At 37.5% G+C, this 288,358-nt stretch overlaps 3 protein-coding genes across 7 annotated transcripts in view; 1 reads left to right on the forward strand and 2 right to left on the reverse strand.

Moving 5' to 3' along the window:
- The window catches only part of LOC127434648 (carbonic anhydrase 2-like), an 8,742-nt gene extending 6,042 nt beyond the window's left edge, over positions 1-2,700 (reverse strand). Inside the window, exons 1-4 of one of the 2 annotated variants that reach the window (XM_051687541.1) lie at positions 2,521-2,700; positions 1,614-1,811; positions 735-853; positions 545-637 (exon numbers count right to left, since the gene is read on the reverse strand). In XM_051687541.1, coding sequence (XP_051543501.1) covers positions 545-637; positions 735-853; positions 1,614-1,811; positions 2,521-2,554 — 444 coding nt within the window. In that variant the 5' untranslated portion in view covers positions 2,555-2,700. Of the gene's footprint in view, positions 1-544; positions 638-734; positions 854-1,602; positions 1,812-2,520 lie in introns of those variants that run through there. The other variant, XM_051687542.1, reaches the window with a different exon arrangement.
- Positions 2,701-12,124: 9,424 nt separating this feature from the next.
- On the forward strand, positions 12,125-17,714 carry LOC127434652 (ribosomal biogenesis factor-like). Its single transcript, XM_051687546.1, has 3 exons — positions 12,125-12,493; positions 12,585-12,701; positions 17,517-17,714. Exons 1-3 carry the CDS (start codon positions 12,383-12,385, stop codon positions 17,583-17,585), a joined length of 297 nt encoding a protein of 98 aa, XP_051543506.1. The 5' UTR covers positions 12,125-12,382; the 3' UTR covers positions 17,586-17,714.
- Positions 17,715-46,383: 28,669 nt separating this feature from the next.
- On the reverse strand, positions 46,384-208,446 carry LOC127434646 (RNA-binding Raly-like protein). Of its 4 annotated transcripts, none has more exons than XM_051687536.1 (9): positions 208,244-208,446; positions 115,412-115,674; positions 66,244-66,319; positions 62,385-62,432; positions 58,898-59,079; positions 51,590-51,703; positions 48,909-49,078; positions 47,458-47,492; positions 46,384-47,263 (listed from the first exon to the last, which is right to left on the reverse strand). In XM_051687536.1, exons 2-8 carry the CDS (start codon positions 115,665-115,667, stop codon positions 47,460-47,462), a joined length of 879 nt encoding a protein of 292 aa, XP_051543496.1. In that variant the 5' UTR covers positions 115,668-115,674; positions 208,244-208,446; the 3' UTR covers positions 46,384-47,263; positions 47,458-47,459. The 4 variants fall into 4 exon arrangements, with proteins under 4 accessions (XP_051543496.1, XP_051543495.1, XP_051543498.1 ...); XM_051687535.1 differs by having other exon boundaries at positions 207,529-208,441; XM_051687538.1 differs by lacking the exon at positions 62,385-62,432 and having other exon boundaries at positions 207,529-208,441.
- Between the last annotated feature and the right edge of the window lie 79,912 nt (positions 208,447-288,358).

Consider the following 288,358-nt stretch of genomic DNA (forward strand, 5'->3'; position numbering starts at 1 on the left):
AAATTTAAATTAAATAATAATAATAATAATAATAAATAAATAAAAAGCCAGAATAGGTAACAGGGTTGCAAATAAAATGATGTTGGAATGATGTTACTTCTTGGGTGTCTTGTTAAGAAATGTTGTAATAGGGAAATTTTGGTTGCAATTTTGTGAAATAGAGAGAAAACCATGCAGTAACCGGAACAAACTGTGGGATACAGCTAAATAACTAAATACTTGGTTATTGAAATTAGTTTGAAAATATTTTTTCAAGTTATGGCATTTTGTCATATTATGTCAAAATTATGACACTGTTGTATGATTTTAATAGTTGGATACAGCTGGGAAGGTCATGAACTCTGAGGTGGAACAGGTACAAACATTTGATGTGTTTAAAATGAGCTACTTTTCATGATAGGTTAATTTTATGTTAGATAATACAGTAGTTTATCTAACATTAATAATAGACTTCACAAAAAATTGTGGTTTGTGCATCTGATACTATAAAAAATGTAATGGGACACCAAATTTAACCCAATTGATGGAATGGCCGCACACAGACCTCTAGAAAGACTCCAACTACAGCGAGACCATCAGGCTTATTGACTGCTTCCCCGAAGCTCGGATATTTTGTGTTCCAGTGGACTAGATGGAGCTGAAAATAAAATGATTAAAGTCATTGATACCTTGCATTTCCATAAATGCATATTTATGGAATAAATGTGGCATATCCATAAATGTCATAATCATACCTCAGCTGGATAGCACTTCCCATTCACTGTGTGTTCGGAGCCCATGTCGTCACTTACGCCCCAGTGGAAGTGAAACTGTTTGAGCCTGTAGGTTCCCGAAATTGGCCCCTCTCTCAGAGCTGCCAGACCAAACAAACATTAAACAAAAGATACATGTGATGTTACAATATGGGTTACAAAATTAAACAGGTCAAAGGCGGGTAAACTGGTTCCATCTGCTCTTTCTGTCAAAGTTCACGCCAAGGATACCTACAACAAACCATTCACTGCTAAGCAATTTAAATACATTTTTCATATTTTTTTTTTATTTTTTTTTTGTGGACACGTGTGATTTCCCACAGTTCTGTTCTAAAGTGACTGTGTAAATGGAAACAGAGATATCAGAGGGTTCAGAGGGGTGTTGCACTGAATTTTCCCACTTGATTTCATTTTTGCCTTTATACTTGCTTAGAAATGCACTAAAATAAATTCTAATCTATAAATAAACATGCAATCTATTTATCTGGAGACGGCACACTCTAGTATGTCATTGTATTGTAAATTAATGTTTAACTATGCAGTAAGAGCAAAAGCCAAATGAAAACTTTCGAAATGCTTTCCAATGACTTGCCTTAATGGCTACATATTCAGTAGCGCAATGTTCAGCAATAACATTTAGATTTGTGTCAAACATACTGAATATACATATAACATCACTATTTACTAATAACCTCATTATTACATAATCTTTTCCATTAAATATGATCTATCCGATGTTAACGCCACAGTTGTTTCAGGAAACCCTGTGACTAAGTTAAGCTAATGATTAATAATAGAACAGTCTGATAGTTAACATAGCATATTAAGTAGTTTGTTATCAAAAATTAACAAAAAGGTCACTTGAGCTATCTTTATCATCGGCGAAGGTCACTTGGAAGGAATGTCCATTGTTGAGGATGTCCAGTGAAGTGGAGGGGTCATAGTTCAATTTTAGAGGCTTGAGTGAAGAATCATAAGAAGCACCATGCGGGTTAATGTCTATTGGAGACTGGCGAGGTCCATTGGCAATGGGGAAGCTTTCAAACCATTTGTGGGGTCCTGCATTGGTAGGGAACACTGAGGTTAAATTGTGGTATTTAATGCATTTAAGTCAAAAAGCAAATTTATGTGTACTGACAGTATGCACACTACTGTGTGTGTGTGTGTGTGTGTGTGTGTGCGCGTGTGTGTGTGTGTATTCATTGAGAACAAGTCTTAATATCTCATGCAATGTGCTTCTGATGTAAATGTATCTTTAAATTTAAAAACCAAGACAACAATTAAGATGAAGATTTATGTTCTTGAGACAAAATACAGTATATACATTTATGTGCAGCAACCAAATCATATGCAATTTAGAAAAAGTCTCATTTATATGCATTTATGTGAAAATACAATGTATGCTTATGCAACAAAAAAAAGTTTATATGTATTGATGTGAAAGTAATATGCACTTAAAAAACGCGGATTTGTGTTCAAAAACATGCATTTGAAGGAAGAATAATAAAAAAAAACCAATGTCATACTTTCGGAAAAATAAACTATATGTAACTGAGACAAAAATCGGTACATGTTGTACTTGTCACACATAGCTGCCTGCGCAATGTCCAAGGTGAATATGTCTTGGTTGCAAAATGGACCAATATAAGTCATGACACGACAAGAGACAAAAATGTTTGATTTATCAGTGCATGGCAACCACTGTTTCATTCACATAAAATGTAATCAAGATATATTATAATAATCAGAATTACAAGGGGGGTCTTACCGTTATGATCCGCGTATCCCCATTCGTGAGACATGATGATAGTATAACAGTTCAGCTGTAATCCTTTCAAGTGCCTTAAAGTGTGCTGTCCTGACCCAGTGTTCCCAAATAGATGAGCTTGCAGGTTTATATAAGGGCTCTCCAAACGCAGCTCTTCTCACGGTTTGTCTACATGACTGTAAATTAAGTGTGATCAGCAGGAGGAGCTACGCAAGCATAGATGATGGTTTTACTGCTGCTCCTGCGACATTAGCCAAGCTTTTATCCATTTTACACACAATATGAGGCATCTAAAGGGGGCAATCAGCCCTTCAGAAATGAATTTCAGGCCCTGATATAATACATAGTTTAAGTGTTTCATATGATTTCAGTCGTATTACTGAGGGAAATGGTAGTCAAGTGAGCTAATTTCTTTTGAAATTCCTCTGCCAGTTTGCCAGCAAGCAACCTAGTAGCCTATTTTAGGAAAGTGCCAGGAAAAGGTGAAGGAAAAGACTGAATTTTTGAAGAGAATTAAAAGAGTAATGACCAAGGGTAGGACCCCTGTGCTGTGGATTTAGCTGCAATAGTTCCTATATTCAGTCATTGTTTATATATGTTTGTTTAGTTCACTTTTATCATGCCACAATGTCATCTACAGTGTAGAAAAGAATAAAGCCATTTGTAACAGAAGACAATTAAAAATGATCAACTTTACCTCCGTATCAGAATTTCATTGAGACATATTCAACAGAGTATGATATAGGCTACCATAATTCACATTACTACATTCACCATGGTCAAAATACATAGGCCTAACATCCGAATTGTCCCCCTTTTTTTAATTAATAGATAAGTAACCTGTGAAATTCCAATGACATATTTACCACTGAACTAGAAATGTCCCTTTTTTTAATTTCAGAAATCTGGTCACCTTAGTATAGACTATACATAATACCTAGTATGCCTACGTATATGAATTCATATAAAGTTGACTCACCATCCAATAATTTAATTTTGGGTAGTTTATAGGCATATATTTAAATAATAGCCTACACCTCTGTTACAATGTGTGCAGTCTCTAAAGTAACATAGCCTACTCACAGGAAGAGGGATAGGCTATAATAATAATAATAATAATAATAATAATAATAATAATAATACAAAAAATGTGAAAATAGTATGTAATTTGTGTAAATAACCAAACTAACCATTTTTGTTTTTACTTTTTATCATTATTTTAATTTATACGCTATATTGGTGTATGTAGCCTATAGGCTACTGTATATTTAATGTTAAAGCTTTGGCCATGGGCATCGCTAGGGGAAAACATTTGGGACTCGAGTTATTATGTAAATATTGGTTATTGTTTCTCGCTTTCATAAAGACAGGTTGTTGACTGGGTACTGTTAAAATATATTCTGTCGCCCGAAGCCTGTTTAGAAGCAGAACTAGCGATGCCCGATTCGCGAATCACTCTTTGGAGTCGGTTCTTCTAAATGAATTGCTCAAACGGATTGGCGGTTCGCAAATCACTCGGAATCATTCGGACGGCTCCCACACGGGCTGGATCATTTGGAGCGGTTTCTGGCATCGTAAAACAAGATACTTTACAACACAGACAACTGGATATACAATCCTTTGAAACAAAGACCGCAAATGCATCATCTCGTTTGCCGGCACAAATGGCAATGTACATCAGTTTGTATAATGCCAAAAAGCGTGACTCTAAATCCACAATCCGAAGTGATAGATTGCCATCTCGTGGTTGAGCGTAGATATGCCTAAACTTCTAACATGTGAACGAACAAAAATACAGTACACAGATTGCATGACTGTGTGAATTCACGAATGGAATAATGAAAGGTTGAAGGAACTAATATATTATCTTTTGCATACTTCACAAAACCATGTTTATTTTCTATGTCAAGTCAGGTTTTCGTGCACTCCACATCACTAGGAGGCGATAATGAGCCTGTGTAACAGGGGCAATAAGAGTAAATACAAATGTGAGGGAAAAGAGAGAAGATGATATGACAGCTGTTGATGTGGATATTTCAGTGTCGGAACTTAAAATAACATGGCAAGACACCGGTTATTCAGCCCCATTACAAGATCAGTTAAATGATGCCATGTTTAGACAGATGCCTGTGGAATCTTTGAAGATTATACAGAGACTCTTTAATAAAATATGGAGGGAAGGAGTTATACCTAGCATGTGGAAAGAGGCGATAATATTACCATTCAACAAACCAGGGAAAGATCCTGCTAATCCGGTAAATTACAGGCCCATAGCTTTGACCTCACACTTATGTAAATGGATGGAAAAAATAATAGTAAGTAGATTAACATATGTTCTGGAACAGAGAGGATTATTATGTAAGTATCAGTTTGGATTTAGAAAAGGAAGATCCACAACTGACGCTCTTGTTCGAGTAAGTAATGAAGTGGAAAAGGCTATGAAAATTAAAGAGTTAATGGCAATAGTCTGTTTTGACGTTGAAAAGGCATATGATTCCATGTGGAGGGAAGGGTTGCTCATTAAATTAAGTAATATGGGTATGGGAGGGATATTATATAATTGGATACTAGACTTTTTATCAGACAGGAAAATTAAAGTCAAGGTTGGGGAGGAAGTTACTAAGGACATTGAAATTGATAATGGTATCCCACAGTGTAGTGTAATCAGTCCTACACTGTTTAATATCATGATAAATGACATTTTCTCAGATCTTGAAGGATGTATCAAATCTGCATTATATGCAGATGATGGGGCTATACGGATAAGGGGAAGAAATGTGAAATATGTAATAGGAAAATTAAGAGAAGCAATAAAGAAAGTGGGAAAATGGTCATATAAATGGGGGTTTAAGCTGTCAGCGAGTAAGTCCTGCTATATGATATTTACAAATAAGCAAAAGATTGATGTTGAGAAGCTGACACAATATGGGAAGCCAATGGAGAAGGTGTCTGAGTTTAAGTATTTAGGATTATGGCTAGATGATAAATACACATGGAAAGTGCATATTAAACATTTAGAATCAAAATGCAAGAAAGTAATACATTTACTAAGAGCAGTGGCTGGATATGATTGGGGGGGGCCGATAAGCAGTCACTAATTGATATATACAGAGCTATTATGAGATCAACAATTGATTATGGATGTATAGTCTATGTAGCAGCAGCTAAAACAATACTACTAAATATAGACAGATTACAGTATACAGCTCTACGGCTATGTATAGGAGCCATAAAGTCAACCCCCATTAATGCTGTCCTAATAGAAGCAGGTGAAATAGCATTGGAGCTCAGAAGAGAAAAATGATCCCTTACATACTGGATTAGGTTAAAAGGATGTGGAGAGGAAAACCCCACAAAAATAACAATTCAGAATTGTTGGGATTATGACAAATTTAAGAGAAGTGGATTTGGATGGACATTGAAAGGAAGAGCTAGTGAATATTGCTTGGAGGCTATAGAGTTCACTAGGACTACCCCAATTAGTAATATTCCACCATGGCTTTATCCAGCAACAGAAGTAGATATTAATATATAAGAGAAGAAAAGAGAATGGCAAATGAATGAAGTGGGTAACAAAGCAAGTTTATATGTAAGAAATAAGTATTTCAGTTACCTTAAAATTTACACAGATGGTTCAAAGAATAAGCAAGGGAGTGTGGGAATTGATGTATACATCCCTGAATTTAAAATAACCATAGCTAAAAGACTTTCTGATTATTTATCAGTGTATAAAGGAGAATTAGTGGCAGTCATAATAGGGTTACAATGGTTTGAAGAGGTTAAACCGGATAGGGTGGTTATATGCACTGATTCAATCACTGTTTTGGGAAGCATCCAATCGAGGAAAAGTGATAGAGAAAATCTTACCATAGAACTATTTCAAAATTTGTATAGGATCCGTAGAGATTGTATTGATGTGCAGTTTGGTTGGGTGCCAGCTCATGAGGGACTGAAAGGAAATGAGGGTGCTGATTGCCAGTGGCGATTTTAGGGGGTGGCCTGTGGTGGCCTGGGCCACCCCTGAAATCTCATTGGCCACCCTGTGGCCACCCCAGAACTGATTGGTAGTTCATCATGTTCATCAACACAAGAACGAAGAACCAATAGAAACACCTGTCAATCAAAGATGACATCTCAGGTCATTTGTTGATTTAGAGCCAAACTGACCCAGGGTCAGTTTTATATTTCTGACCATTATAGTAGTGGTGGGACTGAAGCTGTGTGAGCTGATCTTTGATCAGTGGGGGGAGGGGCAAGCCGCGGTTGGCCAGGCAGGTGCCACAGGTCACGGGCAGCGGGCGCCATGTCTGGAGTATAATGGTCGGTCAGAAGCACGAAGCTGACACGAGCTAGCGTCTACCTCCAACTTCCAATGAGTTGACGACGTCGATTTGTGGTTAGAAAGAAAGCTGTTATTTGAGATGTATGTTCATCTAATCTAACATTTAATTCATCCTGAATTTCCATGTGAATGTGAAAACATTTTTTCATTGTTACAGTAGCTAGATTAAAGAGTAAGCTAGACCCTACACCACATTCAGCATGTTATCTTTATATTGACATGGAATATGAAATGCCATGTTTTCTGATTTAATGACGGAGGTGTGTAAAGCATTTTACAGACGTATATGTTCAATAGCTAAAGTTATATATATATATATGGCTAACCTGTGTGTGAAATGGAAGGGTTTGTGCTGTGACTGTACTTTAAATCTTTACATGAGTTATTTATGAGCTCTTTATGTGTATTATTGGTCAGTCAGACCAATAAAATCTTCAAAGTTTTTATACCTTATTTGATATTTTAAATATGCAGAGGCAGGGCAAATTGCACTTAAATGCCGCAAATGATTTGACTAACTATTTTATTTGGTAATATTCAAAGTAATTGAAGCTATCAGAACATGTGGAAAATAAACCTGAGTAGACACTGTAAACAGAGTTTTGTTTTTTACTGTATTCAGAGCTCAATCTGCAATTTTGGGGTTTCCAGACAGACACCTATAAGCCCTCGTAGCCAATTTCACACACTGATTTGTACCCAATTTAACAATATTTCTGCTGGACAGTGCAGTTATAGCTAATAAATGAATGAATAATTGATTGAATGATTGATTGAATTGCGCCTCAATCAGTTATCACCTGTACTTGTATCTTTTTATGATTATACACTATACCTGATGTTACACGCAGATTAATTCTCTACAATGAGAATAGCTCTTAAAAATGTGTAACTGACTTTTCCTAAACAATTACTGATTTAAAAATGGATGTTATGTTAAAATAACCAGAGATTCCCAGAAACTGTAATAGGTTGAAATAGAACAGCAATAGAAAATTGTCAAATGTCAAAATAACAGTCTGATATTGAATACAAACAATTCAGTGAATGCTAACATGAGTTTAAGAATTCATTTATTCAACATGTGTAGATGTTGAAGCAAAGCAATGCGATATTTACACATTTTGATCAAGTGCCATTCATAAAGGTTCTCCCGGTATCGCCACCCCACACTAGGTCTGTGCCCCATCTTGGCCACCCCCGTAAAAATGTCCTGGATACGCCACTGCTGATTGCTTGCAAAAAAAGCTTTACAAAAGGAAATCTCAGTATCAATTACATTAGGAAAAGGAGAAGGGAAAGCCCTGATTAAGAATAAAGAAATGGAGATTTGGCAGAAAAAGTGGGATAAAGATCTGAAAGGAAGGTGATATTATAAAATTCAAAAATCAGTTAAAATTAAGATATAAAAAGAACAGAAGAGAGGAAACAATAATAACAAGACTCAGATTAGATCACACAAGATTAAATAGTACGTTGGCTGTTCTAGGGAAAAGAAATAGTAATAAGTGTGCTAACTGTGGAGATAAAGAAAATGTAGACCATGTCATTATGCATTGTACCTTATATGAATCTGATATAAGGAACTTACATGACAAAGTAAGAGAAACAGGATGGGCGTGGGATCTAAAAGGGGTATTGGGAACAGAAGGGGAGAAAGAAGGGATATGAGAGATCAGGAGGGCACTTTTTACCTTTTTAAAATGCACAAGATTGAATATTTGAACTCAAGATGATGCTGAGTATGGCTGCTGCGTTGCGAGCTCCGACACAACATTGCAGTTTTTTGTTTGTTTTGTTTACAGTTCTTATGTTTTTTGTCTTGGATGTTGTCTACCTTATTGTATATGATAGACAAACACTTTTGGACATTGGTTCTGCAATTGCACACCGAAAACCGGACTTCCAATTCCTCAATGCCGACCCGCTGTTTACAAACACGCCAGCGGAGCCCTTTGTCTGGGCTGCCCGGCCGCGGAAAGGCAGAAGGAAAAGGGGAACTAGAGCCGGCGTTCTCATCAGAGTAAGACGTTGTGCAAATCGACCCCCACTATCCAGTATTCTACAGGCAAATATTCAGTCTCTGGACAACAAGCTCTGCAAGCTGAGAGCACGGATCTCTTTCCAACGAGAGACGAGGGACTGCTGCATTATCTGCATAACAGAAACTTGGATGTCTGCTGAGATTCCAGATTCAGCCATCGAACCCACAGGGTTCTCCTTGCACCGAGCGAACAGAGTGAAAGACCTCTCAGGTAAAAGCAGAGGTGGTGGTGTATGTTTTATGGTCAACAAATCCTGGTGTGATCAGAGGAACGTACATTCTATCAAGTCTTTCTGCTCTCCTGATCTGGAATTTCTCATGCTTCTGTGTCGACCATTCTGACTACCGAGGGAATTCACAGCGGTCATTATCACTGCTGTGTACATCCTGCCACAAGCCGACACAGACCGGGCACTCAATGAACTGTATGGGAGTATAAGTGAGCAGGAAACCGCACACCCTGAGGCAGCGTTCATTGTGACCGGGGACTTTAACAAAGCCAATCTCAAATCATTCGCACCAAAATACCACCAACATATCAGTTTCTACACACGAGGGGACCGGGTTTTTGGACCATTGTTACTCTCCCTTCCGGGATGGCTACAGATCCCTCCCCCGCCCACCACTCTTCCGTTCTCCTTCTGCCCACTTAAAGGCAGAAACTTAAACAGGAAGCACCCACCCTCAGAATGATCCAGTGCTGGTCGGACCAATCAGATTCTGTGCCACAAGACTGTTTTGATCATTCGGACTGGGAGATGTTCCGGTCCTCCTCTGATGACGACATCGAGGTTTACGCTGATAGCGTAATGTGTTTCATCAGAAAGTGCATAGAGGATGTTGTTCCGACTAAAACAATACGGATCTACCCCAACCAGAAACCATGGATTAATAGCGATGTTCATGTGGCACTTAATGCGCAGACATCCACTTTTAATTCCGGGAATGTGGAGGAGCGTAAACAAGCTAGTTATGCCCTCCGCAAAACTATCAGAGCAGCAAAACGCCAGTACAGGGACAAGACTGAAGGACAGTTCAACACCATCGACTCTAGAAGCATGTGGCAGGGAATTAATATCATCATGGACTACAGAGGGAATAAAAACTCCGCCGTGAACACCGCTGCCTCTCTCCCGGATGAGCTAAATACTTTTTATGCTTGTTCCGAGGGAAATAACACCACCCTTGCGGAGAGAGCTCTCACGGCCGAAGCTACAGTGGTTAGTTCACTCTCCGTCTCTGTAGCAGATGTAACCCAATCCTTTCGATGGGTGAATATCCATAAATCTGCGGGTCCAGATGGCATTCCGGGCCACGTCATCAGAGCGTGCGTGAACCAACTGGCTGGTATTTTTACGGACATTTTCAACCTTTCCCTCTCCTTGTCTGTAGTCCACACATGCTTTAAAACGTCCACCATTGTGCCTGTACCAAAGCAATCCAAAATCACTTGCTTAAATGACTGGCGTCCTGTTGCTCTGACCCCCATCATCAGCAAATGCTTTGAGAGGCTAATCAGAGATTACATCTGCTCTGTGCTGCCTTCCTCACTGGACCCATTGCAGTTTGCTTACCGCAACTACCGCTCCATTGATGATGCCATTGCATCCACACTACACACTGCTCTCTCCCACCTGGAAAAAAAGTACACTTATGTGAGAATGCTTTTTGTAGACTACAGCTCAGCATTCAACATCATAGTGCCCTCCAAGCTTTATATGAAACTCTGGGCTCTGGGCTTAAACAGCTGGATCCTGTACTTCCTGTCAAGCAGATGCCAGGTGGTTAGAATGGGCAGCAAAATCTCCTCATCACTGACCCTCAACACTAGAGCCCCGCAGGGCTGTGTTCTCAGCCCACTCTTGTATTCCATGTACACACATGACTGTGTGGCAACATACAGCTCCAATGCCATCATTAAGTTTGCTGATGATATGACGGTGGTAGGTCTGACCACTGACAATGATGAAACAGCCTACAGAGAGGAGGTGCACACTCTGATATGCTGGTGTCAGGAGCACAATCTCTCCCTCAACGTCAGCAAGACCAAGGAGCTTGTGGTGGACTTCAGGAGAAAAGTCAGAGAACACAGCCCCATCACCATCAATGGAGCACTGGTGGAGAGCAGCTTCAAATTCCTCTGTGTCCACATCACAGAGGAACTCACATGGTCCGTCCACACTGAGGCTGTTGTGAAGAAGGCTCATCAGTGCCACTTCTTCCTGAGACGGCTGAGGAAGTTTGGAATGAACCAACTCATCCTCACACGGTTCTACACCAGCACTGTAGAGAGCATCCTGACTGGCTGCATCACCACCTGGTATGGCAATAACACCACCCACAACCGCAAAGCCCTGCAAAGGGTGGTGCGAACTGCCAGACACATCATCGGAGGTGAGCTTCCCTCCCTCCAAGACATATATACCAGGCGGTGTGTGAAAAAAGCACAGAGGATCATCAGAGACTCCAGCCACCCGAGCCATGGGCTGCTCTCACTGCTACCATCAGGCAGGCAGTACCGCAGCATCAGGACCCACACCAGCCGACTCCATGACAGCTTCTCCCTCCAAGCAATCAGACTTTTGAACTCTTGATCTCTCACGATCAATATACATCAGCACTGCACTTTATTAATCTTATTATCTCACACCGGACTGTCATAAATTATACTCTCTCTTAACAGCACACTGGCAACTGACTATCAACTGACTATCAACCGACAGCCTGAATGTCAATACAGTACAATACAATCTACTGTATATTTTATATATACTATTTTTTATTATATGTGTATGCTATATTATGTGTATTCTATATTTATATACTATTTTTTATTGTATGTGTATGCTATATTATGTGTATTCTATATTGTGTGTATTGTATACTGTACATTGTATATTATTATTGTGTTGTGTAATTATGTGTATATTAGATATGTAAATTGTATTGTGTAAATCTGATGTTTACTGTAAATTGGTATATGTCTCATCACTGTCATGACTGCTATGTTGCTCGGAACTGCATCCAGGATTTTCACCCACTGTTGCACTTGTGCATATGGTTGTGTGACAATAAAAGTGATTTGATTGTACAGTAGGTGGCAGTATGCACCTTTAAAAGTTGTTTGCAACCCGCCAAAAAAACGAAGAGAAGAAGAAGAGCCTGTGTAACCTGAAGGAAATGTGCTGGAGTCACAGTACACACGTGGAGCTGGGGAAGGGCTATTGATGCTTGAAACCGCGTGTAATGTAGTTAATGCAGTAGAAACAGAATTTCTTTTATTTTCGTTGTAAAAGTTTTGTTGGACATATATATTTTAAGAGAGTCATCAAAGTGTGATCTAGGCATAGGTTGGTTTACTTCTGTGGTCATTTAGAGTTGTCAGATTTAAACTTCGTGTCAGATGTTGAGATTGCAGAGTCTTTGCTCTCTGTGAATTGATCTCAATAGAAAGTCTTCCGGACTACAGGGCAGTCATGGCAAAAAATAAACAGAAAGGCAAAAAGCAGCAAAATGTCTTTCAGATTGCGAACAGACAGTCAAAACCTAAAAGCAAAGCGAAACCTGTGAATACCTCACTGAAACACGTAAATGTTTTGTTTACATCAGTAATGGTCTATTAGAACTGGAAATTGCTTTGAGGATTTAGGGATTCATATGTTGACATCTTTTCCACAGATAAACACTTTGAAAAATGCAAAAGTGGAGAAATTGAATCAGATATTCACAGAGGTACAGAGGGAAGTAAAAAGTATATCAAAATCCACATTCATTGAACCCAAAAAAGGACAAAAGGTGAGAGACCTTTTCCTTGTATTTTCCTTATTTGTAGCCATAATGCTGTTATAATGCATAACGTGGCTTCAAAAAGTATTTGGACACTTAAGTCACACTTAAAAAGTAAGAATGAATGCCATTGCATTAGATACAATATATCAAACCAGATGATGACATTTGTAAACAAATGATGCTAGACATTTTCTCAAAACTAATGTAACTTTTCCAAACAACTTTTTTTGTAAGTACTTTAAACCAAATGGCCTCGAAGTAATTTTTTTTAGTGGATGTATGAAGTCACTGACCCTCGGGATTACCCAGGTGTCCTAGCGGAATTACATCTGGTGTAATTCAGCACTTTATCTATGAACATGTTCCAATTGTTTTGTGTTCATTTTGATAACACATCTATTGTTTTAAGTGTAACAAAGTTATTTTTATGAAATATTTTGCTTGTGCTATTTTTCCAGGGTTCCCACGGATCCTTAAAAATCTTAAATTCAGTTTTCCAAAATTGAAAGACATAAAATGTCTTAAATATCTTAAAGGGGTCATGAACTGAGAAATAAAAATTCCTTTGATCTTTTGACATAAAAGAGGTCATTATATGTCAATATAATATGTACTATAAAAACATCCTGTAAGTTTCAGAACTCAAAACTTTCTCGTTAGTCTAAAATCAGCTTATATTGAAGCCAATCTGCCAAAACGACAGGATGTGGAATGTGCCACTTTATTACGTAATAGTGTGGCTAAACACCACCTCCATAGAAGAAGATCAACGCCTGCTTCTACATCACTGCCTGTTTAGCCCCGCCCACCAATTGACGCATGTAGTAGGTAAATAACGAGAGAGGCAAACGCAGGTCTAAGCAGAAACCAAACGATAAAGATGGCTCCGAAGACAACAAGACGCTGTGCATTGCCAAGTTGTGGAAAAACACAGTCTTTGCATTGCCTTCCTTCTGATCCAACATTAGGAAAGAGTGGATGAACTTTATTTTTAATGAAGTTCCAGACCGTGTAAGTAAGAACTTGGTCCTTTGTTCACTTCATTTTACCGCAGATTTGTTTACAAACAAGGCACAATTCGACGCAGGATTTTCAGAAAGATTGAAACTAAAAGATGATGCTGTACCGACTATATTGGATCAGACAGTAATGTCGCACCACACAAGTGTGAGTAACTGTTTTTATTACGTGGTCACTATTGCTTTGTCTGTTATTACAGATCGTTTGATATGTACTGAGTATTTATGCGTTTTTAACATAAATCATAGAAGCGTCCATCTATGAAGAACGTAGGCTGTCAAACATACATGCAGAAGTTTACACCGGTGGGCACACAGCTGTCCTTTGGAACTTTGGGACCTAATAATAGAAGCAAATGTTTTTTAAAATATGCAAAACTGTTAGCTAATCATACCAGTGGGCGTTTACTTCTGAGTCTACAATCCGCCACGCCTATTCAAACGGTGTGTTACGATGAGGGGGGTCAAAACAGGACAGAAAATAGCCTATTCTAAATTATGATGTTTTTTGATGTAAAAATCTTGATAACATTATAAGTGGACCTCAGAGAACAGTACAAAATACAAAAAGGCAGTTCCTTTAAATGATACAACAAAAGTCTTAATTTTTATTTAGAGAGGTCTTAAATTTTGGGGAGGAAAGACAGGAATTGTGATATGACCTAATGTGATTATCAAACGTCAGAAGAATAATTTAATTAAATAAATGGATAAAATGAATACCTACACTGGCTAAGAATTATTTTGCAGTTTTCTTATTCTATTATTTCTGAACATCTGGGTTTATTAAATTTTAATTTATTTATATTTACACTCTGTTGACAACTTCCCCCTGTGGTGCATTTGTAAATTTTTCTTGCACACCTTTGTTTCCTATAAAGAAACCTCTCTAACCAGGTTGCCTTGCATTCTAATATAGAACATACAATTTGAAAGTACATTTAAAAGTTGAAAAAAAATAAAATCTTGAATTGTCCATAAATTTGATAAAAATTGAGATTTGATTTTTTTTGCCATATCACCCAGTCTTACCTGTAGATTATTGTAGGAGTGCACGTTTTATAGCCATTATTTGTTTGAATGGGCGGCTAGAGGCAGTGAAACGCAAGCATATCAAAATAAGAGTCCCTGGTGTATTTCAAAGTTAAAGTGCCTTTAAAGTTAAAGGTTCCACGGTATGAATCAAATCACTGACACATTACATAAAAACATTACATCGTACCGGGAGACTCTGAGAAGTGGTGGTACACAAGAAAAACTGCCGGTGCTCTGTTGACTAAATTAGAGAAGTGCAGGTACTGCATACCAGTGAGTACCCGCCCACTTCATGCACTGAGCACAATCCAGTATCGGTCGACCTCTAATTTGTATCTATTTATATAATGGTACATAAACCAATATTAATGTGATATACACTGGTGGCCAAAAGTTTGGAATAATGTACAGATTTTGCTCTTATGGAAAGAAATTGGTACTTTTATTCACCAAAGTGGCATTCAACTGATCACAATGTATAGTCAGGACATTAATAACATGAAAAATTGCTATTACAATTTGAAAAAAAAAAATATTCTGAACTTCTTAAACTACTTCAAAGAGTTCTCATCAAAAAATCCTCCATGTGCAGCAATGACAGCTTTGCAGATCCTTGGCATTCTAGCTGTCAGTTTGTCCAGATACTCAGGTGGCATTTCACCCCACACTTCCTGTAGCACTTGCCATAGATGTGGCTGTCTTGTTGGGCACTTCTCACGCACCTTACAGTCTAGCTGATCCCACAAAAGCTCAATGGGGTTAAGATCCATAACACTCTTTTCCAATTATCTGTTGTCCAATGTCTGTGTTTCTTTGCCCACTCTAACCTTTTCTTTTTGATTTTCTGTTTCAAAAGTGGCTTTTTCTTTGCAATTCTTCCCATAAGGCCTGCACCCCTGAGTCTTATCTTTACTGTTGTACATGAAACTGGTGTTGAGCGGGTAGAATTCAATGAAGCTGTCAGCTGAGGACATGTAAGGCGTCTATTTCTCAAACTAGAGACTCTGATGTACTTATCCTCTTGTTTAGTTGTACATCTGGCTTTCCACATCTCTTTCTGTCCTTGTTAGAGCCAGTTGACCTTTGTCTTTGAAGACTGTAGTGTACACCTTTGTGTGAAATCTTCAGTTTTTTGGCAATTTCAAGCATTGTATAGCCTTCATTCCTCAAAACAATGATTGACTGACGAGTTTCTAGAGAAAGCTGTTTCTTTTTTGCCATTTTTGACCTAAAATTGACCTTAAGACATGCCAGTCTATTGCATACTGTGGCAACTCGAAGACAATGTTAAGCTTCATTTAATGAACCAAATAGCTTTCAACTGTGTTTGATATAATGGCAAGTGATTTTCTAGTACCAAATTAGCAATTTAGTATGATTACTCAAGGATAAGGTGTCGGAGTGATGGCTGCTGGAAATGGGGCCTGTCTAGATTTGATCAAAAATGACTTTTTGCAAATAGTGACGGTGCTGTTTTTTTACATCAGTAATGTCCTGACTATATTTTGTGATCAGTTGAATGCCACTTTGGTGAATTCAAGTACCAATTTCCTTCTGAAACAGCACAATCTGTACATTATTCCAAATTTTTGGCCACCAGTGTATATGTGGAAAACATGTCTTGAGTATTTTAAACTTGCATATAGCCTACCCTGTTTTACTGATAAGCAATGTTAAGACCATGTTGAATGTGTGCCCCTGCCTGTTTAAGTAAGAGTCTATGATACATGATTTATTTTGAGATTGTGTTGGTTTGTTTTGGTGTGGGGAAACAGTATTAATTTGATTTGTTCAGGTCTTGAAAAAGATCTTAAAAAATCTTAAATTTGATTTTAAAAACTCTGCAGCAAAACTCTTTCTTTAAAATAGTAAGTTATATAAAAATAAGTTTGTTATCTAATGCAATTTTTGTTATCTAATGTGGCTTAAAGGAATGGTTCACCCAAAAATGAAAATTCTCTCATTGTTTACTCACCCTCATGCCATCCCAGATGTGTATGACTTTCTTTTTTCAGCAGAACACAGATGAAGATTTTTAGAAGAATATCTCAGCTCTGTAGGTCCATACAATGCAAGTGGATGGTGACCAAAATTTTGAAGCTCTAAAAAGCACATAAAGGCAGCATAAAGTTAATCCATAAGACTCAAGTGGTAAAATCCATATCTTCAGAAGCAATCCAATCGGTTTTGGGTGAGAACAGACCAAAATATAACTCCCTTTTTAAATCTTGCTATTGCAGTCTCTAGATCTCTAGGCATGATCATGATTTCTAGCTCGATTACATGTCCTAGTGCTTGATGCATGCGCAGGGGGCTAGATGGCACTAGGAAGTGTAATTGAGCTTGAAATCATGATCGTCGAGGAGACTGCTGATTTCAAGGTTTATAGTGAAAAAATTGTTATTTTTGAGCAGTTCTCATCCAAAATGGATCGGATCGCTTCAGAAGACATGGATTAAACCACTGAAGTCTTCTGAATTACTTTTATGCTGCCTTTATGTGCTTTTTGGAGCATCAAAGTTCTGATCACCATTCACTTGCATTGTATGGACCTACAGACCTGAGATATTCTTCTAAAAATCTTAATTTGTGTTCTGCAGAAGAAAGAAAGTCATACACATCTGGGATGGCATAAGTGTGAGTAAATTATGAGAGAATTTTAATTTATGGGTGAACTATCCCCTTTAATGTCAATACTCTGGAGCCACTGTGTAGTATGTATACTATTTTGTTTAGATTGTCATGTCTCACATACTGCATGTTACAGGTGGTCAGAGAAGCTCCACGGGAACCGGTCAATGTGGATAATGCTGCGCAGCTTTTCTCGCAACTGTAGAAGATCATAATTTCAAATACAGGAAGCAAAAAGAAAATGGACTCTGGACTAAATGCGCTTCTCAAGCTTACTGGAATAAACTTAATTCCCAAAAGTAAAAAAAAAAAAAAAAAAAAAAAAAAAAAAAAACATCATGCAAGCTGATCATCTTTATAAATTATTATACGCTTATGTCTGCAATAATATTGACTGTGGCTTTTAACTGCATCATTTGTCTTGCCTTCTCAACTGCTGAGAAGTGCATTTTGTAAATGCATTCTGGAGTAGCAGTGGAGACTATTTTTGCATAGCCTAAATTAATGTCAGTACATTAGCAGCTTTCCCTTGTGGATAAAATATTTAGAAATGTGAAAATTGTGTTTGCTGAAGCATGCGTAGTCATTAAAGTCTGATTTATATTAGAGCTGTTTGGAATTACTGTTTCTCCTGTAACAGGCCTTATATTTTCTTCAGATCAAGGTCTGAACTTGTGAGCCACAGAATTTGAGAGATGTGCTCTCGAGATGTTGACTTTCATATCATCAGCTGGTGTTTTATTTTTATCAGCAAAATGCCCAATGGACTTTTACTGTAAAGATGTCTTTTCTGTTGTACACAACATCCAGAGCACTTAAAGGATCTCAGCTACACCCCTTTATCCTTTGTTTTTGAAAGAGTCTGTTTAAAGCCTGTAAGCTAAATTTCTATCATTTTTCTTTGAGACATTTGCGTTACTGTCTTCTGACCTTAGGAAACATGAGAATAAGAACAAGTGACAGATGAGACTTTTATGCCTGTGAATGATACATAGTTTGACAAAATACCATTTCCAAGACTAATTTTTTGTTTTGTACTTTATTGACATATTCTTTGTGCAACATTAGTAAATTCTTTCCATTAGGCTGAGTGACTCCCTAATATGTTGTGATGACTGCTCAGGACCACTAGAGGGCACACATTTATAATAACAGTTAGCCGACCTGTCACCTGAAATGTGAACATATTTAGATCTCATTAAAAATAAAACCTAAGTATATAAAGTACATAATTATTTCTCAAAAGAGAGATGGATAGATGTGTTTTGACCAAAAATGCATGCGGTGTTCAAATACAAGATAAATAAATTAATATTTTTGAAACATTTGTATAAAATCATGACTTCTCACATGAGATGAAGACTCATCAGTAATATCAATGTCTTTATAAAAGCTGTTTAAATCTATATGGAAAGGGGACCCTCATGGGGGCTGCCATGTTGAGATCACATGACCTGTCTAATACTACTTGCTTATCTCAGTAACCTGTTGCACTTTCACTTGTGGATTAAATTAATAATTTACCTTTAAAATCCTCATAGTAATGCACAATAGCTTTCTCTTATACTTTTTTTGTTTCCTCATAAAGGGTGTATGATCAAAAACACCCTGTTGGCAATAGCAGATTAATGCAATTTTACCAGTCAATACAATATATGTCTCATACATCACTGTGGAGAATTGAGAGAATGCAGTGAAATTGCTTTATGCCATTAATTTGCTTCAGTTGAATCCATATTTTGTGGCTGGTTTTTTAGAAAAATGCTAGAAAGACTCTTAATGAAATTTTCTGATGCTCTTTAGAACAGGAACTCTTTCATCAGGCAGCGAAAATGACACTGCCTAGCCAAAAAAAAAAAAAAAAAAAACAACGAAAAAATGTCGGCGTTTAAACTTAAATAAGCAGATACTTAAGAGCCTATGATTGCATCATTATTGCAGTGATTAATATGTTTCAGCTTGTAATAATTCTTTCAACCCTAACTGATGCAGTGTGTAGCTTCTCATTTCTTAAACAACCATGTTGGAAGATGTATCCTGTGGTCTTGGAAAAGATGTTACTGTGTTTCAGAAGGGGCAAATTACTGGCATGCATCAAGCAAAGACAACAACTAGGAGATTGCTGAAATCACTGGAATTGGGTTAAGAACTGTCCACCGCATTATTAAAACTTCGAAGGATAGTGGTGAACTGTCAACTTCGTGGAAGAAATGTGGTCGGAAAAAAATCTTGAATGATCGTGATCGGAGATCACTAAAACGCTTGGTGAAGTCAAATCGTAAAAAATCGACTGTAGAACTCATGGCTATGTTTAATAGTGAAAATAAGAGCATTTCCACACCCAAAATGCATCGAGAATTTACAGGATTGGGATTAAACAGCTGCATAAAGCATAAAGGGAGCATAAAGATTGGACTGTGGAGCAATGGAAAAAGGTCATGTGGTGATGAGTCCAGATTTGCCCTATTCCAAAGCGATGGGTGCATCAGGGTAAGAAGAGAGGGGCTTGAAGCCATGCACCCATCATGCATAATGCCCACTGTACAAGCCTCTGGAGGCAGTGTTACGATCTGGGGTTGCTTCAGTTGGTCAGGTTTAGACTCAGCAACGTTATGAAGCAGTAAAATGATGTCAGCTGACTACCTGAATGTACTGAATTAACAGGTTATCCCATCAATGGATTTTTTCTTCCCTGACGGCACGGGCATATTCCAGGATGACAATGCCAAGATTCACTGGGCTCAAATTGTGAAAAAGTGGTTCCAGGATCATGAGGAATCTTTTTCACACATGAATTGGCCACCACAGAGTCTATAGATTTAGATAGATAGATAGATAGATAGATAGAGAGCATTCACAAAGCACTCAGACCCCTTCATTTTTTTTTCTTCACATTTTGTTATGTTGCAGCCTTATGCTAAAATGCTTTAAATTATACTTTTTTTTCACACCGAGCTACACTCCGTACACCATAATGACTGGATTTTTTTTATAAATTTGCAAATTTATTAAAAAGAAAAAAACTGAAATATCACATTGAAAAGTATTCAGACCATTTGCTATGACACTCGAAATTTAGCTCAGGTGCATCCTATTTCTCTGGATTATCTTTGAGATATTTCTACACTTTGATTGATTTCTACACTTTGATTTGATGTCAAAGGAACAACCTGCAGAGTTCAGAGACAGGATTGTTTCAAGGCACAGATCTGGGGTCTCTGGCTGCATTGAAGGTTCCCAAGAGCAAAGTGGCCTCCATAATTCTTAAATGGAAGAAGTTTGGAACAACCAGGACTCTTCCTAGGGCTGGCAGCCCGGCCAAACTGAGCAATCGGGGGAGAAGGGCCTTGGTAAGAGAGGTGACCAAGAACCTGATGGCTACTCTGGTTGAGCTCCAGAAATCATGTGTGGAGATGGGAGAAACTTGCAGAAGGACATCCATCACTGCAACACTCCACCAATCTGGGTTTTGTGGCAGAGTGGCCAGACAGAGGCCTCTCCTTAGTGCAAGACACATGAAAGCCCACTTGGAATTTGCAAAAAAGCACCTGAAAGACTCTCAGACTGTGAGGAACAAGATTCTCTGGTCTGATGAAAAGAAGATTGAACTGTTTGGCCTCAATTCCAAGTGTCATGACTGGAGGAAACCAAGTACCGCTCATCACCTGCAAAATACCATCCCAATGGTGAAGCATGGTGGTGGTTGCAAGATGCTGTGGGGGTGTTTTTCAACGGCACAGACTGGGGGACTGGTCAGGGTTGAAGAAAAGTTGAATGCAGCAAAGTACAGAGATATCCCTAATGAAAAACTGGTCCAGAGTGCTCAGGACCTCAAACTGGGCCAAAGGTTCACCTTCCAACAGGACAATGACCCTAAGCACACAGCCAACACAACACAAAAGTGGCTTAGGGACAACTCTGTGAATGTCCTTGAGTGGCCCAGGCAGAGCCTGGACTTGAACCCAATTGAACATCTCTGGAGGGACCTGAAAATGGCTGTCCACCGACGGTCAGCATTTAACCTGATAGAGCTTGAGAAGATCTGCAGAGAAGAATGGCTGAAAATCCCCAAATTTGAACCCAATCGAATAGCTCTGGAGAGACCTGAAAATGGCTGTCCACCAACTGTCCCCATCTAACCTGATAGAGCTTGAGAGGATCTGCAGAGAAGAATGGCTGAAAATTCCCAAATTTGAACCCAATCGAACATCTCTGGAGAGACCTGAAAATGGCTGTCCACCAACGGTCCCCATCTAACCTGATAGAGCTTGAGAGGATCTGCAGAGAAGAATGGCTGAAAATCCCCAAATCCAGGTGTGCAAAGCTTGTCACATCATACCCAAAAAGGCTTGAGGCTGTAATCGCTGCCAAAGGTGCTTCAACTAAGTACTGAGTTAAGGGTCTGAATACTTATGTCAGTGTGACTTTTCAGTTTTTTTCTATTTAATACATTTGCAAAGTTATCAGAAATCTGGGTTTTGCTTTGCCATTATGGGGTATGGAGTGTAGATTGATGTGAAAACATATATATATATATATATATATATATATATATATATATATATATATATATAGATAGATAGATAGATAGATATAGATATATTATTAATTACAGTATATTATTAATTTAAAGCATTTTCTCATAAGGCTGCAACAAAATGTGAAGAAAATGAAGGGGTCTGAATGCTTTATGAATGCACTGTATATTACACCAATTATACATGATTATATACATTTACCTATACAAATATTACATGCAGAAATTTAAATTGTTATCTATTCTGTTTTTGCTTCCTCCTCAAAACAATGTTTTTTTTTTAACACTGTGCCAACCAACCCCACAACCTGTTTGGGTTGGTTGGCACATGTGTGTAATTTTAGTCACGAATTAACAAAAACTGTGCCAGCCTTCCTTAGTCTCCTCTAAATAAGCATTTTCTGTACAGCTGTCAAGTCTGCTTTGCCTGATCTGCCTAATGCCTATTGGCAGTGAGATTTTGAGCCCTGCACATCTTGCACAGCATAAAACTTTCTAACACCCTCATTCACACATCTTGTCAGGACTAATGTGCCCAGCTACATCTCTCTAGATTGTTTTTGGCTCTGCCACACTTTCAGTTGTCACATCCAAATTATCAATATAATTTCTTGTCCCCATCACCTGTTTATGTGTCCTTTTCCTTTCTGTAAGTGGATCTTTAAAGTTGCCATTTGTAACTGCAGGTAGCTGTCAGCAAATTGGCTTTGCATTAGTGTGTTGAAGCTAAGCATCATCTGGGCCCCTCTGGTAATATTAGCATTACAGATATTGGAAAGCACTTAGAATTCCAAACACACTGCATTTGTTGTTCTCTGCAAAGCCTCCTAAGGTGATTAGAAACAGGTGAGATCAGCCATAAACAGTGAAGTAGAGCTGGTATTGACTCAATCCCCTAGAAGCCATAGCTGGATAAAGAGTCAATCAATGTTAATTCCTCAGCAGCACTTTGCAGTACCTCACATTGGCTTTCTGGAAACAAGATATACATTGAGGACTACATTCGGGTGGTGTGCCAATGTGAAAATATCTGATAGAGAGGCTTGTATTTACTGTATATTATCCCAGATTAGTTGTACCCTACGCTTAGACACAAGGCAGCAACGGAAGGTGGTAATTTTGACTATTGGCATAAGTCTGGTCCACTTTGCAGTCCTCAAGTTATTCAAAGTTGCATACTTAAAGGCAAATTCAGTGAATAGTTTGTCTTTAAACAGACTGATTACACTGTGAATTCAGCACTGTATGTTGAAAGTTTTCTAGCTGATTTAGGTCTTTACTTATCTAAATCTAATCACTGCCCCCAGTGACCAAAGCTGGAAGTGGTGTTTAACATGTGAGCTCTAGTAAAATGTCCACAGAGTGGCGCCAAATGTGAGTTGTATTTTTACTCCACAGAGTGGTGGCAAAAGCGAATTGTAACAGTCAACATGAATGCATATTTTATTAACTTTACTTCCTTACCCAAACCCCAACCATAAACCTAATTGTCATTGGAGTAAAAATGACATTTTAGAGCGATAATGCAACCTCTAAATCGCTCCCACCATTGTTTATGCAAACAAGATTACTTCCTGATTTCCCCAACACCAGAACACATGTCTCAGCAGTTGCTTGCACGACGCAATATCAGTTGTTCAATTTGAAAATATGAACGCATTTGAAATGATGTCTGATGGGGGATGGTCAGTACTTTGGTTGAATGGGATTGATTTCAGGGTACATGACCTTTCGGAAGCAACACGTTTCTGTGTGATCATGTTGACACAAAAGTGCTCATAATATCAACCCAGTAGGCCTACAGTGGACTGGTAAAAACCTGTGAACACTAACTCCATGAAGTTATGTGGCATTCGGTCAGTCTTATTGAACTTGAAAAGTGCTTACAAGTGCGGACTGAGGGCAGTCTGTGGGCGTGCCCTGAAGGTGAAAGTAGGGTTTCCTCAATTTCATCCCCTGTGACATTGCACTGTGCCTCAGATTGCAGTACAAAGACAGACATGGTCTTTCCTTCACTTTCCAGTACAAATTTTACAAACTTACACATCAAGAACACTGAGACTTGATTAAACCTCCAATTAGAGATTGTTTGAAAAGTCTCAAATTTGGCACAACTCCATGTGTGTTCATATCCAGCGCTTAAAGGTCTGAGCAAAGCTCGTTTCACACACCAATGACTCACTGCTTGCAGCAGACATTCATAATTATAGACAATCTGGTGATTAACCCTTCGTCCTCACATCACATCTCCTTAGGCCCGAATGGCACTAAGATGAAAAAAACAAATGGTCTGTTGTTCTTCACATAAAGACTCAAATTGATTTAGCTGCTTCAGAGCCTGTAAAGAAAAGCGTCATTAATCTAGACCACAGCTGACATTCAGAGAGTGAAAACTACATGTTTTTCATTTTCTGAGGTTGTCATTTACCTACAGCACCACTCAAGCACACAAACTGTACTGGACACAAATTTATTTTTGGACTCTCAAAGAACATTCAATGATATTTGATGAGGATGCTCTTAGATATTACAAACATACCACCAATTAGGTTAAATGTGTTACAGTCCTACTTAGAAAGAATGCAGCTCAAAGATTCAATACACTACAATTAAAACACATTAAAGTAGTCATAAATTATACATAAATATAAATATATTGACAGATACAGTATATACAGGGAATAAATATCATAAAAAATTACAAAAATAGTTTTGGTATAATTAAACTCACTTCTTGACATTCATTTTGTGGAAATTGGAATGAGAGATGGCCAAAGACTGGATCTGACACTTGACATTCAATGAATTGCTGCAGACTGTTAGGTTTTATGCAAAGAGGGGACAAAAGTCTCGCAATGAACTAACCTCTTACTGTAGGTCTGTGTACTTTCAGATAATTAGTTTTCTCGTTTCTGTCTTAAAGGAGTAGTTCACCTAAAAAATTATTCTCTTTTCATTTACACACCCTTATGTCATCTCAAACTTGTATAACTTTTTTTCTTCTGCAGAGCACAAATGAAGATTTTTCAAGGATATATGATATGTTTATATCAATACAGTGCAAGTCAATTGGGTCCAAAACTTTCAAGCTCCAAAAAGGACATGAAGGCAGCATAAAGGCAAGCCATATGACTAGAGTGGTTTAATCCATGTCTTCTGAAGTGATATGATCAGTTTTGGGTGATATACTGATAAAAATAGATAATATAACTTCTTCACTATAAACACATCATATTTTTGGGTGAACTATTCCTTTAAAACAGAATAACCAATAAACTGACCATGAATTTTTAACATTTAGAAAGAAAACAGGCAAAACTGAAAAAAGTAAAAAAAAAAAAAAAAAAAAAATATATATATATATATATATATATATATATATATATATATATATATATATATATAATTATTGTTTTATTTATTTTTTCGTTTTGTATAGGAAAAAATATGAATACAGCTCGATTTGATTACTGCAGCTATGTGATAGACTGACTGAAACACAATTTAAATTGTGTAATGCAGTCATGCTGAACTTGAAAAACTTTTGAGCTTTATTTATTATATCTTTTTAGTTTTAAATTGGTCTGGGTATCACAAGACTTAGACTTGCTGAATAACTGTTGTGGAGGGGCACCAAGAACACCAGTACTGCCAGCAGGAATGTTCAAGCTTGCAAGGTGAGCCGCAAGAAGAGATTACCTTCAACCCACAGACAAGACAGGGAAGACATGACAATGAGAAGAAACCAGGGAGAAGGAGGCTAATCAAGTGGCCGAGATCTAATGATAAGGATGCATGGAGCAGACTAGACGAGGACCTGTGCTCCACCTTAGAGAATGCCCTTAATGGAAGGGTGGAGGCCAAGCTTAATATGCTTTATTTTATTCTGTTTTAAATATTTAATAATTTAGCAATATTGTGTATGAAGAATGTATAGGTAGATTTGGTGAAACAGTAGTAAGGAAGAGTGGTCCCAGAGTGATGGGTCAGAGAGAGAAGGAGATACTTCAGCTTCTGAAAGAGTGGAGGCAGCTTCGTAAGGCTTGGAGGAAGGCAGAGGAGCAGGAGAAGGAGGGCTTGAAGACATTGTGGGATGGCATAAGGGCTAGATTAGCGGTCTTGAGGAGGGCAGAGAGAATCTGACAGTGGAGAAGAAAGAAGGAGCATGAAAGGCCAAAATTCATCAAGGATCCTTTTAAGTTTACCAGAATCCTGCTGGAAGAAAAGAGGAGTGGGAAGCTGGTGATCGCAAAAGAGGAACAAGAAGACCACATGGAACAGCAACTTAGTAACCTGTATTGGCTGCTCTTCATTGGCTTCCTGTCAAAGCTAGAATTGATTTTAAAATTCTTGTCTATGTGTACAAGGCCCTGTCTGGTCTTGCTCCTCAATATATATTGACCTTCTGCACCCATATTCGCCTCCTAGAATACTTAGATCTTGTAAGCAACTTCTTTTACCAGTTCCCCACTGTCGTTGCAAGTCTAAGGGAGATTGAGCCTTCTCTGTTGTTGCCCCCAAACTCTGGAACAGTCTCCCTTTACACATAAGGTCTGCCCCATCTTTAGCCATTTTTAAATCTTCTCTTAAAACCTATCTTTACTCTGTATCTTTTAATACTATTTAAGGTCAAGTTTGCATGTTGTTTATTGGTGTTTAGTTCTGTTTGATTTTATATTGTTTGATTATTTTCTATATATTTGTGTACTCTATTACACTTTTGTATCTAATTGTACAGCACTTTGGTTCAAATTTTGTTGTTTTTAAATGTGCTTTATAAATAAAATTGACTTGACTTGACTTGGTGACCTCTACAAAGAAAACCCACTTGGCTCCCCTGGATATGACCCACAGCCAGTAGAGCCAGTAGTGGAATTTGACATAGATCTGCCTAAGCTGGGTGAGGTGAGGCAGGTGGTAGAAAAAGACAGGGCAACTTCAGCCTCAGGCCTGAATGGGATACCATACAAGCCTCATGGTTCTTAAAATGTTGTGGAAACTGTTGAGGGTTGCCTGGAAGAAGCAGTGCATACCCGTGGAGTGGCGAAGGGCAGTGGCCATCTTCATACCCAAAGAGCAGGGATCCACCAACATTAGTCAGTTTAGGAGCATTGCTCTATTGAATATGGAGTGAAAGCTTTTCTTTTCAGTGGTAGCATGGAGGATGTCTGACTACCTCTACACAATACATAGTCACATAGACGATACATAGGCACAAGCTGCCAGAAGGCAGGTGTACCAGGTTTTCCTGGGTGCGTGGAACATACATTAGTAATATGGGAGCAGATCCAGTCTGCCAAGAGAGATAAGAAAGACACCCACGTAGTCTGGCTGGACTTGGAAAAAGCCTATGGATCAGTTCCACACCAGTTTGTTAGCTATGCACTGGAGTTTTTCCATGTACTAGAGTGCATAATGAGCTTGGTAGACAGCTACTATGGGGACCTGAAGATATGTCATGTAACTCAGGACTACACAATGCGATGGCAGCAACTGGAAAAAGGAATAGTGATGGGATGTTCAATCTCTCCCATCCTGTTCATGGCTGTGTTCGAGATCATCCTAATTGGTGCAAGACAAATGGTCTGAGGAATCCAATATACGGATGATGTCACAAGCATCCTCCAGACTGCTGCATGTATAAACCGGCTCTTGAAAAGGCTGGAAGAGCTATTGGCATGGGCCAGAATGAAGATTAAGCCAACAAAATCACATAGTCTTTCTATTAGAAAGGGAGTGAGGGACGATCTGATTTTGTTTGGGGTGGAGGGGGAAAGAATCCCAGTTGTGGCAGAGCAGCCTATTCGAAGTTTAGGGAGAGAATACAAAGAAGATCTTTCAGACAAACACATGGGAGAGTTGGTCCTGAAGCAACTGAAAGAGGGCCTGAATAAGATAGACAGTTGTCATCTCCCAGGCAAATTCAAGGTTTGGTGTTACTATTTTACACTCTAACATCACCTGATGTGGCCGCAAAAAATGTGTGATTTCTGCAGCGGCAGTGGCAAGGATGGACACGAAGGCCAACTGTTATAGCAGGAAGTGGCTAGGCCTGCCAAGTTGTCTCTCAGATGTAGGACTGTTTGGAAGGAATGCTTTACAACTGCCTCTAAAATCACTCACTCTGGGCTACAAGCAGGAAAAGACCCGGCTTGTTTTGGAGCTACAGGAATCAACAGACCAGACAGTGAGGGCAGGTCAAGTCCAAGTCCAAACAGGCAGAACTTGTAAGGCAGAGGAACATCAAGAGATTGTTGGAAAAACAAAGTCAGGTAGAACAGGCCTTGGATGGGGGGTGGCTCCCAAACTGTGGTCAGCAGCCTCCCAAAAACAGAGGAAAGCAATGGTAGTTACGGAAGTATCTAGGATGGAAGAGGAATGGTATAAGTTTAGGGAAGTCAGCCAGCAGCAGCAAGGGCGCTGGACCATATGGGAGGGGACATCTGATAGAGTGTTAGGATGGGCTTACCTGTGGAAGCTACCCCAGGCCAGGCTAAGTTTTCTAATAAGATCCACCTGCGATACCCTACCAAACTCTGGGAATTTGTCTCTGTGGTATGGCAAAGAGGAGAGTTGCCCCCTCTGTGAGGCCCCAAGAGCAAACTTCCAGCACATATTGGTCGGGCGCAAGACTGTCCTGGCACAAGGATGGTACAGGTGGTGGCATGATCAGGTCCTGCAGAAGCTGGCAGAGATCCTAGAGGTGCAGAGAGTAAAGGCAAACAAAGGCAACCATGCTCCCCAGAGGCAGGGTGTTCATTTAGTTAAAAAGGGAGGTGCAGCACAAGGCACAGCACAGAGGGAAGACAGATCAATCTTGGCACCTGGAAGTGATTGGCCAATATTGGGCGACCTTGGCCAGCAACTAAAATTTCCTACCGAGGTTGCCATTACCTCCTTGAGGCTGGATGTAGTGTTGTGGTCAACTTCAGCTAGGAAAATAGTAATGATTGAGCTAACTGTTCCATGGGTAGAGGGTCTGGACACAAAAATATGCTGATTTGGCCACAGAGTGCCACCTACCCTGTGGAATTTGGGTGCCGAGGATTTATGGGAACATCAATGCAGCACCTATTTAGAGGTATTGGCATCATAGGAGCAGCTTTAAAAAAGTATTTGAAGGAATTGGCAGAGGAAGCTGAGAAAGGGAGTTTCTGGCTATGGTTAAGAAGGTAGGACAAAAAGTGGGGGGTTCAAAAGTAGGAAACTGAGGAATAGGGAACCTGGGTAATATGTGGTGAGGGCTTGTGCTGAGGTAGTATGCCATGCAGAACCAGTGGCACTAAGTTATCGAGAGATACGGTGCCAGTGCCAGCTGGGCACTGAGTACGCATCTCGGTGCCAGTTGGCCAACAGGCTCGCACATATAGTCATGTTGAGGTATTATGACATATACAACCCTGGTTGCAAGTAATTTGTGAAGGAAGGATGTCTGGATGGGAAGGCAAGGATGAGAGGTGTTAGAGGGGATCCGGTGTCCAGTTGAGGGGGGTGGCAGGGAGACATCCCTGACTGCTGCCCCACCACCAGGTGGGGTGAAACATTGAAGAAAAGTGGCTCCCGGCTGATGACCCCACAGCTGGGCTGAAGGCATTTGTGGAGGTGCAGCAGGCAATAATGCCCAGCAGGTTATTACAGCTACCTGTGCATCTGTTTATTTAGTTATCCACATGTAATGTTTGGCCAAGAACTGGTTGTGTATCACCAGGACTGGAAAGGTTCCTACTTAATGTCAACATAAAACAGTGTGTGCAGACCATTTTCCTTCTGTTACCTGATGTAATTCCGAGTGAAATAAGGAATTCATATTTGATTCCATCGATCAAGAATTTATTGGATCATGAATAGTGGGAGTTATGTACCAGAAAGTAGTCAGGTGGTCGATGAATCATGCACAATAAGACCAGGAACGTGTACTGAGAAAGGACATATTTTGAAAAGTCCATTTTGATTCCATGTTGACTAATTTTGACATATTTCTTGGAAAATACCATGAATGTTGCATAACAAATGCCAGTGAAACACAGACAGGCAGCATTTTATCCGGTCAATGTGCACAGCTTGACATAAAATTGATATTTCAAAGGTAGATGTAGATTTTTGCTGGAAGGAGGCTCTTAGATGCTGATTTGACCAAGAATCAGAGATGTAATCAATGAGGACCAAGACAGCAGGAAGCATTTCTGTGTGCCTTGATACAAGTCTTGTAAAAAGAGAAATCAAAGAGACATGGGCTGCCCATAGACAGTCAATTTCTCTCTGGCAGTATTGATTACATAAAGACCCTTTGATTACATAAAGACACTTGAGAAGTCTTCCTGCTGGGAGTCGGGTGCACGACCTGAATAGAATAGAATAGAATAGAATAGAATGCCTTTACTGTCATTGCACATTTGATGTATGAAATTTGCTGTGCAGCTCCTACAATGGGTCATCTAATGATCCACACATGTGCACACACACACACACACACACACACACACACACACACACACATAGTCATGTTGGTGCAGCTATCATTATGAGGACTCTCCATAGACAAAAATGATTTTTATACTGTACAAACTATATATTCTATCCCCTAACCCTAACCCTACCCCTAAACCTAACCCTCACAGAAACCTTTTTGCATTTTTACATTTTCAATAAAACATCGTTTAGTATGTTTTTTTAAGCGATTTGAATTATGGGGACACTAGAAATGTCCTCATAAACCACATTTATAGCATAATACCCTTGTAATTACCAGTTTGTAACCTAAAAAAATGTCCTCATAAACCACTTAAACCTGCCCACACACACACACACACACACACACACTCATAAATACATAAAAATCAAATGTAATAAAAATAGATTTACATATCTGAAGCTACTATTACACATTTGTACCAAGTGCTATTGCACCTTATAAAAATATTATTGCACGTTATATACAGATATTTACAAATGTTAGTCCATATTTCCTCTTTGTATGGAATTACTATTCCAGTTGTCAGTCCGATGGTGTGGAGTATTATGATAATGTTGCGGGGGTGTTGGTAGGGGGACAGTGTTTTATGGAGTTCAGTTCAGTAATGGCTCTGGGGTAGAAAGTCAAGTCAAGTCATTTTTATTTTTGTAGCACTTTTCACAACACACATAGTTTCAAAGCAGCTTGACAGAAAATCATGCATTAACAGAAAATGAAACTGTAATATCTATAAAGTCTTAAGAGTCATAATTGTGTAGTTTAATTAAATATGATTGTAAATTGTGTATAAAAATAAATAATGACATAATTAAATAATAATTGTTTTTGGAACTCCAGTGAGCAAGCTGAAGGTAACTGTGGCAAGGAACACAAAACTCCATAAGATGTTGGTTAATGGTGAAAAATAACCTTGGGAGAAACCAGGCTCACTGTGGGAGCCAGTTCCCCTCTGGCTAAACAGCATGAATGTAATGCCAGTATTAGTTATTTATATGCAGTGCTGTTGTAGGCTTTTGTTGGCAAATTAATTGATAGTCTATTTATTACATTTTAAGAGTGTAGTCCATCATTAGACCAAGGTGTTTCAGGCAGAGATCAGTGAGGTGCATCGCAGTTCAACCGGCAGTACATTTCAGTGTAGTCTATCCTAAGTCCAAGGTTCAGGCAGTGGGATATGATGTATCCCATGTTTTATGGTTGGAGTTGGGATCAGTTCATCCCCTGAAGTCCATCTTAATAGACTAAAGTGATGTCTGGCTGGCACTGGCTGCATTTAGTCATCATCACTCAGAGACACGTAGCAGTGGAGTCCGACACCAAAGCAGGAACGGAGCTGGATCTGGTCACCTCAGGATATGAATCCAGAGGTTGAGACAGGGAAACAAATAGAATAATATTAGTATAGATGCCATAAATTTTTTGCAGAGTTATAGATCATGATAAATGTTTCTTGTTCTGGCAGACCTAACTAAAGCAGCCTAATTGTGAGTAGATGGATAAATTAGGTGTATGCCTGACTGAATATATGAGTATTTAGTCTAGATTTAAACTGAGAGAGTGTGTCTGTGTCCCGAACAGTGTTAGTGAGACTATTCCATAGTTTAGGAGCCATATAGGAAAAGGATCTACAGTACCTCCTTTTGTGGATTTTGATATTCTAGGAACTATTAACAGGCCAGAATTTGCAATTGTAATGAACGTGATGGAATATAGCGTGGTAGAAGGTCACTTAAGTACTGCAGAGCTAGACCATTCAAAACTTTGTATGTAGTTAACAAAATGTTAAAAATAATACGAAATTTAACAGTTGGCCAATGTAACGATGAAAAATGGGACTAATATGATCATATTTCTTGGTCCTAATCAGCACTCTGGCTGTTTATTTTGAACCAATTGAAGTTTATTTATTGAACATTAATTCGTTTTTCGGCTTCAGAAACAGAGACCATGCAAATATAACACCTAAGTTCTTTGCTGTAGAAGACGTGTAACAGTACATCCATCAAAAGTCAAATTATATTTTAGCGGCTTATTTTTAGAGGTTTTTGTTCCAATAATTAGTAGCACTGTTTTGTCGGAATTCAGAAGAAAGAAATTCCTGGCCATCCAATCTTTGATTTAATTGATACACTCAATGAAAAAATTGTGAGAATTGTGAAAGTTCGTCGGGTTTTGAAGTATATAAAGTTGGGTATCGTTGGCATTACAATGGAAACCTATTGCATGATTCCTGATAATATCTCCCAGAGGAAGCATATATATGGAGAAATGCAGAGGCCCTAAAACTGATCCCTGTGGCACTACATACTTAGCTTTTGTTTGATTTGACAATTCCTCGTTTACGCAGACAAAGTGGTAGCAGTCTGCTAAATAGGACCTAAAACATGCTAATGCAAGTCCACAAATGCCAATATAATTCTCAAGCCTATCCAAGAGAATGTCTTGATCTATGGTGTCGAAGGCAGCACTAAGATCTAAAATCACTAGAAGAGAAATGCAGCCACGATCAGATGATAAGACCAAGTCATTTGTAACTCTGATAAGTGCAGTCTCTGTACTGTGATGGGGCATAAATCCTGACTGAAATTGTCCTTATATACTATTTCTTTGTAGAAATGAACATAGTTGGGAGGACACTACCTTTTCTAGTATTTTCGACATAAATGGGACATTTAAAATCGGTCTATAATTAGCCAATTCTCCAGGATCAAGCTGTGGCTTCTTAATAAGCGGTTTGATAACTGCCATTTTAAAGTTTCTTGGAACATGTCCTAAGGATAGCGAGTAGTTAATAATATTAAGAAAAGGTTCTGAGATTTCAGGGAATATCTCTTTTAAGAGCTTAGTTGGTATTAGATCTAACATACATGTTGTGGCTTTTGATGTTTCGATCAGTTTTGTTAGCTCTTCATGACATATGATAGCGAAGGATTAAAGTTGCTCATGAGGAAAATTATGGAACACTGTTTTCTGAGGTGCTGTGTCAGACGATTGCATAATTCCAATTTTATTTCAGATGATTTCAATTTTATTAGTCGAGGCTTTATGCCAAACCAATTTAGCCACAGTACTGAATAAACACCTAGGACTGTTGTGGTTATTTTCTATGAGTTTGATAAAATATGCTGACCTGGCAGCTTTTAGTGCCTGTGTGTAGCTACAGACACTATCCTTCCATGCACCGCAAAATACCTCTAATTTTGTATTCTTCCACTTGCGCTCCATTTTCCGAGCTGCTCTAGAGCATGAGTGTGATCATTGTACCATGGTGCGGGGCTTTTTCTTTAATTTTCTTTAATCGAAGGGGGGTGACACTATCAAGAGTCTTAGAGATCACTGTATTTATAATTTCTGTTATTACATCAAGTTCTTCTAGACTTTTTAGCTTACTGAGTATATGAGATACACTGGTGGCCAAAAGTTTGGAATAATGTACAGATTTTGCTGTTTTGGAAGGAAATTGGTACTTTAATTCACCAAAGTGGCATTCAACTGATCACAAAGTATAGTCAGGACATTACTGATGTAAAAAACAGCACCATCACTATTTGAAAAAAGTAAATTTTGATCAAATCTAGACAGGCCCCATTTCCAGCAGCCATCAGTCCAACAACTTATCCTTGAGTAATCATGCTAAATTGCTAATTTGGTACTGAAAATCACTTGCCATTATATCAAACACAGCTGAAAGCTTTTTCATTCATTAAATGAAGCTTAACATTGTCTTTGTTTTTGAGTTGCCACAGTATGCAAAAGACTAACATGTCTTAAGGTCAATATTAGGTCAAAAATGGCAAAAAAGAAACAGCTTTCTCTAGAAACTCATCAGTCAATCATTGTTTTGAGGATTGAAGGCTATACAATGTTTGAAATTGCAAAAAAAGATTTCATATAAAGGTGTACACTACAGTCTACAAAGGACAATTGGCTCTAACAAGGACAGAAAGAGATGTGGAAGGCCAAGATGTACAACTAAACAAGAGGATAAGTACATCAGAGTCTCTAGTTTGATAAATAGACACCTCACATGTCCTCAGATGACAGCTTAATTGAATTCTACCCGCTCAACACCAGTTTCATGTACAACAGTAAAGAGAAGACTCAGGGGTGCAGGCCTTATGGGAAGAATTGCAAAGAAAAAGCTACTTTTGAAACAGAAAAACAAATAGAAAAGGTTAGAGTGGACAAAGAAACACAGACATTGGAAAACAGATAATTGAAAAAGAGTGTTATGGATCTTAACCCCATTGAGCTTTTGTGGGATCAGCTAGACTGTAAGGTGCGTGAGAAGTGCCCAACAAGACAGCCGCATCTATGACAAGTGCTACAGGAAGCGTGGGGTTGAAATGTCACCTGAGTATCTGAACAAACTGACAGCTAGAATTTTCACGTTATTAATGTCTTGACTATACATTGTGATCAGTTGAATGCCACTTTTGTGAATAAAAGTACCAATTTATTTCCATAAGAGCAATTTATTTCCATAAGACTTTTGGCTGGCAGTGTAAATCTGGAAGATTATTAGTGAAGCTATCTTTAGTGGTCGAAAGAATAGTTCTACCTGAACAATAGCGCTGTGTAGATTGAGGAATATTAGCTGATTGCAGTATACAAGAGACGAGGCAGTGATCTGAGATGTCATTGCTCTGCGGCAGAATTTCTATAGTATCAACATCAACTCCATATGACAGAATTAAATCTAGCATATGATTATGGTGATGAGATGGTCCTGTCACATTTTGTCTCAACTCCAAGAGAGTTGAGAATATTGATAAATACTAATCTCAGTGTGTCATTTTCATTATCTATGTGAATGTTGAAGTCACCAACAATTAATGCTCTATCCATAGTAACTACTAGATATGATAGAAAATGTGCAAATTCACCAAGGAAATCAGAATATGGCCCGGGTGATCTATATACTGTAGCCAGGGCAAAAGACAACAGAAATGTTTTATTTGTATCTGATGGTGTCACATTAAGCATTATTAGTTCAAGAGACTTAAAGTTAAATCCTGTCCTCTGAGTAACACCAAAAGCTTCACTGTAAATTGCAGCAACATCTCCTCCTCGACCCTTCAGACGAGGCTCATGTTTATAACAATAAGATTCATTTAAACTAATATATTCATCCGGTTAAAGCCAGGTTTCAGTCAAACAGAGCGCATCCAAACTATGACCTGTAATAATTTCATTTACAATTAGTGCTTTGGTTGAAAGAGATCTAATTGTAATGACCACCCCCTTTTATTAGTTTTTGTTTTACATCTCCACAAGAAGGCGTAAGGTACGTAAGAGTATTTTTTGTAACACAGAAGAGAGTTCACGTGTGTTACACAAGCTCACACAAAGAAGCTCTAAATATAATAAAAAATGTGAATATTTTGTTTTTTGTTTTAGTAACCCTTTGGAAAGCGGTTAATAACATATGTTTCTTATGCTGTGAACGCTTAATTTCATATTGTGAATATGTATTTGCATTTGTTTATTCTTTATTTGTCTTTCTGTGTAGTTTTACGGTGCTTTGAGATGCTTTGAAGTGCTTTACGATGTTTTGAGGAGATTTGAAGTGCTGTGATATGATATACGACTAATCACTGTGTTCAATATAGTGCTGCAGAGGAATGCGATGCATGAAAATGATTGAATTCAAACAAAAGCATTCTTGAACGTTAAAGTTTATTGCAACCGAAGCAAAATAAACAAAGGCACCCGAAGGAAATTCTCTGCCTCCTCCTTTCAATGCCAAAGAGCCGCTATAGTAAAACTCGACGCTTGAGGAAAACTCGTCACTTGAGCAAGACTCGACGCTTGAGTAAACTAATCGCTGCTGTTACATCGCTTGAATGGGACTCAACCCTGCATCTGAAGCTTTCACTGCAACGCTGTTGTTTTCATCGCGTGAGCAAGAGACTGATTCCCCACGAGGATTGTGACATCAGACAGTCAACTTGGAAAGCGAGCTCTCATGAAAGACCAGAAGGTGACAGCAAATTAACCTACTGTTGTTAGGCAGAGTTAAACTTCAGCTACAAGGAAAGATAAGTGAATCAAGATCACAAATAGAGCTTCATTTCCCTGGACTGTGTGAGTTGAAATTTTCATAATTAAAGAGAAGGAAGGAAGTTTGAAATGAAAGTTATGCAAGATTTGATCACCAAAGATTGAAAGTATTGACTTGGTGCATTTGATTTGCAAGGTACAGACTATAATAGATGTCAGTGCTGGGATGTATTCACTGTATTTATTTAGTATAAATCTTACAAAGAGAAATGGTTTGAATGTCAATTTTATGGTGTTATTACATATAAGATTTGCCTAAATCCTGTTTGCTAAATATTTGAGTGTCAAAATTATAGATGTCTGATACGATTAGGTCACTGCTCTTTAAGCCTGAAGACAGACAAATGGAAGACACAATTATGCAAATGGCAGTACAAGCTAGTCAAATGTCAGCCCCTGCAGAGAAATCGAGCATTCCCTCAGGAACGCAACAAATCAGATCAAGTTCACGAAAAGGAAATCTAACAGAGAAAGGCCTAGAGATGCATAACCAGGAAGCAAAGAAGCATGAGAAAGCCTTTAACAAAGCTTACGACTCCTGGAAGCAGATAGCTAAGGAAACTAGGTCCAAATTGAAAACTTTCTGCTCATGTGAAGATCTTGACCAAATCCAAAGAGACATTCAAAGCAGACAAGATATAGTTAGTCAGTGTTACGCCCCTTTGCGGCACAATCATACTACAAGTGAGAGTGAGACAAGTACTAAACAAAGACGAGTACGAATCTATCTTTGGTGGTACAAACACGGACACAGTCATGTCAGAGTCATCCCAAAGTACAGAAAATAAGTCAAAGACCTCCTCCAAGGCTTCCAGTAAGCGAGCTGATGCAGAAGCAGACTTGCAGCCAAAGTAGAGCAAGCAAAGGCCATGCGAGAAATCTATGATCAGCAAGCAAGACTATGCAAGATGGAGACTGACTGGAAGCTGAATGAAGCAAGAATGCTAGCAGAAATGAAACAGAGAGAAACAGAGATGTGCGTAAGACTTGAGGAGGAGAGAACAAAGCTGCAGATGCTACAAGGAGATAAGGAAGTCAAAGTAGCCACAGCTCGTGTGAAGGCATACAACTATTTTGAGGGCAATCTTGAAGATCATGAGGAGGGAGGTGAAAAATGCAATTGAGTTCGGTGCAAAGGAGGTTGACAACAGATTCCAGCTAAATCCTGAGGCAGAGTCATTCCATCCCCAGCAAGCATCTCCAGAGGTGCAGACGACTCAAGAGACTGAGAGCTTAGCTCAAGCATTAGTAAATTCCTTAAGTATAAGTCGACTGCCTGTCCCAGAACCAACGACTTTCACTGGTGATCCTCTAAAGTTCATTGACTGGAAAATGTCCTTCACAGCACTTATTGATCACAAATTAATTCCAGCAAGCGAGAAGATGTTCTACTTGAAAAAAAATCTTGCTGGGGAAGCTCGAAAGGCTGTGGAAGGATTCTTTTATAAAGACTCTGAAGATGCATGTCAGGGCGCCTGGAAGGTCCTTGAAGAAAGATATGGAAATTTGTTTATTGTTCAGAGAGCCTTTCGTGAAAAACGTACGAAGTGGCCTAAAGTCGGAGCAAATGATCCTCTGTCCTTGTGAGGTTTTACAGATTTTCTACAAGGCTGTGGGAGGAGTGGAAGAGTAGTCTCCAGGAGCTGAAAGACTTCAGCATTCCAAGATGCTACCACCCTCAGTCTTTCGGTGACATAGTCAGGATGGAACTGCACCACTTCTCGGATGCAAGCAATCTAGGTTATGGTGCATGATCTTATCTAAGGTTCAAAAATGACAAAGATGAAATACACTGCAGTCTTGTGATGGCCAAGGCTAGAGTTACACCCACGAAGATCAAAAGTATTCCACGATTGGAACTAACTGCAGCTGTAGTTTCTGCAAAAATGAGTGCTATGTTAAAGGCTGAGCTGGAGATGAAGATCAATCAGGAGTTCTTCTGGACTGATTCTCAGGTTGTGTTGGCATATGTCAATAACGAAGCAAGAAGGTTTCATGTGTTTGTCGCAAATCGTGTTCAGCTGATAAGAGAACTCACAGATACAAGCCAGTGGTATTATGTAAGCACATGTGAAAATCCTGCTGATCATGCCTCAAGAGGTCTTTATGCCTCAGACATAACCTCAACAACCTGGATATCAGGACCCAAATTCCTGTGGGAACCAGAAGTGTGTCCAACACTTAACCCTTCAAATAACCTACTTGTGGGTGACCCTGAAGTCAGATCAGCTCAAGCCCTTGTAACCAAAGGTAATGATAATCTGGACTTTCTTAGCCGATTCAGTCGCTTTTCTTCTTGGAGAGCACTCCTTAAGGTGATTGCTCGAATAAAACGGCTGACTTCAAAACAAGAATGTCCCAATGACATTGTGACTGTGGAAGAATACAAAAGGGCTTCTGAGTGTGTGAATAAGCTCCTCCAACAGCAAGTTTTCTCCCAAGAGATAAACTTGATTCAAGGAGGAAATGTTCTTCAGAACTCGAGTACACTATTTCACCTTGATCCCATCTTGAAAGGTGATTTCCTTAGTGTTGGAGGAAGGTTGAAGCAATCATCTCTCAGTGAAGAGTTAAAGCACCCAGTAATTTTGCCTAAAGACAGCCACATCACCAGACTTATTTTGGCCCACTACCATGCCAAAGCTTGCCATCAAGGGAGGTATCAAACACTAATGGAGCTCAGAGCAAATGGATTTTGGATCCTCGGTGGCAGTAAATCAGTTGCTAAATTGATACACAGATGTGTACAATGCAGAAAGCTCAGACGGCCAACAGAGGAACAGCATATGGCTGAGCTTCCTAAAGAGCGTGTTGAAGTCTCTGACTCTTTTTCCTATTCTGGTATGGACTGCTTTAGCCCATTTGTCATAAAGAGAGGTCGGAAAGAGAACAAGAGGTATGGACTCTTCTTCACTTGCCTCTCTTCTCGAGCTGTTCACATTGAAATGCTTGAAGATCTGTCAACAGACACATTTATCAATGCCCTGAGATGTTTCATTAGTCTTCGCAGAGCCATTCGTCAACTCCACTGTGACCATGGCACCAATTTTGTGGGAGCTAGAAATGAGCTCAAAGAAGCTCTCAAGGAATGTGATGTCAAGGCACTGGAAGTTTCCTCATTGAAAAACAATGTGAATTCATCTTTAATGCCCCCTTAGCAAGTCACACTGGCGGTGTCTGGGAATGCCAGATCAGGACTGTGCGAAATGTGCTGAATGCTACACTTTCTCAGTGTCCAGGCAGACTTGATGATTCCTCTCTTAGAACCTTGTTCTATGAAGCGATGGCTATTGTCAACAGTCGTCCATTAACTGTAGATGGTATTTATGACGCCAAGTCACTGGAAACCTTGACACCTAACCATCTCATTCTGATGAAGTCAAAGATTGTTCTTCCTCCGCCTGGCAAATTTTTGAAAGAAGACATGTATGCAATGAAAAGGTGGCGCAGAGTCCAGTACCTGATTGAACAGTTCTGGAGTCGTTGGAAAAGAGAATATCTCATGAACATTGCTATACGGCAGAAGTGGCATGTGCCCCGATGCAATCTCAAAGTAAATGACATAGTCATCATCAAAGAAGACATGCTGCCAAGAAACCAGTGGCAGTTAGGTCGAGTTGTTGAAATCATTCAGGGGAGTGATGGCTTAGTTTGAAGAGTAAAAGTTCAAAAAAGTGAGCGAAAATCAAAGAGTAAGCAAGAGCATTCCAAGCCTACAATCATTGAGTGACCAATTCAGAAGTTAGTGGTCCTACTTGAGAGTGAGTGATTGACTGGCATAGGTGACACATTTGTATCAGACAATTAGTTTTCTAACAAGTGATTTGTCAATGCATATACTTAAATCAGAATTTATGAGCGGTCATCAAAGTTTGAAATCATGTATGATTTATTCTATTTTCATGTGTTTGTTCATCATAACATGATTGATGGGAGTGTAATGACTGCTCCCTTTTATTCATTTTTGTTTTACGTCTCTACTAGAGGGCGTAAGGTACGTAAGGGGATTTTTTTGTAACAGAAGAGAGTTCACATGTGTTACACAAGCTCACACAAAGAAGCTCTAAATATAATTAAAAATGTGAATATTTTGTTTTTTGTTTTTTGTTTTAGTAACCCTTTGGAAAGCGGAGTGAGGTATGTTATGTTTTGTGTGCATTTCATGATAATTTCATAGTTATTTGATTTCTTATTTCAAGCATAATATTTGTAATTAAACTCCGGCTAATAACATATGTTTCTTATGCTGTGAACGCTTAATTTCATATTGTGAATATGTATTTACATTTGTTTAACATTGTTGGCTGTTGTTGTGGAGGTTCCTTATCAGTAGATGTTTGAGATTGATGCAATAATCCGTGTAAAACACAGAGAAAACAAATGCAAGCAGTCGAAATGCGAGAATTAGACAAGCGGAAAAAAGAAAAGAAAACGGATGCCCTCTGTAATACACACGCAGTTGAAACAGTAGAAATGCGGGGGAAAAGATTAAGCACACATTAAAATGGCAAATAATAAAACAATGAACGTAGAGGAATAAGCAATGCTAAGTAGGCTAGAAGCTACAAACAAACAGACTCCTGCAGCGTGCCGGCAGCAACCGGAACAGGAAACAGGAATTGTGAGAGAGAGCTGAACAAATATATAAATAAATTAGAAACTGTTTTTAAGCCTGGAAGTGTGGGTCTTTAAGGTCCTGTAATGCCTTCCAGATGGCAGCAGAGAGAAGAGATGATGAAGAGATGTTGCTTGTTTGGTTTGTATACTTTTGACTGTACAGCACTTTGGTCAACCTTGGTTGTTTTTAAATGTGCTACATAAATAAATATTGATTGATTGATTGATGATAGGGGTGAGTTTCATTCTTCAGAATGCTGCTGGTTCTGCGGAAGCAGCATGATCTGAAGGTGTCTTCCAGTGAGGGCAGGAGGAGTCCAATTATTTTCTGGGCTGTGTTTATGACTCTCTGGAGAGCTCTCCTGTCTGCTGCTGAACAGTTGCCATACCATGCTGTAATACAGTATGCTAGTACACTCTCTATAGAGCAGTGGTAGAAGGACACAAGCAACTTCACAGACAGGTTGGTTTTCCTAAGTGTCCTTAAAAAATAGAGCCGCTGTTGAGCCTTCCTGACCAGGGCAGTGGAGTTTATTGTCCATGTGAGGTCGTCTGTGATATGCGTTCCTAGAAACTTGAAGCTGGAAACCCTCTCCTCTTCTTCTCATCTGATAGCAAATCACGCTCTCAGATGATAGTTATTGACCACCACTGGCCCGTAAGCTCTTCGAGTCATTGCCCATCAGAACCAGTTCAGTCCGTTCAATCAAAACTAGAGGAACATCAGTCTAAGGAGAGATGTGGACCCCAAACATCATAGTGACTGATGAGGACATAGAAGCCTTTCCAACTCTTAACAATGTTGTAGGAAATCAATATGTAATTTTCTCCCTGAATCTGCACTGGATCCTGAAAAATCCATTTTCCATTTTTTTTTTTTTTTCACCTGAGCTTCCGAAACAGCTGGGCCAACAGCTTCTGTTCCAGAGATGATAGCAATTAAACTGATCAGCCTGAAGACTCTTAGTGGCATTAATACATCTAACTAAATTAAGATTTAACTGGTGAGTGATAGGGCTTCAAAATAAAAGAGAATGGAATCAGTATGGCTTAACAGGAAGTGTTAAGCCTTAACACTGTCCAAAAAGCTGAGGTGTGTAATTTCAACATACAGAACTGCAAAAATAATGTCTATGTTCAGAATGAAATACTAGCTTAATACTTATTGAACACTGAGCAATGCACATTGTATACTGCCAACTATTTTTTTTTTCATAGTAATTGTTTAATAAATAGTACTATAAAAAAAAATACAAAAAAATTGGTAAAATTGTTTAAAATTTCTTTCTTCTGCTCTAGCTTGTACTACTTTAGCTACTAATGGAACCTGGCAGTGTGATACTGCAGATATTGTTGGCTTTTGTATGACAAATTGCTTGTTACTGATAAAAGCATCTGCTAAATGACTAAATGTAAAAATGAATAATGAAAAAGTAAAAATAGTGCATTGCTTTGTTCGCATACTGTCAAACTACTCTTTCTATAATAGATTTGGCAGAAATTGTATGAGCAATATAGAAGTAGGCCTATGCTATTCCAAACATAGCAAGTGAAACATTAGGCATACAGTAACTGTATAAAACTTTTCAAACAGTAGTATTCTACATTTTCTTTTAATTAAGCGAGCTGCATCAGGTTATCATCTTGAAAATCAAGCTTTATAAAAATGATCAATATCTTATTCTTAACATTTGGCAGTCCGATCAAATAATGAGTCAAAATAGATGTAACAATGTGGCTGTCAGGATGCTCAAACAAACAGCAATGTTTTATAGCGTCACAAAACCACAGTGTTTTCGCTTTTTTGGGGAAAATACCTGCAAATTTCTTACTTATAATTCATAGTTGTGTGTGCAAATTAAGATGGGATAGGTGTTTTTAAAATTGGAAAAATGACACACTTCAGCTTTAAAGTGAAGAAATTCACTTTAAAGGCAAAAATGTAATAGGGAAGAGGATGCTCACTTATGCACTCACTATGTATGACTACAACGTCATTTACTGGCCTGCCTGAAGATTTCCTGAAGAGTATAGAAATGAACTGAGCCAGCTAGACTTATCAGGCTGCAATTACCCACAGTTAGCCATCAAACATTTCTGTCCAAGCCCTTGGGACTCCATATTGTTAAGCTATTTTACTGAGAGTGTTACTGACCATGCAACCAAGGTCTTTGTAACCAACACTTTATTCAATGGCTCTTTGTGTAGTCTATTGTCAAACGTAATATTCAGTATGGCAAAAAGTGTGTGGACACTAAAACCACACCCAAATGATTGTTAAGCATTACATTTCAAAACCACAGACATTAATAGAGTTTGGCCATATACAGTGTTTATTTAAACACTCTTTATCATAGATGTGAACAATGTACACATTTTAAGTAATGACCTGTCGGAAAATATTTAAATATGTTATTATGCTGGATATGTGAATATTTATATTTAGTAATTGTATAAAATGTAAAATTACATATGTAGCTTTCCTTAATTGTGTGAAATGCTATATGATGTGTTACTACCCAGTTTTATTCCAATGACAACTCTAGGTGACCTACATTGTAAAATATTTATGTAATTTTAACAGTAAAAGACTGTAAAAATGCAACAGAAAAAAAAAAACATTAATTGATTAACGAGTGTTAACTGTAAAATATACAGTACATTTTTTATATATATATTTTAAAAGACAATACAGTAGTTTTTACAATAAAATGTTGTAACAATTAAATTTTTTAGATGTAAAAAGTATGATTTTCCTGTATAATTAATGGTAAAAATGTACATTATGTTTAACAAGAGAGTACATGTACGTTTTACAGTAAATTATTGTTAAAATTACAGTAAAAAAAAAACAATAATTGGGCGTTCCCACAATTCCCTGCATGACCCATCATATTTCATTATATTTTATGGGAATAGTTATGTTTCTTCTTATTTTTAATATCAGTTATGTACATTGGGGTGTTCTGTGTTATATCTGATGTAGTTTAGTTAATGTTTTCTGCATTATTTAAATATCACGTGTTATCCTGATGATGTTTAGTGTTTGTGTGAGTGACATTGAGCACTGTCTCTACATGTTTATTGGTCATTGCTCCTGGAAGAGCCACTATCGGTGAACTTTATGTCATCATGTGCTCTTCTATAATTTTTATGGTGATTAACAAATTACCTTATAAAGTAAAAAGCAGATTTTTACAGTTTCAGAAGGTTAATATGAAGTTTATGATTTTTTATTTTTATATTTATTTTTATTTTTTTACAGTGCCAGCATGGTCATGGAAATTACAACAGTTTGAAACTGTAAAATTTACAGGTTGTTCTGTAAAGTTGTTTACATTTTTACTGTATTTTTTACATAATTATTCTGGCAACCACAGCTGTCAGTTTTTTTATTTTATTTTAGTTTTTTTGTAAAAACAACAGTATTTTTTTTTACAGTGTGAGAAACTACCCCAAAATATCCTTTGCATTGTTTGTACAGCTGTGTGAGTCATTAGAAAGCTTCTCACAGATTATTGTCATAGCACCCGACTTCATTTTAATATTTTTCAAATAAGACCTGGAAAAAAATGCATATCCAGCCCTGAGCTAATATAATATAAATGTTAATGAAGATTTGTGCAGTGAGCTGGGAGATGAATATTTGAAATGCTGCAAAAACCACTTTATCTTTTGGATATGAAATTGTATATTGCATTCCAAGTTCTTATTTCTCAGAGTAATAGAGTAACCCAGTAAAAATAAATTAGGCCAAGACTGAGTAATTGAAAAATGTGACTAGCTGGTGAATTCTTATCAAATTTAAAACCTGTATAATTGTTCTCAGCCTTATTCAGGAATGTTAATGTAGTTGGAATCCATCCAAAGGCAGTTTTTTTTTTTTTTCTCATTCATAATCTACCCTTGTGGAAAATCATGATAACTGGATTTTAAAAAGCATTTTGTAAACAACAAATGTCATGTGATGTCGTTGTGATTTTGTTTATGATGTGAATGTTTCATTATCTTATGGTTAAAGTGCTCAAGTACTACGAGACTGAAACCTATTTTTATCTTTCTGTATTGCATATAGAAATGGTTTATTTTTATTTTTTTTTACACAAAAAAATCTAGGATATGATGCAGATATGGGTGTCAAATAGGGATAAGTCAGTATAGAGATGTAATGGTTTTTCAGTCATTTTCCATTATAAAGCAAAGCTGAATTCCATTTATATTAATATCATTAATCAAATTAGTGCTTTCTAAACAACTTCCTTAGTTCCAGTGTTAATTGTCTCATGCATATTGCAGAAATGAGATCCAAACAATGTTAATACACTGAACGGATACCATGTGAAGTGGCCAGTGGCCCTAATTAACCCAGACATTTGCTTTTGATGTTGATAAATTGAGTGTGTTTGAGTTGCCATCTGCTGAAGCTGTACTCAGGTGCATTCAAAACTACATCAGGTGCTGTGGTCCCTCCCCCACCAAACCCACATACACAGAAATGATCTGTGACAAGCATTTTCCCCTCTTACTTTGCATTTAATATATTGCACAGACTTACTATTACTCACTACCGGCAATTAAGGAATGTTAAGCAATGGTACTTGAATGCTGTGAGAAAACTTCTGGAGTCTATAAGGCTCATTTGCAAAAAATAAAATAAAAATACAGCCAAGTTCTTTAAAATTAATTCTGTTACATAACTTATTAGGTATGTGACCATCATTATAAGTTAATATTTTATTCTTATGTTGGACTGTATGTGTAGCTGAATTTAAAAATTATATTCTGTTCTATTTCATAATAAATCTAGGAAAAAGGATTCATTTTCAACATTTTTATATAGTGATTGTAAGGGAAGTCTTATACCACAAAGCCTACAGCCAGACAACAAATGAAACAACTGAAAATGCATTAAAATAATAAACATGCTAATCATAAAAATATATTTACAAATAGTTTACATTTCTATACAATGTGAAGTTATTCAGTTATAATACCAGGCTTCTCAGCCGAGCAGTTATGATACTATTGACCAAGACTGTATCGGTTTTCTCGAACAAGACACTGATTTGAAAATATAAAAGAATTGTCACATTTTTCCAATGATCCATTACTTTTTTTTTCTTTTTTTTTCTATACACATGTATTTAAACAAATTAAATATGTACAGTAGCAGAATGAAAATGTCAGCAGAACAAATTGGAATATTCTGAAGATGTTTCTGTAAATCTGCCTTACAAAAATAGAGTTCATTATGCCATATTCTATACTGAATGACATCATAAAGAACAGAAACAGTGTGACAACTACATGTGATTCTGATTTAAACAGCTATGCATGAAAAAAAAAAAAAAAAAAAAAAAGCAATACAAGTACAAGACAAGTACAACATCATCTTAACAGTATCATTACAAATTATGAAATATTAAGAGAAAATTCATCTTTAAAGTTGGTCTGACAATATTTCTTAGGGGACTGATCTACAACTCTTTGGTTAGTCTTGGACTAAACTGAGTATTGGACTAAATATTGTAAATATTCTTTTACTTGATTCAGTCTGAGAATTAAAACCACATTTTGATCCATGGAGCACAACTGTACAACAATAATTCTAAACACTTTTAGAAAAAACAAAATAGAGTGTGTGAGGAAAAAAATACAACATGGTGATACAAATATACAATATGAGAAATAAATAAATAAAAAAGAAAGAAAGAAAAAAACAAGCAGAAACAAAAAGGTTTTGCTGACAGTCTCATGAAACATTTTCATTGTTCAACTTCAATACAGACCTTTTAAAATCTCTTATAATTTATAATTATTTAAAACAAAAAACTTCCTGTTAATACTGAGGGTTTAAAAAAATGAGAAGTTATTTTTTTTTCCTCTGGCATTTAAGGCTCATTTTGCACACATATTGTTGCAAATAAGTGATATTTGTGTGAAGTTTAAAATTGACATGAACTTATTTTACCTTTCATCATGTGTAAATCAAAATATGACTGAATATGACAAATGCTATTAAATGAAAAATAGCAATAGTGACTGATGCTAAATGGTGTCAAAATATTTGCTCTTCGTCTAATCACTGCCAATAGAGAGAGTTCACTGCCTCTTTAAGAGGAGATGTCAGTCTTTGCAGAATTTCTTGTCTTCTGTTCAAAGCAGAGTTGATTTCCTCTGTGGATGAAGACCTCTAAAGACAAGACAATGTATTGCACAGCTTTCGGTTATTATTAAGATCCATTTAACCAATATAAAATGATCACATTTATTGATTCAGTAAATAAATGCATTGCAGAAACACTATAAAAGCAGAGGACATCTGTAAAAGCATTTACACACAATATTTTCTTTTTTTTTTATGTATAAATAAAAGAATCGACTTACCTTCAATTGTCAATATCAGACACATGATTTTCCATCTAAAACAGGAATAAAGATTATTTGAGTTCAGGTATAAAAGGTGATTTGAGTTCAGAAATAGATATTGATTCAGTTCAAGAATTCAGATGAATTCAGTTCAGGAATACAGATTAATTCTGCTCAGGAACTGAGATGAATTCAGGTCACAAACTCAGATGAATTAATTTCATGAACTGAGATTAATTCAGTTCAGGGATATAGATGGATTCAGTTCATGAATTCAGATTAATTCAGTTCTGGGATATAGATGAATTCAGTACATTAATTCAGATTAATTAGGTTCAGGAATACATATTAATTTGGTTCAAGAACACAGGTTAGTTATGTTCATAAACACATAATAAGAAAGTTCAGGAAATTGGATTCATTCAGTTCAGCAATTCAAACTGATTCCGTTCAGGAATACAGATTGATTCAGTTTAGGAATTCACATTAGCTCTGAAAAATTTGACTTCAACGTCAGTTCTGCAGGACTTGAATTAATAGTTTTGAACAAGTTTTGTAACAGAGAATTAATCGCAATTTTGTAAAATCGCAAAATTTTCAAAGTTAAACTACTCTTTACTTGACATGGCATCTTAAAAAAGGAAGTGCTCATGACGAGAGACACTGAAAAAACAGTGTGAAGCGACAGCCAAAGTTGTCCATCTAACACATGTGATGCGTGTGAACTAGAGAAATAAAATACACACCTCACTGTATGCAGTAATGCTAATGCCCTAGATGCCTATATCCCCTTGGTCTCAACCTGGATGCATGGTATCAGATAAGCAGATGTACAGTATTCTGAAAGTCCAGTCATTAATGTACTGAGTGATAGCAAACGCTCAGAATCTCACAAGACCTTGATATTTAAGCACGCAATACTTCAAATTCATTATATCTACAAAAATAAACAATATCGTAACCTTAGTTTCCCTTTAATTTTCATAATACCAAAGTTATGGTTTTAAACCACTTCACTAGAGCTGCTTATAAAAGTCTAGTCAAGTAGTTCTGCTTAAAGTATCTACTAAATAGAGTTGATGGTGGTCATGCCTTGGACCTAAAATGTGGGTAACAAGCTGTTGGGAATGTTTCCTGCGGGAGTTCGGTGGGACAATTCCCCCTCGTTTCCATAGTTTCAGTGATAAAGGAGCTCATTAAAATACAGTCTGCCTGTCCAGTCCCAGCAGGAAGTTCATGCTAAATCATAATTTGACTTTGCTGTTGGTCCCGGTGCTGCCGGACTCGGGCACCTCCAGAGGTTCTGGAGAGGTTTAATTACTGTGTGTGACAGGTAAGGGGTAAGAGAGCAGAAAGCAGCCCAGTGGAACCCCATCAGCTGACACACTCTAACCCAAACCTCTCTCAAGCCCGCAACTATAAATATATCTGCAGAATTAGCTTCATAAGTCCTCATAGGGGCAAAGTACCAGATCAGTGCTGCCCTCTTCGTCATTGTCATCATCACCACCATCCGTCATTTCTCCCGCCTCCGCATCAAGAGGCTCCTCCCCTCCCTCCTCTCCGGAATTCTCAGCTGTCTCCGATATCGACTCCTCGTGCAACGAATCGCAGTTATCCTCATATTTCCTATGAGGTTCTGAAACAAAGAAAGAGAGAATATGTGAAGACTTTGTAGTGGTGTGTTTCTTCAGTTAAAGGGAACATTAGATTTGTATTAAAATAAAAAGATTCATTTTTTAATATTTATTGTGTGAAAATTATTAATATTTATTTTTACACAAATTACAACTGGTCCTCAGTTGTGGCATCATTTCCACGATGAGTAACAATTTTGCCACTTGCCACTAAAAGTTAGTGTTCTTGGTTGCCAAGGAAATAACAAAGTCAGTGCAAAGCATGCTTGAGACGAAATATGAAACACGATCAAGGTAAATATTCCCTGTGTAAAAAATAAAATAAAAATAGGAATAAAATTAGATGACATTTAAAAATAAATATTTATTAAAAAGTATATATAAAATATTGTCATTTCCAACCAGTCTGTAATTTTGACAAATTATGCAAGATTAAAATTGTTTAATCGTGTCTATTTATTTAGGATACATAAAATGGTAGCTATAAATTTAGCCTTAACAAGACAAGGGAGTCTTAAAGTGCCTTTTCCACCACAGACTGCTATCAAAGACATATTTAAAGAGGTCATGATATGAGGAATCAAATTTTCCTTGATCTTTTGACATATACGAGGTCATTGTGCTATTAAAACATGTTGTAAGTTTCAGAACTCAAAACCTTCTTACTGCAATAAGACAATTTGTTGAAACCAACTTCCTCCACATGGTGATGTCACACTGTGGTACACATTTGCATCTGACCGTCTCCACAACAACACATCAAAGCCTACATTACCTTATCACTTCTGTAGCCCCGCCCAGTAGTGGGGAGCAGTGAGATGGCAAGGAGCAACAGTGGGTGTTACTGTCAAGTCTTAAAGGAGAAGCAGCACCAAAACCGAGCGTTTCTGACAGAGGCTCAGAATGAGTGAAAAATTATCATGTTTTAAAAATATATGAAACTTATAAAAACATTACTAATTTTATAAGTGAACCTCAAGGAACATGTAAAAATAAAATTAAAAAAAAGGCATGCCATGACCCCTTTAAACAATTTAACTAGATCTGTCAATCAATTAAACATTTTCATTGAATAAATTACATGCTATGCTGATTAATGGATCTAATTATTCAAAATTAATCACATCTATAAATATTTGCTGAGAAAGTCCTTTAAATAACAATAATTCAATACATAATGATTAAATAATTATAAATAAAATATAATGTACACTGTATATTATAAAAAAACAATAATTCAGATAATTAAATTCAGATAAATGAATTACAATATTGTGGCAGAGGAGTTAAGCGTTGATACGACAATACAAAAATTGGCTTTAGAATCCAGTATATTGTTTGTTCCCATATTACCGAACATAAGCCAATCATTGGCCTACAGTTCATAATCCATTTTGCAATTAAGTTTGTCAATCTGTCCGAGATATATTTATTATAAGGGCTTGTCTAAGGATGCGTCAGTGTACACATGCATCAAACGGATGCTTTTGGAGCATCTCACTTTGGTTGTGTCACGTCATAAACATACCATTTTTAGGTTGCTGTGCCAAGTTTAATATAGTTTGAAACTAAGAAAAACACTTCTTGAGATCCCTGCGCTCATATTTGCACTCCATTAATCTGTGTTTGAATGCAAAAAATGTGTTCCCATCTTGTGCTGTCTGCTGTGGGTCAGTGTGGCTGGTTTGTTCTTTTGTTGCCTAAACAGCTAAAGTTTCGCTTAATGCCCCCTGGAGAAAACAGGTGGTACTTCAAGCTTGAATTGCTCCGATGGTAGGAATATTCCTTATTACTTTCCAGGGACATGATTAATTGCGTATATTTTTTAACGCATTATTTGTTTATATAATCACACTAAATTACAGTGTTAAATTGTAGGCCCTAAATGTAATCAAACAACACATATTTATAATTTCAAATGTAGTGAAAATGAAATGCCTGACGAAGGTCAGATGACTGAAACGTTTCAATAAAATTCAGACTCTTTTTGCAAGCTATGGTAGTATGCAGGATTTTTCCTTTTTCCTTCATAATACTTGATGTCTTACACACCTACCAGTAACTTTTAATGAGTGTGAGGTTTATTCATTTAACAGACAAAAATGTATTTTGCTGTGATATACAGTATAAAAATGTGTTTTTGGCAGACTATTTTCTAAAAGTCCACAGGACGAAAAGTGCCCATATTTGAAGAAACATCAGACACACACACATGGCCAAAAGTTCGAGTCTAGAACGCGAGACTATAGTACTTATGTTCCTCTGTGTGTCTACTGGATGAAAATAGGACTCTCATTAACTGGTGCACAGACCGATATGGGATGTTCTAAAGTAAAACAGTGCGAGATTGCCTTTATAACAGTTATGACAAATTGGCTGCTGTCTCCCTGCCTGTCACAGAGATGGATAGCATGTATGCACTCTTAATATTCTTCACTGTACAGACGATGTTTCCCCCCCATCCCACTGGATTGGATTTTATTTCTGCTCTGCTATAGCTCTTTCATACTCACCGCACTCGGCTCTCTGCTGTTTCTCGATCTTCTCCAGGCGGCCCAGAAGTGAGTCGATTTTCATCTTGATTTGAGTCAGTTCACGTTTGATAGTCTGGAGTTGATTTGACTTTACTGCAAGTGATGAAAAAGCAATAAACACACACAGAACAAGGCAAGATTTGAGGAGATGTAAGTGGCAGTGTTCATGCATTGTAGCCCACCACGAATAATTAATATCTCAGACTTACTCATCCAGGCCTGCTGGACCTAATCGAGGATTTCAAAGAATTTTCTTCCCTGCTGTTTGTAATTTAGTTTCATCCCTAATCTCATATCACCCGTGCTGGTTAATATCAGCCAACACAAGACCACAATTCTCTGCTTGTTTTCATGGCAACTGCTATTTATCAGCTAATAAATCCTAAATAAGACTAACATTTGTTTTTGAACTCATAGAACTACAATTCTGTATTCCTGTTAATTGACTTGCCAAAATAAGGGCTCTAATACTTATTGCATTCTGCAAATTATACACTGTATACAGCATACAATTTTTTTTTTTTTTTGTAGTATGTAAAACGGTATGTACCATACAATGATAAGCCTCCCAAATAGTAGTATTCTATATTGTTGTTATATGACCTCCATATGCTGCATGTTTAAATCAGCGAGTGCTATCCAGTTATAACCTTATAAATTCTGCATTTGTAATAACTTTTGTGAAGAAAAAGTGCAACATTTTTGGAGTGCGATCAAGTAATGAGCCGAGAAACAGATAATACAAATCAAAGTTGTTATTGCTTTAGGTTCATTCATTACACTGGAAATGGAAAGTAAAGTTGAGTGGATTGCCTTGTGGAATACAGTGGCTCTTTTTGACCAATGAATTTCCATGAATTTTCCAAGACCTTTCCAGTCGTTTGTGATTACTGGAAAGTGAAAAATCATTTTGATTCAGACTGATTGGCTAACAGACCCATTTCACAAACCTGTTATGACGCGTTTCTGCCTTATTTAACAGCGTAAATGTAGTAAACTATTTTATATTAACAACTGTAAAAATACTTAGTGTACATTTTTAACATTGTACTTTGTATTATATTACCCTGGAATAAGTAAAAAAAACGAGTTACCACAGCTGCGATGGGGCGTCTAACACAACCGTTGAGGGAGTGATAGAAAACTGCCTATTTCTCTCTTCTTACTGCAGTTATCCAGCGCTCTCTATTTTTATCTTGTTTTTCAAAGCTGTGAAAGCGTAATCATTGATTTTTCTTTTGATGTTGGAGCAAACGGGTTAGCAAAAATGGAATTTGCTGTGTCTACCATTCACCGCCATTCACGTTTACCCTGTGTCTATCTGTGTGAGAAGGGTCCATTAATTATTTAGACCAATTTGTGGAGTTGGGGGAGGGAGAGAGATTAAATAAAGTATTTGCTCTCAAATCGGACATGGCTTAAAATATTTTAGAGCTGAGCAAAACTAAAAAAATATATACAGTATATATTCACTATGTTTAATTAATATCACTATTATTCTATTCACTTTCCATTACTTTTTCATGACCGTGGGAACACTCAATGTATTATTCTGAAATGATACTCCATGCATTGTGCTCTGGCTCTACATTACACATTTTGGCAAATGCAGCAAATAATTTGGGTATTCTATGTATAATGCATACAAAAAAGTATGTATGCTATGCACATTATGCATTCTGCATATTGCAAAAGCAGTATGAGTAGTATAGTATGACATTCTGAATGTACCCAAATTTTTCATTGAAAGTTCTGTTAAAAAATTATTTTGTGATGGTGGTAGCATACTGGCTAAAAACGTTCTTCTCTAACTTTTAAGGGCCATTCACATGAACACTTATTTGTGTAATTTTTGCCGCTCTTTTTCCTTTTTTATGCAAACATAGACCATTGCGGAACGTTCAGTTGTTTTTCAGCATCTTGCGAAGGAGCATGCATTTTTTAGATGCTGTATCAGATCAAAAAAAAAAAAAAAAAAAAGAATGGCAACTTTTAAAAACATGTCTCGAGACACTTGCGTTCTGTTATATGCACTGCGTCTAGTTTTATTTAGCACTATAACACGTTTGGTTTGAACGGCCCTAGTTTGTAGGTTTAGTCGCAAAGAGGGGCGACTCCAGAACTAGACAGATTACAATCCTGAATTATCACCATTGTGCTCTTGAGTAAGACACTTGACCCCTGGTCACTCCGAGAGATTGTCCCTGCAATTAATGTGCTGCATTTTACATCGAATATAAAGTCTCTGCTAAATACCTGCTAGCTTATTTCATGCTGCTAATTCCTGTAAATATTCAGTGGTTTAAACGCTGCTTTTTTGCACCTGACAGCTGTCAGATAAATCTCTCTCAGATGTCTACACCATTGAACACACACTGAATCTTGAAACGAGCTTTGGTAATAAACACTTAAATCATGCAGCCTCTCTTGGCAGACGGGAATGACCTTGGTGGTAAGTGAAAGCCCAGAGAAGTTAGAAAAAGGGGCAGCAGATGGTATCCGACATAGGAAAATATGGAAATGGCCCTTGACATCTTTCAGAAATAGTTAGTGTCAAGTCTGACACATGTAAGTGGAGTGTTCTGCATACTTTTGCAATGAAAGTTCTGGACCATAGTGCAGGTTAAAAAGCGCAGTCGGGTTCAGGAAGTAAAAATGCCATTCATTTTTTCCAGAGGCAAACTGATTTTTAATGATAATTATAAATCTTGAAAGACAGACCTACCGTGAGCTCTGAGATACAAGTTGAAGCCATCAGTCTGCATTATTTGAACTTTCTTTTTTTATATACTTTAACCCCTCCTTGGTCTTAACGATCAAGTCCCTATGTTGTCCTTAAGGGTCAAATGGACCCTTTTTTAATGTTGAATTTCAAAAGCTTGTAATAAAGGCTCTATTTGCTCTATCTCTCTATTTTAGGTCTTAAATCGTTCATCTAGGTGCCAGCTAACACTAGAAAAAAACTATTTCTCCATCACCTTCTATCACAATATACAGGGGAAAAGGCAGGGGGAGCCCCAACTCCACCCATGGACATCCAGTCTTTTTTGAGAAGCCTCACCATAAAATTGTTGAAAAAGTTAAAATGTTATTATAAGAACACTCATACTTTAAATTTCACACACACACACACACACACACACACACACACACACACACACACACACACACACCCCTCCATACACATACACAACACAAATGTACATACACAGACACCCACAAACACTCACTGACAACAGACAAGATGCAAACACAAGATTTTATTTTTATAAATATTAATTTGTTCAAAAGTTATTTTACTGTTAATTCAGTGTTCATTATATGTTTATTAAATGTTCAACATGTACAAATGAAATATAATAAACAAATAAAAACATTACAAAAAGAGAACAAATCCTAATTAATGTTATTAGTTATTGGATTGTTTTGTTCAAATAAGCATCAAAAGAGTGTCAAAGTGAATAAAAAAAATCTCATGTCTACTCCAATCACTACTTCTGTAAACCCCAAATAGCTACAAACTCTATATCAGCTCTTACCTTGGGTAAGTTTCAACAAAATGAGTCTATTTTTACTTGTATCTCAGCTTGTCTGGGTAAATAATCCACTGTTATGTCTCAAATGTCCAGAAAAAAATACAGTTCAGCAAAAAAGTATTATAAACAAATCATCGTTTGAATATGTTCCTGAATAATGATGATAAAATACGTTATACGTCATTGCAAACCTGAGGCTCTTAGCTTTCAACTGACACCAAGATCATGTGTAGTCCATTCAGAGGCCAAGATATTCCACAAAACATGGGAAAAGGGTGGGGCTTCCCAAAAAAGACTGGAGGCACAATCCATGTTGGGGTGCCCCCTGCTTTTCAGATCTGAATGTTGTGATAGAAAAAAATAATAATTTCTAAAAGTAGGGAGATTGAGCAAACAGAGCATTTATTACAAGCTTTTCAAGCTTTTTTAACAAGATTTTAGAAGCTGCGTTAGGGCGTCCACTGCCTTACAGAACTGTATATTGGAATAGTAGATGATAGAAAAAATTTCTTTTTTGAAGTATTAGCTGGCACCTCGATGAACGATTTAAGACCAAAAGTAGAGAGATAGAGCAAACAGAGCCTGTATTATAAGCTTTTGAAATTGAACATAAAAAATTTGACCCTTAAGGACAACGTAGGGACATGGAATTTAAAAATTGCCAGGTTCAGATCACCTTTGTGGAGGATGCCATGAAGTTTCAGGCATAAACTTAGTTAAGCTGATGTTAATCAGTGTTAAAAATTAAAAAGGGTCAAATTGACCCATAAGACCAAGGAAGGGTTAAAGCAATATATTTTAAATATAATGATTTTATATAAAAATTAACAACTTTCCTTAAAATGTCTAAATAGTTCTAGATGCAGACTGTTAAAAAAAAAAAAAAAAAAGCATCACAGCTCAATAAATCATAGCACATGCACTAACCAACGAGCCATGGCTCCAATGCATTTAGATTTTCACATTAGCAAACATAATCAATGAGATAAGAAAAATGCTTCTGGAAAATACAATGTGGGTTGAGTGCACACTGAGTGAAAACTTCTGAGGAACATCTTGACCTGTTGACTTGTTTCTTCATCATAATTGTACATCTAAGATATATATGAATGGCTTTTTGGAAAATTCATTAGCCTCTATTTTCAAAGCAATTTTTCAAGCTCTTCCTCTCCTCAAGAAAGCCAGAACTTGTCGTTCCGCTGTCACTGCCTTCAGCACTGATAACAGTGTGACCCAGTACTGCTTTCACACTGCTGCCAGCTTTTCTACTACCTCACAAAATGGTGTCACCTGCCATCAGCCGCCTGAGGCAGTGGGCTCCGTGTGTGTAGCTGTTTAGTTGACAGAGCACTGTATCTACTGCAAATTCAATGAATGTGTTCGTAAGAGTGTGTGTGGAATTGAATTTCTCCAAAAAGTACAACATACAATTCACTTTCATTGCATCTTTTTTCCATACAATGACAGTGAATGGTAACTGAGGCTGCCTCACATTCTGTCTAACATCTGCTTTTATGTTCCACGGAAGAATGAAAGTCCTATGGGTTTGGTTTGCTATTCATGTCCCTTTCTTGTTTATGGGGGATCTCTATTTGGGACTAAATTGGCTGTTGTTATGTTTAGCAAATCTTTAACCATTAGAATTCTTCTGCTTCCGTTCAGTAGAAGAAAAAAAAAAAAAAAAACACAAAAAAAACACCTTAAATACGAGATGAACAGAAATGTCTGCATTTTTAATCAGCATTTCAAAGTAGGAAGTTGTTTTGAGCTGAAGTGTACTAAACCGAACTTTTTGAAACAAATTAAACGTTATTTTGGTGTCCTATAAAACTAATCTGCAGTTTGTGCTGCATAGCAGAGGGAGAACTCCACTGAGATGCAGATTTAGGTAAACAGTTGCGCTTTTGTGTACATGCCGTGGATATTTCTGATAGTGAATTGCGCTGATATAGTTAAAGCCCACGGAGAGACCACAGTACTACGGCTAAGAGCATTAGTGTCATGCACCACAGCTAATCTCTGTTTCTAAGCACCATGTTTAGAGGAGAAAGTGGGATGCTGACAGTTTCTATGAAAGCTGCTACATATGGGTTAGAGATCAAATCTGAATTAGTGCTATGAATTCTAATTTACAAACACGACTGCATGACATTCCGTCTTTCTGTTTGGCTCAAATCCAGTGTTGCCATATCACAATAAAAGTTTGATATTGATTCATAAGGGTACAGTTCAGTTATAATTCCCACTTTTCTTTGAAATATATTCTCTCCAAAATAATGCTGTTAATTATACAGGGGACCTTCTAACTTGGTACATTATGAAAATATACATTTTACTAATTATATTGTAATAGTTTTACAATATATTGTAACAAATCCATGTATTCCATCAATTTAATATGATATTACATTGCATATATTATATTTTGTTACATATTTATTGTTACATACAAAATTTGTACCGTTTACATTGATTTGTTGAACATGTACTAAAACCGGTACTGTCTCTTTAAAAAAAAATGGCTGTTATTTAAAGAGTATCTGTAAACGAGTGCATATTAACCAGAGAGGACTCGAATGGCATTATCTCATCTGTGCTATGCGTGATTAGAATTAAATGTTTCGTTTTTGTTGTTTTTGAACAGAAAGGGTATTAAAAGAGAGATTATTTGTTGACAAAAGGGTTGTGTGGATCTCGTCTTTGGACAGGCACACGGAACGGTTCAAACCAAACTTTTACTCTCAACATGGTGCTGAATTTATCCCCACTATACTACACAATCACTGGTGAATGGAATCGGAACATGTACAAGCCAGTGGCTAATCACAGACATTTTAGTCGCATAGCGCAAAATTTGGTTGCGAATGTGAGTGATTTTCTTTCATTGTAGTTGTGGGTCGCGCACAGAGTAAAAGATCGATCTTGGGATTTAAGAATCGATATCGAGAATTTTTAAATGAAGGTTGCGATGCATTAGAAAATCAATATTTTTACCTAGTCCTTATAAAGTGTGACTAACTACTAATCATAGCTGTCAAATATCCCAATCCAAAATTGCAATTTAGACTTGCTTCATCTTGTGTAATATATGTTTCTGTTTTCAATGCTGATCAATAAAATTAAGTAGGGATGCACTAATAGAAAATTTGTGTGCCAACAACCAATATTTTTTATTACAACATCTGCCGATACCGATAGTTTGGTGGTCCTGCTTTTTTAATGTTCCCTTGTTTCAAATCATTGAGAATTAATTCTACAACGTCTAAAGAAATTAAAACAATAACTTTTTTCTCTATGTCTTTCAATATCTTCCATGTTTCAGATTAACTGGTCTCAAATATAAAACAAAACACTGAAAAAAACTTTTTGAATGTTCTTAACTCACATTAACTGAATTCTGATTGATAAAGCTTGTCCCATTTTTAGCTGAAGAAGCCTACGCTTTAGCTTTAACAAACTCGTCATATTGCTTTCTGTGTCAAGCTTTAAGGTGAGTTATCAAATCAGTTTAACGGTAATCTCTTTTTGCTCGTTTTTGACAGGAAACGATCAGCCCTGACCATCAGCTGTTTGTAAACACTTGGCTGATGTCCGATAGTACAGATAATTGCTTTTATCGGCCGATACCAATGTTTGGCAAATGCATCTGTGCATCTCTTACATTTTCTAAAAAGCAATTTTAAGTAATATTGATAGTGATGCTTGCATTGGCAAATTATTATGGAAAAACTCATTAGAAGATAAATCTTACATTTCAGCCCAGAGGAGAAGGATGATGACGATGATGATGGGGGTCTGGAGGAAGAAGAGGAAGTGGTTTTAATAGGAAAGGAACTCTTCCCGCGCCGAGTGGATGGAAGAACCACCCGTGAACGCTTCAGAGGGATCACAGCCCTCGGAGGAGGGGCCACCCTTCCGTGATAGTCAAAGAGCCTAACCAGACAAAAGAACCAAAGAAGATTCATATGCATAGTTTAAAACAGTGATTCTCAACTGGTTTTGCTTCAAGACACAGATTTACAATGGACTTCAAGTGGTGAGCCATCAAAGTACCAAAATTGTTGTCATACAAACAGTGCCGGTCAACCCATTAGGTGACATAGGCGACCGCCTAGGGAGGCATTGCATTGGGGGCAGGGATCTACTGAGCCAATTTCAGCATTTGCCCAATCTGTGTCAAACAAAATGCGCCCTGTGCATTCCGAGAACGTGTTGTGGCACCCCCCAGGGAACATACACCGATCAGCCACAACATTAAAACCACCTGCCTAATATTGTGTAGGTCCCACTTGTGCCACCAAAACAGTGCCAACCCGCATCTCAGAATAGCATTCTCAGATAATATTCTTCTCCCCACAATTGCACAAAGCAGTTATCTGAGTTACCGTAGACTTTGTCAGTTCAAACCAGTCTGGCCATTCTCTGTTGGCCACTCTCATCGACAAGGCATTTCGTTCTGTGGATGAAAACACCTTGTTGATGAGAGCGGTCAATGAGAGAGGCCAACAGAGAATGGCCAGACTCGTTTGAACTGACAAAGATGCGGGTTGGCGCTGTTTTGGTGGCACGAGGGGGACCTATACAATATTAGGCAGGTATAGGTTAATGTTGTGGCTGATCGGTGTATTATAGACCATGTACTGAATGCCTTACTACCATACTATTCTTGCTGTTTCTGTTATGTCTGTGTTTGGCAAAAACAGTAAGAGAAGTAGCGAGGCTCGTGATTCGGAGAGATGACCGATGCGTAAAATAATCTCTCTTTTGTGTCGGTTCTTCTCAATGAATTTGTCTAACGTGCAGGCTGAATAGTTTGAAGTGCTCTGTCATGCAATAAAACAGTAACGGGACACTAGAAGACAGAGAACAAATACAACGCTGAATAAAGTGGATATTTACTTACAATTCATTTAAACAAAACCTGCAGCTGTATTCAATCGTTTGCCAGTGATGAAGGTCATGTGTGAGTGCATGTGCAGCCTGTGAGCGATTGTCTATTGCAGGTAAAGACATTTTCTAAATAAATGTGTATCAAAATACTAACATTACATGAAAGCACTTAAAAGTACCAAACATTAGCAAGCCAATACCATGTTTATTGGACATGTTCCTTGCAGTAGCCTACCATAAAATACCATGATATATTATAAAAAATACCAAGGTTTTACCATATTGTACCATCACTGTACCATGATACTGCCACAGCAGGCTCTTGAGAAAGATAACTTTGATAAACTTCATCTTGTGCTGTGTCCTAATGTGAAAAGGTGACCGTGTCAATATGTTTTTAGTACATAACCTACTAATGAAAATGTTCAAATGATGCTCCTTAAATCACCAGAAATTAATGCTTTGGTGCTGTTTTTGCAAAAATAATAAAATAAATAAATAAATAAAATCTCACAGAGGAGCATGCCCCCAGACCCCCCTACAACATCATGGTACAATAGATTGTGAACTTGATGGGCCCCAGACTCCCTAGTAATGATTAAAGCCTACAAATGCCCCTGCTGTGAAACATACCATACAATGCGTATAGATATTTAGGGCAGTGCACCTTTGCTTTTTTCTCTTTCTTTCTTTCTTTCTTTCTTTCTTTTTCTTACTTACATCTTAGACAACTTGGTTTGGTTTACATGCACTTTACATTAAGTTTATTTCTATTTTATGGTGATACCCATTTAGGATAGCCTATTTAATAAGCCATAACTTGCACTTCCAAACATTGTTTTAATTAATGTTTTGCTAGATTGAGTTTATACCCATTTGTGATGTATTTAATTATGTTTTAATTTGTGTAAAAATGAATACATAACTCGGGGGGTTGCGTTTACTCGAGGGTCTTGCCTAGGGTGCCATATGTGGTAGGACCGGCACTGCGTACAAAGGCAACAAAAATGTCCTTAATGCTGAAGTGTGTAATATTTATTATATTGATAATTATTGAGTCAATTACAATTAAGCCATTTGTGGGTTGATTTCACCTAAAAACACTGCTCTGTTTGTTTGAGTGGACCATTCAGCCAGACACAGCAACATTGGCTTAACCAATGGTGTGAGTTTGGGGCGGGACCATCTGTTTGTACAACTAATGGAAGATTTAGAGGGGAGGGGGTCAAGGGTACCTGAAATCTGTTTGAAAACTGTGATTATTTTTGCAATTCCACTAGTGCCTCATAAATGACACAATTCAGCTTTAAAATCAAACATTTTACTTGCTTACTACTACCAAAAATTGCATACAGAATGGACCAACGATATGCAAAATTATTACCCTGACATAGCCTGAATAGGAAAATGGATAATTTGTAAATGCACAATAGCAGAAGTGTGATTTAACAGATTAATTTGCACCAAAATACTGATTGAATGCATGGCATTTAACATGAACAACAAAAGATACAGAAAGCTTTTTCTCCTTCCTTTAAAAGTTGAATTTATTCTGCTATCATAACTATGCACCATTATATGGTTAGTTGCGTTTTATTATTTGCATTAAGCATTGTTTTTCCCTGATGTCCAAGACCCAGAGACCTGCGGTCCATTTTTGGATTGAGAACCCCTGGTTTACAACAGACATTTCAACATCATTGAAACTCCAAGTCAAGCTTTTGATTCAGAGTTATGGCATATTTGAAAGACTTTTCTGTGTAAATGTCTCATATTTCCACCACTAAAAACATTTTCACTCCTTGTTCCTGGTATCCCTACAATCAGCGGAGCTACTTTTGAAATTCGCCAACAAGGCAGTCAAAATCTTCAAAAGAATTTTGGGCACATGCCCTTGCTTTCATTTAATCTCTCGTGGATATTCACCGCTCTGCACCCTGCTGACATTTAGTAAATGTCTTTCTATGCTAATAAAAGACGGGATCCCAAGCAGGAATTAATTTAAATAAAACATGCCTTCTAAGACATGTAAGAAGAGCTTCATTTATTGATTTAATTCATTTAATTATTTTCAAAGACAAACTGTAGGTGTTTAAGATAAAGTCACAGATTTTTCTGTGAATGTCATGTTTAATTACTTTCATAGCTTTGTATGTATCTTTTCATCTTTTTTCAATCTTGAAAAACTATACTGTGACATTTGACGGGGCTTAAAAAAACATGTGGCATTTCGAACCATGAAGGATTCATAAACAACTGCTGAAGGACTCAAGTGTTTAAAACTGCTACCTGGAATAACATTAAAAAATTTCAAATGTTTCAATAACTTTAAATAAGTGCATACATACCGACTGTAGAAGTCATCCCTGTAGTAATCATAATCAAATTCATAACCACTGAAAAGAAGACAAAGGAGGTTCAGTATAAATATGGTGACTTGAAAATTGAAACAGCAGTGAGTTTCAACGTAAGTGTAATGGTACATTCATGTCATTAACAAATTAACGTAATTACGAGATTACGACATGTAAAAAGTATTCACGTTTTCAGAGAACACATAATTACAAGTTGTAAACTTGTACGTCATGTGAAACTATTTTTGATAACAAAAAAGGACAAAATAACTGGCCATATTTGCCTCAAAAGTAAGTTACTTGCATCTTGTTTATAGAAGTGTTAATATATAAAAGCAATATCACTTGCAATCGTGCTGTTGTAGTCAATACCAGCAAGGCTTTGATTCCCTGCAGCCTCGTACAACAGCAGTCTTGCTCACGTGATAATGCAATGAAAAGAAACTGACACTCCAATTATCACCGATCTGATACATCTGCAGAAGTCACACCCCGCTTGGTTGTACACTTTGAAAGCGAATCAGTTTATAACTGAAATTTACATTTAGCGAAACTAATAAAGCTCTCAGTCAATTAATCTGACAACATCTACAACAATCCCGTCCATCTTCTCTCTACTTAAAAATCCTGCTGACAGACAAATCAATAATATCTTCCATCTGAGAGCAGCAGAGCTCTCATAAACACAGTTGGTTGTCAGTAACGGCAGTGATCAAAGTGACTTACAGTTTACTAATAGCAAAAAGAAACACCCTGGAGAAAGCTTTGATGCATTGTTTTAGGGCCCGACAGCCCAAGTGTAACTCTCCAGTTCGTGGGTGACCCCTACCTGGGATTCAACTGGTAAACTTTGCGTGAACCCTCAGAGTAGCTACTAACACCACCAAACATCTCTTCAGAAGATTTATCATTTCAACTGACAAAGGCAGGCGAGCAACAGTGCAACAGAAATGAATCTGCAGTCAACAACGAAGGTATTTTTAAAGAAATGTCATGGGTTTTATTCAAGTTAAACACATTCAACAGCCTCCTTGCATGCACAAATATTCTTTAAAATTCTTTTCTTTAAAAAGAGCAAAAATTGAGGTTACAGTGAGGCACTTAAAATGGAAGTTAATGGGGGCCAAGTTTTGGAGGGGTTAAAGGCAGAAATGTGAAACTTATAATTGTATAAAAACACTTACATTAATTCTTTTGTTAAACTTGTGTATTATTTGAGCTGTACAGTTTCTTACATCGATATTTACTTGGATTACAGGGATTACGACATTATGTCAGCAGAAGTTGTAAAATTGGGTATAACCTTACGCTGAAAAGGTTAGCAATCGATTTTATCACACTAAAATCATGCTAACATTCATATTGTTTATGTCTTGTGGCTATACTTTTGAAACAGTGAGTATTTTGACATTTACAGGTTGACCCCATTCACTTCAATTGTAAGTACCTCACTGTCACCCAGATTTTTGCTGTCTGTACAAAATAATAATCCAATCTTTCAACTCATGTAAGGACCATGTAAAGTCAGTAAAGCATTTAAATTTTGCATAATATGCCAGAAAGGGACATGACGTAACTATCTTTAAACTAAGGTTACACGGAGCAAACTCCATCCATGGAAATTACATCCAATGTTCCAATGTTAAATGGATGATTTTGTCAACTTTCTGCACAAATAACACACACACACAAAAAAAAAAAACTCTCCGTGATGTCTTACCCGATCGACTTTTATTATAAGTGCGTTACGGTAAACATGATTTTTATTTGTTTTTACAAATTATGGGTGGGTCGCAATTATCCTTCTGTGGAAATCAGGCATGCCAGAGATGCTGTCGATAGAGCCTAACTTACATGAAACCTAGAATATCCCTTTAAAACAACTGGGTACATACACAATGTGTATCTTAACTTTTATTCAATTTAAATGTGGCTTTAGATATTGTAAGTCCAAGAGGAATGGCTGTTCTCTTATTGGACAAGGGACATGTCATGCAGAGGGTGCTGTAGTCATAGTAACTGGAGTGATTATGATTTCTGGTCACACAGCTTATGTCACAAATACAACTTCATTGTATTCCATTATGCACAACTCTCATTTCCTTTGACTTTTTCATTGCAAACTAATTAACATTCAAAGCTATTCTTTGTTGGTTTTCTGCTGTTCTGCACTCCTAATTACCACCGGTTACATTATAGTTGTGTAGCATGAGTTGGTTTGAAATGCAAATCAAGTCTTAATGAATTTCAAAAATACACTGAGAGAAAGAAATAAAGAATTAAAAACACCAAATCAGTTAAAGTCAAATAACACAAGAGTGAAACAAAGCTATAATTATAATAAAACTATAAGGCTTAGCAATAAAATGTTTCAGGCCCATGAGTAATAGAATTGTCAGAAATCCATGAATGAATGTTTATTAATGTCTTTGTTATTTGCAAATAAAAATTATTATTATTATTATTATTATTTTTCCATTTTCATTTATGGAGATGAACAGAAACAATGGAACTGCAGTAAAAGCATCACAGTCCAGTCACAATTTACAGTATTTAGCACTGGTTAGTATATACTCTAATTTCTTTATTAGCTCTTAAATCAAATAGTTCATGCTTAATACCTTCCCAATAATTAATTTTTCACTAATTTGCTGCTTGGTTAGTTTTCATTGACAGTGCCTGGAGTGCTTTCGTCTTCCTGTAAGAGTTTAACAATCTAACCGAACCTGCATGACACAACTGCAGCTTCAGCAACTGAACGGATGTGCTGATAATCACAGACCAGGGTCCGCTCTGTTATCTAAACCAGATAATATGACAAATGTGCTGACGGCTTCATTCAGCCACACGACCAGACTTTAATCTGTTCTACCATGGCTCTCCTAACAAGAGAATTGATGTTTACTGAGCTTGTGAGAACAGCGATAGGTTTTCCATTTACACAGCAGTTTGTTATCTTAAGTAAAATGCAGAATGGCAGCAGCTACAGTAACAGTACAAATGGAGGTTTTATGAAGCAATCAGCAAATATGGAGTACTGTAGCTCTCACCAACACCTGATAAATGTCATGTTTTTGCAGCATACACATTCACATAGTAAAAAGGCAGTAAAATGCTTTTCATTTGAAGTCAGCTTCACTGTGCACTGTAAAGTTTAGACTAGACTTTTACATTTGAAGAAAATGTGTGTTGTTGTCCATTGCTATGTGGTTGCTAGTGTGTTCTAATAAAATGTAAAGCCTCATTAAAAGCTAAAATTCTTGAGAAAATATATTTTTGGCATAAGAAGTAACTTTTTATTATTATTTCTTTAGAAAATAATCAATGAACATTTTTTGTTTAAAATAGTGTTAATATAAAATAAAAATAAAACATTTGTCCACCCAATCAAATTCAGGTAGTGAAACCAACATTGCAGTTAACAATTGTTTAAGCATACTTTGTTTAGATCAATCCGAGTAACCCTAAAAAAACATTTTTGACATTGTTGACTAAAATGATTGATACTTGTAAATTTGAGAAAAAAATACATATACTTTTGAAAGTATTTTAATACCTTTAACCTGATGGTTCCACCATTTGAAAAATTGAAAGTCATTATTTTGAATTTTTTTAAGGAATTGCTATACATCTTTTCATAAATTTACATGGACACAAAGATTGCATTTCTTCAAACTTGACACGTGTTTTAAACTAAATTTTTACAAGACTTCTCATTTGTATCACCTCATTTGTATCATATGACCTGCATATCCACATTTGTATAGTGCAAATAATCAATGTTCAAGTATGTGAAGTTTCCTTAACTGCAACTTGTATAGCAGCAATGTAAAATTAAATAGGAAATACTCACCCGTAGACAGCAGCAAGGGGTCGTTTGGATCCTGCTTTAGGCCTGTAGGGTTTGGGCTCACCGGCCATGTTAATATCTGCAGAAACACAGAAGAATTCCAACGGAATCAAACACCTCTGGTTATAAGTTCTCTCTCTGGGTGAAATATATCCATGCAACCTTTCTCTGAATTAGCTATGGTGGTTTATGCTCCAGTAAAACAATGTGTTACCTGTTTGATGTTCAGCAAATAATTTGGTACCCTGGGATTGTGGAAAAAAGGTAATCTTGCGTTCTAAAAATACAGCATAATGCCGTAAGCAGCAGAGCTCATCTTATCTAACCTCAAATAAACTGCAATATATAAGGAATTCAGCGGGCAAACTCTGCCATAGAGAAACTTTAAGATGAACAAAGTATGTTTATGTTCACATCCATCCTGTACTATCTATCTGTCTGTCTGTCTGTCTGTCTATCCATCCATCCATCCATCCATCTATCTATCTATGCCAGCCCACCTGCCTTCATGCCTATTATGTTTGCCTCATACTATTATTTAAAACCTGTATGTGGAACGGTATGCAATAAAAAAATGTTTAAAATTCAAACAGTACAGTATACTTTCATATTATATAAAAAATAATAATAATAAAAAAAAAATAATAATAATTCAATGAAAATAAATCGTGACTCTGCCTAACATCTCCTTGTGTGCTCCACCGAAGAAAGTCATACAGGTTTGGAACAACATGAGGGGGTAAATGATGACAGAATTTTTTGCTTGCCTGAACTATCCCTTTAAGTAGTGACCCAGCTTTCAATAAGTTAACTTTTAATAACGCCCGACTGTGCAGTGAGTGTGCAAGGATATCTGTCGAATAAGGAAAAGTGAGCGGGAGAAAGAGAGATGTGAATGAGAGTAACAATCTATTTCAAATTTTTTTAGCTGATTGATGGTAAGTATGTAGGGGTCAAATGTATGGTAACGAGATAATTTTTTCATTCATCTGCATCTGCTTGCTGGACTTCTAATGGTTGCCTGGGAACAGGCTGAGGTGAGTGTAGCTCTCCATGGTCCTGAACTCTGGGTTAGCTGAAGGGGGTGTAGCTCTTTTTTAGCTGTTCAGATTGGAGCATCATGAAAGCTTTCCATTGAGATATGCACTCACTAAGAGACATCCACAGCATCTGAAACAAGCACTATTCTCAATGGAGATATTCAAAACCAAGTCCATATACAGACATTTTATGAGAGTGCCCACTGAAAGTACTTGGACATTTAAACCACTCAAAAATGTATGAATGTCACTGCATTAGATACAAAATGCCAAACCAAGTGGCATTTATTTTACAGAAAGATAGCACAAACACAATTTTCAAGCAAAGAATTTCACAAAAAGGCTTAAAATTATTAAACAACATTCTAAATTTAGACTATCAGTATTTGGACACCTTCTGGCTGTCAAACATAAGTGGTTCATGTCCATAGTTAATGTGATGAACTACATCTCTGGTTCCTCTGCTGGGACACCTGTGTGAATTTGAGGACAACTGACTTACATCCACTAAACATCACATTGAGATCAGTTGGATAAAAAAAAAAAAAAAAGAAAAAAAGTTAGTTCTGAAAAGATTACATCTAGTGCCATTTGTTTGAAGATGCTACTAGGCTTGATAAAATAAAACAAAAAACAGACTATGTCATGTTAATATTTTTAAATATTGCTGTGACTATGCAGTTCATGGTAATATTAATACATTCTAAGTTTTTGTTACTTTTGTACGATAAAATTGGGAGCTGTGTATTGGGTTGCCAATGTAATATCTGGGTTATGAAGCAAAATCAGTTCAGAACTGCTGTGTTGAGAGATGTAATAATTTCTGATATTCAAACTGCATGGACTGACTGTTTTTTACAAAAGATAAAGAGCCGATCAGTGCATTAGAACTCCATGCAGAATGAAGCTATTTTAATTACAATGACACTTTTACACAGCTTTTATTCTATTCTAAACAGCTATATAATGGTGTGTAGCTAAAGGAAATCTAGTGGTGATCGGCAGTTCCACAAACACATACATACATACACCCAGCTGTATTTTGAATTGCTCTCAGTTGCCATCTGTTTTAATGCTTGCTAAATAAAAGAGCAGGCAGACTGCCGCTTACAGCCAAAGCTTAATTTTTACCCACTTAACACACTGACACATCAGAAAGTCTGAATGACTGTACGGTATCTGCACACACCTTAATATAGCACATCCACACAAAAACTCATCACGTCTCCATGGGGAAGCTACATGTATTTAAAACCTAATATTCAGTAGGAGGGATACTGACCATACGTTGATGCACTGTGTGACATGTTCATCCACGTTCACCTGTTTTAGTGTTCTAACAGAATGCAGCACCTCCAGCAAGATATCTCACCCTCATCTGCTCAAATCAGGTTCCTATGCTGAATAATATTAGGGGGATTGTGGCATTGGTGAGATATAAAAAACAAAGTCTTCCTCCAGACTCCATCACATTAATGTGCCAAATAAAAGGAAAGCATCAATCTTTGACCTATCTTCTTCAAATGCCCTCAAAAAGAAACATCTTTATTGGAGTGGAGAGGCATTTCACCAAACTTGTTTATTTGGCCAATTCAATCCATTGAAGATGGCAAACTACAAGGATGGTCACTACGATGATCCTGATCTAAAGAAACTAACAGTTAACTCATTCCATGAACAGCCCCCATGGGTTACGCTCCTTGCTCAATGGACCTTACTCAGGGTAGACATCCTGGGTGTCGCTAGGGGTGGGCTTGTGGGGCTTAAGCTACGAATGTTTTCCATATAGCCCCAAATGTTTTTTTCATCTTGTAGTGATATCAGAACTACCAGTGTTTCGTATCAAGTTGGTTAAAACATTATATTTTAACAAACTAGTAGAATATTAAGTAACATATAAATTAATGATACCTTTCTTTACTGTATCGATAACACCAAAGACAAATTTCAGTACATACAGCTTCTTTTTTGCAGCTGCTTTCCAGCAGCACTCATGCGTGTGTGCGTGCATGCAAGAGTGCTCGCAAGCACATTTTAGTGGTAAAAACACGTAATTTCTGATCTTTGAGCGTGTCTGAAGAAGCTGAGACAAATGTTTTTCAGACCTTTTAGTTTTAGTTTCAGTAATATTAAAAGATTTACTATAAATGATACCTTACAGATGTAACATTTAAACTTGTATTGTATAACGCATTATATTACGATATTTCATCAAAGGATCGTCAAAGGAAACCAGAATGTAATTGCATTTTATCGCATTAATAGATTCCTGTTCCCTGTATTATATCAATTTCAACTTAATACAACTCGCTTTTGGCGCCACTCTGTGGACAATAGACTGAATTACTTTTAGCACAGACCGATTTCAACCGAACATTTGACCTACAGCTGCCGAATTCACTGTAGCTAAATTCAGAATCGTATACTACCATACTACTCTATTTCTGCCATACCTATATTTAATGGCAGAAATAGTATGAGTACTGTAGTATGGTAATTAGGGGTGGGTAAAAATATTGCTTTTTCTGATTAACTTCATTTGAACAAACTCGATATCGATTCTTAAATCCCAAGATCGATCTTTCACTCAATGCGCATCCCTCTACTACAATGAGAGGAAATCACTTGCATTTGCAACCAAACTTCGTGCTATGTGACTAAAGTGAATATATTTGACAGCTGGCTGGTAAATGTTTACATTTCACTCACCAGTAATTGTGTAGTTTAGTCATGAATTGTTCAGCAGCGAGATTCTTTCACAGCATGTTGAGAGTAAAAGTTGTTCTGTGTCCAAGACGAGATCCACAGCAACACATTTCTCATTGAAAACTGTCTCCTTTAATACCCTTTCTGTTCTTTACAGTTGTTGATCAAAAACAACATAAACGAAACATTTAATTCTAATCATGCTTCGCAAAATGAGGTAAAGCCATTTGAGTCCTCTCTAGTTAACATGCGCTCATTTGAAGGTGCTGTTTACAGAAATGCACTTTTTTGTTAAAGAGAGTGCAACAAATCAATGTAAATACTTGTAAATAGTACAAATTATGCAATTTAATATATGAAATATATTACTGCATCTTATTTGAATACATTTATTTTTTCATTCTTAAAAAGCCAAAATGTGACCAAAATGATGAAAAAGTAATAAAATATAATTAGTAAAATTAATATTTTCCTAATGTACCTAGTTAAAAGCTCCCCTGTATAATTAACAGCATTAGCTGAGAAATAATTTATTTTCACATTTAAGCAAAAGGGACATTATAACTTAAATAAACCCATATGAATCTAAATCGAATCGAGAGCTTGTGAATCGGAATCGAATTGAATCGTGATTCTGGACCCAGCCAGTGAGATCAGTCTGCAGAAAACATGGGTTGTGAAAAGTAGATGCGTCCTAGGACTTTTAAGACATTACAACCTGTTGAATGGACTGTATTTCTATCCCTCTCTGCCTTTTTTTCATTTGCATATTAAGTTAAATATGGCATCTACCCTGTCTAAGGTCCATGGAATTGGATTTTCTCTGCAACTTTCTTTCTTACACAAGTCACTCATATCCTTGGGATCAATCCAATGATGTTTGCTCTCCCATAACCATGTAGCTACATCCACCCAAAACGACCTACTTTCTAAGCAACCTTCATTAGCATACTTTACTATCCAACACTCCAAAGAGGCTTTTCATGAAGAACTGAAAGAACTGAACAACTACACCAAAGTCTTCCCAGTATGAAAGGGAAGTATATATAGAGCATAATGCAGAGACAGAGTGAGTTATTTACTTAAAGGAATAGTTCACCCAAAAATAAAAATCATTGGCTTGTTAACTCACCCTCGTATTGTTTCATACCCACATGAAATTTGTACTGACCTAAATAAATGTCTCATATCCAATAAGAATCATTGACTTTCCTTACATCTTGAAGTCGTTGAGTTGTGTCTACATGAGATGGTCAGTCTGCACACCACATTGTAGTTTATTAGACAGCCCTAAATCTCAGCCCGCAGGGATCTCCGTAAGCAGACTGGCCTCATCACGTCCTCATATGAACCCTTAACTATGCTGCAGACAATACCATGGTGCAAGGAAAAGCCAAGACATCATGTGCAAACTCTGCTTTAAATGAGTAAATAATGCAGTACTGCAGAAGCCCGAGGGATCGAGGCATTAACGGGCTTATAGCCGGTGATAAGACACATGCAGTGAAACGTGAACGGCTAAAGCAAACATAAACATCTCCAGTGTGGGTTCGCTTCGGTAATCCTGCCGTATGAAATGATGATGATGCCTCTGGCGGAGGAATCTTTCTTTGGAACAAATGAGTTACAGCAAAACAAGCGTCCTTTGTGCCACAGATCAGCAAGAGATTACACAAGCTTAAAACAATTGGAAATCAGTAATGTTTTTCCTATTACAGCCAGGATTTAAAGACTTTGAAGTTATGATGGTGATTTTAGAGTAGTTGTGGTTATGTTTTGTACGGAAAAATTAAAGTTGACTCAAAAGAAAGGAAGAGATATGAGTTTGGAACAACATGAGGGACATGTGCAACCGTTTTTCCTTTTTCTCCTGTCCAATTTGATATAGCACCAGTTAGACATCTGCCATATACCTAGCAGGGATTTAATTGTACCAACAGGTAGAACATCTGGGCTCAGTGAATTTACAAGATCAGAGCAGGAAGCCACGAATTAAGCAATTACGTGATGTTGAGACAACTACTATGATTCAGTTTGTTCAGATGCAGCTCTGTGCTTAGTCGAAACAAAACCAATGTTAGTAACTTACAACTTCGTTATGTATGTAATGTAGTAACAAATTATTTTTTGTTTTACTACAGAGTCACAGGCATTAAATAGCCTGGAGTAATTATGCCATTTCCATCAGAACTGTGTTTTTAAGTATAATCAGTGTAAGATGATTCATGTTAATGCGCTCATTGACATAAAACTTCACACGATGCCTTTAATGATGGCATATCTGATTTGAAAGCTAGAACGGAGTGCAAGATTTTCAGTGAATAATGACTTAAATTTGGTCTGTTCATCACACAAAGCTATCCAAAGGCTTCAGAAGACTTATAGTGCACATGTTGAATGGACTACTTTTTTGGTGCTTTAATGGTGCTTTTTGTCCTTTTTTTTTTAAGTGTGTGAACTGTGGTCACTTTGAACTGTCTTTGTATGGAAAATAGCTATCTTAAGATTCTTCAAATTAGTGTTATCAGTGTTTCCCATTAATTTACCTAGACTGTGGCGGCCCGCCACAGTTTCATAATGAACCAAAAATATTTTTACACTTCATATTAACATAAAAGATCTCTAACGTTTTGTTTTGCGCCATTGCTTCGGCGCAAAGCATCTCTCACTCCCAGTCAGCCAGTTAACTTATAATTAAATTATTACTAGAGCACAAAATTAGATCAAGCCTCTTAATTTTGCTCTCAAAGTGCACCAAACTTTAAAATGTAAAAAAATATTCTAATGGGGGAGCAAGCCCCACAGTCCACCCACCACAGTCTCATAAAATCCTGTGGGAAACACTGGCCTAAACGGACTTCTTAAGTCAACACATCCTTACCTAATACATACTCAAACCTTCCCACACTTAGCCTCAGACCCTCTTTTCGGTTTGTGAAGCACAGTCAATGTGGCTGATCATTACAAATTGAACAGCTTTTTTCACACATAGCTATAAAACTGAACTTTTCTGGTATGTTACAACTTCTTATTCTGGTAAATTTCCAAGGCGATTTACTGGTATTTCCCAACTATACCCTGTTCAGAATTAACCTCTAAACTAAAAAATTATGTTTACTTTACAGAAAAGGTTGTATATGTGAAAGCGACTAATGTTGCAATTTCAGGCTGGTCGGAATGCTCATACAATATATGAGTCCGACATATCTGTAAAGCACTTACGGTATATGGGGCTACATAAGCGTAATGCTGTAATTTACAGCTATCTTGCAAATTGTACATGTGATCCAATTTTGGAGGAAATTGTCTTAAAACCGTAACATATATAAAACAAACATTTAGCTTTGGACACATTTTTTAAAGTCATTAGTATAAAAACAACTAATTTTATTTTGTTCTTCATTTTGGCAAGGCAAGTATAAACTAACCCACTGGTCTGAATGGGGCAGTAGAAAAAATCCTTAGCATTGAGCCCTGCATTGTTTACATTTTTAAGGTAAATGAACCTACGAATGATCATTTTAGTTGTCTCAGCATAATAAACTAGGATAGGAGCCAGTAATTTTAACATATAAATAATTACATCACCTTTATTTTTTGTCTGACTGTGTATTTTTAGTGCAAGACATCTGTGGGATATCTGTCTGAAACAGAGGAATTCTTTTATTTATACAGAAATGTATTCAGTGGTTGGGACCAAGTCCACACTCATCACCGTCACAGTCACAGCCCCAATTCCTCACGGCCCAGTGGGAAGACCAGGTCAAATCCATCAGATGTGCACTGTTGCTCTGAGATCTATAAATCTGCACTGACAGGGTTATCACACAGTAGACGGCAGGCCCAGAGAGGACAGTTACTGTATTATTATTAAGGCAGAGAGGTTTCATAAAGAATATATTATAAAAATTAAATAAATGGTGCTTTAATGGTGTTTTTTATTTATTTATTTATTTTAAGTGTGTCAGCTGTGGTCACAATGAACTGTCTTTGTATGGAAAAGAACTATGTGAAGATTCTTCAAAAAAGTGTTATAAATCATGTGCCACTATGATGCAGTTCATTTTTGAAGTGTAATGGCTTATCTGCACAGATCTGTCATGATAATGATGATTATAATAGTGAAGGAGGAGGGTGAAGATGATGAGGAGGAGGAGGAGGAAGAAGAGGAGAGTGGTCATGAAAGTGCCATTAAGGGAAATTTGCTTCTAGGGCTGAAACGATTAGTCGACATTATCAACAACGTCGACAATAAAAAATTGTCTACAAAAATTTTCGTTGTCGAACAGTCATTTGATCTCATTTAACATAACATGAGATCACATTTAACTCTAATGATGACACGCAAGAGCAGCACTGCAGCACGCGCATGACTGAGGAGAGGAAGAATTACATAGCTCACAGTCCAGATGCACTCTAAACTTTCCAAACAGCTTCAGGTGATGTAGATTGCAAAGTATGAGGGAATTATAATGCACAAATACAAAATAAGTAAATACAGAAGCACTCTCGTTGTGGAATAAGTGGAGCTGTAGCTGACGCTCCGCTAAAGCAAAACTTGTGTATCGAGCGTCTTTAAAGGAAACACCCCGGCGTTACATCTTTAATGCAGTTATATTTAATGCATTATAGCTTTATTAAAGTTCAAATAATATGGAAGCAGATCATGTAAATAACTATAAACTCTGAAACTGGCATTTCTCTGTGCGGTCAGCGCCTCTTATATGAGTTGCGCGAATGTCCCGATGTAAGGGGGAAAGATTGAAACGGTATCCGGCTGATGCACACTCTGTCGCGGGGACGCTCGTCCCTCGAGCGTGCGCGCTTAATGCAGCTAGATTATAACGTGATGGCTCGCGACTTATTGAATCATAATAAATGTCACTGTGCATTTCTTATCATGAAGAAAATTGGCAATACGCAGCTCTATTAATAAGAGAGTTTGTTTTTTGTGAGTTAAAGATGGATTGAAGTGAACAGAAAGGTGAGAGAGGGTAATCTTCGCCCCATTATTCACTGCAACAAAATACGTTTTTGATTTGATTTTGTTCTGGCTTGTATTCTAGTATAAATATCTAAAACTCCTTTAAAACAACATACATTTTCTGGTCACACTTTATATTAGGTGTCTTTTACTTACATTAAATACATACAATATTATGTATTTACTGTGTAACTACATTTTGCTCTGCAAAATTCTCACAAGTTTCACATCTGCTGCTACTGAGGTTAAGGTACCGGTAGGTTAAGGAGTATAGGGTTAGGGGTTTGAGTTAGGTTTTAGGATACAGGTTGGGTTATGATTAGGGGTAAGGTTAACAGTGTAATTACAAATGTAATTAAATGAGGGTACTTTAAATGTAATTATAATACAACAACTAATTTGTACATAATAAGTACATTCTAGCACATGCTTAAGTACATAGTAGCTAAGGACACCTAATATAAAGTGGGACCCATTTTCTTTAGCAGCTATACTGCAGAAGCAAAAAATTTTATCTGAGAATGTTGAATATAATATTAAAAGATACAAATATGTTAAAATATCTAAAAATCCTTTCAAAAAAGATGTATTCAACTGAGAAGCAGCATATAAGGTATTAGATTTGCTTTTAAAGAATAGATCTTGAATATAAGTATATTTTGTCTTTACTGCACTCGCAGATGTATAACCAAGTGAAAAAATACACTTATATACAAAATACACTTATATTTAAGATACACTCTCTTAAAGCAAGTCTAAATATCTTATATGTTGCTTCTCAAGTAAATGTATCTTGTTTTAAGGATTTTTAGACTATTTTAAATGGAAAACAAGACAAAACCACTTGATAAAAATAGGATTTTTTTGCAGTGAATTTCTTTACTGAATTAAACTTAATAAAAAGTATTTTTCCCCCTTTAATTCAGTGAATGTCATTTAGAGGTATTTTTAAAAGATGATTTTGCCCTCTTTATTGTTAGTAAGCATGTTCAATACAACCTTTTAAGTCAGGGCACAAGCTGAATAATCTGTTAAGAGCTAATGATTAATCGTTACAATAATCACCGAATAGTCGAATAATCGTTCTAATAATTGTTAGATTAATCGATTATCAAAATAATCGTTAGCTGCAGCCCTATTTGCTTCTGATGGAACTTAAAGCTACACTATGTAACATTTAAAAAATGTTAACCGGCCCTCAAGCGGTTAAAAAATATAACTGCATGTGTCTTGCGGAAGAACATTTTTTGGTAATGACGTAAGACGTGGTTCGGCTCTGCTTCTCTGCGCGGATGAATGTGGTTCGAGGCACCAGTGTACACAAGGATACAGGACATCTTATCAGAGCGAATGGACGAATAAATAATGAAAGAAAGGAAACGACGGATATCCGAAAATATGTCATCTGAGCAGTGCTGTTTTTTTGATTTGTTGGAAACATTGATGTTTGAAATAAATGACGTTACAAATGTTAGGCAACGTTCGTTACCATTAGACATAACGATTGCTAGTCTGATAAGGTCAAAAGATGTAAAGTTTTTATAACTACAGGATATTCTGGCCAAATAGACCACGGTTGTAACTAAGTAACTAACATCATTTCAAGTCTCACATGTCCTTGGCAAGCCTAGGACAGCTAACGACCCTGCATCAGTGTGGAGTGGCATGAAACAACTTACGAATTACAGGACTCCTATCCCCAACCCTGTGGTGGACCAACAACTGACTAACGACCTGAATGTGTTCTACTGTAGATTTGAAATTTCACACCCCACACTCACACTGACCTTCACTTCACACAAACACCAACACCTCCTGCAACCCCCCTCCTCCCCCCTTCTGCTCCTCAACCTGCACTTAAGATCTGTGAAGATGATGTGAGCCGCGTCTTTCGAAAACAAAGGATAAGGAAAGCACGGGGCACAGATGGTGTTTCACCTGCATGTCTTAGATCCTGTGCTAACCAGCTGGCCCTCATCTTCACACAGATCTTCAACAGATCACTGGAGCAGTGCGAAGTCCCATGCTGCTTCAAACGTTCCACTATCATCCCCATCCCAAAGAAACCAAAAATCACAGGACTTAATGACTACAGGCCTGTCGCCCTGACATCTGTGGTCATAAAGTCATTTGAGAGACTGGTGTTGGCCTACCTGAAGGACATCACTGGACCCTTTTTAGATCCCCTTCAATTTGCTTATCAAGCAAACAGGTCTGTGGATGATGCAGTCAACATGGGATTGCATCATATCCTGCAACATCTGGACAGACCAGGGACATATGCAAGGATCCTTTTTGTGGACTTCAGTTCGGCTTTCAACACCATCATCCCAGCTATTCTCCAGACTAAATTACACCAACTCTCTGTTCCCACGTCTATCTGTCAGTGGATTACCAGCTTTCTGACAGACAGGCAGCAGCTTATGAAACAGGGTAAATTAACTTCCAGCACCTGTACAATCAGCACTGGTGCTCCCCAGGGATGTGTGCTCTCCCCACTACTCTTCTCCCTCTACACCAATGACTGCATCACCAAGGACCCCTCTGTCAAGCTCCTGAAGTTTGCAGACGACACCACTGTCATCGGCCTCATCCGAGATGGCGATGAGTCTGCATACAGAAGGGAGGTTAAACAGCTGGCTGTCTGGTGCAGTCAAAACAACCTTGAGCTGAACAAACAGTGGAACATGATTGTGGACTTTAGGAGGAACCCCCCAACACTGTCCCCCCTCACCATTCTAAACAGCACTGTGGCAGCAGTGGAGTCATTCAGGTTCCTGGGCACTACCATCTCACAGCACCTGAAGTGGGAGACCCACATTGACTCCATTGTGAAAAAAGCCCAGCAGAGGTTGTACTTCCTTCGCCAGCTGAGGAAGTTCAACCTGCCACAGGCGCTGCTGATACAGTTCTACTCAGCAGTCATTGAGTCTTTCCTCCGCACTTCAATAACTGTCTGGTTTGGTTCAGCTACGAAATCAGACATCAGAAGACTACAAAGGTCAGTTCGGACTGCTGAGAGGATTATTGGTTGCCCCCTGCCCCCCCCCACCTTTTTGAACTTTTTGACACTTCAAAGCTCTGAGCACCAGACCATCAGGCACAGGAACAGCTTTTTCCCCCAGGCTATCCATCTCATGAACTGTTAATACTGCCCCTTTGAGCAATAATTAATGTGCAATACACAGCTTAGTCTTTTTATATTATCCAACACATCCTACCTCTTCTGCCATTACATTCCCTTGCACTGTACATAACCGATTTGTATTTAGATTTGCACTACGTATGTGTATGTGTGTGTGTATGTATGTATGTATATATATTAATATATGTGTATATGTATATGTATGTGTGTGTATGTATGTATATATATATATATATATATATATATATATATATATATATATATATATATATATATATATGTATGTATGTACGTACTATGTATATATATATATATATATATATATATATATATATATATATTGTCTATTGTGTATTCTATATATACTTTTTTTTTTTCAATATTTATCTATTTTTTTTTCTATTTTAATTATTTTTTAAAAGTCTTGTTGCTGTTTTTTGTATTGTTGTGTACTGGAAGCTCCTGTCACCAAGACAAATTCCTTGTATGTGTAAGCATACTTGGCAATAAAGCTCATTCTAATTCTAATTCTAATTTACTTATATAAATGATTGCCGTCATAAAGAACAATACACACGTGTGCTAGCAACTGAAACGTTCTGCACCGATTACAGTATAATTATTGTATTTCACTACTCACACAGACGTGTGTGTGTGTGTGTGTGATTACACAATTATACATAATCCATATTAATAAAATATCTTACCTGTTGAGTAAGAAAAAAGCCATCTCTGGGTCGCTTTTAAATCCTTTCAGATCTCAGAGTTGTACACATCTGAAAAGCCAAGCCAATGTTGATTCGGATTTTACTACGGACTCTGTCGCTTTCCCTTTTTGCTTGTAGACTCTGCTCTTTTCGGGGTTTCTTTGTTTTTACAACCGGTGATTCTCTGGAGGTTTGCCGTTTTGAATGATCCATGGTCAATTTTTCTCGTTCATTGTGACAACAAACATTCAGCTTCACACTACTCCCACACCATACACAAGCTACAGTAGCCGGATCTTATTTTCTCTGTGTTTGGATGTGACGTCAACACGCACAGGCGAATGACGTATGTATGCAATTTCCCGCAAAATCCGTCCCGACAACTCTAAAATATAAATAATTATAATAGGTTTATCAAAGTGTATTTGGGTAAAGACATGGTTTGGAAGATGGACTTTTCTTGCATTCTCTCATTAATAACATGTTGTTGTTTTCTTAACAAAAAAAGTTACATAGTGTAGCTTTAAGTAACTTGACGTATTCCAGCTACAACATTAGAAGAGAACACTGTCACAGTCCATTCCCTCAAGCAGGATTATTTCAGCTCCTGCATAGCTAATGAAAACGATCAAAACACGACCATTATCTTACATAGTGGAGTTGTCAAGGGATTTAAAAGATGGTACCTTACCAACAAAATCAGACAGCAGTGGCATGGATTCTATAATAAAATCTGTATCGTGTAAAGTGCATTCTGAGGATGTGTCTGTCGTAACTTGCTGTGATACTGTACTGTATGTCAGCCATCTGTAAACGTGTATCACTACTCACACCAGCATGACTGAGAATTGCCGAAATGCAACTGAGCAGGACAAGTCTTTTCATAGAAGCAGTACAACTGACAGAAAGTACATGTGATATCATGACAATGACAACAGCAAGGCATAAAGTCACTATTTTAAACAGCCCATTATACCTTTCAGCCAAATTTTAACAGCAACATAATTGTGAAACACAAAACACTTCATGGCAAGTATGTTATAGGTCAAACCATTGCTTGGCTAAATTTATAGCATTTAAAACACATTTGTGAAATCTTTCCCCAATAAAAATTGTAAATCTCACATTTATGAAAGTACCTTTGTCCTGAGAACACAGTTTAGCCTTTCTACCATCATTATACAGTTGACTTTTGCCTGAATGTCATGTCAGTGTGGTTTTATTGTGTGCACTTGTTTACCCAACAGCTATGGCAAAAAAAAAAAAATATGATGTAGGATTTTTAAACTGGAAGATAAAACTCACAAAACCATTCAAATTTAAGAGGGTTTTGAACTAGGCGTTTCGAACCAACATAAAAACCACTGCAAGAGAAAACGCATTGCACTTTTGACTCAAAACCTTATTTATGGAGGTGTGACAACTTCCCCGTGTGACAACTAGCCCCGGTCTCCCCTATTCTGTAAATGTCATTATTCAGCATAATTACTATGAAAATAATTGCGTTTTAATAGACGCAGGTCACGATATAGACACATTTAATGCAAAGCAACACATATTCTCAAAGTTACTGGTCAAAGAAACTCACACCGGTGATTTCGACGTTTCCCTTTAAACATTGTCATTCTGTACGGGTCCAGTTTGGCGGCTTAACAATCCTGCTCGTGCTGAGAAAAAAAGAGACCGAACCTTCGAACCTCTGATGAGCTTTTTTTAGAAACAGATCCGCTTTTTACCTAAGGTGGAGATCCGGAGAAAGATCCACTTTCATGGAAAAGACGATACCATTAGCTTGGCCCAGAAAGGGGTGCTTTACACTACATCTGGCTCCCCTGAGGGTCTCTAGAAAAGCAAGTTTACAAATCCACTACGGCGAAGGAATTGTGATTAATATTCATGAGCCCATCCTTTGGAATTGGACGTCGACTACGCAACGTCCTCATTACATTTTTACTATTCGTATTCCAAGTGATCGTCATTGGAAGGTTACCAAGGAACGTTAGCATGAGCTAATTAATATGCATAAGCCATGCCGTCGCCATAGTTGGATTTGCAATTTAACGTTGAATTTTGTTCAATTTTGTTGAAGCAACACTGAATCTGGATCTAATCAATTCATATTAGACAAGGTATTTACAATTTTCAATATAAAAACAGTGCCTAATAATAATTGCATGCATGTCTATTTCAAAATATAGGATGTTCAAGAGGAAAACAGGAACAATCCCTTGAAATCCATTATTATTATTATTATTATTATTAGACACTATAATTATTTAATGTATGCAATATGTACGTCTATTTCAATAAAATAGGATGTTCAAAAGGAAAAATGTAACAATCCCTGGAAATCCATTATTATTATTATTATTACAATATTTATTATCATCATTATTAGACATTATAATTATTTAATGTATGCAATATATACGTCTATTTCAATAAAATAGGATGTTCAAAAGGAAAACAGGAACAATCCCTGGAAATCCATTATTATTATTATTATTATTAGACACTATAATTATTTAATGTATGCAATATGTACGTCTATTTCAATAAAATAGGATGTTCAAAAGGAAAAATGTAACAATCCCTGGAAATCCATTATTATTATTATTATTACAATATTTATTATCATCATTATTAGACATTATAATTATTTAATGTATGCAATATATACGTCTATTTCAATAAAATAGGATGTTCAAAAGGAAAAATGTAACAATCCCTGGAAATCCATTATTATTATTATTATTACAATATTTATTATCATCATTATTAGACATTATAATTATTTAATGTATGCAATATATACGTCTATTTCAATAAAATAGGATGTTCAAAAGGAAAACAGGAACAATCCCTGGAAATCCATTATTATTATTATTATTATTAGACACTATAATTATTTAATGTATGCAATATGTACGTCTATTTCAATAAAATAGCATGTTCAAAAGGAAAAAAGTAACAATCCCTGGAAATCCATTATTATTATTATTGTTATTATTATTATTATTATTATTATTATTATTACTATTATTATTATTATTATCATCATTATTAGACACTATAATTATTTAATGTATGCAATATATACATCTATTTCAATAAAATAGGATGTTCAAAAGGAAAAAAGGAACAATCCCTGGAAATCCATTATTATTATTATTATTATTATTATTATTAGACACTATAATTATTTAATGTATGCAATATATACGTCTATTTCAATCAAATAGAATGTTCAAAAGGAAAAAAGTAACAATCCCTGGAAATCTATTATTATTATTATTATTATTATTATCATCATCATTATTAGACATGATAATTATTTGATGTATCCAATATATACGTCTTTTTCAATCAAATAGGATGTTCAAAAGAAAAAAAAAAGAACAATCACTGGCAGAATAAAAAAATAAAAATAATAATAATTAATAATACTTATTATTAGACAATATAATTATGTAATTTATGCAATATAGTAATACTGCCTAATATTCGCAATTATGTCTATTCAGATATATAATAGGCTGCACATATATTCTAAGCAAAAAACAACAAACCCCTGCACCCTGGCAAAAATCTGATATGAGTTTCTAACTCAGAAGATGGACAGAAAAACAGATTGGCATTACAGATCGGCATCACTTTCTTCTCACATTCAGGATCATGAAATGGGATCCAAACTTCAATTTCATTTCAATCTTACAGCCAGGGTTTAGGCGCAAATCCTAAATGTAGCTTTTGTGAATCTGAGAGTTGAAAAAACCATCAAGTGCTGGGAGCAAATGCATTAAAATCATCCATGTTTTCCCCCTAAATACACCACACAAAGCATTTAAACCATAAATGTATGTTCATATTACCATGTTTTATACTGTAAAAGACTGTTGTTAAGGATACATCAGGTACAAAAGTGCTTAAGATCTACTGTAGATTGTGATAGCATTGCCATGTTTTACACCACTGCAGAATGTGTTGTTAAGGGAACAGTGAATGTATAGTCCCATCCTTCTAATAATGTGCAATTTACTCAGCTGTTACACAGGCTATCAGTGTGTGGGTTGTTTTCGCCCAAAATAGCTGTGAGAATATACTTTTCAAGATCCAGCAGCAATGAGCAAGATACCAGCTACAAATCTGATAATGTCTGCAGCATCTAGCATACCGGTACTTTAAACATGACAAATTATCTTTTTTTTTTTTTTTTTTTCTAAAGGCAGGAGCAATGAAAGATTTTGTATAACACCATAAAAATGTCAAACATATCTCCTGTAGTTTGCAAGTGAAAATACGGATAATATTTTATATTATTTTTGAGAAATATAAAGATAAAAATAAGCAGTTGTTTGTTTAGGGTGATCTGTTCATACATAGGTATATAGACATCTATTTGCACTCATGCTTAGACAAATTCTGCAATATTGAAATGGCACTTTGGCAAAACAACATCGCCATCTTGTGGATAATGTAGAGTAGCCACTTTTTATAAATTCTTAAGAACATTAAAAACTCACATGGCATTCTTCAGAATCCAAATTCCATTGCAATTGTTTGGAAATATAAATGTCACAGTTCATATTAAATATCTGAATTTGACCTGAGAATGATATTAGAGTGAGTTAATGATGACACAATTTACCTTTTGGGAGAAATTATTCCTTTAAGAGTTTATCTAAACTTGTAGATCCTTTGCAACAAGGGTTAGCAAGGGACCCTCAAAGTTGTAGCAGTTAGATCTAAACTGCAGCCTTTTAAATACTTTTACAAAAAAAAAAAAAAAAAAAAAAAAAGCAGTGCTGTAATGCTCAACATTTATAATCATGGCGATAACATGATATGACTGTCTCCAGAAATTGCCTGGATAAAGATTCCTTGTTTATTTATATGTGAGAACTAGACTCATTAAAGAGCAGCCTAAATCAAGCTAATGATTGTAAATTAATAAATTGGTGATATATTGACGATAAAACATTTTAATGGGGAAAAAGATCGAAAGCGTGAGTGCAAGGAATCACATTATGAGAACACAGAACTGCTATTTAAACAGTCATTTGGGTCTGACTGATCTAATGGAGTCTCGTATTGCTTGCAGAGTCAGTCATCTGACCGCACACACAGACACACACAAATATCCCAACAAATAATGGCTCTGAAAAATAGTGAAAGCATCAAGCATGGAATCCTATTTGATGAGACAAAGGAGTTGCAGAGAGCCTTTTTATTTCTCTTTAGGGGTCTCCCTCGATAACCTCCATTCTATTCCACCCAACCGAGATGCTTCCCTCAAATAAAAGAACTTATAATGAAGACAATATTGTTCCCTATTGCTCAGTTCAGTGGAGCTGATATCCAGCATGATGGCAGACGGTCTTGGATTAATCGAGTGTGCTTGATGGATGGTACATCATGGCACCATAGTACAGTGACTGACAGTTTCACAGCAACGCAGAAGGACTGAAGATGAAATGAAAGGTAGAGATTTAGACTACAGGCATCAGGTTTTAAAGGAATAGTCCAACCAATTTAAAATCTCATTTGTGTGCATATTTAACTTGCATCAAGCATTGCTCTAGTTTTGGCTTTGGTCTCGTAACCAAATGTTAAGTTTAAATCTATGCAGAAGTGCGAATGAGATTTGAGTGCTGCAGCAGAGGGGAATATTATCAGTGAACGATCACTTAAATTTCACTGTATGGCAGGCTTCAGTAGCCTCGGAATGTAGCGCATGAGTCAAATGGACCGTTATGGTGTTTTTATGGCTCTTTTTTTATTTGACAGGCCCTGATAAATATATGCATCCATAGTATATAAAAGAAACAGCATAAACATTATTTTAAGTCAGTAGAATTATTATTATCATCACTATTTTAAGTCAGTAGAATTAAGTAGAATGAAACTCATATTGGTTTGTGTTTTTTAATGAACATTAGATTTCAAATACAAAATTGAATTTGTGTCTGTCAAGTGTGAGCACATCAGTTTATCATTGCTGTCAAATATATCTTGATATTCATGGATGGTAGCTTTTACTTCATTTGCGCTTTTGTCAGTTTTTTATTTATTTTTTTATTTTTTTATGTAAAATGTTATTCAGTAAGACAGACAGTAGCATGTGACCTTTAAATACAAAAAAAACACAAATCATCATAAGACTGGAACAGGATTACAAAAAGGTCACGGTAAGATAGACAGGCACTCCTGGAGAAAAAGAGAAGGACACATATGGGTAAAACAAGGGAAATGGTGAATCTCACAAAACCAAGGCCTTAATTCACTCGCAAAATGAAAATAATTAAATTATTTACTGCTTAAATAAAAAGAAGCCTATTTTTTAGGACCATTCAGATCTGTAACAAGATTTGTCATATAAAAATAATGCTATTTCAGCTACTTAAATTGTAAACAGATATCATGTAGTGTTTATTGTACTACCAGTGATCATGAAATTAATAATAATAATAATAATAATAATAATAGTATTACAGAAATGTTTTAATGTATTTCTCCTGAGGTTACCTGTGGGTTTTTCTTTGTATCCCGAACAATTCTTCTGGCAGTTGTGGCTGAAATCTTTCTTGGTCTACCTGACCTTGGCTTGGTATCAAGAGATCCCCGAATTTTCCACTTCTTAATAAGTGATTGAACAGTACTGACTGTCATTTTCAAGGCTTTGGATATCTTTTTATATCCTTTTCCATCTTTATAAAGTTCCATTACCTTGTTACGCAGGTCTTATGGCAGTTCTTTTCTGCTCCCCATGGCTCAGTATCTAGCCTGCTCAGTGCATCCATGTGAGAGCTAACAAACTCATTGACTATTTATACACAGACACTAATTGCAATTTAAAAAGCCACAGGTGTGGGAAATTAACCTTTAATTGCCATTTAAACCTGTATGTGTCACCTTGTGTGTCTGTAACAAGGCCAAACATTCAAGGGTATGTAAACTTTTGATCAGGGCCATTTGGGTGATTTCTGTTATCATTATGATTTAAAAAGGAGCCAAACAACTATGTGATAATAAATGGCTTCATATGATCACTATTCTTAAATAAAAGATTGCATGATCAGTCCTATTTTCAAAATCAATGCCAAAATTTCACAAGTTCATAAAGGGTATGCAAACTTTTGAGCACAACTGTATATATATAAACATTCTGCAAGAATCTAATCAGAACAAAAACAAAACACAAAAGTGAAACATCCAGATATATTACTGCAAAAGAACAAGAATATGCTATTATGTTTCCATGACATTTGAAAAGTTTTTTGTTTTTTTACCTTTTTTAAAAAAAACTATTTTCAAATTTTTCTTTATATATATATATATATATATATATATATATATATATATATATATATATATATATATATATATATATATATATATAAAGGTTAGCTTTCAGTTCGCTTCTTAGATTTTACCCGCTAAATTAAGGCAGAAAAAATCTCATCGTCTCTGAAAAAAGTCCACTGACTGATCTAAAGCCTGTCATAAATTAGCTGTGGTCTTCCTCCGCTGAGTGAGTCCAGCTGGGAAACGGGATGGTGCTTTTGAAGATAAAAGGGATTAAAAATTGTGGGAATGGTTTTACAGTTTTCATTCAGAACGTTAATCTCAAGGAGATTACTCGGAAAATTGTGAGAGGTTTTACCCTTTTCTGATAGATATGAATCCAGTTCATGCACTCGGCTCGGTAAGCTCACATTCATAATAAGCGTTGTGAGCTTATATATGTAAGCAAAGCCCTTGTTGAAGAGCTGTACAAGCAGGGTCAAGACACCGCAACTGCAGACTCTCATTTCAGAGCCAATTTTGGTTCTTTACTTCCAGAATCAACCACTGTGTGGAGCTCTAAGATCACTATGAATCAATCCCTGCAAAATAAGTTCAGGTCTGAAAACATTTCAGATGTCTGACACTGGCTACAACACAATTTCACACAGAAATTATTAGTTAATGCAATCTGATTTAGTCCAGTTCAAGACTGCGGTAAAGTTGGTTGCATATTCACATATTCGGATTTCTTCTCTCAATAGCTTTCTAATGGTGGGTGCAAAAAGGTAAATTATTAATATTGGCAAAAATGGCAATGAGCTACGACGCTTTTTTTCTCAAGGTCGAATTTTTTAAAAAGCAGACAAAAGCATTGATCTCTATGGTGCAAAGATCTCTAAGGGACCATCTACAAGTTACAGATTACATTTTACATCAACCAGGCACGGCTTCTGAACTGAACATCTCTGCTTGACTTGGTCTGTTAAGGTTCCAAAACAATTTTTAGTTATATATAAATTAAATAAATAATAATAAAAAATAAAAAAAATCTCTTGATGTAAATGTAACTTTTGCTCTGCATATATTTGTCCTTGTCAATCATTATTGAGCAAATGAAAGCCACATCTGAATGATTGTCCAAATTCATGTAATACACACTGGAAAATATTCTGGACATACTAGCTGGCCTTATACAGCTTTGATTTTTGTAATTAAAATATATTTGATTTAAGTCCAAACTTTACCTCTCAGTTTGTGCAGTTGTGCTTTTTAATAAGAAAGGTTTAAGAGTTTTTTTGTTGTTGTCATAATTCATGTGGATAACAGCTATTTTATGGTTGACAAGATTACTCTTAAACAAGTTGGAAAACCTAATCTATTCCCCACAGGACATATTAAAGCTTGCAGCTTTCCAATCTTGGCAGGTTTTGGTTTTCCACCTTGGTTAATTTTTGGTCATGTTTATTTTCCATTAAAAACATAAATAAATTACCACTATTTTAACTGATTGGTCAAACGTTGGTAAGTGTTGGTAAACGTTACATGGCGTGTCCTCTTGCACCAACTTTTTGTATGGCAACTTTCACCTAAAAATTTCTATACTTTTTCTGTGCTTGAACAGATCACCCCAAAACAACTTCAACATTATCAAGCACCCTTTCAAGTACATACTACACCTCAAAATCTGGCTTTTGTCAAATCCATTCTGTTCCTTTGACTTTCTAATGTGGCTACATATAGAGCTCAACAGATTCTACAAGGTAGAACAGATTGTTCTAAAACAAGCTGTAAATCCTATACTACAACTAAACTTTTTAAAGTTTCACCAGAGCTTCATAGTGATGTTCATTTTAATCAAGACATATATTCACTGTCCTTGTGCATGGTGCTGAATGCACACATTTCTGCACATTTCTCATTTCTTTTTTTTTTTTCTTTTTTTTTTTTTTTTTTAACTTTTGGATGAAATAACACACCAGTTTCAATAGGTTTTCAGTGGATAAATTAATTGCTTAATTTTTTTTTTAAAAATATGCTACAGTTTCACCTTACAATTTCAATACCTTTTTAGTGGTTGAACAGATTGCCCAAACAACTTTGACAATTTAAAGCACCCTCTAAAAGACATACTAGACATCATGGTTTGGGTATTGTCATATGTACTGAGTTCTGTTGACTTTGTAATGCAGCAACATATAGAGCTCAATAGATTTTACATGGTGGAACAGATGGTTCCAGTATAAGTAGGATTCATTTATGTTAACCCTACTGAACACGCTACACACACATTTCATCTCAGCTGAATTTTGGTGTTGTTCCTATTTATAAAGAGATGTCTGCACAGATGCAGCACCTCTAAATTTCAGTACTATTTCATTGGTTGCACACATTGCCCCAGAATATCATTAACACTATCAAAAACACTCTTAGGGACACACATCATATCATATTTTGGGTATTGTCATATCTACTGAGTTCACTTGACTTTGTAATGCGGTAACATACTGAGCTCAATAGATTTTACATGGTGGAACAGATAGTTTGCTGGAATGTATTACTTGTACCCAAATGCATTTACTACAGCTAAATGTTCCACCATAGCTAAATGTTAGCGATGTTAAATTGTATAAAAACATGTGCGTGGTGCTGAAAGTGGATGATTTTGCTGCACGCCTGCGCACTGTAATAATGAAAGTATTTTGACTTTTAATGTGATGACATTTAGGATTCAGTAGTTTTTGAATGTAGAGTAAATTTCTCTAAAAATGACTTGACAAGCCTTATGTGAAATTTACAGGACATGTAACATGTCTAGTTGCATCACTCTCACCTCCAAATTTCAGTACCTTTTTAAGTGGTGCAAAGATTGCTCCAAAACAGCATTAACATTACTAAGCACCCTCTTAAAATCATACTACACCTTACAGTTTGTCCATTGTCAACTGTACCAATTTCTGTTTTCTTCCTATTGCGGCAACATAAAGAGCTCAATAAATTCTACATGGTGGCACAGATTACTCTAAAGCAAGCTGGAAATCCATACATGAACCCTACTGAATATGCTACACTTTAAAAAACTTTAAGATTTCACATGAGCTTAATATTATTGATGTTCATTTTAATCAAGACATGTATCCACTGTCCATGTGTGTGGTGCTGAATGTACACATTTCTACCATGTGCCAGTGCATGGTTATTCTGCTCAATTGTTTGGACTTTCGGATGAAATAACATACAAGATTCAATAGGTTTTGAGTCAATGAACAAATTGCTTTGAAACAGATTGGAAAAACTTTTATGCAAAAGTTAGGTAGCACTGTCGCCTCACAGTAAGAAGGTCCTGGGTTCAAGTTCCGGCTTTTCTGTGCTCTCTGTTCCCCGTATTCATGTGGGTTTCCTCCGGATAAGTGAATTGGAGACTCTAAATTGCCTGTGAGTGTAAATGTGTTTGTCTGTATGTGTTAGCCCTGTGATGGACTGGCCACCTGTCCAGGGTGTTTCCCTGCCTTCAGCCCGAAACAGCTGGTATAGGCTCTAGCACTACCCACTACCCTGCATAGGACAAGCGGCTATAAATAATGGATTGATGGATGGATTGTGGGCATTCTACAGTTTCACATTTCAACTTTAATAACTTTTTAGTAGTTGCACAGATTGCCCCAAAACAACTTTGACATTATCATACACCTTCTAAAGGATATACTACACATCATAGTTGAGCCATTGTAATACCTGCTAAAGTCTTTTGACATTTTATTAAGGCAAGATACAGATCTCGATAGTTTTTGAATGAATGATCAGATTGTTCCAAAAACACATGGGAAAATCCTTTGGGCAACCTGCAACACATGCTACATGCTGCCTCAGATTTTCAATGTCTAGAAGCATTGTGTAGTGCTGACTTCCTTAAAAACACTAAATAAACAGATTTTGAAAGGAGGAACATATTTCTCCAAAACAAGTTTGAAAACCTTAAGTTTACCCCAAGGGTAATTTCTACAGTTCAGGTTTATTCAAATTTCACCTGGCCTGAATTTAAAATAAAACTGAAAACTTTTCAGCAGTAATTACATTTCTCACAATTTAGCAATACAGTTACCTGCATTACTAAGGGTTGTAGTCTGTCCTTCAGAGGGTGCTTGATAATGTTAAAGCTGTTTTAGAATTATCCCTCGCACCATTTTAAAGTTATTGAACTTTAGAGCACTGTAATTACTGCTGAATTACTACTGAAAAGTTTTCAGTTTTGTTTTAAACTCAAGTGATAGTAAAATTTGAATAACCCTGAGCTGTAGTATTATCCTTGGGGTAGAGCAGTCTGTCCCTCCTTTCACCAACTACTGAACTGTATCTAGTGCCATTAAAGAAGTCAACACAACACAGTACTTCTAAACATTGAATATTTGAACCAAATATTGTGTACGAAGAGATAGCATGTCCTTTAGGTTACTTAGAGGGTTTTCCAGCTTGTTTTAGAGTAATTGGTTGGTTGTAATTGGACCAATACCCGATCCGTCTAAAAGCTTCAGTATCGGAGCCGATACCGATCCAGGAATCAGATCATCTCTACTTTAAAGGGTGTTTCATAACGTATTCAGTCTTGTTCAACACTGTCCAACGACTTAAAAAGAATTGAAATTATAATTATACAAAAGTATGTTTAAATATACAAACATTTTGAGGAGTATAATGAGGTGAAATGTTTTTAAATATTAGTATTAGTAGCTATTAGTACCAATTAACCTGTAAAGCAATGGTGAAGCTACTCACTTTTTATTTATTAAAATCAAAAATCAATAAAGGTTTATATTTGTAAAGCAGACCAATCTGTGTGAGGTATTCACCCTTCAACATCCACGTATTCAATATTCAACATCCACTCAACTAGTAATACAACAGTTGAAATAAAGGAAATGTGCATTAAGGTTGGATGAAACACAGGTTTTAATCAAAACATTATATGTTACAAGAATAGAAATGTACCGATTGTCAGTACAATCGGTACATTTCTTACGATAAAGAAATAATAGAGCACGATGATCAATGTCCGTAATCAAACGAAGGTGGTTTCATCACATGCTTGTCGCAAACAAATAAAAAAATTTATAGACGGTCTCTAACTTTTCCGACACACGTTCGGTGCAGATTCAGAGAAAATATGACATAAAATCGATGATCGCGTATTTTGTTTGATTAAATTAGTTGTAGCTGATTGTCATAATCATGCTGTGCATGTAAACGTGCTATTTCTCCAAAAATTCCTTAGGAAACCTAAAAATTAGAAACATATCCACAGTTTTCCTGACCCATCACTGGGCGGCGCTATGATGATTCTGATTGCCACTGAACTGTTTTCTAGTTGCAGTCTCAATAAGATGCAATGTATAAAATTACCGAAACGAGTGATCCAGATGGAGAACATTTAGTGTTAGTTGGAGTAAAAATGAGTTCAAGCTTAACTTGTGCAGTTGTTGGCTGTCATAACTCGATTAAGTTAATTATATCAGCGTAACTATCCACAGGCCTTTGCTTCATGTCATCTACCCAGTCCTTAAACTTTGCAAGTTGGTATAGCTGCAGGCCAGAGACCTCCAAATGGGGGTGGAATCTCCAAAAGAGGGTGGAGTAACTCCAGAAGGGGCGGGTTTATTCCAGAAGGGGGTTGGGCCAGCTACAAAAAGGGACTCCACTTCCACACATGATTAGGTTAGGGGGTCTGTATATCTTTGCTGGTGTTTTGGAGTTCAACCTGCAGCCATATCCTTCTCAAACTTTGACGAGTGAGGAACTGTTAAAAGACGGTGTAAAGTTTCGGCAATATGGAGCAACGCGTTTTTTTATTTGCCAATTTAATATACTAAACATCACATTGTCCGCTAAAACATACACCAATGTGAGTGAAAACACTGGAGACTAGAAAACGAAAACAGGCTTCTGTTACAAATCATGGAACATGTTCAGGAAAAAGGTGGATTTTCAAGATCAATGAAATTATTGAGGAAATAATTTGGTCTTGGAAGAAGATGATGAGAAATGTTTGAGTTCATATTGAAATCTCAGACCCGACTTTGATATCTTGGCAAATCTATGCACAGTTTGTTGAGAGCTCTTCCGAAACTCTAGAGGAAACATATATGGGATAACTTTAGTCTTCTTCACCGGAGAAAAAGCAGAGCACGTCCTCAAAATTCTCCATTTGCTCCCCATTTAATCTTGTTGCTGTCGAGGTGAAACAATTGAGATAGATCTCATTAGTACCTGTCCTTTCCTAACCTCCAAATCACTACTGTAACTACAGGTAAAGACTCCTGGAGCAACCTTGGGTTAAGTGTTTTGCTCAGAGGCACTGTGGTGACAGGGCAGCAATGAGATTTAAGTAACACTCCGTTTCCTGGGTCACAACCACTTGAGATTGAACCTTCAACCCGAGGCAAGTTACATTCCTCTATTTAACTGCATTTGAAGCAACTGGAAGGTTGGACGAATCGTTCATTTGGCATTAGATATGTGCAGTAAACTTCCCTGTTCTTGTCTCCCTCCGGCTTCTCCTATATCCTCCTCCATTACTTTTTTTCCCTTTTTAACTGGAACATCTTTTGTAGTTCCTCCAGGCATCAGCAGGAGATCAAAGTGGTTTATGGCAGCCACACGTCAGATTGCAGCATAAACATTGTTGATGCAGTGCTGATGGGCGTCAGGGCCACGACAGTCATGACTCAGTGTCTTGTTCCACACTTCCTGCGAACGAATGCACTTAAAAATCTATTTTTTCCCGTTAAATATATTTATAATTAGTGGGATGGCGCATTTCTGCTCTTAGATGATATCCATCAGATTTCCTCTGATGTGACATGCGAATGGTGGAGGAAGGAGCCCAAGCCCATTCCTCTGCAATACTGAGAGGGTAAGCATCATTACAGCCAGTGCACTTATTAAAGCCCTGTGTGATCAGCAGGGTTGTGTGCCATCCAGGATTTAATTTTAAAGGAATTAGTTCACCTAAATTTAAATTCTGTCACTATTTACTCACTTTTGTTCATTTATTACCCTAATGCCATTCCAAACCCATATGACTTTCTTTCTTTTGCGGAACACACAGGGATATTTCTAAGATTGTCACGATTTGTGATTTCCATACGATATCAGTGGATAGCTCCTCACTTTAAAGCTTAAAATAATCACCCCAAAGTGTCATAAAAGTCATCCATGCAACATTACGTCTTTCGAAAAATTTATGATGCCTTTTTTATGATGACCAGATCATAATTTAAGTTGTTATTAACTCACAAATTAGATAAAATCATTGATCATCTCATGTATGCAACTATTGCAACACGTCAATAACAATAAGCCTCAATGGCTCTTGTGTCATGAGGTCATGACATTTGGTTACAAGACCTGCAAGATTAGCCAGTATGGTTTGATGTTATTGATGTGTTGCCATATTTGATTTGGGCACTGTATACACGAGTACATCAATCATTTCATTTGATTTGAGAGTGAATAACAACTTAATTTTCTGTCTGTTCATCATATAAAGTGATCCTGTCCCTTTAGAAGACACTTTTTTTTTTTTTAGAATGGACACTTTTATGACCAAATTGAATTTTAATTGAGGTAGTAAACAGGATGCAGAAGGAAATAGAATACAGATATGTAAGTATGTACTCTACTGTAAATGTAGTTGTTTTGTGATGCATTTCATTTTCAATATGAATTATACTGAAGCATGTTTTACCCATAAACATGGGGAATTGGCAGAAACATTAGATGACATTAATAATCAGTGCAACAGTCAAAGACGTCTGTCTAGCGCATGTTTACAAGGAAATCCAAAACAGGATCCAAAACAGCTCAGACGCAAAAATGCATTCGCTGTGAACGATCCCTTAGTCTACAGAAAAATGTTTCCAGCAACATGAATTAGGGTGTGTTTCATTCAGAAGTGATCATGCATAAGCCCTATTCCTTTGAAAGTCTTTACCATCCGCTGTAAGAGCTTTGGAGGGCTGAAAAGTGTGGGGCTCAACAATAATGATCTTTTGGAACTCACTTTTTAAGCTATTTTTATTCCAAAGGCATCATTTATGTCTTTTGGAAGGCCTGTCAACCACAACCTCTCTCCAAAATCCCACCTTCAAAAGACACCCGATGTCAACAAACCCAAACATGCGAAAGGCAGAAAGCGTTTTGCGATTGACTATAAAAGCGCGGGACTCCTTTTTGCTGTTTGCAGAGCCTTGGGCTAACACAAAGACAGGTGTGAATTTCAAGGACAACTGCTGTATTTCTGTAATATCTGTCAGATAATAGCTGTGCGTCAGATAGTGGCATTTTATGCGTGGATTAAAAAACTAACTTGCAGCACCTTTAATGAGAGAATGCACAGATGAATAGATGTGTATTCAAGTGTGATGATGATGATAATGAAGATCAGAGTGTAGGAATGTGGGTTTGAAAATGGGAATGTGTGAAGTGAGGTTTTGAATCCCAGTAAGAGGCATTCTGTCATCACTAAATCAGACTGATTTAAAACCTACATCCTCCCCCTATCGAGCCAGTCAGATCTCTGATTCATGTTTGCATTAAAGGCACTTTGAAGTGTGTTTGACACAAACTGCATTGAATTTTAATGGATTCTTTTAAACTGCATTCACTTGCTGGACTTACGGCACCTCCATGCTGCAGCTTTGACTGACAGTAAAAGCAAAAAGAGCAACGTTGCATCAATCAAACTTAAACTAGACTTAAAGTGTGAGAGCAACTGTGAAATAGAGAGCTAAAACATTACAACCAGCAATAATTAAAGACAGACAGAAGCAAACACACAAGCCTAATTAATTTACGATCGTCAGCTCTTGTAGAGTAGCTTTCTCTACTGGTTTTGCTTCAGGACTAAGATTTTACATTGGACATCAAGTGGCGACCCGACACGGTACCAAAATTGCTTGTCGTACAAAAGTAAACAAAACTGATCTATTAATCGTCTTTTTTCGTGTTTTCAAGGATGAGGGCATATCTATATAGTATGGGCATCTACCTAAGGGGCCGTTCACACAGGACGTGTTCTTCCTTTCTTCTAATGATATTTTATAATTGTTGGTCAGTTGGTCTATGTAAATGTGCTATTCTAATGGTTTTTTACAGATGCAATGTGCCTTGTATAATGAGCGCTGTGTTTTTAAGATATCATGTCCAATTAAAATTGGTTCAACTTTTAAAAATGTGTTTTAAGGACCCTGAATTCTATTCCATGCTCAGCCAGACAGCCAGTCATGTCACCAACAAAACATGCTGTAAGCATTTTCTCCTCCCTTTTAAAATTCGACAAACCTATTTATATTGGTATTCAAACTACAGTATGCTTGATTAAATGGTTGGTTGCATTTTTCATTATTTGCATTAAGCATTGTTTTTTCAGCTGTCAGAACAGAGTTGTGACCCATTTTTGGGTCGCGACCCACCAGTTGACGTCCTGAGTTATCATAAAAGCCTGAGGTTTAAGTTTTCATGGTAAATTATCTTCATTACTTCAGATCACAATGAACATTGCTATAAATAAAGCCAAGGTCGATGATTTTCACACAGCATCTGAAATAGCTGTATGAATATACAAAGTTGGCCATGAATTCATGCCGAAACGCTATATCGTTCTTGGGACACCCTGTGAGGTTTATGCGTAATCATCCGTTGCATTGAGATATGTCTGAATATACGCCAACGATTATGTCATAATAATGCCAGTTGTCATCTGTTCTGCCTCTTTTCTTCTTTTACAGATATTATTATCAATAAATGAGCATATTTTTTGTACTATTGTGAGCCTTGCCTTTGGAAGATAACTGCCACATTGTATCTGGCACAAACACATTTTATTATCTACTTTCAGACTGGAGCGGTGGGAATGAAACCCTCACCTTTCTTTATCACACACACACACACACACACACACACACACACACACACACACACACACACACACACACTGATATTTACCCATGGATTTTCTGGCTCTGAGAAAGCTTGGCCAGTCTCTGTCGGGAAAAACGTGCAGCATAAAAACAAACAGAGGCCTCATGCTGATTCATTTTAATAGAAATGAAAAACCCTGGATCCAAAATCACCCTCTGTGTACAAACACACTGTGTTTGTTTTCACTAAACCCAACACTTAGGAATTCTGTTGTTTTCCTATTATTGCATGGCACAGGGACATTGTTCAATGGATAATGCAAAACACACACACACGCACTTTTACTTGGCTAATGGGGACATACCTTAGACTTCTATGGACTTTCAAACCTGTATGACTTTATTTTTTGACTATTGCTGTCCGTCTCTTCTTGTGTAGCGCTAAAGACAATGCAAGTTCTTGTGTGAATGTGTGTGCCACCGTGAACAAGCTTCTTTCATGTGCTCAAGAATGCATTAGATTGCACTGAAAAAATGACTTAAATTTCGAGTCATACGTCTTCAGAAGTCTTGGAATGTGATGTACGTGTTGCATAGACTACTTTTATAATACTTTTGGCTCATTTTGAGTCCTTTAGCTTTGTTTCAGTTGTGTTTCACCTTTTTTTTTTTTACTTTATCTTGTTTATATTAAAGAGTAGAGATGGGAAAATGAAGCTTTCTGAAGCAATGGGGCTTTCATTACAAATGTATTGAAAATGGTATCATTACTGAAAGCTTCTGTACAAGGTTAAATTTATTGCCATCTGTGGTAAAAAATAAATAAAAATAATTAAGTGCACAGTAAGCCACTGTGGCTGGCAAAGTTTTGAAGTAATCACATTTATTATCAACTCTGTTATGTCGTTTTTGTATTTTGTTCACTAAAGTAAGTGTTATAATAAGCAACAGAAGGCTCAAGCCTCAATGACTTTACGTATCAGTTAAGAAGTTACTTTGTTATGTAAAATAAAATACAAATATATATATATATATATATATAAATGAGACTAAATTAATGACTGATTATTAACATGTACATTGTATGTATAAATATGTATGAGGGCTGGCTATTACAATTTTACTAACAGTGGAGTGAAATGTGCTTAGAAACTGGGTTCAAACTTGTTCCGGGATTTGCACTTCTTTTGAATCAGATACTGAAGCAGTCAAGCGCACAAGCTGAATGAAGCTTTTACGTCACAGATCATGTGGTTTTCCCAGAACTAATCAAGCTCCGATACCATGCTTCATTACGAAATGTGTCTTTTTTCACACAAGCTTAGAAGCTAATAAAGAGATCTGCACTTGGGTTCTAAAACTTCTACTTGCCGGACCCTCATCATTACAATCCTAACCATCATGGAACCCCATAAAGGGATTCATTTGGAACATTCTTCATATGCAGTAACAGTGGCACACAAATATCACTCCTCACATGAAGAGCACCTGAGACTTGATTCTCAATTGATTCCAATATTCAAAATAGCCTAGCAAGCATTTAAAAAATGCTACACACAAATATTGGGTAGTCCATTGTTATTATAGTGCATTCTTCATTTATATCAATACTTTCAGTATTAGAGTTCAGAGTAGTAGAAATATACAGTTAACATATCTCTTGATTTGTTCGCCATCCTGGGTGGTTTTATTTTATTTTTTTCACTGAGCTTGCAATAACTTTTGGATTGCCTTGTATGGAAAGAATACATGTGGTGCTACCTTAGAATTTTTGCCAAAACAAGGTACTTAGAAGGCATCATAAAATTGCCTTTGCAGACAGTCTTTGTGTCTGGAGTGTGCCTATGATGACTAGTAAGGCAGCTTACTAGCTTTTGGAACAGAGCACTTGTGTTCAAATCAGGTTGGCATCTGCGACTATTGGGCATGTGAAACCTGTCAGTTTGTTCTGTTTGATTTGGATAATTCTTCAGACATTGCTGTCCAGCAAAAACCCAGGAGAAAATCTCAGAAGGGGGACTGCGTGCCAAATTCTGCTCATTACGCACTGGGCCAGAGCTTCGGCGTGGGCAAAATGAAATGGATTATCTGAGCGTACTGTTAGGACAAACAGCTCTAATTCTTTGATTACAAATTAGGGTTCATGGACGCCTTTGTAAATCAAAGCTGTGAATGAAAAAGGGCCTGTCTGGTGTTTCATTTGAAAGAGAAATCTGCATACGGGTGCTGCATCTCACGAAACCAGATCACATTTCACCCAAAAAGAAAAAAAGAAAAAAAAGAAAAAGAAAAATTAATTATATTTTGCTTAAAGAAAATGAAGCCTATTTTATTATTATTATTATTATTATTATTATTAATTTTTTTTTTTTTTTTTTTTTTGGACAATTACAATTATTTTGCATTGTAACATTTATTTATTTATTTTTTTCATTCCAGTCCAACCCAAGGGCAGTCTGTAAAGAGGAAAGAGGACAAATATCTCTAATCATTTATTGCCTCGGTACAGATTTCATACTCTGGGTAACATCGTTCTCTCCTATCTGAAGTCTATCTTCAGCGAAAGACACTTAGCTATGACAATCATCCAGACGTCTAGCTGTCTTCACCACTCATTGACCTTGTGAGCGATCGCAATGCATTCCGAATGATTGAGTGTGTCTGGGTGTGTTTGTTTGTGAGCTCATTATAAGCAGACTTGGAGGCACTGAGGGGACTGCTGAACAAACAGTGTCCTCATCTCTGACATCCCATTGGTCTTGATTTGTGTTTGGGGTCTGCTAGTCTCAACTGCACACTGCCCACAGCCTGTTCACTGAGCATCTCATTCATATTGTACCATATTGCACACAAAACGGAAAGCACTTTCTCGATTCAGCAAGCTCTAATCTGATTGGCTGGCTTTTTTGCAACTTTAGGCTTTTTAATCAGTCCGTCTGGAAACCAAGTTGTGTTTAAAAGGTACCGGTTTATACAAAGAGCATTTTTGAGGAAGAACTAATTACTGACTTTATTATTAAGTTTGACTCAAATCTTAAAATAAATAAATAAATAAATTAGGCACTTAGTAGAACTGCATATTCTGCTATGTTTTTAGTGAGTGATGTTTGTGAAATAATCAGTGGCCTATTTATTACTGTTGGACAGACATAAATTCTGATCACACAAGTCTACACACATTTTATGCTGTTTTTTTCGGTGTTTTCTGTATAAACGTTTCTGAGATTGCAACAGCATTATTTGATTCGATTATGATATATTTCAGATAAATCAGCCCCAAAATGGCACCTGTAAACAAAATAAACTCTTGTCAGACCTTTCTCATGTCAGTCAGACTGTTATTGGCAAGAATAAACTGAAATGTGGACCAGATTTAGTCAAAAGTCTGTTATAAGGCCTGAAACATACTTAAGGCAAATATGCAAATGAAACTGTGAGCATCTGGCCAACACGTTGCCATCGCGTGGTCCGGCTGAACATGCATAATGTGGCGGTAACAAACCTCAGTCCAGTAAAATTAGGGGGCGAAAGAGTTTCCTTCAAAAGTCTGTGCCAACAAACTGTTAACTTATTAATCAGGGGAGTTGCTATAAATATATTGACTTTAACTTACTTGCTCAGCAATACTGTCTTCAGACGGTTGTTCCCGCCATGACAGTAGTTTACTTGAATAAAAAAACTCACTGTGAAGCAGACAGTTCACACTAATATCCTCTATAGTGCCCCTTGTGGCAATGTTGTGTTATGAATTGCGGTCTGAAACAATTTGGAATGCAGAAAGGTACAAAATCGAGCTCGCGTAACTATAAGTGCCTGTGTACATGTAGAGTTTGTTTCGGCCATAAAGCTCTGTTATCGGACAGTCATGCAATGATCAAGATGAAAACCAGATGTATGTTTTCTTTTGAATTTGGTATTTATGTTGTCTGATTACACAAGGTCACACAGACCTGCTTCATAAACATTAAATTACTCCAGGGATGAGAATGTGATTGAAATTCAGCTTGAATCGTGTTCATATGTCGGATTGTTCATCTCATTCACAGGAAAGGTTGTTATCTCATTCATATGCAGGATATTAATCTTTAATGCACTCTCTTGCTTAGGTGTAAAGACACCATGTATGTAGACACACATACACATGCAAGGCATGGGAAAATTGAATTTGTCAGTAGACATAAGCATTCAAGGTCCCTGGTATTATTTGTACAGATGAATCTTACAAAATCTGAGAGACTGGAAATGATGGCGAGCATTTGGAGATTGAAAAAGTTATATTTTTTATCAATAAATAATCAAGGAGGACTTTATTTACAAATCACAGCTAATTAACTGATTTTTAAAGAGGGAATAGAAAATAAACAAAAGCACTGTGTATAGATGGATGGATGGACAGACAGACAGACATGGAGAGATTGATTCTTCTTTTGGCTCCATGTGTCTGGTCTTTGTAGTTGCACGTTTGCTATGGTGATTTTTTTGCAGTGTGTTATTGTACCATTCCTGTGTTCCTCATCCTCCCAATAATGACTGAGTGCTGCATTTCTGCCACTGTAATGGCTTTAACATGGATTTTTTCATCTGATTCGTGGACTTCAATCTGTCCAATAGCATTTGGAGAAAACTCAACAGCGATCCATCTCCTGTAACCCTTCAGTCTAAGTTTTACTAATGAAGGTGTCCTGTCTCAACGATGAGCCTGTATATCTTGCCAGCCAACATGATGTTATTAGTATTCTAAGATATTTGTAGGTAAAGTGTGGTTCTAGGAAACATTCAGTCTTCTTTGTACAATTGGATGGATAATGAAATACATAATCCATGCATTAACAGCATCTAAAATGTTAACCTTTTAAGAATTTGTAATAAATTAGATTAAGATTTGATGAAACGGTATACTGTAAGTTTCTTTCTGTTCTGCATAAATTCTTACGATTTCGCCATATTGTACAAATGAATACGTCTTGTCTTGAGACCGGGTAGGTATAGACACTGACATGTACAATATCAACATATTACCAACATCTGAAATGATGAAATAGGAAAAAAAATAAACTAACCAACAAAGGATTTTATGATGTCCTTTCCTAAGTGTAACCCCTAACCCCAAGGACAGATTAAGAACTGAGAGGCCCATGGGCTGGTACACCATGGAGGCCCCCCATGATGTGTCACGTGACAATGTTCACTTTTATGCGCTACAGGACGCTTGCCAGATTTGGTTGGATTTTTCAAATTGATGGAAGAAAAGTTTGGAGCAATGTCTTACATGGCCAGTTATACATACTTTTTAATTACGAACCGATCCAAAATCATGTGTTATTAATAGGGATGTGCATGGTATTCAAATACCAAAATCACTATTCGGTTATTCTGCACGTTTAGAGGTCTTCAACCTGATCTGGGTCTGAAGGTACCCAACAAACCTACAGGTTTTGGGCCAGGTTCAGGTCAGCTTTTCAAATAGGCTATAGGGCACGTAACGGACTGTTCACACGTGTTTCGAGGCCATGTAAACACGAACTGGACGGACGTCTTTGATCATTGTGCCACAACTCACTGTAAAGTTTAAAAGAACTTTAATATTTATAAACGCATCTCAAGACACATGCGTTCTGTTTTACAAATTGTTGTGCATGACGGTCGCTTTTTTTTAGACACTGTTAACTTAAAAATAATTTCAATATTTATTAACGCATCTCGAGGCACCTGCATTCTGTTTCACCATTTGTTGCGCTGCATCAAGCTTTTTCAGCGCTGGTGTCACAAATCTACATTCTGATGATATTCAGGTTTCAAAGTGGACTTAATGTGACTGTTACACATGATTCCAGATTGTTTTTCACCTGGCAAAGTTTCAGCACCTGATAAATGGTGAGCCAATGTTTTTTCCCCTTTTGCTCTGGTGTGCAGATAATAATCACACAAGTTAAATGCTGAATCATTTAAAAATCAAAGCACCCCAAGGAAGTCCTATGAGTATGAGTGGTATGGACAATTTTTATCAACCTGGTCTCATAGTAAAAACGTGACTCTATATGCATTTTTGCAAAACTTGTTAAACGTGTCTCCAGGTATAATTCCCTGCAATTTCCAGGTGAAATGAACACTAGAGGCGCTACAACAACTGTGTGTTTTATTCACTTTCACTCAAATCATGGCTGATAATGACTTTATAAATACTTATTTTTCTCTCTATTACTCAGACCCTGCTATTTTATGATATAGACACACTTTTACTCTAACATTAGAGTAGCTCACCTGATAGAGAGTCAGAGGACTGCGGATCAAGTCCAGCCATGAACTCAAACTACGACAGAGTCATAGAAGCATCACAAAATGATGTAGTTGCTTCAGAAAATGTGATTTTTCATTTAGCTTCTGCATTTTAAAACACTATTTGTTAAGTTTAGGCATTGACTAAGGATGTTTTTTTGTTGTTGTTTTTTTTACATCTCATTTATATTTTAAAACACTAATGGTTAGGTTTAGGTGTTGATTTGGTAAGGATGTCTTTTTTAACTTTTCATTTAATTTTGAAACACTAATGGTTAGGTTTAGGCGTTGATTTGGTAAGGATGTCTTTTTAAAATTTTCATAAAACACTAATGGTTAGGTTTAGGCATCGATTAGGTAAGGATACCTTTTTTAACGTCTCATACAGTATATATTTTAAAACACTAATGGTTAAGTTTAGGCGTTGATTTGGTAAGGATGTATTTTTTAAACATCTCATTTATATTTTAAAACACTACTGGTTAGGCCATTATGGTTTTTTGACCTAGTGACATTATTTTCATGACATTTAGGCACATTTTACCCCCCCCCCCCCCCCATATATAAAAAAAAAGAAAAAGAAAAAAATATGGTCATTATGACACTCATAACTGTAAGATAAAAAAAAAAAAAAAAAAAAAAAAAAACAAGATTACTTAAATTGTAAAGTATTTATACATTATAGTAATACTCCTTTGGTACTGCCTTTCCTTTTTGCTGATTTTAATTAAATAAAAATCAGTGTATGACAGATTTTTTTATTTTTATTTTTATTTTAATACAGTAAAAAACTGTTACAGTAATGAGAATGATCATTAAAAACAATGGGAACAGTAAATTAAAACATCTGGTCGCATAACATTTATAAGAATCTGTCTGTAAATTGTGCTTGTGTCCTGAAAATAATGTCACAATGCAAAGTATCTTAATGGTTCTAAATGTAGGCTTCAGTTTCTTTATGCAAAATATACTTTCATACGTTTTTGTATTGATTTGGGGTCGAATACGACCAGGACATTTTCTTGACAGGTTTCATGGGAATCATTCTTCTATTTTCATTAAACAATGCATCAGTTTTATAAAAATGAATGAGGTTTAAGGCGCAGAGTTCTGTATGGCATACACTGGCACATTTGAGTCAAACATACGTGTGAACGAACATGGCACTGAGCCGACACACAGAGATCTGCTCTGTAGCTCACTTTAGCATATTCACACATAGAGAGAGACTGAACTGAAGGACCCTGCGGGCAATATTGTGAGGGACATACGGAAGCAGCCCACCGACAGGATGGCCTGCACACGCCTGGGGAGAGAGCAGCACTCCACCTGGGGGAAACACATGCTACTGACAGATACACCAGAGCTAACATGCAGATTTAAGCCCTAGTTCATTCACAGCCTTCATATTGAAGCATTAAATTAAGTCAAATAAATACAGTGCGGTCCAAAGGTCTGAAAAAACACATGAATATGCTTCTATTTTGCATTTCAAAATTTGCTTATATGTCTTTGTGTTACATATTTTGAAATCTTAAAACCTTCCTTTTTTTTCCAGGTTTCAATAAGATTTTGAATCCCAGATATTCCATGTGGTCTCAGACTTTTGGACCCCATTTCATTTTGGACAGGCTATTGAACTGCTATTAAATTTTGAAGAAAAGACTTAAGACAATTTATATTGATTGAGCCAGTGTAGCTGAAGGTCAAACTATGTGGCCGACTGTGCACTTTAATCAGTACCCATCCTCATTAGGAGAATCTTTCACAGACAGGTGTAAATAAAGTTTGGGAGGAACAATTTATGAATCATGTCCCATTTAGAATTTTCTTCAAATCATCAGCAATGTATTTTTAATCAAGCAATAACCCATGTAAGGCTGTGTGTTTACCATGTGAGTGTACCATTGTTAAGGAACGTTAAGGGATGTGATTTTACTATGGAAAAAAGATGCATAGTAAATGGTGACTGAGGCTAACATTCTCTTAACATCTCCTTATGTATTCCACAGAAGAAATAAAATCACATGTGTTTGGAACAACATAAGGATGAGTAAATAATGACAGAATTTTAACAATAGTAAACAATCCAAGTAACAGTTCATTAGCCTTAATGCAGTCTGTTTGAACACAATTCATCAGATTTTAGATCCAGAACTATCTGTCTCATAATCTAAGTTTAATAAGACACTGTCACAGTATTTCCGGTATCAGATAATTCTGTACATTTCTATGCTAAAGGGAGAGCCTGCGGTTGGTTTCTGTTATAAACCATGGATTAGTGTCATGCGCAAAGGCTGAGTATTAGAACCACAATCAATACTTATGTTTCCACGGCTGGTACTAAATGGCTGGAGGGGAAAACTCTTGGAAAAACTCAGACAAGAGATAAATATATAATAAAACAAGGATGCTGTTGGTTTTCTGGTGCTGTCTAACCCTTCAGATATAGCTGGAACACAGGATGCTCGAGGTGTTCAAAGACAAACCCAGTACATTGAAGTTCTTTGTTGGCTGTAGGAAGTAAACAGCAGACTCACAGTAATATATCTAGTCTTAAATATCTAGTCTTAGAGCCAGAAATCAGAGAAGTCAGCCACTATGTAAAACAAGGCTGCAGGATTATGCAGATATGTCATATAAAGTGTGTTTTGTTTGATCTGTTCATTATTTTTGGGTGTTATTTTGAATGACTTCATATTAACATCTCAAGGTAACACTTTACAATAAGGTTCAATACATGCACACACAAAAGCGCACACACACACACACACACACACACACACACACACACACACACACACACACACACAACCTTGTTACTCCAATTCTGAAAAGTAGCGCATCCTCCATTACTAGTTCTAAAGTGATGTTTTGGAACTAGCAACGAAGGCTTGGGCTGTACCTGTAACACTGTGTGTCTTGAGTCTTTAATTTTGCAAGGACTTTTATTTTGAAGTATATGCTGTGGTCTTGTTTTTTTTTTTTTTTCATTGAGTTCCCCTTGATTGCTCCCAGGTGTGGTCTGTTTACCATGTTACTCTTGGTGTATTTAAAGCCCTTGTGTTCTGCCTGTCTTTCTCTAGCATTGTTTGAGTTTGATGTTTCGGTGAGTTCTTGTTTGTTTTTGCTCTTCTTAGTTTCAGTCATTGTAAATAAAGTTTTGCACTTGGGTTCCACATCTACAACTTGCCAAACCATTTTTACAGTACCAAAGCTAGACGCTGAATCTGTGGCGGAAGAAAGTAGTTCCACTCACGAGCATTTTATGGCTGAAAACCAGAAATTGTCTGATATAAAACATCGAACGATTGTTAAGGTGTGGTAACCAGGGCTGTAACCATATTATAATTTGAGGGGGACAAGTCTGAACATAATGGTTTAAAAAAAATTTTTTTTTAGCATGCTCAGTAGTCTAACACGCTCGTCAGTATCATATGAATTAGGCGGGACTCAAGTTTAAGATGATAAACGGGAACCTTGTGGATTATTCCAGCGCCGCGCATAGGCAAGCAGTTCAAGTTAAGAGTGTTTGTGTCATATGAGATGTAAGTATCTAACTAAACATGCAATATTTGATCACTGTTTTATGATTGAAATGTTGTACAGACCAACAGTTATTTCCAGTGGTGCAACCTATTCACCATTTGGCAAAATTCGTCATTTTGAATAAAAAAAATGTTATGTTATGTATAGTACATGATTCGAATGTCATTGATAATTTTGAATGTGAAAACATTAATGGAGCCGTTTTCAGCATATCAGGCTTAAGACAAAGAGCGAATGTGTGTATATTGTAAAGGAACTGAATGAATGTGGTAATCTGGCAGGCTTTTGAAATAGCTTTTTAGAAAATTATCTTGACATTATTTAAGATAACTAGCTATAAAAAAAAAAAACACAAAGTATTTTCACCCTCAGATAAAAACTTGAACATGGTAGACTTGTGACTTCTATTGTGCTTTAAGGTTTTGCCAAGGACAGTGTCATTATATTATTAATGCAAATATTAGGTAATAATTTAAAATCAATTTAAGATTTTCTAAATAATTTATTTGTCTTTAATTAATTCTGAATTTTGTACAGCATCTCCTGAGAGTCTTATTTTAAAAGAACCCATTTTATTTTGAGTAAGTCCTTGTCAGGTCTGTGCTCAAAAAATAAGCCACCAGTTAAAGTAGTTCACCTAAAAATGGAAAATGTACTTTTACTCACTCATTTACTCACCCACATGTTGTTCAAAACCCATATGCCGGGGTTTTTCTTGGAACATAAAAATAGATATTTTAAGCAGCTCTATTCCATAGAATAACAGTTTATAGTGAGCAGGAGCTATCGAGCTTCAAAAAGGACAAATACTAAAAAGCACTACTAAAAGGTTCAGTATAAAGACATCAGTTGTCCATATGACTTGTGCATTATATTCCAAGCTTTCTGGGGCCATACAACAGCTGTGTAGTATGGACTACTTTTATGGTATTTTTATGATTTTTTATTTAATTTTTTTCTCTTTGGACCTTGACAGCAGTGGTCAATATGAACTTTTTTTTTTTTATTGATTTTTTTATTGATTTTTTTTATGGAAAAGAGCAGCGTTAGGATTCTTGAAGAAAATATTGTGTTAAGATTCTACTGGGAGGAAAAAAACAAGGAGGGACAACTTGAGGGCAGTAATTAATTTAGTGTATTTTCTTTTTGCTAGCCAGCTGACACAGTCATGTCATTTTACAGATACATCAATGATGAAAAGAAATTCAAATTATATTCTTTTTTTTTTTTTTTTTGCTTATCAAAGAAAAGACAAGACAACTGAAACTACATACATAAATAAAAAATACATGTATATTTTAAAACCAATAATTATAAAATGTTGGTCCTTTATCGCATTTCAAGCCTTTCTTCAGAAAAGTATTACTTTCAGCACCTTTCCTATACTAAATGTCCAAAGAGGACCATTATATTTGTGACCTCAACACCTGTGAGTTCAAGACATGGTTACGGCCTTGGTGGTAACCGTGGTATAATCAGAATAATTGGCGACGGACCGTTGAATTGTTGATAAATTATTAAAAAACTTGCATTACCACCTTGCATTATTTTTTCAATAATTCAACAGTCTGTCGTCAATTATTCCTTATATATAAAATCTACCTATCTCAAACAGCAAAGCTATTTTTTAAAGCTATTATTTAAAGCTGAAGTGTGTAATTTATATGCCACTGAAAAGAATTTCAAAAATAAACATTGTTTTCAAGCAGTTTTCCTTATAAATAGATAGTCCTGCCCCCTACCTCATGCCATTGGTTGAATTATGTTTTTGTGTCGGGCTGGACGGGCAGCTCTAAACAAACATGAATTTTTGTAGTGCCACAGAAACACGGTGTTTACAGTTTTCAAGAAAATTTACATTTGAATGGCTAGCTTATTGTTGTCTGCATATCAAGATGGGATAGGAGGTATTTTAACACTGGAAAAGTAACACACTTCAGCTTTAAAGGTTTTTAGATTTGATACAGCTGTCTGTGTGGATGCAGCATCAGTTGTTGTCAGTGTGCTATTGTAAACGAGCATTGAAAAGTCTAAGAGTGCACAACATTATAGACAGAGTGCCATTGAATATACCTTTAACTGCTGTAAAATTAACGACTGAGCTATTCTGAAATTTCTACATATGGACTGTCCTGTTGTTGGCCTTTAAAATAGAGCATTGTGGGAAGGCACCATGTAAGAAAATGGATAATTACACTTCTCTGTGGTTGCCATGGTTTTGATCTCTGTTCATTCATTGTGTCAGTTTCGAAACCCTTAAGAGTGTGAAAATTTGCTAGATGATGCTTCCAATAACTCTATTACAGTATAAAAGCCATAAAACAGCTATACCTGGAATGAGGCAACCGATCTTTTCTTAGAATCAGGGTGAACAACAGAAGCTCTGATGTAAATGTACATCTGAAAATTTCTGATCAAAGTGAAATTTGCCCTCCAGCTGTAGATATTCCCTAAACACAACTGTTGTTGTTAAGGCTTTTATGCTGAATTATTTTCTGTTATAGTTCTCTTGGCCAACTTAGTGAAAAGGAACCGAATTAAATAAAAACAAAATCCCCAGGATTAAGAACAATCCCGCCTCTAAACACACTCCTCATAAGACTGAGCCAGCCTGAAACTATGCACAAATGGAGTTGTTACTACAGGGTGTAAATTTTTAAAAGAATAATTAATGAAATTAAGCTTCAGTAATAATTTGATCAAAACATACATGCAATGAAACTACTGTTGTGTTATCACAGTGTATTAAAATGTTACAGGAATGTAATAACCATTGTTCTGCGTGTTGGCTGTTTATGCATAATTATGTGTTCCTTATGTTTATTCTTGTCTTCTTGGTCATGTCTCAGAGGGGAATAGTGACATGAGTCAGCTTCAGGGAGAGAACAAAGCCAGCATTTCAAATGTGGTCTTATAAACTTCCATTTATAATTAATCAGGATGTGAAACAAGAACTTTTATCTCCCAGAGAGCAAAATAAGGAATGAACAAGAATTTTGGGATGTGTTTGTGGATCTCTGCTCTGTCTCTCTTAAGGAATATCTCAAATTCACATGGAATATCACAAATGCACATTCTTCCAGCCAAAAGAGAGCGAGAGAGAACAGACAAAGCTTGGCAGAGCATGAAACGTGTTTCTAACATTTCTAAACCTAGATTCTGTGCAGCAGCACATGCCTGACACTCCTGTGGTAAGGGATTGTAAAGTTTTCTGCTTATTCCCTCATCTAAAGTAGCACCGCAACAATATACACACACACACACACACACACACACACACACACACACACACACACACACACACACACACACACACAGGTGGCCAAAAGATTGGAATAATGTAAAGATTTTGCTGTTTCAGAAGGAAATTGGTATTTTAATTCACCAAAGTGGCATTCAACTGATCACAAAGTATAGTCAGGACATTACTGATGTAAAAAACAGCACCATCACTGTTTGAAAAAAGTCATTTTTGATCAAATCTAGGCCCCATTTCCAGCAGCCATCACTCCAACACCTTATCCTTGAGTAATCATGCTAAATTGCTAATTTGATACTAGAAAATCACTTGCCATTATGTCAAACACAGCTGAAAGCTATTTGGTTCATTAAATGAAGCTTAATATTGTCTTTGTGTTTGTTTTTGAGTTGCCACAGTATGCAATGGACTGGCAGGTCTTAAGGTCAAAATTAAGTCAAAAATGGCAAAAAAGAAACAGCTTTCTCTAGAAACTCATCAGTCAATCATTGTTTTGAGGAATGAAAGCTATACAATGCTTGAAATTGCCAAAAAAAAGATTTCATACAAAAGTGTACACTACAGTCTTCAAAGACAAAGGACAACTGGCACTAACAAGGACAGAAAGAGATGTGGAAGGCCAAATGTACAACTAAACAAGAGGATAAGTACATCAGAGTCTCTAGTTTGAGAAATAGACACCTCACATGTCCTCAGCTGACAGCTTCATTGAATTCTACCCGCTCAACACCAGTTTCATGTACAACAGTAAAGAGAAAACTCAGGGGTGCAGGCCTTATGGGAAGAACTGCAAAGAAAAAGCCACTTTTGAAACAGAAAAACAAAAAGAAAATGTTAGAGTGGACAAAGAAACACAGACATTGGACAACAGATAATTGGAAAAGAGTGTTATGGATCTTAACCCCATTGAGCTTTTGTGGGATCAGCTAGACTGTAAGGTGCGTGAGAAGTGCCCAACAAGACAGCCACATCTATGGCAAGTGCTACAGGAAATGTGGGGTGAAATGCCACCTGAGTATCTGGACAAACTGACAGCTAGAATGCCAAGGATCTGCAAAGCTGTCATTGCTGCACGTGGAGGATTTTTTGATGAGAACTCTTTGAAGTAATTTAAGTGTAATTTTCTGACATTTTTTTATTTTATTTTTTTATTGTAATAGTAATTTTCACGTTATTAATGTCCTGACTATACACTGTGATCAGTTGAATGCCACTTTGGTGAATAAAAGTACCAATTTCTTTCCTTAAGAGCAAAATCTGTACATTATTCCAAACTTTTGGCCGCCAGTATATATGCAATTAATTTAAAATATATAACGTGTTAATATTTTCTTAATCACGATTAAGGCATGTATTGATTTGATATTAGATTCTGACATTTTATTCAGCTCTGTGTGAGTTCTGAACACTTGTTAGAGGGCGAACCCCTTGCGATGTGTCCAACGGGGACATCACACTCAGTCACACACTACAACATTTAACATTGAATCCATGCTGGAGAAAGGACCTCTTATAAAACAAATGCTGATGGGACTTGTGACAAAAGTTCTTTGCGTCTTTTGTAAGTCAGCATTTTACCAAATGGAGGGTCTATTGACGCTCCTCTCAAATTGAACATAATTTCAACTTTGTACCCGTTGCTGCAGAGCGGAAAATTTTTCAGAATCTCTGGCTCATGCCCAGCAGCCTCAGTTGAAATCACAGCAGGTCTCAGCATGCTAATAAAAGATGTCAGTTCAGTAAGATGAGACCGAGTGTGGATTTAATTGGCAATCAGGAATTTATTTTCCCCTCCGAGTTGTGATTTGCTCATCATCTTATAATAATGGAAGAAATAGCTTTCAGAAATACTGACCTTTATGTGGCCTTTAGAGTGATGAAATATTTTCGATTCCTTACTCTATTGTGGCTGTAAATGCACAGATGGAGTCTCACGTGTGAGAAGGCATGATGTTCTGTCTGGCTTTCTATTTCTATCTTACGCACCCACATACACATATGTCCTGTTGAGTGATTAATTAACATAGACCAAAGTTAACACTCATTAAGTGCCAAACATGACGCAAGTATAAAATAGTTTTTATCCTGTAAATAAAACTGAGTTACAAGCAACTGGTAACTTTATTTGCACTGCAATATGTATTAGAAATGTTATATGATTTAAAGAGTCACTCGCTCTCTCCAGGTATATTAGAAATCCTTGGAAGGAAACAGCTCAATACAAATATTTTTTTTAATGAAAAAAAAAAAGACAAAATACAGTTACATGGCTGTTAAGAAAATAAAAAATATGCCTGCACATTTTTTTTTCAATTTACCTGCCATTGGCACGTGTGGCAAAAATGTAATTTAGGATCCTGCTTATCACATACTGTAATTTCATACAGCACTTAATCAAAACACAAAATTCCTAGAGTGCTAATGAGGTCAAGACCTACTCAGGCTTTGCATCTTTTAATACACCTTTTCACACACCTCTCTTCAACACTGACTTTCACAACAATTCAGTCAATGGCTGGTTTAAAAAAAAAAAAGAGAATTCAAGACTTTTTGTCCTGGACATAATGCCAAAAATTGTTGGAGCCCACTGCATTGTAAAGATATTGGTGTGTATGAATGTATGTGTTTGACTGTGAGTGTATACCTGTGTATTTTCTCACTGCTTATCAGTACGAAGTGCTGGGTAACATTAATATGTAACATCCAGCTGGGCTCTCTCTGATGCCGTTGTGACTCCTGAAGGAGAGTGAGCTGCATGTTATCGCAGCCGAGCAGAGTGATGGTATCTGCAACGTTTGACTAGTTTCCATTAGGCTATTGCCAGGTCAGGAGGGGGTGGGGGTGTAGAGCAGACCTGCGGTAATGAAGGAATTCGCCTTCGTTGTTCGGCCAGAGGTGTATATCAGCATTTACACATTAGTCCACATGCTGGGCCTGCACTACGAGCAGATTAGGAACGAGACCAGGATCGTACATCAGAGTCAGTGTGTCAATGACAGAACCGGGAGATAGAACCAAGAACAATCACTGCAAAGAGGCTTTCAGAGCAGGAGACATTTTGCATAGAAATGAGACTACTCTATTTCGTCAAGACAACACACTAAAAAAGAAGAAAATGCAGTTTAATATGTGTACAAATGATCTATATAAATTACATATTACTCATTTGCGATTCAATATTTTAGTGAATAGAATTGAAAAATGCCACACATCACAATTACGCTGTTCCTTCAAGTAACGCAATCCACTTTTTCTACGTAAATCTGTCCATAGAAGTCAGTGGACACACGGCCCATAAAACCCCATTGAATCTGTGCTTTAAAGGAATAGTTCGCCCAAAAATTTAAATTCTCTCATCATTTACTCAACCTCATGCCATCCCAGATGTGTATGACTTTCTTTCTTCTGTAGAACAAAAAATGTATAAGATGTTTAGATAATATTTCAGCTCTGTTGGTCCATACATTGCAAGGGAATGGGTGCCAAAATTTTGAAGCTCCAAAAAATACATGAAGGCAGCATACATGTAATCCATAAGACTCCAGTGGTCTACAAAAGCAACATGATAGGTGTGGGTGAGAAACAGATCAATGCGTTACTCAAATCTCCTGTCTGGAACATTTTCTTTTTGCATTCAATTACAACAGCTATGGTCAAAAACATTTACAAAACAGGCACTGTTTGCAGACATCACTTGACGCGAGTGCCGTATACTGGTAATACAATGATATATAATTAATAATTTATGCCGACATCACTCAGGGAAAGATAGCTCGCACAGTGCCGCAGGTGAGGCCGAAACTGCACACATTCCCTTCCATTTTTAAGTAGATGCTCAGTGCTAATTCAAACATGAAACAATAACTAAAGCGCTTGGGGTGCTCATTGCCAAGGTTATTTTGCCTTTTTCCGGTAATAAGGATGTGGGATTTTCACGTATGATTAAAACACTCGAGCCGCCTTACGACATCCCTTCTCGTATCCATTTTAATAGCAAGGTTGTTCCTTCAATGGTGATGTACAGCTTCTGAGTGTTGAATACAGTATGTGTTTTTTTGTTTTTTTTATCCCCTTTTCTCCCAATTTGGAATGACCAATTCCCACTACTTAGTAGGTCATCAGGGTGGTGCGGTTACTCACCTCAATCCGGGTGGTGGAGGACAAGTCTCAGTTGCCTCCACTTCTGAGACCGTCCAGCCATGCATCTTATCACGTGGCTCGTTGTGCATGACACCGCGGAGACTCTGCATGTGGAGGCTCATGCTACGCTACCACATGCCCCATTGAGAGCGAGAACCCCTAATCGCGACCACGAGGAGGTTACTCCATGTGACTCTACCCTCCCTAGCAACCGGGCCAATTTGGTTGCTTAGGAGATCTAGCTGGAGTCACTCAGCACACCCTGGATTCGAACTCGCGACTCCAGGGGTGGTAGTCAGCATCAATACTCGCTGAGCTACCCAGGCCCCTGAATACAGTATGTGTTGAGTTGAGTTTGAAATGCACTTTATGTTGATACATGTAGCGTAATGATGCAGGTAGTAAGTTAAAATATTGATTTAAAAATAAGAGAAAAGTTTTTTTTTTTTTTGGGGGGGGGGGGGGGGGGGGGGTCCTTAACAAAAATTAACCATAGTTTTACTATAGTAATAATGTAGTAACCATGATTGTAATAACCATGACTGCTGTCACCATGGTCTTCTTAGCAGAAATCATGGTTTTGATACAATCAACCTTGGTTTTACAACAGTAGCCTAATACTGTAGTTTCCATATAGTAACCATGACAGTAACCATGTTGATTTTGTGGTTACTATGATTTTACTTCATATACCATGATCAAACTTTGGTTACTGTAGTAAAACCATGATTATTATTAAAGGCAAACCTGTTAAGTGTTTACCACATAGTGTATTCTTACTTTGGATTTGGCAGTAATATTTTTTTCTGAACATTGCAAATACTGAACTGTACCGAAACCATGACCCTAAAACCATGATACAAACCGAACTGTGCTATTTGAACCGTTACATCCCTACAACACGTGTATAAAACAAAAGACCACAGCTCAGATGGTGTGAAGTTTAATATAATTTAACTTTTGTTACACATCAATGCATCAATATTAGTTCTAAAACAATGGACAAATCAGAAGAGCCTGGGGGCGGGAAAAAGAAAAGCCAAAGTTAATATACTTTGATGCAAGGTTAAAACACATTTTATTTTCTTGCAATAAGGTGCATGAATCATGCACAATAAAACCAGGAACATGCATTAAGGATGTAAGAGGGTCAATTTTGATTTCAGGTTGACTAACTTTTAATTAAAAAACCCTCGTTTAGCAGAAATCCTGGCCTGTGGAGCACTAGCACTTGTTTATAGCCTGGCCTCCAGCAAAATCATATCTCAGCCAGCCCTCTGTGGCCATTCCTAATGAGGCTCCCCTGGCTGTATTTTGCATTATGTATAAAATGTTTTCCATTGCAAACAGAAAACAGTGTTTTTAAAGCAGGTCAATGGGATAATGAGGATGGAGAGAAGGATAAGTAATGTGTTAGGCCTCCTGTTTTAATACAGCTGGTCTCATGAGGTTACAGATATGTGAGTTTTAAAACAGAATTTTACAACCATTTTACAATTTGATTCAACTGGCTGTTCACACACACACACACACACATACACACACACACACACACACACACACACACACCTGTACACACAAACACACAATTTAACACACATTTAAAATAAAAAAGTCTCTCTAGAATGAAAACCTGCCCTCCCCATAATACATCCTGATACTGACTAGCAAGTAGTTTATCATGGTTCACGGTTGTGATGTAAACTAAAGTGCAACTCTCTGTTTCAATAGGAAATATGTCAATACAAAAAAAAACAAAAAAGCAAAACAAAGAAAATGCTCTTTAAAGCAATAACCATTAATGGAAGTGCTGTTTCTGTGCTGAGAATTAACTAATTTAATTATGTTCCCTGTTGAATTCCTGGGTCCACTGCAGTTTCATTCAAGTGTTTTTACAGTAAACCCCCCCCCCCCCCCCCCCCCAAAAAAAAAAGCAATGACACTATTACACCACAACAACGACATGGAGCGCAAGCAACACATGTCTTTCCCACAAACTGAAAACACAGAAAAACAATTTGCATGTCCGAGAATCACAAGCAGAATCAAAAGCGCTCTGGATCCGCCTCTGGCAATGCAGGCCCCTGTCAGTGTCTGTCAGTCCAGAACTGAACAAAAAGCAGTTTGTTGAGCACGGGACAGCTTTAGTAAAACGAAAGAGACTCACCGAGCGGCTGTCCTGCGATAATCCTGGCGTTCTCGCCTGCTACGGCCGCTCGTGCATTCCGTTCGCTAATGTATTGGACGAAGGCGTAACCCTTGTGCACCGAGCAGCCCACGATCTTGCCGTACTTGGCAAAGATGACCTCGATGTCGGCCTTTTTCACAATGCCGGTGTTGAGGTTGCCGATAAAGACCCGTGAGTTGAGGGAGCGTGGGTCGTTCTTGTTTGTGACATTGCTGGTTTGAGTCTTCCCCGTCATTCTTCTCCTGCGGAACAGAGACATGAGCGAGGACGAAATCAACCACACAGACCACATTTACCTTCTTAAACATCCATTAGATGCTCTCAGAGACAAAATATAAATAGGTTAGTGAATATCTGGTTGTTGATAACACACAGCAGTTAGTACCTGCTTCAGAGCAGAAATAATCATTTATGGTAATAATTACATTAATGTCCAGTGATTTGCTGTGAGCAAGAGCAATCTTTGCATTGTGACATGTGAATTGAGGCTTGCATTTATCGAATTTGAGCTATAATACCAAATATATCCGACAATATTAAAAGTATTACTGATTTCGATGTTAAAATACTTTCTGTTATTCCAGCTGAACATGCAGAGACAACTATGTAAGGGATAATATACAGTCAGTTCGTCACTATCCGCTATGCGTCAGGGTCTTGTTTCACCCTGCCAGGGTTTATTTTGCGATAATGACCGTCTGACTGAACATTATACTGCTTATTACCGGATACTTACCAAATAAATAAAAAAATGGACATGACATTTTTATTTTTATTTTAATTAAACTTGTTTATGTAAGAAGAGATAGCTGTGTGAAACAAGAAACATGAAACTACCACAGTGTAGAAAATTGTGTGTCAGTTATGCAATTTAGATGTCATTATAAAAAAAAATATATACAGTATATTTGACAGCAGAATGCAGCAACTTCCCAATCAGAATTAAGTATTCCAGAGAGCCATGTAATAAAAGTCATTTATAGGATCTTTCAATATTACTGTTTGTTTGAGAGGCCCAACATGTCGACTTCTTACAACCTGATTGGGTTTACCATGGAAGACAGTGGAAATAGTATACAACCTGTTTGAAAAACAATCAGTATTTTTTGCCACATATATTACACACTTCAATGTTGAGCAACTCATTACAGTGTTATAACAGATGATCATAATGCTATTATGACTGAAGTCAAAATAATTCAATAAAATTCAAATTTTATGTTCCTGGTCGTATTGTGATCTAATTAAGCTGTGCATGTCTGCTAAATAAACAAAAAAAATAAAAAATAAATCTGTAATCTTAAACAAAAATAACTTTATACGTTATTTTACATAATAACTTGCTCTTCTTCTTCCTTGCTCTTCCTTTCCCACCGATGAAAAACCGACCACTGTAGAAAGGTGCCTGGGTTTGTTCCCGGCAGGCAGCAGATGCCCTAACCCCACCCCTACCCCTACTCCTAACCATGGGTGAGTTTCCCAAAAGCATCATTAGCCAACTATGGTCACAAGTTCCATCGTTACCAACATAGTTCAACGATTTGGTGTTTCCCGAAACCGTAGTTCCAACGAACATTCACAAACAGAATTGTACAATGATGTGGTTACAACTACAGCTCTTTACCTGTTGTTAGAAGCATAGTTCCTTGTAAGTTTGCTGTGTGGACATCATTTGACATCGCTGAGGCTTCTATCTCTTTCATTCTATATATATATTTCATTCTATCAAGACTCTGACCACGTTTAGATGTATTTAAGAAATACATTATTCCAGGGTTTTGCAGAAAGCTGCATTCTGAAATGTTACGCAAATGCGAGTGCAACCGTTTTAAGGGATTAAAGGTTGTTAAGAGAAAGTGCTTTATCACACACAACTTTTATGTGTATATGTTAACGCGTAAGTGGCATTTATACGTTTTTGAAGAATGCAAGTGTGCCCACTATTGCAACGTACCTATCTGTTGCAGTACACCGTGCTTGCCGTTTTCGTGTCTTCAGCAGCTTTCTCACATTAAACGTCTTTCTGGTGTACGTGTAAATGAGCTTTTATAATTTAACATTTGTGGTAGTTATTGCTCCACCCCCTGAGCAACGTCATTAACGACAGCTCAACCAATGTGATTTGAACGATGGATGTGCGACCTAGTTACTACGGTTTCGGGAAACAGTCGCGACTAGCTAGTTAATTTCTACAACAATGCATCTTACTATGGTGGTTACACAGCGAGTTGCGACGTTGTACGGGAAACACACCCCATATGGAGCCTTTAAGGCTGAGTAGCCTACCAGGAACAACACAAGGCACCTTTCTCCCATCGCCTAAATTAACCAGTAGCTATTAAGGAATTTTTTTTGGCAAAGTTGGGTTCAGGCTTGGCTTCATTCTGGGATTCTGGGAGTCCCGCCCCAACATTTTTTTTCCCCTCAATGAATATCTGATTTCACTGATTTCTAATACTGCAGAATTAAAATGGGTTGTGATCATTGATTTAAGATTTTATTGTATGGTTTTGTAGACCGTGTAATAATTAAAGAACAATTATTGAAGAGTAAGCAATGATCACTAAATATTAATTTTTATATTATATATACTATTGCTCCTATTGATTCTTTGAAAAATATTGTATCAGCAGTGGGACTCTAGAACTGTAATCTTTAAAATTATCATCAGAATTATCATGAGAATATGAGTGTTAGTGTCTTTAAGTGAGAGATGGATGTGTTTGAGCAATCCATGTGAAAGTTTGTTGTGTTCTGGTGTAAAAGTGAGAATGTGTTAAAATGCAAGAGGTTTGTTCATATGTGACATAGAGTGAGTAAATGAGGGGCTCAAGTTTATGCAGTCACTGTATTATTCACTGAGCACACAGTCAGTCAGTCAGTCTTCACATCAGAGAACAGTGGCAAGATCTTTTAGAGCTACTGACGAATGCCCTCCCATTGGGTGTCATCCAACTCCCCTCCACGCACAAACACAGACAGTGACTGCTATTGTCTGAGACAGAGATTCATTATGTTCTGTCTCTCACGCTGTCAACGACCTACTCTCACACGACTGCATGAGAATGAACATGTAGCTCCGAAGAGACAGTAGTGAGACTGCGTATGAGTCACGCGCACTGACCAAACACGACTTGTAGAGCTCCCCAAATACATCTTGATATATGTCAAGCAATGCACATTAGGGCTCCACAAATATATGTAACCACTAAATCAACCATGGTCACTACAGCCATGGTTACTACAATATTAGTAAACCCATGGTTAATTTTCATAAGGGTTAAACAAATAGGGTGACAACATTAAATTGAATGTAAATTGATATTTAATTTACACTAATAAACTAGAAAACACCCTATTTTAATTAACTTAATTGAAATATAGTAATAAACAGCAGCAATACAATAAATATTTTACTTCAAAAAAAGAAGGAAAAGTCCCTTATAGCTCAAGTGAATCAGTGAATCATTTATATAAACCGACATATAAGGATATATTTATATAAGGACCAACATACTTAAACTAATCAGAGTTTCCAATGCTAAATATAAGGGAATTGTTGGTAAAACATTATTTTAAAGTGTCCTTGTTACAGTGTAATTACACACGTATGTACTGAGTAAAATTAATTAACATTGATCAACATGTACTTACTATAGGTTTAGGGTTAGGGTTTGGTTTAGGGTTAGTTGCTTGTCATTATGCATAATTTACTGTTATTACTATAGTCATTACATTTAAAATGTATAACAAGGACACTAAAATAAAGTGTTCCCGAATTGCTTATTTTAATGAACTGTCCGAAAGAACCAATTCACTTAAATGATTTGGTTTTCCCAATGCTACATGAGAGTGAGAGGACAGTTTAGGTGAGTGTGTTTGATTACTGCGTTTGCAATACAAAGTAAGAAATGTAGCTTTTCTCACACTACATCAATAGTCGTTGGAAAATATAGCTTGTTACTGGAAAAGCAACACTTTTCTGAAAATGTCTGAGCTACTGTTATGTTACTGAAAAATGTAGTAAAGTTAGTGGTGTTGTTACTTTTAGTTACTGTAACTACTCCCAAACATTGCAGTTCAAACTGTCCGTTTCAATTAATCAGTTGCTTTTCCTTTGATTCTGTGATTTGTTTGTCAATTTGTTCTCGCAACGTAAATATGAGAGCGGTAAGACACAGCAAAATTGCATTAGAGTTAAGGTTTTATTTATTTTCATGAGTCCGTTTAAACTGTCCCTTTAAATGAATCAATTTAGAAATCCTGCCACGTAATAAAAAAATAAAATACTTTATCAATTGTGACTTTTTTCCTCACGATTGTGAGATATAAAAATCGCAATTTCGAGAAACAAACTCGCAATTGCGAGATATAAAGTCACAATTGTATAATATAAACTCGCAATTGCATGATAAAATCTCGCAATTGCAACTTTATTTCTCTCAGTTTCTACTTTGTCATTTGCAATTGCGAGATATAAAACTGCAATTACGTGTTTTTAAATCACACAGTTGCAAGTTTATATCACGCAATTGTGACTTAATATCTCGCAATTGAGAGTTTATTTCTTGAAATTGCAACTTAACATCTCGCAGTCATGAGAAAAAAAGTCATAATTGTGAGATAAAAGTCAAAATCACCTCTTTTATTTTTATTTGTATTACGTGGCGGGATCCTTCTTCCATATAAATCTGATTCAACGATTCATTTGTTTCATTACACAAAAATGTTCACCAAAGTCCTTTGTGGCATTTTTTTTCATACCTGTATTGTTATATTTGTGTTTTTCAATGAAATGTATTAAATAGACCTACAATTCTTTTTAACTACAACTTATTGCATAAAACAATTTGACTCTATCTTGCAACAATGGCAACTTGGTTGAAATTATAGTTCCTCTGATTGAAAAACAAAACACCTGTTTAAACCATTTCAGAGCATATACTGTATATAAATAAATACATCAAACAAATGTAGATTTTTTAGCTATCATCCAGCCCTAATGTACTGTACATGGCTGCAAAATGCCAAGAAACCTTTACATCAAGTCCTCATCAGATCATCCAACGACATGATTATTTTGTGTCTTCAAATTCCTGTAAGAATTTAAAGCTCTCTAAATGTCACTGAGAAATGAAGATTAGATTTATTTAGCTTAGGGACCAAATGCTTGAATAATGGAACCAATACTCTGTAAATAGGATTAGTTTCCAAGGTTACCTGCATTCTGGGAATGGTACTAGCTGAAGGCTCACACATTGAAACATGCACTGACATGCTCACACAAAGACTCACACTCTCATATGTTCAGTCACTCATGGAGACATAAATTGGAATAGTGAAATATGCCCTCTTGTAATTTCCCAGGGCACGGTGCAACCATTGGATCACACAATAAAAACAGCAAAGAGGCTTATTACACTGGACATGACTCATTTTGATTGTCTCTCTCGCTCTCTGTTACTTTCTCTCTGACACCCGTACTCATAGGACAGAATTATCGCAAAGGAGATATTTGAAATATCTCAACTGTTTCTCTTATATAGCTATTAAAATAAAGAGCACATGGAGACTTTTGCTTAAAGTCAACATGAAATCAAAATTGAGCCTACTTAATACATGTTCCTGGTCTTATTGTGAATGATACATTGGTGCACATTATTGTTTGTCTTTAAATAATTCTTTAAAATGCAATAATTTGCTCAGTCTCTAAAATGATTTTTCTGCTGACTACACCAAGCCCTTTTATTTGTAACACCTCCATCCAATTTTCACTTTCCAATATATTACCATTTTTTGTTGAATATCCTTTTTTATACAGAACTTTGTCACAATATAAAAGTAAAATGGGTTGTGAATAATGTTTCATGTGCTTCTGAAATTTTGTCTCCAAAGAAAAAGACCCCTGATTTTTCAAAAATATCACAAATGGGCTCAGAATTGTGAAGACACCAAAGTCTGCAATCAAAAGTTAGAGATTTCAGTACTGTATGAACTTTTAACTGACATCATTAAATGACATGAAGTTATGACTTCAAATGCTGGTTATGTTAAAGAGACAGTACCGGTTTTAGCACTTGTTTAACAAATCAATGTAAATTCTTGTAAATACTACGAATTAGGCAATTAAACAATAAATATGCAACATTAAATACTATTTGAAATATAATGTTATTTATTGAATGAATGCATGGATTTGTTCATTTTTAAAAAGCCAAAATGTGACCGAAATGATGAAAAACTAAAACAAAATAATTAGTAAAATTAATATTTTCATTATGTACCTAGATAGAAGGCCCCCTGTATAATTAACAGCATTAGCTGGAAAATAATTTATTTCATATGTAAGCAAAAGGAACATTATAACTGAAATATACCCATGTGAATTGATATTTAATCGAATCGGAATCGAAAGCTTGTGAATCAGAGTTAACTTGGATCAGAAAATCTATATCAATACCCAGCCCTAGCATTGATACAGATTTCCCGATTTGATTCGATATTCGGAAGCTCTCAATTAAATTACAATTCGATTTGGTTTGGATTCATATGGGTATGTTTAAGTTATAATGTACATTCTGCTAACATATGAAACAAATTATTTCTCAGCTAATGCTGTAAATTATACAGGGAACCTTCTAACTGGGTACATAATTAAAATATTCTTTTTAGAAATTAACAACGGGGTCCAAAGTATGCTGTTAAATAGCTATTTATTTAACAGATATAATAACACAACCAAAACTGAAGTCAACTTTCAAGTAAAAGTAAAAAGATAGATCTTGGGTTTTTAAGAATCAATACCGGGATCATTCAAATAAATATGGCTATTAATCGGAAAAACACTATTTTTACCCAGCCCTACTTGACGCACCATATTTGAACTGAATGCAAGCACAAATGAGATTTAAAACAACAGCATAGTGGAAGATTTTCAGTGAATAATGAACAGAATATTCTTCACAAGCCATATGGACTATTTACAGTATATGGTACTTTTATAGTGCTTTTTTATCACTTTTGAGCTTGACAGCCTGAGTCCAGGCATATTTTTGCTGTACAGAAAAGAGCATTTTGGACATTCTGCAATAAATCTTATTTAGCGTTCCACTGGAAAAATGAAAGTTACACAGGTTTTAAATAACATGATGACTGAATTTTCAGTCTCCTGAACTATGAAACAGTTACCTCTGAGCAATACCATTTTCCTAAAGGAAACCAAATCTTGAGGTTTTCAGGTCCAATAAACTGCAACTGAATCCAAAAAGCAGGTTGACAAAGAACAAGTGGTGTAATAAACAATACCAAATATAAAACCTCTGTACCATCTGTCCCTTTAAGAACATTTCTGTGACTGATGTCCAGACCCAATTACAGCGCTGTGAGGTTGGCGGTTTTACACCACAATGATCTTCCATAATGACAGAGGTTGCATATTTGCTCTAAAATTAAACTTTTACTCCATTGATGGTTAGGTTTAGGGTTGAGGTTTGCAATTCTCGTTAGGGGGTAGAGTTAATAAAATATGCATTCCTGCATATTTATAATTTACAACTAAAAATATAATTTGCTTTTGGCCCACTCTGTGGACATTTCACCCGTAAACTGGAGCTCACAAGTGCCCATATGTTCAACAACACTTCCAAATTCAGTCACAGGGGGCTGGGGGCCAATGTTCTTTGAATTTTTCACTTCAACCCTCCTCCTTCCCTTTCGATGCCGCAAAGGTGGCCTGCTTGATCACCTTCCTAACCGGTTGAGCGTGGGACTGGGGAACTGCCGCCTGGGAGAGTAACCTTCCTTTCTGTGCCTCGTTCCAGGGATTTTCTGCAGAAATCAAGAAGGTGTTCAATCGCGCCACACATGGTAGGGAAGCGACTCATTTGCTGATGTAATTACAGCAAGGAAGCAACTCCATTTTAGACTATTCCATAGAGTTTCGGACCCATACGGCTTCCAGCGGCTAGAAAGAGAGAGCTCAATGGGAAATTTTTCTTGGTGGTTTGTTGGAGACAGTGAAGGATGAGATTTATTCCCTTGACTTGCCAGAGTGTCTTGATGATCTCGTCGATCTGGAAATCCAAGTCAATCAGCTCTCTCATCGCCGCCGCCTGCGAGTTCCGTTTCCATCTATGGATGTTAGTTCCAGTGCATGTCCATCTGCCTCTTCATTTCAACCACCACCAGAAACCATTTCAGATCCTGAACCCATGCAGCTGGGCTGAGCTTCTTTGTCTAAGAAGGAAAGGGAATGACTTCGCCAGCTGGGCCTGTGTACGTACTGTGGCGGGGCGGGTCACATCATGGCTGGATGTCCAGTAAAAGCTGACGCTCACCAGTAACAAGGGTTACTGGTGAGCGGGACTCGTACAGACCAGCCCCTTATGATTCACACTGTTCTTCCAGCCATTATCACTGGAAAGCTACTGTCCACCAGGTGTCGGCACTCATTGATTCTGGAGCTGAGGGAAATTTCCTGGATGCAGTGTTGGCGGCCAAGTGGGGTGTTCCGGTAGTTCCCGTGGACCCTCCTATTGCCATTAGCACTCTCAATGGCTTTCTCTTGGCAAGATCTCCAAGGACACGGTCCCGGTGAGTCTGAGAATTTCATGCAACCATGATGAGATGATTGTGTTTTATCTGCTTAGAACTCCCTCCACCCCTGTAGTTTTGGGACACCCATGGCTGATGAAACACAATCCGTACATTAATTGGGCTGGTAATTCTGATACTGCTTGGAGCACTTTTTGCTCCTCTTACTGTCTGGGATCGGGTTTGTCTCCTGTGCCTTCCTTTGTCTCTATGTTTCAGGTTGAGCCAGTCGATCTGCTTGGGGTTCCGGCATTATACAATGACCTTAGGACTTCTCCTCCTCAAGGCGACTCTAATCCCTGTCAGCCCCGGAGCAGGACGCTATTGATCGGTAAAACAGAACATCCGCTGATCAGAACATTCTGTCCTTTCCCAGATCAAGATTAAAGCTGAGAGGTGACCGTGAATTTGCGATTACTGGCCCTAAGTTATGGAACAGCCTACCTCTGTCTGTCAGATCTGCTACCTCCCTACATGATTTTAAATATAAGTTAAAGTCTTAGTTTTTACTTTGGCATTTAATTTATCATAATTTGACTATATTATTATTGATTTTTTATTCTACTTGTTTTATTTTAAAACCTGGTTCTGTACAGCACAGTGGTCAACTTTTGTTGTGATTATTGTGCTTCATAAATAAATAAATGAAATGAAATGAAAACAGTGAGTTGCTGGCTGCTGGCCTCATCCGCCCTTCCTCTTCCCCGGCCAGTGCAGGGATCTTCTTCGTGGGGAAGAAGGACGGTTCTTTGCGCCCCTGTATCGATTACCAGGGGCTGAATTACATCACTGTCAAGAACAGGTGCTCATTGCCTCTGATGTCTTTGGCCTTCGAGTTGCTGCAGGGGGCAACCGTCTTCACGAAGTTGGACCATAGCAACATGTACCATCTTGTGAGGATTATGGAGGGGGATGAGTGGAAGATGGCTTTTAATACACCCACAGGGCAATTAGAACACCTGGTGATACCCTTCGGACTCATGAATGCCCCAGCCATCCTCCAAGCACTCATCAACGACATGCTTTGCGACATGGTTAACAAGTTCGTGTTTGTGTATTTGGATGATATTCTGATCCTTTCCCAGTCTCTCCAGGTGCAAATGACATAGAGCATGTCTGATGAGTGTTGCAGAGGCTGCTAGAGAACAACCTGTTTGTAAAGGCAAAGAAGTTTGTGGTCCATGCACAGTCCATTCGGTTCCTGGGGTACATCGATGTGCAGAGGTTTCTGGGGTTTGCCAATTTCTACTAGCGTTTCATCTGCAATTATAGCCAGGTAGCCACTCCTTTCATGAGTCTGACCTCCACCAAGATCAAATTTGCCTGTTCGAACCAGGCTCAGTGTGCATTTGAGGCACTCAAACCCCATTTTTCCTACACGCCTATCTTTATTACTCCCAATCCGGCATGCCATTTTGTGGTGGAAGTCGACGCTTCAGATGTGGGCATGTGGTCCTCTCCCAGCCCACATCAAAGGATGGCAAGTTACACACCTGCACTTTTTTCACACCACCTGTCATTGCTGGAATGGAATTACGACTTCGGTGATTGTGAGTTGCTTGCGGTCAAGCTTGCCTTGGAGGAGTGGTGCCACTGGTTGTAAGGGGCGGTGGAACAGTTCTTGGTGCGGACTGATCACAAAAATGTATAATAAGTCAAGGCAGCTAAAAGACTCAATTCTAGGCAGGCTGGCTGGGCACTTTTTTTCCAGTAGATTCAATTTAACGGCAAACCTGACATGCTCTCCCACCTGTTTGAGGCTTCCGGTGACTCTACCCCACTAGAAAAAATTATTCTCCAAGGTGGTTGCTGCTGTGTCTTGGGAGGTTGAGTCGAAGGTACGGAGGGCACTTCAGGGAGTGACTGCCCCGGAGGGGGTGCCAGCATGTCTACTCTTTGTGCCATGATCAGTCTGACCTGCAGTCCTGCAGTGGGGCCACTCATCCAACATAGCTTTATCATCCGGGAGCGAGGCACATGGAGACCATGGTTCAGCAATGATTCCAGTAGCCAGTGATGGGGCGGGACATTCTACAGTTTGTTTTGGCCTGCACTGTCTGTGTTCGAGTTAAGACATCTAACTGTCCTCTGGCTGGACTGCTTAGACCTTTGTCCATGCCTTCGAGGCCCTGGTCACACATCGATCTTGACTTCATCATGGCAATACGGTCATCATGACGGTGATGGACAGGTTCTCAAAGGTGGCCCATTTCATCCTGCTCCCAAGGCTCCATTCAGCTTGTAGTATGGAGGTCTCTATCGTGGACCATGTCTTTTGGATCCATGGAATTCCGTTGGATGTGGTGTCTGATAGAGACCCAAAGTTTGTTTATAAATTCTGGAGGGAGTTTTGTGGGTAACTGGGGGCTATGGTTTGCTTGTCTTTTGGGTTCCATCCCCAGACCAACGGCCAGACAGAGCAAGCCAATCAAAGTCTAGAGGAGATGCTTTGTTTTGTGGCCGCCCAGAATCCCTCCTCTTGGAGCGAGTGAAGTACGTGTATAACTCTCATCTGGCATCATCTACGGGTCTCTCACCCTTTCAGTGCTGCATCGGGTATCAACCACCATTGCTCCCTTACTGTGAACATGGCGGTACCCTCGGCCCACGCTTTTATTTCACACTGTCGCCGGATGTGGATACAGGCTAGACGGGCGTTCCTCAGGGCTGGGAGGCATATTAAGACTTGGGAGGATCGGTGCCGAATGGCACCTCCAAGGTACTCGGTCGGTCAGAAAGTCTGGCTCTCGGCAAAAGATATCCTGCTCAAAGTCACGTCAACTGTTTATGTTCATACTAGCCATGTGCATTCTCTACTCCTCCTACTTGTTTATACTTACTATACCATCCTCATCTTCTGTTTGTTAGTGTGATTGTGCTCACCTGTTGGTGATTTTTCCTAGGTCTATTTATACCTTCTGTTTGCTCAGTCTGTCGCCAGATTTTCTCTTGAGAATAACTGCTGCAGTTTAGTCCAGACGTTTGGAACATTTGCTGTTGCAAACATTTATTTATTTTACTTTTACTGCCTGTCGGATTACTACTGGATTGGAATTTTACTGCCCTGGCTCTCGGATTCTTCCAGTGCTAACTGTTCTCCCTCCCTGTGTTGCCAGCCCAGTTTGTGCCTCCTCTGTATTCCCTCAGACCTCATGGATCAGCCAATGTGCATCTCTTCTCACATGATTTGGATTATGAACGACTCATCACTCATCTCCCTGGATGTAGCTCACTCATCGGCAAGTCCTCCAGTGGTTCTCAGCCCCACTACCTGTGCGTGTATGTCCTCACTCTTCCCTTCAAGATCGCAAGAGTCTTCATTCTTTTCTACCATTTTTTCTTCTGCTGACAGATTAATAAAAACTCTGTTATTGTCATCAGCTTTTGAGTTCTCGATCAGCTCGTCCTCATGTTGCACTGAGGTCAGACTGCACCCACCACAAAAACTTCATAAATTAGTCACTATGTCTGATTTTGAGGTAATTGATGGCAAAACCCTGGAAAAAATAGCACAGCATCATAAAACGTCAACCTGCTGTCTTGACACACTCCCCACATAATTTTACATAAATGTGTTTAACTGTCTGGAAAAAGATCTGTTAGAAATAGTAAATGCATCACTCCTTTCAGGCATGTTTCCTTAGTCCCTGAAAACTGCAGTTGTCAAGCCCCCTCTTAAAAAGAGCAATCAAGATAACTCAATATTGAATAACTACAGACCAATTTCAAATCTTCCTTTCATAGGCAAAATCATTGAAAAGATTGTTTTCAATCAGCTGAACAAATTCTTAATCTCAAATGGCTACTTGGACAATTACCAGTCTGGTTTCTGAGCACATCATAGCACAGAGACGGTACTCATAAAGATCTTTAATATATTCGGCTAAATACTGATTCAGGCAAAATATCAGTGCTGGTATTATTAGATCTCAGTGCTGCTTTTGACACTGTTGACCACAACATTCTCCTAGACAGATTGGAAAACTGGGTAGGGCTCTCTAGGACAGTCCTCAGCTGGTTCAGCTCTTATCTAGAAGGGAGGGGTTTCTATGTGAGCACAGGCAACTATGAATCTTGTGGAGTCCCACAAGGCTCAATTCTTGCACTGCTCCTGTTCAACCTGCATATGCTCCCACTTGGCCAAATTATGAACAAGAACCAAACTGCATACCATAGTTATGCAGACGACACCCAGATCTATCTAGCCCCATCATCAAATGACAACAGCCCTATAGACACCCTGTGCCAGTGCATTGGTGAAATTAACAGTTGGATGTGCCAAAACTTCCTTCAGTTAAACAATGACAAGACAAAAGGTCATTGTATTTGGCAACAAAGGCAAATTTCCCAAGGTGAATACATACCTTGACTCCAAGGGTCTAAAGACAAAAAAATCAAGTAAAGAATCTTGGTGTCATTTTAGAGCTTATTTTCAGTAGTCACATCAAAGCAATAAATAAATCAGCCTACTATCATCTCAAAAATATTGCCAGAATTAGATGTTTTGTATACAGTCAAGACTAAGAGAAACTTGTTCATGCATTCATCACAAGTAGGGTGGACTACTGCAATGCACTCCTCACCGGCCTTCCCAAAAAAGACCATTAGACACATGCAGCACATTCAGAATGCTGCTGCAAGGATTCTCACGCAAACCAAAAAATCAGACCATATTACTCCAGTCCTCAGGTCTTTACACTTCCAGTTTCATTTAGAATTGATTGATAAAGTATTATTACTCGTTTATAAATCGCTCAATAGCCTAGGACCTAAATACATTTCAGATATGCTTGTTGAATATAAACCTAACAGACCCCCTCAGTGACATGCGGAGAGAAACTCCTACACCCCCCGTGATAGTCCAACAAGGAACAAAAATGGTTCAAGGAACGAAAATCTAAAATGAAATTCTTTTTTTGAAGAACGTTACCAAATGTTCTGGCTCTAATATCTGATTGGATGAGCCAAGTTTGAAGCCATTATTTTGCTATTACTTAGTGTTAGGGATTTGAACAAACCCCTAACCCCTAAGAATGAAACTTTGGTGTATAGCTCTCAAATCTCCATCTCAAATATCTGCTTGTTTAGGAGAGGGGCACTGTTATCTTTCTAAGAGATTGGACAAAGTTTTTTTGCCTGGTTGACAATAAAACAGGTAACTAAAACAGACTGATCTCACAGTGAATTAGGCAAGTAAATCGGTCTGTGCTTACTGATGTTCGAAGCACTGCCCCCAGTGGCCGAAGCTGGAATAGTTGTTGAACATGTGGGAACTTGTGAGCTCCAGTTTCTGGGGGAAATGTCCACAGAGTGGTGCCAAAAGCAAGTTGTATTTTTTATATATTTGTAAGAAAGTCAACAGGAAGGCATATTTTATTAGCTCTACCCCCTTACCCAAACCTCAACCCTAAACCTTACCATCAGTGGAGTAAAAATGCAGTGCAACCTCTGAATCACACTCATCATTGTTTCTGTGAATGCAATTAGAATGGGGTTTGGGTTAGAATGGCGACAAGTTTTGCACTGGCAGGTACCACTCCAATTTTCTTGAGAAAATGTAAAAATCTTGTTGTGAGTATTATTACTAATAAAATGATACAATAACTGTAAAACATATCCTCTTTTGGCTTATTGTCTGTGGGATGTCTCCCCCAATATACTGATTAGTGGTGTTTTTAATAGATAATTCTCAAATTATTACATTTGTTCCCCCAATCCTCGATATGTGGTTACATCCTTGGCTCACTTGTTTATTCTGCCATCAGAACAATTGGATCAAGAATGTCCACTTCAATCTCGGCTTCATTTTGTCTTATAAACAACTCTCTGCACTTTCAGCACTAACCCCTGATCCAATTGGAGCAAGGAAGCAAATGATGCTGTCGTTCATTTGGGGTTTGATGTAACTGACAGTGGAGGATTGATTTATAGGGATGGGGGACTGTTGACAAATTGTTGTGATGGAACTTTTGATTGCCAAAGATAGAGAAAGAGAGAGAGAGAGAGAGAGAGAGAGAGAGAGAGAGAGAGAGAGAGAGAGAGAGAGAGAGAGAGAGCGCTCTCGTCAAAAGGACACTGGTAAAATGCTTTCAATGACATGATTTAATTGCCTTGCTTGTGTTTCTAATGCATTGCAACAATATTTCCGGTACAATCTACAAACAATGCGATGGAAGGTAAGTGACAAAACATGATTCAGTGTGACAAAAAGGAACTGAATAGGGTCAATCTCAAGGAATGGTGTCATTGTAAACCATGACTTTCTACTAACTTCACCATATTATTTTACAGCTTTAACTCTATTAAACATGTAATGCAAAATAAATAAATGAATAAATAAATGGTTACACTTTACAACAAGGTTCTCTTAATATTAGTAAATGTATTAGTCATCATAAACTAACAATGAACAATATTTTATTGATCTTTGTTAATGCTAACTTATAAAAATGTCATTGTTCATTATTAGTTTATGTTGGTTCATAATGCATTAATGTATAACATCCAACTTTTAATTTTAATACATAAAAAATTTACTAATATATGTTGAAATTAATATTAACCAAGATTAAAAAGAGCTGCAAAATCATTGCTCATGTTAATTCATGTTAACCAATGCTAATAAATATAACCTTGTTGTAAAGTGTTACCAAATAAATAAATAAATTACTAATTGTATTTTTAAAATATCAAAATATCAGATCTTTGATCTTTAAAGATCCACTGATCTTTAAACTAAACATTCAACCCAAAATCATTCTGAACGTAACACGGTTGGCACTTTTGGAAGGAAAATACTATGGTTTATTAATAATGTGTGATTTATAACAAGGTACACCAAAAGAGTTATACTACCAAACTCTGCTCATTTTTCTATTCAAATTATAAATAAATGAATTCCAAACTTATTATGTCAGGGTTGAAATAATGTAAAAGATTTAGGGTTTGTTAATGTAGCTTTTAAGTTAAAGGTTTCTAATGATAAAAAACAAAAAAACAAAAAACTATTGGACCAAGGCTAAAGGTTTAAAAATCAGCAACTGAAAAACCCGTATTTGTTGATCACTTATAAATATTTGTCACGTAAAGTGTGGAAATATAATTTCTTAAAAAGTTCTTTATGAAAATTTATTATTTAACCAATTGAAATATTCCTGAAATTTCCGGAATGAAATGGCACATTTCCTGAGAATTACATTGTTGTTCATCGGAATAAAGCACCTCTTCCTCCGTTGGGCTTACACAGACAATAAACATGACAAAACGGCTTAATAACATGCCAAACGATTGGCAGTGAACATTTTCCATGTACACACAGCTGCCTGATGTCTCATTCGGGCACACATCTACCACATCCACCACAAACTTGTTACTGTCGCCATTTGAAATACAGGCAACTACAAAATAATCGTAGAAAAAGCTTAAGTGAGAATGTATTACAGCTTGCTTACACTGAGCTTTGCACACAAGACATAACTGCTGCATTTAATGAGAAATGTTTACTCCTTATTACTCAAACACCCACATTAAAACATGCTTGCATGTATTTCCGAAGTTGTGAGTCTGATTAAACAACTATTTCATCATCTTCCATTAATACTCTGAGATACAGACTGACAGCTGATGAAAGTTCTGTTTTTTATTTATTTATTTATTTATTTATATCACTAAATACACAAACTGCAGGAAAATTAGCACAGGAAGGAGAGATGGTACATTCGTGATAATGCAATAAAGAGCTTGTATAAATATTTGAATGAGAACAGGGAAAGAGCTGTGTATAAAAAAAAAGAAAAAAAAAAAACCTGGCATCTGCTCTGTCTCATATGAACTGCCACTATGTCAGTGTGATGACATGTTTGCTATCAGCCACTCTGATTGGAGAGAGAGACAGAGGCACTTTGCGGTAATTGGGTAAAAATTCTGGCAGCGGGAAGCGGCTCACAGTAATGATAGTCATGCATATTAAAAGAAAAGATTTCAAGTGTTTCAAGTAATGGGCAAACACTGCGCAGCACCCTTGATATTTAGGGGAAAAAATCATTTAATCCTTCATTTTTCAGTGTAAAAGGCCTGGAAATATACAGAACTGGTGTTTTCAAAGGTATGCTGGTACCTTGCAACAGTCATTGAAAGTGTGTTTGTGTACTGTGCCGTTCAAAAGTCCACTTGTGAAAATGATCATTTAATACACATCTTTTTCATTACAAATGATATGATTAACATAACAATTTGAGTGAAAAGTTTATTTTTAATAAATTTAAAATGTCTTAGCGGAAACCAGGGCTAGTTGTCACAATTTTTACTCCAGTGAATGCTTCTCAAAGTAGGTTTATTTTTAGAAGTCAAATTCTGCACAGCCACATACCTAAAAGCTTTGAACATTTTCACAGTTATTGCCCAGAAAAAAAAAAAAAAGATACATTTCATCGAACACACATTGACCTTTTGTGACAAATTGCCCCAACAGTGGGGGATACTGTCACACAATATGGGACAAGCTGTCACAATAGAACTTGCCACCAAAATGACCACCACCACAAACACCAAAACAAAATCTATGCCTCTCTTTAAATCTATGCCTGAATTAAATAGTCTATTAAAAGGCTTTTCAGCTAAATTTAAAATGTAAAACAATTATGTACTACAAAACATTTAATCACACAACAAAAATGGAAAATGCAACCTAGAAATATACTTTTAAAACATTGTTTTGGCCAGCAAATATTGTATTTAATAAACTGTATACATTAATGACATGTGACAACATGCCCCAACCTGACTTTCATTTAAAACAAAAAAACAAAAAACAAAACCTTTGTCCTAAGAACACAAAAATCTTTTGGTTAACACATTTGCGTAATTTGACTTTTGACTCCAAATGTCATTGTGACTTAGAGGCAGCCACGATCTCCCCTATTAAATATGCCCCATAGTCAATGTCACAAATTTGCTTATTTAATCAGTGTCCTGAAAATAGTGCATTATCTTAAATGTTTCATATTCATTTTACATCATAACATTGTTTCACATTTTCCAAAATCTTCTTTACATCCAGGTTTAAATTACATTTTGAATCCCATATTCGTAATGTGGACAGACTTCTGAATGCCTCTGTCTATACTGTATGCATAAAATAAATAGTAAAGACTCAAGGGAGAAGCCATACATTCAGAACACTTGACGTGTGTCAAATGCGCATATTTGTGAGTTGACTCAAATGTAATGACAGATTAGCCTGTTGTTCTTTCCTGCAGAGCTCAGTCTGTGGTCCTTAATGTTGCTTTCAGCCATAAAGTCTTGCTGGGAGAACAGTATGGAGCAATGGCATGCTGCTATGCACTCCAGTTCTGGTGCTGAAATTATGTGGTGAAGCACAGCAATGCAACAGCCAAGAGTGTACATGTGTGTGTCTACACTTGCTTGTGGATGAGCATTAGTGTACAGAATTTACTCTCTGTAAATTCCGTACGCAAACAAAGCAATAGACCTTATTCATGCTAGCACCATCTTTGATTTTTAATGGAAATGACAACGAGGCTGTGAGGGATCAACTTACAGTCTCTTCAGTGGGCTATACTGCAGTTTAAAGTGTTTTTGGATCGTTCTGCGGACAAAACATTGATAAAATATCTGTTGAAGAACATTCAGTATACAAAGAACACCAGTCAACATGAGTTGTGGAAAATCAGATGTGATCTAGGAGCTTTAGACAGCTTTATAACATTTGTGCCATTGAAGAGATGGTAAGTCTATCCCTCACAGCCTCGTTGACATTCCCATTAAAAATCAAAGATGGTGCTAGCATGAATAAGATCTGTTGTTTTGTTTGCGTATGGAATACAAAAGACCTGAAAATCTAATATAAGAGATCAACTCGCAGTTCATGGCATCTCACAGCTGTAAACAAGAATGATAGCTGCTAACAGTTTAACTCGTTTGGTTTTAGCCATTAATGAACAAAGCAACATTAGCGACTGTAGATATGTTATCATCTTTTGAGGAAACCACTGTCGACAGACCCAACTACAGTAACAATACTTTATTCTGAAATTGTTCCTAAAAAAATCATCCTGACATTCTTTTTTTCATTAGCCAGGAAAGTTGTATTTTTATTTATTTATTCAGAGAGAAAAAAATGTTTGGAGGTATAGAGAATGTTCTAGGAATGTACTAATTAGGTTTTTATCTTTTTATATTTATTAATTAAAGGAATATTCCGGGTTCGGTACAAGTTAAGCTCAATTGCATTTGTGCAACGACGACACAATCTCTGATATAAGCATGACGACACTTCTCTGAAAACTCCTAAATGACCATAAATATGACAATTTAAACAACTTTACAGCTCAAATAATACACAAGTTTTAACAGAATTAATGTAAGTGCTTTTATAAAATTATAAGCTTGAAATTTCTGCCATTAAACCTTCCAAACATTGGCCATATTCACTTCCATTGTAAGTGCCTCACTGTAACCTCGAAAAGGAGGGATTAGTCAAAATAATTTTTGTAGTAATCAACATTATGCCACAAATGCTCTTAAATGAGCTTAAGTTGTATTGAACCAAGAATGTTCCTTTAACGTTCCCAGAGCGAAATGAAAGTAAATGGTGAACAACAGTCATATGAAAGTCATATGGGTTTAGAAGAACATGAGGGTGAGTAAATGATGACATCATTTTAATTATGGGGTGAACTATCCCTTTAATTACTAATAAAGAAAATTGAGCTGAAACTCTGAAAAGTCATGAAATCTTCTAGAAATCACAAATAAAAAAAGACTCAGAAGAAAAGTGAAAACTATATTCAGCTGCAATGTGTACGTGGTCTCTGTGTATAATAAATAATAGCACTATATATCCCTACATGCTGTGCATACAACTCAAACACGCAATTCTCAACAAGAACACTTTGTCCTTGCAGATATTGTTCACAAAGACACATAAATGCTAGACCGAGCACATACAGTCGATGCACACATAATGGACCAGGCTACAGTTTGAAGGCCTGACCTCGACAGCACACATTACCGGCTGTGAGTCATCGCAAGAGCAGAAAATTAACTTGAGTGGAAAATGTGTGGACAAAGAAGGTCTAAGCATGAACCAAGTTCAAGTCACCCGACGTTTACCAAAGGATGTCAAAAATCTGAAATGTGAAATGTTTTCAATGACATGTCCACTGTTTGAAGGACATAACCGACAAGCTGGGTGCCTTTTGTGTTTGTCCCTCACAAATCTAAAAAACGTTGTGTTGAGTCAATGAGAGAGAGAACATTTGCCAGTCTAATTGAGGAAGATTCGCCCCCCTGCCTGTCTGACAGAAGACACCAGGATAATTGCAAGTGTCAGGATGTCCAAATCAGTCAACCCAGTGTGCAATCACAGGTTGAGACCTGACATTAAAAAGCGACTTGTTGTCATTAGTATACCCATAAATATCTATGGCGTGAACTGGAGCTGCACCAGTCAGCCTCCGAACCCTGATTTCCCCTCCCAAAATGTCAGGTTTTGGATTGTCTCTCATCTCTCAGACATTTTGTCTCTGCCCTCCCTCAGACCCTCCCGGACCTCTGATCTTATGTCAGTTTTCCAAGGCTGAATTCAGGACACCATTGCACCACTTAGCGCACAAACAGGACAGTATGAACCAGTATGCCAAGTACTAGATCACTGTGGAAAGATTAGGAACAAATGCTGTTAAATAACGTTAATAGAACATTATTATGATATAATTACTACTGTACTACTGTGAGTCCTCATAATCTTAGGCCAAAATGATCTTAGTGTAGCATTGTTTGTACATCCTTTACACTTGTTTTCGTGTTTTCAGGAATGTTATGCAAAAATTTTAATATCGTCCTACTCATGTTAATGCCCAAAGTATACTTCAAATTTTATGTGTTCGCTTCGCATCTGCATACAATTGAATGCTCACCTTTCAAAGTATACTTAATTTGACAGTGCACTTATACACTTTGGTGGCTTTTCCCACCTGCAAAGACTGACTGTAGCGCAAACCAACAGCACTGGAGTGTGGGCTGTGAAGGAGCATACTATTGGTTTGACTCACTGAACGAATAGGCCCCATTTCCTCATTTAATTCATGAACAAGCAAGTATCAGCTTCTTTTGACCGATTGAAAGAGAGGAGGCATGTCGCTCGTTTAGTTCGGTAATCTCGTTTAAGGAGAGAAAGGGGCTGAATTAATTAAGAGTAAAAGTGATTAATGACATTACAATGACATCAGGACATCATTAAAACCTGTAATTGTTTTTAGGCAATGTCGTCTTTTTTATATTTTCTTTGATGGTCATGCACAGCAGTTCATAAAATGATGTTTTGCTGGCATTTGCAGGGAAACTGCTTATGATAGTTAAACACTGCTTAAGTGTCTTAGCAGACATGCTGATTTGAAAAAAAGTATAATTAGACTTGTTTTGGTCGTTAACGTCTCTGTGCTTTATCAATGGTTTAATTACTCAAAACACATGAAAGACGTTCGTTTGTTGCCACCTATTGGCGTAAAAGTGTGACTTACAAAAATGGTTACCTGAACGAATAAGTGAACAGATCAGAAATAATCTTATTTATATAAAATAATACCTTTTTGGTATTCATATTGTGCCACCATATTAATTTAATTCTAAAACTAAAATGTAATAAAACAAATTTTTTGGGGGGGGAAATTGATGACTTGGACCAAATAATAAAGAAAAGCAGCCAATAAGTGCCCAACATAGATGGGAACTCCTTCAATACTGTTTAAAAAGCATCTCAGGGTGATACCTCAAGAAGTTGGTTGAGAAAATGTCAAGAGTACATGTCTGCAAATTCTAGGCAAAGGGTGACTACTTTGAAGATGCTAAAATATAACACAGTTTTGATTTATTTTGGATTTTGTTTAGTCACAACATAATTCGTATAGTTCCATTTATGTTATTCCATAGTTTTGATGACTTTACTATTATTCTAAAATGTGAAAAAATAAAAAAATAAAGAATGAGTGTGTTTCAAAACTTTTGACTAGTAGTATATATATTTTCTCCCCTTTTCTCCCCAATTTGGTACGCCCAATTCCAAATGCGCTCTAGGTCCTCGTGGTGGAGTAGTGACTCACTTCAATCCGGGTGGCGGAGGACGATTCTCAGTTGCCTCCGCATCTGAGACAGTCAATCCGCGCATCTTATCATGTGGCTTGTTGAGTGCGTTACCGTGGAGACGTAGCGCATGTGGAGACTCACTCTATTCACTCACCACGCACCCCACCGAGAGTGAGAACCACATTATAGCGACCACGAGGAGGTTAACCCAACATGACTCTACCCACCCTAGCAGCTGGGCCAATTGGTTGCTTAGGAAGCCTGACTGGAGTCACTCAGCACGCCCTGGATTTGACCTTGCGACTCCAGTTGTGGTAGTCAGCGTCTTTACTTGCTGAGCTACTCAGGCCCCGATGCCTTCAGCTCTTTGATGTAACAACCCTAGAGAGATTTTAGTGATGAAGAAGCAAGACTAGGAAAAGCACTTGTAGAGAAGCAGTTTTTCCTTGTAAGGTACCTTTAGATACTAATTTAAGGTATAGTTTTCTTCTAATACCAGCCAGGGTCTGGATAAACATCTGTAATACTGCAACCATGTAACATTTAATGCTCTATGAAAACTGGTTTGCCATTACTGCTCATAATTAGAAGGATTGGCACATGCTGGGACACATGACTCCTCCACTGAGAGATTAGTAATTGCTTTAGTCAAAGCTAAATATACATAATAGTGCTGCATCAGTTTTCATTTTTGGGTGAACTATTGCTTTAACCAGCTGGACCAGCGCAAAACCAGAATAACCATTCTGAAACAGCATGGGCATTATTCTCGTCTACCCTGTTCTTTTCAGCAGGCTCTTTCTCATTTTTCAATTATTTTTCCATTCTTGTTTCCCACCTTCAACACACCACTCATTTAAGCTTATGGTTTAGAAACAGAGAGCAACAGGGAGACATGGTTTGTAGTAATGGACTCATAACCCTGACATCAACCCCTGCTGCCTGGTCAGTCATTAGGGTGACATAATTTTCACCAATTTAGAGGTTGAAGGGGAAATTATACATTGTTAGGTGGTAAATTACATGTTGGGCTTCATTTCCTAATTAGATCTTAGAGCCAGGCGGCTGTATTTATTGGTGAAGTATCTCTCTCGCCACACTTTCATTTCTGTTCTGGATTACCTCGTTCCCTAAATACATTTCCTCTTGCGAGTAAAGCTGAAATAGACCTCAATGTTTCATAGCACTACTGGACATAGGGGCACTGGAGATGAATCTATTAATTGAGGTGGATTTGTTGACATGTGGAGAGTAATTCAAAGTTACAGTTAAAGGCAACAGGAAATGGGTGGAAGGATGCATGAGCATCAAAAAGGGCAAATTAGATGAGGCTAATAAAAAAATAAACGTCTATGTGAGCTACGTGTCTCACCGTTTGTCCCTCAGAGAGTTTCAAGCCAACCATCTTCTAGTTTTGTGACTTTTTAGCCATAAATGACAGAGCTAATTAGTTGCTTCTCCAGCATCTGTGCAAAGACAAATCATTCAGGGGTAGCAATTAGCTGACAGGCTGGGAGGGCCAATAATGCTGTTCCGAGCTGAGTACAGCAGAGCCTAGAGGGGCCCCTGGTGGCCCCTGAGGCAGCATGAGAGGCCCCTGTGGCCCTATTATATGGATCTGCAAGTTGCAAATGGCAGACTGCAACCTTTCAAATTCAGACAAACAGGTCTTGATAGTACCTCCTGCTGCACATGAAATGTTCAGCTTCTCTCTTTTGTTCAAATTATAGCCCTCCATTCCTCTTTATGTCTTCTTAATCCTCTTGCTTTCATAGCATCAACTTTAGTTTCTTCTTTCACTGTCTCCAAAGGCAAAACATTGGAACGTGCCTCTGAAGTGGATCTATGGTGCTGGCTAATAAGATAAATAGGGTATTGCGATCACTCGGGCAATCAACATACTACTTCTGAATGTTCATGTCTCCTGAATTCGACCACATCAGACATTTTTTTTTAATTAATTCAAACAAGTTCACCTCACATGTGACACTACTGAGTGAACAAATCTCTGAGACACGGGTTCTGATCCCGTGGAAACCAGGAGGAAGTTGTGTTCACTCCATGACACTAGCCTGCATCCAAATTATGTAAAGTTCCCTTCGATACAGTATGCCAGATGCAGTATGTCAATGGATTAGTATGTCCGAATCCTCAGTATTCATAAAACAGTAGGCGAGAAATACGTGGATGACATATCTGCTGAGAATCTGAAGTGCGCCTCCACTGGAAACTTTACTATCCCATAATGCCACTGGAGCTGAGAAGATGTCATATTCAAAATGCTAAATATATTATTATTATTATTATTATTATTATTATTATTATTATTTATTATTATTATTATTATTATTTATATACACACACACACACACACACACACAAAAACAAAAAAACACAAGAGTCAGACATATAATTACATATAAGTGCTATATATGCGAATACATTTAAATCCTACATAAGGTGTGTCACCTCTTTTCGATGAAATTGAACCAATTTCATTGTCTTCAGTGGACATTTGTCCCCATTGAAAGACTTTCTTGTGATACTCCACAGTCCAGCTCAGTAGGTGGTAATGCACCATAAGCTGGATTGCCAACCACCAATAAACATCACAAGAAGAGGACAGACTGGATAATGATCATGAAAAAACATTTACTAAATAGTACATAAATAAACAGCAATGTTGTTGATGTTGGAGTTGCTGTTGTTTTCAGTCGATAGCTGTGTATTGTATTTTCAGTGCTGTCTTGTTCGGTACATAACGATATCTTTTAAGCCGGATAGCTAGCTAGCAGCGACTGAGCCTCATTCCAGGTTTCTATGACAACAGGGCGAGTTAACTGCTAGCCTGCTAATATTTCACAACAGGCTGACTTCATGACTCTAATTCAGTTAGCTAGTTGTGGGTATAACTTTTCCGAACTGCTTGCGTTTTAGCGACACATACGGTACCTGATCCGATCGTCTAGATGAAGAAAATTGGCTAAATATTGAAAATTACACAAAAGTTTACCATTGATATATCAAATATTTTTTTTATGAATATCGATATCGTTAATTAGCCCTAAGTATGTCATATATTCAGGTAACAAGACAATACCCATACTCCAAGAAGAATGGCCAAGAAGAATGTTCTTCGTCAATTGCAGCACATGCTGACAGTATGCAAATACGGACGCAGATATGGGTTCGGTTCCCGGAACAACCCGGAAGTAATCGTGTTCAAATAAACCATGGTGAGGATGATTCGGAGTAGGGTTGCATGATATGGAGGTAAAATGCAATATCCGATAAGTTGTTGGAAAATGTGATATGTGATACAATAATCCTATGATGATATCATCGGAGTGCACGGAACATGGAAAACCCCCACCGCCCAAATGAACTGAATTGTATTGGAATAAATAAAGGACCATCTATCCCAGAGATCACAAACATAGTTGTCTTTTGTTCCAAATTGCATATAGACAGTGTATAATATGTACAGTTTTACCATCAGCTATATAGCAGATATTAAAATTAATCTTCAATTATTTGTATTTTTGTAAAAAGCATATGAATATAAAGTTAATTTCACCATATTGTGGGATATCCTAAAATAATCTGTGTTGTAAAATATTTTAATTTACACTGTAATTCAAGTTCGTATTCATTAAAAAATTAGTTCATTCCAATGTGGGACTTTTATTTTGAAAAATGATCTCCAGAAGAGTTTGTTGTGGTTGTCAGTTGAACTGAGAGGAATGATTTCATGGAACAATCCATTAATTGAAACCCATCCTTTGCTATATCCACACAGACCACAAATTCAAACAATAAATGTTGTATTCATGCTCTTTAATGGTGCGTGTGACAAATCGTGTTACTTTCTCATTCAAATAGAGCGGGGCACAACGCTCTCTCTCTCCAATTTATTGCACAGAAAAAGGAATATGAATGAACGTCAGATAGTATATGTTAAAAGATACAGTGCAACCTATTGAAATGTGTCTTGTCTCATGTATTTGCAGTCTGTTAATGTTGAACATCTCGAGCTCCGGAGCACTCACACGATCAGCGCCTACACAAACTGCACACACACACCAAGTGACAATCGTGCGCAGTCTATTCACTGCTATCTGCATCTCCTTGAACGTTACTGTATTAAAATAATTCAATTATCGCAAGCCCTTGCGATATGCATATTGCAATTTGTACATCTGTGATATTTCGATAAATTCCCTTTTTCATGCAGCCCTTATTCAGAGGTTGCAATCTACTATACAATATTTTTTTTTTACTTCACTGATGGTTAGGTTTAGGGTTGGGGAGTAGGGTTAATAAAACATGCATTTCAGTTGACTGTATTACATAATTTACAACTAAAATACAACTACTTTTTGGTGCCACCCTGTGGACATTTCACCTCAATAACATTTCCAGCTTCGGCCACTGGGGGTAGTGGTTCGAATTTTGGTAAACAGACTGATTTCAGCAGCAGAACTTTCGACCTCCTGTTGCTGAATTCACAGTGTGATCATTCTGGCATATATGGATCTGTGTGCTGCGTTATGACACTCGTTTATTAGTGGTGTTTCCATGTGAAGCATGTGAAGCAGTCATCTGCACCTATTTATGTATAGTAAGCAAACTGCAGTGAGTCCAGATGGTCTTGAACTGGGGCGGAGCTACATCAGAACCAATCTATTGGGAATATTAATGAAGTGTACAGCAAGAGTGACTGATGTGCAGTCTTTAAGTTTACTAAGATGAACACCACAGGATGTCTTCCATTAATGGGAGGAGAAAGAAGGCCTGAAAACCCCCACAGAGCTGACTGGAGCATATCTGCTACACCCTGGGGAAGATTCCAGCAGGCCTGACAGCATTGTCTGTGTGGAGCTTACTCAACTCTCTGTTCATCTGGTCTGCCAAGATAGAGCAGAAACATACACTTAGAATCAGAGTTCTTCTGTCGAAAAACTGATTCAGCTAATTAGCCCTGTGTAAATGTACTATCAGCCTGTTTATAGGCGTGATGGATGATTCCACTTCCCTAATGGAAACCCTTTCATTCTACATTCAATTCTGGAAAGAACTAAGCTTCCTTTTTTTCTTCCCATTTTTTGAACTGGGGTCTTCTTTTTCTTTTTCAGCATCTTTTGGGTCCTTTGCAATTTATGAACTGCTGTGGGGAAGAAGCATGTCATTTTGAAGGTCTGGTTTAGACACAAATCTCCCTCTCATTTCTATTGTGGAGCACACACAAATCAGAAATCAACTGGACACCAGCAATTATATAATAACGACACTATAGCACCAATAAGCGAGTGCTCATGGTATGCACATTCTGTACAGCTGTACAGCTGCTGATCTGAGATCAACCACTGTAGGATGGTGGAGATTCCCCGACACTTATCCTCAACATACACTGCAGCAGAATTAAGACTCGCGAATCACTGTGGGAGTTGCCTCGCTTATGATGCGCTCGCTGTGTGAATTGGGGCGGATCGAGATTTACAGTGTCGGGGTGAGATGAGGTTAAATGGCGTATCTCACATTGGGTTTTCTTATCAGGGAACACGGCTAATTAGGGGTTTCAACATGACTAATTTAATTAAGCGTAATTTTCTCTTTAGGTCTGCAGGCAAAGCGCCAAATATAGATTTAATAAAAATTGAACAGCACGTTCTCGTAGGAATTACATGGCACTAAAAGGGATTTAAATCCTTATCTGATATGCCGATGAATATTTCTGCTGTTCTATAGCGCACATACGCACATACTGAATTAAAATGAATGTGACTTGAGAAGAGCTCTCTTGGGGGAAATACAGATATGCACATTTTCTGTGTAATATTTTCTGTATACTTTATCAGCATTATATGTGGCCTATGAGATCAACGACTTAAAGTGATAGTTCACCCAAAAATAGAAATTGTTGCTCCAAACCTGTTTTACATTCTTTCTTTCACAGAACATATAAGGAGATGTTAGGTAGAATGTTAGTCACCATTCACCATTCAATGGAAAAACGATGCAATGGTAACTGATTATAATATTCTACCTTTTGTGTTCCACTGAAGAAGGTCATGCAGGGTGAGTAAATGATGATAGAATTTTTTTTATTTTATTTTTTATTTTTTTTTTTTTTGGGTGAATTATTCTTTTGAGAATCTCATAAAATCCAGTTAAATGTCTGGCAACCATATTTATATCCAGTGCACTGAGACAGGACCCAAACAGATACAGGTTATAAATAGGCTATGAATATCAAGTTAGACAAAAAGGCATCACTGGTTTTGATGCATTTAAGCAGCAGGAATCATTTATCTCAGTGGCTCCTGTACTGGTGCACAACACCCTCTGATACATGCCAAATGTAATTTTGAATTTTTTCCACCTAATTAAGATGTTACAACAGAGGACAATTCCATCAGCAGCTCAAATGAGGAGATACATCAACAACAATCCAGCATCTCGGCAAGAGGGTTGGGTGCAGAGGAGAACAGAATTGAATTCAGGGTGTCTGATTATGATGGAATAGGCCAATCACTCCTTCTGCACACATACTTAATGGTAAACACAGTCATATTTACATTCATACTGCATATGCATATTCCTCTTTGGCCCTGCACAACACACCTTCTCTGTCAGGTTCTACCAACCGAAACCTGTGCAAACACTAGATACTATAAAAACCGCATTCTTCATGATGTTTGTTGGTGAATAATTTAGTGTAAATGAATTATCATTAACTACAATTTGGCGAATGCAGTTATTTTGCCCTGTGCATCAGAGCTGGAAAGTGGTTTGCAGGTGGCTGTAATCAAGAGCTGTGGTGAGCTCCAATACTACCGCATCATTAATATCTTTGTTTGCCTTGATATCAAAGGCACACAGGCACACAAAAGCCTGAGCTGTTAAATGATTATTAATAATGGAATTTTAATAGAATATTTATGTTAGCTGACAGTAGGGCTTGATGATAGCTATAAAACATAATTCTTGATTTATTTCAGCTTTTTGATGATATTTGAAATGTATTAGCTATGAAATGCAGTTAGTTGATTTTTTAATCAATCAGAGGACCCACAATCAAAATTTAGACTGCTATTGTTGCCTAACATATTCAAAATGTTAAAAGAAGCAAAATACATTATAAATCTAGTTAAAAAATAATCAAGGTATGTTTCACCACTCAGTGAACACAAGCAAAAATGATATTTAACCTATCATTTAATATATCAATCAATCACTCATAGGTATTTACGTATGTGTAGAATATTTATTTGTATTTATATATAAACCAATATAAAAACATACAGTGATAAACAGCAATATTCGGTAACAAATACTTTTAACATAATTAAAGCACGAAGAGTAAAGTGTCATGCAGGCAGGGCTGATAAGGGGGAACAACAGGACCTTTTGTCCCAGGCCTGGGTTTGGGATGGGGGACTGAAGGGTGGTTCCGTATTGTAGAGTGCATCTAAATGCATTCAGTGGGAGACGAGGATATAAACACTGAAACAGCGCACAACAGTGAAAGCGAAAGCTGCCAGGGCAGCGTAAGTTGATGGAAGAACTGTTCGCATTCCATTCCACTCCCCACCCCTCCCCTACATTGAACCCATAGTTTAGCAGCTGCGTAATGCAAATATTGCCATGCTGCCAGAGTACTCTTGATCTTATTTAAGTAGCTTGTTTACTGTCAAAGAAGCTGTTGACTGGAGTCTATTGACGGACATTTCCCTTCTCCGCATCACATTTTGTTCCATCCGGAATCTTGTTTTATTGGAACCCGCAAGAAACGACGAAGTGAGTTTAAGATAAAAACAATTTGCCAGCTTCCTCTGAGCCACAGGTGAGTTTTCAGGCGGCACCATTCAGAATTAATGCCATTAGAGAATTAGATCCATAGAAATGCTAAATATTGTGTGAGCTCTCGGTTCCTACGTCTCCCCTATGCCATTTACTTGGGGAATCTAAAGTTTGGAGAGTTGGGTGAAAGGGAGGGGGAGAAGAGGATAATGGGAGTGTTTGTGGAGAATATTTATGGGGGCCACATCAGGTCAGGAGGAGGGAGAATCACTGGGATCATTTATAATTAAATTGTAGAGATACACACAGCATAGTGTGAAGTGTTTGTTTTTGATTCTTCTGAGTGTTCCGGGTTTCTTTTGTCTTTTTCTCTGTCTGTTTACATAAGTAAATATCGGTACGCTATGATGTCAGAGAATTGTTCAAGTATGGATGAACCTGCAAATCTTTGAGAAAATTAACTGTACTGCCAGAAATGCCAAAATGACTAGCAGGATTACACATGTTGCCATACAAGCTGAGCAAATCGAACTCAAACATGATCATGTTAGAATTTGTGTTTTTGTTAGAATTTGTAAATGTCAAGTCAAATTAATAAAGTTTTATTTGTATATAGCTTTTCACAACTCATATTGTTTAAAAGCAGCTTTACAAAAAATGACGCAGTAACAGAAAATTATGCTGTGATGTCTTAAAGTCCTCATTGTGTGTTTTAAATAAATAGCGCAATAAAAATCATGCCTTAAAAAATATTGTCTTTGGGCCCCCAGTGAGCAAGCCGAAGGCAACTGTGGCAAGGAACACAAAACTCCATATGATGTAGATAATGGAGAAAAATAACCTTGGGAGGAACTAGGCTCACCAGGGGATTCAGTTCACCTCTGACTTTATAGCATGAATATAATGCCAATATTAGTTATCTATGTGTAGTACAAGTCATGTTAGGCAATGTTTAAAACTGAAGGATTCTGAATGAACTATAAGTTCTGTATTAACTGTATTAATGATTAAGGGACCAATATTGCAGCACAATGCTTTGAGTCAAAATTGCAAAATCAGTGGGAATGGCCATGAAGTTTTGGTATTTCTTGCAAGCATTCGCTAAGTCTAGGCGCAAGTGGGTTTGACAAAATGTTGTGCACAAAGCGTTAATGGGCTGGGTTAAGTGCAATTTAACTCTGAGGTTCTTCTCCGGTTATTGCAGCATCTGCATCCTATTATATAGTCAATTCCCTCAAGCACCAGTGATATAAACAAAGACAACACATTCATAAGAAGTTGGTACGGTAGTGTAAATGGACTGTATGCAATGAATTAGAATAACAGAAATATGGACACGCTGCTTTATTTCCTTAGAAAATGTTATTCTCGTCATGATTTGGATGTACGCTGTGTTAAAATAATAGGGAATATAAGTATTAATAATCATTTCCATCTGCTGACACACAAATCATAACTAGAATTAATAGCGATTCAATTGGCAAGCACTTCAATTCTACCAGTCGATTTTGAACAATTCAGTTAATTTACTGAAACACGAAAAAATTCAACCAAAAATATTTCGAAATTTATATTTCACTTCAAACGAAACTAAAATATAATCAAAATAATGAAATGGTCAAAAATAAAAAACAAATACAAAATGCAAACATTTTATCCTCTCCAAATTCTCTCACAGGCACATTTTGCAGTGACTTAAAAAAACACTCTATGACAACAGGTGGAAAAACACCAATACAAATGATATCATTTTTCATTTGTGCCGCTTGCACTTTGCGCTGCAACAAAAATTGCACAATTGCTCTCATGAAAATTGGAGGTAGCACACGGTCATTGCGCGTAGCGCTCCTGTAAATAGAGGCCTAAGTGTCTTTAAGGTCCATCCCGAATTGACTGCAGAAGTGCAGGTAGATGAAGTGTCCTTTTTATTTTGCTGATGAAGGCTTTAGTTGGCATAAATGTATTGTCTATATATTAAATTTAAGGAGAGCGTAGTTTAACCTACAACCAAGATGATGCTGGCAGAGGACAATCAAAGCACAATTCGTAATGCAACACAGGAATGTGTTGCATTCTCAGCTCTGCCACAAGGGGCACTATAGCAAACACAAGTAAACTGACTTCTCCTATGGTCAGTTTTCTCTTTCAGGTGAACTACTGTCACGCGATGGGAGAACAACAGTTTGAAGAGAATCTTGCCTAGCAAGTTAGTTAAACTGTTGACATTTATAGCTAAGCTAGCAATCTTAATAATAACACATTTAGTTAAAATGTACTTTAAGCAATTTTTGTTTGAAAAACATGCTTACAATGTCCCTATGCATGACAGATATCACTGAAATAGTTGTCCTAGGAAAGCACACTTGTCTCTATGACAGCCCTTGACTCCGTAAACAGCAAAAAGAGTCAGGGTAGCGGCCCACGATTTTAACGAATTGGAAAATTAGCCAATCAGAAATGCTACCTGTATTCGGAGGGCGGGAGTTTGTTGAGAGGGTTGTTATGTTCGGACTAGCATACTTACTATTTCTGCAGTATGTTGATATTGCAGAATAGTATGCCGTAGTATGATCATATGCTATTCCAAACATAGCAAGCGTTAGCCTAGCACATGGTGAAAGTTAGCAAAGTGCCTAACGCTATCGCCCTCCTTGACAAACTACTAAAGTTTGTTAATGCCACAATTGCAATGCATTAGCAAAGCATTTCCGTCTGTGTTTGCATACTAGCATTAAGTATGTTTCTGGCCTTCAAATGTTATGCCTTCTCTCAGGTTCAAACATAGGACACTAGAAAGAGAACACACAAACCTACAGTACCCAACAGGCTTAAGATACTGTAAACCCAAAATATACTTACAGGCCTGCTGTCATTGTGCCCCAGTCAGACACACACAGCTTAATCCCAAAGTCTGGACCAAAAACCTTACATATTCCTATTGTTAAGATGAATTGGAGGATGCCTGCCAGCACACACTGAGTTTAGGGGCTGTCACAAGAATTTGAGGCAAAGAAAGAGGAACCAAATCTGAGGACCCTTTTGTGGTTTGAGGTTTTTTTTCTTTTTTTTTTTTTAGAAATAACACTGCCAAAAATTTTATTTAAATACACTCCATTCAATACTGTTGAGCTGTGAATCTGGAAGACCACCAAGCATTAGATGTATCTTCTTGTATGTAAAAATATCATGCTTTTCATTCATAATTTTGATTACAAAATCAAAAACAGTACTCCCCAGAAAAAGCACAAATGAGATTTCTTCATTACCTCAATTGTTTCTACTACAGCACATAAAATTAGATTAAATTGAGAGCAAATTGAGACTTTTTCTGAGAAAAAGACCCCATAAATCTTGCATGCGTCTTCTCGAGTCTCAAATGAGATATCAACGTTTCAAACTTTTAGAATTGTATGCCTAAATATGAATTCGATATCTCTATATGCTCACTGTATGTCATCAATTATCACATTTGTGTCTATTATGTCCCTTAAGGATTTAAGACAGAAAAAACTACTTTCCAAATATATGCAAATATATATGAAAATGCTTGGCCAATGTATTGCAAGCGTGCAATTTTGTTGTACATACTTAACATGTGTTCCTGAATTTCTGTGGCGGTAAGAGTAATCAGAACTCAAGGGGGTGATAGATTTACTTTAAAATATCAGCAATGTTCTCCTTAAACTGTTGCTCCACCATGATAAAAAAGAGAAAACTGACTGTTGTAGAAACTTATGCGCTAATTTATGCTAATGCTTGCTATAGCGCCCCTTGTGGCAATGCTGAGAATGCAACGCATAACTGCATTGCAGTATGATTTGCACTCTAACACATTTTGGAAAGCAACAAGGCACAAAATTTAGCTTGCACAGCAAGATGCGATTTCGCTCACATACTTTCACAGAATATACTATATATTTGGGCCTTGGGAAAAACATTTGAACAAAGTTGATAACTAATTGAAACAACTGAAAACTCAATTAAGTTTCCTCCGCCATGAAAGAGCAACCCCTGAGCGATATAATTTTCCTCTGGGCACAGTTCTACTCTCAAAGCTCAATGTTTTCCTCTGAAATAACAACCTGTCCTTAAAGACTGTCCCAATTATCTGTGTTTGGGTTGATTACAGAGTCAGAGCCGGAATAGCAGTTAAGAACTGCTGGTGGTGGCGTGGAATAATTAGGCTGCAGTATCCTTGGCCAGGACAGGGGTGAGACAGTGTATCAGTAATGAATTTGTTATTGGTGAGTATGAGACTCCCTTGTCCCTCATTATTCAGGCTGGGGTAGATATGAATTGGCTTTCTCCAGTAATTACTGACTCTCTGGAGCTGTTTTATAAAGGATATTAACTGTTAAAGACAGAGCAAGTGGATGGCAAAGCGAATTTAAGTGCTTTTTTTTTAATACAAAAAAGCAATAGTTTACCAATATATGATAATTCTGTCATTATTTACTCACCACATTGTTTCATTCAAAATGATTTACTTTCCTCCATGGAATGCTAATTGAGATATTTACCAGAATGTCCACACTGCTCTTTTTTCATACAATGATAATGGATGATCATTCATGCTTCTAAACTCAAGAAGAAGAAAAAATGACAAAAAACATAAAGATACCATAAAAGTGATGCATGCAACACAATCCATAAAAGAAAGAAAATCATATGGGTTTGGAACAACATTAGGGTAAAACAGTTTTCCTAATATATATTCTAAAATGCAAATATTATTTTAAACAGTGCCAAAAATGATTATTCACTATCAGATTAAATGACAGGTGGAATTCGGTTCTGCTGCCCTTTTGTTTGAAGTTCATCTGTTATTGCCATTATGAAAGAATTACAATCATCTGATTAAAATTATATTAATCATAAAAAGGACTGAACATCATAATCAAAAGCTGCTTCATACTTGCCATACTGAGATTTGTATCACTTGTTTTATCCGTCTTTGAAGTTACTCCCTCTGCCAAACAAAGCAAAACTATGTAGATGAAAGCTTTGTTTCAAACCCTAGTGAGCTCCGCTCAAGTACCGCTCATGCTCACCGGTAAAAAAAAGTTAGCATAAATCCTGCTCCGACATGAAATGTCTCTGTAGTATACTTGTTTCCGGGCACATACACAGGGGTGGCTACACTGGCCCGAGCAACTGCCCCTTTGCCCACATAGGTTGAGGTGCCCCTCTGGGTGAAATACAGGCTAGGCTATAGGCTGAAATTTATTAAATTATCTAATGCTTAAAAACATACACATCTGAAATTACAGTATGTGATTTTATTGTTGTGTTTTAGTATTTAAAATCTTAAAATCTCTGTTTATTTTGTAATGGTTTACAATGGCTTTTAGATAATCGGGTCTACCAGACCTTCGTTATCATTTGTAATCAGTCAAATATTTCTCTTTTAGCACATATGCCATTGAACATCTTCAAATAATGCCTTAAAAATGTTTATTTACTTTAAACAAGTCATCAAACATGCCTCTACAAGTGATAAAACAAATGTGCGTTGGCGCGGAAACTCGCATACGTGCAAATTCGCTGGATCTGAGTGACACAAATGACCCAGAAAACCACAATCTTTTCAACTTTAAAGTTTGTTCAAGTCCTAAATGGCAATAATATAAACATGGACTGGTACCAGGAAATACAGGTAAAAGTGAAATTCATAATTGTTCTTCAGTTGTCTCCATGGAATGATTATTAGGCTACTGTAGATTTGATACATTAATAGGTTACTGATTTAATGCTACAGACTTTAGGTCGGTAAATTAATATGAGCAATTTCTAATCCTAATTTTGTGTTCAGTTTTAAAGGGCGTATAAAGTTACCCAGTTTTTCAGTATTGTTGCTTGATTAATATTCCCTACAATTTTATATGTATGAATTCTATACAATCTAAAGGACTGTGGTTAATTATATAATAATTATTCTATTAGTAGATACCTGTGGCAGCGGGGGCGTGGTCAAGCATCTCTCCGGAGAGAGAGAATGCGGTAAGGGCGCTCACACCTGAGCTAAATTATGTCTAACACCTGTCTCTAATTTCAGTAAGCACGGGGAGAGCAGATAAATAGAGCCACACCGCAAGTAGAAAGGAGAGAGAGACTGGGCACCACAGACCCGAACAAGAAGCAAGAGTTTTGTTATACAAATGATGAGAGTTTTAATTTGGTGAAGCGGTGTGTGATTATAGTTCAACTTAGTGAATATTGCAAAGAGAAAAATAAATCCTTACCTGAACCAGGAAAGCTGCTTCTCGCCTCCTCTTTACAATACCATGTGCCCCCTTTGTTTTTCCTTGATATTTTTAAAGCAGCATCAAGTGAATCTGGAATTTATATGCGTCAAACAATCACGTATTGGGCATGCACTTTTTATATATACAGCAGGGTTTAACCAATACAAAATATTTGTCCTGCATAAAGTGAGATTTTGGCCAATACTGTATATAGATGTAATCATGTTTAATGATCCCAAAACAAATACAAATTATTTAATTCACAAATTACACTGCCTTCGTTTAAGAAAATTTTTTTTTTTATTTCTAATGTACAATCATTTATAGCTTTTTTCTCTGTGCATGAGATTCTCTTGTTATCCGCAACCACTAATCTGGAGTCAGTTTTTTACGTTTCACTTATTGTTAAGGTGTGGATTTGGCTTTGGGAAACTGACCAGCAGTTATGTGCCAATTTATCCCGAAGCATATATCGAAAGCACAGGCGGTCGATTAAGTAAGATAATTCCGCTATGAAATTCTCTATGCGAGAGCGGAAATCTTTACCAATCAAATGCTCAACTGTACAATGAAGGCATGAAAGCAGAATTCTCCACCTGCAAATTAGGACACACTGATTTGCAAGATCATACATGTTTATTAGTTTTGATGCAGGGATTTTTTGTGTGTGTTCGCCAGGATTCAAGGAAATATGCTTTGCCAATATACAGTATTATCAAGCTTACATATTCAACTGAGGGTGCTCTAACGTTCGAAAACCAGCAGAACCGGGCCTGCATCTAGCTGGCAGCTGCACTGACATGATTGCAAAACAATAAGATACCTTACTATCTACTTATCTATTAATTTAATATCAAATGGTAGTGGAGCCTACTAGCTTACATTTTTCTGCACTACCATGTGTAGCACATCCTCATGCTTTCTGGCAATGTGAAGCATTACAAAAGGAATATTTGCCAATTCTCACGGTCTCTCCACACTCCCTTTCGATTTCCTCATTCTTAACTTTGTAGGCTAGAAGGTTTGCAACTTCACTAAAACAATGTTTGAACTCCCGCAGGCCTATTGCATATTTTGTAAGTTCCCAAACCAGCATACCACAAAGCGCATTCTGTGTTGAGCGAGCAGCACTGAGCGGCCTAAGTGAGTGGAGTGGAATCTTCAAAAAGGTGCTCTCCGCTCAGGTGGAATTATCACTGCTCCGCTCCGCTCACATGCTCTGCTGCCTACATAGGCCGCGGCCTTCCAGGGCAGCATCCTAATCAGAATGAACCCTTGAGCCCTTGATGTTTTTCTCTCTTTAGTAGTCTGTCTGTGTCTTTGTCTAATCACCTCAGCGATTCAATTTTTTTTTCTCTCAGCATGTGGACTGTTTTGTACCAGCATCACAATCAAGATTTTTTTGTCCTTCTCAGAACATCAACTCATACAGGAACGCCGCAAGAACAACTGCAGCTCCTCCTCAAAACACGAGGCCTTTGTGAAGAACATTTACCTCTCTGTTTAATTTGTGAATTTCAATGGTGAAAGCAGCAGGGACTGCAGTAATATTTAACAGGCGAGATGTACCGGCCTCAAACAAGAGAAAAAAGACACATCGTATTTTTTGACAGAGGAAAGTCTCAATGAAGTCACAAAACTTTCACTTCACCGATATCAGCGGGGCTCCTGAGATGCAAGCTCGCTGATTTTCTGAGTTTAATCAACCCTGAGGTCATATTAATAGAGTTTTAAAAGAAACTCCAGGCTAGAAAAAGTAACAGTGACAGTGAATGCATTATATTTAAGTGCTTTACATTCAAGTGCCATTAAATTTAAGTGCCCTGCTCAAAGGTATAATTGTGATATTGCAGTGTTTATTTATATTGCAGAGTTCATGAGCCACCTCATTCTGCTAAAAAATACCTTAAACTTTATGGAGATGTTCATACTGCAAAGTATTGGGAGTGACAAGTGCATTTAAATGCATGAGTGAATCAGCTAAATTTTCGTTCTTTATCTGTACGGAATACAGGAGTGACTCCCAAACCTGCAATGGTTAAACTAGTGAAAACCATAGCAATGTTTTGCCATCTCCTAATCAGCGAATAACTATAATAAAACGTGGATGCCAACAATTTAAAATGTTTGGTTTTTGATATCTTTTAATCAACATACTCTCTCTGGACCGTGATTTATTTCCTCTGGTGTGGTTCGCTGTTGCGTACTCTAGTTCATACAACTAACAAACTCTGACGTCACATGGACTACACAAAATGCATGTGAAAGCGCCCTAAGTCTTTATGAAATCAAAGTTTTGTGGCTTTAAGTGCATGTATTTTAGCTCTGAGACCATCAATATGCTAGTATACTACTAAAAGTAAAAAAAAGAAAAAAGAAAAAAGGAAAACAGACCAAAAACAGTGATGACTCATCTTGCACTCAGGGGCGTATACAAATGTTTAGCATAAATGATACGAAGTGGGTTGCTGTTGCGTACGCTAGTTCAAACAACTGCTTTCACACCAAACAAACAAACCGAACTCTGACAACAAATGGACTCAGGTATGCGGCAAATGTACTGCGGTCTAGTCCAAGAGTGCACGTTGTCTTTAGCACCCTCTGATATCAAAGTTTTGTGGCTTTTAGGAGACAACAAATCTTAAATGAACTTTAAGCAGATACACACATTTAAAATTGACAGCTTTTTTCTTCCAGGAAAACAGGCCAAAAATGGTAATGAATTATCTTGCAATGAGGGGCGCACTTTAACTTTTGTCCAATAAAATGCATTTTAGAATAAAAAAGTTCCTCCCCATAATACCACCTCTCTCAATAAGCAGAAGTCACGTAAAGCAAGTAGCAAAACACGGTCCACAGCTGTGATAGAAACTAAAGTTTTTATTTTTTATTTTTTTAAATGGACAAGTTATTCAAAAAGTCCTGCTGATATTTTGGAAATATGTCAACTTGGGAAAGAAAATTGTGTCAGGGTGTTTCATTAAGTCTTAAATTGCTCAACTTAAGAGCAGCCCTGAAGAAAAAGCCTCCATCTAGACTGTCCACAAAGCCACTGCTGAGTCATAGTCTTACAAAATCTGCTTCATTACTCAATATTTATTGAGTTCTGGCATGTGAAGGTCTATAGGCCTCGGTTTCCCCTAGGCTGCAGGTGCTGCAGGCATGCAAATCAGCAAGTGTAGCAATGCTGCTTTGGGTGTATGGCAATGCTGGCGGAAAGAATATGGATACTTCGGATGTCTTTTCCACACTCAATGGACTGAGCACTGCTGAAAATGCCCTAAATAGTTGGTTACCATTATATGTTGTGGTTTAGGTCCTGCACCAAAAAAAAAAAAAAAAAATCTGATTTTTTCATCAGTTCAAACATGAAAACTTTTCCCTCTAGTGCTACCTCCAAGACAACGGTTCTGGTCCCATGGAAACCAAGAAGTAACTGTGTTTACATACAAAATGGTGAGCCAGAATTGGAAGTAGCATTTTTTGCTGTAAAATGGCCTTTCTACTCCACTTGTGGTTAGGTTTAGGGTTGGGGTTAGGGTTAGAAGGTAGAGTTAATATAACATGCATTCCTGTTGAGTGTATTACATTTTACTACAAATACAATTTGATTTTGGTTCCACTCTGTTGACTTTTACCCAAAAACTAGAACTCACACATGCCCAGGTATTCAACAACACTTCCAGCTTCGGCCACTGGGGGCAGTGATTCAAATTTCAGTATGCACAGACCGATTTCTGCAGCAAAAATTTTGACCTACTGTAGCCGAATTCACTGTGTGATCACTCTGGCAAGGTGCACACAGTACGATCTTGACCACGACTTTGATAAAGGTTGATGTCACACAGTCTGTCTTGGCTTTTATCCAAGATCTCATTGGGATCTTATCATACAACCTGATAAGCAACAATCGCAAAGGACAGAAAAAATATTGTACCGTGTAGGCTACATCACGAGCTTGACCAGCAAGACCTCCCCCTTGGTAAACAAGTTTTGTTGCTAGACTAGCAACAGACTAGCACTGACCCACAAAAACAGAGCAAGCATGGAAATTCATCCTTGTCTAAAATGGTCTCTTCAGTAGGAAGGACAGATGCACACATTTACACACACAAACAATTTTCAGTCCAAATTTGATGTTGCCACACCAGTGAAATGTAAATAAATGTAGAATTGAATGTACAAAACAAAACAGATGAGATTTAAGTGGCATTTGAAAATAGCAGCTTGTGTAATTTTTGTCAATCTCCTTCACACAGGGACACAATGGGCCCAATCAAACCACTCAATCCAGCCTAACCACCAGGTGAGCATTTACAGCTCTCAGTCACAACACAGAATAGGAATTGGCTTCTCCTGAGCTTTGGATGCTTCTCTTATAAATGTTCTTTTATCAAGTGGCAGAGATCCAACATGGATTAAATCTGTTTCCTGTGCTAAGTAAACAGATCATAATTAGCTTGCAGACAACTAAAATTAAGTACAATATGAGGAAATCCACATACGCGATAGAAAAACACTATAGCCCAGGGTGTCACGCACCTGTTTTTGATGAGGCACCAGTGGCAGATCTAACTAAATTGTCAACAATTTAGTCATTCCTTATATTAAAATTAATGTAATATGCATATGAATTTGATATATGTGTAAGTATAGTGGTCAAGTTTTTACATAGCATGAAAGCAGGCCAGGGTTCAAATCCAGAACTAGCACAGATTTTTTTTTAATTTTTTTTTTACTAAAACTGACAGTGAATGATGCATTTTTGTTGTATGGAAAATGTAGTATGATAAGATCTCCTTTTTGTGTTCTGCTGGAGAAAGGTCAGTCGAGTCTGGAGCGACATGAGGGTGAAAAAATAAATCCACTGAAGATGTGACTCAAATGTAGATGTGAATGGATGATTTTAACTACTTTGTTTTAGATAAACACTCTTTTTTCCATACAACAATGCAATTTATTTATAAAAGATACTAATAATTTTTTACGTTTCAACAGTCATGACGCTTCTGCCAAATCCCAAGATTTTTTGGAGGCTTGACGAACAAAAACAGTTTATAGCATTTCTAAGAAAGTTAATAATTCGTGGCACAGTTGCAGTCACTCCCACTTTAATAATATTTACATTTACGGCTTCTCTTAGAAGATGGAAGGGAGCACTCAGTCTGAACAGTTGTTTCCTGGGTATATCGACATTTGTGATAATCTTAAAAACGCAAGAAATTCCACCTTGAGGATGAGATAGATATATCTCAAGGCCATGAATCCAATTAAACATCTTCACGTGTCAGCGCGGTCAGTGATTTGATGATGCCGTCGATAGCCTACGGCTACGTTTTCATCTGTCATTCTGCACATCAGTCAACCTGGCTGCAATTAACAAAAAAAGACTGCAAACCCAAATACGCACTGTAGCGGATGCGGTTCTGACGGGTCAAAAGTCTAATGAATTTTGTGGAAGCAATCAAGCCTGAGCTCGAAAATTCTGTTTGAGGAGTGGCACATTCACTGCATAACAAATTTTACAATAAACCAAAAAGGCTCACTTAGAATACATATCATCTATTTTTCAAATATAAAAATGGCCATTGCAGCTCTACAGATACTGCAGAGTCCTATTAATGTTTATTCCCCATTTTTTTTCATTTGGAATGCTGTAAACAGCTTGAAAATTCATATACATTTGCGAGGATAGTGCTGCTCTGTCCATCAGCAATGACGTGACTGCAATTCTTTTTACAACAGCTCTGACAAATTTCTTGTCAACAGGAATACAGCAGTAACGTTTTCATGAGAACTCTGTGATGTTATGCTACAACGTTAAAATCCTACGAACGTGCTCAGAAGCACCATGCCCCTTCAAACTTCGACAAGTGAATGTCTAAAACTCTGTGGTACAAATAACCCATTCACATGTCTAAATTTGGTCAGTCCAATTAAGTCACATCTTCCACAGATCATTTGCTTTAAACTGAAAATTCTGTGATCATCTAGCCACCCTCATGCCACTCAAAACGTGTATGAATTCTTTCCAATTAAACACAAAAGGGTTATTGTGGCATGGGGGGGCGTGGTCATGTGTCAGTCTGCGGGAGAGGGACAGCGGTAAGGCTCGTCACCTGGGCCGTAATTATCTCTAACACCTGTCTCTCATTATAGTGATGGCGGAGGGAGACCTTAGAAGGCACACCCCCATGCCACAGTTATCAACAAAATGTATAAGCTGCTCTTTACTTTTTGTGTAAAACACAACTTTTCTCAGCGCATTATCTGTCTATTACTGATTGATGTTTTATTTCTCCCTTTGTAATTGAGATTGTAACTTCTGTCGAAATGTACATTAATGTACTTTGTCCTGTTAAATGTATATGGAGTGTAAAGTGTCCCTGAGCTTGTGGAAAGGCGCTATATAAATAAAATATTTTACTTATTTTCTACACAACGTAAATGCATGGTTGTTATTTGTTTGGCTTATTGAAAAATGTGTTAACACTTTATTTTAGGGTTTAGAAATTAGACAGTAATTAATGACTAGTAATTGCACTTGTAGTGTGAATAGTTATGGACTTATTTGGCATTATAAGGCATTTATTACTCCTTTATTGGCTGAATTCTTATTGTTGCCTTATAGCCCCTTTACATTTTGTTCCCCGAACATTAAAATTATTAGGTAAAAACAAAAGATACCAATAGCTAGTAGTGTGCAAATTAAATCTTTTATGGTTTCGCAGTACACTGTGTGAATGTGCAGCTTATAGGTGTAAAAAATAAATAGAATGCATAATTCAAAAAAGGCACTCAAAAGAGCAAAAGAGCGAACTGAAATTCAACACAGTACAAAAAGAGTTATTTTAGATGTTTAGTCTTTATTTAGGGATCAGTAATAGAAACAAATTAATTATTCTAACAGGTTGCGTTATAAATTATTTGTTGGTATACTGCTCCATTTATAAAGACTAAACTTGTAGAATAACTACAGATGTTTCCACTTTTATATAATGGCACTGTGCTTTTCAGCTCATTTGAATGGCTATGTTGAAATACATATTCTATATTTATGTTACACCTTTAAGCTGCACATTCACACAGTGTACTGGCAACCTAAAAAGGATGTAATTTGGGAAATACTACCTATTAATATCTTGTTTTTAGCTAATAAGTATTTTTTTTTTAAATTATGGGCTAAAAGGCATGAATAATAAATCAGCCAAAAAAGGCCACATAAATGACTTATACTGCCAAATAAGTCCATTACTATAGTCACTTACAAGTGCAATTATTAGTCATTAATTATTGTCTAACTTCTGATCCTTAAAATAAAGTGTTACAAAAAATGTATACATTTGCCAAGGATTTTATCCTTGCACACTAAATAAAAACAATGGACCCTTTTCACAGACTATGATAATGCGCTTTTGCCTTATTTAGCAGTGTACTTCTTGCAAACTTCTTTATATTTTTAATTTCTTAATTATTTAGTAAATTTACAGTATAACATCCACATTCCAAACCTGGAAATGTGAAAGGCTCCTACCAAAAGACCAACACTAAAAGAATTAAATAATGTTATTAATACATATATATATATATATATATATATATATATATATACACACACACACACACACAGCTCTGGAAAAAATTAAGAGACCACTGCAAAATTATCAGTTTCTCTGGATTTAGGTATGGCTTTAGTAAAATGAACATTCTTGTTTTATTCTATAAAGTACTGACAATATTTTTCCCAAATTCCAAATAAAAATATTGTCATTTAGAGCATTTATTTGCAGAAAATGACAACTGGTCAAAATAACAAAAAAGATGCAGTGTTTTCAGAACTCGAATAATGCAAAGAAAACAAGCTCATATTCATTTTTAAACAACACAATACTGATGTTTTAACTTAGGAAGAGATCAGAAATCAATATTTGGTGAAATAACCCAGATTTTCAAATCACAGCTTTCATGTGTCTAGGCATGCTCTCTACCAGTCTTTCACATTGCTGTTGGTGACTTTATGCCACTCCTGGCGCAAAAATTCAAGCAGCTCGGCTTTGTTTGATGGCTTGTGGCCATCCATCTTCCTCTTGATCACATTCCAGAGGTTTTCAATGGGGTTCAGGTCTGGAGATTGGGCTCAGATCATCACCAACCCTCCACCTGGTCGTCTAATGGTTAGATGGAGACCTGGAGGGACCTTTAAGCCACAGTGTCTCGCACCCACTGTGAAGTTTGGTGGAGGATCAGTGATAATCTGGGGGTGCTTCAGCAAGGCTGGTAACGGGCAGATTCATCTAAATGACGCATGACTCAAGCCACATACAAGGATATCCTGGAAGAAAACTTGCTTCCTTCTGCTCTGAAAATGTTCCCCAACTCTGAGGATTTTTTTTTTTTTTCAGCAGGACAATGCTCCATGCCACACATCCAGGTCAATCAAGGTGTGGATGGAGGACCACCGGATCAAGACCCTGTCATGGCCAGCCCAATCTCCAAACCTGAACCCCATTGAAAACCTCTGGAATGTGATAATAATTAATACCTATAAATAGTAAATCCAGAAAAACTGATAATTTTGCAGTGGTCTCTTTTCCAGAGCTGTATATATACATATATATATATATATACATACGTACATATATATATGGTAACACTTTATTTTAGGGATCAGAAATTAGACAGTAATTAATGACTAATAACTGGACTTGTAAGGGACTATTTACAGACTAGTTTGGAATTATAAGATATTTATTAGGCCTTTGTACATAGATTTCTTACCCTTGCCTAATTTGCTAACATTTGTTTTTCCTAACAATTAACTTAATAGGTAAAACAAAAGATACCAATATCTAGTAAGGTGCAAAATACACCCTTTATAGCTTGTCATTACACTATGTGCAACTTAAGTGTAAAATAAATATAGAAGGCAGAGACTTTTGATGCTTAGTGTAAATAGCGACAAAAGTATCCTCTTTGCACTAAGGGCAAATAGTGTTAGATGCTATTTGCACCCCTAATTAAATACTACCATGCAGTACAGGGGCATCACTGCAGCATGTTTATTGTGTTTATTTAGAGTCCCACAAACACCTTACACCAACCCCTACCCCTAAATATAACCCTAACCTTCCCTGCTTGTTGAAATACTACGTTCTACATGTATTTCATACTTATAAGCTGCACATTTACACAGAGTACTGAGAACCTATAAAGGATGTATTTTGCATCATACTAGCTATTGATATGTGTTGTGTGTGTGTGTGTGTGTGTGTGTGTATATATTATATGTATATATATATATATATATATATATATATATATATATATATATATATATATATATATATATGAGGTTTTAATTAGGTTTTTTTTTTTCTTTAGTCATGTCTCGTCTGACCTAGGGTACCAAGTGAGTCAGGTCTGCCACTGGAGCCCCTTGGAAAAAAAGGGCTTATTGTTCTCCATGAAATGACAGTCACATAAGAATCCATGATGTTTGTGTTCACTCTACAAAACCTCCTGAAAGAACACATCCTAATGTTTTAATGAGAATGACAGGAGTAGAATAAATAAAGTTTGTAAAAGCAGGTTGAAGAAAATCCTTTAATGCATTTATGTGCTTTGTATATGTGTAGGCGGAATCCCTGCAGTATCGAATATGAATCTTCATTCTTATAGATGACAGGTTGAACACATTTCTCATATAGAGAGGAAACGCGAGAATTCTGTTGCATTCAGCCAACAGCTCACTGCAGAGAATCATTTACACTGGAGGAAATGTTTTCCAGGCTAATTTAATAAATGTAATTTATTTTTATTAATAAGCTCATGCTTTAGCATTTGTTTTTGTGTCCATCAGCATTGTTTTAATAGTTTTACTATGTAAACATGCGCTAAACTCATGTTTCACAACCTTTTTTGCCACAAGTACCCCCACAGCACCACCAGTTAAGCTCAAATACCCCTTAACCAAAGATGTATACCAAAAATATAATTTAATATTATCATTAATATTGATTATAATTGATCAATCAGTATTGGGTTAATATATTGACAACCCTATTAAAGGAATAGTTCACCCAAAAATGAAAATTATTTCATCATTTACTAACCCTTATGCCATTCCAGATGTGTATGACTTTCTTTTTTCTGCAAAACACAAACGAAGATTTTAATAGAATATTTCAGCTCTGTAGGTCCATACAATGCAAGTGAATGGTGGCCAGAACAGACCAAAATGTAATTCCTTTTTCACAATATACAGTCTTTTGGCAGTCATGATTTCAAGCTCGATTACGCTTCCTTTAGCACCATCTAGTGCTCTGCGTATGCACCAAGCACTAAGAAGTGTAATCGAGCTTGAAATCATGATTGTGCCTAGAGACCGCAATGGCAAGATGTACAGTGAAAAAGTAGTTACACTGTTGTCTGTTCTCACCCAAACAGTTGGATCGCTTCAGAAGACATGGATTAAACCACTGGATTCGTATGGATAACCTTCATGCTGCCTTTGTGATATTTGGACCTTCAGAGTTCTGGTCACCATTCATTTGCATTGTGAGGACCAGCAGAGCTGAAATATCCAAGAAGAGTGAGTAAGGGTGAGTAAATAATATGAGGATTTTAATTATTGGGTAAACTATTCCTTTAAAGATTTCTAGATTCAATTCTAACTCACAAGCTTTTGATTCGATTCAATTCTGATTCATTCGAGTATATTTCTGTAATAATGTCCATTTTGCTTACATCTGAAAAATATTCTCTATCAGCTAATGCTGTTAATTGTATAGAGAGCCTTCTAACCTGGGCAGTTATGAAGTATTCATTTTTTCAAACTGTGTTTTATCAGTAGTTTTTATAATTTTGGTCACATTCTCGCTTTTTAAATGTACAAATTCCATGCATTTCATCAATAAACATGAAATCTTGAAATTGCACATATATATTCTGATATATATATATATATATATATATATATATACAGTTGAAGTCAGAAGTTTACATACACTTAGGCTGAACTCATTAAAACTCTTTTTTTCTCCCCTTTTCTCCCCAATTTTTGGCATGCCCAATTCCCAATGCGCTCTAAGTCCTTGTGGTGGCGTAGTGACTCGCCTCATTTCGGGTGACGGAGGACGAATCTCAGTTGCCTCCACGTCTGAGACAGTCAATCCGCGCATCTTATCATGTGGCATGTTGAGCACGTTACCGCGGAGACCTAGCGCATGTGGAGGCTCACTCTTTTCTCCGAGGCATCTACGCACAACTCAATATGCGCCCCTCCAAGAGCGATAAACTACATTACAGTGACCACGAGGAGGATAACCCAACGTGACTTTACCCACCCTAGCAACAAGGCCAATTGGTTGCTTAGGAAGCCTGAATGGAGTCACTCAGCATGCCCTGGATTCGATTGCGACACCAGGTGTGGTAGTCAGCATCTTTACTTGCTGAGCTACCCAGCCCCCATTAAAACTAATTTTTTAACCACTCCACAGATTTAATATTAGCAAACTGTAGTTTTGGCAAGTTGTTTAGGGCATCTACTTTGTGCATGACACTAGTAATTTTTCCAACAATTGTTTACAGACAGATTGTTTTACTTTTAATTGACTATATCACAATTCCAGTGGGTCATAAGTTTTCATACACTAAGTTAACTGTGCCTTTAAGCAACTTGGAAAATTCCAGAAAATGATGTCAAGCATTTAGACAATTAGCCAATCAGCTTCTGATAGGAGGTGTACTGAATTGGAGGTGTAGCTGTGGATGTATTTTAAGGCATACCTTCAAACTCAGTGACTCTTTGCTTGACATCATGGGAAAATCAAAAGAAATCAGCCAAGACCTCACAAAAATAAATAAATAAATAAAATTGTGGACCTCCACAAGTCTGGTTCATCCTTGGGAGCAATTTACAAACACCTGAAGGTACCATGTTCATCTGTACAAACAATAGTACAAAAGTATAAACATCATGGGACCACGCAGCCATCATACCGCTCAGGAAGGAGATGCATTCTGTCACCTAGAGATGAACGTAGTTTGGTGCGAAATGTGCAAATCAATCCCAGAACAACAGCAAAGGACCTTGTGAAGATGCTGGAGGAAACAGGTAGACAAATTTCTATATACACAGTAAAATGAGTCCTATATCGACATAACCTGAAAGGCTGTTCAGCAAGGAAGAAGCCACTGCTCCAAAACTGCCATAAAAAAGCCAGACTACAGTTTGCAAGTGCACATGGGGACAAAGATCTTAATATTTGGAGAAATGTCCTCTGGTCTAATGAAACAAAAATTGAACTGTTTGGCCATAATGACCATCGTTATGTTTGGAGAAAAAAGGGTGAGGCTTGCAAGCCGAAGAACACCATCCCAACCGTGAAGCATGGGGGTGACAGTATCATGTTGTGGGGGTGCTTTGCTGCAGGAGGGACTGGTGCACTTCACAAAATAGATGGCATCGTGATGAAGGAAAATGATGTGGATATATTCAAGCAACATCTCAAGACATCAGCCAGGAAGTTAAAGCTCGGTCACAAATGGGTCTTCCAAAAGGACAGTGACCCCAAGCATACCTCCAAAGTTGTGGCAAAATGGATTACGAATAGCAAAGTCAAGGTATTCAATCAGAAACTGAAAAGGTGTGTGCGAGCAAGGAGGCCTACAAACCTGACTCAGTTACACCAGTTCTGTCTGGAGGAATGGGCAAAAATTCCAGCAACTTATTGTGAGAAGCTTGTGGAAGACTACCCAAAATGTTTGACCCAAGTTAAACTATTTAAAGGCAATGCTACCAAATACTAACAAAGTGTACAGGTGCATCTCAATAAATTAGAATGTCGTGGAAAAGTTCATTTATTTCAGTAATTCAACTCAAATTGTGAAACTCGTGTATTAAATAAATTCAGTGCACACAGACTGAAGTAGTTTAAGTCTTTGGTTCTTTTAATTGTGATGATTTTGGCTCACATTTAACAAAAACCCACCAAATCACTATCTCAAAAAATTAGAATACATCATAAGACCAATAAAAAAACCATTTTTAGTGAATTGTTGGCCTTCTGGAAAGTATGTTCATTTACTGTATATGTACTCAATACTTGGTAGGGGCTCCTTTTGCTTTAATTACTGCCTCAATTCGGCGTGGCATGGAGGTGATCAGTTTGTGGCACTGCTGAGGTGGTATGGAAGCCCAGGTTTCTTTGACTGTGGCCTTCAGCTCATCTGCATTTTTTGGTCTCTTGTTTCTCATTTTCCTCTTGACAATACCCCATAGATTCTCTATGGGGTTCAGGTCTGGTGAGTTTGCTGGCCAGTCAAGCACACCAACACCATGGTCATTTAACCAACTTTTGGTGCTTTTGGCAGTGTGGGCAGGTGCCAAATCCTGCTGGAAAATGAAATCAGCATCTTTAAAAAGCTGGTCAGCAGAAGGAAGCATGAAGTGCTCCAAAATTTCTTGGTAAACGGGTGCAGTGACTTTGGTTTTCAAAAAACACAATGGACCAACACCAGCAGATGACACTGCACCCCAAATCATCACAGACTGTGGAAACTTAACACTGGACTTCAAGCAACTTGGGCTATGAGCTTCTCCACCCTTCCTCCAGACTCTAGGACCTTGGTTTCCAAATGAAATACAAAACTTGCTCTCATCTAAAAAGAGGACTTTGGACCACTGGGCAACAGTCCAGTTCTTCTTCTCCTTAGCCCAGGTAAGACGCCTCTGACGTTGTCTGTGGTTCAGGAGTGGCTTAACAAGAGGAATACAACAACTGTAGCCAAATTCCTTGACACATCTGTGTGTGGTGGCCTTGACCCCAGCCTCAGTCCATTCCTTGTGAAGTTCACCCAAATTCTTGAATCGATTTTGCTTGACAATCCTCATAAGGCTGCGGTTCTCTCGGTTGGTTGTGCATCTTTTTCTTCCACACTTTTTCCTTCCACTCAACTTTCTGTTAACATGCTTGGATACAGCACTCTGTGAACAGCCAGCTTCTTTGGCAATGAATGTTTGTGGCTTACCCTCCTTGTGAAGGGTGTCAATGATTGTCTTCTGGACAACTGTCAGATCAGCAGTCTTCCCCATGATTGTGTAGCCTAGTGAATCAAACTGAGAGACCATTTTGAAGGCTCAGGAAACCTTTGCAGGTGTTTTGAGTTGATTAGCTGATTGGCATGTCACCATATTCTAATTTTTTGAGATAGTGAATTGGTGGGTTTTGTTAAATGTGAGCCAAAATCAACACAATTAAAAGAACCAAAGACTTAAACTACTTCAGTCTGTGTGCATTGAATTTATTTAATACACGAGTTTCACAATTTGAGTTGAATTACTGAAATAAATGAACTTTTCCACGACATTCTAATTTATTGAGATGCACCTGTATGTAAACTTCTGACCCACTGGGAATGTGAACTTAAATAAATCATTCTCTCTATTATTATTCTGACAGTTCACATTCTTAAAATAAAGTAGTGATCCTAACTGACCTAAGACATACATATATATATATATATATATATATATATATATATATATATATATATATATCACACACACACACACACACACACACACACACACTGCATGTTTATTGTTTACATGCATAATTTGTACTATTTACAAGAATTTGCATAACATATGTAGAACAATTGCTACTGTAAATCAGTGTTGTCTTTTTAAGAATGGAGGCAGTGTCTCACAAGATTGCTGTTGGTTAAGTTCACATAAGAGTGCAGTCACACTGCTTCTTTAGCACATCCATGCTACTGTAAAGAATGTGTGATTAGAAATAAACATTAGAAAGTCAATTATTCAAAGTCATATGGATTGTGTGGATCTCATCTTTGGACACACATTTCACAGAATGAGTCAAACAAAATGTTTACTCTCAACACGCAGTGAAAGGATCTCGGTGCTTAACTTTGAGTTGACTGAAACATAGATCTTGGGATTTTAAGAACTGATATAAGGATCATTCAGAAGGAGACCGCGATCAATTGATCAATCTATATTTTTACCCATCCCTAGTCCCTTTAGTTTTAATTTTAAACCATACATTTTGTTTTATAGGTTCAACATAGCAAAATCTAATTCTTTTTGCATACCCCCTGGAACCTGCTTATGTACCCCCGTTGTAAGCGTACCCTCGGTTGGGAATCACTGCGCTCGATGGACATCTTTGACCGCTGCGCCAGGTCTCGTCTTTATTTTCAGCATCTCGTGCATGGGCGCCGTGTTTTTAAGAAGCCGTGTCAAGTTATAAGAACTTATAAAAACATCTCTACCTTTTTCAGAGCAAGAACGCATTCGGTCTGAACGGCCCTTTAGCCTATTTATATGCTGAATATATCAGTTAGCCTACTGTATTGCAGTTGCAGTACTGTCTTTTCATTGTTGCATCATGTTTTGCTGTTTTTTTTATATATATATATTAATTTTTTAATTAAATATCAAATATTATCTCATTGGCTGTGATTGTGTCACTTTGCGCAGTATTTTGCTTATCACACTGGAAACTTCTCAAATTGCATCTGCATAACACACTGTATGAATACAGAGCTATGATTGTTCACATATTCAGAACACCATAACCTCTCAAAAACTTAAACTATGTGGTTTTCCAATAGCTGCCATAATGGAGTTCATTTCATTTGACAGCACCTACCTGAATCTCCAAGAAATGTGTCATCTGTTGCGACTAACCACTTTTTTTCCCCTGCACCTACTCACTACAAGGTGGGTGTCACGTCCATCTATCTGTCTGCTTGTGAGAGTGAGTGTATAACTAAATGACCCATGTGTCTACTGTGGAGTGGATTGGCAGTACGATCGTTGCTGTGGGCAGGAACCTGTCTGGAGATGCCTGAACGCTGCACACTCTATTCTGATTTGGTGTCAGTGTACATTGCGGTAGAGAGATGGGAGATGAACAATGACCCACTATACTTATCTAGGATTCAGTATCTATTTCCAGGCCAAGGTTTAGATCAGTGGTTTGATTATCATAAACACTTGCACTACAGTCAACCTCTTCTTTACAGCAGTACTGGGGAAGCTGCTATGGCACCTTTTTAAGAAGTTAGCTACACTGCAAGGATCGGTGATGTAGCTAACTACTGTACATTAAAGTCATTAGTAATATCTTTTTAAATATATACCAAAGGATACATTTCTGATGATAAAAATTAGTTGTACAATCAGAGCAGTATTAGGAGGTAGCTTTTGTTGATTTAAAATTCGATAGTGCATTAAACTCAAAAAACTAATTTTGGATACAATTTTAGTCGCTTTTAGTGCCACTGCTACCAGTGGACATTTCACCTCAGAACTGCCGAGATAAGCTGAACAAAAATGTCACTTCAGTCACGTTGTTTATATGAGATCAGACTCTAAAGAGGACATAGTTTAGAGTAAACACATTTGATTCGCCAGGCTGTAAAGCTGCGCATTCAATCCTATTTGACCGCAAAAAAAACAAAACAAACACAGCAAAAGTAGCGTTTTGTCAGACTACACTGCTACTCGTTAAAGAAAGTAGTTTGTTACTTGGAAAGCTACTCTATTTTGAAACTATTATTAAAACGAATCTACTTTCACACTCCTTAGAAATTTAGTGAAATTAGTACTGTCACTACTTTTAGTTAGTTCTCCTCAACACTGCTTTTCAAAAACTGTTCTGATCTCCAAGACAGACCAAAACGAGAGAAACTAAATACAACAGAAAAAAATAAAAAAATAAAAAAAATAAAAAAAAATACTCTGGCAAATCTCAAGCCCGACAGGGCTGTCAGAGGATCTCAAATGCTAAGTCTGCTCTGACACAGGGCTCCAGACTGCAACTAAATGATTTTTCCTAACAGTGCTATTAAACTTTGCAAGAGGTCACGCTGGTGTGACTACAAAGTTGGCCAACTCTGCGCATGAGAAATATCAAACAGCAAACATTCAAAATGTGAAAGGAAACAGCTCTACCCGGATCAGTCAGCATGGCTCAAGTCTCAATGGACAAATCAGCGCAGAGACGTGCATTTACACGTGGACCAGTCTCAAACGCTCAGCCGAACAGATCATCATAAACAGCACTGCGAGCGGGCTGGGTCGCGGATTCGGCATTGATTATTTGTTTAAATCCTTTATGAAAACCCATAATGTGTCGATGATTAAACTAGTTTAAAATCGTATTAAATGGCCCTTTTTCTAAACATTCTAAACAGCATTTAAAAGGAATAAAGGAGAAATCTGTACCATGAACAAACAGAAATCGTAGATAAGGCTTTCAATCCACACATCACAGATATTAAAAAAATATTTACCATGAACTTTTACCTTTGATTACTATGATCTTATAGCAAATACCACATCCTGATGAAAAGAAACCGTGAAAGAAAACGAATTTCCACTGTCAAACCGTGTCCTAACCAGACGTGATGCCGGTTTAACCGGTTTAAAACAACTTTATTTTCACCGAGGATGTCACAGACATATGGAATGTTGTGTTTGAGGTCTCGTTTTCTTCAACCGGAGCTCTATACACCCACACACACTCACACGCACACATTTTTTACTTGAAAAATTGGTTTAAAAAATACACATAACAGATGACACTCTGAGCTGTATCACAATCACGATTTTCCCATAGACTGCCACTGATTTTCTAATCCACCCCAAAACGAAAAATGCTTATAAAAAAATCAACAATTTTATAATCCTAAAAACATTTAAGGAGGAGAAATACATCATCATTCTGTATGACTGGATCTCTGAGGGTTTAAGAAAACATACTGTTATTAATGTCAGTTGATTTTAGGGATGAAATATAACCCAGATTTATGTTTAACAGATTTTTTATTTATCTGGACAGGAAAACCCTGTTTGATCAATATCTTAATTAAAAGGAAGTTGCATCTTAATGTATACAGAGCACATGAAATGTGTTGTATCTCACATTTTGTGGTTTTAGGATTATTGTATACCTTATGAGCAATGAAATAAATCTCTGAGATGACATATATTTACATTTATGAAACTGTTTTATGACTATTTTATACTACGGAGTGTCTATGTGCACCCGGTGTAAATAGTATCTGCCACACTGGGCAGCTATTTGAACCCCAAAAGTCTGGTGGAACCACAGAAATATATGAGAAACTAAAAAATAGATGTTGCTGCAGTGGCGTGGGCGTGTAAAGACGATGTGTTATGGTGTACTGTTGTCCTAGTGACCACGGTTTGAATCTGCTTTTTGTCCCACTCTTTTTCACATTCAATTTCCTGTTTTCACTCTTAATATTTCCTTTAATACTACTTAAAATAATAGATAAAAATGAACATACATGTTGATTTCATCACAGTGAACTTGGTCATGGTGAATGTCGGGGAGTGCAGAGTAGGGTTTGATCCGAAGGTGGGGTCTGTTCATCGCACCCGTTCCCACGGCTCAGCATCGCTTGTGTGTAGATTGTATCACTTATTGACTAATATTGTAGTAACCAAGTTTTTTTGGGGGGCAAAAAACGTAGTTTTAATGCAATTAACCATGGTGTTAGTAGAGTAATTTGGTGGTAATATAGTAACCATGGTTAATTGTGTGGTTACTGTAAATGTATAAAAAAATACCATGGTGAAACCAAGGTTACTGTAGTAAAATCAAAGTTAGATTTTCTAAGATAAGGTTAAAGTTAGGTTTAGGGGTAGAGGATAATGTAGTGTTTCTGTGGGACTCTAAAAAAACACAATAAACACACTACATTGATGCCCATACTGTATGTAAGTATTTAAATATGGGTGCAAATAGTATCTGACACTATTTGCACTGGGGTGTAAATAGCATATACCATTATTTGCACCAGGGTGCAAATAACATCTGCCTTTATATTATTTGAATGGCACTTGGGACTTTAGAGCATGCAGACAAAACACTCTTTTTTAACTTTGTCTCATGTCTGGGAGCGGCAGAGCATCACACAGTTCTGGGAGCACTATGTGTGTGCGTTCCCTCTTCCTTATGATATTACCGTGCAGACTAATAAGATATTTTTCAAAAGTGTCAATAAACCTGCTCCTCAGCACAGTTCAAGTATTCGACTAGCATATTTGCTATTTTGAGGTTGTAGCTCTTCAACTTTGGAACTCTCTCCCATTGGACATAAGATCTGTGGACACTGTGGACACTTTTAAAAAGCAGCATAAGACCCACTTGTTTAGACTTGCTTTTGTTTAAATTTGTTTGTTTTTAGTTTGTGTTTTTATCTGGTTGTCTGCATTTACAGTATGTATGTTACTCTGTTTCTTATTTGCTTTTTAGTCTTTTATTGTGAATCACTTTGTGGCGTCTGTTCTTGAAAGGTGCTATATAAATAAAATGTACTTACTTACTTACATGCATTTTTTGACATGCATCTCATATTCCTAATAGGTTCAATAGGAGTTTATTCGGTAAATGTGTTTCCATCAAAGTTTGTTTAATTCTTCTTATTGAATAAAAAAAATTATCCACCTCAATCAAGCGTACTGTATACGTTTTTGATGCGCTTTTTGGAGATGTAATTCACATCTTGGTGTTTCCATCCAGCAGATTTTATGTCATGTCCTTAAAATGTGCATAAAAAAACATGGATGGAAACTCATTATATATATATATATATATATATATATATATATATATATATATATATATATATATATATATATATATATATATGTTTGGATTAATAATATTTTCTATTCCCTAACCCTACACCTAACCCTCAAATATACCTTTAGGCATTTTTAGATTTTCATTAACACAATTTAGTATGTTAATAAAGCTGTTTTCCTCTTGAGGACTGTAGGCTGGCTGTAGGTGATTTCCGGTTTTACTATCCTTACTATCCTTTTACTATCCTTGTGGGGACATTTGGCCCTCATAACGTAAGCAAAACCTGACCCATACACACACACTCACACCATCTCTTCTTCTTGTTCTGTGGCACTAGGTGTTATCGTCTGAGAGTAAGGTGAGCTTCACAAAAGACATTCACCAGAGGTCACCTTTTCAACAGTTCACTGGGGCCTGCTCAACCACAATCTGGCATGTCAACAACAAGGTGGCAGAATAGACTCCTGACATGGGACAGATTCAAAAGGAATAGCTTAAATTAGAAAGAGAGCGAGGGAAAGAGATCGAAAAGGCATGATGGGATTGTGAAGAACTAGCAGAGGAGTGGAATTTGTGATACTGATTATTTTATTTATTTTTATTTTTTTGGTAATCCCACAAAATAATAATAAAACAATAATAATAACAACAATTAATGAAATCACTTTAATTATACCGAGGCATGCATTGGATTTTCTAGAAGTACTAATAGAAGTTAAGGATAAAGCAACCAACTCCTAACATGAAATTAACTAATATTGGTTGCAAATAGATAAGGAAAAAAGGTTAGCCTATATATTGCATAAAGAAAGTCTGTTTTTAGGACCACTTAAAGCTATCATCTATTTCAGATAAATCTATCCATAAACGACACGTAAAAAAAATAATAATAATAAAATAAAATAAAAAATTGGAGCCAGGCAGTCTTTTCCTGTTTAAGTGGGCAGTTAAGACCAGTATAAGCTGCTATGTGGACCATACTGGTAGTGAAAAGCCTGGCTAGGCAAAACTATGTTATCTGTTTAAAGTGAAATAAAGGTGGACAACAGTCAAAATATGTTGTTTTCAGTCAAGTAATAGGAGATAAGAGGCACATAAAGACATGTGCAATATTGAACCAAATTGAATAAGAAAAAAGAAAGAATCTACATAATGGATGCCAGAAGAGGACAGAGACACATGCCAAATTCTTCCAGCCAGCTTATGACCTGTACATATTTTACACATCACTTCCTCCTCTGCAGCTCATCAGCCAAAGAGCCAATGAGGAACATCTGTTAAACTGTCAATCTCCCATACCACCTGCAAAAACGCACACAGAAGTACACACACACACACACACACACACACACCACAATACCATCCCAGACAGCAACCTTCTTCTCAATGCTGGAAAGGTTGCCATGCTCACATGGTTAGCCAAGCTGCTGACATTTGTTAGTCTGTTTATGTGGAATAGATAGTGTTATTACAATGAGGCTTGCTCTACTCGGCCCATCTGCAGTGGCAGCTGCTGAGCCTCACCAAAAAACAAAGGGGAAAAAAGGAAAGAAATGTGTAGGAAAAAATAAATGTCACCAGTTAAAAAGCCAGTTGGCACTGAAGGCCATGCACTCCTGCCTGGGAGAGGATTTAAGAAACAATGCCAGACGACCACAATGAAGGAATGTTTGTGTGCATGTGTGTGTACATGCATGTACATACTTTACAATAGGGTCCAAATGTCTGTGACCACAAGTGAAAATGCACATATTTATCATTCTTCTAATTTACTATATATATATATATATATATATACACACACACAGTATGTAAACAATAACAAAGGAATTAGAATGCTACTGGCCTGGGAGCACTTCCGGTATCATTACTGGATCCTTTAAATAAGGCTCCGAGTTAACATATTTTCTCAAAGAACATCATAAGTTTACCTGACATGACTTAGACTATACATATGTGTTTTTGATACTGAGTGTCTACGTGATAGAGGAGATGAAAGTGTATTGTAGTTTAGATGCTCACAATTGTTTCCTCAGCGGAGAGATCGGGAATATTGGATCGCACCTATTATAATCAATGAAGCCATTCAATGAAGCTGTCTGCATGACCTTTGGAGAAGTTAAGGATTAGGGCTGGGCGATGAAACGTTATCGATTTTTATCGAAAGAAAATACAATTGTGTTAAATACAAATACAATACAATTAAAAGCGTCTGCTAAATGACTTAATATAATTGTAAATGACTTGTGCAGCTTAATTAATTACAATGGGAGCTCTTAAGTTGGGTCAGGTGTGTTACAGTTGTAAGTACTGCACGTATCCAGCCTTCTCGCTTCACTACAGTTCATGCATCCATTTGCAATTACTTTTTCTGAGATCCAAACACTTTAATTTCCATCCAGGGAGAATCCAGCCACTGAACAACATGATCCACAGTTTAATAATTATATTTTATGACAGTTGTGTTAACATTAGTAACGTTTCATGTTAAAGTCACTATGAATGAAGTGCCTTCCACTGTTGTGGGTATGACAACTAGTAGGAAATGTTCAAGGAACAAAAAGGTCACTTCCTTAAGCCGACGAATGGTCCTTGAAATGGTCTATATATATATATATATATATATATATATATATATATATATATATATATATATTCTGTGTGTAACTAGTAGGAAATGTTTAAGGAACAAAGAGGTCACTTCCTCTAGTTGCACTAAACAGATTTGCCAAAACAACGGTTGTGTTCAAACAGGTTTCCTGAACACTCCCCTCTTTAGCCATTAGTCAAAACACAGATAGTCCCACCTCAAACTGTGTTAAATAAATTAAAAAATCAAATAAAGTAGCAGGACTAGTCTGACATTTTTTTTATTATTATTGTGTAATCTGAGGTAAAGAAACACAATTTATGATACAATTGTTTGTCAGATTTTATTGCTGATTTGAAATATGTCATTTGCTCGTAATCTTGACCAAACAATTTGTAGATTCTGATCTTTCCCCATCCAAGTAGATAGGACCTTTACTTGTATCCATAGAAAACAGCATCCCGCAGGCTGCCCAGAAGCGTTACAAACATTGCAGTCGAGTGTCTTGACTTGCCTTAAAAGGGACTTTGGCAGCACAGAGCCACAATATTTACACTTTTTCTGGGAAATCAACATACTAATGCATTACATATAGTTGTATAGGCATATTAAACTGGGACAGGAGGAAAAATTGCATACCTCACCGTTAAAATGGCCAATCTGATAAATTTGATTGGTGGCCTAGAAATAGTACAGTTCAAAATCCTAATACTTTGTTTATTTCCAGGTTTAAATAAATAAATTAAAAAAAAAAAAAAAAAAAAAAACAATCGCAGATTTTGTGGTGTTTCACTTCTGGACCTTTCTGTGTATCTGCTTTGTGTTTGTGACTTTTGGCTGCATTCAGTTTTTCTTGCTCTCGTTCTGTCCTCTCTGCATATACAGCACATGAATCTCTAAATTGGTCTGCTGAGGAATTCTCTCAACACATACCAATGACTGACCATCTCCAGTCACGGAGCTCAATGTTTCCATCAACAAATAGAGCTCAAAAATACAAATAGTCCCTTTGGGAGCTGACATTCATTTGCCCTGTTGAGACGGGGTTTTGTTTGTGTGTGTGTGTGTGCTATGCATTCAGGTAATCAATGCTCAGCCTGACTCCAAACTAAATCAGCTCCTGTGGACATCCGGAAAGAGGGAACTGACCACACAGAAATTTAAACTCTATAATGCTGCCGCAAGAATACCACTGTGCAGCATTTACATTACCCTGTTGTTAGTAAACAGGCTTATCTTTCTCTTGTCATGTCTAAAACAATAATGATAAAAGGCATACATTTTCACAAATGAACCTTATTATATAATTCAAAAGGTTTGGTAAAACTACATTAGCTAACATGAACTAACAATGAACATACTTTTACAGCACTTATTAATCTTGGTTAATGTTAATTTCAACATATACGAATCTAACATTGAATAAACTAATATTGAACAATAGTACTTTTTTATTAACATTAATAAATTATATATTACACACACACACACACACACACACACACACACACACTGATGTTGGTGCAGCTATCATTATTTCCATAGACATAATGATTTTTATACTGTACAACTATAGATTCTATCCCCTAACCTTAACCCTACCCCTAAACCTAACCCTCACAAACAACTTTCTGCATTTTTACATTTTCAAAAAAAACATAATTTAGTATGTTAAGTGATTTGAATTATGGGGACACTAGAAATGTCCTTATAAACCACATTTATAGCATAATACCCTTGTAATTACCAGTTTGTAACCTAAAAAATAAGTCCTCGTAAACCACCTAAACCTGCCCACACACACACACACACCCACACACACATATATTATGTCACGGCCCTGTCACTTTGCCAGGTTGGGTTTTGTCTGACGAGGACCGTGGCATCATCGTCCCCTGTCCGTCTCGTGTTTCATGTACATTCTTTGTGTGAGCGGTTGTTGGTGCGCTCTCTGGTGATGTCACGGTCCTGTCACCTCGTCAGGTTGGGTTTTTGTCTGATGAGGACCGGGGCATCATCGTTACCTGTTTGTTTTGTTCCAAGCATGTTGACGTTTTCTTCCTCATGTGTTTCAGGTGCCGCTGGCACACGGAATCGGCGTTTCCATGGGAACCCTGATTGTTTCCGTGGGAACGCTGATCATGCCAACTTTCAGCTGGCGAGCGGCACCTGTTCTTTGTTTGCTCATGCCTATTTTAAACCCCTCGTGTGTCATGTCCTTTTCTGGATTGTTAAATGTTGCTCAGTGTTGACTGAGTGTTTGAGTATTGTTGTTTGATGTGAAGTAACTAACCTCACTCTCTCTGCCTAGTTGGTCCTGTCGTGTGTATCTGTTGGTTGCCCGCATTTGAGGTGTGTGGTTGCATTCCAGTTTGCTGCATGTCAGCTGGTCTTCCATGGAGAATACCTAGTCTCTGCCCGTGTGTCAGGAATAAGATTGCCCATCTCAGCTGGGCATTGTTCTGCACCTCACTAAGCTTCAACGGAGGATTCCATAAATCTGTTCCTTACTTCCACTACACACACACTCATTCTACTAATACATTCTTTACGGACTGCCTCCTGCCCGCCATGGTGTGCACTCTTTTTGGAGATCGCTTCCCGCTGCTGCAGCTGACATTCTTCAGCTTAGTGACTGTTTATATTTTGTGAATAAATCCTTTGAACTGTTCCTCTGCTCTTGGGTCTGTTTGTCTCGCTGATGCACGTTTTATATATAATTATATCTATCTGATATCTAACACTTTTGCTTCATTAGAAGTTGTTACTTGGAAAGGGTATACTAGGTTAATTGCTGGGCTTGCTAGTCATAAGCTAACTGAAAATGCAAAGCAAGAGAAATGTTTAATTTGATCATTTGGGGTTTGTTATAAACAGTATAGTGATACATAAAATACAAGTATTGACAGATTTTAATCATTAAGGCTACATACAGTAGATCAAATATTATATATGTCTAATTAGACACCAAATAGAATACCTCAAAATGCTCTCTTTCCAAAATTAAATGGTGTTATTTAGAGTTTCACAAATGTAGGATCTAGGCTGAAAGTCACAGATTGACCACTTGGCTGAAAATTAAACATGGAGGTAAACTTCATTTTGACAGGTCACCCTTTTCTATATGATACAAATTTAAAAGAATACAAACTTAATTTTGTCATTATTTCAACTACTGAACTTAAATTCAGTAAAGAAGAAAAGCAGTAAGGTGGTCCAAAACACTTTCACATGTTTACAATCTAGTGTGACTCCCCATTACACTAATAAAGCAAGGCTTGCTCAAACTCAAACAGCAATAGCACAGTACCTAGCACCTATAAAATGAACTACAAAGGTGTAGATGTCATCAATGACAATGTGAAAGAGAGAGAGTGAATGAGCAGGGCATTTGTGAAGAACTTACAGTACAGAGCTTGCAAACTCAAGTCTTTATTTAAACAGGTTTCCTACTGTGACACCTCTATGTATACAAATGAGAAATGTCATAAACCTCAAACCAAGTCATGTGAATATTCTGGATTTGTGCACTCAAAACATGAGGCACATATTAAAGAAAAGAAAATCAGCTCTCAGTTGGGGAGAGAGAGTGATCCAGAGATCAAAACGCAACACAGGATGTTTATTTCTGAGAAGGGTCTGTGGCTCAGCGCAGATATCAGTAAAAGCATGCTGAGATATGCAACAGTCACGAGCTGTTTGCACTATTCAACCACATTCAAAGGAACCAAAGTAGTGCAATGCAGTCTATTTTCAATTCCCTCCATCTCAGGGCACTTTAGAACTGTTATTTTTGGTGGCTTTTCTTTCCACATCAGGGTGATATTGAATGCATGTTCTTTGTCCCTTTAAAACATGGGTTACACTTTCAGGTCATGACCTTTTGAAGCAAACTTGGCCAACTGGACTGTTCATGCATGAGCTTACAATTACACTCTTGAACAAAAACCCACAGAGTAGTGGTAGTCCAGTTAGGGATGTACGAAAAAGCTTAACATGCAAACTTAACTATATATAATTTGTAGGTTGATTTGAACAAGATGTGCAACACCGTGGCTTTGGGGCACCACATTCCTCTGTTTTTTTAAGCGACCCATTACGCCCAACACAGCAGCACTGGTGCGGGACCAATGGTGTGAGTTTGGAACAGAACCATCTGTTGGTATAACCATTGGGAGACATGGGAAGTTCTCAGGAATTTTGTTTAAAAACAATATTGTTTGCAATTCCGTTTTGTGATTCTAGTGGTGCAGACAATATTTAGTTGTGTATTTAAATATTGTCTAAAATTCATCCCCTTTAAAGCACTGCCATTAAAATGTATTAAAGCTAAAAATAAATAAATAAATATAATCATACTAATCAACATCACTAACTGATTAGTGAATTATCCTGACCTATCCATAACTCTGATGGTTAAGACAGTGGAATGCTCACATAAAGGTTTAATCCAAAAGTAGAGGTTATGCAGAATCCAGGAAGTAAGTTGTCCTTGAGCTAGACACTTAACCCCAGGTTGCTCCATGAGGACTGTCCCAGCAATCAGTGTTGTGTGCAAGCATCTACATTTTCACAGATGTGAAGACATGGATGAACACACACAAACACACTGGCAGTAATAGGGTAATGTGAAAGCCACAGAGGCGCAACAGAAAATGGGAAGAACTTTCAGGAAATCTGGAATATAATGATGAACTCTACCTGAAAGAACCCAAGAGCTGTCAATCACTGGTCCCAAGGCATTGTGGGGGATTCTGACAGCTGCAAAGCCTGTGCTTAGTGGCCTGCAAACAGCCTGAAATGAGATCTCACCCAATCTGATTGAATTATTCTGGTCTCATTCAGAGGGACCAGTGCTTTGGGCTCCAATACTCCACAATGATAACAGTAGATGAGAGAATTTACCTCCAGGAATGCAAAAAATAATAATAATGAAGGAAGGAAGGAAGGAAGGGAGTAAGAAAGGAGGAAGGAAGGAACGAATGAAACAAAGAATGAAGAGAGGGAGGGAGATATAAAAGAAAGAAATGATGGAAGGCGGAAGAGAAAGACAGAAAGATTGAAAAAGAGAAAGAAAGACAGTGATATTGAAAACGAGAAAGACAGAAAAAAGGAGGAAGGAAGGGAAAGACAGAAAGACTGAAAAAGAGAGACAGTGATATTGAAAAAGAGACAGAAAAAAGAAAGGAAGGGGAGGAAGGATGGAAGGAAGAGAAAGATAGAAAAAGAGAGAGTAATATTGAAAAAGAGAAAGATAGAAAAATAAAGGAAAGGAGGAAGAAAGTAAGGAAGGAAGGGAAAGAAAGATGGTAAGATAGAAAGGGAGAAAATAGAAAGAAAAAAGGAAGGGAGGAAGGAACCATCTGGAAGGAAGAGTTAAGGATGCAAGCCGGAAAGATAGAAAATTTGATAAGGTGATGAATTTAGAAAAATATATCTTAAAGTGTTCTGTGTGATTATTAGACTGGTACACTCTGTACCAAAGAACACATAATACTCCTGCAGCAAGAGGCATCCATCTGTAGTAAGAACTGAAGGAAATGAAGGAACAACTGTCTGCCAGCAGCCAGCGAGAACAATTTTACCCATCAAATCAGTTCACACATTAGCTTGCTTAAAGCATTCAATATAATCACACACACTCAATTTAATCTTCATCAAATCAAGGAGTGATACACTGGATTCTGAAATAAAAACAGGTAAATTAATTCTGACCGATGAAAACGCACAAACAACCACATTCGGTGGTACAAATACAAAGTGGAAAGTGTATGACATTAAAGATGATGAAAGTAATAAATAAGCTTTTTAAAGGTGATCCTGGATTATAGAATTTCCATTGCCAACAGATGCTTTTCAATAAATAATACCTTAGTAATAGGAGAGCTTGGACTTGATCCATTGTGGGTCTTAACGCTCAAACTAGGTACACACTGGACAGATGGCATTAAAGAGATTAGAATAAAAGTAGAAACAACCTGATTGGTCCACTCTAATCATCCCACAGGGCATTTTTACATGCATGGCCATCTGTCTTACTATATGTGTATGCGGTATAATGTTGCTTTTAAGTGCACCTGGTAAGATCCTACTTCAGAGTTAAATAGTCACAAAGTATATCACACATTTAAGTCAGAAGCAATATGGAAGTAAACAAAACAAATAAACAATAGATGACCAAGCAGAAGCTTGTTTCAGTTGTACTTGTAGAAGCATACCCGAATACACCTGGACTGCTTTTACACAACATATCTGATTGATTTATGCATAGCATCTAACAAATAAATGAATATGCATAAAGCAAACCATGAAGCATGAGTCATTAGCTTCACATTATTATTAGCTGACTATAATATTATTGAAATATAGCACTGAAAATGCTATATTGCAAAATAAGTCTCTACCATCTACTGCAGAAATCAACTATCTTTGATATTGACACGCTTCTTTAAAAGATTTAGCAACTTGTGTACCAGAAAATTCAGAATTTCCCAATGGCTAATATGACTTTGCTTGGTCATTTATGTATATGTAAATCAAAATTTAGATTTTTCTGACTTTACTTAACCCTTACATAAAGCTTACTGAGTAAATGAACTTCAGGATGAAATCCATCGCATTTGATTAGATGAAACATGTTAAGCTATAACATTATTGGTTAATGTTTCAGAATATTTCCCCAACCGTGTGGCCTTAGTAACGTCAGCAAAAAAAACAAAAGGAAATATATAAAGTCAGAAGTTTCCATACACCAGTGGCGATTTCTCAGGGCCAGCAAAGCCTTCTCTGCTGGCATAACATGCCTAATAATTAAATATTTTTTCATCCTTTCATTCTCATTGACCTTTTTGCCTATGTATTTTCAATCGCTTTCCACTCCTAATTAATCTGGAAACGAATAGTAAAAAACAAAAACAAAAAGTTTCCAATCAGAATTTATTCCTCGATGCTTACAAGCAAAGTGTGACAACTGTTTCACAAATCACATGCCCGAAGCCATGCTCCTTAGCCGAAGCAGCACGTGAGTCTGAGCTCCACCCCGTCAGGCCTTCAGAATTTCCACAGAATCCCTCAATAGTGTAAGTGAATAGGCATCTAAAGTCAGATTGTCAGATTCATCAGCCAATCAGATGGCTTTATTTGTTCTTGTGGGTGTGGTCTTTAGGATACGTCCCAGTCCAGGCCTTCTAGCTGGCCTTGAGTGACGCAATCACACTTTAAGTGATGTACGTAATTTGAAAGCGAAGAGCGTGATCTTGCTGACGAGTCAGCTATCATCACTGCTGGCTTGCCGGTGTTGAGAAAGAGATCCTTATGGCTTTAAAAACCTAAGATGTTATGCATTATCATGCGATTGATTAATTAAACAGGAAAGGAGGACTGTTTTCACTTCAAGCAAATTGGTAAGTGCTTTTTGCATTGTTATAGCAACATCAGGAGTTTTCGAAGTGTAAATTAGGCTGCTTGAGCATTCAGTGTCGGATCAAGTTTTGAAAAGTAACCGTGTACCCTGACGAAACAAAATGTATTGCAAGCAAAATTTAAATCACATATATATTATTAGAGAGCTTTTTATTGGTATTAGACCTCCTTGGTTCTGGCTTCCGTGCATGGACGTGTTTTTAGAATGTCAGTTGGTATCATTAGTTGACTGCCACATAATGTATGATGGGCATACGGCGTCTTATTCATTGTGAAACTGTGTTTTCTTAATGGCATGAATTGCACTGAAGGCCTAGACTTAATGCATGGGCCGCGGCTGACATATACCATAGCCAAATACATTTAAACTCAGTTTTTCACAATTCCTGACATTTAATCATAGAAAACATTCCCTGTCTTAGGTCAGTTAGGATCACTACTTTAAGAATGTGAAATGTCAGAATAATAATAGAGAGAATGATTTAAGTTCACATTCCCAGTGGGTCAGAAGTTTACATACACTTTGTTAGTATTTGGTAACATTGCCTTTAATTTGTTTAACTTGGGTCAAATGTTTGGGGTAGCCTTCCACAAGCTTTTCACAATAAGTTGCTAGAATTTTGGCCCATTCCTCCAAACAGAACTGGTGTAACCGAGTCAGGTTTGCAGGCCTTCTTGCTCGCCCACGCTTTTTCAATTCTGCCCACACATTTTCTTTCTAAGACTTTGTGATGGCCACTCCAATACCTTGACTTTGCAGTCCTTAATCCATTTTGCCACAACTTTGGAGGTATGCTTGGGGTCATTGTCCATTTGGAAGACCCATTTGCAACCGAGCTTTAACTTCCTGGCTGATGCCTTAAGATGTTACTTCAATATATCAACATAATTTTCCTTCATCATGATGCCATAAATTTTGTGAAGTGCACCAGTCCCTCCTGCAGCAAAGCACCCCCACAACATGATATTGCTACCCCCATGCTTCACGGTTGGGATGGTGTTCTTCGGCTTGCAAGCCTCACCCTTTTCCCTCAAAACATAATGATGGTCATTATGGCCAAACAGTTAATTATTTGTTTCATTAGACCAGAGGACATTTCTCCAAAAAGTAAGATCTTTGTCCCCATGTGCACTTTGCAAATTGTTGTCTGGCTTTTTTATGGCGGTTTTGGAGCAGTGATTTCTTCCTTGCTGAGCAGCCTTTCAGGTTATGTTGATATAGGACTTGTTTTACTGTGTATATGGACACCTGTCTACCGGTTTCCTCCAGCATCTTCACACGGTCCTTTGCTATTGTTCTGGGATTGATTTGCACTTTTCGCTCCAAACTACGTTCATCTCTAGGAGACAGAATGTGTCTCCTTCCTGAGTGGTATGATGTCTGCATGGTCCCATGGTGTTTATACTTGCACACAATTGTTTGTATAGATGAACGTGGTACCTTCAGGTGTAACGACACCAATGCGGGGGTTGTGATGAACCCAGTTTATTTAAAGGAAACTCAGGAGAAATAGGTAAGTGGTGTATACAGGGAATCACAGGATAGGAATAAAATCTTTGCCCTGTGTTTGACCTAAGTCTATTGTCAATGTTAATAGGCATGGATCCATAACAGGAAATACAAAACACGGCACTTGCAGAAAACAGAGAACTTAAGCTTCAAGCTGGCATGAAGGTGTTACTTCTTTCAACAGGGAGGTTGGTATAAAATTACAAGGCTTGAGGTTCACACAATGTGAACAAAGTCACATATCCAGCATAGACCTGGTGAAGAGTAACCAGGAAGTAACACTCAGGCAAGGAGTCATTCATAAATGTCAATATGTTGTAATCACTCAGGCTTCATGTTAGTCGTTAATCTTGTATGAGCAAGCAATTCATCAACACACGAATGGGGTGAATACTAGTAAAGCCGGCATGCCTTACAATCGGTATATACAAAGTCACTTATCTTGGGAATCTGAACAGAACATCGAAGCACAGGTAGGCAAATTGCAGAGATGTTGAAAGTCACATTGTCAGAGCCGAGGGAGAGTCCATGATGCCTACAATAAGGCTAGATGCTGACTGAGGGTGAGAGTGCGACTTAAGTGCGTGTCCAAACGAGGTGAAGATGAGCTGCAGATGTGAGTGATTAAAATGCAGGTGAGTGAGAGCGAGTGACTGACGGTGAGGGAGAGCCCGGTGCCATCATGACATCAGGCTTTTGGAAATTGCTCCTAAGGGTGAACCAGACTAGTGGAGGTCCACTTTTTTTTGGCTGATTTCTTTTGATTTTCCCATAATGTCAAGCAAAGAGGCACTGAGTTTGAAGGTAGGATTTAAAATACATCCACAGGTACACCTCCAATTCAGTACACCTCCTAGCAGAAGCTAATTGGCTAATTGTCTAAAGGCTTGACATCATTTTCTGGAATCTTCCAAGCTGCTTAAAGGCATAGTTAACTTAGTGTACTGTATGTAAACTTCTGACCCACTGGAATTGTGATATAGTCAATTCAAAGTGAAACAATCTGTCTGTAAACAATTGTTGGAAAAATTGCTTGTGTCATGCACAAAGTAGATGTCCTAAACGACTTGCCAAAACTATAGTTTGCTAATATTAAATCTGTGGAGTGGTTAAAAAATTAGTTTTAATGACTTCAACCTAAGTGTAACTTCTGACTTCAACTGTATATATACAGGTGCATCTCAATAAATTAGAATGTCGTGGAAAAGTTCATTTATTTCAGTAATTCAACTCAAATTGTGAAACTCGTGTATTAAATAAATTCAATGCACACAGATTGAAGTAGTTTAAGTCTTTGGTTCTTTTAATTTTGATGATTTTGGCTCACATTTAACAAAAACCCACCAATTCACTATCTCAAAAAATTAGAATATGGTGACATGCCAATCAGCTAATCAACTCAAAACACCTGCAAAGGTTCCCTGAGCCTTCAAAATGGTCTCTCAGTTTGGTTCACTAGGCTACACAATCATGGGGAAGACTGCTGATCTGACAGTTGTCCAGAAGACAATCATTGACACCCTTCACAAGGAGGGTAAGGCACAAACATTCATTGCCAAAGAAGCTGGCTGTTCACAGAGTGCTGCATCCAAGCATGTAAACAGAAAGTTGAGTGGAAGGAAAAAGTGTGGAAGAAAAAGATGCACAACCAACCAAGAGAACCGCAGCATTATGATTGTCAAGCAAAATCGATTCAAGAATTTGGGTGAACTTCACAAGGAATGGACTGAGGTTGGGGTCAAGGCATCAAGAGCCACCACACACAGACATGTCAAGGAATTTGGCTACAGTTGTCGTATTCCTCTTGTTAAGCCACTCCTGAACCACAGACAACGTCAGAGGTGTCTTACCTGGGCTAAGGAGAAGAAGAACTGGACTGTTGCCCAGTGTTCCAAAGTCCTCTTTTCAGATGAGAGCAAGTTTTGTATTTCATTTGGAAACCTAGAGTCTGGAGGAAGGGTGGAGAAGCTCATAGCCCAAGTTGCTTGAAGTCCAGTGTTAAGTTTCCACAGTCTGTGATGATTTGGGGTGCAATGTCATCTGCTGGTGTTGGTCCATTGTGTTTTTTGAAAACCAAAGCCACTGCACCCGTTTACCAAGAAATTTTGGAGCACTTCAGGCTTCCTTCTGCTGACCAGCTTTTTAAAGATGCTGATTTCATTTTCCAGCAGGATTTGGCACCTGCCCACACTGCCAAAAGCACCAAAAGGTGGTTAAATGACCATGGTGTTGGTGTGCTTGACTGGCCAGCAAACTCACCAGACCTGAACCCCATAGAGAATCTATGGGGTATTGTCAAGAGGAAAATGAGAAACAAGAGACCAAAAAATGCAGATGAGCTGAAGGCCACTGTCAAAGAAACCTGGGCTTCCATACCACCTCAGCAGTGCCACAAACTGATCACCTCCATGCCACGCTGAATTGAGGCAGTAATTAAAGCAAAAGGATCCCCTACCAAGTATTGAGTACATATACAGTAAATGAACATACTTTCCAGAAGGCCAACAATTCACTAAAAATGTTTTTTTTTATTGGTCTTATGATGTATTCTAATTTTTTGAGATAGTGAATTGGTGGGTTTTTGTTAAATGTGAGCCAAAATCATCACAATTAGAAGAACCAAAGACTTAAACTACTTCAGTCTGTGTGCACTGAATTTATTTAATACACAAGTTTCACAATCTGAGTTGAATTACTGAAATAAATGAACTTTTCCACGACATTCTAATTTATTGAGATGCACCTGTATATATATATAAACTTTCCAGAAGTGATGAAAGTTACGTTTTGATAAAAGATAATAAAACATCTCTCTTTAGTATAACAGGCACTGATAAATCATGCACAGTAAACTTTAGGTACATGAATTAAGATTAAATAGGGTCAATTTTGATTTCATGCAGTCTTTAATAAGGTAGAAATGACAGAGTTGGTGTACAGTTCTTGACTTAATATAGACAGCCCTGCATTTGCATTTAAATGCAAAGAATTGTAGCTTCAGTTTATGTTCAGCTCATTGGAGGAACAGAGCTTCTTTTCAAAAGAAGAGCCCATTTCTAATGACAAGGGCATCATACATTATGTATGTGTATTCCTGCAGAAGCTCTGAATACTGGATTTATGCAGATGAATCGCGCTTATGTGCCCAAATCACTTTCATATTAATTAGATATTGAAATAGGTTTTCTGTCAGATTGTTTAAATGTGGATTGATTTTCTTAACTAAGCCTCTGATTCAATTCATTCGTATAGCTGCCTAATTGCTGTGACTCATTTCCATAAATACTTTGAATATTGATAGTAATAAGCTTTATCTTGCTCCTAATGAGTGTGCTTGGTTTGATTCTGGGAAGAGAGATGCTGCCTTTATCAAATAGAGACAGAACCTGTAACTTCGTCAGTGTTCAGGACCTGCTAAACCTCACAAAGTACAAGAATGCAGAAGAAAACAATGAGCTCCAAGAAACCTTTGAAATTAGTAGAAGAACTTCAACAAAATAAGAGCGAGAGAGAGACTTTTGACATTAAACTGAACATTGAATTAAGCATCTACTGAAAACAAAAGCACAAAAACAATTCAAATAGTCATTTGGATAAAACCAATAAAACACCATTGTTCCATTCACACTGACTGATTGTGAGGGCATCATTTACACCTCATTTTGTGGAAAAGCCATGGTTTTAGCAGCTTGGTTAAATGCATGCCAAACCAGTCCAGTGTGCTAAACAGTCAAACATTACCATTCCATAGGTCTACAGGTCTTACAAACACAACATTTTGCCTGCCCAATTAGACAATTTACAAAAGTAAATCACTCATAATTAGTCAGGGCTTTATTAAAGAGTGTTTTATTAGGCAAAATCCAGCCCAGTAAATACTAGCCTATCAGGAACAAACTGGGCCCAATAGGAATATTATTTGAAAACGTGGCAAAATTCCCTGGGCAAATAACTGGTTGAGTTCCTAAATAACAATATTGTATAAATATGGTACTTTTTTTTATTAGAAACAGCTGTTGTTGTTAATATAATACAAAATATATATTTACTTAATCATTTCTTAAAACTCTTTGTTGGGATTAAAAAAAAAAAAATGATAAAAAGTGGGCTAAGACCCCATCACAAAATGGACACGTTTCTATGTTTGACTGTGTTTTTTTTTTTTTTTTAATTATTTATTTATTTATTTAATAATCATATTGCAGTACAAACCACAATTGTTATATATTTTAATATATTTTAGTTTTTTGTCCAAATCATTCGTGGCATTACCTGACAAAAAACAAAACAAAACAAAAAAACATCTTACACCAGCATGAGCTGGATTGCTAGTTTTAGCTAATTTAAGCTGTTGTCCCAGCCTGACCACCAGTTTATAAAGTGCCCTTCTAAACAACCCCCTCTAAAACCTGCAAAAAAAATAGCCTTGTCAGCCTGGGTGACCAGCTGAGACCAGCAAGCCTGTTCAGGCTGGTTTAAGATGTTTTTTCAGCAGTGTTGAATCTTTGAAAGTAGGTGGATTTTGGCCAGAATAAACTGCAATGTGGACCAGACTTCAGGCCAATAGTCAAATGTCTGGCTGTGCATGAACAGCCTTGACATAATAAAACATAACACAGTGGCCAGATGGATAAACACATTAATAAAATGAACACATTTACAAAATCGCAGTGACATTTAAACATTAATGTCATTAAGTTTTGTGTGAATTTATAATCATTCTACCCTTTAATTATCTGTTTTTGCTTCAAAAAGATGAGTTCATAGAGTTTCTATGGAGTTGGACTGTACAAATCTCATACACAGATGCAAACCAAGTTGATGGTTACACTTTATAACCGGAAAATATTCACTAGAGAGAAAGACGAAAAGCACTTACAAAGAGAGAAAATACAAGACTGAGCACAGTAACATTTCATAGAGCCATTTCTCAAACAACTTCATTTCCAAACATCAGCGTCAACATGGGACAAGAAAAATAATCAGGAGAGAGAGATGAGACTCTCCATTGTCATCGCACAGACAGAGACGCATGCTGATATACGGAACAAACTGAGCACGCAACTGTCAGCAGCACGGCTGCCATTTACGTAGAGAAAAGGACAGATAGAAAGGTTAGTTAAACCGCAGTTTTTATCAGATCAACGCCATTTCAGTTTAGACAGTTATAAGGATGATCTGAAATGCTATTGCCAGTTCTGTCGTGCCTGAATGCATGTTATCTTTTGCGTGAAATGCGCACACATATACTATCACATACAAAACCCATTTGGAACGTGACATCAGTAGAAACTGCATTGGATTCTTCTGGAGTATCTCACACAATTTACAGCTTCCTGTGTTCAGAAGTGAACATACCGCCCTGCTCTCACTCTCTCCTTGTCACTTTGACTTTCTCACGTCATGCTATATATATCTACAATATCTACCAGCTCATTTCTAATGCAGTAGAGCGCAACAGTGACCGCCCACTTTTTCAGAGGCCTTGGTGCTGGAAGTATCTTTCCCATTTATTTTCTCCATAGGGATTTAACAAAATTATCAATGTAGAGTTTTAAGCCATGAACCAAACCAACCAGCTTCAAGATGAATCAGAACGTTACAAATTTTTATTTTGAAGTATTATTTGAAGTATTTGAAAACTGGAAAAAGGTTGTGATTAAATGGATAGTTCACACAAAGATTCTGTCATACTTTTTTCACCCTCATGACTTACTTTCTTCCGAGGAACACAAAAGGAGATGTTAAGCAGAATGTTAGTCTCAGTCACCATTCACTTTAATTGTACTGAGAAAATATATATCAAAGTGAATGATACTAAGGCTGTTATTCTGTCTAACACCTCATTTTGTGTTCCATGGATGAAGGCAAGTCATTTAGATTTCGAACAACAAGAGGTTGAGTAAATGATTACAGAATTTCCATTGGGTGAACTATCCCTTTATTTTATGAGGGAATGGCACAATCAAATCATCGCTTTACAACCTCAAAGTTCACGGGAGATCTGTCTGTAAAGGTTTTATATGTTATTAAAACTAATCAGAAAATGAATGAGAAAATGAATGGATTTTTTACTTTCGGAGCCTAAGAATTGCACTCTATTCTCTCTGTCTGCCAAAAAGTTGTATGTCACACACACACACACCTTCACGCACAAATATTAACACTTATTTAAAGGTCCACTTATTAATTTCTTTCCTCATTTAAAAGTTTTACTTCTAAAGAAATTATTAATAATATTCAAACATTTGTATGAAATCATGACCACTATTACCTTATACCTTATAAAACCTTATAAGGTAACCTTATAAAAGCTCTTTTATTCTACATGGAGCAGGGGTGCCTCATGGGGGCAGCCATGTTAGCATCACATGACCAGCTGAATACTACTCGCTTAATCTCAGTAACCACCCTGTTATTGGACAAATTAATCCTGGTTTACTGTGCATAGTGAATTTCTACAATGGCATTGGTAACTGAAAACTACTGTGTTTTAATGATGCAGCATCCACATGTGATGCTCCGTACGGGACTTGAACTGGCATCTCCGGCATGGGTGGTGGGTGTGCTAACAAGGAGGCTAAAGCCCCTAGCATCAGTTGCTAGTGCACCTCTTGAGGTCAGGAGAGTGAGGTTTATACACACTGCACTGCTATCTATCAGCTGGCTCTCATTACACTCACCCCCCTAAACCTCACTCCCATCTGGGTCACGGCACCATTGTGACGCTCCTGTTCTACCCGCTCTGTACAGGACTTGAACCGGCGTCTTCGGCATGGGAGGTGGGTGTGCTAACAAGGAGACTAAAGGCCTATTGAAGTCAAGAGAGTGAGGTTTATACACATTGCACAGCTATCTATCAGCTGGCTCCCATTACACACACCACCAGGTGTCAGTGTGAGCCACTTTGACACACTTCAAAAAATGACTGAGTGCACTTTTAAGCAGTGAAAAAAAGCGTACTGAATTAACGTGCAGATGAGTCATACTGGAAGTATCAGGTACTTGTAGTTAAAGTATTTCTTTTCAGAAAAACAAAAGTGAAAGGAAAGTTTATACACAGACACTGATAACACTATGTAACACAATTTTTGTTCCTGGGTACTTAAAATTGCTTATGCCTCAAAAGTATAGAAAATGGCTATTATTCCCCACAAACTTTACTTTTGTGACCAGGATAGTGATATTTTTAAATTTACCTATTTCCAGTGAGAAAACGGGTGAATTTGTGTCTTTTCATTCACATAAAGTCCGAAAAAAAACAGCATATGAATCCAAAATCCTTCTTTATTTGTGGTCTGAAGAAGACACCGGCTTTGACCTTTGCCTCAGACAGCTTAGGGAAGAAGTCTTGAAGGTACTTGAAAGCTGCCGACTCCTTATCTAGAGCTCTGACAAATTGTTTCATAAGCCCAATTTGATGTGCAGTGGTGGCATCAGCACCTTCCGGGGGTCCACCAGTGGCTCCCACTTGATGTTGTTCCTCCCTACAGAGAACTCGATCCACTGTGGCAGTCCCGCCTGTGGTAGTGTGCCTTGGTGTCACTGCTGTCCCAAAGGCAAAGATAGCAGGGAAACTTGGTAAAACCTCCTTGGAGACCCATCAGGAATGCCACCATTTTGAAGTCTCCTGTGACCTCCCAGCCATACTCATCATACTTCAAGGCGTCCAGCAAGGTCTTGATGCTGTTGTAATCCTCTTTAAGGTGCACTGCGTGAGCCAGGGGAAGATATGGGTACTTGTTACCATTATGGACCAGCACGGCTTTGAATATTACTTTTGTATAAATACATGTTAATTTGGATTCATATGTTGTTTTTTTCTGACTTTATGTGAACGAAAAGACACAAATTCACCCGTTTTCTCATTGGAAATAGGTACATTTCAAAATATCACTGTCCTGGTTACAAAAGCAAAGCTTGTGGGGAATAATAGCCATTTTCTATACTTTTGAGGCATAAGCAATTAGGAAATAACTCTTACTACCCAGGAAAAAAAACAATTATAAATAAATTGTTACACAGTTACACAGAATTCTTTTATTGTCAAAAGATTAATTATAACAAACTTTGCGTGCTTACAAACTTGTGGCCAAGAATGCACATTCAAAAACTTTTCTGATTGACAGACTCTTTCAACAGGCCTAGGGTACTGTGTTGTTAGTTTCTCTAAATGCAATACTTTAATCGAATGGTGTAAAATCATGGTCCTTGCCAATGCACAAAACTGCTTTTATAGATTCTATAGATAATTTATATCTGTTTTATTGATTCAGGGAATGTTAAATTCAAAAATGTCTCTGATATCTGCTTAGGGACAAAATTATTGCTCAGAGGTTGTTTTTTTTCTTCTTCTTGGCTCAGGAGATATAATGTTAACAACATAATTCTTAGTTATGTTTCACTTAAGTATCAGCTTTGTCTCCTTAGGAGAAATAAAAACACAAATAATGTCTTTATTGAGAAAATATGAGAAAATTTATGAAATGCAATTTCAATTTCATTTTTAAGCGGGGTTAAAACTATAATATTATGGGCATAGCATAACTCAGATTCTTAATTTGATGAGAAATGTTTATGTTTCTGAGCACAGTTTGTGACATTGTTGAAATCTCTTCTAAAACTCTAGAGGAGACACGTGAGATTACTAGGGTCTTTTCCTCGGTGGTAAAAATCTGAGAAGCAGGAAATGTAATCAAATATTTGACTTGTAGGAAAAGAAAACAGCAGCTAAAAGGATAGATTTTGGGCTTCTGTTATAATTTGTTATTAAACTTAATTGCATCACATGTTCAGTTATGTCGGAGTGAGAATTTGTTCTCAAGAAAACAACAGCAGTTATTAATTTACACTTATCGCATAATACAACCGCGCTAAAGGTCTGTTAAAAGCTTGTAAAAATAAACTGCAATAAAGTTTAAACCAAGTATGAAAAATTTTGATTATTTCTTGGTTAGCCACGATTTCCTTCTGAATTACAATTGATGTTACAATGGCAAGGGTGGCAGACACTTAAAAAAAAAACAGTGCTGCAATCTATTAATATAATCTATTTATATCCATACAATTTGGCATGTTATAATGTCCATGATCACGTCAATGGTTTATTTAATTTAACACAGTTTAAAAAACAAGTTACTTTGGAAAAGCATTGTTAGTAAAGCAGTTGTTTTTTGTTCGCATTGTCAAGGTAGTTAGATTTTGTTTGTTCATTACACAAAGCTATTGTATGACTTTAGAAAACATGGAATGTAGTGCACAAGTCACATGGGCCACTTTTATGGTATTTTCTATCAGCGAAAAGAACGCAAAAGCACCATGAAAGCTCAAATCACCATTCATTGCAATTGAATGGAAAGAGCGACCAGTACATTCTTCAAAATATCTCCTTTTGTGTTCCACAGAAGAAAGAAACTCATGTAACGACATGAGTAAATGATAACAGAATTTTTATTTTTTGACGAACTATTCCTTTAACTTTCACATTTGTCCAAGAACCTATTTTTACAGCAGAGCAGCGGGTTCAGATTTCAGAAGATGAGGTGTCTCATCAGCTCAGACGATTTGTCAGTCCACAGTCACTGGACCCTCACGCCTCACTTCAAACCTTCACATCCTCAAGCAAACCCTGAGAAATCTCGCATTGACAGAGTCTCATACAGCGCCGCTCTCACTCTAAACACCTCAAAGCCACACAGATGCAAATACATTTTTCATCCATCTATCATGCTCTCTCCTCATGTAAAAGAAAAAGGAAATTGAGGTTATGCTTCATCAGAAACTGATCGGCCTCGGATGTTCCCATTGTGGCTCGGAAATTAGAGCGAGCAGAAAGGGAGAGAGATTGTCGGAGGTGGACCGTGTTGGGGTCTGTCTCTTATTGAGTCTGAGCGGAGTTGACGCAACCCTGGAGAAACACCAGTGACCTGTGGAGAGAGTGACTTTCTCAAGAAATCTAGTCTAATGACACTAAACTCAACAGAAAGATGATATGACTCATAAAATGGAGTGATATCGATAAACTAGCGGCATCTGGGACATCTGGTCAAGAGAACAATCTTGGCGGGCGGTTTGTTCAGGGGATGATAACATCATATGGCTCATTGGGTGAATCTCACGAAACCTACTCCATCATTTTGAGTTACATTGACCCAAAATCACATTTTGGGTTTTATGTACTAGAGTAAAAAGGAAGGTCTCAGCTTTTTAATTATATATAATTTTACATAACACGTTAAAGAGCATAAAACTTAAATTTCCAACTTTATAATAACATTGAAAGAATGTGAGGGCTAAGACTTTATCAAAAAAGCGAAAACTCAAAATAGTCATGTGACGAGGAGGAGGGCGGGGGCCGGGCCATGAGTGCGCACGGCCAGCCCCCAATCGGGCTAATCAGCCGAGCAGAGGGATAAGGCCGAGCCGGATGGGGCAGTTCGGGAGAGAGAGAGCCACATGCAGCTACCGTGTGTGTTTATGTTTTTGTCTTTTAAGTTTTCATTAAATATTATTTTGACTGTTCAGCTGGTTCCCGCCTCCTCCTTGCCCATTTTAAATCCTGTTACAAGTCAAAATCAAGTTTCGACCAAATTTCACGGTTTCCAAAAATGGCCCGCTGCAACTTTCGACTATTTTTGATAGATTCTGTCACATATTGCTGGGTCATATTTAATCTCTGGCTCATATTTAATATATGATATATATATATATATATATATATATATATATATATATATATATATATATATATATATATTATTATTTTATTATTTTTACATAATTACATTTTTAAAGGGGCAACTAAAGAGGTATTTTACCATAAGCAAATAGTTTTGATATAGCAAGATATTTTTTATCTTAATGGTCCTAAATATTTTTATGATCCTAGAAATCATTAAGAACCGTAAATGTTTTATTATAAATACGTTTTCCTTCTTGTGAAATACAGTTTCTTTATTTTTTATTTTTGGGGTGAAATTTGACCTGCATGTTTTCGTGAAATTTACCACATTAGTTATTTGACATCTCCGGGCTGAGCATACAGTTCCAGTTGGTCCAGGTGAAGTCCAGCTGATGTCGGTCCGACCCAGCTGCTGCTGACTGATGTGACCCAGATGGAGCAGCTGTGGTGTATTCATCACTCAAAGGACAGTTGGATCTGGTATTACTCACTCTACCAGCACCTGTACCCCACTACCACCTGCTCATCAGTTTGGACCAACACAGGGTTTCATTTTATTTGGCCATGTGTGTGATGAGGCAATGTGATAAGCACTTCTGCCATATAATGTTAATACTCTGCATGTATCGAGGCCTAGGTAGGACAAGGGTGAATTCAGTTATGTGACACTTTTGTGTACTGTATAACATCACAAAACCCTGCATCTTATTCACTAAACATCTGTATTTCAGTTTAACCAGGTGCTATATATGTTGCACTATGCCATATGTTTATATATATATATATATATAATTGCCATTATTTAAAGCACAAACACATCCTTGCTTTTTGATAATTAGGCTTTTTATAGATTGTGCCTTATTCATAAAAAAGCCAGCATTATTTGCTTGGCGCAATTACCAATGAGCTATTACCACCTGCAAATGGAATTTCGTTTAAGAGATATTCATGCATTAATTATTCAAATGATCAAACGATGGAGAAGAGCGTTATAACCACCAGGCATATACACACTTGGTTTTTAAGAGAGCCAATTCAGGTGCCTGGATCGCTATAAAGTCTCAGTAAAATACAACTTATTGTAGTCTTATTATAGTCTGCTGCATTCTTTACAACCTAGCACTCAAGATGCAAGATGGACAACTGTGGCATTTAAAATTACATCCAGCTCTATTATTTGGGTGTTTGCACCATTACACCTAATTTGCACGACTCCTTTTATAACTGGGTGCTGAAACAAAGCAGACAGCATGTACAAATAAACAACGCTATCAGTGGTCGCAATTTATTCTTTTTTTTGTTCTCCCCAATTTGGAATGCCCAATTCCCAATGCGCTCTAAGTCCTCGTGGTGGCAAAGTGACTCGCCTCAATCCGGGTGGCGGAGGACGAATCTCAGTTGCCTCCGCGTCTGAGACCGTCAATCTGCGCATCTTATCACATGGCTTGTTGAATGCATTACCACGGAGACATAGCGCGTATGGAGGCTTCATGCTATCCTCCTTGGCATCCACGCACAACTCGCAACGCACCCCACCAAGAACCACATTATAGCGACCATGAGGAGGTTACCCCATGTGACTCTACCCTCCCTAGCAACCGGGCCAATTTGGTTACTTAGGAGACCTGACTGGAGTCACTCAGCACGCCCTGGATTCGAACTCCATGGGTGGTAGTCAGCGTCAATACTCGCTGAGCTACCCAGGCCCCATGCAATTTATTCTTAGTAGTTCCCCACAGGCTTCAGTTCTTATTGCATTGAGGCAAAGGGAAAACACTGCAGACTATAGTTTATTCCAGTGGACATGCCTGGATGCCACAGCAAAATTATTTTTGATTACAAAATGATTATGAAGCATTTTAACAGTTGATGTACTTTTTAACTTGACATGACGTCAAAAAAATGTGCCGCTCCTGTGCAAGACTTGGCACAACGGTCAAAAACATTTGTCTAGTGCATGTTTACAAAGGAATACAATTAAAAACCAGTGCGGATGGATGCAAAAACGCATTCGGTGTGAATGGCCACTAACATTGTAACAGTAGAAGAATGTAACAGGGCAACGGTTCATCAGTACCAAAACTATGACAGTATGAGAGCGCAACTTTGTCCCACTATAACTCTGACTTAAAGTCCACAGCTCTTGTCGACTGGAATGCAGCTCTCCCTGACCATGACAAGCCGAAGAACTGCACTAAGTGTTCTGAAAGGTGCTGGTCTACCTTTAATAAATAACTCACATCCCTATACTGTAAATAATTGTGATTGTGTTTCTGAAGGGAAAAAGTAATTCAGGGAACAGACACTTGAGAGAATAAACAGTCTAGCTTAACTGTTATGCTGGGGAGTCAATCATTTGTATTAATGATGAATTTATGCAAGCTGATATAATAAACAGAGAGCGGGATAAATATGACAGTGTGTGCATCCCAAGCGAAACAAATAGTGGGGTAAAATGACATCAGTCGAATGCAGAACACGGTGCTTCTGAAATAGGCTGTGAAATTGATTCCATGAAGTGAATCATGATTTAATCTGCCACAGACGAGGTATAAATATTTCACAGTAGTAATAAACCTTAAGGATTACATGCAGCATGTAGCTAAACACACATTCTGAAGGCTGTACTTGTACATGTGGGCACAAATGTTACCATATACTGCAAGGAATTCAATACTATTTAGTAGGCCTATTGCGATAATTAAATAACCGTCTGATCACGGTTATTTGATCTAACCGTGGTTATTTGAGACAAACGCTATTATTGGGCATTCTAATTTCAATCACATTATAATGCCCAAATAAGGGTATTTTAAGTGAATATACTGTATAAATGTCATGAACGGCACGTTTGTGTGTCATTCAGTTGAACTCCGAATCCGAGTGTCACTGTGCCGCACCACGGACGTAAACCAGCTCCTGTCCGGAAGAGCGCGTGAAGATCTTCCAACCCGATCTCATGAAAATTCGTACATAATTTACGAGTTGGCTATTTCATATGGTCTTGCACAATGTTGTTCGCATAAACTCGTACAACTTCATCACGTGCAAATTCCCGGATGTCTAATGCGGAAGTAAGTGCAAGTTCCGCGCACGAGGCGTTAAGGAGATGCTTATTAATATTATTCCCTTACCCAAACCCCTTATCTAAACTTAACCAACCAGCAGAGTGTGTAAACATGATAGGAAGCTGTTGTGTGTGACAGAAGCAAGTAATTGTCACGTATTAGATGGAAACAATGTCCAGCGACGTCATTGGCTGTAGTGAAAGTCATAGGAATTCAAACGAGTGCAGTCGCACGATATCATACGGATTAGCCAAATTTAGAAAAGTCATACAAATCCTGCCATTTCACCGTGAGAGTGTGTTGGAGCTTCTCAAGCGCTCTGAATCAGAAATACAAGGGGTAGTTTGGCATGAGCCTCTGCTGACTGCGCACGCTTGTGTCAAACTCCAGCGAAAATATGAACGAACAAGGATAAACTGTGATAATGAACGCAAAGCACTCTGGTTTCACTTTAAATGATTGTGTAATGGCAAATGTTCCTGGTTCATACAGTGACACAGAGGAGGAGACGCACGCTTTCTTTATTTCTGTGGAGTGAAGAAATTATGAAACAAAATCTCCAAGGTTTTGCTTCATGAGAAACAATGGAGGGAAGGTGTCACACTTAAAGACTGACTTTGACTTTGTTCTGTGCCTTATCACTGCAGCAGTAGTATAAATGTTAATTACAACCTGGCTACTCATAATCGTTTTTGTATATTTAAACGATTTCTTAACATGTACATTGAATTCGGCAGCGATCTCCGACCACTTTTTTAAATTTTTGATATATAATATGTTGTAACACAGTTCAAGGGAAAGGAGGAGGCGAGAACTGGCTTGATGATATAAATAATATTTTAATAATAAACTGAACCAAAAAGACTAACAATCACAGGTGTTGGACAGCTGTCCGTAACTCTCTCTCTGTCACACTGCCGTCTCCGGTCGGCCTTATCCCTCTCGGGATTAATCAGCCTAATTCGGGGGCCGGGTGTGCGGAATCACAACCCACACCGCCCTCCGCCCTGCCACATTCCTCCCTCGTTCTCTCAGGCCAGGGAGCCACCGGCATGATGTACACCCCTCTGGGGGGGGCCTTCCGGCCCCATCTGCCGGCAGATCATCCCTGTCTTCCTGGAACTGGGAGGGGACAAGGGGAGGGAAACAACAACAACAAAAAACATGGTACATACACACCATAATGGTGATGATACCAACTTAACATATAATAATATTTTAAAAGTCAGGGAAAGGCCAATGCGGAGTGGCAGCGGGAGAGAGAGAGGAGAGAGAGAGAAAAAAATAATAATTTACTCGCCGGTTCTCCGATACGCCGTAGCCTGGTCCTCGGCCACTCCTCCACCCTCTGGTGGACGACAGCCACGGCTCCCCAGGCAGATCGGAGGCAGACCTCCGGTCCCTGGCGGACGGAACGCCCCGCCGCGTTTTTGGTGGATGGTAGGGGTCTCCCCCACCCCTGGCAGCGGTCCTCCCGCTCCAGGCGGTCGGCCAGGAGCCCCTCCTCCCCTCGCGGTCGGCGGCTGTTCCTCCGCACTCAGGCGGCCGGGCTCCTCTGTCCCCCAGCGGATGGCCGCGGCTGCTCCGTTGGGGTGGATGGTAGTGGCGAGGACTCTACTACGATGCATTCCTCCTCCTTCCCGGGTTTCGGCACCAGTGTAACACAGTTCAAGGGAAAGGAGGAGGCAAGAACCGGCTTGACGATATAAATAATATTTTAATAATAAACTGAACCAAAAAGACAAACACACACAGGTGTCGGACAGCTGTCCATAACTCTCTCTCTGTCGCACTGCCGTCTCCGGTCGGCCTTAACCCTCTCGGGCTTAATCAGCGTAATTCGGGGCCGGGTGTGCGGAATCACCGGCCCCGACCTCCACCCTTCCACATCTGTCATGTGACATATGTGATTTGTTATACAAACAGACATGCTGACTCCAAAGAGCAATAAACTTCTCCAAATGGACCATCCACGAGCACTTTCCAGATGCTATGCTTTTTCTGCAGAAAAAAATCACTTCTGTCCTCCGGCAAAAAAACACTTTATACATGAACTGCACTCACTGGTCACTGCCTTGGTGGTGTGTTCCCACCCCACCCACATCCAGGGATAATTTCATGCAAGCTGGATGTGTTAACTCAGCTGGGAGTCCAGACAGTCAAGTGATAAACACCTCCCGCTAAGAGGTGCTAATGGGCATCTGTCTCCCTCTGCCTGGCCAGTGATTATGTTAATGAAGCTAACACCTGAAAATCATTGGAAAAATCAGCAGAGCCAGCTTTACCTATGTCTTTGCAAAAATGCATTATTTGAAGTCAGCCATGATTAATTTATTCATTAGGTGAAAGCGTCCAATTACAGTTGATTATTAAGATAAAAACGAATAATGTTCGGATGGTCATATGATCTCAACATGGCGACACTCATGAAGTCTTTTTGTTGTGGAGCTGGTATATTCGTTTCCAATTGAGTTTCAAATATACAGTATATGGCTGTATTTGATGGGCTGCACGATGTTAGCCAATCATAATAGTGGGCATATACATTGAAGTTTAAAGGAGAAGCTGGGGCCTAAACTGAGCATTTCAGACAGAGGGCCAGGGACAGGGTGGAAAATGATCATATATTACAAAATTATTACTGTTTTGGTAAAAAAAAAAAAAACAAACAAAAAAACCTTTACTAACAGTACAAATGGACCTCAGTACTTATAGTAATCGTACTGACAAATATGTATCGATGTACACTACCTTTCAAAAAACTGTAAACACTTAGACATTTTTGTTCTTGAAAGAGATGAATGCTTCTTTTTGGATGCATAAAATGTATCAAAACACTAACTTAAACATTAGTAATGCTGCATACTATTATTACTGTATAAAATAACAGTTTTATATATTTTTTTTATTTTAAAATGAAATATTTACCTGTGATTTTCAGCAGTGATTTTGAGCAGTAATTACTACAGTCTACTAAGAAAATAATGATTACTCTAATGTGCTAATTTGGTACTCAAAAAAACATTTCTTAGAACAGCTGAAAATTATTGTGCTACTTAATGAAGTACGGACTTCGAAACAACACATGTTGTGAAAAGCGCTATACAAATAAATTTAACTTCACAAAACTGTCTTTTTTGTTGCTGATGCATTGAGTACACCTGCATTTCTTGCAAGTCACTTTACCCTTGCAAGTCAAAATTTTGGTTTTAAAAATGGTCAAAAAAAAAAAAAAAAAAAAAACAGGTGTCTCTATAAATTCATCAGTCAATTGTTATTTTGAGAGAAGTCTGTTCCATGCACTACTGTCTTGAATGAAGAAATTAAACTGGATCTAACCAGGACAGAGAGGGAAGTAGATGGCCCAGATGCACAACAACAAGATGACAAGTACATCAGAGTCTCTAGTTTGAGAGAAAGATTCCTCACAGGTCCACCTAAACTGGCAGCTTCAATGACCAGTACATATCAAACACCAGTTTCATCTGAAAGAGTCAACAGAAGACTCTGGGATGTTGGCATTTTAGGAAGACTTTCAAAGAAAATGCCACATCCGAAACTAGCAAATAAGAACACAGTGTTTACAAAAGAAAATATTCCCCAGTTGGAACAAAATGCGTAACAACCCCATTTGGAACTACTTGTAAGAGTAAAAAGTAAGTAAGCCATGCGGAACGAAGAAAACTTCAAACAAACGGCAGCCAGCAAGACTTTCTGTGCCATCACGCAGATATTAGTTAGTCTTTACAATGTCATAAAGGAATTAAATTGACAGAACCCAGCAATTAGTGCCTAGTCCCATTTTAAAGTTCAAACTTAGACACATATATATACACACACACACACACACACACACACACACACACAAAAACACACTTAGAGAGGAAAAGAAATGGATTATTCCTGCTCACAGTGCCCAAAGAGAACTCTTAAACATTAGAAAGGCAGCTTCACATAACAGGCTGGACTCTGTGCTGATTGGCTAACAGAACAGAGTCTTCTGCAGCGAGTCAATGACAGCATCAAACCGCAGATCAGACCACACACTGATTGAACTGATGCCCCTTAGAGCCATCACTCTGTCCATCCTATTAACCTGCTGTCAACCTAAACACACTGTAAAACAACTGTTTTCCGTAGTAGAATGAGCTTGGTAGCCTCTGAGGCAGCATTTGGCATTAAGAGGAAAAATCAAACATGAAGACAAGGAAAAATAGGCTTTTAGTGTGAATAATAACGATATAAAATGAAAGATATGTCTTATGAAAAATTGTGGCATTAATAAAACATAAGTGAAAACCACAGAGTACATTTGTAATAAAATAAGCTAAAAGATAAGTGAGAGGACATAGCTTGGCAAGCATAGCTTTCATGTCTTTGCAACCGAACTGAGCAGCTAATTAAAATGTTTTCTTCATAAGTTTAAAGTCAATATAAAGTTTCAGCATTTGCAACCCATTTTACTTTTGAAATTTGATATAACAATATAAGTATATTCAGCCTAAAAGGAGAGTCATTCTAAAGGCAAAGCAAATTATAAAATGTTTATGAAAAATTGTGACTTTCACAAAAAGTATTAAGAAATACTTAAAGGGATAGTTCACCCAAAAATTTAAATTATCTCATCATTTACTCACACTCTTGCCATCCCAGATATGTATGACATTCTTTCATCTACTGAACTCAAATTAAGATTTTTAGAAGAATTCTTTTGGTCCATACAATGCAAGTGAATGGGTGCCAAAATGGGTGCCAAAATTTTGAAGCTCCAAAAATCACATAAGTTAGTATAAAAGTATTTCATAAGACTCCAGTGGTTAAATCAATGTCCTCAGAGGCTATATGATAGGTGTGGGTGAGAAACAGATCAATATTTAATGATTATGTCCTTTTTTACTATAAATGCTCCTCCCTGCTCAGTCAATCTCCACTTTAACATTCACATTCTTCTTCTTGTGTTTTTGGTGATTCACATTCTTCATGCATATTGCCCCCTACTGGTCAGGGAGCAAAAAGGACTTCAATATTGATCTGTTTCTTACCCACACATATCATGTCACTTCTCAAGACATGGATTAAAACACTGCAGTTGTATGGATTACTTTTATGATGCCTTTATGCACTTTTTGGAGCTTCAACATTTTGGCACCCATTCACTTGTATTGTATGGACCTACAGAGCTGAAATATTCTTCTAAAAATCATAATTTGTGTTCTGCAGAGGAAAGGAAATCATACCCAACTGGGATGGCATGAGGGTGAGAAAATGATGAGAGGATTTTCATTTTTAGGTGAACTATCCCTTTAAGTGTATTAAGTAAATTGGATCAATTTTGATTTGATGTTGACTTTTACGGCTTCCTCTGGTACAAACCGGATAATCATATTTAACACCAGTAATCTCTGATTTGATCATTTGGTTGAGCTCACTCTAACCATTGGCTGAATCTCGGAATATCATCAAGGTTAACCAAACAATTTAATTGGAAAAGTTAGAGGAGCAGGTGTCACTGAAGAGGTTGCACTTAAGGACTGTGTCATAACACAAATGCTTTAACGTAATTGGTACTTAAAAGCTCTGCCAGATTGCCCTTGTTCTTCAGAAATGGGTTGGATTGTTCAGAATATGATTATTTAATAACAAATTCTCTCATTTATCAAATTTACAGCTCAGAAAAGGGAAACAGTCTCCTCTGAGCTCATAAAAGCCTAGTGCTCATTGCCAAGGGTGAGCTGTTTATCTCTTCAGGGGTCCATGAGAGGATAGAGTCCTTCAGAGAGAGAGAAAGCTTTTTATCTAATTCTGCTTGTTATTAAGATATGACCATCGTAGGAAATAAGCTCCTTGTGAACTCAAAAGCATTTATGTCTTTCATCATTATGGATTTTTGTTAATTAGAACATAAGTCTAAGTGTGCAAGCTATAAAAGTTTATATTCATCAGAATACCACTTAGAATCTGACTGTTTAAACGTCTTTGAGGGAGACTTTTCACATGGAGAAAGTTGCAATTACATGTGCATGTTTAAGCTTAAAGGAATAGTTCAGCCAAAAAATTACAATTTCTCATTATTCACTTACCCTGATGCCATCTCAGATGTATATGACTGTCTTTCTTCAGAAGAACACAAATTAAGATTTTTAGAAAAATGTTGAAGCTCTGTAGATCCTTATAATGTAAGTAAGCAGGTGCCATCAGGCTGCTGGCTGTTTGACGGTCCAAAAGGCATATTTAAGCATCATAAAAGTAATCCACATGACTCCAGTCAATCAATTAATGTCTTCTGAACAGAATCGATAGGTTGGTGTAAGACACAAATCGATAATAAACATTTTTATCTTTAAATCATTGCTTCCGGCCAGCGCTGGACTGCTGGTTGAAATGGCCTAACTCTCGCGTGATGTTCATTCCTCTGTTGAATACAAAGCGTGTGCTTCTGACTTCTCGTGTGAACGCGCCATAGCACTTACGTCACTTATGCGTCGACTGCTGGCAGGAAGCAATTTTTAAAGTTAATAAAGTTTTCAAAAATGGTCCCATATATTTTGCTTTCATTGCCTATGCCTGTTTTTATCTTCCAACATGTCCCTTTTCACCAACTGGCCTTCTTCCCCCCCATGACAGATTAGAGACTGCCGTTCAAAGGGGTTTTAACTCTGATCCTTTCCGACTTGTTGCTTTGGCGGTTTGAAAATCTAAGAGAGGGACATCCCTGCAAATTCTTCTGGATAGAGAGATTCCCAGTGGCTATAATGACTGGAAGAAGTCAACCACTATCAGTAACACGGCAATATCTTTCTAAGGAGATCAGGTAGAGTAGAAGAGATGTCAGAACGCCTCAAATCAACTGACAAGTCACACCTAAAATGACCCAAAGTACTTAGTTAGTCAGCCCTTTGTTACACACTCAAACACACACAGTCCGGTTGTACTCTGATGGTGGGCACAAGTCCAGCGTAAACAATCCTTTACTAGCAGTGGAATGTTTTATTCATGAGCGCAAAGCCACCTCCACACATAAGCTATCATATTTCTCAACCCTCATTTATAGCTCTCATGTGCGATGCCCAGATAACAGGGGAAAATTGCCTGGAGGGCTGAGAAGACACCACAGGAAGTAACGCCGGCTATCATAACACCCAGCTGGAGGGATGACAGAGAAAGAGACATTTATCAACGCAGCAGAGGCACCTTTCAACACACGCCATATTCATCTTAATGCTGCGGCTCTCTGTGTAACTCTCAGCACCTTTACAATCACTACAGTGGCCCACATTAAGACAGCAACTCGAAATATTCTGGGAACAAACTGCAATATTGTAGGTGAATCCCAGGAACTAAGAAAAAACAACAAAACAACTCATATTTGTCTTGTAGCCTGTTTGGTACTGAAAATGATAACCTAAAGCACACACCCAAATACATTACAAGTTCTTGCTGTGCCACTGGTGATCATTAATTTTGGGAACTATATGAAAGCAGCCACAAGGGCGCATAATTCTTACAGAGAACTAGAAAAATGAGTACAAGAAAAAAGTTAAAGGAACGTTCCGGGTTCAATACCTGAGATAGTTCATCCATTTGTCATCTTATAGGATACTCACCCTCATGTTGTTTCAAACAGCCTATGATTTTATTTCTACTGTGAAACAGAAAAGGAGATACTCTGCAGCCTGTTAGTGACTGACAGCTTCAGTCACCATTGACTTTAATTTAATGAAGAAAAAAATAATAATAATAAATGAAGAGCAACATCAAAATTCTTCCAAATTTCTCCTTTTGTGTTCCAAAGAAGAAAGAAAGTCACAAGGGTTGGAACAACATGAGAGTGAGTAAATAACCAGATTTTTCATTATTGGGTAACTATCCCTTTAAGCTCTATAGCATTTGTTGCATAATGTTACCATAAATAAATATAATCTTTTTTAGCAAATATCAGGCTTCACTTACAATGTTTATAAAACACTAACAATGAAAGTAAACAGTGCCAGCATCCAGAGAGTTTAAAGTTATTTTTTTGTTAAAGCACTTAAATAAATTATTTTCTAAAATACTTTTCTTCGCCATGCATCATGAGCATATGCAGACAACAGACAGGGTTGGGAGGGTTACTTTTGAAATGTATTCCACTACAGATTACAGAATACATGCTGTAAAATGTAATTTGTAATGTATTCCGTTAGATTACTCAAGGTCAGTAATGTATTCTAAATACTCTGGATTACTTCTTCAGCACTGGTAGATTTTTTCACTTGTTTTGACTATAAAAACTCAGTAAGACAAAATACACGTTAAAAATACATTCTCTGAAAAACCTGAATATCTTATGTAGTGTTGTTTCTAAAACAAGATAAATCTAATTGATCTTGTTTTAAGGATTTGTAGATATTTTTACAGGAAAACAATACAAAAATTATTATCAAGAATACAATTTTTGCCCTAATATCAAAGGTCTTACTAGAAAAAAATTACTCTCATAAAAAAATATGATCGTGCCTGGTAACATGTGCTTGTAAAATGGCTAGAAATAGCATTTTAGCTTAGCGTAAAGATGACAACTTACACAAGGTTTATTTCTATTTCTTCTGCTCCAAACTTACTTCAAACTTGCTTCTCTGTCTGCTTGTATGAATGTAACACATCATAAGAAAGTGTTTCACCGCTGTTCAAACGCACTTTGGATCGCATCATTTATATGTATAAATGTTTTCCATCTGAAAGGACTAAATATTAAATGAAACAAATGACAATAAAATGCAAAGAAATCTCTTCAGTAATCAAAATACTTTTTGAATGTAACTGTATTCTAAATACCAATGATTTAAATTGTAACTGTAGTGGAATACAGTAACATATTTTGTATTTTAAATACGTAATCCCGTTACATGTATTCCGTTACAAGTGTGTTCTTCTGTTGATTTAAAATGATGGTCTGTCAAACTACCAGATCAGCTTTATGTTAACAACGAAGTTATGTCATCTCCCTGTGGTATCCTTGCGCAGATATCGTGCAAAAGTTACAAGGAGGATTACAGGGCAGAGATCTTTTATACTTTGATTAAAACCTCCACGGCTCTATCAGGAGACAGCATAACGGACAAAATAGCGTGTTACGACAGAAGTCACCGTTTGCAGATACCATACAAATGAATAGGGAGAGCCGTAAACTGACACCTACCTGTCGCAAAATTGTCAGTGTCTTCTTTTGTAAAACAGCAATTTTACCGTTGTAAACTCCACACATAGTTCATTCCAAAATGATTTTTTTAGTGTAAAACATGTTGAAGAATAGCGGACAGGTGGTCAATTCATTCAGTGATGAGCTCTTTCCTCACAAAAGCAGTTTAAAACGGCCTCTTGTCTCCTCAACAGTGTACCGCCTATAGGATGTCTATAGGACTGCAGCGTTATGCATTGCTTTGCTAACCTTGTAGGCTCACATTGGTAGAACGGCTCTTTTTACCGTGTTACGTCGTTATGACAACGAAGTTCCAATATTGGATATAGCGTTACACAGACAAGGTTAATAAGCAATTTTATCACATTAGATTCATGTTAACATGTATAAACACTTAGAAACACGTTTACATATTTTAGCTACACACTGTATTTTATCGGTCTGTGAACTGGCCCTGTTTAGTTTCATTGTAAATTGCCTTTTAGGGATAGGCCTAGTTCACCCAAAAATGAAAATTGTCATTTACTCACCCTCATGCCATCCAAGATGTGTATGACTTTCTTTCTTCTACAGAACACAAATGACGAGGAAGAATATCTCGGCTCTGTAGGTTCTCACAATGCAAGTAAATGGTGGCCAGGACTTTAAAGCTCCAAAAAGCACATAAAGGCAGCTTAAAAGTAATCCATATGACTCCAGTGGTTAAATCCATGTCTTCAAAAGTGATATGATAGGTGTGGGTGAGAAACAGATCAATATTTAAGTCATTTTGTTTGTTTGTTTTTTTGTTTGTTTGTTTGTTTTTTTACTTTAAATATTCCCTTTCACATTCTTCTTTGTTTTGGCAACTTGCATTCTTCATGCATATCGCCACCTACTGGGCAGGGAGGAGAATTTATAGTAAAAAAGGACTTAAATATCGATCTGTTTCTCACCCACTCCTATCATATCGCTTCAGAAAACATGGATTAAACCACTGGAGTCATATGGATTACTTTTATGCTGCCTTTATGTCCTTTTTGGAGTTTCAAAGTTCTAGCCACCTTTCACTTGCACTGAATAAACCAAAAGAGCTGAGATAAATGAGTATATATATACTCATTTATCTCAGCTCTTTTGAAATTATATATATATATATATATATATATATATATATATATATATATATATATATATATATATATATATAATTTCATTTTTGGGTGAATTATCCCTTTAATGTAGCTGCAGGCAATTTTATGCTGGAAAAAATTAAATAAAAAAGAGGGATGATGATTATTATTATTATTATTGTTGTTGTTGCATTTTTATTTTATTTTTTGGTGGTAATCAACTTTAAGCAACAAATGCTGTCGATTTAGCCTAACTGGTATTGAGCCCTGAATATTCTGAAAATACAAGTTCTATATATGCTTACAATAGGTTCCCTGCTGTACATAATAGCTGCCATTAAAAAAAAAAAAAAAAAAAAAAAAAAAAAGTTAACTGTCCTTATTTATAGAGTGCTGAAACGCTATGTTAACCCATTCACTGTCCATGGTGCTGAAAAATACAGCTTGCAGCGCCTATTCGAATAGATCCTAAAGAGACAGTTTAACATTCTAATTATTGTGAGTGTTTATGTTTTATTAGTCGTGAGACATCTACCTGTGTTTATGAAGATTTTCTTCAGTATTGTGGTTTAAATTATATTTACTTGTGCCAAAATGTGCTCTTTTGGTCCATGTACTTGCCCTCAGGAATAGAACAATATACAGTATGCATACTGCTTTACAGTTTAGTATCCTAAGAATCAAATTCAAAACATTGTTAGAAAATATAACAAAGATGTAGCAAAATATAGTTAGTGATGACAGGATCGGCTGCAGATCATTGTCCCAATCTGAACAGTTACAAGGGTCTTTGTAAAATTTTATTTACCACATGCTCGCAAAGAAAACACAGGATTTATCGTTTTTTTTTTTTTTTAGACACACAAGTATTGCCAAATCAATAATGAATCAACTGTTTGTTTAATTCCAGTTATTTTTATCTATATAACAATAAATATGTTTTACAGAGTTTCCAGGTAGACCACAGTTTCACATCCACAGTTCAACTGAAACGTATAAACGAGTACAACTACAGATGTGCATTGGATGATCAGCCTCAAAGCCAAAGAATACATCATTCACAGATACACATTTCAGGATCGCCTTGCTTTTATTGCAAACACAAATGTGCTGTAAGGTTTTCAGTTCATGTCCTTATATACCTGTAAAGGAGAATCGTCTGTTCATCTTCGTTGAAAGCAAAGATGCATTGATATTTCGCCCAAAGAAACAATTATTCCCTCCACAGAAACCTCAATTTGCATCATCTACAAGAAAAATGATCACATCCAAAAAAATCAGTTCACCTTAAAATCAAAGGCATTTAAAAAAAAAAAAACAAAAAACAAAAAAAAAATGAAAGAAAAACCAAAAATAAACCAACGTGATAGGTAAGCTGCAAGAAAAGTTTCGCATTAAAAGGTCTGAAAATGACTTTTGGGTAAAGAAAAGACGGACCAAAATAAAATACAAATGCTTCGCTCGGTGACATCAAAATCACAAAACTCTCATGAACAACACCGCAAAATACAAGCAAAGCATATCTACAGCAAAAGTCTATGGCAGAAAACAACAGCAAAAAAGAAAAATGTTTCAAAACCACTAGTGCATATGTAAAAATGGAACTGCCAAGGCGATTCAAAAACCAGTTGCATGATTCGACACGACTGCAAACACGTATCTGGCCAGTGTCACTCAGTACTGAATAGCCCCGACAGGAATCACTGCATAATAAAAACTTGAGGCACGGATCGAAAAACGCCTAAAAACACCACTTTTTCAAATCTCAATGTTCAAACCCCAGCAAAAGGAGAAAGAAAAAAAAGGAGCAATTGAAAAGACAAAAAGGGTTACAAAAAGGCCTGAAAACGTACTCACCGAGTGGGAGTAAAATGTTGCGAGAAAAATGCGTTATGGCACAAAACACAGTATGGCGAATGAAGCGCTTTCTCTCAGCCCGAGCCCTCGCTGCTGTCACGTGACTGCTGCTGCTTTGACTCCCAGCAATGAGCAGGAGAAGCGGTTAGTTAGTCGCTATCATTCCACACTGAGAGCCTTCTGTGATTTTACTATTGTATTTTTTACCGGCTCTTTTAAGGTTGCGGAGCTCCCATGATGTCAGACTCAACGTAACATTTGTAGAGAGACCCTCTCAACACCGTCTTTGTTGCTGCTGTTGGTCTTGATAATTTGCGTCTATAAACAAAGTGAGGAGAGTGTGTACGGGTATTGTAAAAAATATATATATATATATATATATATATATATATATATATATATATATATATATATATATATAGCGCGTCATAGAAAGGTTTACCATCCCCATGTTGTTTAAACACGAAAAATGTCACGAGTTGCAGTTCTAGGTCAGTGTTATTGTTTTATGGACATTTTCTGATGCATTTAGCATCGTCCAGCGTCGGCGCATCCTCCGGTAATGATTTTCACGTCTTAATGAAGGGTGTTTTTAGTATCACTCTTATTATCACACCCTTATTTAGGATCACACATATATCATGAAGAAAGCCATGTACTGTCTTGGACATTTCGGGACATCATTTTGGCTGTGTTAATGCCAACGGCATACATTTAGCCAAAGGTGTGTATTTTGGGGGGAATTTTGACATTTCAACCTTAGTTCCTATAATACATAATACACTGTGTACACAAAATAGTTACACTCAGGACCTTAAGGACAAAAATGTCCCCATTGAAACCCATTAAAACTGCTATTTTTGATCCCAGTGCCATTAAAGCATAAAATTGTGAATTCTATGATGGCAGATGGCACCATTTTTAGCCTATGGAGCAAATACATGCTTTTTTCCTATTTTCTGTTTGTTGTATTACAGAGCACTGCAGGCCAATCGAATAAGTGGTGCAGCTAAAATTGTGTGGGTGTGTTGGTATGGATGTCAGAGTGTGTTTTGTATGTGTATTGAGAAATGTGTATGTGTGTGTGTGTGTGAAAACAACAGTGGCATTATATAAACACACTGGCATTTAAAGGGTTAAAATTCTGAAAATGAATTAATATTTGGTAGCTATGATCAGGACTGATGTTGATTAAAAAATGCACTAATTGAAAGTGGAAAATAATATTTTTCTGGCAGTGTTTGACGCGGACATTTTTGTCCTCTAAAGATCTCAAAGTAACTTTTTTAAATTGACGCATAAGGGTTAAAAGAGCCCAGCTAACTGCCAAAACAATCCCCACATAGAGAGAGAGAAAATATATATTTGAGATATTTACTTGTGAATATTTCTAAAGGTAAGTTTAATTTTGACAGTCAATTTCGGTTCAGAAACAAACCTTTAGAACATTTTCACTATTATTGGCCAGAAAAAAAATAATATATACAGCTCATTTAACACACTGACCTTTCTATGATAGCATACTCAGTCCAGATGCAGGGAATGTTGTACTAGGAACCTTTTCTGTAAACAGTAAAACACATTTTTAAAAAACACAAAACAATTCATGAAATGCAATTATGTAAAAGGTAACACAAAAAATAATAAACCATTGTTTTGGCCAACATGAACTGCAATTACTCAATCAATAGACATTATTCACAGCAGCGCCATCTTTGATTTTTGACGAGAATGGCAACAAGGCTGTAAAGGAAAGGCGTACATTCTCTTCAACGGGTTGTACAGTTGTTTAAAGTGCTTTTGGATTGTTCCACTGATGAAAAAATATCTTTACAAGAACATGCAATAGACAAAAGGACCAGACAGCATGAGTTGTGGTAAATCAGATGGGATCTAAGAGCTTTATACAGCTTTATATCGTGCGTGCCATTGAAGAGAGTGTAAGTCTTTCCCAATCACAGCCTCATTTTCATTCCCATTAAAAATCAAAGATGGCGCAACTGTGAACAAAGTCTATTGTATAAAATTACAACCTTACAAGCTTCCATTATGGTTTTATTGGGTTTACTTTACTACTACAAAAATAGTATTGTTGGATTTTTAGTTTGGGGAGATAGAATTCACAAAAACTATCCAAATTTAAGATTCAGAATTTAATTTTCGAATAAGATGTTTGAAACCAACATACAAAATCAATGCTAGACAAGCATTTTTCCAATTGGCTCTCAGCCCTTGTGATAACTTCCCCATGTGACAACAAGCCCCTGTCTCCCCTACAGTTTTCCATTGGACAGTCCTCACTTCCATCTGTCAGGACTACCACAAACTTTACAATACCAAGAGAGAGATCAGTGTACATTTTCATTGCTTTTATACTTTCATTACACCACGGTTGTTTGCTTGTCAGTCTCGCATTCAGCATGGCTTATGAAATAAATAAATAAATAAAGGCGTCATCTGAGGTTATGCAGGTACATATGAATGGAGGTTTACATGGAGACATGAAAATACTGCACATGACGTCACGCTCCCGGTAAAGTAAGAAGCAGATTTGATTATCATCTCCTCAATACAACACACTGCAACAAATTAATTATCTACTTATTCTTTTACTATAAATGCTGACGTTAAAAAATTATTCTACATTAGCATATTCTGCTGTGCATCCTGTGGTTGTGTGATAGTTTATAAGTCCACACCACTAAACTACTATTATCATTATAGTTATTTACATAACAGCTAAGGACAACAACACTGTCACACTTGCTGGAAATGCAACCACTTGCTTATTTTTATGTAACAAAATGGTGGATAGAGTAAAAGAGAGTTTGAATAAGTGAGTTTAATGTATTTTTTTTATGGTACTTGTGCTCTTACTCAACTGTAATCTAACTGAATATGACAGAGAGACAGACAAAGGGAAAATTTAGCAAAGTGGGGCATGGCCAACCAGAACATCTGCTGGTGACCCTATACACATTGCCATGTTGAGGCTAAACAAACCATGCATAATACAGGCACTGTGATGGAGTTTGTAAGCTTATCATGCCTGACTAGGTAGTACATGGATGACACATTGCAGAGAGTATATGGAGCTGCGGTTAAGGGCCGGCATATTATAACAGTGCAAAGCTTAGTATTTTTATTTATTTATTTATTTATTTATTTATTCAGTTTCTAGAACCTGCGTTGCCCTCAAGCTTTAATCTGATGGCATTGCTCCAAAAGCCCTTTTTATAGAGGACAAAGCCAAAGAGTTTAGCACAGCCTTGGATTGTGTACAGTAAATGTATTTAGCAGGGGTGTAAAGTAATTGAGTAAAAATACTTAAGTATTATTTTTTGGGATTCGTACTTTACTCGAGAGCAATTTAAATGGAATACTTGTACTTTTATTAATTACATTTCCAAAGAAAAAATAGAACTTGTACTCCTTACAATTTCATTACATTTTTGTATATCATTTTCTTACATCTTACTGGACTGAAGCTGCCTTTTCACTGCATCCGACAAATGACAGATGACAGACCAGAGGTCAGTCATTTCAAACTGTGTGTCGCACAGCAGTTGTGTGGAGTTCCGACCATCTGCAGAGGTGAAATTTCAGATCTGATTTGAGCCCGGATGCATTGAAATATTTGTGCGACTAGACACTGTATGTGACCACCCATCTGAATGTGATGTATTCATTCAAAACTATGAGCACGAAGTGAGAAAGACAGTTTTTTATAAACACCTGCTACTTCTACAAATTGGACAGTTATGAAGTCAAAAATAATCATTCACGTTGAATATATGTATATATATATATATATATATATATATATATATATATATATATATATATATATATATATATATAAACAAAAGGCTTTTGCAATTAAATGTGTACATGTCATTTATTTCTACATTTGCCTTCATATTTAAATCATATCTATGAATTTCTACTCCCTATTTGCTGAATTATTATGGTTGTTGTTGTTGTTAGGCAACTATTAATTATAATAATAACTATAAAGCCAGTAATGATAATAATGATAATAACAGTAATGGAATCTGAGTAAATATTAATTATGAATTTTATTAAATTCTTCCATCTGCTCAACACCCAAGTTTGGTAGCAAACCTCAGAAAACAATTCACAAGACCAACAACATTAATAACTTTTTTCAGAGCTTATTTTGATTTATTTTTTTATTTTATTTTTTGTCTCAAGGGACTAGGTGCTCTTTATGTGACTGTCACAATGTTTTTGCAAAATAAAATTATGTGGTTCATTACAAGTCTCAGGGCAGTTCCAAAGTGAAATGTCCATTGTGTGGCGCTAAAAGCGAGTTAAATGTTTTTTAAGGTTAATGTTCTATTGAGATTTTAATCAGCAAAACCTACCTCCCTACCCTAAACCTTAAAACTAAATGTAACCGATAGTGTCATAAAAACCAAATGTGAAATGAAAAACACAATTTCTGAAGCACCACATCATTTTGTGGTGCTTCTATGACACTTTCGGCTCACATGTGGACTCGCGTGCTCTTCAAGAATCATATCTCGTCATTTGTATAGCTTAAGCAACACTCTATCAGTTGAGCTACCACGCAATTTGATCACACTTAAACAAGCTTGTAAATGTAGTTAGTTATGTAATGCAAACATTAAAATGAGTCATGCATCAAGGCAACTTAACAAACCAACCGAATTAAACAACATCTTCTCTCACACAATCTCCTCTCTTGATTTCCTTCTATCTAGGAAAAAAGTTACTTTTTACTTTTTAAATATGTACAATTTAATGTAAATACTTTTTTACTTTTACTCAAGTAGATTTTTTGCTAAATACTTGGACTACTTGGAATACTTGGAGTAAAATTTTCACTCACTATCCATACCTTCACTTAAGTATCCTTTCTGAGTACTTTTTACTCCCCTGATATTTAGTGATTTGATATTTTATTAAGAATCCCATGGCTAGATGTGAAGCACTGAAGACTATCCACAGCTCATTACCTTAACCTTCACTTTTCCAATAACCACAAGTGTTATTAAGTGGCAGTAAGATGCACAAATTGTTATGAACCGTAATACCATAGTCAGATTAAATATCTAGCGTACGTCCCTCCTAAACCTTGAGCCCATGGCAGGAAAATGAACTGGCCAAGGCCTGTGTTTATCACGTAAGGCATTATTGGCTTGCTCTAGAATTCCTCAGCAACCTCCACCTAGTGAAATATTAATAAATAAATGTATATGCATTATTTATCCGCTGATTCAGAGCATTCAAGAAATCAGACTTCCTTCAGTGGTGCTTATGTGCTCCAGTAAATGAGGAAACTTATAAATACCAGGATAGAGGGAGACGTGTTCTTCTGTGCTTTGTATGTACAGTTGTGTTTGCTGAAAGATCACACATTATTGTATTCACTCTGTTGGGTTTATTACAGCGCTGAGGCTCAAGCCCAACATTCTTTGTTTTGAATGAAAGAGAGACTGGAGGAAGCTTTGCAAATATTTGCAAATCTTTTCTTTTTTGTTTTTTATAATGAAATTAACAAAGTCTGACAACACAACTAAAGCACATGCTTATTATTTCAGTTTATCAGAGCAAGCTTTGAGAGAATTTATACATTCTAATCTCCATTGTCCAGATTTAACTGTTTTCTATAATCATTCAGTAAGTTTGTCAGAGAAAGGGCGCTTGCAAATTTTTCTAGCCAATTATTTTGGCAATAAAGTGATCTCAGCATATGTAGCTTTAGATGAAAAGGCCTTATGTAAGACTGAGTTTTAGCACTAACACTCAGAGCTGCCAAAGAACACAGCGGGTGACACTGTAGGTCTTTGGTCAGCGGTTTTTATTGTTTTATGGTAGTTTGAGTTTATTGCCGTGTATGAAATAGATGAAGTTTCTATAATGCAATTCTCTGCATGGTCAAAGCCCAGTCGGTGGCCTGACTGGAGTAGCCAGACATTTTTCCTGCACTGATTTATATGCAATATGGACTTAATTTCCTTTAGTGCCCCATAGGATGGTTCCAATTTTCTAGGTTGCTGCCTTTCAACAGAGTGTTGGAGTTATGCAATTGTTTACTATAGTTTAAAAACAGATTGATGATTCATTTTTAGAAATGCACTCCTAGCAAAGGCAGATGGCTTTGTCTCAGTGAGGGTGTTTTTTGTTTGGTTTATTTTGCTTACCATGATGCTTTTCCTTACATAAGGGAGTTTTTCATTTTTTCTTGTCTCTGTTGGCCCAGTTTTGCTCATAGAGGATTAAGGTACTGTTTCTTTGTGACAGCACCATTGCTAAAATCACCATACAAATAAATGTGTAAAATGACACATTCCAAAGCAAAATCAAAACATACACATTTAACATTTTACTGTTATTTTAAGGAATGGGTGTGGCCTGAGGGATCAGGTAATTTGCTCACTGGCATAAGATGATAAAATGGGTGAAAAAACCCATTGACTTGAGCCAGAAGTATAGAAATTGACCAGAATATCTATAGCTGGGTTTCCATCCAAATGTTTAGCATCGTTTTTAGCGCATTTCTTAAAATTTGATTAAAGTAAAAGCGAATCATTGCATGTTTCCATCTACTACATCATGTGCATTATCTTGAGGGAGCCTGCCTTGTCAAGATGGAGCAGCTGGGCCTGGGTAGCTCAGCAAGTAAAAACACTGACTACCACACCTGGAGTCGCAAGTTTGAATCCAGGGTGTGCTGAGTGACTCCAGTCAGGCTTACTAAGCAACCAATTGGCCCGGTTGCTAGGGTGGCATTGGGTTAACCTCCTTGTGGTTGCTATAATGTGGTTCTCGCTCTCGGTGGGGTGCGTGGTGAGTTGTGTGCGGATGCGGAGAATAGCGTGAAGCCTCCATATGCGCTATGTCTTCGCGGTAACGCGCTCAACAAGCCACGTGATAAGATGCGTGGATTGACGGTCTCGGACGCGGAGGCAACTGAGATTCTTCCTCTGCCACCCAGATTGCAGCGAGTCACTACGCCACCATGAGGACCTAGAGCGCATTGGGAATTGGGCATTCCAAATTGGGGAGAAAAGATGAAAAAAAAAAAAGATGGAGCAGCTGAATGACCTTGCTTCAGGGGGAGTTTTATTTGCGGTATTGGAGCAATTGTGCATTGTTTTATTAAATGCTGACAGGAGACGCCACAGAATGACTGTAATATCTCATATAATGAGGGCTGAAATGGCTGCTATGGCTATAAGCCGGTAACCTCCATATACTTGGGAGCTCCAGCATTTAAAACTGTTCTGGTGGATTGTGAGGACCCACTTTAATAACCAGTTGTGGGACACTTAAGAATGTCAAGATCTATGTTCAAAGAATTGAATTGTTGTGAGAAGGAGCAGGAACACATGCACAAATTATCAAAACATGTCAACGTTCACCTTAATGCACATTTTGACTTAAACTGGATGAAAAGTATAAATGGGTTAACTTCAATAGCGGTGAATGGGAGAACCATTGTAAGTGCCTCACTGTAACCTCGATTATTGCTTTTTTTTAAAGAAAAGGAAGAATGAGCCAAAATAACTTTTTGTGGTAATTAACATTATGCCACAAATGCTGTCGATTGAGCTTGACTTGTATTGAACCTGGAATATTCCTCTAATTCATTACTTGGCCTTCGGCTTCTTGCTCTTTATTTCTTAATGCTGCATGAATAGATTGTGTAAATGAAGTTGAAGTTGACCTGTACAGGAGCTACTGACTCTGAGTAGTACTTGTCCAGCTGATGTAGAGAGGCATATTGGACATAACATTTGACAAACAGTGGGGGTGGCGTCACCTTCACCTGCCTCCTCCAGACGGCCTTGATATCAGCAGGGTGATGTTTCTGGAGTGGACTACTCCTTATTAAACATGGATGCTGTCAAAGCCAAACATCGAAGTCATGAAAGAGGACTCGGTGCTCTGTCCATCTGCCATGATAAAAAGAGGCGTACTACGTATTAAATGTTAATAATTGCCTACTAAGACACAAGCCTGAAGTCACCTCCCTGAAGCAATACAAGCAAAGCCAATTATGTACGCCAACTCGACCTTCACCAATGGACCATCATGGGAAATTACAAAGACTTGACCCCTTTGATTGTCATTTAACTTACTCTTCCTTAATGGACCCATAAAATATATCTTATCTGTTAATAGCCTATTAGTGCTGTGAAATTGAAGCTCTGGGGGAAAAAGCACCCGTATTGTACCAGGAAAATAATATGTACGTTTCTCTTACAGTTCTGACAGAGACAAAAAAACAAAAACAAAAAAAAAAATGCATTTGCTAACACCATGTTTTTCAGTTGGACACATTTACTGACTACATAACATTTCCAACTCCCAGATTTGTGTAATTAATTAAGTTTGTGATGTTGTGTCAAGTACATGCCATCTCAGACACATTATTAGCTCATACAGCTCATGTCCTCAGTTCATGTCAATGTCTGTAAAAAATAGTTTAAATTGATCACTCATGACCAAGTACTGTACATAATGATTTACAGTTTTCACAGCAAAAAGCAAAAAAAAAAAGTTGCAAATGGCATTGCAATATTTTCAGAAAAGAAATTGGCATGTTGCTAGCAAATGTTCCAGTACTGACATCGACCCCATCTAGGGTTGGGCTTTGGATAAGGGCCTATAGTTGATAAATTATACATTCGTGTTGATTGTATTACATCATTTACAACTAAAAAACATCTTGCTTTACATACATTCAACAACACTTCCAGCTTCGGCCACTGGGGACAGAGGTTTGAATTTCTACTCTTACCGAATTCACAGTGGGATCAGTTTGGAAAAACTCAACTTGTAGAGAATGCTACTAGCAACACCAGGATTGTGGGTTTGATTCCGAAGAACAATATTGGATGTAATCTGACTACAAAGTAATTAGTTACTGTCATTATTTTTTTGTAAAATTTGTGTAATTAGATTACAGTAACTGACTTTCAACTGAGTACATAACTTGGGTAACACATATTTCTACAATAATTTAAAACATGAATTATGTTTATGTATCTGTTTGTGTTTCTGTGCTAGCTGAAGAGTTATTAACGAGTCATTGTAAGGGAGAAATGTATGGTTTTAAGTGTTTGACCTGAGTGTGACAATTAACAAGGAGGAAATATAGACTGTTTTGAATTTAACTTTTTTAAAAAAGTGTTTTACAAGTAACTAAAAAGTAAAGTAATTGGTATATGATTACTTCTCCCATTAAGTAATTAGTTGAGTAATCTGATTAAAATTTTAGAGAAGTAATTATTAATTTCAACAACGCCCAGGGAACACACAAGCTGTATATAATAAATCAATTTGGATAAAAGTGTCTAACAAATATAAAAATGAAAGCCATTGCAAATTCAGTCATTTTAGGCCACAATAATCAGAAAAAAGTTCCACAAGATCCTGATGGGACTGATATGATACGAACTTGGAGAAAGTCATACTATTTCAAAATGAAGAAGGATTTAAAGGATTCTAAATCTATAGATTGCATCAGCAGTGTTTTAATAAGTGTTACAGGGGTTTTATCTACCTTAGGGGAAAAAAAAAACAACAGGATGGGGTTGACACAATGTGGCTACACTGAATAAATGATTCATAAAGGCTTATAAGAAAATCAAAGAGCAAAATTTCAATCAGCACAACCCAGTATTATATTTCTTAGCGCTGTTCTGAAGTGTTACACTTGCAGTGCAGCAACTGACTCCCTCCCAAACCTGGCTGCTCCTGCGATCACGGCAAGACAATTTAAACCTGCTGCGAGAAAATCTTCATAATACATTCACAACCTTCTCATCCCAACAGCTCCTCCAGTCATCTGACACTTCACACAGCTCTTACACATTTACCCTGATGGACGGTTCTGCCCATCACTGTGCTTTGGCCCTGAGATCCACTGAGATACATTGTGCTCTTAAGCTTGTAAATTAGAGTGCTCTGGTTATGACAGTTTTCATCAGACGTGTCACACTAAATTGCATGTGAAATGTGCTTGATGGTCTTCACTTTGCTCCTGGTGAAGATTATTCCACCCCAGTGAATTCTCTCCTTCTATCGACCCTCCAAAATCCCCTCTATTCGTCTTTTTTCCTCGTCTGCCAGTCTTTCTAGCTTTGCCTTTTTCTGTGACAGATGCTATTCTTTGCTCAAGGAAACAGATGACCTGCTCTCTCAAGTCTCTGCCAATCAAACTGTGACAGATTCTTTCCCTTACAATAATTTTTTTATTGTCATAAATTTATTTATCGCAAGAGCACACTAGTTCCTTTTAGCATCGAGTTTAAACTGGGTAAGGAAAAGCTAGCGTTTTGGATGCAGCGAGTACAGCTTTGACATCAGCGACTGTTTGACTTGAATTAGTAACAATGCCTGGCAGGAGTGAGCAAGGCAATGCTCAAAGCTCTTTTGGCATCTATCCGAAGCAAGTACTGCTTTGATGTGGATAGTAAAGACCATGGGAAATACGTTCCACATCACTTGCACAGACAGATCTAAAAAGAAACCAATCCAAGCAAGCATGCATTAAAGTTCCTAGTGGAAATGATGCACGACTCTTTCTCCGCTGAAATTAACGCACAATATTTAGACCTTCCATTTATTGAACATTTTTGTCTTATATTCTTCTTTGCCTGCTCCTATGGATCTTACCCAGCACATTCACTTCTATTTATATGCCTGTGAACATGAGAGAGTGCAAGCATATGCACAGAAGTTTCATCTTCTGCTGCGTACCAAATTTCAAGTTTGGTGAACTTTTACAGTTTTGTTGACCTACAAATTTCTATAGCAAAGAGGACATTTCACCAATAGAGGATCTGAACATCTCAAATTGATGTCTTGGCTAATTACAAAGAATACAAACATCAAAGCTGCATGGTTTGTGGAATTGCAGGAAAGTGGAGAAGATAATATAATTTATTTTGAATTTATTAAATGTAGAACCTACAGAGCATGAAATCATATCCTGTTGTCCATATGTATTTCTTCAAATAAGGCCAGGGTTTGGCTGGTTAGTAGGGATGCACCGCAAATATTCGGACGAAAATGGCATAAAATGCTTTTTTCGGTTTTCAGGCGAAGGTCTTGGGATCACGGCCGCGCTCCTATGCATAGATCACAGTCTGCTTAGGGCTCCAAACCACTAGGGGGGCACCATCTTATTTTAGTGGGGGAACAAAAAGTCCACTGTACTATGTTACCCGATAGCAGTCGCAGAACACTCTCCCCATCTGACAATCGCCTCCATCTCTTCTGTGGCATATGATATGTTTGTTTAGAGCCTTATGTAGCTCTCTAGTGGGTTTAACAGTGGCACCTTAAAGCATGTTACATTTTGCCTATTGTTTTTATTTTGTTGTTGTGCATAACCAAATCAACTACACTGGGGTGTAACAGTACTTTAATGGGATCTAGCTAAAATATTAGAAACTAAATGGAGACATATGGGTGTTCTAAACCCAAGATTTAACTTACTGTACTTAAAACGAGGCAGTGCATAGCCTTTTGGGATTTGCAACCAACCTATCCAGCAATGAATAAAGACTCTTTTTTTTATGTTCATTCTTTTCATTTAAACAAATTTGAATGCATTGTTCACCCAAAAATGTACAGATTGTTAGGTGATGTTTGGTAGAATGTTAGGGACTGTCTCAATCCCCTTTCACTAATAATTTAGTCATATTAAGAGTCAATTTGAGCACATCAGCTGATTTTTTGTGATATATTGATTCAGATTTCAGACACTTTAACACTGTCACATTCCATATCATTTTCTTGCAGAAAGGACACTGGAAATAGTCCATTATTAAAAAAACCCATGCATACCCTTTTCCTCTTGATTCACTTGGCTGGGTTTTCAAGAATTGCCTGTAGGGATGTTGGGACTCGGAGCAGAGAGATGAATAAGTCTGTATAATATCAGAATGAGGGGGACATGATTATTGAAGTAGGAGCTCATTGAGTTCTGCAAAATCTATTTCCTGAACAGATGAACAGACTGCTATGTTTTTAGTGAAATTAACACCGTGTTCAGGCTCCGATGATTTGGTCCTACTCCTGTGTGCCGTGCATTTGAAAGAGCACACTGAACGGCATCGTCAAACAAGCAAGTAGGCTGCAGATTAAGAAGTGCACGTTAATTTCTCTGAATAAATCATTCATGGCAAGTTGGTTGAGCTTTTGACCTGCAGAGTGAGAGAACATGTGGCAGGATTTCTCCAGCAGGCGGTAGAATCCACAGCAGACATAATGAACAAAGTGATGCTTGATGGCCGGGAGATATTGAATTTCTTTTTGGTGAACTAGAAAAATCTGAATCTTTTCCTTTTTTTTTTTTTTTAGGCCATAAGCTACTTGTGATGAAGTTAGATTTTTAGAGCTGTTCTGCATAATGCCAGTATTTTCATCTTTATCTGCCCATAAACAGTCATATCAATCTCAATTAGCAACGTTGAATCTCTCATTAGTTATACTCCGGGCATATTCTCTGCTTTAAACATCTTTGTTTTTAGGATGTCAGTGAAAATTTCTCCATCCTCAAGGCTTCAACACCTACATTCTCAGGCTTGACCCTCGAGAACTGAATTTAATGATTATAAGGCAGAATGAAGTATGCAATTCATTCTAAAGAAAAAGGAAAATCCCTGAGAAAACTTATAAGAGAATCTTCTTCAAGATCCTAAATGGTAAGTTGCATTTTATTTTTTGCATGTAGCATTGTTTTTCCATGCTGTCCGCGACTTATTTAGAACAGACCTGCTATCCATTCTTGGGTCGTGGCCCATACATTGAGAACTACTTTTTTAGAGAATATTAAATGTGCGGTGTGTATTTTTTATTCCACTAGCATCACCAAGCCAAAATTGCAAAAACAACGGTTAATAAGGTTTCCCAAACCCTGCGTCTGTCTACCATTGTTCAAACAAACAGATAGCTTCACCCTGAACTCATGGCACTGTCAGACTGCTCAAACAAATCAATGTTTTGATTCAAAAGAATTTACACATTTTAGGAAAATGAACCCCTAATCACTTCTAGTTGTCTCTGCATATTTAACTGGGATAGCAAAAAGTGTTTTAGCATCCAAAAATTGCATTAAAAATATTACATTAAATAGACAAAAGTGTCTTTGGTGGAACTTAATATGGTTCTCCTATGGCATCAGGCAGAAAATGCCTTTTTTGGTACTGATTGGAACCTTCAGATCATGTCCAACCTAGAGACAAAACATACTCTACACAAGCATGTGAATGTATATGCATCTATACTTGTGTCAGACCGCGATTCATAAGACAATGCAACTACATGTTACATTCTCAATCTCAACATTGCCACAAGGGGCGCTATAGCGTGATTAGTGTCTTCTTCTACAGTGAGTTTTCTCTTTCAAGCCTACTACAGTCATGGCAGAGCAACAGTTGGAAGAGAATATCGGTTAGCAATTAGTTAAATTTGATATATTTATAGCAACTTACCTAAATAATAACACATCCAGTTTAATGGCACATTTTGAAGGTTACTCTATCACCCCCTTGAGGACTGAGGTTGGTTTCCGCCACAGTAACACAAGAACGCACAGTAAGCATGTTCAACAGGGCTGTGTGTTAGCAATGCGGTAGCCAAGGGCTCGCATCTGTGTTCACGTACATGCGTAGAGTATGTCTCGGCCTTAAAGGTGCACTCAGTAATTTTTTCCCCATTAAAAAAGTTTTACTCCTAAAGAAATGAATTGTAAATTTTAAACATATGTATAAAATCATGACCACTCACATGAGATGAGGACTCTAGTCATATCAGTAACCTTATAAAAGCTGTTTTATACTACATGGGGCAGGGGTGCCCTCACATGACCAGCCGAATACTACTTGCTTAATCTTGGTAACCTTCTGGTATTGGACACTCTCACTCTTGAATTAAATGAATCATGGCTGATTGTGAATAGTGAAATTCTACAATGGCATCTGTAACTGAAAACTATCTTTTTTGAATTATGCTGCACCCAGGCCATTAGGTGTCACTGTAAGTCCAAGATGACACAAACTAAAAGTTACTGAGTGCACCTTTAATGCATTTCCATTTGAAAACAAATTAATTTAGCTACATTTATGCCTCTCATCCACACTGGAACGGTGTGTTTGTCCAATAAAAACTGAGACTTTCGAAAATGCTCCCCATAAACACATACTTTTTAAAATGATGATATCGGGAAACTGAAAATGGAGTTTTAAACTTAAAGGATTAGTGTTAATGAGGCTTTCGATTTTGTCAGCAGGGAATTTCCACTACACTCAGTAAGGACCTAGGGCAGGTGGGATTCACTAGTCTGGTGAGTGTGTGTGAGTGGCGGCTGATGAGGCAGGTGGCGTGGTTTGGTTATGTATCGGTGAAGATATCTCCACTTAGTGTCAGTGGGCTGTAAATGATGCCAGCACACTTTTTATCCCATAAATATTTATCACATTGAGCAAAAAAAAAAAAGTATAAGAGAAAGAGATGGAGTTCTGAGGACTCTGCTGGATGAGACCTAGAGAGTGAACCCCGTTAGTTTGTCATGCTTGGGTGGGCCAGATCTCTGTAATTACTGTGTATGCTCAGCTCCGCTCTGAGAGAGATGAACCGGCCTCAGCCAGATGGCTTTAGACATCAGGGGCACCACAGAATTCCATGCGGTCCACTCACACACATGGCCCGGCATTATCCAAAACAAATTGGACTGGGCATTATGGTGTCAATTAGGAAACCAAACACTAGGCATCCTTCAAAGATCATGATGGCAAATATCATTTTATTTGACCTGATCTCACCAGTTCTGCATAAGAGCATGACAGCATTTGTGGCATAATCTTGATTACCACCAAAAAAATTTAAACTTGTCCCTCATTTATTAAAAAAATGAATAAATAAAAAATAAACTGCGGTTACATTAAAGGTGCTATACTGTATGTAATATTTTACTGTACTAAATCATAAAATAGCCATAATATGTCATTAGAGAATTAGGAAACATGCTAAGTTGAAATACTGGCTTCTCCGATAACAATGCTACAGCCAGTATATTCTACTTTGAAGATTCCATTCCGGCTGGAATTTCTGTTAATGTTTTGGCCTGCATGATCCAGCCCACTGCACACTCACCAATAGTATTTTGACACTGCCGGGTTGCCAGATTTGAACAAGTTTGCAGGCAAACAACACTGTGGGCTGCAGCCAAGAAAGCCAGCAAACAAACTGGATCAGAGATAACAGATTCCACCCGACCTAAAAAGCCTCGCCATCCGTCTAAAAACCACCATGACCAGAGACGTAGTAAAACAAGGATAAATATTGGAGATGCCTTTGGAAGATGGAGACAGCTTAAAGCCCAGAAATCCTTTAAAACGGATGCTGAGTTGGCTAATTTGCATGTCAACATTCTGGCAACCCGCATGAGCTTCGAGTCTGGGGCGGGGCAGACAACTCTGCAATATTTTGAATTTGGACTGCAATACCCATTTCAAATGCTTGTTGTCAGTCTTACATATAGCACCTTTAAGGCACTTACAAAGGAAGTGAATGGGGCCAGTTCATAAACGTTAAAATACACACTTTTTCAGAAGTATAACCACAAGACAAACATTATACATTTTTATTGATTTTGTCACACTAAAATCACGTTAACACGTATAATGTTTACGTCTTGTTGCTATACTTTTGAAACAGTTTGTATTTTACTGTTTATAGACTGGCCCCATTCACTTCCATTGTAAGTGCCTTACTGTAACCGCATTTGTTTTTGTTTTGGATGAGTTCAAAAACACTGGACAGATGTATATATTACTGCAACAGTGCTCTTTACTCATCTCACTCTGACAATACAACATTCTTCAAACTAATATCAAACTAAATGTAGTTTTTAAATAACAGACGTCTGCTCAGTGCAGACGATGCTACTTGATGAGTCTGTTTTTCACCCGCCATATTTATTGTTTCAAAAGTGAATCCTGGTGATAACGGCTACTTTATTAATATTAATATTAATGCTTAATGACACAGAGCATAAATCAAGTTCAAAGGAATACATTTTTGGTTTGGTGCTGATGAAGGGGTACTTGAGCGTGAGACTGATGGTGCTGTTGGGAGACAAAAAGTTGGTAAACTTGACAACACATGTTACAAGTTTAGCTGTAAATAGATACAAATATGAACACTTAAAGAGATAGTTCACCCAAAAATGAAAAATAATTTACTCACCCTTACGCCATCCCAGATGTGTATGACTTTCTTTCATCTGCTGAACTCAAATGAAGATTTTTAGAAGAATTTTTCAGCTCTTTTGGTCCATACAGTGCAAGTATATGGGTGCCAAAATTTTAAGCTCAAAAACTCACATAAATCAGCATAAAAGTAATCCATAAGACTCCAGTGGTTAAATCAATATATTCAGAAGCGATTTGATAGATGTGGGTGAGAAACAGATCACTTTCACATTCTTCTTCTTGTGTTTTTGGTGATTCACGTTCTTTATGCATATCAACCCCTACTGGGCAGGGAGAAGAATTTCTAGCAAAAAATTATTTAAATATTGATCTGTTTTTTCACCCACACCTGTCGTATCACATCAAAATTTTGGCACCCATTCACTTGCATTGTATGGACCTACAAAGCTGAGATATTCTTCTAAAAATCTTTGTGTTCTGCAGAAGAAAGAAAGTCATGCACATCTGGGAAGGCATGAGGGTGAGTAAATGATGAGAGAATTTTCATTTTGGGGTGAATGACTAAGTCATTTTAAATGACTATTCAGAGGCAGTATGGCATTACAGCAGAGCTGATTCAGTCTCCAGGGCTCATACATAAGCACATATTCTATTTATAAAGAGGTAAAAATGCTACATATCCAGCAGGGCTAATGGAGCTCTGACAGTAAGAGCCACACATGTCAAGTTAATTGAGCTGGTTTACAGAGATTCATTGTGGGTGGTGGAATACAGTTTCATCAGCTTTAACTCTGCTTAAATATTTACAACAGGAAGAAGTGACACAGATGGACATAATAAACAATAAATTCATTAATTATAATGGGATGAGAATAGAAAGAATGGAATTTAAAAGAGAGAAGAGTTTTTGCTGTTTTATTCATGTTAATGTCACATCTTAAAAGTGATGTCATTTTATTATATTAAAATACTTTCCCCTATCCTACTTTAATATGTAAAGACAACTATAAAAGTAAAAAAGCCAGGCTTAGGTTTATTTCTCCAAAAAGTTTATATATACTGTATATAGTTACTGATACTTTGGCTTAGTATTATTATTTCAAGCAAATTGGTGTGTTTTTTTATATATTAAATTAGAGGTCTGCACAGGACTGTTTTTTCCATCCCACTCCAGCAAGTTTCTATCCCACACCCGAATGCTCCCGCAAGATATCTGATCGGGTCCTGCGGGAGTCCCACGGGAATGCAGACCTCTATATTAAACTACTTTCTCCTATCTCAGCTTAATATGCAGAGGCAACCATAAATGAGCCATTCGTAGGCTGATACCCCCTGAAAGTTTAAATACTGCATTGCTATCAAAATATTGCTGTTTGTTAGAGCATCCCAACCAGTCAACACACTTGCAACATTGGCTCAACCATTATTTGGGAAACCTGTTTAAAAACATTAGTTTTGCTTGGTGACACTAGTGGTGCATGAATTACACATTTCAGCTTTAAAGGGTTTTCACAAAGTTGCGGAATACAGAACTAGTCATTGTGATAAGTTCTGAGTTCATGGGCAAAGGAGGAGTCAGGAAACAGGTTCAAGGTCAGTCTTTTTAATTAGTGGCTCCGGTACACAATTGACGGTAACCGTCGATAACATAATAAAAAAACAAAAAAAAACTTGCAGACAAATGAAAGCACTAAATAACAAAACACTCTCTCAGTTTGGGGCTGTCGTGCTTTCTGGTCGCTCTCTCCCCCACACTGATGCTCTGGCATGCCTTTTCAGGTCTCCCTCCACCATCACTATAATTAGAGACAGGTGTTAGAGCCTTACCGCTCTCCCTTTCCTGCAGACTGACACATGACCATGCCCCCCAATGCCACAGTCATTTTTAAAATTTTAATTTTATTTTTATTTTTATTTTTTTGACTGAGGAGGAAGTTTTGAGTTCCAAAAGTTACAAGATGTTTTTATGGTACATCAAGCACTTTTTATCTTAAAAGATCACCAAAAAATTGTTTCCTCATGACATTACCCCTATAAACAGGAATTTATAAACAGAGGAGGAAAAGTCTTATAATAGAGCTATGTACAGAAGATTCATATTTCATATTCTACAGCACCACACTGAGCTGCTGCAGTTTAAGTGGGTAAACAAAAGCTTGTATCAGCGTTTTTCTTCTCACATCCTGGCCCTGCTCATGCAGGCAAACCCCTCCCCCCTTCCCATCAGATACTGCTTCATCCCCCCCTCTTCAGGTATGCTCCAGAAAGCCAATTTATTGTTCCTGTGCCATACTGCGATTTACAAAGTCGTTCTGCTTCCAATTAATTAGGTAGAGAGAATACCGGAGCGAAAAGCAATTCCTGCACACAGCATTAATTGAAGTCAGCCACTGCCACATGGCATTTCTCAAAATAACTTGGAGTGTCACATTCTGATGAGTAAAATAATTAGATGTAAGGACTTGAGGTAAACAAACCGGGGAATGGATATCACAACATTTCTATGGCAACTACATGGTAAAAGCAGGACAGGTTGCCAAAACAGAGCTTTGTAAAGCCGGTTTCCGCTCTAAGGATTTTATGTCCGCCATCATCAAGCTAATTGCTGTATCTGTGAGCTAGTGTTCCCATTCAGACATCCCTATAATAGCCCTTCACTGTGCCAGTCCAGAAAAGAGCGATTCGCAATGATGTCATAACAGACAGGAAGGGTACTTCATGACCTTTGTTTTCTTGATTCCTTCAAGGCCAGTTTGTAAAGACATTGAGATGGGTATCCTTTTTTATTGTGGCCACGCATTCTGCAAACTTGGAAATTATGCAGGATCTTCTGGAATCTTTCTGGAATCTTCTCTGGCAACCTGTAATTATGCAAAGGGCATTTTACATTTTTTTGGAACAAAATGGTATAATTTTAGCATGACCATTGTCTTGCTTTGGCTAAATTTATATATAGCATTTTATGTAGCCTAAATACAAACAATTAAATAATGTTTTCACACTTTTTGCATTATTTGACAAAATTACAGCTTGATTAGAAATGACATTGATATTCCAACATAGTCTCCAAAACTGCGAGATTCTGAAATCGTAAGATACCAGAAGACTTTGCTCGTATGAAAAGGTACAACTTTTATTCCAACGGACACCAACCAATCAACAAACATTTTTTCAAATCGATACTAATCAGGAATCAAATATTAGCTAGCCTGCTAATGAACACTTTATTTAGGTTTAGGGTTTGGGTAAGGAGTTAGACTTTATGGTTAGGTTTAGGTTTGGGGTTTTGGTTAAGGGTTAAACTTAGGAAAATCATAAGAATGCTTTTTTAAATCCCCAATATTTTTCTTCCGTGGTTCACAATAGTGATTTTCCTATTAAATTCGTGTTTGGTTTAGGTTTGGAAAAACTTTGTATAAATGGTATTAACATCGTTAATTGGTTCATTGATTTACATTATGGGAGTAAAAGTCGTACATATTCATACGAGCCAACTCGTACGATTCCTTATGGTTTCACCATCTTGTACTAATTATTATGGATTGTCATGAGACCGGGTAGGATTTTACTTTACTGATTTTTCTTTGTTTTATTCACACATCACGGCTCTATTTTCATGTCTGTGCTAGGTGCAATATGCAATGACCGTGTGCTATGTCTTATAAAATTTTTGTGAGAGCTCTAATTCGAAGCGCAATGTTCGTGCCAGCACAAAGCACAAGTGGGCATGGGTGTTTGTGCTATCTGTTTGTGTATGCGCGCAAACTGTGGGTGTATTGTGTGTTAATGAAGTGCCGGAAAGTGCAATTTGCTATTTTCCTGAGAAATAGGTCATTGCGCTAAGATGTTTGAGAATGACGTCTAATCTCGGCACAAAGTCTACATTAAGTTGCTGCATTTGAGGTTTGAGGCAGATAATATCAAAGAGCCAGCAGATAATATCAAAGACTGATCACTTCTGATACCAGCCATGATTTGTGTGTCAGTAGATCAATATAATTAATAATAAAAATTATTAATATTATTATTATTATTATAAGTTTATTTTATATAGCGCTATTTCAAAGCTCAAGGATGCTGAACAGAAAATGAAACATTAAAAAGAGAAACATATGACAAATAAATGTTAAAAACAATGAACATTGGGAGGGAAACAAAGCATATTTCAAACAGGTGAGACACAGGCAAGCAGGACGAGAGCCCAGAGAGATGGATTGAGAACTTATACATTGTGGTCCAGAGCAGCACAGCTGACAAACGTCACAGAGCAGGGGATGCATTGCATACAGCCCATTTACACAACCAAATTCTTATGAATTTAAGTCTTCATTTATATGGACATTGCTTGAAAGAAAATGGAACATATAACAGGACACAGATGGTGCAATAACCAGAGAAGAACCTCTGAATTAAATTTCTCTTAACCCAGCCCATTAGCGCTTTGCACGCACAATTTCGCCAAACCCACTTGCTCCTAAATTTAACGCATGCTTGCAACATTAAAACATTAAAACTTCAAGGCCATGCCCACTGACTTAGCGCAAATGATGTATCGCATAGTGCTGCACTTAAGGCATAGCTCTCTTAAAATAGGGCCCCACATATTTACGCTAATGTTTTTTTTTTTTTTTTTTTTTTTTTTTTTAACTGCAAGGGGCAAAATTGTTTGTTGTGGCGGAAATAACACCACAACAGAGTGACAGATGAAATTTGTGTAAAAGTGTAATCATTTTAAATAATTTTTAAACAGTAAGTGTTGAAATGGTAAATTTCACTCTTTAAAAATATTATACTTTTTTTTTCATTGATTTTCATACTTTAATATTAAAAGTCTGGGTCTGGAACAAGGGTAAAACAATAAAATCTACACATGAAAGGGATTTGAAAAGTAGCAAAAATAAATGAAGACAGGGTAAAAAGTTTCCAAGACCACGGAATCTGTTAGTTTTCACAAAAATTCCCTGAGACATAAAAGTCCCAATCTTTGGCAGAATAAAATTCTTCAGAATGCTCCCACCTTCTCTAGTGCTGTTGGCTCCAATTGTTTGTAGACATATGGCGCACATTGCAGTTCAGAAAGAAGTAAGAAATCCACTCATGTAGATGCAGTCTCACTAATCACCGAAGCCTGGTTGGGGTTCTCAGCGGCTGGTAAAATGGCAGGTCTGTGAGTGTTTTGTCTGATCAGAGAAGCATGAAATTGGTCCAACTGAAACAAAGTGGAGATTAATTGGGCGTGGCTACGCAATATTGTTCCACCAAGTTTTAATGTCCTCATTTAGGGGGCTTTTAGCCTCTGTGAGCTTCAGAACCTGTTCGATGCACACACATTTAAAAGAGATGTGGTTAAATGGTAAATGCTTTGTAAGATTTATTAAATTGGTGGTTCACCCAAAAATGAAAGTTCTGTCACCACCCTCAAGTTACTTAGTTTCTGTCACAGAACAAAAAAAGGAGATGATTAGTAGAATATATTTAGCCATGGTCACCATTTATTTTCATTGTATGGAAAACTGTAATTTGTATATTTTGCTAAATAACACCTTTGTGTTCTACAGAAGAAAAAAAATCATATGGGTTTGGAACAACCTGGTAGGTTAGTAAATGATGAAAGAAAGGAGATGTCAGGCAGAATGTTAGCCTCAGTCACGATTCACTTTCATTGTATGGAAAAAAGATGCAATGAAAGTGAAAGGTGACTGAGAGTAATATACTGCCCAACAACTCCTTTTGCATTCCACGGAAGACAGACAACTCATTCGGGTTTGGATCGACATGTAAATAATTACAGAATTTTCATTTTTGGATGAACTGTCCCTTTAAGTTTTTATGGCTTTAGTTTCAACCTTCCCTTTGGAGTTCATTACAGTAACCACTTTATTACTTCCAGTGACATCAGAAGTGCCCTTCTGCACAGTTTAAAGTGCTCGTCTCTCTATGCATTCTGTTATTGTTGAGGGCTTTTCGGTTGCCATGGCAACATGCTACGAAGTGATTTTGGTCAATGTTTCTTTCATTCGGCCTCCTTGTTTTCAGTCCAAACGTGTTAAGCATTACCTAAGAGTCTTCTTCCAGAACAAACTGATCAAAGACGATGTAGAATGTTTATGGAGGAGTACAGTACAGCACAGCTCTACTGTCAAATGTGACCACACAGTGCTCAGTTTATACGAGTCAGGGAAGTCCTCTGGGAGATGATTATATTCCATAAAATGAAAATATGACAAAATTGGTGCCCTGGACTTATGTAAAGAGCCACTCATATCCTCAAAGCTGATTCACTGTGAAAATGGGAGTTGTCTGACATTGCTTTTCAGTTTTTTGATTTTCAATCAGTGATTTCAGCATTCAAATGAGCTTTATACTCTGCTATAGGGAGTAGTAGGTTCATCCTGACCAGAGTGAAATGTATTCCATTTATTTTATCAAAATTGTAACATTATGCTATTATGCAAGGTGAAACATTTTAAGTTAGGAGGTCTCAAGGCTCATTCACCTGGGTTAGAATACTTAACTCTGAGGTCTGATCCATTTCTCTTGATCAAGTCTTGAATGTGTTTGTGGAAATCTGTGAAACCCCAGCAGAGAAGGAAATGTATTCATAAGGATCTATTGCAACCTGGTCTCATAGAATCACGTTAATATCCCTATATTTTTGCAAAATGATTTTAATGTGGCTAGTTGAACATATCACACCATATTCCTGGTGAAATGAACACAAAAGGCACTACAACAATTAATTTTCTTCACTTTCACACAAATCTAGTAAAATGTCAGATTATCAGTTTATAAACCCCTACTATTTGCCCGTTCCTCACAAAATGCTATCTTATGACATCTAAACACTTTTACTAGTGCATGACTTGTTAGGTGATATATTTGAAGATTTGCACTATGTAGTAAACAACATGTAGCCTACAAGCTTGCTCACGTGTAATCAAATTGTGCAAAAGCATTGCACTTGCATTGCAAAGGACAATACAAGTCCTGAAGAGTATGCATGTACACGTGAGTACACATGAGCTGAAAGTGTCATTGAAGCACTACAAAATGACATAGTTGAGCACTACAAAATGACGTAGTTGAGCACTACAAAATGACGTAGTTGCTTCAGCAATTGCATTTTCATGTCTCATTTACTTGTTCTGACACTATTGTTTAGGTTTAAGTTTCAGGTTTAGGGTGGGAGGTAGGTTTTGTTCATTCAAATCTAGATAGACCATTAACCTTCAAAAAATGTATCTGTGCGGGAAAATATTTAACTCACTTACAGCATCACACAGTAGACATTTCACCATAGAACTGCCTCGATACGTGTAAAGAACCACATAATATAATTTGCAAAAATGTCAACACAGTCACGTAATTTTCACGAGATCAGGTTAATCTATGAACTGCATCCAAATGCTTCTATGCACTGAAAGTAGGCTGAATTCAGGTAAATTGGGATACTTTCTGACATTTGAGATGACTATCAAAAAGTTGCCCAATTTACCTGAATGTTTGGTGATGAGAAATGTTAGTGTTCCCTATCTGTCACTCACTCGACACTGTGTCGATGTAGTGACAATAGGGGTCATTCTTGGGAGCCCCAAACACCTCTGCTTTTTTGAAAAAAGGCCAATGAGAACTGGCAAGTGTAATTTGCATGCCACTCCCCCGGACATATGGGTATAAAAGGAGCTGGTATATAACCACTCATTCAGATTTTCTATTCGGAGCCAAGCGGTTCTATTCCTTGAAGCTGAATTCATCCGCGAAGTTCATTCACCTCATCTGCTGGATTCTACGGCGCATTTCAGCAGCTTCTCCCCCTCTGCACCTGTGGAGTGCAGAGAACGAACCTGGGCGCTTCGGCAGAAACAACTAAAAGAGTATATTCTAAAAAAAAGAGTAAATTTTCTTTCTAAAAGAGCGACACACACGGAACGTCTTTTTAAAGGTGCCTTTCCGTCTGTTATTCCTGGTTGCGGTCGATATCTAGGAAAATGCTTCTGACGGCCACAATCGCTGTGTTACGTGTCTGGGCACTGCCCACGCGGAGACGTCGTTCGTGGATGGGTCTTGTCCTCACTGTGAGAAAATGACCATGGCAACGTTGCAGTCATGGCTTGCATTCGTAAGAAAGCAAGCCACCCCAGCGGCTCCCCGCCTTGGTCCTTCTACCTACGGGCATGAGGCCGTGCCAATTACAAGACGAGTATGACGAGACGAGTTACAATGACAACACAGCATCGGTAGCGTACATCAGCTGCCAAGGTGGTCTACACTCCCATTGCATGTCACAACTTGCCTGCCGTCTCCTCCTCTGGAGTCAGCAGCGCCTCAAGTCGCTACGAGCCACTCATATCCCGGGCGACCTCAACACCGCAGCGGACGTGCTGTCATGTCAGGCTACCCTCAGGGGAGAGACTCCACCCTCAGGTGGTCCAGCTGATTTAGAGTCGATTCGGTCGAGCACAGGTAGACCTGTTTGCTTCCCAGGAATCCTCCCACTGCCCGCTTTGGTATGCCCTGACCGAGGCACCCCTCGGTATAGATGCGCTGGCACACAGCTGGCCCCCTGGACTACGCAAATATATGTTTCCCCCAGTGAGCCTACTTGCACAGACCCTGTGCAAGGTCAGGGAGGATGAGGAGTAGATCATCCTAATAGCACCCTACTGGCCCACCTAGACATAGTTCTCGGATCTCATGCTCCTCGCGAAAACATGAATGAGTGGTTGCATCTCCAGCTCCTTTTATACCCATATGTCCGGGGAAGTGGCATGCAAATTCCACACGCCAATTCTCATTGGCCTTTTTTCAAAAAAGCAGAGATGTTTGGGGCTCCCAAGAGTGACCCCTAGTGTCACTACATCGACACAATGTCTCGTTCCCTCCATCAGGGAACGGAGGTTACGAAAGTAACCAGGACATTTTGTATATATAGCAACATTAGTTTAAAAAGCATGCATGGATGCACACTTCGAAAATACACTGGAAAAATGATAGCATCCAAGAAACTCATAATCTTGCATACTATTTAAAGATGATGGTATGCAAATTAGGATGCAGCCATGAAGTTTTCCTTTAACCCATTTAGGTGAGGTGTTACAACATAAACTTGATGTTGTATACCGTGCAACAAACTACAGTGATTTGCCAAGATGGAAACTTTATGTAAAAGTTCTACTGATATCTTACATTTATGCATTTGGCAGATGATTTTATCCAAAGCGACTTATGGTGCCTTCAAGGTATACATTTTATCAGTATGTGTGTTCCCTGGAAATTGAACCCACAACCTCATGTTGAGCTACAAGTACACATAAATGAGCTGTTTGCATATTTTAGAGGTTATTTCTATGCTAAACCACCTACGCCATGCAATTACTAGGTTTATTTTATGATATTTTAAGAGCTGTAAGTTCAGTGCATTCTGAATTTCCCATCATGTGCCAGTCACAGATGTGGTGTCAGAGAGGCCAGGTTAAACTCGGAAAACCAGATGGCCATTCATTCATTGACCCACTGCATAACTGCACTAAAACTGCAGTCATGATCTACTTAGTAGCAACTGGCAGATTTCCAGCTCGCAAATTAGCATGTCAAATTAGATTATGCTCCTGTGACTGACCCACTGCTAATTACTACCAAAAATTATTGAGACATTTTTAGAAGGAAGACAGAAGGAAAATGCTTGTTTTGGACAATCCGTCCATATAGAGTTTAGTGATAAGGCATCTCATCTACACATCTATCATCTGTTGTTACTTTTAAAGGGGCCTTATGATGGGAAAAAATATATTTTTTGAAAATGAGCGTTTGATGTACTATGTAGATATGAAACTAATTAAAAGGATATTTCATCAAAAAAATAAAAATCTGTCACGATTCACTCACCCTAAACGTTGTTCCAAACCCATATGACATTCTCTCTTCTGTAGAACACTAAAGGAGGTGTTTTAATGAATTTTAATGCTGCTCTTTTCAATACAATGAAAGTGAATGGCGGATATATAGAAGCTTTAAAGTTACAGTGCCAGAACATCCTGTTTAATTCAAAAGTTACGGAAGCAAGAACAGCCTGTTTAATTCTAAGGGACAGATAGGGCATTAAAAAATGAGCATTTGCGACTAAATTTCCAGTCTGATCTCATGAAAATTATGTGACTGTGGCAAACTTTTTGCAAAATGATATTACATGGTTCATTACACGGATCACGGCAGTTTTTAGGTGAAATGTCCACTGTGTGGCGCTAAAAGCAAGTTAAAAGTTCTCCCAAGCAGATGAGGTTTTTCAGGTTAATGCTCTATCGAAATTTAAACAAAGAAAACCTTCCTACCTCCCTACCCTAAACCTTAAACCTAAACCTAACCGATAGTGCCATAAACATTGTTAGGTGTAATCTGATTACGAAGTGATCAGTTACTGTATTCTAATTGCTTTTAAGTCCATAAAGTAGTGTAACGCTTTACGTTTTAAATTCTTGTAATCAAGTTACTGACTTTGAATTAAAGTAATTACTTTTAAGTACACTACTTGGGTTACACATACCCTGGCAGCCAAAAGTTTGGAATAATGTACAGATTTTGCTCTTATGGAAAGAAATTCCAAAGTGGCATTCAGATGATCACAATGTATAGTCAGGACATTAGTAACGTGAAAAATTACTATTACAATTTACTTAAATGACTTCAAAGAGTTCTCATCATAAATTCGTCCACGTGCAGCAATGACAGCTTTGCAGATCCTTGGCATTCTAGCTGTCAGTTTGTCCAGATACTCAAGTGACATTTCACCCCACACTTCCTGTAGCACTTGCCATAGGCTGTCTTGTCGGGCACTTCTCACACACCTTACAGTCTAGCTGATCCCACAAAAGCTCAATGGGGTTAAGATCCATAACACTCTTTTCCAATTATCTGTTGTCCAATGTTTGTGTTTCTTTGCCCACTCTAACCTTTTCTTTTTGATTTTCTGTTTCAAAAGTGTCTTTTTCTTTGCAATTCTTCCCATAAGGCCTGCACCCCTGAGTCTTCTCTTTACTGTTGTACATGAAACTGGTGTTGAACAGGTAGAATTCAATGAAGCTGTCAGCTGAGGACATGTAAGGCGTCTATTTCTCAAACTAGAGACTGATGTACTTATCCTCTTGTTTAGTTGTACATCTGACCTTCCACGTCTCTTTCTGTTCTTGTTAGAGCCAGTTGTCCTTTGTCTTTAAAGACTGTAGTGCAATTTCAAGCATTGTATAGCCTTCATTCCTCAAAATAATGGTTAACTGACAAGTTTCTAGAGAAAGCTGTTTCTTTTTTGCCATTTTTGACCTAATTTTGACCTTAAGACATGCCAGCCTATTGCATACTGTGGCTACTCAAAAACAAACACAAAGACAATGTTAAGCTTCATTTAATGAACCAAATAGCTTTCAATTCTGTTTGATATAATGGCAAGTGATTTTCTAGTACCAAATTCGCAATTTAGCATGATTACTCAAGGATAAGGTGTTGGAGTGATGGCTGCTGGAAATGGGGCCTGTCTAGATTTGATCAAAATTACTTTTTTCAAATAGTGACGGTGTCATGTCATGTGCTACAGTACAGCGAAAGGGTTTTGATGTCATAAGATAGCATTATGTGAGGAACAGAGTGTGAAGCAAGTGTTTATGGCCTGATAATCTGCCGTTTTATGTGTGATCTGAGTGAAAGTGAATATAAGTTGTTGTTTCTAGCACATCTAGTATTTATTTCACCGGGAAAATTCTGTGATCTGTACAACGAGTCACATAAAAATAATTTTGCAAAAATGAAGGTATATGACATAACATGATTCTGTGAGAACAGATTGTAAATTTCAATTGTGTGCTACAAGTGCAATTTACTTTTAAAAAGAAAACAGAGATTTGTGTAGCCTACAGTTGATTGTGTGCTGTGAAAAGATCAGCCCAGTCAGTTGCAATAAAAAACATAACTAGCACATGATCATTAGTGAAGAAAATGTAAACAGATTTTTTAAATTGTAGTCTTTTCATTTAGTGTAATATGCTATGAGTGGAGGAGAGATTGTAATCAGGCTGCATTGAAAAATTAGGCTGCCATCTCAGGAGGGATCATGGAACATTTCTGATACTGGGGAGAAAAATAAATGTTTGAATGTTGGAGATTTTATCTTACAGATTCTATTGCAGTGACCAGAGAAACGCTCTACAACCCCACGAGACTTAGTGTGAATTTAACGTTCTGTAAACATGTTTATTAACTCTACAAAACATGACACATGTGGCACAGACTTGGATTGCCACTGCTTAATTATTTCAGCTGCACTGTCAAGCACACTCACTGGATAATTTTCTAAGTGTTTAAAAGAAACACATAGAGCTTCTTTAGACAAGATTTGTCTGCAAACTACATATTTCTGCAATATTAGTCTCCTTTTTCTTTCAAAACGATTTTCCCAGCTCCAAATTGTTGTCTGCTTAAACATGTATTAGAGAGACTAATTAGGAACATCTATTTCTCAAAATCCTTAACACGTTTTCATTAAACATCTCTTTTGTGAAACACATGTTAATAAAATCCATTCAATTTTTCAGCGGAAATACACTGGCCTTTCACAATTAAATGGCTTCTTGTCCGCCGCCCCAAATTTCACTTTGACACCAGTTCTACTGTGTTCTGATGTCTACACTTTTTTCTTGTCTCTTTTGTGAACTGAAGACCCTCATTCACTCAAATGATAGACATTGCACAAGTAAACAAACTTGCCATTGAGAAAGTATCTGAATTAATTAGGTTTGTTTTATACACCAGTGGGCCTTTTCCCATACTGCAATGGAGCTTGAGAAAGACATTTAATTAAGAAAAGATTAACTGTTTTTATTATTCATACCAGCTCGGTGGCATGTGCGAATTTAATTTCATATTCATACTCCACAAGAAGCTTACTATAGAGTAATAAATTATCCTTTTTTGCAGTCTTCTGTAAACACCAAGGTGTTGACTGGAGTATTTCAAATAAAGACGGCATTGGAAAAACATTTCATCAGAGCTCCTTTGATGGATGCTGTTGGTAATTTAAAGGCCACATTTACTTTTAAGTTCAGAAATACAGACACTGTATTTCTGCCGCAAGACGTACAGTGTTTCCCAATGAGGAATGAAACAATAATTATTAACTTTGCTCATTTTTGCACCTCCTTAAACACTTGCATAATGCACTTATATGTAGAACAAATACAGTATGTATACTGTATTCTTGTATCTTCATGTGTCAGAAAAATCAAGGACATCACAGCAAAAATTATTTCATGATGTTTATTATCATACAATAACATGACTGGCTAAAGTTTGAGTACATTATGGAATTTCTTGGGCAATACTTGATATTAATTGATTTCACTTTTTGTTAGTGTACTGAAAGAAAAAAACAAAAAACAATTTGAGGCAGCATAAAATTATGTACCCAAATCACCCATTCTCTTTCTCTCTGTACCGCAGACAGCTGAGAAAGGAAAAAATGAGGGATTAAATGCAAAAACCTTTAAGATTAGCTTCAAAGAACAGATAAATACTAAAGTGTCTCTCCCTTTTTCATTTAGAAATAACTTGATTTAAAGGTGGCATTTGATGTTCAAATTATTATTCCTTATCTACTATCCTCCATTCAAAGCTGTGCTCTTGATTTTTCTGCTTTTGACTTAGTTGTCAGAATTGCTGTGTTTAATTTTAATTTAATCTAATTATAAATTCTGCATAGTTTTTGCTGGATATTACAAATTTAGATCAAATAAACTTCAAACTTTTTAGAAAGAAACAAATGCCACTCTTTTTAGGTCCCTGCTAGTTTGCACATTCACAATGCAAACAAGGGAAATAGAAAGGGTAGATGGATGTGTTTTGATATCCACAATGGGGATATTCAAACCAAAACGAACTTTAATGCAACCTTGCATTACGTTCAGACGCTGCAATTTAGATGCTATTAAAATGAAACAAATGTGCAGAAATGGGCCATTTAGCTGGGCTGTGGAGTTTAGTGGCCATAACATAAGTCCAAATATTGCTGATCATCTTCATCAGCTGCTCCTGTGCTTCATAAGTGTGGAACAGAGTATAGCCTCCCAATACACATTTATTGCATTGGGGGAAAAAGGTCTCAAAATTACTCTTGTTGCACATAAATGGCAAAAGGCAGATTCTTCAAGTATATGTTACAAAGACTCCTGTAATCATGTCAAATTAGGCCACCTTTTGAATTGTAACATGCCCCCTGCTAGAGCACAGACATTACTGACTCAGTACACAGAAGGTAAAAAGGAAATGGTAGGCTAATCTTACCACTTATAGGTGAAACAAGATTGCAATGGGATACTTTTAAGAGAATCCATTTGGTTTCTGTTTCCAGTTTTGCCATGCAATGAATGTGTATGAAGGGCTATTCAACATTACCTACTTGTGGAGCACAGGAGCAGCTGCTGGAGAAGATCAATATTTTGGACCTACAGCATGGACAGTACAACACAAAGTTCTATCAAGATCCAATATCACTTTAAAGGATAAAGCCGGTGTTATTTTGTATTTTACTTATGGTAAACATGGCCTGTGAAAAGAGCAAAAAGTGCATTGCTTTTCTGTTACTAACAACTATGGTTCATCTCGCCGCTACCAGAAATAATTCATATCATGTAACTAATCAAACTCCATGGTATTCTAAAATTAAAACAAGTCACAAACTTGCAATTTTGCTTTGGTCTGCTTTTATTTTTACGATGACACTTGTTCTGGGAAGTTGTTTCCCATAAAAGTGTAATGATAAATTACGCTGATCAAAGAAAAAATATGGTTTTTGGAATACAGTGGAGTTCAATTAGTTACAAAATATAAGATGTTTCTGATGGTGGCTATATGGGCTGAAATGCACTGTAGGTTTAGCTCTTTTAATAGGTCATGGTGACAATAAGTATAAACGTACAAACCCCATTTCCAGAAAAGTTGGGATATTTTGTAAAATGCAATAAAAACAAGAATCTGTGATTTGTTGATTCTCTTGAACCTTTATTTAATTGACAAAAGTACAAAGAAAAGATTCCCAATGTTTTCACTGGCCAACTTAATTGTATTTTGTAAATATAAACACATTTTTAATTTGATCCCTACAACACACTCAAAAAAAGTTTGGACAGAGGCATGTTTACCACTGTGTTACATCACTTTTCCTTTTAATAACACTTTTTAATCATTTGGGAACTGAGGATACTAATTGTTACATTTTTGCAAGTGGAATGTTTGCCCATTCTTGCTTGATACAAGATTTCAGCTGCTCAGCAGTCCATGGTCGTCATTGTCTGATTCTCCTCTTCATGATGCACCATACATTTTCAATAGAAGACAGATCTGGACTGCAGGCAGGCCAGTCAAGCACACACACTCTGTGTCTATGAAGCCACGCTGTTGTAGCATGTGCAGAATGAGGACTGGCATTGTCTTGCTGTAATAACCATTGACTTCCTGGGAAAAGACGTCATCTTGATGGCAGCATATGTCTCTCTAAAATCCCAATATACGCTTCCACGTCAATGGTACCTTCACACATATGCAAGTCACCAATGTCGTGGGCACTGATGCACCCCCACACCATGACAGATGTTGGCTTTTGCACCTTTCACTGATAAAAGTCAGGTTGGTCCCTTTCGTCTTTGGCATGGAGAACTTGACATCTGTTTTTCCCCAAAACAAGCTGAAACGTGGACTCATCTGACCAGCACACATTTCCACTGTCTTTCAGACCATCTGAAAACTCGGCAGTGTTTCTGAATAGAATTGATGTATGGCTTTCTCCTTGCATAATCAAGTTTCAAGTTGCATTTTTTGATGCAGCGGCGGACTGTGTTAAGTGTAGGGCTGCAACTAACGATTATTTTGATAATCGATTAATCTAACAATTATTAGAACGATTATTCGACTATTCAGCGATTATTGCAACGATCAATCATTAGCTATTAACCGATTATTCAGCTTGTGCCCCGACTTAAAAGGTTGTATTAAACATTCTTACTAACAATAAAGAGGGCAAAATCATCTTTTAAAAAATACCTCTAAATGACATTCGCTGAATTAAAGGGGGATAAAATACTTTTTATTAAGTTTAATTCAGTGAAGAAATTCACTGCAAAAAGTCCTAGTGTTTTTGTCTTGTTTTCTATTAAAAATTGTCTAAAAATCCTTAAAACAAGATTCATTTACTTGAGCTTAATAAACTTAATAAAGCTGCATATTGCCAATTTTCTTCATGATAAGAAATGCACAGTGACATTTATTATGGTTCAGTAAGTCGTGAGCCATCACGTTATAATCTAGCTGCATTAAGCATGCAAGCTCGAGGGATGAGCGTCCCCGCGACAGAGTGTGCATCAGCCGAGTGCAGTTTCAATCTCTCCCCCTTAGATTGGGACATTTGTGCAACTCATAGAGGAAGCACTGACCCCACAGAGAAATGCCAGTTTCGGAGTTTGTAGTTATTTACATGACCTGCTTCCATATTATCTGAACTTTATTAAAGCTATAATGCATTAAATATAACTGCATTAAAGATGTAACGGCGGGATGTTTCCTTTAAAGATGCTCGACACGCAAGTTTTGCTTTAGCGGAGCGGCAGCTCCAGCTCCACTTATTCCACAACGAGAATACTTCTGTATTTACTTATTTTGTATTTTTGCATTATAATTCCCTCATACTTTGCGATTGGGGTTTGATTCATTCCTTGTGAAGTTCACCCAAATTCTTGAATCGATTTTGCTTGACAATCCTCATAAGGCTGCGGTTCTCTCGGTTGGTTGTGCATCTTTTTCTTCCACACTTTTTCCTTCCACTCAACTTTCTGTTAACATGCTTGGATACAGCACTCTGTGAACAGCCAGCTTCTTTGGCAATGAATGTTTGTGCCTTACCCTCCTTGTGAAGGGTGTCAATGATTGTCTTCTGGACAACTGTGTTTTGAGTTGATTAGCTGATTGGCATGTCACCATATTCTAATTTTTTGAGATAGTGAATTGGTGGGTTTTTGTTAAATGTGAGCCAAAATCATCACAATTAAAAGAACCAAAGACTTAAACTACTTCAGTCTGTGTGCATTGAATTTATTTAATACACGAGTTTCACAATTTGAGTTGAATTACTGAAATAAATGAACTTTTCCACGACATTCTAATTTATTGAGATGCACCTGTATGTGATGTGTGGCATGTACTAAAATAATACAGAAAATGATTCTTTAAAGTAGTCAGCTGTACTATAATTTTACTATTTAGTTTTTATACACTTGTAAAACTTGTATACTTGCATTTTATGTGTAAAGACTGTGGATTTATGATGTAAATCCCTTAAATGTTAGCTGAACACTGTAAATGAGAAGAGATTTGCTTTCAAAAGCAACATGTGATGTACTTTGAGTCCTTGAGCATTTGGACATTTTCAGAATGAAAGCTGAATAGTGTAAATAGAGATTTGCAGTCAGTATGAATTACTTGGTGATGTATTTTGCAATAATTATTGACATTTGGACATCTTCAAACCTATATTTAAACAACAAAAGTGTAAAATCCTTAAAATGCCTGATAGTGTAAATATACAGAAATTTCTCTTTGAATGTAGCTACTTATTAAAGGAATAGTTTGGTATTTTAAACTCTGGGCCCAAATGACATATTTTCGGTCATGTTCGCTATTAGTAGAAACTAGAACTTCGCTAGCTCCCTGCTCCATCCGTCCGGTAATGCCAGGAAGCCCCCTCCTACTGCATGGGCATACGCGTCTTTGAAAACAATGATAAACGTTGTTTTGCAAGACACAATGCTCACAGTTTAATCATACGGTGTCAGTATGTTATCTTGAAAAAATTGTTAAATAAAAAGCTTGTTGTCAGCAGTTATTTTTGGATTCTTCTGGCTCTCGTGGAGCTTACACTGGCTGAGAAGGTAGTGCGTCTTTGAGAAAAAATTGTTCCTATCCAAATAGCACACAACTATTGACAGAATGAAAGCTTGGTTTTTTATAATTTTTGCAAATAACGTACTGACACCGGTATGATTATACTGTGAGCGTCATGTTTTAAAAAGCGTTTATCATAGTTTTCAAAGATTGTCGCATATGCTCATGCAGTAGAGTAGGACGGGGCTTCCCGTTGTTACCGGATGGGAGCTAGCGGATTTCTGGTTTCAAATAGGGATCATTAAAACATGTCATTTGTGCATAGGGTTCAACATATTGAACTAAAAGTATTTCTACTTATTTCCTTGTTTTTTTCACATAAAAACCAATAGGCCTATTTTGGCAGTAAAACACTTTATCGGACACCGGTATGATTATACTGTAATCTTTGTATAAAATAACTACTGAATACCTTACATTTACAGAGATTTTTTTCATGTGTTCTGACATACTAAGCTTGTTTTTCCACTGTCAAATGCACATTTTAAAAAATAAATATTTGTTCGCAATTCACTAAAATGACTGTTTAATGCCATAAATTAAAAGTGCATATTCTGTGTTTATACATTGTATTGTAGTATTTTTACTTGGAGAAACAAAAATCTTACAGGAAATAACTGTAGGTAGATGGGGCAGTTGCATAAAGTAACTACTAATTACCCTTAATTTACAGAGATTGGCTTTAAATGTAGCTATTTTTGATGTAGCCTACAATGCTTGTTTTTCCACTGTCCAATATTTTTTTTTTTTTATATATAATAGTTCTGTAAAATGACTGATTAATACTGTAAATGTACATACATTTATCTTTGGTTTTATGTACTTATTGCATTTACATTATTTCTTAGTTATTGTACATGAAAAAAATATATATTTTAATAGGAAATTACTGTAGATAGACTGGGCAGTTTTATGAAGTAACCAATACAAGCCCTAAATTTACAGAGATTAACCTGAAAGGTAGTTGTTTTTAATGTATTTTGACATAATATATCTGTTTTTTCACTGTTTAATGAACATTTATCAACAATAATATACTGTAATTTAATTCATTTTGACTGTAAAATCTGCTCTGTATTTTGCAGTTTATTGCATGTAATTGTGTGGTATGGTTATTTACTGTAATTTTATGGTGTCTGTCTGGAAACTTTGCTGCCAGACTTTTTACGTTTTTTTTTTTTTACGGTAACTATGTTGGTAACTATGGAACTTGCGATCATAGTTGGCTAACAATGCTTTTGGGAAACGAACCAGAAAAGTGTTTTTTTTTTTTTTTTTTTTTCCACAACTAGTAACATCACTCATTTCATGCGTGAAATTATTAGCCATTCATAACAGAACAGAGGATATTTGGGTCAGGGTAACCTAGTTTCCATCCACTTTTTGTGCTGTTTTTTATTTTTCGACATTTTTTCCCCAATTTGGAATGCCCAATTCCCAGTGTGCTCTAGGTCCTCGTGATGGTGTAGTGACTCGCCTCAATCCGGGTAGCAGAGGATGAATGTCAGTTGCCTCTGCGTCTGAGACCGTCAATCTTTGCATCTTATTACATGGCTTGTTGAGCGCGTTACCGTGGAGACATAGCGCATGTGGAGGCTTCACGCTATTCCCCGTGGTATCCACACACAACTCACCATGCACCCCACCGAGAGCGAGAACCACATTTTAGCAACCATGAGGAGGTTACCCCATGTGACTCTACCCTCCGTAGCAACCGGGCCAATTTGGTTGCTTAGGAGACCTGGCTGGAGTCACTCAGCACGCCCTGGATTTGAACTTGCGACTCCAAGGGTGATAGTCAGCGTCTTTACTTTCTGAGCTACCCAGGCCCCCGTGCAGTTTTTTTATAGACAAAGTGAAAATGCATAAAAAAATGTTTGCGAAATTTGCCGTCTTCTGCCTGTTTCCATTCAAATGGCCTTTTATTGATAAAATGGTGCGCTTGATGACGTCATGCTTAAAAAAAACACTTTGTCGCAGAAGTTTTGGTTTATCGCAAAATAAATCTGCCCTTAAGCCGTTTCCATACAGAAATGTGTGTATATCACTAATTGTGTACCTTTCGCCTCCCAGATGACCCTCATTTTTTTTTTTTTTCAAAAGTCTTTGTAAAATGGGGAGAGTATTGAGACAATTCATTGAAATTAGACAGCTTACTGTCATTTTAATTTCACAAATAAATGCAATCAGAAGACGAGGAATTGTAATCAAAAGGGAACAGTTGCCCTTCTGATAGGACTGTAATATTGGTCCTGATGTTGTGCTATCGCAGGTTGCCACCAGTTCTGACCCAAAAGTGAATCGTCATCGCCCTAAAACTTTCAGTCTTAGTGTAAGAACCATCCATTGATGTGTATAAGCTGTGTGCACAGCTATTAAAGAAAAATTGATGCGGTGTAATATCAGGGTTTACATATGACACATTCCTGATATTCAATAGGCTATTTTGAACAATCATCTAATCTAAAGCATCGCCATCTCAACTGCATTATGTCCTGCATATTTGTCCAGCAACTTTCAACGACCAACTGGACTTGATTGTCATCTAAAATTAATTTTAGCATCATAATGCAACTGATAGTTTCTGAAGTAGCTCAGCAAATGCAATCCGAGGTCAAGAGGGTTAGATTTAAAATATTTAAAAGTTTTAAAATGTTCAAAAGCTCGTTTTCTGAAAGTGAACTCAGCATTGGACAAATAGTTTTATGTAGTCTTGAAAAAAGTGTAGAACATTCTGGGAATGTCATTCAGCCGGCTTTTTCGCCTACAGGGTAAGGCTAATTTAAGTTTGTGCAAAGAAAAGGAAATTAGGCCTATATAGGCCTAACAATATTATTTTTTGGTTTAGTAATTTATTTTTTTAATTTAATGCTTTATTAGTTTGGTAATTTATTTCATTTAATACAGGGAATTTGCTGGCATTTTTTCAAAAGTAAGCTAAACAATCATTTTAATTGGGCTGTTAGTGCTCCAAAAAAGCACACTGAAGCTTTTCTTCTAGTATTGTGTTTTTCTTTTTAATTTAAAACATCTTTGTGCACAGAAATGACATGTTTGTTTTGTATTGTGGGCTAATTCCATGACTGCCGTCTATTATTTTGAATGGTGTGGAAAAGCAACTTTAATAAATAAACGGATGGTTACCACAATTAAATTAATGCAAAGAGCAGCCATTCATTTGTTCTCTGTGCACTTGTCGATGACAGGTGCATAGTACGAGATATTTGTGTTGGCACTCCTGGAAGTGTCATGATGCAGATGTGTTTTCAGCATCGGATCTGTGCAGGTATGCCATTAAGACCAATCCACAACAGTGCGAGTAATGCTTCACAAATAATAAATTGGCTTTCAAGGATGTATACCTTGTCGTCATGATTAACACAGGCTAATGATTTGGGTAAATTATGTCATGTGACACTATATTTTTGCGTTAATGCCCATTTTCTCGACAAAAAGTGTTTGCAAACTAGATTTTCATGACATTTGAAGTATCGACATAGAGTTTATGCACTAGAGTTAAACAGAAAAATATTATGTCGACACTTGTGAAATTTTTGAGATCATTTGCATTTCCATCAGTTATATCGGTAAACGTTTTGATGCGCTACATCTTTTGTAAAAAAAAAAAAAAAAAAAAAAAAAAAAAAAAAACTTGGATGGAAACAAATAAGATTGATTGTCCGAGTTTATAAAAATTAGACATTTTAAAAAAAATCTATTTATAAGACAACCTCATAGAAAGGTAATATTTGTGTCCAATTTGGATTCATAAATGTTATAAACACATTTGTATAGCTTTTTCTACAAAAGAAAATTATTTAATAACTTTAAAAACATAATGTGGTGTAACCATAAAATAAAAGGTATATGTATGTATATGTAATGTGTAATAAAAAAATAAAAAAAATATATATATATATTTATATATATATGTTTTTATTTTATTTTTTATTTTATTTTTTTAAGGTATGAGGGTTTAAAGGGGTCCTCTCTGGTTTAGTTTTTTTTTTTTTTTTTTTTTGGTCACATGACATCCTACATATTTGTTACACCACATTACCTTTTTTATATTTCATTTTTTTTTTTTTTTTTAAAGAAATAATAATAAAAGATTACTACTAATGTCATTGGTGCAATCTCGACTTCTGTAACATTATAAGTGGATTTCAGGGGGAAAGAAAATAAAACACTAATTTAGGATGTAGAAAATAAGCTGAGTACGAATTTACGAAAATATACAAACATGTATAAAAATAAATGTATTATGAAAATATCAACCCAGTCAGTCATAAAAAAATGTATATTGATCATTTCTAGATAATAATGTAAAAAAAGAAATGTAACTGCTGTCTCACTTTATTTAGTGATCCTCCCTTCAAAGCAGTACAAAACATTTTCGTAATTTCAATTTAGGCCTTTAGTTGTCAAAATGTTTTACTTGAATTTACTCTGAATATCAATTCTGCATTGTTTGTGTTGAATATTACAAATGTATTTCTATTTGCCGACACTTTTGTCACTAAGATGCATATAATCAGTTTTCATATTCATGATGCATACAAAGGAAATAGAGAAGGTAGACGGATTATCTTTGTTATGCACAATGGAGATGCTTAAACCAAAACATGACAAGCTCAAAAACACCCCTTACGTCACTTTCAGATGGTGCAATTTAGACAACATTAACAATAAACAAAAGACATGAGTGTGCCTGATGATTTAGTTTAGCTCCGGGGTGAGACTGACTCATCTTACCTGTCTGCTCAGACAAACAAGACAGTTTGTGACGCACTGGCTGCTTTTCTCTGTGATCGTGATTGGGTCAGGCCAGGAGTTCCTTAAGACACGTTTAAAGAAATGTTCATGTTAATGTGGGCTTAGAATAAGAATATGTAACATGAAAGTCATTTGTAATCACCCTAAGGATTCTTTCAGAAAATATGTTGTAAACAAATTATGATTTAAAGTCATTGTTACACTGCAAAAACTAATTCATATCAGTATTTTTGTTTTCCAGTAAAAAGTATTTAAATGCAGTGTTGGGGAAGCTACTGTAGTTTGACAAGCTACAAGCTACTCATAATTTAAAGTAGTTAAAATGTAGTAGTTTAAAGTAGTTAAACTAAAGTCAAGCTACCCTTTTGAAAAAGTAGTTAGCTACACTACAAGTTACTATCAAAAAGTAGCTAACTACATTGAAGCTACTTATTGAGGCATTTTTTTTTTTACAATGTTACTATCAAACCAATAATAATAATAACAATATTTACACTAATAACATTTATTAATTAATTAAATTAATAATTAATTTAATGTATTTAACTATACACTTCAAATGTATTTAATACATTTAATGAATAGTAACATACAGTTAATAATGGATATATAATAAAATGCAACAACATAAAATAAAAAAGAGAACAGATCAGACGCCATAAAAAAATTAAATAAAATAAAACAATATTTTATACTATACATCAAACTTTTCAGTCCTCCTGCTGTACCAAGGTGTAGCCTACTTCCCCAAATATCAAATTTTTATGACAAACTCTCCTTGGGCTGATGTTTTGTGCTTGTCACATAATATTTAGTATGGATACTATATGAACAGAGACTCGGGGCTTGTTTCTCATGTCACCTGTGTTCTTGTACATTGTATTTTCAGACTTTTTTGCCATTGACATGCAAGTGCCTGCTTAGGTCACATACAAAAGCTGCACTACAAATATCTCCTGGACATTTAGAGGCAATTTTGAAATCCCTGCTGGATGCTTTTTTCAGGTCCAAAAAAAAAAGGACATGTCCAGGAAAAAGAGGACGTTTGGTCACCCTATAATAGATTGTCGCATACTAATACATGCCATAATAAATTATTTCTTTTACTAGACATTTTATTTATTTTACATGCAAATAATAGTTAATTAAATGATAAGAAATGGAGAAAATGTGTTATCAAATAGTTATGCTTGATAATAACACACAGATAATGTGAAATTAAATAAACTGCTTACATTGCACTACTGGTGGAACCCGTGCAGTGGGTTTAACTGGAACACCCTTAACCCTTGATCACTTGGAGCTTGTTGAAGGCTGATGTCAGTTTGTGAATTATTTAGTGATTTTTGCACCTGAGAAAATGTTTTTTTTTTTTGTTTTTTTTTTCATTAGAATGAATTGTTAGAAAGGATTAATCAAGATTTACACAAACAAAAATTTTAACATAACAATGAACACATAGGCTATAACTGTGTGATAAACAGTTAGTTTAAGGTTGCTACAAGTATTATGCTGTTAAATCTCAATATAACTTTTCTAAACTGCTTAACTGACTTAACTTCACTTCCATCATACATTAGAGTTGTGTGGGGGTGGGGTTTATGCAGTGCTATCTGCTGTCACGTCACAATCGAGTTGCATTGTGGGATATGGAGCTGCCTGAAGCGTACATCAGAGTAGGCTCGCTCCCTCACTTCACGAAGTGGAACGGACTTCCAAAATGGTGGTGGGGATTCCCCAGAGGGGAAGTGCTTAGGGGAGTTAGCAAGTGGATGTTAAAAGTGAAGTGGAACGCAGCCCATCTCTTCTTATCGTGAGCCGTAATAAGCTGCCAGTAGATGGTGGTAATGCACTATTTTAGTACGTGATCTGCCATTACAAAAGTTGAAGAAGAAATATGCTGCCTGATTCTGAGCAGTAGCCAGAATATGGTTCAAATTCGTCAGAAGTTTTGCCAGTAGAAGTTTGGCTTCTACACAATAAAGACGGCTGTTAGTTATAATCTGAACAAAACATGATGTACCGTTTGGTCGAGCTACACCCCTACTTGATGGAAGAGGTTGTTAGCTACTGGAAAATCAAAACTGTTTTAAAAGCAGCTGAGCTACTGTCAAGCTACTGAAAAATGTAGTTAAGATAGTAGCGTCACTACTTGTAGTTAGCTACTCCCCAACACTGTTTAAATGTCCTTAAAACAAGATCAAGTTACTTGAGAAGCAAAATTTAATATGAGAAAAAGACATGATTTCAGACAATATAGAATATTTTCTTACTTATTTTTCTTTTTCCTGTTTTTATATTTCTTGTGCAATATTTTGCAGTAAACAAGAAATGTACCAAAGCAAAACTGAGTAAGAAATGTTTTCAGAGAATATTGTATTTTCTTATAATTATATTTTACTTATAATTATCTCTTATTAGCTTTCGCAATGTTGTACAAAATAGCCCGTATTTAAAACAAAATGGATTTATTTGAGAAGCAAAATTGCGTAAGCTAAGTTGTTTAAAATCAACGTAATTGTTATCAAATACTGTCATATATTGAATTAATTTTATTTTTCTTACTTATTTAGCTTTTTCTCTTTTTTTTCTCTCTTTTTCTTATTTTTATGCAATATTTTCCAGTAAAAACTATTTGAACATCCTTAGAACAATATTAATTTACTTGAGAAGCTAAAGTGTAAAATATTAAGACTTGTTTTCAATTTTTTCTTTTTCTTTTTGTCTTTCTTTTGTCTTTTTTATTTTTCTAAGCTAATAAGACCTTAAAGTCAGCATGAAATGAAAATTCACCCTATATATTTTCTAAATACATGTTATTGATCTTATTGTGAACGATTCATCCATGCATATGTTTTATTTATTTATTTATTTTACCTCGTAATCTTTAATCAAAATATAATAACTCGATCTTCCGGTGAAACGACAGACTTCTCTCTGGTGACGTATGCAGGACTTCTCCAATCATTTAGTCTGCTTAAACCCCGCCCCTTTCTTATAAATACCACAACCTTGCGTAGAGTTGAACGAAACATCGATTGCATGTTGGTGAAGATGGCAAGGTGTATTTTCGTCTGTTTTCCTTCAAAACTATCGTTCCTTAACCCAAACTTCCTTGGTTAGGGGTCAGCTGGCTTGAATTTACATTTGGAATGAGGAGGAATAACGGCAAATTCGCTGTTGTGTTCGAGACATTTCTTACCTGAATTGCTGAGGTGATCACTAATGAATATGCTTCTGAAGTTTATTTATATTTTTGAATGCAGTTATCTTGGGATGCACAGCACAAGTAAGTGTTTTTTTCGCTTTGTATTTAGTGTATTATGATTCAAAATGTTAAAATATAATTTTTTATTCTCTCATTTTTCAACGGCTACAGCCTCTTCGTAAGCAAAGACCGCAATGTGCTCGTGCATTTATGTTTTCATTTTGATCATAAATGTGTTGAGATCCCTGCTCAATTTCACTTATAACCAGCTCTGACTCTAGCAGCATGGTGGTTGGGGGGTGTGTGTGTGTGTTTGTGTGTCTGCTGCAAACTCGCATTCAGATCTGCCTCCGTTCCGCTATGCAGGGGCGGACTGGCCATAGGGAGAGGGCCAGCCGTGAAACGGGGTCAAATGGGCCACCACGCCATGCCGAACGGGCCGCGGCTGGCTGGCACACGACCCCCAATATATTTTTTTTATACTGGAAAACAAGACAAAAACAAGTCTGCATGTTGTAAGGATGTTTCAATATTTTGACTGAAAAACAAGACAAAAATACTCGTTTTTGAAAATGCTATTTTGTGCAGTGTACATTTATATGCCAAGGATACTTTCACAGGCTTCTGTTTAAATCAAATCTAAAATCCATCAAACTGTCACAAGTGAAAAGGAAAGAATATCGACATCTAGATGCATTTACATCACGGGCAGACTACACAGCAGTCATGCAACATGCTTACAAAAACATGACCCCTTTAATAGCGGCTTGTTTACCTTGCATCTGGCAGGTGTCGAGAACACAAGACACATCCTTTTCAGCCAGCTGTCAAACTATTTCTCTGCTGTCAAAATCATATTATAATCTCACCATGCGATACTTGGAAACAATGACTTCCTTTGAAAGGATGAGGGTGCATCCAGTCTAAATATAACTGTGAGCAGACACATCTAATAACCTCCACGGGTAGTAAGAGCACTTGAAACAAATTGGTTCCTTCCTTTCGTGCACATATCCAATTTTCTTCTCATGAATCAAGAAGTTCTTGATTTTCAAGACTTGATGTTTTTAAGAGAAATACAACTCTGATGTTGAACGCCAATCTGATTTCAAAGTTCTCATTGAGTGAAATCAAATCTTTGCAAGGATTGCACTCCAGATGTGTCAGATTTTCAACTAGCAAAACAAAGTTCTAGCAAATGGAAAAGGATCTCAGCTCAACTATTTCAAAAAGGCATGTTCCTTTTGCTACTTGGGTACAGTCGGACCAGACTCAAAGTCAAAGAAACATCAAAACTGATGTTTCTGGCACTGATATTTAAAACTAGAAGATCCGCAGCTCTACTTTTCAGATTTTATTTGGACCAAGTTTCACCTGGCATACCATCTCTGTAATTTCAGAGTCTCCTGTGATCTCATTACAGGAATAGCATATTTAATCTAGTTAATTGGTTTTGGTCAGCAATTTCCAGCACAGCCACATTAGAGCAACAGACCAGCTGGTGTTTGGCATCTTTTAATAGTGGTGGCTGCTAAACTGGACTACACTGGTTGCTTTGTTTTGTGCTGTAGATTCTAAAGAACCAGCTTAAAAGAGTCATTTCTTCAGGAATCAGACTTCACTGGTCACGCTATGTGTTTTGTTCTGAAGATTCAAAAGGACCAACCCATTAATTAGTTCAGAAATCAGATTACACTGGTCGTGCTGCATTTCGTGCTGTAGATTCAGAAGAACTGACTCAAAAGGGTCATTCAGCTCTCGTCTGGTTACCCACTGAAGCTAAGCGGGTTTGAGCCTGGTCTGGTCACCCTGCGGTCTGTGTGGGTCCTAATGCCCCAGTATAGTGACGGGTACACTATACTGTAAAAAAAGAGAAGTCCTTTGGATGAGACGTTAAACCGATGTCCTAATTTTCTGTGGTCATTAAAAATCCCAGGGCATTTCTCGTAAAGAGTAGGGGTGTAACCCTGGTGTCCTGGCTAAATTCCCCCCACTGGCTCCTAAAAATCCCTATCTATGAATTGGCTGTATCAGTCCACTCTCTCCTCTCCACCAATAGCTAGTGTGTAGTGAGCGTACTGGTGCACTATGGATGCCGTCACATCATCCAGGTGGATGCTTCACACTGGTGGTGGTTGAGGAGAGTCCCATGTTCACTGTATAAATCGCTATGAGTGTAGTGTCAAAAAAGCACTATATAAATATAACGTTCATAGATTCAAATGAGAGTCAATCATTTGAGAATTGGGCTACACCGGTCATGTTTTATGCTGTAGATTCAAAAGAACTAGTTCATGGAAGTAATTTGTTCAGGAATGGGGCTAAACTGGTCACACTGCTTGTTTCGCTCTGTAGATTCAAAAGAATTGACTCATAACAGTCATTACTTCAAAAATTGGACTACATCAGTCGTGCTGGATGTTTTGAACTGTGGATTCAAAAGAACAAGCTCATAAGAGTCATTAGTTCAGAAATCAGACTACACTGGTAATGTTGTATGTTTTTGCTGTGTAGATTCAAAAGAACAAAATCACAACAGTCATTCATTCTGGAATTGGACTACAATAGTCGTGCTGCATGTTTCACTCTGTAGATTCAAAAGAACAAGCTCATAAGAGTCATTCATTCTGGAATTGGGCTTCACAGGTCATAATGTACGGTTTGCTCGGTGGATTCAAAGGAACTGACTTATAAGAGTCATTCATTTGGGAATCGGACTACACTGGTTAAGACTCTAGTCACATAGACACCATAATATCGTAGACACCTAGACGTGGGCTCTTTTGACTCAGGCCAGTAAATAACCACCCAAAACACCCAAGCAACAAGGTTTGCGCAGTATACCGGTACTAACGAAATAGCGCGATACCAAAAAATTTAAAACAGTACGATATCATCCTTTAGTTAATTTCGGTACCATATTAAAATATGCTGCCATTAGCTAAATATAATGTAATGTGAGAGTTTTGAGATGAAATCAAAGACCATTTGAAACAGACTCGATATGGCCAAGTGTGATCATTAAACAGTAGAAGGATGTCATTTAATGAAATAATATACAGTCACATGCGTGCCACAGAACGAATGAGAGGCGCCGTCCTGCTCTGTCATCTCCTTCACACACACACAAGCAGGCATGCACACAAATGCAACACACACTACCAATGCTTAATTAGGGGCGGACTGGGACTAAAAAGTGGCCCTGGACTTCTTGTCCCAGAGCGGCCCACCAAACCCGGCCTGCAACACACCACGCCATAACACACCAGCTCATTGATTTCATTTTCTGGCTCAATTTCAGATTTTAGTGTTAAAAAAAAAAAACATTTCTATTGACTGCTAATCATGACTAGTCATAACTTTGAAACAAATAAAACTGGATTTTTTAGAGAAAGCACTAAAATAAGGGCTTTATAGCTCAGACAAATAACATGAATGAAAACTTTTTTCCCAACATACAGATGTTAGTTTAAAATGTACATGAAAGTTCAAGGAAAAGTGTGTATTTTATGTGCTGTGACAAGTCAGCATTTTTTCAAAGTTTTTAAAAATTGTAATCACCTTTCAACTTTTTTCTAGAAGTTCAAATAAACTATTGTCTTAATATTAGAGGTTGTAGAAACAACAAGTATAATAATAATATATTATATATGTATTTATAGTTATAAAAGATCATAAAATGATGTGTCACACAGCAGGACATGTCAATGTCAATTACCCACTTAACTATGTGTAAATGTTTATTTTTTTTAAATCAATGAAAATAAAAGTTAGCCAGAATATGTACATACACTATATTGCCAAAAGTATTCGCTCATCTGCCTTTAGACGCATATGAACTTAAGTGACATCCCATTCTTAATCCATAGGGTTTAATATGACGTCGGCTCACCCTTTGCAGCTATAACAGCTTCAACTATTCTGGGAAGGCTTTCCACAAGGTTTAGGAGTGTGTTTATGGGAATATTTGACCATTCTTCCAGAAGCGCATTTGTGAGGTCAGACACTGATGTTGGACGAGAAGGCCTGGCTCGCAGTCTTCACTCTAATTCATCCCAAAGGTGCTCTGTCGGGTTGAGGTCAGGACTCTGTGCAGGCCAGTCAAGTTCTTCCACACCAAACTCGCTCATCCATGTCTTTATGGACCTTGCTTTGTGCACTGGTGCGCAGTCATGTTGGAACAGGAAGGGGCCATCCCCAAACTGTTCCCACAAAGTTGGGAGCATGGAATTGTCCAAAATCTCTTGGTATGCTGAAGCATTCAGAGTTCCTTTCACTGGAACTAAGGGGCCAAGCCCAGCTCCTGAAAAACAACCCCACACCATAATCCCCCTCCAACAAACTTCACAGTTGGCACAATGCAGTCAGACAAGTACCGTTCTACTGGCAACCGCCAAACCCAGACTTGTCCATCAGATTGCCAGATGGAGAAGCGTGATTCGTCACTCCAGAGAACGCATCTCCACTGCTCTAGAGTCCAGTGGCGGCGTGCTTTACACCACTGCATCTGACGCTTTGCATTGCACTTGGTGATGTATGGCTTGGATGCAGCTGCTCGGCCATGGAAACCCATTCCATGAAGCTCTCTATGCACTGTTCTTGAGCTAATCTGAAGGCCACAGGAACTTTGGAGGTCTGTAGCGATTGACTCTGCAGAAAGTTGGCGACCTCTGCGCACTATGCGCCTCAGCATCCGCTGACCCCGCTCTGTCATTTTACGTGGCCTACCACTTCGTGGCTGAGTTGCTGTCATTCCCAATCGCTTCCACTTTGTTATAATACCACTGACAGTTGACTGTGGAATATTTAGTAGCGAGGAAATTTCACGACTGGACTTGTTGCACAGGTGGCATCCTATCACAGTACCACGCTGGAATTCACTGAGCTCCTGAGAGCGGCCCATTCTTTCACAAATGTTTGTAGAAGCAGTCTGCATGCCTAGGTGCTTCATTTTATACACCTGTGGCCATGGAAGTGATTGGAACACCTGAATTCAATTATTTGGATGGGTGAGCGAATACTTTTGGCAATATAGTGTATATAAATTTAAACAAATATAAATATATGCCAAAATAATAAACATACCTCTTAAAGTATAGAGCTTTGCAGATATTTTGCAGATTAATTGCTTATATATTCACTCTATGTGAGGATGTTGCGTTTTTATATCTGTAGTATTTTAATTCCTTCCCCAGATTATTCTTGAGAAAAAGTGAAAAGACTTATGCTTTGACAAGTGCTGTTTCTTCTGTCCTTTAAACAAAGTAAGCCTCAAAGACTCAAAATGCCACAAAGTAATCTTATTTTCAGCATTTTTATCAGGCGTGAGCACTATTCAGCAAGCCAAACTTCAGCTCCCAGTAATGCTTTGCGTTATGAATAAATTATGCAAATGACTATGTACTGCTCATAGCTTTACTGTTTGCAGATTTTATATTCACTGTTGTTATTGTATTTGTTTTAACTTTCAGTTATTTGTCATTTTGTGATTTTTCAGAGCTCATCTTATACTAAATATGTTGTCTTTGGTTGTCACCAGTACTGTGATTTGTATGTCAAAAAATGAGGTCCACAGGAGTCATGTAATGAATATGTTCAAATGGATTTGTGCTACAGTATGTAAGTTATTTCAAAATAAAAGTTTTGTAATGGCTTTACTTTACAGAGTTCATTGAATATTAGCTCTGTAATGGGGTTGGTGTGGGCATGTTGGAGACCAGGGCAGATACCTATCTTGCCAATAGGACAGGCTGATACTTGCATAGCAAGGGGCTAGCCCAAATTACCAAGTGGCCCACTGGGGAAACTACTGGTGCTCCCGATGGCCAGTCCACCCTTGTGCTTGATTTTAATGCAGTGTGTCCAATAGTATCCATCTGCAGAGCTGCAAAGCATTGTGTTTAGTGTATAATCTGCTGTGAACTCTCAAATTACCATTTTCACCATTCATCTTGCGAGTCCTGGGAAGCTTGACATAAGGAACCTTTCACAAACAGGAAGAACTTCAAAGGTCTTTCAAAATAAAGGTCCCGCTGAAATAAGAGCTCTATTCAGCTGGATGCATGAAATTGAAGACATTACGACAGAAAAATATTACTACTGTATAAAAGTGTAATATTCAAAGTAGTTGCAATAATACTCATAATAACAACAATATAATATTAAATAGTTATATTATCAATATCATTATCTGTAAGCAATATCACAAAAGCAAGTGAACTGAATATCAGCATGTTGTGATTCAGCCATGGCTTTTGCCTCAGGTTATCAGATTGTTTTCATTTAATGCTGTCATTAATAATGTAAAGTTCTGTTGTGCATCTTTTTTTTTTATTTTTATTTTTTACCAGAAATAATATAGATATTATTATTGTTGAAATATTATTATTGGCTCTATATTGTTGAAAAGTATTATATTTTCATTTGATTAAAGCTATACAGTATGTATTTGATTAAACACAATTTGATCATAACATTTAATTAAAACATTTAACATGGAATCAAGAAAAATTAAAAAAGAAAAGGCATAATTAGTATCTATAAGAAATTATGCAGTTCTTTTAGTCAAGTAATTTTCTGTGTAATTTCATTAAAAAATCTGAGTATCGAGTTAGTATCGATACTGAGGTACCAGGGCTGGTATTGTACAGAAGCCAAAATTTTGGTATCGGAGCAACCCTACTAGCAACCACCTAGCAACAACCCAGAATACCCTAGCATTTACATAGCAACATGTGCAACCTTCATTTCTTTCAGCTTAGTTTTAGTAAACTGTGTAAGAAGCTTTGTGTTGTGAACATTAGAGCATCTCTCCATAGTATGTTGAACTCTTATTTCAAAATAGCGAGGATAATCCAGTTTTCCATAATACATCCCCTTTAAATGTTAACCATTGAGGACAAATTTATTCTCAGCACTTCCTCTTGATTTAAGCAAGGGTCAAATGCAATTGTATTTTGGTCTAAAAAGTCAGAATTTGCTGTTAGTTGCATGAGTGAACTCTAGATCCTGCAAGCTTCATTTTAGGACTAGTCTGTTTTATTTATTTTTTTATTATTTATTTTTTTATTGAACTTTTAAGAACTTCACATCACAGTTGAGTTATTAAGACACTGCGTCATCTTTACCATGAGTGAACTGGGGTGTCAAAGCCACTGAGCTGAGATTTGGAGTTGATGGCTTTATATTTAGAGCATGTAAAGGCTGTAGGCTTGAAGTCTCAGTTGATAACGATTTCAAATGCTTCAGGACTGAATAAAAACAAAACTGCCTGGAAGAAAGAAGCAATGGATGATGGGTAAATGAGAGTCATGAAATAAAGATTGGTTGTGTATGTTTTTACCCTTTGGCATGCTGTTCCATCATGGCATTAATATTTTAAATGTCAGATTAACGATGACATAGAATTTTTTTTTTTCTTTTTCTTTATTAATGTGTTGTTGACATGACATGCCAAGCTGTGACAGGAGTGTCCTGCAGTACTCTACATGGTACTCCATCTAAAACTATTTTCTAATGCTTTTAAAATGATTTTATATGCAGTTTTTATGATCTCATATTAATCGAGAGACTACATGGATAATTTGCACTTTTAAAACTACATTTGTCACAAAAAAATAAAATAAAAAAAATCAAATCAAATCAAAAAGGTTTTTAAAATGATGATAAACTTAAAGGGGTAGTTCACCCAAAAGCAGTGTCAGAAATTAACTTTTATATTAAGGGGCAATATTTGTCCCCAGGATTTGATTTTCCTTTACATACTGTACACATTGGGATGCAAAAGTCACAGACACAAAACATTATTTCATGCAAAAGGACAATAAACCAAATACTATTCTAAATATTATGTTGATACTATAATTTTTAGCAATGCAAAATAGAAGCATTTTCACTAGTGGTCTCAGGCTATTTTCAACTACCCCTATACAGATTTTATTCATGTTTAGTTTGTCTTTTAAATGCATGAGTCTGTTCCTTTTATTTATTACAAAACACAGCACTTCCTTCCAACCGTCAGTGCACTTCCTTTCCCTGCTGAGACTTCAGATGACTTCAGGAAACACCACTCAAGCCAACTTGTGTTACACTGAAGATACCAGAGAGCTGGTTTTAAAGTAGTCGTAAATAAATTCAGCATGGTGGTGCTGCAGCATGTTTTCGAAAAGCTATTGGATGGACATCACATTCAGAGTCCCCGCAGTGGTTGTGATGGATAGAATGCTGCTAAACGAGAGATCTGAATGAGACCGGAGATCTCAAGACTCCCTGCAGTGATTCAAAGTGCTTTGTTTGTATTTTACCATTAAAATAGTTTGATTTACATTTAGTTCTACTATGCTTTAATTTACAGTACCAATGTCAGAGGAGTGCAGACATTTTCCCATGGGCAGATTAAAGGTTAATTATTGTAACCAGATGCCCTGCTTGGAAGAGTGGAAATTGTACAAATAAATGCCCCAGGTGTCTAGTCCAATTGGGCCACATTGTTCCACTTTCATTATTCCTCCTTATGAATATGGATCTTATTTTTCATAATTTAGCCAAATGTGAATCAGGACCAGTGAGTGCACATTAAAAAAGCCCAGCCATGTTTAGCTGTACCAGTGTGGCCTTGGTGAGAGTCAAAATTGTTCTTGGCCACAAAGCTGCACATCTATTTCTTTTTAGTATTTTCACTTCTATTTCTCTATTTCAATTCCTCTCTTTCACACACACACTCATTCGCCATCTCTCCCCCTAAATGATTCATTGCTCTGACACGTTCAATCCATGGCTGAATCAGAAACACAGACTAGGGATGGGCAACACGACAGCGACACCACTTATTTTCTTTTTGATCCAATACCAAGTACTATCAAGATCAATATCGATTCTAATAATCGTAATCGTTTTGTGGTTTGGGTCTTCCGTTGATCAGTCAAAGATTTTCATTTAGATAGTTCACCCAAAATTGAAAATCCTGTTATTATTTACTCACCCTCATGTTGTAGTTTATTTCTTTGTTTATTTTTTATCCATAGAACACAAAAGGAAGTCACCATTCACTTTCTTTCTTTTATTTTCATACATGTTTGGAACAAGTAAATTATTTATATATAAAACACTGAATTGCTGTCAGCTGAAATACATTTCTAGCTGATATAGAGCATTCACAGATAATTTAATTAATCGCTTTTAAATCCAAATGCTTGGAGCATTGGATGCTTTTATTTGAAAGGAACAGGAAATTGCAGCACAATGAACGCAATTTGCTTAATATCCTCTATGAGATGTATTAATTGCTGTATGCTCTATTCTGCTACCATCTGGTTCTGTGTGTCTTAGGAAGTTGCTTTGTTCTGTCCAAATGCGGTTACCGTGCAGAGTTTAGTTCGGCCTCGTCCATCACAGGGCATTAGAGCACCAGTGGCAATTAACTTCAATTGTGCAAGCAGCAAACATAAGAAAACTGCTTAATTTTGGTTGAGATTCCAGAGTAATTTGTTTAGCAGTGTTTCAACGAATGCATTTTCTGAATTCTTGGTTTTGTTTGTGTTTGCATTAGCAATGGTCAACAAAACACATTAAATAGGGTTTAATAAAGGCTAAATTTGCTCATTAGGGGTGCTTACTAAGGCAAGCATTGCAGTTATTATTACTCATCCCTAAGAGGCTGAAGTGTGTGATTTGTGTCACTAGCATCACTAAAATAAATAACTGTTTTCAAACAATCATTATCTACTATTAATCGGACAGATAGTTCCACCCCAATGTTGCTGCATCAGGCTGGTGCTCAAACAAACAGAGCAATCGTTTGATAGAGCCAGAGAGCCGCAAAGTTTACATTTTAGGGGAAATCTGGCTTATTTATATCTGTCTCTGCATACTAAGAGCTGGGATAGGTGAAAGTATTTTAACATAGAAAAATTTTCACACTTCTTTACACAGCTTTTTCTAAACCCCTGGTAATCGGGCAAAAAAACAACCCACAGACTTGCACTGAGGGAGGAACCCGAGCCACATTATATTCCAGATATACCCGACTTGGAGGTGGGCTCTTTGACTTGGGCCAATAAACTAACACCTAGAAACCACCCAGAACATGCTAGACATGCCCTAGCAATCACCTAGAAGACCATAGCAATGCCCAGGCAACCACCCGCAACACCCTAGCATCGTGGTGACGAGTTTTGCATGGGCAAGCACCACTTATATTTTCTTCTGAAATTGTAAAAATTTAGTTCCCTATACTACTCTGTAACTAATTATTAATTAATCACCAAAAATATAATAAAAAAAGACAATATGACTGTTTGCCAAAGATAAAATGAACCAATTGAGACATAAGGTTTTTTGGGTTTTTTTTAAGTGTATTTAATGATATGGCAATGACTCCACAGTGAGAAGGTTAAAATAACAGTACTGTAAGCTTAAAAAGCCAGCAATGGGCCAAGGTCTGAGCCGTGAATACCTCATTGAAGTTCTCTGCTTTATTTAAATTTACTGACAGGTTAATGAAAATAAACGAAGCATGAATACATTAACACTGCCCTGATACCTATCATTTGATGTGTAGTTCCATGTGTGCACACACAAACACACATCCGGGTGCATTATTGCCCCATTTGTGATGATGATTCTTTCTGCTTAATACAAAATCTCTCATCATAATATGAAATTAATTTCTGATAAGTGTTTACATGCATATCCTATTAGCAGTATGTTAATTTCCCCCATATTCTCTGGTATGTTTGAAACTCATTCTGTATGTCATGCTGGTCAGGAAATATTACGAATATAAAGATTTTGTGAGCCAAAGTCCATATACATTGGCTTGCAACATTTTGGTGTGGTGGTATGTATAACTTTAATGTTTAGTATATTTTGCCCAATGTTCTTTTTTATGTTAAAATACTTTCCTTCCTAGCCAAGCTTTAATATGCAGAGAAAAGTGTAAGTAAGCCATTTGTAGGTCGATTTCCCTGTCAAGTGTAACATTGTGGCTCTGTGGAACTATCAAAACATTGCTTTGTTTGTTTGAGCATCATGGCCAGTCAGACACAGCAACACTGGCTCAACCATTGGCATGAGTTTGGGACGGGACTATCTGTTTGTCCAACTTGAACTAGTCACTATTTTTGCAACAAAAATAACACATTTCAACTTATTAGTAGTACTGAACCTGAAAGTTCACACGATTTTATGTTTTTCCTCTTTTGGACTTAAATGAGCTCTGTATGTTGTATTACCAGCATGCTACTTCCAAGTCTCCACTGGACTTTTTTTTTTTTTCCTTAAATAGAGGTTTCCTTTAATCCTTAATTAGAGAGAAAGAAGGATGACCGGAGATTGCAGATAGACTCACTGCTCTTGCGAGACCAGGTTAGATACACAGGCCTGGTTTTAATTGGATTACAACGGACAGTGAGACAATCAATGCTAAAATTATCATTGTTTCATCAAACCCTCCATTTCTCCAATTTCTGTGCTCAATGTCTCACATTTAAGCTAGAATAACAATGATTTATGGTTGTATAACAAACTCTTAAGATTAACTTTTCTGCAAGCTGGGCACCAAACAGAGAAAGCATATGGAATGTTGCTCTCAGTAATACATAATGCCACATATTGTGATAAACAGTATCTTGACAAGCGGCAGGCACATATTTATCTAAATTAGCATGGCTTTCTCCTCACTGAGCTGCCTGCATTCAGCATCTTTCCACCATAACCGCTGACCTCCTGTACCAGCACTTATGCTAATACAATCATTAGTTTCGCAGAGCGATCACGCAGGTATGAGCATGACAGTTTGAAGGAGAGTCCACATTAGAGTCTGGCAAAGTCTCAACAGGGAAAAGAAGGGACACTCATTGGCCAATACATCTCTATAAGCTGAGAAAATTGAAAACTCTACCACCACTGGGAGCGAAGCCGGGTTATTTCCCGATGGAACAGCCGCCCTCGGCTTGGCCGATGAGCAGAAAACGCATATCTCCATTCGGACTGGGACTTATTACCATCTGCAAGAGGTGGAATGGAAATTTGCTTGAACATTAGACCTGGTCTGGTGTTATAGGTGACACTCATTTCAGGAACTACACATTACCCATGAGCACTGATGGATTCAGTCTGCCTGAAAATGTCAGGATTTCCAAGATGAGGCTGGAATTAGACTCAGGGGTCACTTAAGTGATTTGGAGGAGATCCCAAATTTGATTATGGGAGAGGATGAAGGAAGGATGTGTGCACTGAAGTTCTTGCACTTTAAAAATCAAAGAAAGCCATCCACTTAATATATCAGCAGATTAGATTTTATTTTATTTTTTTTTATGAGAGAGTTCCTGTAGCTCAGCTGGTAGCATGGTGCTAGCAACTGTTGGGGAGTAACTATTACTAAAAGTAGCGATGCTACTAACTTGACTACATTTTTCAGTAGCATGACAGCTAGTGTGATGTGACAAATCTCTTGCTCGGTTGGGAAGGAGGAAGCGGGAGCCGGATAAAGATTTCACGTAAGTCTTTTATTTACACACTTTTCAGTGACACACATGAACTAATGCTTTTCAGCAGAACATAAATGCACACACACATAAACACTGCTGTGTGCATCTCTCTCTCTCTCTCTCTCTCTCTCTCTCTCTCTCTCTCTCTCTCTCTCTCTCTCTCTCTCTCCAGCTCTCACAAAACAGCTGTAAGAGATAATTTCCCACAGGTGTTAATCCTTACCGCTTTTCCTCTCCTGGCCTGGCTCTCCACAGATGTCGCTCGGCCATTCCCCCATCTCCACATGTGGCTTTTCCAGTAACAAGTAACTTTTTTCAACAACTAGTGGTGTAGCATCACAAAATGCTACATGTGTCTCATCCATTTGTCCAAATCTTTTAAGTGAATCGGTTCTTTCAGACAGTTCATGTGAATGAATGGTTTAAATTGATTTGGTTATATTCAGAGTTGAGAAGTTCAATTCATTTTAGTAAATCAGTTAATTTGGACAGCTAATGTAAATGAACAGGTTAACATAAATGAGCTTGAGCCTCTGCGCAGCCTTAAAGGGACTTCCATAAGTCTCAGTCTTTTTTTTCTTTTTTTACTTAGAAGCCTTTTTGTCTACCTCATCTCATAGAAACATATAAGTATACCTTCATTTTTGCAAAATGATTTTTAAGTGGCTCATTATACGTATCATACCAGTTTCCTGCAAACAACAATGACTTTTATTTCCTTTCACACAAATCATGAGTAAAACTGCAGAGTATCAGTTCATAAACAATTACTTTTCGCCCTGTTCCACACACAATGCTATCTTATGACATCTAAACACCTTTACAACAGTGCATGACATTCGCATTACACGAACAACTACAATAATATGCTTGTTCAAACATGATAAATTTGTGCAGTAGCTCAACTGATGGAGCATTTCACTTGCGATGCAAATGACCAGGGTACGAATCCTAAAGAGCATGTGAGTTGACATGTGAGACAAAAGTGTCAGGAGGTGGTTTGAGACGCATTCCAGATGAAACTGGTCAAGTGTAAATGCATCTGGCTGTTCAAGACACATATGTAAATTTTACTCCGCCCAAACAGCGCTATGTCAGCATAGGGAACACGCGAAATATAACAGCTGCTACCGAGTATTTGCATAGGGCTCGCGTCACGCAATAAATAACAACAAATTAAAACACGGATGCACGTTGTAGGGAAGACAGAACTTTTTTTCTTCATTTATTTGATGTAGATCACTGAAAAAAAAGTTGGAATCAAATAATAAATCACATCTTTTACATTTTCTGCCCTGCATAAGCATAATCACGGAAGTGAACTCCATGTTATTTGCATCTAGCACAGGAATTGAAGATTGGATTAACATCTGTTTGGAAGAGACACTTTGATGTGGCCAAGTGTAAATTGCAATCTGATCAGTAAAAACGCATGAAGTGACCAAGTGTAAATAGTCCCATAGAAGCACCACAAAATGAAGTGGTTGCTTCAGCAATTGCATTTGTTATCTTGCATTTGCTTTTTATGATATTATCGGTTAGGTTTAGGTTCGAGGTTTAGGGTAGGGAGGTAGGTAGGTAGGTTTTGTTCATTAGAAACACAATAGAGCCTTAAAAACCTCATCTCACCTCTGACATTTCACATTGGAACCGCCATGCTGCATGTAAGGAGCCATGCAATATACAGTATGTTGCCTGAGTCTTATTTTTTCATGAGATCAGGCTCCTTTTTGTCAGGGATGTGGATGCTGAAGGTCATATTCACCCGTGAGATCATCTCAACATATCCCAATGGTAACGCTTCTTTTAAGTCTTTTGTCATTTGCTGTTATTGCAGTAACATTTATTCATTTAACATTAACCAGCATTAAATTACTGTGTTATCTATTGGCAAGATTTTAGAAAGGCTGCATTACCTACAACAGTAGCCTAAAAACAATGCCTAAATAGCTCTATGGCTAACATGAAACTATAGCCTGTGCAGCCTTGATAAAATTAGCTGAAAAGGAAAGTCGTTTTAAATGTGGATCAAGTTATAAAATTTTAACCTCATTTGCATGTCTCCTTATACAAAATCTGATTTAAACAAGAGGCTACTGTTTTTGAAATGGTTAATCGAAGGAGGTGGGACTCTGAACCACAATATATTTTCAGGGGTCCACTAATATTTAGCTACTTATAGTCCTATTTTTTGAGATATTAAGCTATATTTAAAGAAGGCTATAAGTACAGTGTCTGCCACATTCGCTACATTAGTTCCTCCACCACTCTGAAATAATGGGCATTAAACCGCTTGCTTATGCCATCTGCTGTTCAGGTCTAAAGTGTTCATACCACTTCACACATCCATCTATCTCCATGGTGATAAGAACTATGTGGGGTCCCAGGTGGGGTTGATGATGAACGTTGTCATGACTAAAGATTCAGTTGACGTCATTTAGATGTAGCCCTCTGGTACTCAGTGTCTATTGTAGATTCGATTTCTCCATATCCTAATATCATCATGAAATTGAATTAAAATCAGCATGAAATCCAAATTGGCCATATTTATGTTATTAAAACATGTTTGTGGACTTGTTGTGCACGATTCACCGGTGCAATTATTCCAAAGAGAAAAATATGTTTATCTTAGTAATCTTTCATCAAAATATAACAACTTGCTCCACCTCTGAAACATCTTTAATTTTTCGATGACATCACCTAGGCTGCAAAAGCTGCTGGATAATTAGGGAGTGATTTAGAAAACTTGCAGGCACAGAACATCCACTTTTCACGATCTAATCAATTCCTCATGTTCCACCTTATTTTCTTCTCATTGTATATACTATTTCTCTCAGAAAAGCATTTAACTGTCACATATATTATAGAGGTAAAATGGGTTTGAATGTCATCTCATGTTGACAAAGAAAACATTACAGTGGTCGACCAATATGGGTTTTTTAATGGTCGATACGATAATAAGGAATCAGGCTGGCTGATGGCCAATATTATGCTGATAATATCAGCATATTATCGATATTTCATAATCCCAAAATGGCCAGATCTCAGCATTTCACTTGTATATGCATTGCATACACAGATCATTTTACATTTCTTAAATCTGTTTTTGGAAAAAAGAATGAAAGCACCAGATTTTTCACATTCTGCTAAAGACCATTGCTTAAAATCCAAAACTTGCATAATGTGAATTATCATTCACAGCATATCACAGTCCTATTGTATGCATGCTGACAGCAGACACCGGTCCTGACTGAGTGCCTGCCCTCTTCTGCAGGGCATCCTAGAAACCTGATGTGTGCTTTAGTATGGGTGGAAATAAGCTCATAAAATGTTTAGTCGTTGCCTAATAGCTTCACTCCGAGACAAACAACCAGAGACAAACAACAGAATTTCCCACACCCCTTGTATTTCTTTCCAGCAATTCATTGATTGTTGGCAAAAACATTCAAGCTTGATTACACTTCCTATAGTGTCATCTAGCGCTCTGCGTATGCGTCAAACACTAGGAAGTGTAATCGAGCTTGAAATTATGATCGTGCCTAGAGACTGCAATGGCAAGATGAACAATGAAAAAGGAGTTACATTTTGGTTTGTTCTCACCCAAAACCGATTGGATCACTTCAGAAGACACGGATTAAACCACTAGAGTCTTATGGATTACTTTTATGTGATATTTGGACCTTCACATTTGTGGCCACAATTCACTTGCATTGTATGGACCTACAGAGCTGAGATATTCTTCTAAAAACCTTCATTTATGTTCTGCAGAAGAAAAAACGTCATGCACATCTGGGATGACATGAGGGTGAGTAAATCCCTTTATATCAACTTTGTCTTAGATGTTTCTCCTAAAATGCCTTAGGAGAAATTAAAACACACAAGTTAGACAGCTGTTGACAAAGTAAGAATATGGAGTAATGAAATCAATGTGGCTGTGATATCTCAGTCTTTATTGAATTGGCTAATAATTATTTTACCGTGGCAAATTTGAGAACCTTGTTGAGATCTCTTCTGAAACTCTAGATGAGTCACATGTGAGATTACTGGGGTCTTGGTCTCAGTAAAAAAATCTGAGAAGCAGGAGACTTTTCTCCTTTTGCTCATAATTTAATCTCATGGTTGTCTAGGAAAAACAATTGAGAAATTAAAGAGATCTCTGGGACATTCAATGAAAATTAATTCTAACCTAAATATTGATGGAGGAAAAAAAATATTGCAGCTGTTAATGAAGAACTTGCAGTCTGATTGAACAAAACGAACAAATTTGCGAACAGTAGACAGTATTTGTATTTCAAATTAAATGTTATTTTTTCAGATGTTCATTCATTTTAAAGCAATAAAAAATTTGATTTTCCTTCCCGCACATTTTCTAACAGTTTCTGAACCCCTGTTGACAAAAGCAGATAATTAGAAGATTTTATGGCAGAAATGCCTTATATTGTAAGTGTCGCATGACTAAATGACAGCTCTAGGAGGGTATTGGAAGCTGTTTTGCACACCAAAGCCAAAGCCTATTTTATAATGAGAAAGCATCTCAGGTTGAAAAGAAGAAGAGGCTTATATTCATTACATTTCACTTCTAGACAAAATGGAAGCCCATTAATGACAGTTTTATTTTTCAACAAGATATGTTATACTGTATATTCAATTCAGGCACCAGTTCTATTCGAACCTCTGCTTTATATGCTCCGCAGCTGTCACTTTTTGCTCATTATGCTGCTGTTAGAATTAATTTCATATAATGCATACTGTATATAAGAAGGGAATGTGCATATTTTAATTACTGTGGCTGGTCACCATTTCTTTAAAATATTGTAACTTTTTTGTTTTTCACTTTGAATGACCCTGTGGTGTGACAAAGTAATTTTTCACATTAATTGTTAAATATATATATAAATATATATATATCCAATCAGCTACAACATTAAAACTACCTGCCTAATATTGTGTAGGTCCCCCTCGTGCCATCAAAACAGTGTCAACCTGAAGACTAAAATTTTCATGTTTATCAATATTATTGATTATCATCAGTATTTGTAATGATTTTGTAACATTACTGATCATTTGCATTACATTATTCTACTTATGCTTTTACATCATGTGTCTTGTATGCATTCTTACAGCCATGTGTAAGTTACATTTATATAAGTTATTATGTAAGTCTTACATAAGTTCTTGGAACTTTCCATAGACACATGTGGATCAAATTAAGGGGGGAGAGTGGGGTCTGCTTTAGACAAAGGAAGCCTGTGTTGTTGTTGTTTTTTTCCTATGGATGGACTTAAATATGCTCTGTTTGAGTATGCGGCAGTTCTGTGGACAGAAACAAATTTGTTGATAAGAGAGGTCAACAGAGAATGGACAAACTGGTTTGAACTGATAATGTCTATGGTAGCTCAGATAACCACTCTGTACAATTGTGGTAAGAAGAATATTATCTGAGAATGCTATTCTGAGATGCGGACTGGCACTGTTTTGGTGGCACGAGGGGGACCTACATAATATTAGGCAGGTGGTTTTAATGTTGTGGCTGATTGGTGTGTGTGTGTATATATATATATACACACACACACACATATACATATATACGTTTTTGTGTCCATTTGCATGTTTTTTTAAATAGTTTTTCTATACAAAAATGCTAGACTGACCTTTTTTTTACCATTGCAGCGCCTTGTGTTTTTTTTTTTTTTTTTTTACGGTTTTCACTTTTAGGTGCAATCAACATAAAAATGGCTTACTTATTTGCCTCTGCATATAAAGCTGGGATTCATTTTTTTTTTTTTTTTACAGATAGATTCACACACTTCAAGATGCAAAAAGATCAAGTGATAACCTATAGCAGACTCACTAATTTTACAATTCTGCATTACACAAATATTTTAGACCATTCTTAACCACATTATATTCTGAAATGTGTTTTTATATATCTACAATGTATACAACATTATTTAAGGCAGAAAATGGGAATTATTTCACACTTGAGTGCAAACCGCTGCTTGTTCCTCTTCTTTTTATTTTTCTATTAAAGATGTGCATTCAAATTTAATAGCACTTCCATTGGTACAAAATTGCCTCATTTCAACTGTTTGTGCCTGTTGACTACAAAACAGATGGACAGATCTCCTCACTTTCTGTTGTGACTGGAAACACAATCAAAAACATGTTACAGAACATAATGAATGCATACTGTATATCTGATTGTCTTGCTTCATGTGGTGTATAGCATTAAAATTGTTTACTGATATGTGTCTAAAATAATAATATTGGTCACTGTGAAGGCATTGATCTTTATCCTTTGAGTTCCGTCACGTTGTTACTTAATTCTAGAACGGCAAAGAAAAGCACTTGCATGGACAATTAATACACTCAAATCTCTCAGACAGTAACATTAGATGTGTTTAAGATAAAATAATAAAGCAACATTTATTTATTTATTTTGTTGCTCATTCTCAATTATGCTCTAGTTTGGACAAAAGTATGTTTTTTGCAAACACCAAAGTATGTATTTACAATGGAAATTAAAGTCAAATGAATGCACCTTCCTGATCCTTCACTTCAGCTGTTCTACTGATGGCACTTGATAAGCTGCATTTGCTTACATTTGCTATATGGAATGTACTATATGCAGAAGCAGCATTCATAAATTCATACTCTATATATTCATACCATGTAGCAAACAGTGTTGGGGAAGGAACTTTAAATTATAAGTAGCTTGTATCATGGTAAGTTACAATTTCAAAGTACAAGCTACTAATAAAAAGTAGCTAAATTGTAACTATTTAAAGGGGCAATATATTTTAGCATAAACAGTTATCTTTCAAATGATATAATTCTATTAGAACTGTATTTTTCTGGCACAAAAATATAAACTTAAACTGATCAATCTACAAGAATAAAGCAAAAAACAAAACAGTCTAATGTAAGCTCGTAATAATAATAAAACTGCAAAATCGACGACTTTTATCAACGTAGACCGACCAATCAGCAAACATAATTTTTATAATTGATTCAGTACAGACATCAACTTTTCGCAAGCCTATCCAACACTTAACTAATTTGGTTACTCATTTCATATTTATTAATGCAATATAAAAATGACAGATGTACTGTCAATGACTCATTTCTAAACCCCAATGTTATTCTTTCTTATGTGAACATTTATTTTCCTTTTAAAATCATGGTTAGGTTTAGGGATTGGGTAAGTGGTTAAAACATGGTAAAATTGTGATTACATTGTTCATTGTTGTTTTTTTTTTTGTTTTTTTTTTCTTTCTTTATGGGAGTAAAAGTTGTACGTTTTTGAATGACCAAACTTGTAAGGTTTCTTACGATTTGCCATCTTGTAATAATTATTACAACCTATCTTGAGACTGGGTTGCTAGAATATATCCTATAATTTGTTACAGAGTCAAAAACATTTTAATGAACACATATTTCGATGAAAAAATAAATTAAACTCTAATCGATCAAATGCTATTTTGAATAAATAATTTTACACAAACTGAGTTTGTAAAGAAAGTGAAGGAAGAAGTCCTATATTACATCCCTACATATGAGAAAGCATATAGTTTAGTGGAGCATTTTTGTTTCTTTCCTCTCTTCATTAGGCTTTGTGTGCAATACAATGTGACATTAAAAACAGAAATGTAGCGTATTGTTATGCAGCACTGCTACTTGTTGGGAAAAAGTAGCTTATAACCTACTGGAAAAGTCAAACTATTTTGAAAAAGCTATTATGTAGCTGAAAAATCTAGTTCAGTTACTAGCATCACTACTTTTAGTTTTTAGTTAGACATCTCTTTGTCTTCTGTGTCTGTATTGGCCCCTCTATCTCTGTGTCTTTGTGGCTCTGAAATAGTGTTGGCTTAACCCTGCTGCCACTGACTTTAAGAACCATCCCTAAATTCACCCCAGTGTGTGCAATGAGCTGGATTTAGTTCATGCAGGCACCTTCATCACGCAACGCAACATGTGCCTTATCTCTCCCACATCTGTCCACCTCACATCAGGATCCAAAGCTCAATACCTTGAACAATTACACCCTGTTGTCAAAAGCCAAATCCTAGAGCCAACAAGATCAGCTTATTTTCCCCCACTCCCTAATTAATTTCATCCTACCACTCAGAAATCCCTCCATCTGGAAAGATGTGGCCGCAGGTGTGTGTGTGTGTGTGTGTGTGTGTGCTCTAGGATAAAGACCAGCGTCAAGTGTCTTTTGTTTATGCCCAAAGCTCTTTTACAGGTGGAATCCTGCCCCACAGAGGAATGTGCGTGTGCGTGTGTGCGTGTGTGCGTGTGTGCGTGCGTGCACAAAATATAGCAGCAAATATCTGTTGATCACTGATTCTTGAGTACTGGGACAAAACTGGCTATGTACTGAAGGTGAAAACATTATGCACCAAGGGATTATTTTGGATGAATAAATTAAATTTTTTGTGAAAAATGTGTTTTTGTTTCTGTTATTACTTGCCCCACAACAAGGCTTTCCAAAGGTTTTCTTTATTCATAGTTAATACACACACACACACACACACACACACACACACACACACATATATATATATATACACACTGGTGGCCAAAAGTTTGGAATAATGTACAGATTTTGCTGTTATGGAAAGAAATTGGTACTTTTATTCACCAAAGTAGCATTCAACTGATCACAATGTATAGTCAGGACATTAATAATGTGAAAAATTACTATTACAATTTGGGAAAAAAACTACTACAAAGAGTTCTCATCAAAAAATCCTCCACGTGCAGCAATGACAGCTTTGCAAATCCTTGCCATTCTAGCTGTCAGTTTGTCCAGATACTCAGGTGACATTTCACCCCACATTTCCTGTTGCATTTGCCATAGATATGGCTGTCTTGTCGGACACTTATCACGCACATTACAGTCTAGCTGATCCCACAAAAGCTAAATGGGGTTAAGATCCATAACACTCTTTTCCAATGATCTGTTGTCCAATGTCTGTGTTTCTTTGCCCACTCTAACCTTTTCTTTTTGTTTTTCTGTTTCAGAAGTGGCTTTTTCTTTGCAATTCTTCCCATAAGGCCTGCACCCCTGAGTCTTCTCTTTACTGTTGTACATGAAACTGGTGTTGAGCGGGTAGAATTCAATGAAGCTGTCAGCTGAGGACATGTGAGGTGTCTATTTCTCAAACTAGAGACTCTGATGTACTTATCCTCTTGTTTAGTTGTACATCTGGCCTTCCACATCTCCTTCTGTCCTTGTTAGTGCCAATTTTTTCTTTGTCTTTGAAGACTGTAGTGTACACCTTTGCTTAAAATCTTCAGTTTTTTGGCAATTTCATGCATTGTATAGCCTTCATTCCTCAAAACAATGATTGACTGATGAGTTTCTAGAGAAAGCTGTTTCTTTTTTGCCATTTTTGACCTAATATTGACCTTAAGACATGCCAGTCTATTGCATACTGTGGCAACTCAAAAACAAACACAAAGGCAATGTTAAGCTTCATTTAATGAACTAAATAACTTTGAACTGTGTTTGATATAATGGCAATTGATTTTCTAGTACCAAATTAGCAATTTAGCATGATTACTCAAGGATAAGATGTTGGAGTGATGGCTGCTGGAAATGGGGCCTAACTAGATTTGATCAAAAATGACTTTTCAAATAGTGATGGTGTTTTTACATCAGTAATGTCCTGACTATACTTTGTGATCAGTTGAATGCCACTTTGGTGTATTAAAGTACCAATTTCCTTCCAAAACAGCAAAATCTGTACATTATTCCAAACTTTTGGCACTAGTGTATATATATTCAAAATACAAAATACGAGAAAAAAAGGTTCCCTATCTGTCACTCACTCGATGTTGTGTCGATGTAGTGCCACTAGGGGTCACTTTTGGGAGCCCCAAACACCTCTGCTTTTTGAAAAATGCAATTGCAATTGACGAGTGGAATTAGCATGCCACTCCCCCGGACATACGGATATAAAAGGAGCTGGTATGCAACCACTCATTCAGATTTTCTATTCGGAGCCGATCGGTTCTATTCATTGAGCTGAATTCACTGAGTTCATTCACCTCGTCTGCTGGATTTACGGTGCATTTCAGCGGCTTCTTCCCCTCTGCACCCGTGGACTGCAGAGAATGCCCCTGGGCACTTCGGCAGAACAAGAAAAAGAGAGTATATTTTAAAAGAGTATATTTTCAACTCTAAAAGAGCAGCACACACGGAATGTCTTTTTAAAGATGCCTTTCCTTTTTTGTGTTATTCCTGGTTGTGGTCGTTATCTCTCCGCTTCTGACGGCCACAATCACTGTCTTACGTGTCTGGGCACTGCCCACGTGGAGACTTCCATAGATGGGTCTTGTCATTGCGAGAACATGACCATGGCAATGTTGCGGTCGCGGCTTGCCTTTATAAGAAAGCAAGCCACCCCAGCGGCTCCCCGGCTTGGTCCTTTTACCTACGGCTATGAGGCCACGTCGGTTAGCACTGGGGGCGATTTGGGGACTCCAATGGGACCACCTCCGCCGGGTAACCCCCCACGGACCTCCCATTCCTCAGCACACTCGCTTGCCCCGGTTGGGCTCTCGAATGAGAACGCCGGCTCGTCTTAGGGTGTTCGACCTCTTATTCGGGGCCCGGGAAGACGATGAGTTGTTGAGCGCAGCATCGGAGATCGGGCTCGTCCATTCTGACACGGAGGCTTCGGCTGGGCTTCCCCTTTCAGGCGTGGTCGCCCAGTCTCATGCCGACGGGGAGATGACAGACATGCTTTCCTGGGCAGCCGCGAGCGTCAGGCTAGAGTGCAACCCTCCACTCTCCCCTGAACCGTCACGGCTCGATGATTGGTTCCTGGGCCCAGAGCGCCGCTCACGGCCGCACCCCGCCCCGGTTCCTTTCTTCCTGGAAGTGCATGAAGAACTGACAAGGTGGTGGGGGGCACCTTTTACCACCCGGTCCTGATCTTTCAGCTCCCCTGCTCTCACTACCCTCGATGGTGGGGCGGCCAAGGGGTATTCGGTGATCCCCCAGGTGGATAAGGCGGTCGCGGTGCACTTGTGCCCGCAGAGTGCCACCACCTGGCGTAGGCGCCCGAAGCTCCCGTCCAGGGCCTGTAGGTTTACGTCATCTCTGATGGCTAAGGCCTACGGTGCCGCTGGACAGGCCGCCTCCGCCCTGCACATCATGGCTCTCCTGCAGGTACACCAAGCCAAGGTGCTAAAAGAGTTGCACGAGGGTAGTTCTGACCCAGGATTGATGCAGGAACTGCACTACGCGACTGACCTCGCTCTCCGGGTGACGTAGGTCACGGCGCTGTCTCTCGGGCAGGCGATGTCCACCCTGGTGGTCCAGGAACGCCACCTTTGGCTCAACCTGGTCAACATGAGAGAGGCTGACAAGGCATGGTTCCTTGACACCCCCATCTCCAAGGTTGACCTGTTCGGCGACACCGTCGAGGACTTTGCCCAGCAGTTCTCGGCAGTGAAGCAGCAGACGGAGGCCATTTACACATCCTGCCCCGGCGCGGCTCAATACACCGCACCCTGTCTACTCATCGCCAAGGGCATCCTCCTGCAGCAACAGCACCGGCTCCGCCACAGCCCCCCCCATGGCCCGGCCCCGGCATGGATCCCACCGCAGGAAGCAGACGCCACCCATCTCACGGCCGGCTGCCAAGAACCCTAGGAAGGCTTCGAAGCACCCCTGAGACGGGCGACCCAGTGGCGAGGAGACCTGCTTCCACGGAGCTGGTAGACAGACCACTCCATCCCCCGTGGAGGGCCGGGAAGAGAATTTTTTGTTTCATTTTTCGCCGCATGCCCAAGAGGCTGCGGTACCCAAAACTTCATCAAAAGAGTGGCTTCCTTGTTCTCTGGGTCACATGTCAGGTGTGCACGGCCGTCGTCAGGACCATCATCCACCGTCCCATTTTGGCAGGTTCAGCGCTCCAGCGGCGGACCACTCGCCACTGCACGCCTAGCTGTGGCACAAACATGCCCATACCAGGTTAGTTCCAATGGACTGTGGGGACGATATTCCTCCTCCCCCATCCCCGGCCAATCTTATGGTGGGTATAAGGAGCCAGGTAAGTGTTTCAATGTCCCTGGACTCAGCACAGCCACGGGGCTCAAGCCCCCTTGACGTGGTGCCTCAGGCTCCGCCCCGCCATGAGGCCCCACCCGCTGGTACATCCGACGTGATTATCCTCTTGGTCCCCCTCGCCCGGAGTTTGGATGTGTGGCTCGCACTTTCCAACCCGTCGCGATGGCTGACACGGACCGTCCGACTCGGCTATGCGATTTAGTTCGCCAGGCGCCCGCCCAGGTTCAGCTGCATCCGCTTCACCTCATGAAGTGCGAGAACACCGCTACCTTGCGTGTGGAGATCGCTACCCTTCTATGGAAGGGTGCGATAGAGCCTGTCCCTCCAGCCGAGATGAAGAAAGGGTTTTACAGCCCCTACTTCATTGTACCAAAGAAAGGTGGTGGGTTGCGGCCAATTTTGGACCTACGAGTATTGAACCGGGCCTTGCACAGACTCCCGTTCAAGATGCTGACACAAAAACATATTTTAGCGAGTGTCCGGCATCAAGATTGGTTCAAAGCGGTAGACTTGAAGGACACGTAATTCCATGTCTCGGTTTTACCTCGACACAGACCCTTCCTGCTATTTGCTTTCGAGGGCCGGGTGTACCAGTACAAGGTCCTCCCCTTCGGCCTGTCCTTGTCCCCTCGCATCTTCACAAAGTTCGCAGAGGCAGTCCTTGCCCCGCTAAGGGAAGTGGGCGTCTGCATACTCAACTACCTCGACGATTGGCAGATCCTAGCTCACTCTCAAGAGTTACTGTGCGTGCTCAGGCACCTCAGCCGTCTAGGGCTTTGGGTCAACTGGGAAAAGAGCAGCTCTCCCCGGTTCAAAGCATCTCTTTTCTCGGCTTGGAGTTGGACTCAGTCTCAATGACGGCACGCCTCACGAACGAGCAGTCGGTGCTGAACTGTCTGAAGGCATTCAGACAGAAGACAGTGGTTCCACTGAAACTTTTTCAGAGGCTCCTGGGGCATATGGCATCCTCAGCGGTTGCCACACCGCTCGGGTTGATGCATATGAGACCACTTCAGCACTGGCTTCAGACTCGAGTCCCGAGATGGGCATAGCACCGCGGGACACATCGCGTGGTCATCACGCTGATCTGTTGCCGCCTCTTCAGCCCTTGGACCGACCTTACATTTCTACAGGCAGGGGTTCCCCTAGAGCAGGTCTCCAGGCATGTCGTGGTTATGACAGACACCTCCAAGATGGGCTGGGGCACCATATGCAATGGGCACACAGCTGCCGGCTCCTGGACTGGCCTGCGGCTGCATTGGCACATCAACTGCCTCGAGTTGTTGGCAGTACTGCTCACCCTGCGGAGGTTCTGGCCATTGATCCAGGTCAAGCACGTGTTGGTCTGAACAGACAACATGGCTGCGGTAGCCAAGGCAGTCTATGCTCCCGCTGCATGTTACAACTCACCCGCCGTCTCCTCCTCTGGAGTCACCAGTGCCTCAAGTCGCTACGAGCCACTCACATCCCGGGCGACCTCAACACTACAGCAGATGCACTGTCACGACAAGTTACGCTCAGGGGAGAGTGGAGACTCCAACCCCAGGTGGTCCAGCTGATTTGGAGTCGATTCAGTCGAGCACAGGTAGACCTGTTTGCTTCCCAGGAATCCTCCCACTGCCCACTTTGGTACACCCTGACCGAGGCACTCCTTGGTATAGACGTGCTGGCACAAAGCTGGCCCCCTGGACTACGCAAATACGCATTTCCCCCAGTGAGCCTACTTGCACAGACCCTGTGCAAGGTCAGGGAGGATGAGGAGCAGATCATCCTAGTAGCACCCTACTGGCCAACCCAGACATGGTTATCGGACCTCACACTCCTCACCAGACTCAAGCAGGTAAACACAGACTCAAGCAGGTAAACTCAGAATCAAACAGGTAAACACAGACTCAAGCAGGTAAACACAGATAGACTCAAACAGGTAAACACAGACAGAATCAAACAGATAAACACAGACTCAAGCAGGTAAACACAGACTCAAGCAGGTAAACACAGATAGACTCAAACAGGTAAACACAGACAGAATCAAACAGATAAACACAGACTCAAGCAGGTAAACACAGACTCAAGCAGGTAAACACAGACAGACTCAAACAGGTAAACTCAGACCTCTGGAATCTCCATGTCTGGCCCTTGGACGGGACACAGAAGACCTAAGTGGCCTACCACCCACAGTGGTAGACACGATCACTCAGGCTAGGGCTCCCTCTACATGGCGCCTGTATGGCTTGAAGTGGCGTCTGTTCACTAAGTGGTGTTCATCTCGACACGAAGATCCCCAGAGATGCGCAGTTGGATCGGTGCTTTCCTTCCTGCAGGAGAGGCTGGAGGGGTGGCTGTCCCCCTCCACCTTGAAGGTGTATGTAGCCGCCATTTCGGCACATCACGAGGCAGTGGATGGTAAGTATTTGAGGAAGCACAACTTGGTCATCAGGTTCTTGAGGTGCTAGGAGGTTGAATCCCTCCAGACCATGCCACATGCCCTCGTGGGACCTCTCTGTAGTCCTTCAGGGTCTACGGGGTGCTCCCTTTGACCCTCTGGAGTCGGTAGAGCTTAAGGCACTCTCTTTGAAGACTGCCCTCCTGACTGTGCTCACTTCCATCAAGAGGGTAGGGGAACTGAAGGCATTCTCTGTCAGCGAATCGTGCCTGGAGTTCGGTCTGGGTTACTCTCACGTGATCCTGAGACACCAACCGGGCTATGTGCCCAAGGTTCCCACAACCCCGTTTAGGGATCAAGTGGTGAACCTGCAAGCGCTACCCCAGGAGAAGGCAGACCCAGCTGTGTCCAGTGCCTGCTTAACGCATCTATTTGGACCCTGCTTTAGAAGCTCCGAGCAGCTCTTTGTCTGCTTTGGTGGACAGCAGAAAGGAAGCACTGTCTCCATACAGAGGATCGCCCACTGTGTCGTTGATGCCATTGTGATGGCATATCACAGCCAGGACATGCCGCACCCCCGTGGGACTATGAGCCCACTCTACGAGCAGTGTAGCGGCCTCCTGGGCCCTGACCAGTGGCGCCTCTTTAGCAGACATCTGCAGAGCAGCAGGCTGGGCAACACCCAACACCTTTGCAAGGTTCTATAATCTCCGGGTTGAGCCGGTTTCGTCCCGTGTATTGTCAGGTCCGAACAGTTAAGCCGGCTGGGACAGCTGGCTGGGTGTACCACTTGTGCATAGTGCCCTTCCCCTCCCATGAGGTGAAGATGTGCGCTTTTGACTCCCAGTCATGTTCACAAGTTGTGATCCCTGGATGACTTTCCTCCTTAGCCCTGTGGCAGATGAGTTTGCGGAGAAACTCGCTGCCGGCCCAGTACGTGTGCTAACTAGGCCCTGTACTGAGGTAGGTGCTCCACATGTGATGGTTCCCCGTAGGTGACCCCATGTGATATCTTCCGCTAAATCGTTTCCCTGTCGGTAACTGCGTCTTCCTTGGGCAGAGGCACCTCTACCCCCGGTCACCATGTTTGTAGAAACCCCTCCCCCTCAGGTAGGACCTACCATGGGACTTCTCCACGTGACATACTTCCGACGAGACTCAGTAAGACCATGTGATGTATTTCCACTCAAAATAACCCCCCCCGGGTGGGGTGTGGGCTTTGCGGTGTCTTCCCCTTCGGAGTGACACCACCCCGACGTAGACATTTATTGCCCCTGTCGGTTAACAAATTCCACTCTTTTTGGGGAGAAAAAAGAGGAAAAGAGGCCACGGCTGGGCTAGCCTGTCCCTATTTTTTGGGCAGTCGACTTGTTCCCAAAGGACCGTTCAATGCCCATAAGAGTGTTGGGGGAGGTTCCGTGACGGCCTGGTGTGCTGGCTACGAAGCACACAGCGGTCTGCCCATCGCCAGTCCATGTAACACAGTTCAGCTAGTTGTGGTGTTTTGTATAGGGACCCCTAGTGTCACTACATCGACACAATGTCGTGAGTGACAGATAGGGAACATCATGGTTACTTTCATAACCTCCGTTCCCTGATGGAGGGAACGAGACGTTGTGTCCCTCTTGCCACAATGCTGAACTACCCGCTGAAATGGCCAGGACCTGGTCTCGGCTCCTCAGCACAAAACCTGAATGAGTGGTTGCATACCAGCTCCTTTTATACCCATATGTCCGGGGGAGTGGCATGCAAATTCCACTCGCCAATTTCCATTGGCCTTTTTTCAAGAAGCAGAGGTGTCTGGGGCTCCCAAGAGTGACCCCTAGTGTCACTACATCGACACAACATCTTGTTCCCTCCATCAGGGAACGGAGGTTAAGAAAGTAACCAGGATGTTACATTTGTTCAGAAGAATTCGCCTACATTTTGGTGTCATCTCCTGCTGCTTCCGTTTTCTAACCAAATGTGTTTGTTTTCCCTGCCTGTCACTCAATATGCGTCAATGCTGTCAAGTACAAAAATGACATGTTAATGTCATTTTTGACATGATTATCTATATTTATTATAAATAGTGACAAATCAAACATTAAACTTTGATTAAGAATGAATTGAGGATGAGGATCAGAATGTTTTCAAGCGGTTTTGCTCCATCTGATGAGAAAATATGACAAATGCTAACAAAATACAAGATTTTGGCTTAACACACATGCATTAAATGCAGTGGCCATTAATAGCTACTAATGGGACCTACTTAAAATGAGGCAAACTGTCTGATAATCCGCAACAACTTCTTTACAATTTGAGCAGCGGTGTTGACATGGCATGGTTGTTACACAGAGAATATACAATACATTTACCGAAATCATATTATGTATATAACCTATAAAACTCACCTGAGCCTGTGTAACCTTGTTAAAGCTCGTAGCCAGTAAAACATGGAAAGAGGACCTTAAGATTTTATAAATGTTTTCATAAACATCTGACATTGTTGACAAGAAATAGGGACATAACTGTGAAACCTTGAGAAAAAGGTGAATTTTTTAAAATAATCTCTTCCTTCAGTCAGAAAATGTTTCTGAAAAATGCATAGGTGTACTATGTATGTTTAAGTTTTGTTAAGTTTAATATTGCAAGGAGTATTGAGTTATGGTCAAGGGTAATGAGCGATAATGTAATTTTCATAATTTTGATAAAATCTATAGAAGAAAATGTAATAATTTGTGTTAAAACCATCAAAAGTGGTGATGTTGCTAATTTAAAAAATTGTAAAACATGTTTTGTCCCATGTTTCATGAATCAGTGAGATATATCTAACTGGCTCTACTAACTTTCTTTTTCTTATACAGTTTAAAAAAATAAATAAAATAAAATAAAACCTGACATCTTTAAGTGGCCGCCAATAAAGTGAGCATAAAACTTTAAAGCTTGCTGTTAGATGTTATAGATGAATTACTGAAATGAAAGGAGACAAAAGCTTCAATCAGACATCGAGTTCTATGGTCTCATAGAGCTTTTGTATTAAGAGTGCTATTCAGAGGTCTTTCTAAGCAGAATGAATTCTTTTTTTCATGTTCACATAGCCTGACAGTTTAACAGCATGTCAATTTATCTTTACTTTTTAAAACCACCCTTTTCCCCATTTCACTCTATATTAATAACCATTACATTTTCATGAAAGTGTTTTTTTTTTTTTTTTTTTTGGCTTGTGACCACTTCTATAATAACAAACACAGCATAGATGACAGACAGTAATTGACCTACATGAAATAATAAACTGCTCTAAAGAGCATGAATCCAGTGCATCTAACCAAACAACACAATCATACAGTCTGACTCAAAAACTCAGTAAAGTTGCATTTTTTCTATAATTAAAGTTTTAATACAGACAGTGAGCAGAGATATTTATACACCACAATCCACATTAATTTTTGTTAAACATGCGCAAACGTGACTGTAAATAAAATAATATTTGGGAACAATTTGGAGCCATTAATTTGGCTTTTCAAACTACGGATTTCAGTTCACAAAATTAATGCACAATGCTTTCTGCTTTTGAAAAAATGGTTCTGTTTGACATATCTAAGAGCTATTATTGTGTTCCCTCGGATTTATTGACATTTTAGTTTTTTTTAAATGCAATTTATCAGCAACATTCTAGCAAAAAAATGGTTCAGTCATGACAGCTCTCGGAAAGACTTAGCAAGTTAATGTGGGTATGACATATTAAAAGGATATTGGTCTTGCTGGACTAGATCTGCTGCTGCTAAAGCATGTAAGATATACTGCTGCTCAATTAGACATAAATACAATCTCCATGTAGCAGATTTAGACAAGTGGAGCTGGGGAGGTGGAGGGTTTTAGAGAAAACCTGCAGCACCATCTTACTTGCGAACTGATCAAATTGAAATGTTAGAGAGAGTACATAAGTTGACTGGCTTACCAATTACACGTCAAAGGACCTATCAGCTTACACCATGTGAGCCGACTGGCTTGACATTTCACATGTGAGTGAGCTAATTGGCTACCAAATTCAAGGAACCTATCAGCTTGCACCATTCAGAGTTTCATGCCTGAACTTTAGTTATTATATTCCTGATTTGTGAACAAATCATTGCTTTGAACTGGGTCTTTTAATGATTCAGTGAAATTGATTTGCAACACATTTTTAAATAATTCAACAGTAAAAATGTTGGGCAGCATTTAAAAGTAATACCTTATTTTGCTACAAAACTTGCTGAATCTGTAAATACGTTTTTTTTTTTTTTTTTACAGATTCATTGAAATAAGCAGTTTTTCTACTAATAGCGGTTGGCTTATAGGGTGTGTATTCTGGAAGCATTTGTTCATTCCTGCAGGAATTGCTTTTAACAAATCACTATGACAGGAGGAATCCTCCTGACTACCAAGTGAATCATTATGAATTCAGTTCATAGGGCATTAAAAGTGGTCAGTGCCCATGACTGAAGGAGTGAATGAACAATTTAAGTCACATTTGCAAGTCAGTAATTATTGTCCCCTTAAAAAGGAATGATTCTTGGTTCATGTCAACATCAATAAGAAGTGAAGCACAAATACAGTAGATTCTACTTGTACAATGTTCCTATTGTCAGTTTGGCATGGGAAAAAATACAAGCAGAGTGTCCCAGAGACTATGAAACAGCGAGCTAGAGACTTCTAGAAGAAAGTACTGCCTGTGCACAGAGACTTTTGCGGCCCAGTTTTCTCACCCTCAGATGGCACTCTCACAGATCACCTAATGCATTTTGCACATAAAAAAATGGCAAAAGCTTTCTCAAAATTGCTTTGATGTGTTTGGCTAGCTTGACACAATTTCTGGGAGTCAGGGTAAACAGATTTTCATTGTCCTGGTGAAAAAAAAAACTAAAACAAATTTGTGAGCAATGAGCACATAGAAAGAACTACTCACCGGATTCGCTTTTTTAATGTCCATTAAATATTTTGTATATATTACTAAATACACATTTTCCTCTAATTTAGTGTTGTCTGTACAACTATTTGAAGAGACTGCTGCACCAATATTTGAATAAACTATGACTTTGTTTCACGCTGATCCAACATATTGTAGTCTCATGACATGATGTTTGGTTCCCTCTAGGTTTCTCCTATTAGATTTTTGCTTTAAAGGGATAGTTCACCTAAAAATGAAAATTATCTCATCATATACTCACCCTCATGCCATCCCAGATGTGTATGATTTTCTTTCATTTGCTGAACACAAATGAAGATTTTAAGAATATCTCAGCTCTGTTGGTCCATGCAATGCAAGTGAATGGGTGCCATCAATTTGAAGCTCCAAAATCCACATAAGGGCAACATAAAAGTAGTCCAGACTACTCTGGTGGTTACATCCATATCTTCTGAAGCGATATGATAAGTGTGGGTGAGAAACAGATCAATATTTTCCTTCACTTTCACTTTCTCCTTCTTCTGTCTTTGGTGATTTACATTTGACTGGGGAGTAACAGCAAAAGCAAATGTCAATGATTGCACTAGGCAGGGTCGTCGCTATAGGGCACATTTCCCTGAATGTTTTCTGTTTGGAACTCACCCGAAAACCAGGCTTCAGCCGCATAGCGCAGATGCGTCTTTCAGATCAACTGCCCTGAGTTAGTGAAATGATATTCATCTCACGTTCAGCACTTATACGCGCTAAATATGCTTCTCATCTGAATTGCGTGATTGAAACCTGGTTTTCGCATGAGTGTGGTTTGAGCCATCACAGAACCACTGGCACACGTTAAGTGAACTTCTCTGCTCGTTCTACTGTACTCCTCAAGCATGCACACGTCAACCTGGAATGTAGGATAGTGGATTACTTCCACAAGTGAACCGAACTTCCCTCGATATCATGGCGAAGATGACAAAACGTATGCTGTCTTTTTTATTTCTACTGAGAATTTTCTAATTTCAAGTGCTGTGGAAAAAGTCAAACCTCTTGAACAGCTAGACAGCCCCTATATTATAAACAGCACTGAGGAGGAAAAGAGAGGCTAAGTTTTTCAAATTATACATCATCACCTTTACAAAAATGTATCACAATTTTACAGCAGTAACTGTGGTATTTTTATATAAAATGCATAAATAGTTTTATATTAAATAATCTATTAGGAGAAATCTATTAGACTTCTGTCTGATTACATCTATGGCTCCAGTTTCAAATGTGTTTAGGCTACTAATTATTCATAACAAATACTATAATTTATTACTTGTATTATTATTTATAAAAAATAAATAAAAATAAGACTAGCTACATTGTCCTAATCATTGTAATGAGGAGCCATCCATGGTCTTATCTGTGCTTATATTGCATTGCATGGTAAATATAAGGGCAGTACATAGCAGACTTTAAAGTCTGGACCTTCAAGACTTATGGACAAAGTTTTCCTCCTGTGTAATGTATGTTCTTTTCGAATGATGTTTGATTATAAAAATGGCTTGCCAAATTGCTTGCCTTCAGATATTCCTAAAGATTACTTAAATCATTAAGAGCCTGATGAAAGGAAAACAATATCTGTTATTGACTAGGACCATCTGTTATTGAGTAACTGAATAGTATTATTTTTATTTTTTTCACTAGCACATACAACGATACTGAGATACTTCAGACACTTATCATGTAAATACTATGATATAATAAAAATACTATGATATTACCATCACTTCACTATGGTACTGTCACAGCTGGCTACTTTTTGGAAAGTCAAGTTGAGAAACTTTAACAACTTCTTGTGAATCCAGAAGTCCAGAGATGCTTTGAAAATGTAAAAAATTCTGCTCCAAAGTCACCAGAATCACATTGTAAAAACATTATATATACAGTATATATATATATCAAGGGGGAGCATGCCACTGAACCCTTCTGCATAACCATGAATTAAATAGGAAAATAACAATTGGGGACGGTGGAAGAAAGAAATGGGGTTTTGGAACGAGACGAAGGAAGCGTATTAAAGTTTATTGACATACATCAGTAATTTGTATTGCATGAATAAATATGGAATCAGTGACCAAATTTGTTTTGGCTAGCATTTTGTTTCTTAAATTAAAGTGTTGAATACGAGGCTAGCTAAAATGTTCTTCCTATATTGTATCGATTTGAAAATCTGTTTTTTGATTGGTTGGTTTCTATGGGAATTAAAAAGTCATCCCTTTCCATATTAGCCGTAAAACTTAAGATATATTTTGATTTTGCAATCTCGTACAAATTATTACGAGTTGTCATGAGACTACGTTAATTTGCCTTCCTTTTTGTTTGTTCATCTAATCCCAAATTGGATCATTTTATTATGGTATTGTGGTGAACAATCGGACCAGATGACATTCCAGGAGCCAGTTTATGGCAGAGCACCTCCCTAACTGTCAAGGCGACAGTGGCTCCATTATAATTGGATTGTGGCAGGACCAACACAAACAAATGCCAAACACAGCCATCAGATAAGCTTCTTATCTACCAGACAACTTTCTAGATATTTCAGAAAGTAAGGCCCTGGATCTTCCAACACATTGGAAAATACTTCTCATCGGGCCATGAGTGGTTTCTTAGTAACATCTCAAACCCCCCATCCTAAGGTTTGACCTAAGACCAGAGTTGAGCTACGGACCATAAAAAAATCTTCAAGACCTCTCAAAGCAGCATTAACTTATCATGTGGCCAAAGCTGAAACAAAGAAGCCACAAAGAAAGACAGAAATATACAGAATTTTACTCATGGTCACCAACTGCAACATATCCACTCCATGTTTGTTCACAGAACAATTATGCAAATTGCAGTTGTTTGATTAAAATAATAGTTCACACAAATTTAATTAACAAATTAATGTATGCATAATATTTAATTTTCCAATATCATGTATTGAAAATCTATGTCCTCTGAAAAATGCCAAGAGTATTTTTAAAAAGGTTTGGAAAGGAAAAAATGCATAGATAAAACTTTAAAGACACTGTTCTTACTATGTATTTTGAAATATGCAAATGCTGCATACAGAGAAGGAAGGATGGCCACACTGTTGTGTTCCACCTCTCATCTTAACACCCAATAGTTACCCTGAAACAAGAAGCGCCAAACTGAAATCTCCTCCTCATCAGGAAGGTATAACTACCCTCTGGATGACCACACCTTTGTTCTGAGTTCCCAGCTGTTCAAGTTCAGGAGCAATAACAGAATAATAATCAACATTCTGGGTCCCCAGCCTGAGTGGTGGGAGACATTAACAGAATAATAGTAACACTCCAAAGTCCTGAATCCCCATCCATAGGGCCGTTAACAGGACACACTTCAAGAACACTTCTTTGTTCTGGTCTCACTCCATGAGAGAGAGGATAACAGATCATCCAACGTTCTTAGTCTCCATCCGAGAGACAGTAGAAAATCGACCAAGTACCAAGTCCCACTACAAGAGACTATTGCAACACCAAGGTCGGAATCCCTATACCAGGGAGATAACTACAGCTACAAGGTTTAGCTCTGGTGAGCAAACCTTCTTTTCAACTTTCATGCAACTGTGTGGTATAGATAAAGAAACATGCACCGAAAAAAGGGCTGTATATCTGTATGTTCCAGATTGCAAGAACCTTCTCAGTGCCTCCAGGAGATCTGCATTCCTCAGCTCCTTTGTGTCAAAAACTGTTGAAACAGAATCCAGCTCCTTCCCCACTGTAACGTGGCCCTGAGCATCAGTGGAAGAAGTCGCCATCACCGAACTCATCGATCGATCAAGCAGAACGTAAATATATCACTATCCAAACTTCTCTCCAGAGACCTTGGCATTAGTGTATACATTCAGTTTATGGATTTTCAAAATTCTTTAGATTACATAACCTGTGTATGAAATGTCTTGCAAATAATCTTTGCGTTATTTTGTTTAATTAGGAATAACCTCATTAATTAACAGAGACACAGCAATTTATCTTTCATAAGATAATAATCATACTTTGCCATTGCTCCATCCAACTGAACCACTTGCACCTTTCCATCCTATGCACTTTATTTACCTATTCATTCATTTGATCATTTAGCATATTAGTACTATTTTGTAGTTTTTGTTAGTTATTCTTGTTTATCTTTTCGTAAATAAAACTCATTTTATTACAACTGTGTGTTCCTTGTATTGATGATACAGAAGAGCTCTAAAGGGTTAGGCCGAATCTTACAATTCCTTCAGATTATTAAGATGACCAACTCCCTCCAATTGACATATTTTCATTGTATTGAATGGTCCATTTGGATCATTCTTTTACTGCTAAAGTGAAACTCCTTAGCTGGTGCCCCAAGGATGGAGGATGAAGTAAATGGATGAAGTGGATGAAGTAAAAAAAAATAAATAAACATGCAAACAAAACAAGTACAAAGGTGTTAAAAAATTATATAAAAAAATATATTAAGAGCATGACTATATTTTGTTTTCCACATTCAAATTATGTTTCTAGCCTTCATCATTAACCCTTTAAGTCTTATAGTGCTTCCTTATAATGTGTAGAGTTTAGGTAAGGGGTTAGACTTGGTTAGGTTTAGGTTTGGGGTTTGGGTTAGGGGTTCAACATTGTTTCTCTTCTGTGGTACACAAGAGTAATAATCCTATTAATATCATGGTTAGGTTTCTGTAAGGGGTTAGTACGGTGGCGCAGGGGTGCACAACACATTCAAATTAGCAAAGCAAATAAAAGCTGAAATTACAACGGAAATCAGCCACAACACAACAAAATTAAGCTACAACACAATGGAATTAAGCCACATTACAATGGAAATAAGCTACAACACAACAAAATTAAACCACAACACCACTAAATTAAGCCACAATACAATGGAAATAAGATACAACACAACAAAATTAAACTACAACACAACAAAATTAAGCCACAACACTACTAAATTAAGCCACAATACAACGGAAATAAGCTACAACACAACGGAATTAAGCCACAATACAACAAAATTATCAGAGAATAAATATTTATAAAAATGCTGTACTTATTTGTCCTGAAATTATCTGGGTAATGCAAATCTGGTTGGGTTTCTACCAGAACCAGGGCCGTAGCAAGGTAATCTGGGCCCCCTGACTGTATCTTACTCTGGGCCCCTTTCCTATTAAAAAATACAGTTTAGAATTTGTTATGGGGCCCCCTGAACCTTTGGGCCGCTAGAATCGTTACCACCTTTCACCCCACTAGCTACGGCCCTGACCAGAACTCTTATTGCACGTTCCTTTATTAACATTTCCACTATGGAAACCCATTATGCTTTAACCAGGGAAATTACCTTGTGATGTGTTGACCAGGAAACTTCTTTTTGACCGACTTGCAGTGGGATAAGCAGCTCTCTGCTTCTTCCGAGGATCCTCATGGTCTTGCATGTATTGAGTCAGTCTGCCACGCAACTTAAAATAAAGTGATTAAAAAATATTGATTTGTAGTTCATTTCGTTGCGCTGTGGCTTAATTTTGTTGTGTTTTTAGCTTTTATTTGCTTTGCTAATTTGGTTGTGTTGTGCACCTCTGGGCCACCATATGTTAGACTTTGTGGTTACGTTTAGGTTTGGGTTAGGTAAAATCGTAATAGTTAATGGTTCATTAATTTTTCACAATGGGAGTAAAATTCATTAGTTTTCTTACAATTTCAACATCTCGTTCTATTATTACGACTTGTCATGTATATTACTGAGGTTATCATCATCAGATTTACCCATCCCTGTGGTTGTGATTGGTTGATTTAAATGTCGTGTAGACGGCCTCTTTCCTATTTATGTGGGTGGCTTTAAGCCAAAATGAACTTCATAGTGGACCAGAATTCATGCCTATAGTTAAAAGTCTGGGTGATGGTCTTCCTCAAAGATACTAAAAGAATTGTTATTAGAATGAAAAATGAACCAGAACCATGTAGTGGAATCTGAATCATTAAATTCCTTACAATTTTCTTCCCTAGCTGTGATGTATTTCATCAGGCACCTTAAAGGGGTAATTTACCCAACA

This window comes from Myxocyprinus asiaticus, chromosome 44, assembly GCF_019703515.2.
Source record: "Myxocyprinus asiaticus isolate MX2 ecotype Aquarium Trade chromosome 44, UBuf_Myxa_2, whole genome shotgun sequence".
In the NCBI taxonomy this organism is placed as follows: Eukaryota; Metazoa; Chordata; class Actinopteri; order Cypriniformes; family Catostomidae; genus Myxocyprinus; species Myxocyprinus asiaticus.

Bases quoted from the DNA above. Each gene is read 5' to 3' on its own strand.
- LOC127434652 (XM_051687546.1), top strand. From the start codon at position 12,383: ATGGCAAAAAATAAACAGAAAGGCAAAAAGCAGCAAAATGTCTTTCAG. The intron at 12,494-12,584 runs GTAAATGTTTTG...TCTTTTCCACAG, and splicing joins TGAATACCTCACTGAAACAC to ATAAACACTTTGAAAAATGC. The intron at 12,702-17,516 runs GTGAGAGACCTT...TGCATGTTACAG, and splicing joins AACCCAAAAAAGGACAAAAG to GTGGTCAGAGAAGCTCCACG.
- LOC127434646 (XM_051687534.1), bottom strand. From the start codon at position 115,691: ATGTCTCTGTTCCGCAGGAGAAGAATGACGGGGAAGACTCAAACCAGC. The intron at 66,320-115,411 runs GTGAGTCTCTTT...GTGTTTCTGCAG, and splicing joins TATCGCAGGACAGCCGCTCG to ATATTAACATGGCCGGTGAG. The intron at 49,079-51,589 runs GTGAGTATGAAA...TCTTTGTTTCAG, and splicing joins ACAGCAGAGAGCCGAGTGCG to AACCTCATAGGAAATATGAG.